The 272,983-nt window shown below is 29.1% G+C and overlaps 3 protein-coding genes and 2 long non-coding RNA genes across 10 annotated transcripts; 3 read left to right on the top strand and 2 right to left on the bottom strand.

Annotated features, from left to right (window-relative positions):
• The first annotated feature begins 12,959 nt into the window (after positions 1 to 12,959).
• Positions 12,960 to 19,445, top strand: LOC147816121 (uncharacterized). The gene is made up of 3 exons (XR_015431053.1): positions 12,960 to 13,068; positions 17,431 to 17,486; positions 19,369 to 19,445. It is a non-coding gene; the product is annotated as an uncharacterized LOC147816121 (long non-coding RNA).
• A 9,178-nt stretch (positions 19,446 to 28,623) lies between these two features.
• Positions 28,624 to 40,590, top strand: LOC147816120 (uncharacterized). Its single transcript, XR_015431043.1, has 3 exons — positions 28,624 to 28,698; positions 36,618 to 36,677; positions 40,534 to 40,590. It is a non-coding gene; the product is annotated as an uncharacterized LOC147816120 (long non-coding RNA).
• A 21,018-nt stretch (positions 40,591 to 61,608) lies between these two features.
• Positions 61,609 to 110,908, bottom strand: LOC147816119 (uncharacterized). Of its 5 annotated transcripts, XM_087158221.1 has the most exons (16): positions 110,248 to 110,908; positions 102,310 to 102,426; positions 100,763 to 100,918; positions 93,328 to 93,464; positions 92,170 to 92,357; positions 89,039 to 89,132; positions 80,388 to 80,413; positions 79,082 to 79,124; positions 77,900 to 77,938; positions 75,903 to 76,028; positions 69,777 to 69,889; positions 68,903 to 69,032; positions 68,671 to 68,769; positions 67,661 to 67,819; positions 66,128 to 66,283; positions 61,609 to 63,328 (listed from the first exon to the last, which is right to left on the bottom strand). In XM_087158221.1, exons 5-11 carry the CDS (start codon positions 92,232 to 92,234, stop codon positions 69,845 to 69,847), a joined length of 438 nt encoding a protein of 145 aa, XP_087014347.1. In that variant the 5' UTR covers positions 92,235 to 92,357; positions 93,328 to 93,464; positions 100,763 to 100,918; positions 102,310 to 102,426; positions 110,248 to 110,908; the 3' UTR covers positions 61,609 to 63,328; positions 66,128 to 66,283; positions 67,661 to 67,819; positions 68,671 to 68,769; positions 68,903 to 69,032; positions 69,777 to 69,844. The 5 variants fall into 5 exon arrangements, with proteins under 5 accessions (XP_087014347.1, XP_087014345.1, XP_087014346.1 ...); XM_087158219.1 differs by having other exon boundaries at positions 68,671 to 69,032; XM_087158220.1 differs by lacking the exon at positions 68,903 to 69,032.
• Positions 110,909 to 153,658: 42,750 nt separating this feature from the next.
• LOC107457233 (maestro heat-like repeat-containing protein family member 1) lies at positions 153,659 to 231,454 on the bottom strand. The gene is made up of 37 exons (XM_087156712.1): positions 231,198 to 231,454; positions 230,514 to 230,575; positions 228,104 to 228,249; positions 226,197 to 226,328; positions 223,499 to 223,661; positions 219,563 to 219,661; positions 218,047 to 218,198; positions 216,818 to 216,958; positions 214,577 to 214,669; positions 213,318 to 213,396; positions 210,583 to 210,696; positions 210,428 to 210,498; positions 207,617 to 207,739; positions 204,804 to 204,908; positions 202,171 to 202,315; positions 196,898 to 197,080; positions 195,366 to 195,526; positions 192,483 to 192,602; positions 189,366 to 189,482; positions 189,126 to 189,278; positions 188,612 to 188,814; positions 186,745 to 186,979; positions 184,016 to 184,120; positions 182,191 to 182,326; positions 180,938 to 181,050; positions 179,928 to 180,080; positions 177,163 to 177,317; positions 172,405 to 172,507; positions 169,609 to 169,799; positions 167,765 to 167,902; positions 167,291 to 167,552; positions 166,040 to 166,228; positions 163,024 to 163,179; positions 159,533 to 159,667; positions 158,418 to 158,520; positions 156,031 to 156,096; positions 153,659 to 154,040 (listed from the first exon to the last, which is right to left on the bottom strand). Exons 2-37 carry the CDS (start codon positions 230,572 to 230,574, stop codon positions 153,958 to 153,960), a joined length of 4,884 nt encoding a protein of 1,627 aa, XP_087012838.1. The 5' UTR covers position 230,575; positions 231,198 to 231,454; the 3' UTR covers positions 153,659 to 153,957.
• Positions 231,455 to 231,657: 203 nt separating this feature from the next.
• On the top strand, positions 231,658 to 262,133 carry hd (humpty dumpty). Of its 2 annotated transcripts, none has more exons than XM_016053001.5 (12): positions 231,658 to 231,917; positions 236,468 to 236,648; positions 242,263 to 242,356; positions 243,865 to 243,969; positions 244,762 to 244,938; positions 250,332 to 250,456; positions 250,543 to 250,593; positions 251,444 to 251,622; positions 252,901 to 253,024; positions 255,801 to 255,911; positions 257,404 to 257,596; positions 261,752 to 262,133. In XM_016053001.5, exons 1-12 carry the CDS (start codon positions 231,896 to 231,898, stop codon positions 262,076 to 262,078), a joined length of 1,689 nt encoding a protein of 562 aa, XP_015908487.3. In that variant the 5' UTR covers positions 231,658 to 231,895; the 3' UTR covers positions 262,079 to 262,133. The 2 variants fall into 2 exon arrangements, with proteins under 2 accessions (XP_015908487.3, XP_087014344.1); XM_087158218.1 differs by having other exon boundaries at positions 231,674 to 231,917; positions 243,865 to 243,976; positions 244,769 to 244,938.
• The last annotated feature ends 10,850 nt before the right edge of the window (positions 262,134 to 272,983 follow it).

Raw genomic sequence — 272,983 nt, 5'->3', positions numbered from 1 at the left:
ATATCTGCCAAACCCCACTTTCAAAAATTCTGAAGATGCTTAATGAAATTGCAGAATAAACTACACACTGCAGTAATTAAGAATCAAAAAATAATTCAAGACCAACATTACTTCACAACATAATTATTTTACTTTAAAACAAAACACAATATAAAAATAAACTTCATTTATTCTAAAGTCAATATATTCTTACCGTCATTGTTTAAGATTACCATATCGATAATCTTTTGGTAAAATGCAAGTTAAAAACGCATATTTGCTTTTAAATAAAATAAGTTTTATTCTTTAATATAAAAGGAAACAGCTGTACTATGTGCTTTTATTTTATTATTATTTTAAATGATAACATTTTCCGAGACTTTACCACCATTTCATGCAGTTTTATTCCATCAATGCAAGTTATTGCTTAGAGTTATTGTTACAAGTATTACGATTACCGTTACAAGTATTACTATTATCGTTACAAGTATGTGTTGTAGCTATTGTTACAAGTATTGTTAATTCAATTTATTGTTATATTTCCGAGCGTTAATCTAAGGCAGTGTTTCCCAAAGAGTGGTACGCAGATACCTCCTAGATGGGAAGAAAGCCGAAGGACGCAAAACGATGACTCATACAGTTAGGCCCAGATTCGCTGATCACTTCTGACGATGACGGGTTTTTTTTTCTTCCGTTTCTCGACACTTTTTCGTTACTCTTCTACTAATTTTTACTTGCTACAAATTATTATATATTTTCTTTTTGTCTAGATTAAATGTTCTTAAATTGTGCAAAAATGCTTAATTTATTTGTTTTCAGAAATGATTAACAATAAAAATAAAGCAACTCTAACAAAAATAACTGATGTGTGAATGAAAAAAATATATTTTTAAGCATTAAATACCAGTTTTATTTTATAAATTGGAAAATTTTATCTAGCTTTTTGTTTTAAAATGTATGGATTAAAAACAAAGAAATATATTTTTCAAGGGATTTTGTACATTTATTATTATTATAGTTTTGACATAAAACTAAGAAGGGATCTAATTTTTATAATACGATACTTAAATTTTTAGTAGATGATTATTTCGGATTTTAATGATTATGTTTTGCATGTTATTAGAACTAGAAATTGTATCTAAACAATGACATAAAATGAGCTTAGGAAAATTTAGAAAATCAAATGCAGTCTTCAAACAAGGTTTAGATAGAAAAAAAAAACATATCAAAAGCATGATTATAATTTGTATTTTTTTCCAGTGGAAGTGTGATTGTTAGAAGTGATAAATTAAAATAAAGTAAGCAACCTTAGATAACAAATATTTTATTAAGTAGCAAATTCAAAAATCATAAATAAAAATGTAAACACAAATTTTACTGAAATATGTTAAACTTTGAGTAACATTTAAAAAAAGTATAATTTTTACCCATCACACTGATAAATTAAAATAAAGTAAGCAACCTTTGACAAATATTTTATTAAGTAGCAAATTCAAAAAATGATTAATAAAATGTAAACACAAATTTTACTGAAATATGTTAAACTTTGAGTAACATTTAAAAAAGTATAATTTTTACCCATCACAACCTTAGATAACAAATATTTTATTAAGTAGCAAATTCAAAAAATGATAAATAAAATGTAAACACAAATTTTACTGAAATATGTTAAACTTTGAGTAACATTTAAAAAAGTATAATTTTTACCCATCACAACCTTACATAACAAATATTTTATTAAGTAGCAAATTCAAAAAATGATAAATAAAATGTAAACACAAATTTTACTGAAATATGTTAAACTTTGAGTAACATTTAAAAAAGAATAATTTTTACCCATCACAACCTTACATAACAAATATTTTATTAAGTAGCAAATTCAAAAAATGATAAATAAAATGTAAACACAAATTTTACTGAAATATGTTAAACTTTGAGTAACATTTAAAAAAGTATAATTTTTACCTATCAACTTAGATTTTTAGTGGATTTCATAAGTGTTTTTAATTTTCTTTCTTTAGCTTTTGAATGGGAGGCATAACAAATGCTATCATTTTTCAATTTACAATAGTTATTTAATAAGATGTTTACAAATTTCTTTACAATACAATGAATGACAACATCTGAAGAATGTTCATTATCACAATAATCAAAATTTAAGTGTTTCTCTTCATCATTCAATACAGCTTTGATTATGTTTAAAGAAATAATTCTCTGATTATGAACTTTTAAAAAATTTTCTTCAAATTCAGTTAATAGTTTTGAAATAATTACATAAGAGTACAAACCAATAGTTATAACTTCCTCCACAGGGTACTTTAGTCCACCACGATCTTGATGGTGAATCAAAATGTTATTTTCATGATAAAGAATTTCTTCATCTCTTGTTAATAATAACTTACAAAAAGGGCAATTTTTAAGGAATTTTAATGTTGAATGAACGGCATAACCAGCAAGGTAAACAATAACAGGCATAATTCTATTAGATTGTTGCAAATCCTCTTCTGTTACATTTATTTCAAATTTGTTATTGCATAGTAAATTACTGTTAAGAAATTTAGATTCGTTCTCAATATTGTTTAAATCTATTTTAACATAGCCAAAAACATTTGATTTTAAAATCAATGGCAAAGTAGATTGAAGCCTCAGCTTCATTTCTGATTCATATAATTGAGTTATTGATATATCATACTGGCCGCCAGCTAATTGTCTATATTTACCGAATCTTGCTTCTAAACTATCAGTTTGAAATTTACCTGCCAGTATAACTTTTAAACCTAACTCTTCAGTGCAATAGCGACAAATTTTTTGTATGCCTTGTGTTGTTAAAGATAGAGCTAAGTGAGTTTCTGAGGTTAATCTACCAGTATCAGAAATAGCTTTGCCCCATAATGATAACCATTCAAGAAATGCGCTTAAATATCTAAAAGAAAAATCGTTTAATCTCAAGGGCTTTTGATATTCATTCCTTTTATGAAATCCTTTAGTTACTGTTCTAACATTCATAATATCCCACCAATTTACAAAAATTTCTATATATTCTGCTGTTGATATTAGATCTAAAATATTACATTTTTCCTTAAGTGAATTTATAGCTCCTATTAACTGTCTATTGAATATATTTAAAGCAAGTTTTACGTTTTGTCTTTCAATGTTAGAAGGAAAAAGAGATTTTGTAATCAATGTGGGTGCATACTTAACCAAATTAGACCTTTCAAATTCGTGTAACTTACGTAAAGCTTGAAATGAAGCAGTTTTTAATGGTACATTTTTTACATTATCATTAGTGTCAATATCATTAGTAACATTTACCTGAAATTCTGGATAAAACATACAAGAATTATAATTTTTTTGATTTAGCCAATTGTTCCTAACACACTTAATTATATGAACACTATCAATAATAAAAAATAATTTTCTACTGCTATCAAATGGGTGTGGATATTCAACCTGAACTTTAGGAGGTGTTGAAAATTTGGACATTGCCTTGCGGTTTATAGAATTATTGTCACTTATGACACAAAATGTATGAAAACCTATAGTTTCAAGACCAATTAATGTCTTTTTAATAAACTCATAGAGTGCATCAGCATTCACGGTTTTTACTGGCATTATTGCTACAACATCTTTGAAACTTGATTCCACACTCTGCACCATATAAACATAGGCAGAGTTAGCAGCCTCAATAGAATTATATGATGCTCCTAATATATCGCCACCCTTAAAGTCAAGAAAAGGTTTTAAATGGACTTCATCTATCATAACAGTAACGGTTTTATCTGCATCAGTTAAATAATCAAATTTCTGTTTAATGTAAGATAAGAAGTTTTCCTCAGTGGATTCATTTTTAGGACTAATATCATATGACATAATCAATTTTTTTATAGTTGGATGATGCGGTAGAATAACATAACCACTGCTTCTCAAAAAATTATATGCATGAGGAGATATAGATAAAAACAATGAAGAAAAAATGAGAAAGTCTGTAGAGTATCGGTTTTGATTTTTTTGAGTAAAAAGTAAAGATAGCTGCTCTTTTAGAAAGTTAATACCTAATTTTTGATTATCTGAGCTTAAGTTTTCTAATTCTGTAAGTTGGACAGTTATAGAGTTAATAAGATTTGGAATATTATCAAACTTTAGATCATTAGACTTATTTAAATAACATAAAACATTTGAAATTTGCTGAACATTACTGATGATTAGAGGAAATGTTAAATCATGAAGTTTCTTAATCTTTACATTATCAATAAAAACACTTAAAGATAGATTTTGATCAACTATTACAGTAATATATGTGGGAACCTGATCAACAAATTTGATTTTCACAAAAGAAAAACTATTTTCAATACTTACCGGTTTAAAAACACCATTTAAATTCACTAAACTAGATTTTTCTATCAGTTCAATTAGAGTATCTACTTTAAATTTTACATTATGCTGTTCATAAAGTTCTAAACTTTCAGCAAGGACGCTTTCCAACTGGCACATTTCTATTCTTTTTCTCTTTGTCTCTGGCTCTTCTCGAATTGGCTCATTTTTGGTCATATATTCTGGACATCCAGAAAATATAGATGGAATAGCCTCCTTTGTTAACCTTGGTTGTTCATAGGGCACAACTGTTTTCTTTCCAGTTTTTTCACAAACGAATTCCATAACTTTCCTAATGTCATTTTCCTTGAAATGCATCTCACATACCTATAACAAAATGAATACATTATTTATATGTGCATTTAAAATAAATATTATATACTATATTCATGCATGAAAAATTAATAGATTTTTGTAGAAAAATTAAGAGATTTAAATTTCAAAATCAAATATAAAAAAAATTTTGCTTTAAGCAGTTACATTATATTACGGTCAAACAAAAATGTTTTAAAGTTTGAGCAAAAATTTAATAAAATACTAAAATTATTAATATTTTTATAAAATAAAACTCTATAAAAATAACTATATATATATATAAAAATAACTATATATATATATAAAAATAGCTATATAGTTATTTTGTCATTATACACAAAATTTATTACAATAGTTTCGATATGATTGATAAGAACAACTTAATTATTACGATTAATTTATCCACAATTTAAAATAATTTACTCTAAGTAAAAATATAATAAAGAATCATAATTACATTTTTAAAAATAAAAACAAATATTACTCACTTTAGAATTCTTTGTAACTTCAAAATCTCTTGGTATGGCGGCAAGCCATTTCTTACGTAATTCTTCATCTTTGGGAAATCCGAAAACAGATACTTTTGTACCATCAACTTTGTAATTTCCTCTACAGTTTGGTACACAACATTTAAATACCATTATTCATAACACTAAGAATTAAATTAATGCTGAAATTTATAACATTTGTAGAATAAATATAAAATTTACGAAGAACGTTTACATCATAACACAGACGGTTGTTTACAAATTCTAATCAAAAATATTCGCCAATTGGCTGAATGCGTACACAGGTTACAATACTTCAGAATATCGCCAATGGCTCGTTTGATCAGATTCGGATTTTTTCGAAACAATAGCTACCCTGATTGGTTTTCCTCTGGACCTAACTCTACTACGTCATCATCGCCTATAGTAACCCGTTGTGGGGCTTGATTCCTCTAGGAGGTATTGGGTACGCGTACCCCCAGGGGTATGGGAGCAGATTAGCAGGGGTACGCGTTCTTATGCGAAATATCTTGCAACAAACGAAAATTTCAAAAAATTTTATTTAAAAACAAAGCTAGCCATGAAAATTTACGATTACGTATTTTCTATTGGATATTTTTTGCAGAGTTAACTGTTAATAATTAGTGGTGTCAACAGCCAGTTGTGATTTTTACTCTTTGTGCGATTTTTCATAGTAAAAAATTCATTCATTTTTTTATTAGGGGTACTCAGCGTTACGAAAAATTTAGGAAGGGTACACAAAAGTCATAAGTTTGGGAAACACTGATCTAAGGAATCTTTCAAGGTTTTCTGAAAGATTTCATAAAATGATCAGCAACAGTGATTATTGTGTAAATCACACACAAAGTAGGGACGAATCACGCAAGTATGTGCCTTTCTTCATACTTCTACACAACAACCAATAAGAGGACTTTAAGCTACAAGAGATTTAAACTACACAGTTGTTTTGTTTTCTGTCAGGATCGAACTTGCATCCCCCAATGCAGTGTCCTGAAGTACATCTCAAAATTAGATTATTCCTTTCTGGTAGATTTGCTTGCGAAACCAGCAGACGAAGCTAAAATTATAAGAGAAAAAAAATAAAACACTAAATTGAAAACACATACATTTAAAACACTAAATTTAAAAAATATTAAGCATTGAATATTTATTTAAAACTTTGATTATTTGTTTTGAAAATATCTTTAAGAAATTGTGATATTCTTTATAATAAAATTCAATGGATAGATATTCCTATCAATACCTGTGCCAAAAAATCTCAGTATCACCCCACAAGAGTTGGAAAAAGTAACAGAGGGAAAGTGATTAGCTGAAAAATTTGTATTTATAACCACTCTCAATTAAATATTTCATTCATTCTCTTTTTAAAATATATATATATATATATATATATATATATATATATATATATATATATATATATATATATATATATATATATATATATATATATATATATATATATATATATATATATATATAGTACAAAACCCCTTTTATAATACTAAGCCCTTTTTATTGGAAATTAAGTTCTTTTTATTAAGTCCTTCTTATTTGCTGCAAATACGCGCCAGTTTTGTTTTGTAGTAGGATTGCACTTACAGTTTTTATCAGATTTCCATTTGCAGTATCCAGCATCTCAAAATTAAACTATTTCTTTCTGGTGGATCAGCTTGTAAAGCTGCAATTGTGTGATAAAAAAAAGTAAAACTTTACATCGAAAACACTAAATTTAAAAATATTAAGCATTGAATATTTATTAAAACTTTGATTATTTATCTTGAAAATATCAAGAAATTGTATCCTTTGTAATAAAATTCAATGAGTAGATATCCCTATGCCAAAAAAATAGGTATTTAGCTAAAAGAGTATAAATTTATAACCACTCAAGTAAAAATTTTATTTTTTCTCTTTTTAAAAAATATATAGTACAAAATCCTTAAGCTCTTTTTATTTGAAATGAACATTCGAGCATATACTGATACAAGAATATCTCAAATTCAACACTTTAAAAAAAAAATTTTTAAAGATAAAACACCATGACGCTTAGCTATCAAAATATTTCTATGCATTGCGTAAGCTCATAGAGGCAATAGGAAATGTTCGCACTTTTTTTTTCAAACTTCCTGAATAAAATTTTTAACTCTTTTTTAGCACTGTTTTCATTCAACGAAAACACACTTTGATTAGACCCTATTGTTGTTTATATTTTAATAAGTTGCTGTCATTTAAAAATTAATAGCAGTAATAATGTATCACAAACACGCAAATCAGTCTGTATTCAAGAAAGGAAAATAAAGATCTTTATCTCATTGTTTTACAAAATTTTAAACAATAAGTTTTAATAAAGTAACAATATTGTCCGTCTTATGAATAAAATTTCAAGCATTATAAAATGTAATGGTTTTAACTTCAAAAAAAATCGATTAGTTAATAATTATTTTATCATGCCAAACTTGTTTATAGAAAATTATTTTTCATCTTTATCATTGTTCCAAAGAAATTTTATCAAATACGAATAACTAAGTAAACGAGCATATTCTGAATTAATTACTTGTTTATAGTTAGACAATGCGTTTTAACAGAAAATTCAACTTAGTACGCAAAAACTACTCATTGTCAATAAGGAACACAATATTAATATTTATTAAATATTAAATACATGATCATTAAATTAATTCTTAAATGTTATGATTAAGCAGTCAAGATTATTAAGTACCCTGAATGTTTCTACAACATCATCCTCTCTAACACATCATGATTTGAAGTGTTTTATATTACTTTTCCAGCTGATTTTCAACTAAGAAAAACCACTACATATGATACTACTTTAATTTTTTATGAAACTATCATTAAAATTTAAAAAGTTTACTAAATTATCAATGCCTTTGAAAACAAGTGATTCATACTAGCTGTCGACCACGAATAATATGGAATAATATTTTCTTGGTCAAAAATAACCAAGAACTTGTTGTTCCCAAACCTTTTTTTTGGTATGTTGGAGGACAAACTTTTTCTGGGCTAGCAATTTTCTACGAAGAACTAACGTTTTATGATAAAATTCAAACTTGTTTATACTTAACTAAGGCTTAGGCCATATTTTTCGATAAATGAATTTGCTTAAAAATTTTTTTGATTCGGTCTACGATTTCCTTTTATGGGTTAATGTATAAAAGCGAAGGTCAAACTTGCAGTTTCTAGGTCATAAACTAACTAAAACTTGATTCAGCATGACTTTTTGGAGGGTGGACTCCAAAAAAATTCTCGATTTCGGAGTTCCTATTTGGAATAAAAACGAATTTTTCTAAATCAAAAGTATGCTAAAAATTTATTTGGCATAACTCTTCTTTGATGGGTGTTCTAATGGGTGAAATTTTTGATTCAGCTACTGATTTCATATAATGGCTTAAAAATCGACAATTTTGAACATAAAATTTTGATAGGCTAGCATAGTACTAACGTTTTTGTGCAATGCTTGAACCTTTAAAGAAATATCAAACTTGAGGCTTTCAGATCATAAATTAGCTTTATTGTTGAATTATATAATTTGTAAACTGTTTTAGACTTAACTTCTTTTGGTGTTTAACTAATGAAAATGCTTACTGGACTAACGTTTGGTAGAATAATTTAAATCTGTGCTTTCTTGCTCGAAACTTAGCACCCAGGTTCTTTACAACACAATAGCACAATATGCTCTTAAAAAAGAAAAGAAAAAATGTGATTTTAAAAAATTTCAGACTAACAATTTTCTACTATGGGATACGTGTGTAAAAAGAATTCAATGGATTCTTAGGTCAAACGGTGTTTAAAACTTGATTTAGTTTCAATTTTGTTTAGTTTGATAGGTTAATATTATTTATTAGCACTAACGTGTGCTGAGAAATTTATTAAGCATACTAGCGTTTGAATTCAAATTTCAAACTCTCTAACTTATAAGTTAGATCTGACTTTTTTTGGTGGGTAGGCTAACAGAAATATATCTTAAGGCTAACTATCGAAGAGATAAATTTTAATGCTTCTTATTATGCCATAAATTAACTGAAACTTATTTTTCTTAGTGAACTAATTTTGGTAATCGGAAACATGGAAGTGTAAGTGCTTCATATAATTCGTATATTCCTTCCTAACTTATAAATGATACTTACAGTCATTGCGTAAATTAACAGTGATTCTTTCTATTTAAATGTCTCTTTAGAGACGTTGATAATTTTGTTTGGAATCTTATTTTTTATTTGCATTTTACAGGACGGGTTGCGCTGGTTTTCGTGAACATTCATGGCATTGACTTCACCTATATTTTGTGATACGCCACTAGTTCTGGTAAGAATTTTATTATGCTTTAGCAATTGTAATGATTTTCAAATATACAGAGCAATTCAAAATAAATCTAGCGTTTACAAAAGACTATAACTATTTAATGAAAAAGAATTTATAAACTTTACTCAGAATGTAGAAGGAACTTCAAAAATTTGTATACACGAGTCACAGATTCTCTGTGCGACTTACACGAACAACATATAGGTTGTAATCCATTTCAAGCCCTAAAGCATTTAGGCAGTTGCCGATGAAAGCACATTACAAATGAGTTTTTTTAGTGCTTCAATTGTTTTGGACATAAGAAGCACATGCACCCTGTTTATCACATAACCTCATTGGTAGAAATAGCGGGTTGTAAAGTGCGGAGATCTTGGTGGCCTTAACTCTTTTGTATTGGATAGAGAATTAATGCAATTTTTGTTCATTTACAAGTGCTTTTCTAAAACAATTTAACGTTTGTAAGCAAATTTCAAATTTGTCGTTTTCAACTCGCCCAACGGAAATTTAGTATGAACTCCGAGAGTTTGAAACACAAGGAAACATTCAGACGTCTATAACTGTTCAATTGCCGTGGCTAAAACAAATGTTTAAGAAAAGATAAAAAGTACTTTCCACTATGAATTTTATCGAACAACGTGGAATTACGATTTTTACAGAGCACTCTCATTAGGAAGAAACATTACATTCTCTGGGCCAAAAGTAAATTTAATTAAAATTGTTTTGCAAGTTACTCATATTTGGTTGCTTTTCCAACAATTTTATTTGCTTTTGGGCTATATCTATTTTACACCTGTTGTTTGTGGGGAAAAGTTTGCTAAAACTTGTTTTAGCCATGACTTTAATGGATTAGTGGTCTAAATTAAATTTCTTTGCCGATGATGACTTTCGGAGACAAAAAGGAAAATTTAGGTTTGATAAAAGTTAGTTTTGGCCTTTTCTTTTATTTGATGAAGGTAGAGCCGAAATTGTTTGTTGGGCTAACAAATTTCCACACTGGACTAACGTTTGGAAGTGAAATTCAAATTTGTAATTAGGTTAGAATATCGTTCAAATGCTTTAACTGTTAGGGTAACAAAAGATTATTCCTCTAACATGGGGCTAACATTTTCTTACAATAAATTAACGTTTGAAGGCAAATATAAAACTTGTGTTTTCTCGAGCATTAAGGAAAATTTTTTTTGAGCTAATGATTCATTAGACTAAGTTAATGCTTAGTGGAAAAATTAAAGCTTTTCATTTCTAGGTAAAAGTAAGCCAATTCAAGATTTGGATGCAACCTTTTTTTTTCAGTTGGAGTGCTAACAATGATTTTTCTTGGATTAACGTATAATTACAATGACCTAACTTTTGAAAAGTTCAAATTTGCAATTTTCAAGTCATAAATTAGCTGAAGCTTTTTTGACGGTAAAACTTTTTTTAGCGGTGTACAATCGAAAAAAAATTGATATTGTCATTGTAACGACGTGATTTCGAGCTTACGATTCCAAAATTTGTGGGCTGATCTTTTGGAGGAAAAATTTTAGCGTCATGGTTAAAAAAGGCAGAAATTCTACAAAATGAACTTCAGCCTTGCAGAGTTTAATCACGTTTGAAATTGATCTAAAGTATTTTAGTGTTGAAAGGAGGCGGTATACAGATATGAATTGTTAAAACTACGGAATTTAGGTCTTCAATTGGCTCTACCTTGCAATCAATCAAAGATTTAAAGGATTTTTTTTATCTCTGATTTTTTTTTAAATTTTTTAACTTCCGACACTTTAGTTTTCCGGTTGCTGTGCCACTGCTTAAAACTAATGCTGAACCTGACTCTACGAAGAGTGTTTCTATAAATTCAATTTATATTAATAACTAAATTTCAGAATTTAAAACAAAAATGTATGGGATAAATTTGTGAAAAAATTTAATTCACACTTGGTTAACAAGCTAATGTTTATTTTAGTTTCCAAATAAACATCTGAGATAGATTTAACACTAATTTATTATGTAGTCTCAAGTCATGTAAGTTTCATGTTTGCGGTTATCTTATAACTTAGTTGTCTCAGGTCATTGTACTCTGAAGTATGAAAACTTCAGGCTGTGGTAGTCTCGGGTTGGTCTCAGGCTGTGTTCGAAAGTCGAATCAGTATGTGTTAGTCTCAAGTTACGGTTGTTTCAGGTCGTCTGAAACTCAAGTCATGAAAGTTTCAAGTGATGGTAGTCTCAATGCGTAGTACTCTTAAAGAGTGGAAGTCTTTAGTTTTGTTACTCTCACTACGTGTCTGATCGCATATTGAGATAGTCTCAACTCGATGTACAGTTTTGATCAAATATATCTTATGGTCAATGTGCTTTTAGTAAGTCAAGTCACCATTTTCGAAGGCTTGTTGTATGGACACCAGCGAATTTTAAAACAGTAAAAAAAAGTTTTAGTATTTTTTTAGTTGTAATAAATTTCTTCTTATTCTTTTTTTGTATATTGCTCAGCTAATCAATAGAAAAACGTATTTCCCTAAAAAGCATGTTTGTCGTAATTTTATCAGTAACTTGGAAATGTATCGTAATAGCGACTTTCTTGTTACATGCCGTACTTGTTTTATCGAACTTTTCCTGTACTTAACACTTTATTTACCAAATTATCAAAAAATTATGAGAAGTGTGGAAAAAAAATTTCCCTTTAAATATAGCCTATTTTACACGTTAACAAATGTTCTTTTTTAAAAATTAAATGTTATTTTCTAATTTTCCTAACATTTTTAATATGGATTTGATACCACGTAATAGAATTTTAATTAAGTCGAACATTTAATACTTTGTTTTATAACTATTGCAGTTGAAAATCTAAATGAATCGAAGAAAATATGAAGGACTTACTTGTAAAATTGATCGAGATAGAAAGCTGAGAGCTGAGGAATGAAATTCAGGAAACATAAAATGGTGTCCTAGAACGAATTATCTACATCTAAGTGGCTACATTAGTGATGTTCACCTTTAAATAATCGTGTGTTGTTCACTTACTTACTTAAATTCTTATCCTCTACGTGCCTTTGGGCACTTAAGGCCTCTAGCATATCCCTCCAACGCCTCCTGTCTCTAGCAATAGATCTTGCTTCCTCCCAGCTAGATATTCTACATTCTTTTAATTCGTCCAAAAACATGAGCTGGATGGTAAGTCTTCCTCTTGTTCTTTTACCATCAGGGGCCCATGTAAGCGCAACTGATGTAATTTTTTCTTTGGGCATTCTAAGGATATGTTGTTCACTAGTAATCATAAATGAAAAGTCGTATTACAGAGACAGACAAGTTCCAATGGGATATTTTGCTCCGTTTTTTTAATGATTTATGGAAATAGTAGTAGTTGAACGAGAAGCCTTTATGTCCCATTGGCACATAAAGGCTTATACAGTGTCAAACATTTATAAATATTATTTTTTAAATTATTTAATATGATATGATGATAACTTCATTCAAATATTATTACTTTTTTTCAGTTTTACTGATCAGATTCTTGTCCTTATGATGAGGAAGATTTAGGCATGATAGTCTTTGTGATGAGGATGGCTTATCATTGGTAGATATTTTGCGATGCACCATAGTTCAGGTAATAATGTGATTCGCTAATTATTTTCAGACATATTGGGTGGTTCGGGTTATAAACAATGCTAACGTATGACATTGTAATAGCCCACGGCAGGGAAGATTCATACTTTGAAGTTTCTGAGTCATAAATTGTAATTTGTGTCAAAAGTTAAGTAAAACTAGTTTTGGTGGCATTTTGACACGTTTGCTAACGAAAATAAATTGTGGGTCTCGCGATTTCTTACGATGAACTATCGCTTGAAGGCGAAATTCAAACCTCTTAATCGTAAGAAAACTAAAAATTGCTTTCTCTGCAACTTTTTTTGATGGTTTAGAGGGGTGAGGTGAACCGGCTCGAATCCCAGCAATGGCTGGTTGATACGAATTCCGCATCCGGCTTTGCTCCGACAACAGTGCTGAAGTAAAATATCCTCAGTGGTAGACGGATTATGGGTTAGAGTCCCCTTGCCGTCAGATTAACCGTGGAGGTTTTCCTGTTCATGTAACGGTAATGCAGGTTTATTCAACCATAAAGTCCTCCACGAATGCAAATTTCTTCCAATACTCAATCCTGGAGTTCCCTTGTTTTCTGGATTGAGTTCAAAATTACAAGGCTACGAAGCTGAACATTAATAGCCATAAACCCGAAAAGTGGGTCGGCTGTTCAACGACTCTTATAACATATAAAACAAAATAAATATAAAATCTCCTTTTTGATGATAAAATAGCATATACTTGGGTTAACAATTTCCTACAAAAGGCAAACGTTCGGTCGTAAAATTCAAACTTGTTGCTGACATGAGATATAACATGAAATAATCACATGAGATATGTGCAGAGATAAAAGTGTAACGTTTTGGTAGAAGAAAACATCAATTTTATATTGTTTTACACAATGTTTAACTATTTATTTATTTTTACTTACAATTTGTTCTGCAGAAGTCTTAAGAGTCCACGTTGAGAACCTAATTGCTAAAGATTGGTGGCAAGGTTCAAACTTTTTCCTACTTCATCAAGTAGTTTTTTTTTGGGGGGGGAGGCTATATCTTTTTCTGTGGCTTGCCGTACGAAACTTTTGGACGAATTCTTTGCTATAATAAGCTAACATTTCGTAGTAGGGTAAACTAACCAGTGAAGGAACACTTAAGTTTCGCTTGCCTTTTAAAGAATCATATTAATTTCAAAATTCGTAATTTTAGTTAAATGACAGTGTCAACATATTTGTTACTAATTGCAAATTATGTAAAAAAATTGTAGAGAATTTACATAATATTGTTTTAAAGTTTTGGAGGTTCAAATAACAAGTAGTAAGGAGAACAAGTGAAGGAACAGCTCTTACCAGTGAATGAACACCCAGTAAAGGAATACTTAATTTTGGTTATTTTTAATGCTCTTTATGAATTTATAAGTCATACAAATATTTAAAAACAAGCCTATTCTTGAAATTATAACATATAAATACTTGTAAAATGTTAACTTTTTTTTCTAATCATGAATTGAAAATTAAAGTGTCAATATATTAACACATTACTGTTCATTCACTGGGAAATCTATGCCCAGTAAAGGAACATGCCTGTTCCCTCACTGGTTAGAAATTGTTTTTCGTATTTTTAACATACTTTTGATGCGGAACATCACTAAAGGTACAAGAAAATTAAAGTTTATCTTTTATTTTCATTAACTTAGAAAAAAAACAGTAAAGGAACAATTGTTCTTTCACTGGTTTTTCATCGCTTGGTGATCCAGTGAATAAACACCCCCTCATCTCAGCACTTTATTATGCTATGATGCTTTTAAAAAAATAAAACGTAACTTCAATAGCTGTATTTTGAATTCTCTTTTTCACAGTGAGAGAAATAAAACTATTACATGCAATTAATTCCACTTCAAACATATAAATACAAACAATCACCTTATAATTTTTTCAAAGAAACAAGGTGTTGCAGAGATAATAACAAATTCAAAAATTTTTCCAGAGAAGTCTATTTGACCAGGTAATCCAAAACATTGCTAGATGACTTCCTATTGTTTGGAAGTAAGCTATTGTTACCAATCTATCTAAAGAAAAACTTTCAAATTCTTATTTTTAATCAATATATATCAAATGCTCCTTCACTGGTTGGTTTACCCTAAAATTCAAAATTGGAGATTCGATGACAAAATTTAACCAAAAGTAATCTTTGGCTTTAACTTTATGCATTTTTGGCTGAGCGAAATAGGACGAAATTAGTAATACTTTGTTACCAGCTAGAGCATTTGTTAAGGGGCCACTTTTTTTCAAAAATTGAGAAATTGAAACAAGTAAAATAGTTATTCATATTATTTATGTAAAAAAATTCTCGAAATATCATATACACTACGCAACTCAGTACTAAAATGCAGAAAAATGTTTCTGTACTTTTTCAGTAATGTAAATTTTAAGTAGAGTATAAATAACGTTTTTATCTTATGATATTTAGGGTTTTACCTTTTAAACCAATAATGCTAGATGAAATTTGTGTTAGTTTAGAATTTCAAAATTTATTAGATATTAAGCAAAACTGATATTATTGGGGCTAATATAGCGAATTATTTTATGTAATTATTCTTAAATATTATCAACCATAACTTAAAAATTAAATTTAATGTGAAATTAACTTGATTTCAAAATGAATGTTTGATAATGAAATTCAGTTTCCCTAAAATACTGATCCATAGTTATATAAAGCTGTTCAGAGTTCAGTTATTCAAAAATAAAACTAATAAGTAGACTCCAAACTGACAGGAAATTTATAATAGATCATTGCAAATAAAACATATTAGAGAAAGAAAGATGATCAGATATCCATATTACAGTAAAAACTCCTGTTATAAGCTGTAATCTGCAAATTCCAGACATGCAAAAGGTTTCGAAAAATGTAAATCTCGTTTCTTTAACGTTACTCAATTTTCCGAAGAAATGCTGCATCTAACACAATTTACGCTTATAAAACGATCAAGATAGAAAAAAACTATAATAGTAGTCTTTAAATATTAAGTTAATTATACGAATTGAAATCATTAAATGCAGGGAAAAAAGTAGAATATACACATAATACCTTACAAAACTTTCATCTATATTTATTAAAAAATTTCGAGCAAATTATCAGCGTTTCATGTTAGCATACGTATGTACAGGAAAAAAAAGTTTATATATTTATAAGAAAAAAATGAAATGGCAAAATGAAAAAAAAAACTCAAAAAATAGAAAAAATATATATCAGAATCGTGACTTACAGCAAAATAATAAAGATAGGAAGGAATAAAACAAGTATGAAACAAATATAAAAACAGTTGCTAACAGTATTTCTGACAGTTATAAAAGAAGCAAACAGAAAAATAGATCGTTTTGAATTCAAAAGAAAATCTTGTTTCTCCATATTATCTGGGAAAAAGAGGCGATAAAAGAATAAATCATCGGAAATGCTCTTAAAAAATACCGCGTCGTAATAAAAACGTCTATGGAAACAAAAAATTTCAAATAAAGAATAACAGAAAAAAACAGTTCTAAAAATCTCGGTTTTTCATATTAGCACAATTTTTGTAAAAACTAACCATTAAAAAAATAAATTTCTGGTAGAAACAGTTAAAAAAATATCGGGCCCTTACATAAACAAAGGTAAAAAAAAATTATAGAAAAAGAAAAAATGGTAACAAATTGTTCTTAATTCTCAAAGCAAAGCTTTAAAACCTAATATATTTGTAGAAAGCAACGATAGAATAAGTCTATCAAAAAAAAACCTAAACAATGCGCCTGAATAAAATCGCCGTTGAAAACAATAATTTAGAATTTCATGCTTATAAGAAAAAAAATTTTAATTCTCAAAGGAACCATTATCACTGCAACTTTCTCTTTTTCGTATTGCATTTGGATAAGAGAAAACAAATAGTTTTATTCATTATTAAAATCTTATTTAGTAATCTTGTAACGTAAACGAATGAAGGAATGCGTGGGAGGCTGGCGTAGTCTGGTTGGCCCCTGTGCTACAGGTCGTGAGTTCCCTTTCACGCAGACCGAAGACTCCCCGTGTAGTAAATGGTGACTGGTGCACGTTAAATCTGTCGGAGCACAAAATCCTCCAAACTTCCAGAATAAACCATACTTTTGGGGGTACTGAATTGGAATAGATCGTTCTCTGGTGCAAGTCAAAATTATAATTTGTGGATGTATGAATGGGACCAATTTTTAAACAGACTGTGACGTGTGTGTGTCTGAAGTCGCACTCTTGGTCATAGATGGCGCCACTGAAAAACAAGAAACGCACTCTCTGCTTATTCATACATATTCATATGTGTCGTAAATTTATTATTATTTTAAAAGGCTTACATTTTATTCATATCTCTTGGATTACTTTGCGTTTTATAGGACTGGATGTTGTCTTCATGATGGAGAATAGTATTTTGTGATTCATCATAGCTCTGGTAAGAATTATACTCTAGTGCTTAAATAAATTTTTAGGCTGCTCAATTGTAACGAAAGCACCTAAAGTAGGAAAGACATTTGGGATTTGCTCACCTTTTCGGGCAAAGAGGGAGGAGGGTTATGAGCGATAACAAAAATTGAAATCATTTCAAGTTCAAATTTACTCATGTATCATAATTTACTTATGAGTATTTCAAGCGCATCTTGTATATAAATAACGTTTAAATTTGGTTTAAAGTTCCGACAAGTAAACCACCTGCCAGTTCCTACAGATTTCTAACTCAGTCCTTAATTATAAGCTTTGTTAACATGCGGCATTAAAATCCCATTATTTTTAGTTGGGATACTACAATGGACTTACGTTTAGAGGTCTAATTCCAATGTGTCGTTTCTAGGTCACAATTTAGCTAAAACATTTTAGTAGAAATATTTTGGTGGAAATATTAAAGGAACTTTTTCTCTTGTTACCTCTCATTTGATACCAACTGTATATATATATCCTACAACTTTTGAACCTTTATAGTTTCAAAGAGGAAAGTTACCTAAAACTTGTATTGCAAAGCTTTTTTCGTTTAGGACTACAAACGTTTTCCCAAAATGGGCAAAGTGTTTGGTCGTACTTGCAGTTTCGTACGCATTAATTTGTAGAGCCACGATAGCTCAGGAGACAGAGCGTTCACCTTCCAAGCGATGGCTGGTCGGAACGAATTCCGCATCCAGCTTGCACCGACCTCAGTGCTGGCAAAAAACAACCTTATTAGTAGACGGATCATGGGTTAGAGTCCCCTTGTCTTATGACTAACATTGCGAGGTTTTGTGGCTTTCATCTCGATGTAAAGAAAATATCGGTTAGATCCACCAAAAAGTCTTCCACGAAAGGCAAATTTCTCTCAATACTGGATCCGGGAGTTCCCTTGTCTTCTGGATTAAAAAAATTACAAGGTTTGAACATTTGTAGTCGTAAACCCCAAAAAATTGGGTCGGCTGTTCATCGACGGTGGTCATAAATATAAATATTAAGTCGTACATTTTGAGAAACTTGTACTGGCCATAACTTTTCCTGGCTAACGATACGTTTTGTTTAAGCAGCATATGCTCTAATAGTTTTGTGAAGTGAGCTTATGTTTTGAGAGACAAAATTTCTGTTTAGATTGAAAGTTTGCATAAACTTGTTTTTGCTATATTTTTTTCTAGGAGGGATAATGAGCATTTTTGTGGTGCCAACAGTTTTGTACAACTTTTGGCAAAATTTTACGATTTTTATGTTATAAATTAGCTAAAACTTGTTTTGGTCATACTTTTTTTTTATTGATGGGTGGGCGAACAAAACTTTTTGTTAGGATTTCCTACAATGTATGAATATTTGAAAGCAGTATTCCAAATTTCTAAGGCAAAAGATATCTTAAAGAAAAAGTCGCTTTTTTTTCTATAACCTAATTTTGGTAGATGGGATGATGAAACCTTTCGCTAAAATGACAATTTTGTTCAATGGGGTAACTTCTGGAAGTGAAACTTGCTGATTCAAGGTAAAAATAAAGGTAAACTTTGTTTTGATTGTTTTTGGATGATTCTTATAATTTGCTATAATGAGAAAACATTTGAGTGCGAAATTGAAGATTGAAGTTTCCAAATAATAAATTGCTTGAAAATGTTTTTTAGCCAAAACTAATTTTGTGGATATGTTATGATTATCTAATATGTTTCATAATATTTCATTGAATATCCTTCAAATTTTTTCTCTCCTATGTGATTTTCAGTATCATTCCGTTTTCGGTCTTTTGCTTTAATAGATTCAAATATTCACTTCACATTTTCTCTTTAATTTATTTTCACTTTTCCTGTAATCAGAAAAAACTAATTTGTTATATTTCAACTTTTAAGGATCCCACAGAGAAGTGAAAGCGTGCTGCCAGATTAAAACATTTCCTGACTCCTTTTCTTGAAGTAGAATACGAAGAAGCGTTGCTTTTAATAGATAAAAGAATGTAAGTAGAAAGTTCCATCCTTATTTTTCTTAACTGTTTTGTAAATTGTAATTTTTAAATTTTACACACCAGTCATACAACAGTCTTTTTTAATAACTTATTGGAGATTCTAACTGTATTCAGATCTCCAGAAAGATTACTAAACGCACTCCTTAAAAGCATCATGCGCAAATTATCCTCCACGCAAAAGGATTTTCAACCCCTCCATCTTCTTTTTAAAGAAGAAATTATTTTCAAAAATGATCGCAATCAGAATTTTTGAACTGCGTATAAATTATATTAGTAATTTTTACCATTTTAAATGAATAGCTTTGCCAGTAAAAAAGCTGATTTTCATATTTTTTTTCATTTTATTTATTCTAGTACATGCCAGCGAAAAATTTTAACTTATTACTTATTATTGAATCAAACAAGGTTGGTAGCTTATAACAAAATACAGAGATATAATTTTTATTTGCATATTTGCTGGTTAACTTCACTCTAAATTAAATTAAAATAGGTTCAATAAAATAAATTATTCCATAACCTCTCTATTAGTGTAAAAATGTGATATTTTTGCATATATAATTAAATGTCTTAGCGTTTCAGTGTCTTTTATAATAAAAATTTTAGGAGGCCTTGTAACTGTATAAATAAACAATAAAGTGAAATTAATTAACAGTCTCAGTATACAACAATTAAACAGGAAATATTATAAAAGCGTTGAAATCACGTAACACGAGGTATTTGACAAGCGTGTTGAATATCGCTTTTCTGTCCTCTGACAGAATTTCCGATTACAACAGAGACTGAATATGAACTTAAAAAACCTGAAATCTAAAAATAAATTGTTAAAAAAAATTATATGCTGGGTGCTTGTACTAACCACTTTTAGTATAGGGCCTTTTAGTAGCCTCGTCAAAAGTAAATTGGGAGATGCAAATTACTCTTAATTTGGAGATAATTTATTATTTAGAGAATAAAAAAATGCATCATCAAACTTCTTCTAATTTCTTAGAAAGACCGAAAAATAAAAACAGCAAAACCAGTTTGATTGTCTGATAAAATTTGGAAATGTTCACAAAACACAAGTTTAACTCCTCTCCATTCTCTGGCAATTAAGCAGGTTTAGATGCTTTTAACCTCGCTTTTCTTTTTCAAGTGATTCGCTGAACTAGGATAGCGTATTTTAGTTCTTTATTCACTAAAATATTTATTGGCGAGCACTAATTCGTAATTTTTCTTTTTACTTCAATGTTGACAAATATTTCAAAATGTATATTAAGAGTGGTAATTACAGAACACCTTTCAAAATTAATTAACAAACAATTACGCATACAGATTATTCAATAACGATTACCCTTTATATATTTTTTTCTATAATTCTTCTTAAAATTTAAACAAAATATTATATAACATTGACATAACTAATATTTCGGAGAAGAGAAAAAAAATCTATGAAAATTGAAAATGGTACTAACTGAAAAATCAAAACATGTTTGAATGCCGTAGGATATGTAGGAAAGAATGAGTATTTCGAATGTGATTTGGAAACTCCTCCTAGTTCAATCAGGTACTGGTTTTGATGTTATTAATCCCATGTTCCTTACTTTTAAATCGACAGTTTTTGATCGTATGTTTTCTTTCTTCCTAGCTTAAACAATTATGTGAGTCCACTAATATGCATACATATTTACTTCATTTTTAGCAAAAAATTTTTTAATCAATATTGAAGTTGGTGACTATGGAAAACTACTAACAAAATATTAATGTATATATATATATATATATATATATATATATATATATATATATATATATATATATATATATATATATATATATATATAATTATATATATATATATATATATATATATATATATATATATATATATATATATATATATATATATATATATATATATATATATATATATATATATATATATATATATATATATTAATGATCTACAAAAATACCTTAAAATTCTAAAAAAAGTGAAAATTTCCCTTATTTTATTATTTAAAAATTTCATTCCAATAACCTCAACTTAAAAATCTACAGATAACAGATTAATTTAGAACAACACAAAGAATATTTTGTTCTTCCTAGTAACAATCTACTTCCAACATAAAGTATAAAATTTGCTCATCACAATATTAGTTGAAAATAGGTGAATTTTTGCAGTAGCCTTTCATACGCTTGATGCAATAAATAAAATATAAAAATTTATGTCTTACGTTTTAACTAAAATTAAGAAATGTAATAAAGATTTAGAGCATTTGATTCGAGTAAAATTTTCAGCTTATTAACAAAAAACAATAGAATATTCATTTCGTTGTAACAAAAATAGAAAATTTGCAAAAAAATTCATTTAAAATTTAATAAAAAATATCTTATTTACTCTTAGATGGTTCACATATGATTATTTATGCATTAGGATAAATTTAGGATTATGATTAATTGTCGCTAGTATATGCATATCTTACTAATGAAGTCAATTCTTAACTCACATCTTTTTTATTCTTTAAAAATATTCAATATATCCTCCTGTATGGCTAAAAAATATTATTCAGAACGATATATATTGCATATTACACATCTAAAATATAAATAGTTTTTTTTTTAATTTTCATGGATTGAAATAATTAAATCATAATTTGATTTATATAAATTTCACTTAAATTATCTTCTCTTTTTCTGTAATAATTTAATAATAATGCTAACTTTCTCTGCTTTTTAGCGCTTTAACAATATTTTCTTTCATATAAAAAGTTTTTTTTTCTTCAAGTTGATTTATGTAAAAATAATTTTTTTTTTACATTTCATTCTTTGAAGAACCAACAGATACTATAGAGTTAGTACCACTAATGTTATTAAGAGAATTTTAATTTTAGGTTGAAACTAAATCCTATTATTGTATTTTAAAATTTGTATTTAAAAATGAGAATATTACTATATTTCACAAACAAAAATTTATATAAAAGTGTAGGCAAATATTGAATAGGTCAACCCCAATCTCTAATTAAGGAAACATTCCAATATTAACTACACTGGCGTATAGAAATAATAAATTTGAAGTAAATTTAGAAATGTAAAAATAATGATATGGAAATATTAACAAAAAATATACAGATCCAGATCGATATTCAAACATAATTTATTCATTTACAATCACTTTGATGTCTGTATACATAAACAAAATGTAATAATTTTTATGCAAAATCTTAAAATTTCAATATATTATATATTTAATACATATCACAGCATTCATTAAAAAATACAAGATATTCACTCAAAAATATAACAGATATTATGTTTTCGTTACTAAGAGAGTGCATTCATTTCAAACTTATTTTTAATTTACAGTAATTTAGAATAAAAATTATGATGGCATATTCCTCAATGTTTACAGTTTTGAAATTTGCAATCATCTAAAAATAATCTTCAGTATTTTAATAAGATATTAAATTTCTTAATATACTCTGCCTCATATGAATTAAAATTTACAATATAACTAAATTACTTTTCAACAAACGTAATTTACTGCTTCTTAAAAATATTAAAATTTTAATCAGTTTGGAAAAAAATTACTATCGTTTTTTTACAAATTAGGAAATGGTAGTGAGTATTTGAGAAAAAGCAATATTTTTATTACATGTTCATTATTATATATTCATCATTATAGATTTTTCTGGTGCTATTACTTTAACTTCATCGCATTTTTCAGTCGATTGTAAGAAACAAAACAGGATTTAAGGAGATTATACACAAATAAAATTTTGGAGCCTTTTCACAAAATTATAAATGTTTTTCCAAGCACAGGTTCCTCATTCTCAAAACTTGAAACTAAACATATTCCTTGCTTGTAAGCTGTTCTTGAAACTAGTACTTTTGATGTTTGAATAAACTGTTTATAACCTTCTAGAATTCTGGTAATTTCGGCAAAATAAAGTTTTATTATTAGGCTTTGCACTGGTTATAATATTTTGTCCTATAATAATATTTTGTCTTGCTCTTTCTTGATTAAAAGCATTGAAGTTGTTGGTGCCTTTGGGCTAATTGAAGAAGATTAAAAATAATGTAATTTATGCAGAATAAATATTTCAAATTTAATTAAGAAATAATACTTTAGCTGCTAAATTTCTATTGATATTTTTTCTGTCCTTTTTATGTTCAATAAATTTTACATCATTAATAATTTTCAATTTTTTAATTTTAAATGAATTCCAATTTTTTTAATGAATCAATTTAATATATCTTGACAATTTTATCAACTCTAGTCACCTTTCATTTTACTCCTGCCATTTATAATTTCAAAATTATTTTACATTATTCATATTCTGAAATTAAATAATTTAAACCACACTATATAATTAAAGTTAAATTATCATTTGAATTTAGAGGAAATTTTAACTTTAAATTTTTTCTTGAAATTCAAAAATAAAATTTTTTAATTTTTAAATTATAAATTTTTGTAATAATTGATACAATAAATAACATAATTTAAAAATATTCAAATTACTTACTTCAACAAGTCTTCCACTTTTTTTTTCGCTGAAATTGAATGAAGAAATACTTACGTAACTTTATTCTCTTAATGTCCGAAGTTTTACTAAACAAAACCCAAACTCAATGTAGAAGTTTTTCTGAGGAGTGAAATTAGGAAGGCACCTAATATTATGAAAATTGCCAGTAAATTTTTTAAATACAGAAATAACTTAGAGGTATTATGTACTGAACCAACAATCTTAACCAAACGAATTACATAATATTTTAATTTCAAAACCAAAAAAAAGTCAATATTATGTTTTATCGAAATTAAATTTGCTCAAACATATAATTTCATACGAGAATGAGACGAAAAAATAGATAATTTCTTACATCATCTCTTAAAAGTTGCCTTTAGTATGAATTATCAAAGTTTAACTACAATCAATAAATCTTTTAAGAATGTTTCTATAAAAAATAGATTTTCGTTTAAAACAATTCCATTGCCTGTATTTCCCTGATAGTAGATAATACATTATGAACATAAATAGGTTTAAGAAAAAGTAGGTGTAATATATAAATGTTTTAAACACAGCTTTTTATAAGAAGAAAATTTAAAAAATTAAGCCGAGACAGGATTCAAGTTTTTGATATTAATGAATTAGCCATAAAAAAGTGTATTATGCATTAAAAATTTTTTTCGAAAAGTATATACAGGACCTTAGAGATGGAAATTTAAACAAGATTCTTTGATACATTGATTTAAATTTTTTGTTTTTACACAAAAATGAAAATGTTCTTCAGCTAAATTTTAAATATTGCGCCAAAAAAATTTTTACTATTATCATTGTTTTACTATTTTATTTTTAACATGATAAAAATAATGTAGATTTTTATACTTCTTTTCTGAAACTTCAACTAAATAATTAAAAAATTCAAGTAATAAATACTATGATAATAATAAAATAAAATTGCTTTCGATATCTTAAAAATTTAAAAGTAACCAAATTGTAATTATACATCTGTTTTCATAATACCTAAGCATCACTATAAAAATTTTCAAACATTATAAGTTTTATTATAGAAAATTTCATATCTGCCAACCCCCATTTCTTAAAATTCTGAATATTTATAGCGAAGTTGCAGAATAAATTACACACTGCAGTACTTAAGAATCAAAAAAGAAAAAATCACGACAAATATAATTTCACAACATAATTATATTATTTTAAAACAATATAAAAATAAACTTCATGCGATTAAAAAGCAATATATTCTTACCGTCATTATTTAAAATTAACCTATCGATAATCTTTTGTAAAAATGAGAGTTAAAAACACATATTTGTTAGTAAATAAAATAATTTTTATTCTTTAATATAAATGCAACAGTTGTACTATGTGCTTTTATTTAATTATTATTTTAAATGATAAAATTTTCCGAGACTTTTCAGCCATTTCACGCAGTTTTATTCGTCAATGCAAGTTACTGTTTACTTGGAACTATATTTCCGAGCGATAAGTCAAGGAATCTTTTATGTGCATTTTTGAAAGATTTTATAAAATGATCATAAACCTCTACGCAACAACCAATAAGAGATTTACAGTGCACCTTGCTGCAAATACCCACCCGTTGTTTTGTTTTCTGTCAGGATCGAACTTTCGTCCCCCAGTTTTCTACCAGAATGTGATATTTTCCATTTGCAGTATCCAGCAGCATATTTCCAAATTGAATTATTCCTTTCTGTTCGATTAGCTTGTAAATCCATGTAAAATTAGAAGAAATAAAAAAAGTACAACTTTACATCGAAAACACTAAATTTGAAACTATTAAGCATTTAATATTTATTTAAAACTTCGATTATTTAATTTGAAAATGTCTTTAAGAAATTATAATATCCTTTATAATAAAATTCAATGGGTAGATATCTGCTCCGAAAAATCTCGCCATCAACACACAGGAATCGAAAAAAGCAACAAGAGGGAGGTAATTAGCTAAAAGAATTTAATTTATAACCCCTCTCAAGTAAAAATTTTATTCTTTCTCTTTTTAAAAAAAGAAAAAAAAATAGTACATAGTACATCCTTATGCTCTTTTTATTTGAAGTGAAGTTCGAGCATATACTGATACAAAAATATCAAATTCAACGCTTTTAAATATTTTAAACAAAAAGCAATATGGGGTTTGACTATCAAAATATTTTTGTACATCATTGAGCCAATAGGAAATGTTCACACTTTTTTTTCAAACTTACTGAATAAAAATTGTAACTCCTTTTCAGCACAGTTTTCATTCAATGTAAACAAACTTTGATTAGACCATATTGTTGCTTATTTTTTAATCATTTTCTATCATTTACAAATTAATATAAATAATGATGTATAAGAAACACGAAAATCAGTCTATATTCAAGAAATGAAAATAAAGATCTTTATCTCATTGTTTTACAAAATTTTAAACAGGAAATTTTAATAAAGTAACAATAAAGTTCATCTTATAAATAATTTCAAACATTCTAAAATCTAACGGTTTTAACTTAAAAGAAGCCGATTGATTAATAATTATTTTATCATGGCAAACTTGTTTACTGAAAACTATTGTTAATCTTTATCATTGTTGCAGATACATTTTATGAGATGCAAATAACCAAGTAAACGAGTCTATTCTGAACTAACTACAATACTAGCTAAATACGTTTTAACGGAAAAGTCAACTACTACGCCCAAACTACTCATTGTCAATAATGAACACAATCATAATATTTACTGACTTTATTAGATACATGATCATTAAATTAATTCTTAAATGTTTTGATTAAGCAGTCAAGATTATTAAGTACCCTGAATGTTTCTACAACATCATCCTCTCTAACACATCGTGATTTGAAGTGCATTATATTATTTTTCTAGCTGAATTTTAACTACAGAAAAACCACTACATACGTTACTACTTTAATATTTTATGTAACTATCATTGAAATTTAAAAAGTTTACTAAAAAATTACTAAATTACAAAAACTTTTGAAGTTTGAAGTTCTAGCTGTGGACCACGAATAATATGGCGATGTAATCAATCGTGAAGAAGTTACAACTCAACAGTTGAAAAAGTTTTTCCAGTTTTATATCGTTTGAGAACAAAATTTACTTCCACTAATATTATCTTGCGTTTTCTGGCATAAAATTGAATTAGCTTAAAATGACTTAAGTAATATTTAATTTATTGTTTTTTTTTCATTAAAAATTTTTTGTTTAATAGTAATATGGGATGCCCTTCCACAAAAAAGTGGTGCTGGACTAAAATTAATGAAAACGATAATATTAAAAGTTCGAATGTCAGATTGAACGCGTTTTCTAGCACCGCAGTATTATATTGCATTTTTCTAATGTTTGATAATATCCTTTTGCTACCTATGTATCGAAATTTAAATTTTCTAGTAGAAACGAAATTTAAATTTTCTTGGTCAAAAATAACCAAGAACTTGTTTTCCCAATCCTTTTTTTTTTTTGGTATGTCGGCGGACAAACTTTTTCTGGGCTAGCAATTTTCTACAATGAACTAACGTTTTATGATAAAATTCAAACTTGTTTGCACTTAATTAAGACTTAGGTCATATTTTTCGTTAAATGGATTTGCTAACAAAAATTTTTTGATTTGGCCTACAATTTCCTTTTATGTGTTAACATATAAAAGCGAAGGTCAAACTTGCAGTTTCTAGGTCATAACCTAACTAAATCTTGATTCGGTCATGACTTTTTTGGCGGGTGTGCTACCAAAAAGTTCTCTCGCTTTCTCACAATGCGCTCTTATTTGGAATAAAAATGAATTTTTCTAAATCAAAAGTAAGGCAAAAATTTAATTGACGTAAATCTTCCTTGATGGGTGATCTAAAAAATGTTCTTATTTGGATACTGATTTCATTTAATGGCCTAAAAATCGGTAATTTTGTACAAAAAACTTTGATGGGCTAACATAGTACTAACGTTTTTGTGTAATGCTTGAACTTTTTAAAGAAATATCAAACTTGTGGCCTTTAAATCATAACTTACCTTTTATTATGTAATTATATAATTCGTAAATTGTTTTAGCCTTAAATTCTTTTGGAGTTGTACCTTTTGGTTCGAAAATTTGGCACTCGGGCTCTTTACAACACAATACCACAATAGGCTCCTTAAGAAAAAAGGCGATTTTAAGAAAATTTCGGATGGACAATTTTCTACTATGAACCACTCGTGTTAAAAAAATTAATTCATTGGTTTCTAGGTCAAACGGTGTTTAAAACGTGATTTATCTCTAATTTTATTTCATTTGATGGTTCAACATTATTTATTAAGACTAACGTTTGTACTCAAAATTCTAGCTCTCTAACTCAAATGTTAGATTTGACCTTTTTTGGTGAGCGGTTAACAAAAAGATTTTTTTCAGGTTAAGAATTTCCTACTACGGGCTAACCTTCGAAGAGAAATTTTTATACTTCTTATTTTATGCCATAAATTAACTAACACGTATTTTTCTTAGAGAGCTAATTTTGGTTATCAGAGGTATGGAAGTGTATGTGCTTCACATAATCATATATTTTTTTCTAACGAATAAGTAATAATCATAAACTTTGTATAAATTAATACTAATTCTTTCTGTGTCTCTTTAGAGATGTTAATAATTCTTTCTTTGCATTTTACAGGACATGTTGTATTGGTCTTTGTGAAGAGGCATGGCATTGACTTCATCGATATTTTGTGATAAACCACTAGTTCTGGTAAGAATTTATTATATTTCAACAATTGTAGGGTTTTCAAATAATTCAAAATGAATATAGCGATTACAAACTGTAATTGTTTAATGAAAAAGAATTTATTCATAAAATTCACACAGAATGTAGAAGGAACTTCAATATTTCATAAACATGCGTCACACATTTTCTATGTGACTTCCCTTGGAACACACGGATAACATTTATGCGGTAGTCCATTTTGCGCCAAACATTCTGAAGCATCTGTGCAGTCACCGACGTAGGTACGACCAAGGGCGGCGCCAGTAGGGGGGAGGCAATTGCACCCCTGTCGGGCTTGGTCAGCCTCCCCCCCCGTCGGGAAAATTTTAAAGTCTTCTCGGGAAAATAGTCTGATTACACTTTTTCTAAATTAAGTCAAAAATTCATTTACAAATGCCTAATAAAAAATTTTGTAGTTGACTTTTTATTTATTCATTTTTAAGAATCATTAACAAAAATTAGAAAAATATATTGCAAATTCTATGTAATTGTAGTTTCACTGCACCATAACTTTTCCCATACATTGTTAAACTAGAGACCGGATGCGATTAGACATGTGTGAAATTGACGAATTGACTTATCTTTTAAACTGCTATTCTTTCTTCTGGAGAAAGGGGATAATCACACCTCTTTGCTAGGGAAATAACTGACAAAAGCCTGAGGAATAGATAGAAACGCAGGTCCTCGTTTTTAGGAATTCTTTTTTACGTAATGTTTTTATCAATGGTTTATGGAATCACGTAATTGCTTTTTGAAATTTTCAAGCAAAATGAAAATATAAGAATAAAATAAATTTTTTTAAATTTTTTCATCTTTTTTTTAATATTTTTAAATGAGGAGAATCATTTACTTATTCGGATTCAAGGTTTATATTTTAATCAACACAATAAATATGCAGTCGGAAAAAAAGAATAACAGTAACAAAATTTTTTTAATTTATTATTTTTTTATCATTTTCTTAGTATTGAAAAGATTGTTGATTGATTCAGAAAAACAATTAAACTGTTCGTATTCAATATCTTAAAATGTATATAAATCAACATAACAGATTCTCATAGACTTATTTTATGTACAGTGCATGAAATGGAAAAAGGGAACACCTTGATTACTTTTGATTGAATCATATTTTCACACACAAAGAGTCTATACCATATTTTAAGTGACGAAAATGAACAGAAAAGCGCATTCTGTTCTGGATAAACACACAAGTTTGTGTATAGTTTTAGGTTTTTAATTTTCAAAACGCGGAAACAGCCGCAATCTGGAAGATATGGTCTGAAGTTATGGCAAAGAGAGAGTTGGAAAGTTTGAGTCCTTTAATTTTAACTTCACTCTTCGATTACAGCCCTCGAGAACTTTTTGAGTGTATTGAAAAATGTTTGCATAAAATTACAGAAAACATTTTATACTCAAATTTTTAAGCAAAAATAATTTTTTTTAATTATTTGTTATTTTTTATTAGTTTATTAAATAATAGTAAAATATATTGAATTGTATGTTCGACATATTTTTACACTTTAATTCAATTTTAATTTCAAAATACAAACTTTCAGAACAATCGATCAATTAGTTTGAGTTGTCAAATTTTAAAAAAGTCAGTTTGGTTAAAATTTTATTTAACTCGAATTATTCAACCGATTTTATTCAAATTATGTATTTCACAATTTAAAATTTCCTGCCATAAAATTGTATAAAAATTTTTATATCTTGCTATTTTATCCGTCGTTGAACAACCGACCCGATTTTCGGGTTTACGACTACTAATGTTCAACTCCGTAGCCTTGTAATTTTGAACCAATCCAGAAGACAAGAAAACTCCTGGATAAGTACCCCCAGAGGTATTGATTTGTTATGGGAACATGGAGGACTTTGCGACTCGACAGATTTTACGTGCGTCAGTCGCCATTTACTACACGGGGATTTCAGAAATTGGGATTCAGAATTTTTCCAACGCATATTATAAATATAAAAAAATATTAAATAGCTTATAACTATTAAAAACTATATTTTTTGCATGGCATTACCTTTGGAAAAACAAATTTTTGCAATTGTATGAAAATTTTTTCGATTCAATCAAAAAGCAAAACGACGAGATTGAGATATTATCATTGAACTATTATTTCGAAGCTATTACTATTTACTGATATTAATATTGAAAGTGAATATCATTTCAGCTTATTTTCCTCTTACAATAATAATCCTTAAAATTATCAAAGCATATGTATATGGATAACTATCAGTTAAATTACCTTTCTATATGAAAAAGAAAAATTGTTTTGCTATTATCAGCAATATTGACATATACTTCAAATGAATGTACAGTGCGCAAAAAAATGAATGGATCCACCGGAATAAATTTTAATCTTAAGTTCGAATCTTCATGTTCTAGGACTCATTCTTAATGGTTCGAAAGGGTGACATCAAATATACTAATTAATTAGTCCAAACGATATTTTAAGTTAGGAAATTAGACATAAAAACGTTATCCGATTAAACATACCTATTTTCGACGGATTCCGATTTCTGACCCCCAAAATATAGTAGTTTAAATATAGTATAATATAGTACAAAATATAGTAGTTCAAAATATTGTTTTAATAGTTTTTTCATGAACGCGCTTGAAAGTTAGGACCCCTTAATGTTAACTTTAGTTCTTGCGTATTTCACTGTATCCCAAATTTTTTTAAAAGATAATTTCATGCAAAATGAAACTTTTAGTAAAAATTTATTAATACTTTATTTAAGGGAAGTCGAGAAACTTAAGAAATGTAAGGTGTGCAATTTTTTCATCATTTGCAATTTTCAATGTCATAATACAAAATTTAAGCAAAATCGGTCAAATAAGTCGTGAGAAATAAAAAAATAACTCTTATTTTTCGAAATTTGGTCCCCGAACTTCTTAATTTTTAGTATCCATTTTTTGTGACTTAAAATTCGTAACTATGAAAGCAAATTTAAATCGTAGAGGAAAGAAAGTTTCGCGTTGACATGTGGTAAACAATAATCAATTAACTGTGTGAAAGGTTATTCGTTACAGGCGTATGTCAATATGTAAAAAGTTTTGGCAAGGCGAAACAGAAATCTTGGTAGAAAGTGTGCTTTCAGATTTGCTGAGAAACGAAAACATAAGCAGACAAACAGCAGCCATGTGTGGCAATTTTTTTTAAAAATGAAAGTTAGTTAATAATCGTTTCTCGGACGCAAATTAAAAATTTGTAAATTGAAAAATAATTACAAATTTAAGCTATATTGTTTGAATCTTATATTTTAAGCCGATGAACTTACTCTTTTTTTCAAATGGAGAAATTAGCATTTTGCCGGACATAGATGTTCACTTTAAAAGCATCTTTGAACAGAAAAAGGAATCGCAAGGAAAAATTTTAAAAGTCTTTGTATTTATTTACAATACATATTAACATCGAGTCCCCTGATTAAAATAGCCTTTTTTTTGTTCGTAAAATTATACTATGTAACAATTTAAAAAAAATTCGAATTTTACAATTTTATGGGCATAACTATTTCGAACTTCGTTCAAAACGGGGCACGATATCATTAGATAGAATACGTGGATGCAAAAAAATGTACTTAAAACTTTATTTTGCAAAACATTTAAATGATTCAAAAGCCAATCGATGTATATAAAGTAACATTTTATATCAAAATGTTTTGTTAAATGTGCATGAAATTTCAAATTTTTATTAACGAATAATTTTTGCGTTATGAGAGTAAGAAGCGTAGAAATTTTTTGAAATAGCGGTTACTGCTACAACTATTTTTCTTCATTACAGAAGTAATTTTTACGCTTACAATGTAGGTTAAATTGCACCCTACAGTACAAAATATATCGATAACAGAAAAAAAAATATTTTCATTAAAAGGAATCTGCACATTATGGTATCAATATTAGTGATTTTAGATTCTTAGAAACACAATTGAAAAAAATGTACAGTATTGTGATAAAAAAATGTAAAGTATAAAATTCGTTTTAATTTAAATATTTTGAATTAATTTGTTTGAGCCCCCCTGTCGGATGAGACTTGACCCCTTGTCGGGCAGAGTCTGGCGCCATCCTTGAGAGCGACTATGAGTTCTTCAATTGTTTTGGGCATGTGACCCCGTCTTTCACATAGCCCTATATATCGAAATCGCAGAGTGTCAAGTCCGGATATATCGATGGCCAAGAGTAGAAAACATCGTTGGAGTCTCGACGGATCAAACAATTTCGAAGATGTTGATTTAGAAATGTGCTTTGTGAGGGTGTTCCATCTTGCAGCAAGATGTCATCCGTAGTATCTAGCTGTGGCATTAACCATACCTCAAGCATGTTAAGATAACGTTAACACTTAGACGAAAATAGGACCATACAATTTAAGTGATGAGATCACGCTGAAGATCTTAACTTTCGCTGAGTCGCGTTCGTGTTCAATTACAGTGGAAGGCTTCTCCGTACCCCATATTCGATTGTTAATCTTTTCACTTGTGTGGAAGGTTTCCTCATAGCTAAGAATGAGACATTGTTTCATTCCCCATGCTTTCCAGCATAAACGTAGCGTAATTCACACGTTTGCCATAGTCTTTCTGTTTCAATAGCTGCACAAGTTGAATTCTGTACGGTTTCATTTGCAGCCTCTGTCTGAGAACAACCCATACCGTTGTTTGTGGTATTTGTAACTCCTTACTGCTTTCGTACGTCGATTTTCGTGGTCTTCTTTCATACGTGCGGAGAATTCTTTCAACTTCTTCCGCTGAAACACGTGGCATTCCGCTACTTTTCCCTTTGTACAAACATCCTACGCCATCTGCGTTATGTTGTTCCTATTTGGAGGTTCTTGATTGTAACGCCGTCGAAATCTTCCCTGTACTGTGATAACAGAATGACAATTCAATTCTAACACACTGAATGTTTTCTACTCTAGATTGGTCGTTTTCACTAATAAACTCGAGTGCGCAGGATTCCACTTCACTGCGCCTTACGCAAAGAAATTTTTATGTTCCATCTACATTCTATGTTAATCTTAACGATAAATTATTTTTTTAATAAATAGTTATAGCTGTTTGTAATCGCTATAATTATTTTGAATTACCCAGTAAAACGAAAGCGTGTAAGGGATGAAAAGAAATGTTTGATTCATTTATCTTTTACTGATAAAGGGGGAAAATAATATGAATGAGAAGTGCACAAGTTTTTAAGACACAAAAATCTTTGTTTTCCGTTGGCGAATGATTTTCTATTATGAGCTAGTGTTTGAAAGCGGCATCAAATTTTGTGGATTTTAAGTCCGGAGTTAGCAAAAATCTTTTTTTGGAAATTTCTTATTTTTTGAAGGTTGCGTAATGATGAGTTACCGTTTGGAGGCAGTATTCAAACTTTCTAAAGCAAAAGTTATCCAAAACTCGTTTTGGCCAAAATCCATTCTTTAAATCTATATTTTAATCCATAATGGATTCGATTTATTACAATGAGCTAATTTTTAAAGTTATGATTCCTAAGTAATGCATTAGCTGAAATTTAGTTCCGCAATTTTTGGCCGACTAACAACAATTTTAGTTGGACTATCATATGATTTAAATGTTCGTCTGTGAGTTGTTATTGCGATGTAAAATTTTAATTTCCTATCGCAAAATTAAATAACTCTTTTTGTTTCCAATAATTTTTCTGGTGGATGGGGCTATCGAACATTTTTGTTAGCAATGTCTGTTGTTAGCATTTGTTCTACAAAGAGCTAATGCTTGGAAGTAAAATTCTAGTTCTTGTCTAGATAGTAAAATTCTTGGAAGTAGTTTCTCTGTCAAAGGTTAGCTAGAACTTGATCGGGCTATTGCTTAGCTATTGGACTATTACTTAGCTATCACTACATTTAGCTACAATTTTCAATATTTTTGAAACAAAAGATAGGTAACATTTGTTTTTAGCATTACTTTTTTGGAAGGTCTGAATAGCATTGATCAACAATTTTCCATAACTGTCTTGAGTTTGATGGTTAAATTAAAACTTTTTTGTCAAATATAAGTTAAAATATTTTTGGAGCTAAAGCTTGCTTCGACCGTTAATTTTGTTGGCGAGCTCGCTAACGAAAAGTTTTGTTGAGCTGGTGTAGTTTTGCTATTTTGTACAAAGAGCTTCAATTGGGGACGAAATTCAAATTGTCTTCGTCAAAAATAAACGAAAAAAAACGTTTTTTTTTTAAAGGTCAACTCACAAATTTTTTTGTTTGGCCGACGATACTTTACGTTCGGTTTACAATTCTAACTAGTGGTTACTTAGTCAAAAATTAGCTTGTTTTGGCCATATTTTTCATTAAGAGTAATTTTCAACCAAAGCTTTTAATTTAGCTAGCATATGCTGACAATTTTATTACAGTGGATTAACGTTTGAAGTTAAAATTAAAGCTTTTATGGCTACTAGATCATGAAGTTGTTGGGAGGATGATTTACTGTAATGATCTAAACTTTTGACTCCAATGTAACGAATTAGTTAAACCACACTACGGCCAATTTTTTGGTGCGTGGACAAAAAATTATTTTTGTTCAGCTGATGATTTTCTTTAACGGGTTAACGTTTGAAGTTGATAGTTCCTAAAGCCTTACGTAATTTTGTAATTTCTGGGTAAAAAAAAAAAAAATAAATAAAATTTTTATTTTGCCTGCATCTTTTTTTCTTTTCTTTTGTGAGTTAACAAAAATGTTGTTGAACTCACTTGACCTTATGACATTTTGTACAATGAACTATTGTTTGGTTTCAAAACTCTAATATGTGGCTACTAGTTAGCTAAAATCTGTTTTGACCAAACGAAAGTGCTTGAGGTCGGGATAGCCTGGTTGATAGAGCACTGGGTCCATGTCCAAGAGGTCGTGGATTCGATTCCAGCCGACCGAAGATTCTCCGTGTAGTAAATGGTGACTTGATGCACGTTAAATCTGTCGAGTCGAAAAATTCTTCATGTTCCCATAACAAATCAATGCCCCTGGGGGTACTGATCCAGGAGTTTCCTTGTCTTCTGGATTGGGAAAAAATTACAAGGCTACGGAAATGAGCATTAGTAGTCGTAAACACAAAATTGGATCAGCTGTTAAGCGACGGATATAAGAAAAATTTAATAAAAAAGAAAACGAAAATGCTTGTTTGGCTAGCGTTTTCTTTTAATGGGTTAGTTAACATTTATAGGCTAAATTGAAACTTGTATTTGCTAGTTCCTTATGTTGGTAGGTTGAACTTGCCAAAATGAGTTTGGTGGCAAAACTCTCGTTCAAAATTTAGCAAAAAGTTGTTTCGCAATAATTATATTTTTTGCCTAGCTGGCTAACTTTGATAGAAAGAAGTATAGGAAAGGGAAGTATGGGTCCATATAATCAAAGGGGCTCAGTATTTATGTTCTCTTTCAAGCTCAGGGAATAGAGCTTACACCTTCCAATGAGGTGAACCGGGTTCAAAGCGATGGCTAGTCTATACGAATTCCGCACGTGTCTCGCACCGACCACAGGGCTGACGTAAAATATCCTCAGTGGTAGACGGATCATGGGTTTAGTCCTTTTGCCATCAGGCTAATCGTGAGAAGTTTTCGTAGTTTTCCCCTCCATGTAACACAAATGCATGTTAATTCCATCAAAAAGCCTTCCACGAAAGCAAACATTTCTCCCAATATTTGATCTAGGAGTTCCCTTGTCTTCTGGATTGGGTTCAAAATTACAAAGCTACGGAGTTGAACATTAACGGTCGAAGCCCAAAAAATAGAGTCTGCTGTTCAACGACCGTTATAAATTAAATAAAATGAACAATACTCAAATGCATTATACACATAATACATTATGCACATATACATTAACAGTGTTGTAAATTTGGCAGTATTATTTTAATTGTTCCTTTTTAAATACTGATAACTTATTTCGTTGTTTGCCTTTTGCAGAACATGTCTTCACAAGAGAAAGATCTGTAGAAAAATATTTTCATTTGCATCATAGTTCTGGTAAGAATTTTTTAAATTCCTGCTTCAGAAATTTTCAGGATGCTCAAATATATTTTTTATAATCAAATGTATTAAATATATTTAAAATTTGTGGTTTGCTTATTTTTCTGACAATGAGGGAAGAAAGCTATAAGTAATGCTGACGCAGGACACTAAAATTTCCTCTATTTTTTCTTGGGTCACGAATTATTACAATACCTAACATTTGGACGTAGAATACTGACTTGTGTTTCCTAAGTAACAATTTGCATAAACTTTTTGAGTTAAATATTTTTTGTCTTAGGTGGAGAATTAATAGAAATTTTTGTTGAGTTACCAACTCTAAATATTTTCTAAAAACAATTTAACGTTTGTAGGCAAATTTTAAATTTGTAGCTTTCAGCACGTCCAAGAGAAATTTAGTATAAACTTCCGAGAGCTTGAGACACAAAGAAAAATTCGGAATAAGTCCTCGTCTATAACTATTCAAATGCCATGGCCAAAACAAATGTGTAAAATCTGAAGGATAAAAAGTACTTCAGTCTGTAAATTTTATCAAACCAACGTCGAATTACGATTTCTTATAGCATTATCATTAAGAAGAAACATTGCACTTTCTAAGCAAAAAGTTAACTAAAAAATGTTTGTTACTCAGTGTTAGTTGACTTGCCAAAAGATTTATTTACTTTCACGCTATATCTATTTTATTACCACGTTTATATAAACTTGCCTTCGTGTATGTCTGTCCGGGTGGAATTTTGTAATCGATTTTAAACTAACTTCCCGACTAGCTACAAACTTCAAATTTAGCACACAGTTCAGAATTGGATGACAATGCATGAAAATGAAGAGAAAAAAGACATGCAAAGTAAAATAAAATTAAAATTTAAAAAAAAAAATTCTTTTCGATATTGTCTTTTGTTGTCGATTCCATTATTTCAAATTATTACGTGTCAGGTGAAAAGATTTCTGTTGTCGGAGTATTTTTATTGACTGAAAAATCACGTGGTAGGATCCAGTTTTTCCTCATTCATTTCCAGATTGTTTTGGTTGTCATCAGCATAAAACTATTGAAAGTCGTAAAGGTATTGTTTTTCTATAAAGATTTTTGTATCCCTAATTTAAAATAAAAGTTCTATTACTTTAGTAGTGGCCTTGTAGTAGTCTTGACTACTCTTGACTAAGAAAAATAATCTAAATAAAAATATATATTTTTAAAAACCACGTTTTTTGTAGTGAAGAATAATAATTAAAAAATAATAATTTTTTAAAAATATAAAATAAAAATTAAAAATTAAAAAAATCATAGTTTAAAATAAAAAAATTCAAAATAAAAAAAATTCAAAATAAAAAAATTCAAAATAAAAAAATTCAAAATAAAAAGTAATATTTTTAAAAACCACGTTTTAGTAGTGGAGAATAATAATTAAGAAAAAAATTGAAAAACGAAAAACGTGGGGCGCATGAAATACATAACAGTACATATACACATACATATACACATTTTCTTACTCATACACATGCACAGACACATATATATCCCCATATATATGCATATACAAAAGCATATTCCACATTCAGATACAATTACAATTACTGATATACATACACATATTCTCAAGAGCACACATACACACACTAATATAACATTACTGTTATGTATTTCATGCGCCCCACGTTTTTCGTTTTTCAATTTTTTTCTTAATTATTATTCTCCACTACTAAAACGTGGTTTTTAAAAATATTACTTTTTATTTTGAATTTTTTTACATATGTGGTTTATACATGGAAAAGTTTACTAAAACTTTGGTTTGACCAAGGTTTGGCAAAAGTTAGTTTTGGCCGTTTCTTTTAATTGATGAAGATAAAGCCAAATTTGTTTGTTGGGCTAACAAATTCCTACACTGGACTAGCGCTTGGAAGTGAAATTAAAATTTGTAATTAGATCAGAAAATCGTGAAAACGTTTTAACGGTAAGGCTAACAAAAGTTTATTCTGCTAACATAGTGCTAACATTTTCTTACAATAAATTAACGTTTGAAGGTAAATATCAAACTTGTGTTTTCTCTAGCATAAACGAAGAAAACATTTGTTCTGGCTTTAACTTATTTTGTTATTTGGATTAACGAAAACTTTTGTTGATCTAATGATTCCTCAGGCTAAGTTAATGTTTAATGGAAAAATTTAAGCTTTTCATTTCTATGTCAAAAGTAAGCTAAGTACAACTTTTTTTTCAGTTGGACTACTAACGATGATTTTTCTTGGGCTAACGTATTATTACAATGACCTAACGCTTGAAAAAGCTCAAACTTGTCATTTTCAAGTCATAAATTAGCAGAAACTTCTTTGGTCGTAAAATTTTTTTACTGCTTAACTATCGAAAAAAAATTGCTACTGTCATCGTAACGACGTGATTTCTAGATTACGATTCCAAAATTAGTGGGCTATCGTTTGGAAGAAAAATTTAGCTTTTGTGGTTTAACAAGTTATGGTCCTTGTTCTGGATTTTTCACATCCTTCTTCCAAAAATAGCGAAATAGTATTGTCGGATACCAAGTGATGAAGGCGGAGCCAAGTGCCAACTCTTGGTAAACGAACTAATAATCATGATAAGCGGACAGTCCTATTACAGGGACAGACAAGTTCCAATGGAATATTTTGTTCCGTTTTAATGCTTTGTTGAAATAATATTAGTTGGGCGTAAAAGTCCCATCGGTACATAAAGGGTTATACAGAATCGAAAACTTATAAATATTATTTTGATGAGAAAAAATGAAGAAAAAATTATTCTTAATTCTTAAAGCGAAACTTAAAAGCCGAAAATTTTAGAAAAAAGCGACGATAGAAAAAGTCTAGAAAAAACCACCTAAAAAATGCGCCTGAATAAAATTGCCGTTGAAAACAATAATTTAGAATATAATTCTAATAAAAAAAAATTTTTTTTTAATTCTTAAAAGAAACCTTTAACACTGCAACTCTCAGTTTTTCGCATTGCTGCAAGTGGAGAAGATAAAAAAAAAAAAAAGTTTTATTCGCCATTAAAACCTTATTTAGAAATCTTGTAACGTCCACGAAAGAAAGAATACGTGGGTGGATGGAGTAGCCTGGTTGGTAGAAAGTTGGGCCCTTGTGCAAGTAGTCGTGAGTTCGATCCCCGCCGGCCAAAGACTCCTCGAGTAGTAAATGGTGACTGGTGCACGTTAAATCTGTCGGAGCACTGAACCATCCATGTTTCCATCACAAAATATACTTCTGGGAGAACTGAATTGGAATAGATCGTTCTCTGGTTCAGGTCAAAATTATGATCTGTGGATGTATGAGTGCAACCACCCTTTAAACGGGCTATGAGCTGTGTGTCTGAACTCGCAATCTTGGCCGTAAATGGCGCTACTGAAAAACAAGAAACGCACTTTCTGCTTTAAAATTCGCTTAGTTACACCCAGCAGGCTACTGGTATGTGCAAGTGACATTAGAAACAACAACAAAAAGAATGCGTGGAGTAAAAGTTTCGGTGAAAATAGCACCTTTCTTGCGTAATACAAAAAGTCGAAATTGCTGATTTTGAAGCACATGGCGCAATTTTGGCCGAAAAAAGTAGCGTCAGGTGGCTAATGGCAAGCATTCGCTTAATCGCCATTTTTTATATATCTAGTTTCCCTGTGGCCGGTGGCGACTGATAATTCATCCTTATATTGAGGGGCTAACTTTGGATGACAGAGGTATGGGAAAGAATCGGACTCATATAACAGTTTTGTAATAAAAATTTTCTTTGAACAATTAAGTAATAGTGACCACATTCATATGCGTCGTAAATTTATTATTCTTTTAAAAGGCTGATATCTTATTCATATCTTATTGATTACTTTGAATTTTATAGGACAGGATGTTGTCTTTATGATAGAGAATAGTATTTTGTGATTCATCATAGCTCTGGTAAGAATTAAACTCTAGTGCTTAAATAAATTTTCAGGCTGTTCAAATGTAACGAAAGCACCTCAAGTGGGAAAGACATTTGGGATTTGCTCACTTTTTCGGGCAAAGAGGAAGAAAGGTTATGAGCAATAACAAAAATTGAAATCATTTAAAGTTCAAATTTACTCATATGTCATAATTTACTTATGAGTATTTCAAACGCATCTTGTAAATAAATAATTCTAAAGAATTCTTAAGAATAAAAACAAAAGAATTATGATATTCGATAATATATTCAACTGACAATATTGAAAGAAAATTAAAAAAAACACGATTACACTCTTTAATAAAACGAAGTGCTAAATGATTTTAAAAAAAGAAGTCGCAATCGCAAACATCACTAATTTTTTTGAATAAACAAAGTTGATTGACTTATGTCCAAATCCAAAATGGGAAAAATAAGTTTTGTTATCATTTTATTTATGAAAATGAAAACAACTAAAGATTTATAAATTTAAAATCAGTAATAAAAACCCATTAAATTATTATTTTATCCAAAAAGTTTTTAATAAATTGAAATAAAGTAAGAAATGGCCTAACAAATTTAATTACTTTTTAATTTAATTCTTTATGGGCACCTTAAATTAGATTTCCGTTTGTAATAAATTCAATAATGTAAAATAATACTTACACATATAATATCAAAATTAATTTTCACATTTAAAAATAAAAAGGAAAGTTTTGTTTCAAAAAGAAATTACCTAATTAAGAAACACTTTTTTATATATTCTTTTCAATAATAGATCACAAAGTCAGTCCCACTGAAAATAATCTACAAGAAACGATATCAAGTCGCGACAAAGAAGAAAAAAAAACTAAGAGGTGCGGAAACGAACATGCGAGATCACGATATATGTTCTCAAAACTGATTCTGATTCTACCTCTCATCAATCAAGGCCGTTTCAATGTAACGATACGTACAGTCCGCAAAAAAAAAAGATATCACCCTGAATAACTTTCGTTCTAATCATCAGATTTTCACAAACTAAGTATCAATCTTAATGGTTTCTGGGGGTGACCTCAAATATGCTAATTAATTAGTGCTAACTATTAATTAAGTTACGAAATCAGACACAAAAACGTACTTTCTCTGAATAAACATATATTTTTTTTTACATATTTGGAATCTAGACACTTAAAGTAGGCAAAATTTAAAAAAAATTTGGTGGTAAATTGGGTAGCAATAAAGGTTTATATATTTGGCGATAGTCCAGAAAACCGCCAAAAAAAGTCGCCTGCGCAAATGAATATTTTAAGATAACCCATTGAGTAATTCAAAAGAGGAATGCTTAATTTTACTAGGTTGCTAAGCAACCAAAATCAGACCGTAAAAAAATTGAAATAAAGTTCTGCGATTGCTTTAAGAGGTTTTATTAATTATTAATAGAAAATATCTCGAAGTTTCTAGGCAATAGACAATTTTTAAGCTGATTTCTGTCCAAAAAGCAAAAAAAAAAAAAAAAATTTTTTTAATCCCCTTTGAAAAGAAAATTTGAATCGATTTATAAATTATTTATTACGTTCTGAGTTTTTAGTATTTAAACACATGAACTTTTCATCTGATAATATTTAGATTATGTTGTTTTTGCTATATTTATTCGAAGATTTTATACTAAAATAAAATTAACATAACTTATTATAGCTATATACAAAATTTTAGGTATTATCATTTTTGAAGGGAAAAAAAGTGCTTGAAAAATAAAATGTAGATTGTATAGTAATTCTAATGCACATTCACAGAGTTTTCTATAATTTACGATATTTCTTTTTTCTATAACTCAAGGAATTGCTGAATGTTTAGTGGCATTTTAAAAACATTGAAATATGTTATGTTTAAGAATAAGATATTGAAATAATATATTGCATATTGTATGATTAATTGTTTAAAGAATTACTTCATTCTGCTAGATATTTAGGTTACATGGTTTTCTTTGGATAAAGATGATTAGAAAATAGCATCCTCATGTTTCGATACATTCTGAAACTTACGTTCTCAAATTCACCATTAAGTATCGCACAGCATATTCTTCAATTACGATAAGCTACATTTACCACCAAATACTGCTCCTATGATTATTTTTGTTTCCCTTATGTATATCTGATACTCTCTTTCTAAACAGAGCTTGTAAGATGTTTAAGATACTGAAATAGGGGCACAAAAACTTAAAAGATAAAATATTTAATTTCATTAACTGAAAATATCTGGTCACAAAATTTTAAATTTTAAGTTAAATATAACTTTTACAATATTGATGCTCTTACGTTTTTAAAGACCACATGAATCCTGTTAAAATATTAAAATGCATATGTTTACTTTAACGAGTGTAAAATCCTTATCAAAATAATGATCAAGACTCAGCTGTAAAACAGTATAATTGACAATAAAAAGTCAACTGGCTTCAAAACATATGAAGAGGGTACTAAAAGTCGACAAGTTTCGAGCGTTCAAATATAATCGCCCATTCTCAAGACTTGTCAGGTTTGAATAACTTGTGACTTTCATTATTCTACGCTCAAAACATGTCTATTTTTACTATTATCTATTATTTTTTTAAATCAATGAAGTTTTTATATTTTCGATTCAGTTTCTTGGGATTATCCATTTAGTTACACAACATATTAAATTATTTCCCTCGATATTAAAATAAGTTTTACATAAGTTAGAGGCACAGGCTCTTAGATTGAAAAAATTAATAATTCACTGCTTTGTGAAAAAATCAATGCAGTACAATTTTTTTTTGCTGCGAACCTTAACATTTTAATTCAAGGACATAAAAAAATTCCGTTTACAATTGAAATTTCAAAGGTCGAATGTGAAAATGGAATGTCCCCTAGCACCAGGAATCGAAATTAAATAGTTACAAGGACAACTATTTAAAAACAAGTTAGCGTTCCTGTCCTACTCGAAGTTGTTTGAAAAGGTATTTTTTATATATCGATTTCAAAGTTTATTCTATATATATTTTAGGGTATACATTCAGAATATTTCGATCGAGTTTATTTTTACACCTTTATTTGCTTAAAATTATTAAATAATTTGCTTGAAATAAATTATTCAAGCTACATGATTTAATGCATTTATAGTATGACCTGGTAAACGGGGCTTCCATCGCATATCCTTATCCTTAATACCGTTATAATTGGAATACGCTTAGATAAATAATAAAAGTTAATTTTCAAGGAATAATATGTTTCGATCAAACAGATTTCCTTCTGGAAATAGCGAAATTATTGTGTAGATCCCTTGGAGCAATATAAGTCTTTAAAAAAAACTTGACTATAATTTTGAAAGGAACTTTACTTTAAAGAAAACCTAAATTAAAGTACTAAAAAAATTGATTAGTATATTAATGAGGAAATAATAAACTTAAAAGGGTAAAGAATAAGATTTTTAAAAATGTTAAACTTCTCAGTGCAATAGTTGGTAAAATAGTTCTGCGAAACACTTCCGGAAATTTATTTTAAGATTAAGACGATATAGGGTAAACCAACAAGTGAAGGAACACAGTCCAGTGAAGGAACATTTCATAGATATTTTTTAAAAATACGATTTTAATTGTTTTGATTTCGATTGATTGGTAACAGTAGCTTACTACCTAACAATAGGAAGTCATCTAACAATGCACTGAGTTACCTGGTCTTAGAGTCTTCTCTGGAAAAAGTTTTGAATTTGTTAGTATCTGTTCAACGCCTTGTTTCTTTGACAAATTAAAAGGTCAGGGTTTGTAGTTGTCCGTTTAAAGTACAATTAATTGCATATAATAATGTTTTTTTTTTCTCATTGTGAAAAAGAGAATTCAAAATATGGTTATTGAAGTTACGTTTTATTTATTTTAAGCATCATAACATAAGCAAGTACTGAGATTAGGGGGTGTTTATTAACTGGATTACCAAACGATGAAAAACCACTGAATAAACAAGTGTTCCTTAACTGGGATTTTTTCAAGTTAATGAAAATAAAAGAAAAATTTTAATTTTCTTGTACCTTTAGTCATATTATACATCAAAATTATGTTAAAAATACAAAAATCAACTTCTAACCAGTGAAGGAACAGACATGTTCCTTCACTGGGAATAGATTTCCCAGTGAATGAACAGTATGTGTGAAATATGATTTTTCATGGATAATAAGTAGCTTTGAGGTATAGAGGACATCCAAAATTCAGTTAAATGTTGTATGAATAGTTCCTATAACAATTTCATTTCATAATGCAAATTTAATTACTAAATTTATTTAAAGAATTATAATAATAATTTATTTATTATTTATCTTTATAAATGTAGTGATTAGTTATTACATCATACCTTAGACTCCTTAATAAACTATGTTTATTAACTAAATATAACAACTAAATATAATAATAAAAGCTTGAATGGAATCTTTGCTGGATTTTGTGCCAATAATTAGCTAAATTATTATCCTATTGCCGTCTTTAATGTCCTAACGGGAACTGGTAGGAAAAATCCATTTAAAGACAATTATCTAGGTGAAAAATGGGTGAAGTTTTTTTAAGGTGACATCCACCGATAACTCAGTGCAATGCGAAGATAATTTCAAAAGGCAAAACTTCCCTTAGAGAATAATATTCGAAATACTGGTTTTAAGAACTTTAGAAGAATCTTTAGGAGGGAAGTAGCCCTGGCACCCTTTTAGAAAGTGATTTCATTTACAATGCGAACGGAACAAGAGTTGAATACTGCCCTTAAACGGGAAAAATCTTTGGCCCAAAAAATTATAAGGGTTTATATTCTAAAGTACCTAGGAAAGAAAAAAGTACCTCCATTGGTAGTTTTTCCTTACTGAAGAATTCTTTGAGATATTACAGAATCAGTCAGTACTATATATTTCATTGGAAAAAGCGATTCATGAAATAAAAAGATGACCGTAGCAACATTTTACAAATATATTGCAGATGTTTCTACCCATGGCTAATTAAAAATGTTATCAAATTCCCTATTTTGCTTCTTCTGGATAGATATAAATCTCATATCAATTTGAAACTGAGCAAGTTTTGTTCATCAAAACAAATTTTCTGGTTTAGTACCTAATTCATGGAACTCTCCCATTAGATCTTGAAAACAAAAGAATTGTAAGACATATGCCGGGAAAATTTTACATCCATTTTTAAATAAGATTTTAAGGCATCAACTGATGAAGTTAAAGTGCTTTTATGAAATGCGATATTTTTCCATTCGATGTAGAAAACGCTTACTTTAACAAATGCATGTGAGACAGACACCAAGAGTTAATGAGCAAGACAGCTTATTAACAAAACACATGCTTCGAGAGTAGCGATGCTCTATTTCTTCAGAAGCTTGAGAAGGAAATCTCACAAGTTATGTTGCAAATTTTTAAAGGAACATTGACAGAAAAATTTAATCTCCCAAATATCCAATAGCCTGTGCTTTTCTCAATATTGAAGAATTTATTTCAAAAAGAAAATTTGGTTAATCAAATTTTGGCACTGAAGCTGATACAACTAGCACTGATAATGAAAGTATCTTGAAAACTGATTTTGAGATAAGTCCTCTTAAGGCATTGTTAGTTGCAAAAACAATTGGTTCCATAAGTAAATGGTAAGTACTGCTGAAGACCTACTAGATATAAGTCAATGAGAGATGGATTTTACTCAAACTTCGAAACTCCTTTTTCTAATTTATTATCCAGTGAGGAATTCTAGAAATGGTACTGGAAAAATCAAAAGAAATTTCGAAGATACATTTACATTGGCCAAAAATTTGGAAAAAAGAGGAAGGTTAAATCAAAAGAAAAAGAAATAAATTACTTTTTTGCATTAACTTCAGAGAAAGAACGAAAATTTAAAGAGATTGAAAGAGCTGGAAAAAAAAAGTTAAAGCAGAAAGTATGACGAAGAGAAGAAAAATACTTAAAAAGATTTTAAAAAAAGCTTAAAAAATATAGGGAAAAGAGTAAACAAAAAAGTGATCTAATTATAATAATAATAAAAACATCACCGGATTACACAATGATAAACGCTGATAATTTAGAACGGACTACTAAACTGTGAGAAAAAAAAATGAAAAACATTTTTTTAAATTATGTATTCAAACATATTTTACTTTCCATTCCATGCCTGAAAAAAGTAACATTTTCCACGTTAACTGTGGTTATATGTTGTAATTCCAAGAAAAATCTTGTTTTTAGGCATTTGTGTGGCCTATGGATTCCTAACGAGCATCAAACATTCTCAAAATTAAGTGTTCATTCACTGGAAAATTTAGTGTTTATTCACTGGTAAGAACTGTTCCTTCACTTGGTTATCTTACTACTTATTATTTAAGCCACCAAAAGCTTAAAACAATATTATGTAAGTAATCTAAATTTTTTTTTACATAATTTGTATTTAATAACAAATACGTCGACACTATCATTTAGCTAAAATTACAAATTTTGAGATTTTTATGATTTTTTTTTAATGGCAAGCTAAGCTTAAGTGTTCATTCACAGTTTACCCTATAAGATGTTGAGAAATTTGGGATGTTGTGAGAGATGCTTAAAAATGTTGACTACGCATTTTTATTGATATTTATAAAATATATATTCAAGAAATTGATAAATATTTTATTCCAAATTTATTCATACGTATGTATATTATTGCAATTGTATCAGTTATTGAGTAAAAAAAACTGAAAAATCAAAAGTAATCACATTAAAGAAGCACAATCTGTTGTATAATCATATTCTATCAGAAGCATGCTTTTATAAAACTCGACATTCGTTGAATAAAATGTTTTTCATTCAATAAAATGTTTTATTCAAATTTCTTTACTAAATTGCAAATCGACTTTTAGAAGACTAAAAAAGAAACATTGTATTTTATAGTTTAAAAAAAATAAAAAGATTAGCAAACGATTATTAGTGAAAAAAATATGAATGAAATTTTACTCGACGCCCGCGAAGTCAAGTTCTCGCAAGTTTATCACATTTTAATGTTAATCGCCCCATTTAATCATTTCCTTATTGTCGCCAAATTAATTTTTTTTAAATAATTAATTTTAATTTTTCTCAACTTCTAATAAATAAAAACAGTTGAAACTTTAGATTTTTCAATTGAAAAATATGTAGATTAATATGGTATAAAAAAATTCATACCTTATAATTCAAAATTTTTTCATTTTCAATTTAATTAAATAATAATTAATTATTATTAAAAAATTTTTTTTTCATGAAATTATCTTTGGGTAAGTGATTTTTATGACTGGGAGAAATTTTCTTTGAATTGCTTTATTAGTTTTAAAAATATGACTAAAAACGTAAAAAGTGAAATTAACATTAAGGGGTACGAACTTTGGATCGCTCTCCTGACCAAACTATGGGGACCATATTTCCCAGATTGCAGCTACCCCCTATATTTTGAAGGTTAAGAATCCAAATATACAAAAAAAAATTTGATGTTTATTCAGAGAAAGTACGTTTTTGTGTCTGATTTCGTAACTTAATTAATAGTTAGCACTAATTAATTAGCATATTTGAGGTCACCCCCAGGAACCATTAGACACTTAGTTTCTGAAAATCCGATCATTAGAACGAAAGTTATTCAGGGTGATATCTTTTTTTTTTTTTGCGGACTGTACATCGTCTTCCCCAGCGCGAGTTCCCTTGCGTGTCTTGTATCGCTATATCGTTCGTCTTCTTTACTCGACGGCTTAAATCAGATTTCTGATGCATCGCCTGGAACGAAATTCGCTGTATCGGCCTGCCGATACTGTCGTTAAATCGATATGTCGCGATATATCGATTTATAACCTAGTCCTAGTTAAGATACACGATAGATAATATAATTTCGACGATAGGATAAATTAGACGATATATTATATAAATATAGAATATTTATTATATCCGGTATTATACTAGTATATTATAATATTTAGACCAAATTATTAGACGCACTGTAGTGTTTTAATAATGACATGTTTTGCACGAGTGTAAAATACTTTTATATTTAAATATACAGGAGATTTTTTTTATATATTTCTTATTCGTATTTATTTTTAACTCATTGATACACTAACGTAAATAGGTACAAACTGCGAAAAAACAATAAATCTTTATAGTATATAATATACTGATAATTAAGATTTTCATAGAATCTTATAGTGAGTCCAATAATTTGTCCAGAGACTCTATTGTAAATAGGTAAAATAGTGTATTTTTTATTACAGGATCTTAGAAGAAATAGATCCGTAGAAGTGATTGTTAAAATCGATAAGTAGAAGAACTATTTGGAAGACTGCGATGCGTCAACGTATATCATTCTCGTCGTGATGAAGTAAACGTGGTTCTGCCGTAAAGTGCTCGACTTCGAGCGCAGGTCCCCTCTGCAAAGGATCAAAATTACGATAGTGTATGTCTTCGAATCATCCTCAGTGATGTTTGCCAGACAGTTGACGAAAGCCCATTGTGAAGCTCTTGTAAATATAGTAGCGACCTACCTCAAAGCCTATAATTAAAACAGGAAGATATGAGCGAAAATTCGAACAGTTGAAAGATTCTTGGACAAGACAAAAAATTTAGAAGATAAGTGAATTTCGAACCATGTTAAAATACATCCTACGAAATATAATTTTGGAGAAATTTTTTTTACAGTCTTAATACTGTGTATTTGTAATACGATAAAAAAAAATATGCTGTAACATGATTGAAAAGACTAGATTCAACGATAACCCTGATATATAGGCTAAACCTTGGTATTACTAATAATGTTGTAAAGTATACTTCATATAAGTGATTTTATATTTATATATGAAATACGAATAGGGCTAAGGCAGTGATGTAATTAAAAGATTATTTCGTGTGTGTGTCATTTTTACAACTTTTAACAAGAAAAGCTTTCTAACTGAGGAAAAAATAATTGGTGGGGACAGACATATTTGGATAAGTCAAATTTTAGTGTAAAATTTAATTTAAAAAAAAATTGGTAAAAAGGCCAGCTTTGGGGGGTTAAAATATCTTCTCTTAAAATAGAGGTGGCAGCTTAAGAGTCAGTCTTGTAGTGTTAGGAAACTAATAATGAGAGCTATGATTAAAATGAAAAAACTCTATGAAATAAAGTTCAAAGATAACTGTAGAAAACACAAGTAATCACTGACTGAATTTTCTTTCAGAAAATAAATGTAATATTTGCAATTAGAGAGGACAATTATAGGAGATAAGGGTTTCTCATAGGGTAATCAGGAGCTCTTTAGTCAGGTTATTTTCTGTTGAAAAGAAAAACAATTTTTTAGAGAAAAAAAATTAAGTAAATATGCAGCCCACGTCACCTTACCGAAGTGTAACTCAGGGTAACAGTCAAAGCAACCTAATCACCACCGTGTTACCAAAATAGACTAGGCTTAAGCAATTATCATATTATAGAAGCATCTAACATTTAAGTAACCCGCATTCGTAATTTTAAAGAAATAGGGGTTTCGATAATTGATCTAATATAATAAAATCCAATACCGAAAACAAAGCGTCAGAAAATAATGATTAGTGTTAGTACCAGGCAAATATATAAATAATAGGTTACAAGTATTTAACAAATGTGAGCAGGAATAACAGTGGAGGACAATACTGATCGGATACAACTCGGTTATACTAACTCACCGAACTATAACAGGTTATATATATAGAAAATAGGTACCGATAAGTCAGGGCTAAAGAGAATAGAAGGGCTAGTTCCCTCCGCTCTTAGAGTTGAAGCTACGATTTCCCTCCTCATGACGTCACTGTGTCCACAGATCTCGGAAGATCGCAAGCAAAAATATTATAACTTTGCATCTTTCTTTTTGTAAAAATAAGTTTACGTGATTAACATATTATTTCCGTTCGTAAACATAGTTCAAAGAAACTTTCCTGGCCATTGTATTAAAAAAATACCATTTTAAACGTATAAAAATACTTTACTAGTTGGCGAAAACGACACTATAAGTACCTTATTTTAAAAAGTTCAGTTTTAACTTTAATTAAGAAAAATGAAAGCATATATCGACACTTTTTTGTCTACATATTCTTTTATAACAATAAGTTGAGTTAAATATAGAATCCCTGATTTTAAAATATGCCATTAATAGCAATTTGTTCATACTTAATCATTAGGAAACATCAACCTTAAACGCTAATTACTGAAACAAAATAATAATTTAGGTTCATAATGACATTAAAAATTTTACAATTGTTTATAGATATTTAAGATGATATAATTTATAGATATTTAAGTTTAAGAGAATATAAATTTTAAAAAAATCATAAATATTTAGAATAACTACATTAAAAAATATGTTATGAAATTAGGAGAATTTCAACTATACACTATATATTTTATGTATACTATTTATTTACGATTTAATTTTCTTTGACTTTATCCATTTTTTAATTTTTTTTCACTTACCTTTCTTTTTGAAGTAACGAGGCGGTTTCTATTTAGGTAATGAATTTTTATAAGAGTACTTAACGATAGAAAAAACGTATTGCTGTTTTATATTAACTGTGTCATTTCGGAATCTTTTCTTTACATAGTTGATCATTTACTTTAAGGAACACGCGGAAAATTATATTTTTTCCTTTTGTTTTTCTATCAGAATCTTTGCAAGTTGCAATCGCGCAAACTGACATTTCGTTAATAGTTTTAAATTTTTGTAAATTCACTGCAAAAACTGAGAAAAGTCATTATTGAAAATAACAAATGTCTTAGAATAATGTCACAAAAAGAAATGCCCCAATATTAGTTAGAGATAGTAAGGCCAAACGCTCTGTTCTTGAAGTAAAAGTGCGAGCTTTGCGCCAAAGTGACGTCACTAGAGAGAATCGGAGGGTTGTCGCGGCAAGAGTTTCTTCAAAGTAGTGAACCAGCCCTTCTATTCCCTTTAGCCCTGTCGATACGTACGGTTAGTCAAAAGAGTTCTTGACAAATTATAGCAGGTTCAAGTATTGAATTAAAAATACTGACCAATTAAGTCAGTGAATCGAATGCAATATAATGGACCTTACCTAACGATAAAGAGTATGCATTTTAAGCTAAGTCTAGAGTGTTTCAATTCCCTATATGGAGATAGCGAGCTTCGATAAAGAGTTCAAACGATAATAGATTCATATAATAACTAGTGCAAACACCGTTTATGGGTTCGAGCTCGAATGAATAATGATAACGGGTTTGAGAACCGAATAAAATAGAGTACTGACACTATTTTAATCACAACCTCCTTTTGTCTGTCTATCACTTCATCAACCTTTTTTATCGGTGTTCGCTCCCAGTATGTCTCAGCTAACTTGATACATACCTATCGCCTTTTCGAACCGACTCCCGCTAGCATTTGAATTATAACGGGATAAAAAGATATTGGGTTTAAGTCATGATTAAACAAGATTCGTTTTGAAAATTGAGCGAAGTACAGCAGGTTGAATTACTGATAGACAGTAGTTTCGATTATTGATCAAAAGAGACAGCATTTGAAAAGTGATCAATTGATAGAAGATTAGAGTGCTGGAGTAATACTGTTAAAGGGTACGACTGATGAATTAGAGACTAGCTTTGATAACTAAACTAATTGCAGGTTCGAGTACGTATCAGAAGACTAATTTTTGAAAACAACAGTTAATAGCAGGTTCGAATACCGATAGAAATATAATGGGTTCGAGTATTGAACTAAAGTGACTGAAGAGAATTGTAAAACAATTTGTCATAATCAATCAAGGATACTTAAAATTGAGTAACTAAGGTGGAATTTTAAAAAAATCTAACATAACTTGAGGCAGAAGTTTCAAGCTCCTTAACTCGGACATTCAGTTGTCAATGCTCTAGAAACTATTAAGAATAAAAGAAGTTCGAGAAGGCAGCTTTGGCAATGACGTTTGGTTCAGAAAAAAAAGGATATTTTTTTAATCCCTTATTGAGCAAACGCAACTTACGATATGTATATAAACCGAAATACACCCACACATATATAGATAAAAGTAACTTTTTTTTTTAATGTATGACAAAAAAAAAGACATCCAACAGAAGAAAATTATTTTTCACCATCAAAATTGCATCTTTTACTAACATTCAATACATAATTATCCAAACTAAAACATCTTGATTCTATGATGTGTTCCGTAATCTATGTATTATTATAATTTTAGAATCATCTTTAAGAATTCAGTTTAAAAAAATATACAAATTAGAGATCACAAACACCGTTTAACAGCTGTCAAATACGATATGAAAATCTTAAGAATCACTATTGGGATTAAAAAAAAAAACTGTTTTTAAAGTTTAAATTCCGTTTAACGCTTGGTAAATCTAAATTTCGATTTTTTTAACCCCCTTATTGCTGTATCAATCGTGTGATAAAATTGCTGGCGATAATATTCCTCACACGATTTATATCCGTGTGAAGGAGCAGGTTCACTATATCTTTTAGGTGTTCCATTCAGTTCGTTTCGTTTAATTGCTGCAAAACATTCTTCAAAAACATTTTTGCACCAATCATATCTTCAATAGATTTACGTAAACCTGACAATGTGTTTTTATTTTTTACCTTGAAATGATTTGTTTGTGGTCTCTAGCATTTCGATTATTTCTTTTCCCGTGATCAGACTTAAATAGGTCGTCCCATTCTGGAAAGTGCTCAGTAAGTCACAATCGTAATTTGTCGATGTTAGCTCTTCTAAGGTTCTCAGCATTATATATGTCTTTACGGAACATCCTGTACAAAATTCTATGAAAAAATACTAGTAAGTGCGCATAAAATTACAAATCAATTGTAGTATTTCTAACGGAATAGAACATAAAGTATCGTCTGAGTAAAAACTTTCAAACTAGTGAAAACATTTAAGAAAATCGAAAAATACAATTTAAATCCCTTTTATTTAATTCTTAAAGAATATTATCAAGGCTGAACTTACTTTTTGACCAAATGATACTGTCGATCGTTGTTTACTAAACTTTTATAAATTTATAGCTCACTGACACCAAAATTTACTCTTCCTTGATAATAGCCTAGATCAGGGGTAGCCAAACTTTTTTGATCATCGACCCCTTTATAATTTTTCGAAATCTCCATCGAGCCCCATAAAAGTAATTTTCTGTTAATTAAAATAAAACTCCATTAGATACTATATTTGTATTATGATTTTAAGCATTTATAAAAGTAATAGTACATTGTGTAACAATAGTTTTATGAAAACTATATTAATGTTGAAATTTAAATACCTTAATATTTATTAAATAATAAGTAATTATAAATAAGTAGAAATAATGAGTAAAGTAACTTCAGATTTATTGCTTCTTAATCAATGAGATAGGTGTGCCTGGTGTTTTTTTGCAAGGTTTGCTATATTGGGTTCAAAATTGGTCAATTTTAATCGGAAATCCCCTCGAAACTCCACATTTAATTTATTTCTGTACTTAGTTAAGATTGAATTTACGTGACTGAAACCGGCTTCAACCATATAGGAACTTGGAAATGCTAGCATAAATGACTGACCTATTTCGTAAAGTTTTTAAGTTGCTATAGTTTTGTCGCTGGCTGTACTAATCCATATTATTAATGCTTACCTTCTTTTTTACATGTATTGATAATTAAAATTGATATCTAAACTAAACGAATGGTTTTATCAAAACAATAACTAATTAGCCAAAACTATAAGAGTTTTAATAATGACACTGCAACTATTCAACACTGTTCATAGTTTGCAATGATAGCTGAAACTGCGTATGATATTTGCGTTTGTAACATCAATGCTCGTCACACGTGACATTTGGACAAGCGCACATATGCATATGACTTATAAACCAGAAGTGCAGAGTTCGTACCACTGCGCCCTGGTACGTAAATACTTGTTTCACCCGAATAAATATACGTTTATTAAATTATGTTCTATAAAGAAACTGATATTAAGTCAATTATAAAAAAATTCACAAATTTTGCATACTCAATTAGGTATGTGTGATTTGCGTATTAAGAACTGTTTTTTCTTCGACCCCCAATCGACCCCTCCGATTCGGATAGACCCCCATTCGACCCCCTGGCTCAGATCGACCCCCGCTTTAGCTAAATAGACCCCTGGGGGTCCATATAGACCACTTTGGTGACCTCTGGCCTAGATATTAAATCAATCATTTGATTATTTTTTTCTAATTTTTTCTCTCTCTTTATTTTATGTTTCTTAGCAAACAAAACGAAAATAACAGCTAATCCTGTATATTTTTTTACAACTATTACTGAACAACCTGAAACCATTCATATCTCAATTTTTCACTTAACCGTTATTTATTTCTGTTCTAGTACTTAATATCTTTCTTTTTTAAAAAAATAATCTTTATTTAACTTTGGCCAGCATGACAATAGGTTAGGGTGGGGGAAGCAAACTCCAGCAGATTCAGCAATAGTACAAATTTAATTACACAAGTAGATGAAGTTTAATTAATTCCATTTGTCAAGACTTAAAGAATAAGATTTAGAGAAGCTGACAAAAAGAAGATAAATAAAAGTCCTGACATCATTATACCATATCATATAATTTCATTAAGATATACTTTTTTATTTTGACCAAAATTTTTTTTAAATTTTCAATGAAAAAGAAAATTTAATTGATGGAATTTATTAGTCCATTGATTTCTCTCAAGACTGATTTCACTCCCCAGGACTGTAGAGTACCACCCATGTATTATTTTGTCCCGCACTAGCTGCGGTAAGTGTGCGGGTGGGTGATCACTTGGATCAGCCTACCTAGGGACCGAGGGTGTGCGGTATTGATCCTCGTTAAACTGTTCTACCGTAAAATGATCGACTTCGCGCGCAGGTCGTCGGGCTACCGAAGCGGGGGTGCCATCCCCTCCGCAGAGGATCAAAATTGAGGCATGACTTCGGATCATCCTCAGGGATGTTTCCCAGACCGTCGCCAATAGCCCATTGTGCAGCTCTAGTGTGACGTAAATGAACTACGACAACCCATGTATAATTTTATTAAGAAATAACGCTACAAACAAGATTTGTAATCACGTAGTTTTCAAAAAAAAAAAAATTTATGCTCCAAATTAGTATTTTGGCCCGAGTAAAAACTTAAAAGGCCACAAGTAATATTTAGGCAACTAAGAAGATTGTAAAAACACTTCTATTTTCAAAGTTGCCATGCATTTTTACTACATATTTTTTTTTTCGAAGTTTTGGTGCTCTTTCTGAAAATTGCCAAAGGTAAAGAGGTTAACTGATCATGAAAAGAACAGATATAAGCTTTTTCTTCAATGAATATTCGTGGCGATGATAAAGATAGGAAGTTCAAAGACTCTATAGTCAGTAAGTTCTTAAAATTAAAAAGGTACAATAATGGTAAAAAACGATGTTGATGGAAGAAACTAGGTCCTCGTGTGATAAAAGACGAGATTACAATGGTATAAAACAGACACCTAACTTTGTCAAAAACTAGTTTTATCCATGAAAACTAGAATATTAGTAGTAATTCGGAAAAACGACTCTTACGCATGCTTCTCAATTCGTTATATGTTTTTTAATATTCACCTTCTCTTCATAACAAAAAGTAAAATAAGCATTGAAGTGCTCGGAAACATTTTAGCATATTGATGAAATATGGGTGAATATTTAAGTATCTTTTTCTCTTTTGAAAATAAAAATAATTAATAAATAAATAAAATAGGCAATTACCCATGTGACATTATTCAGCCAACTCTCTGAGCTAATACAGTCAAACCCCGCTATAGTAAACCTTCAAGGGACCGAAATTTCGGTTCACTATAACCGGGAGTTCACTATATCCGTTACGCAGGCAATTTCCCTAATGGTTCCCAAACTCCTCCCTTTTATTACATTATATTCATATAAATGACTGAAAAAAATTATGTAGTAGTAAATATTTTTTTATTTTTCGTCTTGCATACAAAAAAAAATTAGTAATCTTTAGCTGATGAGCAATCCTCAATATCAGATGGAAACACTTCCCGACTCTCAGATAATTTTTCCTGAATTTCTGTTATTCCGCTTTTTAAACATGTCTAACCTGCCATTCGAGCACATAAAAGTAGTTTCTATAGATGGTTTTAAAAATCGGTATATGTATTTATTTTGAAGTAGAAATTTCAAAATTATTACAAAGAAAATGGGGGGAAATCAGTCGAAGACAGAAAAAAGTTCATTATATCCAACTTCCTCACTTTTTTGGTTCACTATAACCACTAAAAATAACATTATACGTGTATAGCAAGGCACGGGCCGAGCATTTCGTTCACTATATCCGGGAGTTCACTGTAAGCCGTGTTCACTATAGCGGGGTTTGACTGTATATACGTAATGCGGTATGTGGTTTATGATACATGTGATCTGGACATATCTAGTTAGATACTTTTTGTTTAATTTCATTTGATAGGTAGTGTTAATTTTTAAGATAATTACAAACGAATGAAATGAGAATTTAATGGTAAAAGATCAAAACAAAGAGTAAAAAACAAGATGACCATTGCTCTATGGTAACTCTGGTGCAAAAAAAGGAAAGATCTCTGGGGTTGAGGAATCTGTGGTAACATACTACTGATGAGGTTAATATGACGAAATCGCAGAAACATTCCCTAAGAATCATAGATTATAGTTTGTCCATAAAATGCCGCCCGGCCTGTGTAGGACGCAGGGAACTGTCCTTGCATCAGAAAGGTTCTGGGTTCGAATCCCGGACAAGGCATGGATGTTCTTTCCTTCTCTGTACTATCTGTCCTCACTGTGGAAGCGATGTTGGCCCACCTAATATGGTGTCCCAGAAAGAGAGGCCAACAAAATCGTCCTGTATATGCCTGAATTGACGGATGTTAACAAAGGTGGGCATTGGAAGAAGAAAAAAAGTTTGTGTCTTTAAATTAATCCTATCCTACATTAATAAAATTCCGGTTTTTTTAATAAGGGAATTTTATTTTTAAGTAAATTGATGAAAATTTAAAGTTATCAAACGAAGGAATACAGATTTTTCCATCCCGTCTACCTGAAATATGCTATGTGCAGCTTTTTCCTTCCATTCAAAGCAAAATGTTCTCAAAAACACTTGTTATGCATTAGTCGAAATAATTAAATTTTTTGGCTGCATTATAGAAGTATTTTTCATTAATGAAGTTTATCATAGTAGTTAAACGAGTTATCTAATATCGAGCAATAATAATAATACAATTTGTTTCAAAATGCTTTTTTCAAATAGGCTTCCTAATATTTTTTTGAAGAAAATTGAAAAATAGAATTTTAGATTTAATTAAAAAAAAACATCGTTTATTGCAAATTCTTTAATAGTAAAATATTTTTTGATTTGTTTTATACATCAGGTAAGCTCAAGGAACAACATAAATGTCATTTTAGAGCAAGGTCCACATCTAAAACCATGTGTCATCTTTATCGTTACACTTTTGTAACACTTTTATATTTATGAGACTAAATATGATAAAATCAACGGTAATTGAAATAATAGCAAAAGTTATTATTATGAGAAAAAAAATTAATGGAGAAACTTGTCTGTGGTAAACTTTGAATATAATTAATTGGCAAGTCTGATGAATGGCAGCTATGCATTGTTATTATTTATTTTGCTTTCATTTTTTGATTGAATGATTATTTCTTCTTTTTTCCAATACATTTTTCATAAAATAGCATTAAATCTCTCATCAATTTTATTTTTTACCTTTCCAACCTTTCATTTCTTTGTATTCTATGTTTTATTACTATATAATATTAAAATACTGAAAATTTATTCTATGATTATAAATTGAATTGTTTCATAGAAACAGCTGAAACTGTAAAAATTGATAAGAATTAGGTAAGCCCACCCCCATTGTTTTGACTGCGAATGATAAATAAACACTTGAAGAAAAGGTGCAGAAAAAAGTAACTATATGAATTTAACAGTCTATTGAATTGACCTGTTGAACCACAATTAAAAGTAATTAAGTATTTATTCAAATGAAATTGTATCGATTTAAAAAAAATTATTAATACATAAGGATTAATTTAAACACTTCATAGTATTTAAGAAAATGATTACACTCTTACACCTCCACTACTCATTCTTTTAAAAAAGAAGAATAACACAGGGGACCAAATTTTTTGTTGCATTTATACGAGTGCTTGATCTTATTGAATTCGGATAAGGGAACTTCAAATTAGTAAAGTAGAACCCAAACTGGTATTTCCTATATAGCTTATTTATATTATTGCGATGTACAAGTTTAAAAAAGAACGAATAGAGGTTAATATATACAAGGCGCATCCAGAAAGTAAGTTTCCCTAATTTATAAAAAAACGAACTCGCACTTTCAGGAACATATTTATTGACAACAAGTACAAACAATGTTTCAGCTATTTTTCAACATAGCCACCACCAGAATCGAGACACATGTCGTATCGTGGAATCAACTTTTGTATCCCTCTGCCGCCTGTGAATGGAACCAACGTGTGACATACGTCTTCAGTTCTTCGTCATTGCCAAAATGCTCACCGGAAGACAAGAATTTCTTGAGGTGCAAGAAAACGTGAAAATCACTGGGAGCAATATCAGGGCTGTAGGGTGGATGAACAAACAACTCCTAGTCAAATTCCGTCAAAACAGCTGCTGTGCGTCATGGATGTGGACAAACATTGCATGGATGAGCGCAACACCTGCAGTAAACATTCCACGATTCTTGTTTTGAATGCCAAGTCACAATTTCCGCAGTAACGGTAGACGTCTGTCTTACGCTGGTTCCATTCACAAATGGCAGAGTTCTATGACAGAGGGATACAAAAGTTGATCCCACGATATGACAAGTGTCTCAATTCTGGTGGTGGCTATGTTGAAAAATAGCTTAAACATTGGTGTACTTGTTGCCAATAATGATTCTGAAAGCGCGAGTTCTTCTTTTTTATAAATTAGGGAAACTCACTTTCTGGACGCAACTCGTATACAGGGACAGCAGCCAAACTTTTCAGAAAATAGGTGGATTTTTTTAAAAAAAAAATAGGTGTTGAAAAACAAATAAAAAATTCACTTTAAAGTAACTTAAAACATTTTCATGGAAATTAATCTAAATCACAAAAAATATCTACTTCCCTACATAGGCCCAATATAAATTTTAAGAACACTAAAGGATTAAAAATTCTCTAAGTAAGACAGATATTTTACTTTCTACTCTTTTCATCGAGACTTTAGAATTATGATGCATTAGTAATATAATGTACAATTGTCTAACCCTGGACGGGAAGCTTCCTATTTCATGTTTGCCCCACCCAGCATGCAGGAAACCTGTTATAATTATTCCTTATGAAAATAATGTTTTTCAGGAATATAAAACTATCTTACGGATGGTAGTAAGCTTGATGGAAGAGTTGGTCTTGCTTTTGTAATTTATGAAAATGGAACAGAGAAGGTTACTGCCAAGCACCGACTACATAATGAATGTACTGTTTTCCATGCAGAACTTTTGTGTATAAACCTGGTTGTTAAGTGGATACAAAATTCTTTTAGTGAAAACCAAATTTTTAAATATCTCATTTGTACAGATTCTCTTTCTTCACTTTTTCTTTTGCGTGACACGACTTCTACTGAGAAGCTTGTGGTGGAAATTCACTCGATTTTGAAAACGTAACTATTCATTTTTCTTACGTTCGTGGTCATAGCGGTATTTTGGGCAATGAAAGAGCAGACCAATTGGCTAGGGAACCTACGTGTGGTGAAATAGACTTAAGGGTGTCTGTTCCAGCTTCTCACTGGAAGCGCATTGCTAGAGATAAAATCATCGCGGACTGGAATGCTGAATTTCTTGCTTCGCCTCGGTTGCTTTGGACGAAAAGGTTCTTTCCATCCATTTTTCACCGTTTGCAATGTAAATTCTTTGCAACTGATTTTAAATTGACCCAAATTTTAACAAACCATGGAAATTTTAAGAGATATTTACTTCGTTGGAATTTGTGCTTGCGGTGATGCTGAACATATTCTTCTTCATTGTAGTCTGTATGCGAGCGCCCAAATGAATTTAAAGACTGGTTTGAGACGTCTTTCTATTTGTTGGCCACCTGTCTTATCAGAACTGGTCAAAAGTATTGAAAGTCTTGCGGCCTTGCGGAATTTTGTTTTCAATGTAAATTTGTAAATTTTTCTTCTTTTTGTTTTCTACTTACAACTGTAAGCCTCATGCTATACTTTGTGGTGCATGAGGAGTTTTAAGTCGTTTAAATAAATATATATATATATTTACATAAAATTAAGCTAAGAAAATTTATCAAAAAATTGTTTTTTTAAAAATTTTGCATTTTATAAATAAAATATTCTTATATCATAAACCATTATATTATAAAATTTAAAAATACATTAATTTCGCATATAATTTTGTCTAAAAAAAATTATTTTGGCAAGGAAACCTTTCTTTATGCTGAAAAAAAAATTAGAATTTATTTAATGATCTATCATGGATCGCATTCTACAATTATTATATATCCTGAGGCAGAATTTTTCATGGGTTTCTGCAAGATACTTTTAACAATAGATACATATGTTAATATAAAAGCGTAAAAACAAACAATAAAAGCGTTATGCTTACAAAGAAAAAAAAATTAATTGGATAAAAAAGAAAAAGTAGGAAATAACAGGAAAAAAGGAAGGACGACGAAATAATAGGAAAAGTAAGAAAAACAGGAAGTCTGCAGTCGCTGTTTATGAATATATATATATATGAAAAAATCCAATTCAAATTGTAGCCTCAAAATGTGCAGTTAAATTAAAGTACTTTAAATTTTGTTGATATTTTTAACTTATTAAAACATTTTGCTCCTGAGAGACTGTTGATTGATACATTATTTATAACACTACTAAATATGTAAAAATAGAGGTTTAAAAATAGATCTTTAGAGGTTTTAAAAATAGAAAATGTTGTGCTTAAAAATGAAAATAAAATTATTTAGTTGATGGACAGAACTAGTATTTATATTTTGAAGAAATAATAAATTATAATAATTGTGGTCGGAATAATTTTTATACATATTTCATTTCATATATTTACCTTTTTATTATTTAAAAGAAAAGAAACAGACAAGATGAGATATTTCGATTTTCTTGTATCACATGGTCCATTTTGGAAACCATAAAAACTTTATATAAATTTACACAATGAAATAAAAAAGATAACACAAAATTATGAAATAACAAAGACAATTTCAGTATTAAAATGTTAAAAACTTAACACTTTTAATTCAGAAAAAAAAAATATTTGTTAAAAATACCAAATTATGAAAATGTTAATTAGCACAAAATAATTACTTTAAAAATTATTTATTATTTTGATAAAAACAGAATACATGAAATTACATAAAATATGCCTAAAACACTCATACAATAAAATAAATTTAACAAATTATCCCATTCTTAAAAAAAAGTAATATATGAGGTGAATATGGAAGATGTAGAGGGGGAGGGGACAATTCCTACATCAAAATGCATTATTATAAATTACACTTAATATTTTGGCTTTAACTTTTCTCTCTATGCCGCAAGTTTTTTTTAAAGCTAGGTATGATGGACATAGTCATCATCTTCCTTTTATGCTTTTCAGAGGATAAATTAATTTTTTATAATTATCAAATAAAAATTAATTGCGGTTTACAAAAAAATTAATTGGGTTTATATAAAAAGCTGAGGAAGATAAAGGAGGATTCCAAGAACAATATTACAATGGAAATAAAAAGAAGAATTACTCTAGCAAATATGTTTTAATGAAATTCAAAAATACATAATATTTGATGAAATTCATAGAAAAACGAAAGTTTTATTACATAAATCCCTTTTAAGATCAATTTTAACATATCAGGGTTCATACAGAGATCAGAAGAAGAAATCCAAGGAGTCAAAGGAATTTTAAGGACTTATCAAAAATTTAAAAACTTTGTGTAAAAGATAGTTTTTTTTAAAAAATTAAAAAGCAGTTATTATAAGGAACTTGCGAAAATGTATATTTTGAATTTAATTTCTATCCCTTTCGAAATAAATTTTGACTTTGTCAAAATAAATTAAGTTATCACTTTGACACGAAGATCATACCACAAAAAAAGTTTTCAATGCCAGACCAGTTGGCACACAAAAAAGAGGCAAGCGAAATTTGAAATGGATTGATGGCCTCGGAAAAATTTCTTGAGAAGACCAAGGCCCACCCTGGGCTGTTGAGCCATTGATGATGATGAAGGAGGATTCATTTAAAAAGTGGGGACATTTGAAGAACAGGAAAGGGTATTAGCAGAAATAAAAAAGTTCAGTGTAGAATATGAGGGAATAATAAAATCAGGTGAGAAGGTGTAGGTGAGATGTATCTGGAAGATGAGAAGAGAGTACATCCAAAGATATGTTATTATACATAACATTTAAAATTTCGGCTTTTATTTTCTCTCTATGCCTAAGTCTTTTGAGTATTAAAGACAGGCCTTTGTCTTCTTTTTTCGCTTTTAAGAGTTCTTATACCGCCCTTTCAAATGAGTCCATCTCCTGCTTACTTTTTCCCCCTCATTTCTGATGAGTCATCATTTCTTTCACCATTGGGAATGTTGGACATTGTTTCCGACTCTAAAACTGTTGTCATCAGAAGAAGCAGATCCCATAAGTTTTTTCTTTCTATGTCTGCCACCATGGATCTATGTCTGCCACAACGGAATGAATCTCTGTTTGGTCCCGAAGGAATTCCTTAAGCAATTCCACCTTTTCTGAATTTCTATACCTGTAAGAATTACGAAAAATATATTTGCAGTGCCAGCCAAATCTTTCAACAAAAATAAGCACCTTTTAAGTACTTTGTAAGCCCTATGTACATTAACTAAATACAAACTAATTTTCAAAGATTTTCCATGATCATGATAAAACAACTAGTTTCTGACAAAGAATTCTTTTCTAGATTATATTAGCTACCATAAAAAGATTTTTTAGTCCGATATCAGAGTGTGTAAAATGAAGCTTGAAACTGAAAATATCTAGCTGCACATGACAACGCAATAATCTCGCCGAATACAGCTCAGTAGTAGTGGACTCGCAAGTATTTCATCAAGAGTATGTATATTGATTCAGTGTTTTCATTACAGAAAAAAAGTGGGTGAGAATTTCTCACCCTTTCTCAAAAACTGGGTGAGATTTCAAAAAGTTAGGTGAGATTTCTAAAAATGAAAAAAAACACGAATAGACTTGGAAAAGAAATATTTCATTTTTAACATCTTCTAATTTTTAAAGCATTGAATATTTTTGCTGCATTATCAAATGGAAAATGTTCTATATCTACTTTTTCATCAGCTATTCTCATTAGGTTGCTCAAATGCTTATCAGTCAATCTATTAGAATATTTTGTCTTAATTCGGTTTTGGGTGCAACAGATGCTAAACTATTCGGAACCACTAAGAAAATTTGAAGCATTGTGCACACACTTTCCTATCCTCTTCACCTGCCAGCATAGGCTTTTCAATTATTTCTGTTATAAAATAGTGAAGTTATTTTCATGTTCATACTTCATGCTAGTATTTGATCCGTATCCGTTGAATATCCCTATTTGCTTCTTTAGACCGTTCCTACCGACATTTGTTTCATTTTGATTTGTCTGTTACGGACTGGAAAATGTTGCCTTAACAAGGTATTTGTCCATCTTACATTCAAGCACAAAAAATTTAAACGTAAGAAACCTTACCTACAGTTAACACGTGGTTGCAGAGAAATGTGTTCTGAAAGGGTTTCGGGGGGAGGGGGGCATTGTGTTCTGCTGTTCGCACTGGTTCTGAACAATACTGGTAAATAGGAAAGCTTGATAACAAGGACCGATGTTGAAAATAAGGAAAGATCAAGGAAGAAAAGTGAAACGGATTTCATTTAAAACAGCGGAAGACGAAATTTTTTGCAAAATTCGCGAGATTCGCTCATTTTGAAATTCATTAATAGAGTGCGACAACTTCTCGCGTTAATCATTTTTTAATGCGAGAAAAGAAAAAAACATGCGAGATTCTCGCGTTCTCGCGCTGTAGTGAAAACACTGATTGATTGGACGCTATGGACTGACAGTTGGCTGAAATGGATTGAGGTTGAATGAATTATAAAAACGTTGAATAATGTGAAAAATTGTATAATACAAAATTGTTTACATTATTTTTATATTGAAAGAAATTAATTGTACGTAGGCATCAATTACTTATACATACAACATTGAATATATCAATATCATGAAAATTCTTGCTAACAACAGGAGCTTCATTCAGTACCAGAATACAGAAAAAACTTGCCCTAATATTGACAAAACACATACATTTCAAAATTATGATAGCTATAAATCTGTTTGTAAAATTAATAATGTTATTTATGTGTTACGCTGTTGTTTTTGGAATGTGAGATAGATTGGACAAACTAGTAACTCCAGGGTATCTGCCACAGTTTAGATTTTCAAATCCATGACTAATTCCAAGAATTTTTCATGACTTAACAAAGTCACTATTTTCCCCCGACAAAAGCACAACAATAAATTTAAAAAAGCATTATAATAACATTAGTAATTGAAATCATAAATTTTAAATTTAAAAATCGGAGTAAAGAAAGAGTTGAAGCAATAAAATAGCAGAAAAAAATACAAAAGAAAATACTTTTTTTCTTTTTATCTCAAGAACTATATTCTAAAGACACTTTTCTTGTTCATCGGAAAGGAAAGAAACACTCCTGATTTTTCTGTTCTCATTTCGAAATTTAAAAAAATTCACCAATGACTGGCTTGCTTCAGCTAGATTTTTTAACTGATAAAATAAAAAAATTAAATAATAATAAATATTTTGAAATCACAGAAGTTTAAAAGATAATTCATTCCAGAAATTATGTTTTTTCCTTCTTTTTTTAAAAAAGCATCATAATTTTTAAAGAACATGATAAAAACATTTTATGTTTAAATATGACCGTGAGTGGGGATTTTGTTAGAAATTCAGATATTTAGAACACCATGAAATTGGGGGGATTCCATTTTAAAAATTAGATTTTTCGGCAACCTAAAATCATGACTTTCCATGATATTTTTTTTTAAAAAAAATAGTTAAAATCATGACAAATTTTGTTTAATACCGAAATTCATGATTCTCCATGACTTTCCAGGCGCACAGATACCCTGTAACTCTCTTAATCAATTAAAATTAATAAGCAACGTTCAGATATAAACTAAGGAAATTATCAATAACTTAAGAATTGAATCATATTAACGAATCATATATTTTTTTCCAGTTTCTCTACAGAATTACAGTATACTCGGATTTCCTAACAACAAAATTATATAACTAATAGAATAATTGTATATAATTAGAATAACTAATAATTTAAATCATGAACAATTACTTTACAGATGAGGAAGATTAATTAAATATTTTTAATAGTAAAATTCACAGAATATTAACTAATATGATGAAAACTAGTTTGTGCTGCAAAAAACAGATCTGATCGAATACACAAAGAGCAAATACAGAGGGTGTTAATTTTACAGTGAGAGAAATAAACAATAAAATATATTAACCTGTTAATAAAAGACACCAACATATCACATGCTATGAGTTTTAATCTTTGTTTCAAATGTTTGGCAAAAACTTCATCAGGCCAATGTAAGTCCCGGATGAAAGACTGTAATGCATCTAGTTTCCAAAAAAGATCTTCAGAAGTAATGCATCCATACCTACAAGACAAAGATGAAAATGCAATACCACAAATCAATGAAATAACTATTACTACAACACAACATTTGAATTTATTAATCAGGGGTATGTCTAGGTGTTTTTTAGAGGTATTTTGTGAAAATTCAGATTTAATTAGTGAAAAATTAAAAATTATAATAAAAAATCAACACAAAAATATGGTAAAGAAAGAAAATATTTTTAAAAATTGTCACTACAAATAAAAATCATTTCACTCAGAAATTTCTATATATTTTTCCACATATATTCAAAAATAATTTCACTATTGGAACATTTTGGGCTTAAAATTGCATCCAAATTTAAAAATCCATAAAAATCATTGTCCATAACTAAATTTAAACTTGAATTTAATAAAAACATGCATTTAACAATACTAGCACTAAAAGTTATTTTCATTATGAGAAAATATTTGACTAGGTCAAACAGAAAAAAGTTTCCCAGAGAAAAGATGTTTCATAAAAAATAAAGGTATGGTAGAATAAATTTACAATAGTGATTAAGGTTATGTTCGGATGTTTAGAATAATGTTTGAATTTCAACTTCCTGTACAGTTTATACAGGAAGAGCTTTGTTGTTTAATTTTAAAAAAAGCTCAGCAAAAAAAAAAAAAAAAGCTCGCTTTCATATGGCATAAGAGACTGGTTAGGCATACCACATTGTACTATCTGACCAAACACATGCTATCCTTTCATAAAAGACAGCTGAAAGAAAAGCCCTTCTTTTTCATAGATTGCAACGAGAACGGGGTTTGCATGAGAGCTTGCTTTTTTAAAAGTATTTTGTGAAGGTACTGCTAAAGCATACTAAATTCATTCAGGACAGACCCCTGATAAAAGAGATCAATTGCACACAACATTAACTTTCAGAATACATATGTAAGATTCAGGTTTCTTCCGTACAATGCTATTGCAGAAGATTTTAATTTGAGAAGAAAAAAAAAGAACAACCAATTTCAATACATTCTAGAAGTAAATGATTGATTTGTTTTGCCAAGCTGATATACATTGCTGAGTTTTGAGAAGTCACTCTCTCCAGACTAACATTATTTTCCTGAGTCCTCTTAAAAAAGAAGATTATCCCCACAAGAATTATAGCTGTGACAGAATTCAATGAACGGATACCAACAGAAGTAGTTGATTCATTGCTGTTTTGTGAAAAGCTGGGAGAGTTGTATTAAGATCACCATGCTATGGAGTGCTTATTATGAGAGCTGTATTAAGATCACGGTTGTGGTCGCTCCTGTATTGCCTTTAGCAGTCAATTGTATATGTTGTACATGATCGAGACTGAGCAGCAACAGTGCAAGGAGGTGGATCATATCGCAATCACAAATAGCAAGTCAACTATGCAATACAAACCATCCATTGAAGTAGGCGTGTTCAGATTGAAGCGGGAGTTACTGCCAAGATAGGCATGCTCTTATCAAAGTGGGACTTTCGGTCAAGGTAGGCACATTCACATCACGTCCGGGTCACCAATGTGGAGAATGAGTTGTTATTGACTATGTCAACCTTCATCTATGAAAAGGAATAGAATTGAGTTAACATGTCTCATATACTAGTGAGTTGGAATTGTTTATTTATAGTGGTAGATACACCACAGAGTCAAACAAAACATTTTTGTTTAATAGATTCATTATTAATGTCAGAAACACAATAAGAATTAGTTTTAAAAAATATATTATCTTAATGCTTTAAGAAATATAATTTGAATAAAAGAAAGTGCTGTTTAATAGAAAGTGGTATTATTATTAATTAGAATTATATTTATTAAAATTTGTTTAAAAAAATTATATAATTTTTTAAATTGAATTTATAATAGTTCTTTATTTTAATATTATGGGTGATATTCTAGCATTTTGTTGGGGAGAGCGCACAATTATTTCCTTCATATTTTGTAAATAATCATTACAATAAAAAAATTAAAAACCATGAAATCCGTAGTAGTAATTGCAAAAAAAAAAAAAAAAAAAAAAAAAAAGAAATTCAGCATTGAAATTACGCGAATTCTCCACAAATTTGTTTTTAGCTCCCGGATTAGGTTATCGTAATAAATATCATAAAAAAAGCAGTTTTTAAAAACAACAGAAAAGTCAATAGCGATAACTGTCAAAAATTCAGTAGAATTATTGCCTTGAAAAGTAAATACTCAACTGCATGATTCGAATTTTTTCCGTATCTTTTGAAATATATCGGGATATTCAAAAACCATGTGAAAATCAATAACTGCCGAAACATAACTTCGATTTACGATACGATCAGCATAAGTTGAGAGCATCAAAAAGTGATTATCTAAATGCATGAGTCAAACCATTACATGCAAATTTCAACACAAAAGTAAAGTAAAGAAGAAAACTAAATTTTTTTACTTTTCAAAAGAAAATTCTTTCTGGTAAAACAGTGGTGTCAACAATGTCGCTGCGATTCTGCCACTGGGTGTACAGTGAGTGGAAACCTTTCAAATTTAGCTAAAAAGATTACGCAAGAATAGAAACAAGTGGAGTATATGAGATAATATATTTCATGTAATTAAAAAATATTTAAATAATACATATTTTAATTATTTAAAATTCCCACTAAATTAGGTAGTAAAATAAATACCCCTTTAATTCCCATTGTTCTTTTTCGCAGCTTTTATGAAGAGCAATAGATGATTCCATTAGATCCAGATAACGGGCAACTTGGGGAGCAAATGTAAGTTCTTGATGGAATCTCCCTCCGCATAAGTTTTCTGAAGAAAAGCTGTGCTTAAGCGAAAAATGCACATAATATACTAATAAGCAAGATTAGGATGTTGGTGGGTGGGTGGATTATTCAAGCCATTTTTTAGATTTTGTTCATTTTATAATAATTTCTTTATGTATTGTAAATAATATTACCTTTAAGAACATTTTCATAGTAAGTTTTTTATTTGTGACTAGAGTAAATATTGCATTAAATCTTGCTATTATTTTAAATATTCTCCAATAACAAATTTTGATGTTGAACAGAGGCATTCTTTCAATTTTAAGAAAGTTAACTATTCAGGGTTGCCACTCAAATCTGGAGAAAAAGTTCCCTGTACATATTATACACAATATGTTAAGAAGAAACAACTATTACTGCACTCTTGTGTGAGCTATATTGGGCTAACTATATTTATTAGTTTCAATTGCTGAAAAAACAGCTGAACATACTTAAATAATGCTATAGTAAATGAAATAGTTTATTATAGCTGAAATATCATGGTTAAATATCCCATAGATTAGGCTTTGAGTGGTCACCATTTTTTAAAAGACAAAAGTAAAAACAAAATTCCCTGTATTTTCTCAGTTTGTAAAGAAAAAAAATCAAAATTCCCTGCATTTTCCCTGTTATTTTAGGTGATTTTTAAATTCCCTGTATTTTCCAGGTTTTCTCTGTTCTCCCTGAGGAGTGGCAACCCTGCTATTGAATTTTAACATATAAAAACATGGCTAAAAATATAATTCATTACCATCTTCACTGGAAAACAATCCAATGTATTTGGAGGCTGTTCAGCTAAAAGTGTGTCCATATCAACAGCTAACAACGACCAGAAGATATCCGAGTGTTCAACCATGCAAAAGCCTGTAAAATTTATTTAACATTTATTATCCTTTGTGATGCAAACAATTTTAATAGCTATCCTTATCATACCTAAAGAATATTTTGACCATTAAAAATTATACAGAAAAAAGTTATTTCACTAAATAACAAGATAAATCTAAAAATTTTGTGAACGGCATTTACGAATATTTCAAAAGTAACAAAAGTAAAAAATGCAATTCTATGCATACACATGAGATGGCTGATAGAAAGGAGAGTAAGAAGAAGTTTTGTTTGAGCAGTGAAACATATCTACTATTCTAAGTGTATGTCTAAGAAATGCATTACATGTAGACCTAGAATCCATATTCAATTGGTTTAACCTTTAAACATTTCAGAGAAGGAAAGGAAACCATACTGATGACAAGTCATATTAGGGGGGACCATAAAGAGATGTGACGATTCCAGGTATGTGACATGTGCTGTTGATCACTTATAAACATTGAAAGATTCTGGAATTAAGTAACAATAAGGAACAGTGGTAGTAGATCACTCACAGAGATTTCAGCAATTGAATAATACTTTCTCACTTTATCCCGCACTCATTGAAGACAAATAACATTTAATATAGAAAAGGTCCTTGAGGACTCCATGAAGACAAGTTACATCATCTCTAGATTTAATGTAAAAAAGTCTTTTGAGGACTCATTTAAGGACAGTAACACCAATTCATTGCAAAAAGAGCCTTCACTGTCTCAGTTTGTGCAAAGTGTTTCGTGACTAAGTGATTTTGTCTGCAGCATTATCACCAAACTTTTTAAATGCACTTTCTATTACTTTTATGTGTATTCATTGAGTCAATTTAATTAAAATTGAATCCCTAACATCGCATTAATAATTAAACTGATTCAAATTCTTATCAGAAACATTAAATAAAAGAGCAAAGCAAGTTCAAGCTTTTTATAAGGTTCCATAAGCGAAGTGCTGATTATATAGATGAATAAAGTTAATCAAATATAAAACTGTTATGCATTGCACAATTTAATTTTCAAACGCTACATTAATTGCCGAAAGTTGAATTTAATTTTTAGCAGTCACTAATTAACTGGTCACCAAATTGAATTGTGAAGGAAAAAGTATGGGCATGTTTTGTTTTCAGATAGTGAAAATGCTGCATTATAATCATTCTGCAATTTTTTTTCTGAATCTTTAAAATGTTTTCGATTATAAGATTTCAAGAGAAAAAATATCAATCTGTTATAGAAACAAATACTATTTATTGTGCTTCTGGTCAACTTCTTGATTGATAAAAAACTAAACGAAATAGAAACATTTTATACGACAAAAAGTCTGCAAACATGAAGAAAAAAAAATTCTAAAAGAATATTTTCTGAAAATTCTGAAATTTTCAGAAAAAAATTTCTGAAAATTCTACAACAGGCCAATAAGCTTTTTCAGCAAACATTCAATTTGTTTCACTTTTAAATGTACAGAACTTTTATTGACTCTATACTATTTGCAAAACTTTTCACCTTGACTTCTATTAACAATTTTCAAAGTGCATTGAGTGCACTAGTGGGTAAGATAAAATTTAAAGCAAGCAATTTTTAGCAATGTAGAAGCTGTTTTGGTACAAATAGTTTCAAAAACCGAACAAAAACATTCACACATTTTTTTTTCAAATCTGGTAGAAGACAGCTTAAACTAACTTAAGAGAGAATAAGTCCAGAAACATTTTCCATAATATTGAGAAAAAACATCTTCTAAGATACCAAATAAAAAAAACAGAAGTTTCATATTTTCTACAAAATTCAAAACTTTCTTGAAAAAGTAAAAAAAAGAAAAAAAAAATCTAATGTAGACAACTCTCTAAAATTATTATTATTCATACTGCTCTTTGAAGAATTAAGATTTGTAGAAGAAGAGAAAAACTTTAAAAATGAATTATAACCATAAATATTACCGAAGAAATATTAAAACCAGATTAAAAAAAACATTAATTTTTAAAAATGAGATATTTGTAATAAAAGATTACAAAAGAAAAAAAAAAAAACATCACTATAAACAATTCTTCAAAATGTAGCAAACAGTAAAACTATCAAAACAGTAAAACTTTATATACTATATTTAAACAAGAAAATAATATTTATAAAGGTTTATTCTTTATATTTAGAAATACTGAAAACTATTCCAAATGTACTTTTTTAAGTTCATAAGAAAAAATCAGTATTGCACAGATCTATTTCAGAAACTCTGCAGAATATTTTTTTAACTTTTTTGGAAAAAAATGTGACAGATATTAAAATTTAAGTAAACAAATCATGGTCATAAAACTGTCACCACTTTAAGAAAGCCAAATTGTTCAGTTGAATTGTTTATGAATTTGTTTAAATCTTTTTCAAAATTTCACAGATATTTCAGTTACTCTACATTAAGTTTATACAATAAAATAAATTTTAATATATGTCTTCATACAGATGCTAAAATGTTTCTAACGATGTAAAAAAAGTATAGAGTAAAACAGTGTGAGTGGAGAGAAAAGCATCACATATTTCAACAATGGTTCCCAACTTTTGCTCTGAAGTCTTATTAAAACATTCTTTTAAAAATTAAGAAAAATTTTTTATGGAATATTTTTCTCCACTGAAAATAGCTAAATTTAGTAATTACTAATGACAATAAGAAAACACTAGTAAAAGTGGTATAAAATTTTAAAATAGACCCTTTTTAAATTTGTTTTCTTAAGAACTATAGTAACTTTAAAATTGACCAACATAAAATTTATACAATAAATGTTATGTTACTTGTTTCAGGACAAAAAATGACAAAAATTTAAAATTTCGAAAAATTTTGTTTGCAATTAATACACTTAAAAGAATGGAAAAAACATGCACTCCTCAAATCAATTGAAAATATCAATATATATTTTTAGAATAAATAATAAATATAATAAATTAAAAATCATAATATTAAGTACAATAAATTAAAAAGTATAATAAATTACAGGTTTAATGATTTTTTTCTATACAAAAATTAGTCAAATAGTAGTAGTTGTTAATTAGTCAAATATCTTCGATTCTGTTCAAGGTTGGCAAGTTTCTGCCGAAGTGGTTAAAACCGGCATGGCAGAAACCCTTTTCTGCCACATTTGCGGTAGAAACTGGCAGAAATTCAGAAAATGACGTAAAAGTAAGTACTGAGATTGACATACAATGGATAATGCATAGAAAAAACAATTAAATGATAAACAAAGTACAATTTATTTTCAAAATTATCACCATTCAAAATCAAATATAACATTGTTCTCACTCTGCAGTAATCTGTAACAAAAGACAAGTTTTGATGCAGTTTCTAAACCTAAACAATTTCTCAATTTGCCTATGCACGAACGAGAAATTTGAGAAGATTCTCTCAAGTTCAGCAGAACTAGCAGGCATTGCCATCAAAGAACAAGCAAGATTTGTGAAACTTTCATCTATTGCATATTTTTTAAAACTGGACCACCATGTAGCAGCTGGGGTAGTTGTCGAAACTTGACAGGAAAAATAAGTTTCAGGAAATGGGTCCGATTTGTTTTATAAAAATATTTGATATACTGCACTCTTTATGAGTTACATTTTTCAGTTTACTTAAACAAAATGTCATTAAGCAATTACTAGAACTAATATAGACGTATTTTTAGTTTCTGCCAGTTTTTACCGGTTATAACCAGTTTCTCCCGGCAAAAAGCCAACCCTGATTCTGTTTGACGTTTTACCATCTTAGTAGTAATTTCATGATCCCAAAGCCAACAGAGCTTAGGGTCCTTATCATAAAAAAAAACTCAACTTTTCAAAATAAATGATATTCTGATGATATAAGGTGGCAGATGTATGGGAGATTTAAAATCGCAAAGCAATCCTGTTCAATACAATAATGCAAGGCCTCACACATTTTCAGCAATACGTACAAAATTATAGCAGCTTGGTTGGTAGGTAATGTCGCATCCTCCATATAGTCCTGATTTTGCACTATCATTTAATATTTATATCACTTATCATATCTTTATCACCATTTTTACAAACTTTTTAAAAATTTAGTAATACAAATTACCTTAAATCACATAAAATTTTGATAAAATTACCATTCTATTTAGTAATGACATTTCTAGTTTAAAAAAAAATAAAGTTTTGCTGATAAGGACCTGAAGTTATATGACCATGAAAAGATTAAATATAACAAGATGGTGAAAATCAAAAAGTATGAAAGGTTTTATTTTTTACATAGAAAGAGTTTATTTCACTCTAAAACACCGAAATTATTTTCCAGCCAACCCAATAGTAAAATAGTAGTTTTAAGGGGTTTCAAGAATTTTTGCTGAGTCTTTTTTTATTTTTTATAAATCTGGCCCGCTAGAATCCAGGTATTATAAAAGACGTTGGGCCATAATTTAAAAACTTTATATGTCATAAAATGTGCTTCATATAAGAAAATGATAAAAACCTGCTTCAAATCAATAAAAGGTCTATTAAAAATCTTATATCATTTTTTTAAACTCTAAAATAATTTTAATACATTAAGTACAGTCTTTATTTAACTTAATATTAAAAATTATAACTTCAGTTTAAATTAGTTTATGAGATGAGAAATTACAAAAATAATAGAATCTTCGTAAGAAAAGTTATATTAAAACCACAAAATTTAAGAACAATTTTTTAAAACTGCAACAATTTATTCAACTAATTTTATTATAATATTTCAACAAAATCCAGGCAATATGAAAAAAGTTTTTCAGATGTTTAGGATGTTTCACGTTTTAGGGGGTAACAAATGTGCTACTTGCCTCTTCTTTCTTTCCTTTAAGTGAAGTTTCTTTCATTGTATTTATACTTCTTATATTTTAAAGTAAAAAATTAATTTGACTAAAAATATTAATTTGATTATAAATTATACATTATAAATTTATTTGATTAAAATCAATTCGTTTTTCATGAAAAAACTAACAGGGGTAGCAGCAAAGTTTTTTAAAATTTTAGGGTAATTTTAGGAACTTTTTTCAAAAACTTTTAGGTAAATTTTAGGGGTAATATACAATTTTGCTAGGTTAAAAACAGATCACACGGTAGTTTATTACATAACAGAAGATTATTATAATTCATCCACACATATCATATATAATTGCAAGCCATAAAATAAAGCTCTGAAATTTATTAAGTCAAGAATGAAATCTCTAAAGTGTAAAAATGAAATTTCAACTTTACATATTACCTATCAGAAATTAAGTGCATAATTCAGGAACAGGCAAAAGTGAGAATAAATCAAGAGAAAAAATAAATTATCACCAACTTGGATTTTTATTTAATTTTTACCTTCTTAATCAAAACTTTATTATTACCCTTTATCTTACTTTATTAAGAAAAACTATTGTGTGATAATATTAGATTTCAAATCAGCAATTTATATTAGAAGTTAGAGAAAAACAAATTAATCATGATCATTTTTCTAACATATTCTTGATATGATTTGTGAGATTCTTTTACTGCCCTCAATAGTGTTGTGGTGATCTTCAACACTCCTCCATAATTTCAAATGGTATCTTTGTTTAGTCTAAGAGACATAATAGTATTCTCATGGTGACTCACATTAAGCATTGCTTTATTTATCGAAAAACCTCTCTCAGGATCAGAATTCCCATGTGACAAAATTAAAACAGTTTTAATTAATGTAGTTAAATTCTTATATTTTAGATTATTGCTTTTTTTTATTTATATTTAGCCTATAACTCTAATTTTTTAGGAACACCAACAAAATTTTATCAGATTTTTAGGAATTTCAGGGTTTGCACATAGTTTTAGGAATTTTAGGGGGAATGCGACCCCTGTGCTAGTCACAGTATTTATTTAGGTTTACATATACCATTTGGGGGTGCTCTTTGGGGCTGGTTAAAACAAATTTTTTATCTATAACATAATTATAAATCTGTATTTTATTAAAATTAACTATAAACATATTTTAACCTATTTTGTTCAAATTAGTTAAATATTTAAGGTTGAATAAGTAAACAAAGAATGAATACTTCAGAATCAGAATCTTCAATGGATTCCTCTTCCTCGTCTGAACTTCCAAGTTCATCTTCAAAATTTATCATCACCACATCAGTGGCCTCATCCAAAACTTCTTCATCTGGAGGATTGTGTTTTCCCTGTAATCAGAGTATTTATGAAAAATTACAAAATCAAATCCCAAGTTTGGAATGCTTTTAAATTGAAAAGATCTTGACTCTGTAAAATTAATATTCCATACACTATAAAAAATTTGCAGTGGGCCTATATTCAAGAAGTCGTGGGTTTAATCCCCGGCGGTGGAACTTCCCCGTGTACTAAATGGTAACTGATGCATGTTAAGTCAATTGAGTCATAAAGTCCTCCATGTACCCATAACAAATCACACCTGTGGGGGTAATAATCCAGGAGTTTCCTTGTCTTCCAGATTGGTTCAAAATTACATGGCCTATGAGTTGAACATTAGTAGTCGTAAACCCACAATTGGGTCGGCTGTTCAACGATGGTTATAATATTAAAAAAAAAAAATTAAAGTCGTCACTTTTTTAAGCGCTCAATTTTACGCTGATTTCATTGTAAATCTATATTGTTTCCCGATCGCTTCTTCAAACTGCTACGAATTTTCAAATGGTTTCAAAATATCCACGATATTACGATATACGATTTCCAATGTTGAGTAATCACTTTTTAACCCTATTTATGCATGCCAATTTTACCATGGGTATTTATAACTAGCAATTTCCATTTGGTTTTCAAATTCCTCGCTATTTTAAAATTCCCATATTATTTATCAACCATTTTTTTTGGTAGATTTTGTGATGCATTCCCTCGTAGTTTTAAAATTTTTTATTTGGAGATGTGAATTTTAAATCATGCATAATTACTTAATGACGCACTATATCAGTGCTACGTTCATCGCAAACGTAAGGGATTTTTCGTTTTAAGTATTACGATGCTTTTCCACGGAATTTTGATGATCTCGCTAGTTTAACTACGATGTTATTACAATACGCGAGTTTCTTATGATGCATTTAAATAATGACTTTATTTGTGCATATTTCAAAGTAAACTTAAAAGTTACTTTTCCATTGTTCTATTGTCAGTTAGTGCTACACATTAGTAACTGTTATTTAGAATCCTGATATTATAATATGACATTATTGCAATTTGAAAATTGTGGGGAAAAATCAAATTTTTAAACCAATTACTGTTTGTAATTTATTTTGATTTAAACTTTTGTAGCTTAGGTTTTTTTTCCTCTTTCGGAAGAAAACGAAAAAGCAAGTGCTTTTTATTTAAAATTTATAAGCCCCAAATAACTCAAAAATCATATATAAGGGCTTAAATATAATGCTATATAATTATCGAATCTTATTTTGTACTATATTGGTTACATTTTAATTTTTAGTTTTGTAAAATTTATAGGTTTGAAACGAATAAATTTTCGTTGCCCTTTTTGTACAAATAAGCCCTTAAAAACACCTCCTTCTTATTCATATTTCATTTTGAAAAATAATAATTCACTGTTTTAATCATAATCAAACACTAGTAAAATTATATTTGTTTATAGTAGGTTTAATACTAGGTAGGTTTTACTAATATTAGTTTTGTTAAAATTATTCTTAACTAGTTAAAATTTTTATAAGTATTATTTTCCGAGGGAATATTAATAAAGTGATTATTTCTTGCGTGATTATTTCTTACACAAATACCTTTTTTTTTAAAATCAAATGCACTATTAAATTTCATTTTCTTATAATTTTCAGCTTAAACTAAAGAAAAAAGATCTAAGTTATTCATCAATCAATAATTTGTCGTTTTAGTTATTTATTTATTATTTTTTCTTTTAAAAAATATGCCCAGACATTTTATTTTAGCATGCCTTTAACCATTTGTCGAAACTACTATTTTTTTCCTTCTTAGTTTCATTATGACACTCTTTAAAATATGCACATAAAATAGGGTAAATTAATTTAGTGAAATATTTATGGTCAAATGAATGATTTCTTACCAATCCATCATCTTCATTAATTTCAGAGGGTGGACTGTCCTGTAATAGGAGGAATTATTAAAAATTTCATGTATTCAATACTAAATTTAAATGATACTTTTAAATTAAGATTTCAATGGAGGTTTTTTAAACACCTCAAAGAAGTTGAGAATTGCCACCAAGATCATCCGAAGAAAAAAACGCAGAAATACTGAAATTATTTATTACAGTCAGTAGGGAGAGATTAAGCAATATCTAACGAGTTAATTTTTAACTATTAGTAAATGTTCCTTACTTATCTGATCGATCATGTATTTCTTAACATTTACAGCTAAATATTCCCAAACGGGGAGTTCTCCCTAATAGGTGGGCGAACTCTAAAGATAAGTTGACCACGTATTTTAAAAAAAGTGCTTATCATTGGGAAACCCCATTTTATTATAAGAGCACTCATACTACACAATTAAGGTAAAACATTTACAAAAATGACTCTTAAATTATTTCTAATAATAATTTTAATTTATGTTTTAGCCACTAAAAATTCCCATTCTTTTTATAGTTTTATTCTGGAGAGTATTATTGACTATGTCAATACTCATCATGCTTCAATTTAGAGCCGAGTTAACATGTATTATATGATAGCGAATTACTATTAAAGAATTGCACTGGTAGATATGCTACAATAGTACCCCACCAGAATTTTATCGGAGATATAATTCAATGAACCACTAGTTGATTCAGTGTCGTTCTCTCCATGAGGCCGGAAGAGCTAAATTCAATTTACCGGGATTTGGATCATCGTCGCGAGAGCTATATTAAGTTCACGATTGTCGGTCACTCCAGAGATGCTACTAGAAGTTGAATGTGACAAGCTTTAGTGGTGTGTGATTGAGAATTAGTAATAACATTTCAAGGAGGGCAATGTCACAAATAGCAAGTAAACTATTCACATGGGACTATCGATCCAATTAGTAGTGTACATATCAAGTAAGGAGTTACTCTTAAGGTAGTTTCGAATCACGCCACCAATGAGGGGAGAATAATATCGACAATGTCAACTTCATCTATGAAAAGATATATCAAGATGGAGTCGAGTTAACATGCATTATATACTAGTAAATTGGTATTGAATAATTGTAATAGTAGATATGCTACAAAATGTCCACTTTACATTAGGGCAACTAGTGCATTAAAGAAACTTACTTGTCTTACTGCTTCCAGCCTGATGATTATAGGCGATCTCCTCCTGTCACAAAGAAATTTTTTTGCTTAATTTGGAATTTGCAAATTAATACAATGATGCAGGAAATATGATACACTGTAAAAAACTGTTGTAATATCTCGCCGAATAAGATCTTTAAAAACCCAAAACAAATTATGTGAAGCAGCATTTTATTTCAGGTAAATATCAAATCAAGCATTCATATACAATTTAAAAGGTGTCATTTATGTCTAAACGCTTTAAATGGAATAAGCTGACATTAAACTCTTGCACTATTACACCATACGAGAATTATTTTCATTTCCGAAAACACCAATATTGGTCGTTAAAATATGTGTGTATGTATTTAGTTGTGTAATAAGGATAATAATATTTTGATTATTAAATATTTATGAACTTAATGATTTTATAATGCATAATTTCTATCTGTTTTTATTCTGTTAAGTATATTCTTTTAATACATATAATTCTTTCTAATATTGTCACCGATCTTCAATGCATGTTAGATTTACAAACTTATTTTATTTTCAGAATTAGTTTTGGCATGATTGTAAATTAATGATTCTCACTTTATATTTTATAGTAAAAATAACTTTACTGATTCTCATGTGTATCATAACTTACTGTTGGTGTTTTTAACTATATATAAATGTTTACACTTTTATACAATTTTGCAAACATCAACTTTATACCATTTTAATTCCAGCTTTCTGTATGTACTTATACTTTGTATTTAATTTTATTCATTCCTTTTATCTGATTCTATTCATCTACTTATAATATTTTATCTTTTATAATTTCAGGACAAGTGAAGCTTAGTATGCCTTTTGAACTGTTTTACGGTATTATTCGGCGCAGCATGTCCTTTTTTATAACCTGTGCCACTAAACCCTACATTCAATTCAATTTCTGCTACATAAAAAACAGTCTCTGAAGCTACTTAGCTCCAAATTGAGTAAAACAGATGTTTCACTATCCTTGGTTCAACTTTAATATAAAATAATCATCACCTTTTTTATGTATTGATACATTAAAGGTTTTTACTGTGTATGAATTAAAACAATAGATGTCAACATCAAAATCACTTAAAATGTGAACATAACTGAACATGGTCTGAATATTGAAAAATAAATAAAGGTCAGAATGTTGAATGGAGAAAAGTCACTAGTATCGTACAAATGTGATGGTTATTTTATCTAATTGCTTACGTTATAAAATATATAAATATTAATCTAACAAATTCCATTAAAAATAAACAAAACTAAAGAAAAGAACATTGATACTCACTCAACTGACTCTTCAATCTGATCATCCTGCAACGGAATGAACATTGATTAACGTATTGAAGCTTTTTTTTAGCAGTTATTTATTCATGCATTGGCTACTTTATACCAATGAATAAGTGTTATTTCAGAAACTGTGATAGTTATAGAATATTCTTTTTCTTTATAATATTTCTGTGTCTATATAATACAAAGAAAAACAATCATACGAATTACTTGAAATGGTATCATTCGTATTGATTATAAATTAAATTTTTACCGTTTTCTTGTAAAGTAATTTTTTAAATTTTGAATGCTTAATTTCAACCAGAATATACACTAGAGGGCTCCGCCCCATGCTCACCAACCCCTGATAATTGCTACGCAATTACATTTTTGTTTGCTTCGCGAACAAAATTAAAGTCGTTTTCCTGGAAATTAGCTGACAATTTTTATACACCAACATCACATAGAGAGAATATGATAGCATTATAAAATCTCAGAGGTGCTTATTATCAGCATTATAAACTTATATAAAGCGAAGAAGCAATATTATTTAACACATTACTATAGGGCATTAGCCGGAGACTAATCTCTGTATCCAAAGCACGCGTGTCAGAGCCTAACTCAAATCATTGATGATCTTATAGGATGTCGGAAGCTCCCGATATGGTGCTTCATCCCTCCCCCCCAGTAATTTAAATTTCAAACTGAAAAAATTAAAACCCTTAGAGGAGATATTAAGGTAGAGAGAGTCAGTCTATTGTTTGGGCTCGGAAAACTTGTTCAAAGATGGGGGTTACCTTTTTGGCGAAAAATTCATAGCTGGCGGTCGCATCGTACGGGAATATTTTAAAGAGTACCTAACGATTCCTCTCTCTTTTTTTAAATTTCATTTTGAATGCTTTCCCAATTTTATTCGTGATTGTAAGAAATAAGTTTTCTAATAAAAATACATTACAATATGTGCGCTACATTTAATTATTTGCTTTTAATTGCTCAATCATAAATAGCTAATAACATATTAGTTAAGCATGATTTTACCAAACAATAAAATAAAAATAATGATTTTTTTAATCGAAGATACATTTTAAAGTATGTAAAATATAAAGAAACAATTGCAAATGATTATATGTATTAATTATTTTTGTCAAAAGCTCATAAGAGATAAGAATCTTTGTCTATCAAATGAATCCGTAGTAAAATGGGTTAAGGCATAACACACTATTATTGGATGCTATGAATTCTTCTCTGTGAACATCTACTACCCATGCTTTTCGTTTTATCTCATCTTTAGGAATTCTACGTCAGTTAGCTATTAATACTAGGTGGTTTTAAAATTATTATTAGACAAATAAAATAATAAAGAAACATGCTGAAAAATACGTAAAATGTTTTTTTAAATTAAATTGAAGTTGAAACTATTAACTGAAATGATTTAAAAAATCTCATAATACACTACACATTTAGTATCTGATTTTTAAAATGCAGAATATGTGTGAATAAAAAATTAGCAATTTTATATTTGAGTTAAATAATTATGTAAATTGTTACCAAAAAACAAAGTAATTTAAGAAAATGTGTGTCTTCTATTAGTACAACGAAGAATTATTAATTCAGGTTCAGATCGATGGGAGCTTGTCCATGAAGTAAAGGCGGGCGATACGCAATGCTAACCACATTGTCATTATTATGAGTGTTGATCATTAAATTGTGCTAGCTTAACCTTCATGACTTTCAGGCACTCAACGGGCTATTGTGGGAATGCTTTGCTTTAAGAATTGTTAATACTTTACTTATCTTTTATTTTTTCTTAATTTTTATTATAAAAATATTAAGTTGAATTTTTAAAACACATTTCCCTAACATTTATACATACTTTACAATGAAAGTCTTTTATAATTAATTTTAATCGATGCATAATTTTTCTTTTTTAGATTACATATAATAATTAAAAAAATTTAACAGGACAACTGAAATGGCTTTATTAATATATATATATATATATATATATATATATATATATATATATATATATATATATATATATATATATATATATATATATATATACACTGGTATGCAATTCATCTTTTACATAACTTTTTTATGGTTTTAGTGTTATTCATAATTTTTCTGATAAAAACAAAATATTTTGTTTTATTTTTAAAATAAATATTAATATTTTTACATGCTGCTCAATTTGGAATTCTAGTTTGCCTGCCATGCGATAATAATATATTTCAACCAATGCATACAATTAAAATTTTAGAGAGTTAACATAACATAATAAAAGAATTTAAATTAAAATAACAAATTTTTGTTTTGTTATTTGTCACTTTAATTTATTTAAAAAAAGTATTACGAAACTCCATATAAGAACATACTATCTACCTGTCGTTTGAAATATTGATAGTTCTCGAATTAATTAACATTTTATATTAAAAAATTAATTAATGTTAAAAAAAAAAGAATTATTCACTTTTTATTTCTAGAAATCAAAATAAAATACATATAATAATAATAATAAATAGCTACTCGTTTGACAATCCCATAACAATTATTTAATAACAGGGCCTATTATTAATAATATAACCTATAATAACCTAGATAATATTTTCCTGAATAATAAATGTACAGTAATAAATATAAAACTTCCTACATAAATATGAATATCCAAACAATTTTTCCTATATAATAAAAAAAAGTGTTCTTCGACTAATAAATTTTATTTAAAAAGTAATTTTTAAAAAATAATTTTATTCTTGCCCCAAAAATTTATTTTTTACATGAAATTTACTTTCATATCTTTTTAAGTCTATACAACTAAAATATATAATTAAATTCGCTTGAAATTATTAAAAAAAAATTATTTTAACTCATCATTATAAGTTACAGAGCGAAAATAAAATGCGATTTGTTTGTAAACATTGGCGTGAAAAAAATGCGCCAAATCCGATGCGCATGCTTATCAAAAAAGGAGTAAAAATATCAGAATATTTATATCAATATGAAATTTAATTGTAATGAAAATGCCTATAAATGTCAACTACATTATAATCTATTAATTTAAATAAAAATATAAGAAAATAATAGCTATTTTGCTAGTTAAAAACCCATTAAATTCATTTCATAACCTGACTTGCTAACATAAAAATTGCAAATAAATGTTTATAAGTGAATATAAACGAATAAAAATCTTATTTGTGAAATGTAAAATGTCCTCCTTTAATGAATTTTTCGTCACACCCGTATCCACAGCAGTATACTACCATTTTTTTTAAAATTTTATAGTTCAAAACGCAGCTCCACCTCCATAGTAAACGACTGGGGAAAGGGTTTACCAGAGGAAAAGTCGTCCAGGAATCACGTGACGATGTTCGTTGCAACGAGGGATGGGGGACTGGTTCTCTCTACCTAAATTACTCCTCTAAGTTGAAACCTAATGAAAAAAGAACTTTAAAATATGGCAAACAAATTAAAACATGTAATATTAATAAGTTGATGCTGAGTAATATTTCAAAAGCAAATACCATTGCAAGTAATTTCCCAATTAACTTCAATACTGACAACTGACAAAATATTTTAGTGTCAATCAGACAAAAAGCAAATCTATATTATATAAAACGCTAATATGTATGTATCAATAAAACAGATGACATTTCTTTTCTCGCGTTGGCAACAGTTTTCATTTTTAATTGATAGGCTTCGGCGCGCAAGAGCACGTAGGGAGCATATCGTATGTCTAATCGGGTGAATTCTCACCGAATTGGCAAAGAAATTCTCACAAAATTATCTTCATCGAAGCAGATGCTTTACATCCGGCGTTCAGTACTATTTCATATTGTTTTACAACACATGGTTTTAGCCCTCTGGTGGGAAAGACTCTAAAACACAACTTACAAAAGTTACTTTTCTCAACAACTGAAATTTAGAATAGTGCGATTAAGAAAAATATGTGAACTGTTTGTAATTTCAAATTAATATTGAAATGCACAGGTTTAGAATTTCCTACAGATAAAGTTTTCGGAACTTCAGTGTTCAAAAAAGTATACAAAAGCTAGACGTTAAGAACGTATCCAATGCGCGAGCAAAGCGAGCATCGGATTACGAAGCAATCCGAAATGAACTGCGAAAGCAGCTCCGGGGGTTGGCGAGCGCCAGCGAGCAGGGGGCGAAGCCTCCTAGTTCTATACTAAAAACATATGTAACTGAAATTCAACAAATTAAATTAAGCAATTTTTTCTCATAGTGAATACTAATAAAAAAACAAATATGAAATAAAATAACTATGTTATCAATGATCAATAAACATTTTTGTCTGATATGTTACAAAAAATAAGGTGAAAACAATAAAATTAAAAATTATTTACAATAGATCTCTGAATATTCACAAAACCTAGCTATGTACATTTTTCATTAATTTTTCTTTTCACATCATTTCGCGTACCAATGATTTGCACTTTTATGCATTATTTAAGAAATATCTCAAACATATATGAACTGTTAATTAATATTTCCGGCTACACGATTTTTTGAAAGTAATCTAAAAATAAAACCACTGAACTTTTAAACGAAGAAATAGATCCTAGGTTCTCAAAATTCCTACTAGATTAACAACATGTGATTCATATATCTCTAATAAAAGCATTTTTTTTTAGTTCAACAAGTTCAGAATAAAATTCATTATCAATTTATTTTGTCACTACTGAAAAATGCTAATCTACAAAGTGTGTGTGGCCCTTAATGTTTCACTATAAAAAATTATTAGGTATAATCGAGCTAGTACACAAAACAAATGCTAAGTCAAATATTAGGACAAACTCACCATCATTGAAAACCTCTTAGAAAAAATTACAAAACCAGTGTATTATTAACACAGTAAGACAGATATTATATACACTGTATTCAAAAAAAGTCTTAAAGTTCAAAAACTTATAAGAAGAAAAAGTTTAATATTAATCAAACAATTATGGTTCTTTGAAAGATTTAAAACTTTTAAACTTCGCATTTTCAAGTATTCGACATTGGCTCTCTGTAGCACTATCTGTTGAAATAAATTTGAAACTAAAACTTGATGGAAAATTGTTTATCTTGTTACATGCTTTAACTGTAAGAATAATTTTTTTAATGTTAATCATTGTGAAAATGGTTAACCTATTTCAGGACATGCTCTGCATATACCACTAGCGATATTTTATTTTATATTTTGTATACTAGAAAAAGTATTACACCTGATTCCAATTGAAATGTAGTTAAATCTAACTGCCATTCTCAGGATGTGATTTTATAGGGGTTAGCAATTTAGAGCCATTTATGCCATTGTCATAAAATTTGTAGTGCTTTTAAAATATTTATGGTTATATAAAGAAGTGCTCTTAAGATGTGGGTGGATAATTTTTGTGATTATTCTGCAATAATGTTCAAGGGTAAAAACTCATTTCAACAATAATTTATACAGAGAAATGTTGTTAAAAATGCTACAGAAATTAGCATCTTCTAATGTAATCAGGTTTTTTTCTGTTCTTTGCTTTGTTTACAAGAGATTCTATACAGTAACTCTTTACAAAAGCAAGATTCTATCAAACATCTATGAGATTTATCCAAGATTTCTTTTTATTTCCCAATATATATATGGTGTAGACTATATCTTTGTCATAAAAATAAACTACTCATGAAGACAGAAATAAAATTTTAAGGGAAACAAATTAAGAAAATAAAAACTCAATGAATTGTTCTCCACAACAACACATACAGCAAGTATTTATAAAAATAGTTTTCTTAATAATGGAATTTTAAATCAGAAGATTTATATGTAGATACCCTGTATATTTGAACTTTGGCAACTTTGTATACAAAAGTGCAACTAGTCATTTTTAGGTAGCTGGAAAAAAAGGAAATTAATAAGTTGGGAACCATTGAAACTGGTTTCTAGCATTCTAGGGCTCAACCTTCATGGTTCAAGAAAGTGACCTCAAATATGCTAACTAATTAGTACAGACGATATTTTAAGTTATAAAATCAGACACAGAAATGTACTTTCTCTAAATAAACATACCTTTTCGATTTCTGATCCTTAAAATACAGGGGAAAGCTGCAATCTAGAAAACACGATCCCCATAGCTTGGTGAAGAAAGTGGTCCAAAATTTGGACCCCTTAATTCAAATGTTACTTTTTGTGTACTTCGTCTATCTTGAGAAATTCCAAAGCAAATTGAAAAAAACTTTGCACACAATTATACAATGTGTTTATCCAAATATAATTCCAAGCAAAAAATAACTTTTAATAAATATTTATAAAAATTTTCTTATTTTATTTAATATTAGTCGAAAAAATTTTGAATTGCAAGATATGCAATTTCTTACATCAACTTATAGAATGTAATTTTACATTACAAAATTTCAGCAAAATTGGTCAATAGTTCTTGAAAAACAGAATTTTAAACCTCTGGTTTTTTTTAAATTCAATTTCTCATGAAATATTCAACCAATTTTGATCAAATTTTGTAATTTACCATGTAAATTGTACAGTCTTTAAAATGATTCAAAATGATACAATTCAAGATTTTTTTAACCATTATTGAATGAAATAATAAATCTTTATTAAAAGTTATCTTTTGCATGGAATTATATTTGGATAAATGAATTTTATAATTGTATGCAAAAATGTTTCAATTAGCTTAAAAAGTTCGATATATAGCAAAATACGTAAAAAGTGAAATTGACACAGGGTTCAAACTTTAGACCACTTTTTGACCTAACTATTGTGACCATATTTCCCAGATTGTGGCTACCCCCTATGTTTAGGGGAGCCAGAAATCCGAATCAGTTAAACAAAAAAATATTTATTTATTAAGAGAAAGTACTTTTTTGTATATGATTTTGTAACTTCATATATTGTTTGCACTTATGAATTAGTATATTTGAGGTCACCTCCTCGAACCATTAAGAATGAGTCCCACAACATGAAAATCTGGTCATTAGATAAAAATTATTCAGGGTGGTCTGTTTTTTATTTTGCGCACTGTACATTTACTAGGATACTGAGCATGCCTACAAACATGTAAGATAGTCTTTAATTAATATTAAAAGCACAATACAACACAAAATGTTGTATCTCATACTACCAACGATTCAATTCTATGACTATGAGTAGAAATGAATTTGTATGAGCCATATTTCTCCCACTATAAAGGGAATAAAAGGTACAATTAAATTAAAAGTTAAAACTGTTTTACTGTGTTATTAAAGACTGTTTAATTAAAGAATTGAAAACAGAAAATTTAAAAGGTAGAAAACTAATGAATTTGTTAAAACATAAAAAATATTGATTTATTTAAACAGTTTAAGAAGTTAGAATTAAGAGGTAGTGAAACTAAAAACCAGGAAACAAAATATCATAAAAAGATAAATAAATAAACAAATAAAGGAATAATTGTACCTCTCCTTGATACATTTTAAAATATGCATATAGATTTACAGATTTAAGGCCAACTCATGAAAGATTAATATAAACTTTTTAAAAAATTTATTATTGAACAGTTAATTCCTAATTTTCCGTTAACTATAAAGGAGTAAATATTACAATTACGGTCACCTGAAAAGCAAGTCAATTAATAGTAGGAACGTGATTAAAGAAAACGCGCTTGATATTAGTAGTAGTAATATGAATATCAAATCATTGGCAAATTGAACTTATTAATCATTCATAATAAAAGAAGTTGTAAAATTCATACAAAATGTATGCACTAAAAAGAATAATAAAAGTAAAAAAATAACTTTTAATTATACACTGTATTACAAAATATATATAAACTAGATGCAATATTATTTACAAAAACCTGAAGTTTAATAAATTAAACTGAGTAACTTATTAAAAAAAAAGATTGTTAATAGCTGATTTATACATAAAAGTGATATATTTATCAAGAAAAACATCAATAAGATATGATAAATTAATATCAAAACATATAGAAGTACTGAATATTTATAAATTACTAATATATTAAAAACCCAAGTTGATATTTAAATTAAGATAAGCATTTACCCTGATAATTATAAAGACACAGAAATAGCTTTTTTTCATTAAGATTTATAAAAAAATTATTTTAAAAATTATAAATATTTCATTAAAATATGTCGTTTAGTATTAACAGTTTAGTAAAGTTACATAACCAAATTTTAAAAAAAAATACATAGTTAAAATATTTTGCTTCAACTGTGTTGTTAAAAATATTACAAAATATATATTGTATGCCCTGTTATAGTTTTGACACAAAAATGTTTATCATTTCAAAGTTATTCATAACTTAAACTTGAAAACATGGTACATGTATATTAAGCTTAATTTTTAAAAAAAAATATTTAACTGAAGAGAGAACAATTATGTCATTGTCCTAAGTTTAAAAAAAAATTATAACTTTCATATTTAAATGAGACCATAAATAATCCCCAAAATAAAGAATAACTGAATTAAATACACAATCGAAATAAAAAAAAACATCAAACAAGGAAATAATTAATTAAACTAAAATCCTTGAAGCTAACAATAAGTCAAATAATGTATTCTCATTCATAGTATAAAATGCATTAGAAATTCTACAAAACCTAAGAAGAAAAGGGAGAAAAATAAAAAGTTAATAAAATATACTTGCTATTTGGTATTATTTCACTAACCACAGCATAGTTCTCATTGTTCTGTTGAAAAAGATCGACACATAATTCAGCTAAATGTATCTCCAGTTTCTTTCCAGGTGACCCATCTCTGATTCTATGATATAATAATAAAATATGTTATTAAATACATTCATAACAATTATATAATGAAAAACTATAATTAATTTTTTCTTGTTAGAATAAGCTACTGGAATCATGCACACAAAAAAATTATAAAAAAAAAAGAACATTTAATTGACTGTAGAGTTTGCCAATAAGGGAACCTAAATTGGCTTTACAGTACCAAAGGTAAATGACATAACAAACTCAAAATAAGTGTTGATTCATTATTGTAAATGATGTCTGACAAAGAAGAAAAAAATTTAAGAGAACAAAGAAAAAAAAATTAATTTACTTGTAATCAAGAAATCTATGTTTATTTGAAGAAGTGAGAAAGAGAAAAAAGAAGTTAAAAAGCATATTATTTGCAAAATAACAAAATCTGTGATATTTAGTGAAAATATTGATGTCCTTGATTAATCACAAAAATATGTATAGAAAATATTTTCCTGATTGAATCAAAAAAGTGAACGACAAATTCGTGTTAATATTAGAACATTAATGTATAAATGTATATAGAAGTAGAAATTAAGAAGATATAGTCACTGGTCCAAAGGACCAATATCTAAAAGAACTGAAATAATCAATAAATAAGCGATCGAAGCACCCAGACTGCCTTGGCCAGTTTCTGAACTGGTCACCTAAAATGTCTAACATTCGAATGTGGCTCGAAAATTTACCAGACTTGTAAAAAATGCTGCATCCAACCAGCATCACTGAAACATATACTTGATTGTGTCGGACTGTCCAGAGCAGACTTAATTTCCGATCCCCTTCCTCTCATCGACTTTCTGGCTGCAAACTACTTTTTGGAGTTGACCTGACTAATGTCAGGTCTATGAGGATAAGCAACAACAACTGAAATAATACCATAACATCCCCTTAACATTGATTGCTAGTTTAAAAACACTGACTATTTATTTTATAATGGTCCAAGTCATATTTAAGTCACCACTCATTTTGAGACGAATATATATATACACACAAATTGAAACCTGTTAAAGAAGTTCCCTTTTAAAAAGCTTTAAATTACCATTTAGACCTCTATTTCTACAATACTAAATTAACACTTTTAAAATTTTTGTTTTTAACTGTTAAGAAGATTGTAAATTTTCTTTTCAAAGCATGGAAAATCAATCAAAGAAAAGAGACAAGTTTTTAGATATGAAATACAGCGTGGCAAAACTCTCTCGATACTGGGAAAAGAAGTTTTAGGTGGTCTTAAATGTGTGGTCACTTTTTTCATTGACTTTTACACTCAATTCAGAAAAACATGTGTTATGAAAAGTGTAGAGAGCCATCAGAATAGTTCATCAAGTAAGCGGGGGATGAAGAAATAAGTAGAAAGGAAATGTTACAGAAATTCTTAGTTTATTTGATGTCATAAAAGGTTTAGAAAGATACTAAAAACTTGGACAGTTTTCCACAATATATTACTTAGAAACAATAAATTCTACTTTGTTTCTTTTAGAAGAGACACTTAAATACATATTTCCTTCATGAATGTCTGTAATATGAACATTAAATTTTACTAACGCAATATGGGTAAGATATTATAACTTCTGTCTACTCAATTAAAAGCTGTTCCTTTACCATGAAAAACTCCTTTAACAGGTTTAACTTTTACAAATATATAAAGAGCAACTAACTGACTCATTTTAGCTGTAATGTTAAAAAAAATATTAGAACTGGAACTGCCTAAGAAAAAAATGTGTCAAACTATTATTAGAAAAAAATGCCTATGCACATTATATATTTTAAATGACAATTACATGCAGTTACATTAACACAACAGAAAAAGGAATATCAGGAAAAATGCAAATTTAAAGCTCAATTAGCATACTCTAAAGTTTGCCATGTTCTTTAGGAGGTTGTTGTTACTGCTGTTGTTTTGCAGCTTCAGTTCCTACCCAAAGTCAATTGCAGCACAAAGAGAAAAGGAATAAAAGAAAAGAATAAAGAAATAATTGCAGTAACACAAATTATAAAGAAGATATACATGTAGATCAGAAATGACTGAAGGGTAAAAATTTACAATCAGGACACACACAGTTTAATAATTAAGCAAGTTGTTTAAAGTAATAATTATCATTTAAAAGAAAGATAAAAAAAACACTATAATCTATATATATATATAAATGAATGTGTGTGTATGTCCTTTATAGACTCCTAAACCATCCGAGAGAAAGCGATGAAATTTGCCATACCGATATTTTGAAGCACAAGGAAGGTCACTGTCAACATTAGAACATTCTGCGACAAATCGTTCTTGCATGATGAGCGAAAAACAAAATAGAATTTTCTGATTGGTTAAGCCATTGTTTAAAATTTAACGATTCAATTTTCACATATTTTAAATATAACATCAGTGATAATTGCTAGCTTATAGCTCTGTTTGGTCATAAAATAGTTAATTACACTTATTTAAATATTTCATAATTTTATATTTGCTATGTCAGATGAATTCGAAGAACATTACGTGGTAGTATGCGTGGTTTACGTCATCAAATTTATATTTTGTCTGATGCTATGCGATTTTATTGTATTTATATTAATTCTTTTAAACGTGTTTCGAAAAAAATACTTATTTGAAATCAACAGTAAAGAAATAGAAAAAAAAAATTTATGTATTCAAAAGCGAAAATTAATGGGAAAGTGGTACTAATTCGTTTAGGGGAAACATAAAAATTTGACGCCAATGAGGCTAATATACGCCAATGATGTTTTAATTAATTAAGGTAATATATGTATATTGAAATAAAAGAAATAAGCTATGTACTAGAAAGAAAAAGAAATGGAGTAAAGGCATTTATTTTCTATAAGAACCATACGAAGTCATCTAACTATCATTTACGACAATGATGATTAATTAATGCTGGTAATATGTATTAATTGAAATAAAAAAAAAGTAACTTCTGTTCTAAAAAGCAAAAATAAAGAGAAAAGCACTTTTGGTAAACGTAAAAATCTGCATATTATTATTGACACTCATTTCAAGAAAATCATTTTCAAGAAAAGCATTTCTTACTGACCTATTTCCATGAACATGTGACATAGAAAAAGCAAAACCATAATGCATTAGAGTAGGGGGAATCATAATAGATTTTTCTGTTCAATCCAATAAGTCATGCAAGTAGCACAGATGACGATAACAGCTACGAACTCCATAACAAGCGCAATACTCATCAAGGCAAAAAATTTGTTCGGGACTGAACCAACACTGCAAACACATTTCAATATATAATTAGCAAGAAATATGACTTTTAACAAGCAAATAGAATTGTGAGAATTAAGACTCTTATTAAGACACTTTGCTTAAAGCTATTAAGAAATTGCTAAGTTAATTCATCTTGATAAAATGCATTTATATATTTTATCGCGATATCATCGGTAGAAGAATTTACATGGTTAATTTACAGCACTAATTTGTCTACGATCTCAACATAGTCAAAGATTATTATAAAAATTCAGCTTAATTAAAGAAGATACATGTAGCAAAATTAGCAAGTTCTAAAATGTTATGCCTCAAAACATTATGTTGTTTAAATTTAAGTTGAATTTTATACAATCATACTAAATAAAATGGAATAAATATCTAAACATTAAGCCTGTAATCTAGTGACAAAACTAAAATCTGCCTAAATTCAGTCTTTTAATTTTTATGTTTGTTTGCTTTTTTAAAAGAAAACTCAGATGAAAAACTATCTGCACATGCTGTAACAATCTGCTGTGCCTGCCTCCAAACTGGAAGTTTTCTGCTGATGGGGATATTATCATAAAAAACATGAATAATACTTTAGTTAGGCATATTTTATTGATTATTAGGATTCTGAAAATAGATTGCAACTTAAATGCAGCGTTAGGAGTTCTAACAGACATATATAATGGTACCCTATGAAGATTTTTTAAAAAATCCTATTCATGAATTTTTAAAAGGTTGCATCTCCATAGTCAATAAGATTTCTTGTGCTCATGTGATTTAAAAAAAATAAAGAAGGTTGAAATTAAATGCTTAGAAATTGTTTTTCATTGATTTCTACATTCTGCGATGAAGATTTCCAAGATTTTCTGAAATTAATGTTTGAAAACCCATCCTTGAATTACACCTCACAAATTAAAATATGCAAATACAAATTACTTAGCATGCAACTGAAGAGCAATAATGAAATACAAAAATTTGGCACACAAACCAAAGAGCAGTATAGGTCGTTTAGCCGATAATCAAGAGTCTTAGTCTGCAAGCTTCTGAACAGCTTATGATGGTCAAATTTACATGGATCTGCTGATATAAATTCATCTATGCCATGCTTCCTTGTACGATCAGCATCTAAATAAACACTGACTTATTAACAAAAAATTACAAAGGGAAATTATGAAAATACTAGTAACTAAAAGACTAGAAAAGTAATTAAATTAGGTGAAATTTCATTACATCTTTTCAATCTGCATAGCTATTAATCTGTCTATTAACCCTGTAATGGTCACACAATTTTGAAAAATAGAAAAAAAGTGCCTAGTTTTTTTATTCAAGAAAATTATATAAAACGAAGGTATGTACAATATGTATTCATTTTTAATTTATGAGTTAATCGCAAATCTAAATGTTTGATGTATGCTGATATCTAGTTTAAAATAAACTATATTGAAACACATTGCAAATAGTCTAGTGTTGCTGCCTGGAACATAGATAGAACATAAGAAGAATTTTGAAAAAGTGAAAAAAAGTGCCTAGTTTTTTTATTGAAAAAAATTATATAAAACGAAGGTATGTAAAATATGTATTCATTTTTAATTTATGGGTTAATCACAAATCTAAATGTTTGATGTATGCTGATATCTAGCTTAAAATAAACTATATTGAAACACATTGCAAATAGTCTAGTGTTGCTGTCTGGAACATAGAGAAATCAAACATGTTAATGAGCATAGGCAAGAGATTGCTTTAATCTTTATGGAACATTAATTTTGAACACTTATCACAATCAAATTTTAGAGGGCAAAATTTCAGCCCGTCTATTTTCATGGGAACGAGAAGAAATCAATTGTAAGTTTGGAAAATAAAAAAACTACTTGTTTCAGTTTACCAAGATCAGATGGATATGACTGGATAATATAAAGAGCTTTGACAAAAAGATAGAAATTAAGAGAGCAAAAAGATAGAAATTAAAGCCTTTTTACCTATAAATATTAAATAATAAGTGTCAATCTAAAACAAATTTTTTCATGCTTTGTATTTTATTTTATTTTTAAATACTGAAGGGGGCACTAGTTCTAAAAAGCAACAAAAAAAAGCAATACTTTTCAATGAAAAATAACACATATACTTAATAATACAATATAACTTGTAAATAATAATATTTTACTTCTTTTTGACCCAGTTAGACTCTTTTTTCCCCATTTTTGTAATTCCTAATAAAACAGTTTTGATTCAAAACAGCTGCTTTTTTTTATACTTAAGATAAAATTATCAAACCCAGGTTTTTTTTCTCTCTTTATTCTGTAATTCAATAAACAAATATTTAAGAAGTTTTTCAACCGTAGTTGAAGAAAACTGTATTACAGTAAAACCTCATTAAGTCCTCACTCTGCTTAAGTCGTCGTTTTCCTATGGTCCCGACTAAGCTTCATAGACAATAATGTAAAATAACCCTCTTTTACCTGTCATCAAATTTAATTCTACTCCGGATAACTCGTCACCCCAAAAAATGGCAAACCTATCTTTTTTTGCACTTTTGTATACCATTCTGTTATCTTATCAGACCCACCCCTTTCACTTTAAGTATCTCGGGGAATTTCTGACCACTAGGACTGTGCTATATATAGGGGAGAGGGGGGCACCTTTCAACAGTTTTTGCTTAAGAATTATTTTCGAAGTTTTATTGCTTTCAAAATCTAAGTTCTAATTTTTATTTACTAAATTGATATTTGAGGTAACCTCTCAATTTTTTCCAAAGGTCTAAACCAAAGATAAAATACCTAATTTTACATATTTAGTGAACCATTTATTTTGTTGAAATCTACCCCTCCTGGGGGGCAGTTTTCAACGGGTGGTGGGGCACATTTCAACAATTGAAGAGAACATAATAAGATCATGCATTTTGGAAAATTAACTTTATTCATAAAATAATAATAATGAATGAACATATTGGATTGATTTAGGTTTTTTCTACATTATTTTGTCTTTAATAAAATCAAAGTTTACGGAGAATGTCATGAAAAATACAGCTCGAGCTGGTACGCAGCTTAAACTTGGTTGAGGCAGTTTCATTTTAATGTCATTTCTTTCTATACTACTAATATCCTCTTTTTCTGAAAAATAAAGAATTGATTATCATGCTTCCTCGCTCTCCAGAAACTACCTGCCCCACCAGGCGAGCTCCTAGCTTGGCAGCAACATTTGGAGCTGGAACAACTGTTAAAACTCCAGTTTCATCCAAGTTATATTTTGATCCACTGTAAAATGACAAGAATTAAGAGCTCTCTCATAATTGTTGAAAAATTTCTGAACATTTTCTTTATTAAAAGCTATAGCTCTTGCAAAGCTGGTGTTTTCCAGTTTACTTAAAGTAAGCTGTGGGTGACGCTTCGTAAAACCTTTAACCTAGTCAAATCCAGACGTTTTATTTTTGTCCCAGCTACTTGGAATTTTGGAGTTCAAACACTTTGCGTTATCATAGGAAAGTTTTCTAACTTGTCTGTAAGTTAGACTATAATTGAGAATTGAACATGTAATTATGTATTCACAAAGCAGGGTTTTTTGCTGGACATCAAAAACTTGTTGGCTTAAGTATTTAGAACTGTAGCATTTTGTGTTATTTGTACATTGTTTGGTTTCACCAACCAAACAATTATTTGACTTTCTTTTTTTTAATTTATAAAATAAAGCTAAAAAGTCTATTCCAAATAAGTCTGCTGCTGCTCTTAAACATGCACCATTTCTGACAGCTTCCATTGCTTTTTCAATGTTTTCTTCACTAACTTCTGGCTTAGTGTGCTTTTTTTTTATATGTTCGCAACATTTTTATAAATTGTAAGAAGGTAAAATAACAGGATTGAGAATTTTAATGTTACACCGTAAACTTTTCAATTTTCTTAAAATTAAATTCTTTTTATTCTAAATTAAATTTTCGTGAATATTTTTATAAAATTTTAAAATAATTATTTTATTGACACTTTTAATGAATTCTTTGTAAATAAATTCGATTTTCAACAACATAGCAACAAACTGAATCTTGGTTTTAAGCTTTTAAAAAAATTTCATATAATTGAATTTTTTTTTACAAACATGCTTCCTTGAACACATTCACATGTTTTTCAAAAAATTTAGAATAATGCCTTGCAGAAAAAGTTAAGTATTTTAAATGTAACAACCGTAATTAATGGGCGTTTTGCAGACTAATGACTTCTGCAAGATTACTTAACAAAAAAGTAATAAGCCTGGGGCACCTTTCAACACTGTTGAAATGTGCCCCCTAAGCTCTGTTGAAATCTGCCCCTGGTACAGACATTTTGGTTAAAGTATTATCAACCACTTTAGAAAAAGTCTTTTTACTACTAAATAATACAGTTAGAAACTGAAATAAATAAACTAGCAGATGAATAAATATAACTTACCTTATTAAAAGATTACTAGTAGTTAAACAGTTTTAAAATCAAAACTGTCTTTTTACTTTTGGAATGTTAAAACATGTTCCACAGAGTAACACAACAGTCGTAAAAAGAAAGTGCTAAAAACTAAATGTCAACAGTTATGCATAGTTAAAGCTTATTGTCTGGCATATTGGCGAATCATTAAGCAATATAAGAAGGCAGAAATTCTAGTTGTTGAAAGGTGCCCCATGTTGAAATGTACCCCCCTCTCCCCTATATATATCGATTCAACGCCTATATCGGCAGGCAGATACATCGACTTTCCTTCCAGGCGATGCATCAGAAATCTGATTTAAGCCGTCGAGTAAAGAAGACGAACGATGTAACGATACAAGACACGCAAGGCCCTTCTCTTGCGTTCCGATGCCAATTCGAGCTGTGGAAGACCACGTTCATTTCGTTATGTTGAAATGGCCTTGATTGATGAGAGGTAGAATCAGAATCAGTTTTGAGAACATATATCGTGATCTCGCATGTTCGTTTTCGAGCCTCATCGGTTTTTTCCTTGTCACGACTTGATATCGTTTCTTGTAGATTATTTTCAGTGGGACTGACTTTGTGATCGCCGTCGTTACCTTGTTCTGAACGTAATCTATTTTTGAAAAGAATACATAAAGAAGTGTTTCTTAATTAATTAGATAAATTATTTTTTTTAAAACAAAACTTTTTTTATATTTTTATATGTGAAAATTAATTTTGATATTACATATTTCAGTAATTTGTTACATTATTGAATTTATTACAATCGGAAATCTAATTTAAGGTGCCCATAAAGAATTAAACTACAAAGTAATTAAATTGTTAGGCTATTTTTTACTTTATTTTAATTTATTAAAAACTTTTTGGATAAAACTTCTAATAATTTAATGGGTTTTTATTACTGATTTTAAATTGATAAATCTTTAGTTGTTTTTATAAATAAAATTATAACGAAAAATTATTTTTCCTCTTTTGGATCTGGACATAAGTCTATCAACTTTGTTTTATTGAAAAAAATGAGTAAAGTTTGCGACTTCTTTCTTTTTTTTAAAATCATTTAGCACTTTGTTTTATTAAAGAGTATAATCGTGTTTTTTAATTTTCTTTCAATATTGTCAGTTAAATATATTATCGAATATTATAATTCTTTTTTTTTTATTTTCAAGAAATGTAACCTTACATTGTTTTTTCGTGCAGAATTCGGTAATTATTCAATTTAACTTAATTATTTATGCGAAATAATAATGATAAAAAATAGGGTTGTTCTAAAAGAGTTTTTTTTAAATTTATTTAGCACTTGGTTTTAAGTCTGCAAATAATTTTTAACAAACTTATTTTTTAAATTTTCTTTCTTTATTGTTAGGTAAATATCATATTGATAAATTTCAATTTTATTTATTTTTTTTTAAGCTAAGAAATCTTTTGTTATTTGAGCAATCATTTTTAGAAAATATAACATTAATATCTTTCTTTAGCAAAACATATATATCTTCAAATTCATAAATTGATTGAAATCAATCTGAGTATGAAGTTTTGATAGAAATCCTACTTCTGTGCCTTACAAGTAAATGAAATTCAAAAATACTATATCGAGATACATCGCTATATCGCGATGCAAAACTGACGATGCATCAAGATATAAAATTTCTTATATCGCCCAATCCTACTGACCACCCACGAAGTTCGCTCTACAGCTTTTAGCATTCCTTTCCTTTTAGGGGATTTGGATTCTGGGAATTGTGCATGCCAATCATTCAAAATTCTCACTTCTTGCTCCGACTCAGTCGAGTGTAGACGTTTTTTTTAATTGTACGTAATTCAGTGGGACTTCATTTCATAGCGAGTAAGCCCTGCTATAAGGGCCATTTTTTTCCTAACAAAATCAAAGACAGAAATTGTCTTTCTTTTAAAACGATTTGTGGGGAAGCCGCAGCTGTTGGTGATGATATAGAAAATTGGAGGAATAGTGTTCTCAAAATTATGTGCCGTAATTTCAATTAGTTTCCGTAAGTTGGAGTTTTCATCTCAAATTTTTTTAATTGCTTCAGACACGCGGGATTTGCAGCCAATGCAGAATCCGAAGATATCTTCTGTAAAGAAGCCGACCCCGAGCCCTTAGAAAATTTGCTGCAAGTTGTTAATGAAAAAGGTTGCAGTGTCAACGACGTAAATGCATTCGTCGATATTGACAATGATATCGTTATTTGTTCACAAGCGACTGTAAAAGATTTAACTTCAGAATTTTTAGATGAAGAACAACACAGTTCCAGCGAGGATAGTGATGATGAGAATTCGAGTGGAATTCCGCCCAGCAAGACTGAAACATTAGAAGCCTTAGAGAAAGTTAGACAATATTTTACATCAATTGAAGGCACAACAGAGGAATAATTCAAGGCGCTGATGATATTGGAAAAGAAGGTTAATAGCAATCAACAATTCCTGCATCAATTCACTATCAGGGGTCTGTCTAGGTTTTTCTGAGAGGTACCTATTTTGTGAAAATTTAGACATAATTTGTGAAAGATTAAAAATTATATTAAAAAATCAACACAAAAATATGGATTTATCGTTTCTTAAGGGATACAAAAATAAAATTTTAAGAAAAAGTATTTTGTGAAACTACCGTTTTTCCTTTAATTGAATTTGTGAAACTACCGTTTTTCCTAAAGTTGAATTTGTGAAGGTACCGCTGAACGGTAGTAAATTCGGCCTGGACAGACCCCTGACTATGTTAAGCTATTTTAATGCTCAGAAATAAAAGAAAAAGTGGTAACTATACAAAAGTATTTGTATTCCTTTTCTACACATTTATTTACTTGTGTATTACATTCTAAAAATTTAATTTTTCTCAACAAATCCTACTGCAGTCCATTAAAAAACTTTAATGTTTTTTTCTTTTTTCAAAGAAATTTTTAGTTTCGCTTAAGTCGTCACTCCACTTAAGTCATCACTCTGCTTAAGTCGTTTAAAATGTTCGGTCCCTTGAGTGACGACTTAACGAGGTTTTACTGTATTTTGTATTAAAACTTGGTTAAAATCTATCTCATCAGTAGATACAAAAATTTAAAAACATTTTTGTGGGATGAGAACTATCTTAAAATAATAGGGAAGGACTTATGTCCAAAATATTAACTCTGCACATTAAAGGAGACAAAATATCCATTTTTTTTTAATGCCACGGGTTCGATCCCCGACGGTGACTGATACACATTAAATCTGTCGAGTCACAAAGTCTTCCATGTTCTCATAACAAACCATTCCTCTGAGGGTACTGATTTAGGAGCTTCCTTATCTTTCAGATTGGTTCAAAATTATAAGGCTATGGTGTTGAATATTAGTAGTCGAGAACCCAAAAATTTGGGTCGGCGGTTCAAAGACTGTTATATAAAAATGAAAACTTTATACCAATCTTATTAGTTTAAACCAAATTGAACAACACTAATACCAATTTTTTTAATCACAAAATAGGCAGATTTAATATCAAAAGTAAAAAATTCAATGTAGTTTATATATGGGACAATAGTTACAAATAAAATGCTTCTAAAAATAATTTTAAAAATACGGTCTGCTTATCCACGTCCCTGATGGCCCAAAACAATTTTGTTTTCTACTAGAGTTCATATTTGTTAAGCTACACTATGACCACCACAGCCACTGAGTGTGCAGTTCAGCACTGATTATTTATATAAAATTCTATATTCAAAATAGACCAGAATAAGAAAAATCCATCAAAAATTATGCTGAGTTTTAATCGCTAAAGTTTAAAAATCTTCCATTTGTTGAAGTGACTTATTAATTGTTTCTGATTAGTTGTTTAGTGTAATAATCATGTGATATGCTTTTTTTCCTTTCAGTTAAAGGTCTATCAAATTGGTTGTACAAATTATTTAGAATAATTTGTAAGATATAAAAGTTTCGTTATTGGAGTTTATGTATATAAATTAAATACAATCTAGAAAAGTAAGTAAATAAAGTAAAACATAGAAAATTTATTACCAAGCACTAGTTCAACATAATCTAAAGTATATCCATCCAGCTGCATCATTTCCGCAGCTTCCGACTTCTTTTCTCTGTAACTGCACATTGCAAAAGTATACTGTGGATAACTTGTACAGGGTGCATAGCCAAATCTTGCAACAACAAAAAAAGCACCTTTAAAAATATTAAAAATATTTTTAAGCACTATATACGTTAACAAAATGCAAAATAATTTTCAAAGACCAATAATTTTCATGATCATGATAAAATAGCTAGTTTTTGTCAAAGAACTCTTTTCTTAATTAGAAAAATGCAGCAGAGTTGCACATGAGAATGCAATAATTTCACCGAACCCAACTCACTATACGCACATGCGGACTCACAAGTATTTCATCAAACCTGTAAAATCATTAGAGATTTTATACACTATGGATCAATCATACGTTGAAATAGATTGGGATTGAATGAATTGTGAAAACACTGAATTGAACAATGTGAAAATCATGCTTTTGCATATTACGTGGTGAAAATAGACATGGTAAAAAAAAATCTCATTTTGGAAAAGGGAAAATTAAGCACTTTTTAAAAACACCCAATGAAAAAAGCACCTTTAAAGGGCTTTTAAAAAACGAAAATAAGCACCTTTTAAATATGCTATGCACCATGTTGTAATATTAAAGATAAGTTTAATAAATTGACAAAAGATTATAGCTAAACAAGATATATGGTCTAAATATTTTGCATGATATTTTTTTAGCAAACATCTATATTTCCATTGAATCGATACAGATGCTAATATAACATATAGACTGTAATATAACAGACAGCTTGCAGACAGCTGGTAGAGCTAAGTGGACAGCTTGTCAGAGAAAATGGACAGAAAGTCCACAAAGCCAAATATGCACCTTGATGGAAGCATTTCAAAACAGATGCACCCAAATCTAAGATTCGCAAATCTAAGTTTGCTGTACTACGACCTATGTACTGCTATTCACAAAAATGTGAATTTACTATTAAAATCACAGTTGTTTGCCTAATTACTACATAGAATTGTTAAATATAGCGACTTGTAACAATTTTTTTTGAAGTATTAGTTTTTTATATTTTAATGCGCTTCAATAATAGAATGTCTTTTATTTTCTTCAAATATATTACTAAGTTTATAGATAAGAAAAATTAGAATACTAATGTTTAAATAAATATTACTACATTTGCTGTTAACATATCCAAATACATGTGCGAACCCTTCGTTAGTCAACCTGCTGTGCAAGTGGCTCTTCACTCAAAAAGGTTGTGCACCCCTAGTTTACACAATTCAAGATACAAACAAAAAAAGATTTCCTCAATTTCAAACAATTTTCGCCCAAAAACTTGGATGAAATAAGAAGGCCTTAACCCCAAGGAATGGCACAACTATAGAAACAAACTGTACAAGTCTGGGTCTATATCTTCCTTCACACTGAATTTGTAACAAAAACGTTTTTTAAGATACATCAATACATAAACATTCAGAATGATATACATATCCAAACATATTCAGAGCTCAGCATTAAAATAAAACTTACACTTTCAGTCAAACTGCAGCCATTTTAGAGGAAGGAGCTTTTGTATAATGTGTGAATAAGTGGTTCACTCTCACTATGTAGAACCATTAACAGGAGGGTTTAAAGTACATTCTGCATCTGAAAAAAAGATTCAGCATCAATAAAATGAATGACAATCAAATTGATCACTGACCTAGGCTCAAACTTTAAAGGTTATCAGGAAAGAATTTGATAAGTAGAAATAAAAGGTTAGCAGAAAAATATTTGTTTGGACCCATTGTTTTTTATCTGGATAATTTCTTCAAAAATATTTTCTTAATTTACCATAACTAAAGCTATATTATGTTCATTAAATTGTCATTTTAAAGAAATTTTTAGTTTAAATATCTTCTTACCAGTAACTGCGTATATAAATACTACTTAAATGTTATGCGTGTATACCTCATGATTAAATGTAAAAGGCAACATTAAGCTTTGGTCCAAACAATAGTAAGCGCTGACAGAAGATCAAGAATTATTTTTATACTATTAAATGCAAAATTATGCTTAAGAGGACGTCATACCACATGGGAAACTTTTCGTTGCAAATTCTCTTTCACCTTAATAACTAATTTAAATTAAAGAAAAAATGAGTTCAGACAAACCAAGAGTAAGCCATAAAGTTTCAAATGCTGGTAATAAAGTATTAAACTTATCAAAATGAAAATAAATTATGAGAAGATAACTTCTGCTTATGCAACGGTTACTTCCAATAAATAGCTTGCATTTTGAAATTTACAAAAAAAATTTCAGCAATTTAAACGTGATAACTTTCTCTAGGTTTGTCTGAACTCAATGTTTCTACAGTTTAAATTAGTTATGGAGATGAAAGAGAACTTTCAATGAAAAGTTTCCTTAAGGGTATAGCATTATCTTAAGTCACCTTTCAAAACAAAATACAAATGCACTAAAAATTTTTATACCCAAAACAATAAGTGTAATGTTAGTGAAAATAGAAAATCTGGCAATCCATGCAAACTAAATTAATTTTTGAATTAAAATTTAAAATGTTTCAAACAAACGATGTGTAAATTTTTATTCATTAATGTATTGGTTGCAATTTAAGTTTTTAAAAACTTTTTACTTACTTCTATTTTATATTATTTCTCATAATATGCAGTGGTTAATCGTTGAAACAATTTTAAAAAAATTAGTGAGTTCAAAGAAATTTTTTTTTATTTATTATTTTTTTTAATGGCAGGCACTTGGAACTACAGTGCCCGCCGCTAATAAAATCACCGGATAATAAAATCAGCCGCTTTATAAAATCAAATCGGCAAGAACCGAATTGTTACAATTAATACATGCTAAAAACATCCTTTAATAAAATCAATGCCGCCGCTTTTTAAATTCTAAATTTTGACTACATAATAAATCAAAAGTGCAATATTTCAGCTTTTTTTTGTTCTTATTCATAAAATTTTATTTTTTCGAAGTTTAAAGATTTTTTTTAGAAGAAGCAACAGTTACTCACAAACCTGTGAAACAGGTGTGGTTAGCACTTTCCTGTGATGTACATAGTGTAAGAGTTAAGGAAAAATGTGGGTGATAAGCAGGGAATTCATAGAAATCAATTTATCAATGTCAATTTCTTGACTTGAATGAAGTTTGGAGAAACCTATCTCACTCAACAGGGGGTCGAATTCTTATCTTACTTTTTATTGAATGAACCATAGAAGGGAGAGAAGTTTCTTTTGAGTTCTATCTTAACAGAGAACATGAATAGATTTCCAAAAACTGTCTGTGCCCATGTTCCATTTTAAGTCGTTTGAGTAAATTATAGTTAGAGCACATATCATTTTTAAGTTCATTTGGTGCTAAATTTTATCAGCATGCCGAAAAGGAAGGATTTGAGTCTTAAAGATAAATTCGAAGTGTTGCAAAACTATGTTAAGTTTCCTAAATGTAGTCAACGTGAAGCTTCAATTAAATTAGATATTTCCCAAACTGCTCTTTTCAATATATTCTGAAACAAAGAATAAATATTTCCCAGGAAATAAAAAAGAATAGAAATCTGTCAAGAAAGCGTAAGGGTGAAGGAAAATCGGAGGAAATTGAAATGGCTCTGTTAGAATGGTTCAAAAATGCACGCGAACGAAGAATTCCAATTTCCCGTGGAATTTTATTTCACAAAGCACAGGACTTTGCTAACTCATTTGGTGATTCTGATTTTAAAGCTACAGATGGGTGGCTAACCCGATGGAAAGACCGCAACAACATTGTCTTTCGTAAATTGCATGGTGAAAAGCAAGATGCTGATTTTAGCTCTGCCGCCGATTGGGTAAAGGACGTGTGGCCAACACTCATCAAAGACTATAAACCAGAGCAAATTTTCAACACAGATGAAACAAGATTATTTTTCCGAGCACTTCCTGAACACACACTGCTGTTTAAAAATGAATTGACGGGTGAATGTAAAAAATTTAAGGAAAGACTAACTGTGCTGTTAACATAACAGGAACTGAGAAAAAAAAACTTTTAGTGATAGGAAAGAGTTTAAAACCTTGATGTTTTAAAGGAGTAAAACACCTGCCCACCAGTTATGCCAATAGCTATAACGCATGGATGACATCCAGCATCTTCACAAAATTTCTTTTTGAATGGGACAAGAAGCTGAAAAATGAAAAGGTCATCTCACTTTTATACAATTGTTCTGCGCACTCTGCTGATGAGGACTTGCGTTTGAAAAACATTAAATTAGTGTTTTTGCCACCCAACACTACAGCTGTTATTCAACACCTTGATTGGGGAATCATAAGATTATTCAAGTTTTATTACAGAAAAATGGTTGTTCAAAAAATCATTTGCGACATAAACTGTGACAGCTCTTCGGAACTCTTAACTGCAAACAAACTATCGAAATCCCTTACAATTTTGGAATCAATGCATTTGATTCGTAACTCATGGCACATTGTTTCAACCCAAAAAGTATCAAATTGCTTTAAAAAGTGTGGATTAAGCACTGGCGATGGAGCTGATAACTGTTTCAAAGAAATGCTCAGCAATGAAGAAAATGAAATGGACGAGAATTTTTCACGTTACGTAGCTATTGACGATAACCTGCAAACATCAGGAGAAAAATCTGATTCTGGAATTATTACAGACATCAAAAATTGCAAAGTTATTTCCAATCAAGAAATGGAGGAATCAGACTCAGAAGATGAAATAAATTCTTCAGTGCCATCTTCATTGGAAGACAGAAAAGCACTTAATGTATTGCGGCAAGCTTTAGAGCAAAGAGGAGGAAATATCGAAAACTATAAAAACTTCTATACAACTCTCAAATGTTGAAAAGTTAATTTTAAATACTGCAACTCAAGCAACCATTGAATAGTTTTTTGCAAAAATTTCGTAAATTTAATCTTATGTAGGATTTTACTTTATTAAAATAATTAAATTAAATAAAATAAAGCATTAATGTTGTCATTATTTCAGCTTTTAAAGTGTGTGCATTTAGAATATATCGTAAAAGTTATTATTTTTTTAAATGTTGAATCGCTTCTTAATACAATCAGCCGCTTAATAAAATCATATGAGCATAAAACGAAAGTGATTTTAATAAACGGCAGGCACTGTATTGTCCATTGGCCACAGAAAGTGCCAAAACTTCTAACTCTCTTTTCGCTACCCAGTAGGCACCTGTAGCGAAGCCACGGCGGTGGAGCAGCGTCGCCCACGTCGCACTACCACAACCCGTTTATAGGGCAGATCACATTCCCACACAAAGGAGAAGGACATAGATAGAGAGAAAAAAACAGTCATGCCTTGCCCAGGATTCGAACCTTGAACCTTTCTGATGCAAGGACGGTTCCCTGCCCCTACACAGGCCGGTCGGCTGAGTTCAAAGAAATTAATACCAATAATTTAGTTTTTACACTACAGCATTTTTTTATTACTTATACCAAATTCATGACTTAAAAATAAAAAAAAAGCTTGGTATTGCTTTAAAAACAATTATAGTATCAATGAAATTTTTTTTTAAAACAGATGAGACTAAAATTAATGCTAACGTACCATAAAACATTATAAAAAGTAAATAATAATTTACAGAAAGTAAAAATAATGAGATGCAATCATGATGATAATTATAAACGCAATCTTTTCCCTTGAATGAAAAAAAAATAGTTTTAAGAATACATTTTAAATTCGAATTTAATTTGAGTCTATTTTAATAATTCTTTAAAGAAAACACTATCATATAATCATTTGTTATTTCAGAAAAATAAAACCATGTGTGGACAGTGGTTTTATTTCTTACTCTGAATTATGCGTACATGTGTAGGCATTACAGGGGTCTGTCCAGACATTTTGTGAAAGGTCCTGTTTTTGTAAAATTGTGAAAAAACTACTCACAATTTGTGAATATAAAATAAGCATTAAGTCACATTCTCTCAATCAGGGTCCTGCTATTGCGAATTTGTGCAAAGAGGGTCCTGTTATTGCAAAAATCGCTAAAAATCTTTTCAAGAAGTTTCTAAATAGTAAATAGATACAAGATTCAGTTCAACGATTGCTGCAACTAAATCAGAGATGCAACATACGAATATTTGGCATTTAGCCTATACTGTTCAATTCAGAATATTCATATCGGATGAATAATGGAAACAAACTCACTCACACTTTTAATAATTTCAATTGGTATATTTTAAATAACGCAACTTAGTACCGTATCACTTTTAATGTGTTACGCATTAAGTAAATTTAAACAATTCATAAATTTATAATATTTTATTTAAAAAATTGCCAGAAATTAATTTTTATTTATATAATATTCTATTAATTAATTTTATGAATAAATATAAATTGATCAATTATTTATTTATAAAAAAAAATATGATTTAATATTAATAAGAATGCGCACACGATGTTTGTAAAAGTAGAAATATTTTCTTAGAATACCACATTTGGAATTTAAACTTAGGAAAACTTAGTTTGTCTCGAACCGTCTTTCACCTCCCCCAGGAAGAGTTTATTTGATTAACAAAACAATAATGAAAATAAACAAATTTGTGAGGGGTCCGATTAAAGATAAATTAGTTTGTGAAGGGTCGTTACGTAACCAAATTTCTTCTAAACAGACCCCTGCATTAACCTTGAACCAGTAGATGAATTTATGATTTTAAAGAGTGCAGAGTTCTTGGAATTTTGTCAGTTATTTTGATTGTCTATGTATCTGTGTCTTCCTTATTAAATGTGTTAGTGAACATCTGGTACTTGTTTTACTTATATGTGGACCTGCAATGAAAAAATCAGGTAGATATTTACTCATTAAGATAGATTTGGAGCTGGCCACATGCAGCAATTATTCTTTAAAGAAAACTCCCAATCATACAATCATTTGTTTTTTTCCAGAAAAATAATGCAGCAACTTTACTAGCTTCATTAGCATCATGAAGTAATAATTTGCAACAGCCAATCACATCTTCTAAATCAGCCAGAAATCCTTCATCTGAATTCTCCTCTCAAATACTAGTGATGTAACGAATAGTGATGTGGCCGAATATTCAGCCAAATTTTAGGCCGAATACCGAATATTCGGTGGCCAAATACTTACTTTTTAAAAATTTCTCTTTTGATTGTAATTTTGTAATTAAAGTAATTTTCAAATTTTAAATTAAAAATGAAATAAATATTAACAAAATTGCTTTTTTAATCTTTGAATATTTAAAAAAATTTTAACAACTTGATTTGTTTTTTGTAATAATTTAAATATCTTGATGCCAATAACAAGTCAATATGGCTTTTAGAAATCAAAATAATTAATAATAGCATATTTTAGTTATAGTTATGCTTGTTATTTATATGCTATTTTATTTAAAATAAGAATTCATTACTACTGTTAAATGTATTCTTAACTTTCTTTTTTGTCAGAAAAATTATTAAAACCCAGAAAATTAAGCTTGTTTCTCTAAGTATCAAGACATCCATTAAATGGATAATTAATGTTTTACATTTATAATAAATAATTATTTATTATAAATGTAAAACATTATATCTTCTATTGCATATTATTGATAAATAGATATTATTAAGGGAATCACAAATACATTTTAATATCCGATTCAGATAGTATTCACACTTCTATTTAACAAACTATATATATTTGTATTTAATGTAAAAGATTCCAAAGCTTGCTTAAATACATATGATGATAAATTTGCAACAAGAAAACGTTTTTATTTATGTAACATTATTAAATACACTTATGTATTATACAACTTAAATTGAGTAAATGTTAGATTTTCTAATAATTAATACAGTGAAATGTAACTCTGCAATATTCATGATTAAATATATTTAAAAGCACATTTAAAAAAATATCTTTCTTTATTATTATAAATTTATTCAGCCAAATATCTAATAATATTCATATTCAGCCGAATAACTTCAGTATTCGGCTAGGCCGAATATTCGGCAAAAGGGCCGAATATTCGTTACATCCCTATCAAATACTGCCTCAAAAACTATTCAAATAGCTACGAAGGTCTTGATACTAAAGAATAAAACTATAAATATCAATAATGGGCAGAAAAAGAGATTTAATTTTTTAATTCAGTAATACCCTTACAGTTTGTTTTTTAAAACTGATTGTTTAGGAATCAAGCGCTTTTTCAATAGCTGGAACACTCAAATAACATTTGGAAAATATGGTTAAGGTTAGAATTTAACAACCAGTTTTACCATAACATGATTAAAAGTAGGCTTTAAGTGGTAAAAAAAAAAAAACGAGAAAAATAATGAAAACCTCTGAAAAATTACATCCCTTAATCAGAGATGCCAACTGCTCCGGACACGCCAAAATAATTTTAAAAAAACGGTAAGTAACTACAAAGTAAATTTTGCAAATATTTGACTATTTTTGCTTGCTTTTTAAAAGGTATAGCATGACAGAAGTACTATAAAGTGGTGAATTATATAAGTCTACGAATTATTTAGAAATAGTGGTAGATAAAAATCTACTAAATTGAATTTATTAAACCAAGAACCACAATTGATAAAATACCACTTTAAAATATATATTTGCTGTCTGGAGCAAGTTGGCATCTCTGCTTAATTGATTTGCATGTTTACTACTTATAGTTGATAACAGAAAATAATATACATATTTTAAAGTTAATACTTGGCAGTAATGGATAATATATGATTTAAAAAGCAATTAAGGACTAAGGATATACTTAAACATGTTTATTAAAAATATTATTTTAAATGTTTATGCCTAAAATTATTATTCTCTTATTACGCTATTATAAACTCACTAAATAGTAAAAGCAGTTTTTTAATAATAACCAAGACTGCTATTTTTCTTGAATAGTACCTTATCCTGTAGCTTATTACAAAAAATTACTAATTACTGAATTTTTTTTGCTGTTGTTCCTACCTGAAAATAGCCAATTTGTAGGGAATAATCCATGCATTATATACAAGCAACTAATCATTCAATGCATGATTACAAAACTAATTGTTTCCAAAAGAAAAAGCGGGCAATTTTGACTTGAGAATCTGACTAGCACCAAACAGGCATCAACATAAAAATATCCTTAGGTAATTCTACACCAATATTTTGTCTTGAAAATAGATCCATCACAATATTTTTTTGTTTTAAAACCCAGTTTTCTTTTAAAATTTAATTTCAATACTTTGTGCACTTAATTTTAAAGCAAAGTTTAGTAAAAATCGATAATTTCATAAAATTTTTGACAGAATTCTCAAATGATATGAGTGTCATTCGACGTTTAAATATATCATTTACTATTAAAAAAAAAATAACAGCAAGGTTCGTTACAATTGATTCACATTTCTTCAACTTTAATATGAAATTAAATTAATAATATAACTTGATTTCACATTAAAGTCGAATGAATTAATAAAAATCACGCAGATACAATAATTAGAAGAAACATGAGAGAAACAGTTCCATACCCACATGCTGATTGCAGAATACATAAAAAATTTAACTCAACCTGCTCATCATCAGTTGCATCATTAAGAGTAGGAACACCCATTCTAATTCGGAATTATATTTATTTGGAAAGTCCTTATATGTCCTATATTTATTTCAGAAAGACTAAATAATAATTAGAATCTTGAATCAGAAAGAGATCAAATTTTTTGTTTTGCTAAGTTTCATGCTGCTGCATATATCTGTGCGATTTAAAACAAGCTTGAAACTTTCAACGCTTTGTAGAGACGTAGTAGCTATAGGGGGCGTAGGTTGGTAGGTACTTTATTTACATCGGATTAGATCTGCACGATGTGCTATTGGCAACTGTCTGTGAAACATCCATGAGGATGATACGAAGACATGCCCTCGCAATTTTAATCCTCTGCAGAGGGGATTGCTAACCTGCTTTCGTAGACAGACGACCTAAGCGCGAAGTCAAATACTTTACTGTGGAACAGTTTTGCGAGGACCGATACCGCTCACCTTCGGTCCCTACTCAAACTAATCAAAGTGGTGCCCATCCGCTAACTGACCCCAGCCAGTTTGACTTGACTTGTTGTTGTGTTGGTGGGTTGGTGGTTGCTCTGCGCGTGCAGCAGCTTGACTATCCAAATTCTTAAAATTCGGTTTTACATTTTAATATCTTGGTACCCGTCATCACACTGTGCTCCAGATTACGGACCTCCCCGTCGATGTAAGTGTTGCCACCCCGACGTTGCCAAGCCAAAGTGCCAATTCTCTACTGATGCAGGTCACGTACGCGCACAAGGTCTTCAGTATCACCTGGATGCCCCCCTACGGGGCGGGACAGGGTTAAGCTGCGCTTGACTTGTTGTTGTAGTTAATTTACGTCGCACAAAAGCTGCACAATGGGCTATTGGCGATGGTCTGGTTAACATCCCGGAGGATGATCCGAAGGCATGCCATCACAATTCTGATCCTCTGTGGAGGGGATAGCACCCCCGCTTCAGTAGCCCGACGAACTGCGCGAGGAGTCGAGCACTTTACGGTAGCACAGTTTAACGAAGACCAGTACCGCACACCCTCGGTCCCTACCCAGACTGATCCAAGTCGTCACCCACCCGCACACTGACCGTAGCCAGTGATGATTGACTTCGGTGATCTGCTGGGAACCGTGTCTTAACTATCAGTCCACTGCGGGACGCTTGATTTCTGTGTTCTATTGGGAACCGTGTCTTTACTATCAGTTTAATGCGGGACACAGGTGGCGTAGGGCAGAACTCTTTACCTATGGCAATAATTCGCCAATAGCGTATGGAGAGTCATACGGGAAGGAAATCCGTTGGTTTCTGTCTTAATTTTCAAAAAGATTAAAAACTTTGAAGTAAGGAAGCTATATGGAAAAAAAACTACATTGAACATAGTTCTAAAAGAAAGGGTCTTGGAAATTTGAAAAAATATTTTTGACAAAAAAATGCGAAAAATGTGGATAGTTGATCGTGTAAAGCTAAGCACAGATAGCGCTAGTGATTAAAATTCGTCGTAAGTATGCTGGGTTACTGATATCGATTGATTTTTACGCCTTAAATTTCAAGAAACGCACCATCCAATATTACATTATAAAGTGTTCTTTCAATTTAAATTTGAACGAAATAAGCAACAAATGAATTTGGAAAACTCTACTAGCAAGCTATGATACCATTGCGATATTAAAAATAACATTACAGTAATATTGTACACTTCTTTTTCTTTGTCTGTGTGACAGCCCCTTGCAGGCCTTGTCTGCCGCAACAGCTGACAAACGCCAGCGATGTCGTTGAGGATATAATATAATATAGCAAATAAAGGATAACATTCAAAACATGGCAAACCCTACCCTTTATTTATGTTGTGATATTATTGTTCTTAAATTTGCTTAAAGCTCACGACCTGTTAGAATTCATAAGTTGCAGAAAACTGTTATGAATGGTAAAATTATTAAGAGTACATTTAAACACAAATCACAACGATAAAACTTCTTAGAATATTAAGCTTGTTCACACATCATCTCGTAAGCAAAACATCTGAGGAGGAACGACTTATCGAAAATGATACTATGTCTACGACTATATCTACATAGCTTTAATTTGATAGTTCTTTTTCAATCGGACATATTTTTCATCCTTTTATTAAGAAAATTATTAAAAACAATAATGTGTTGAACACTACAAAAATAATATTTATAATAGACTGATTAAAAAATATGTCTAGCTCTGAGCCAAATTTATATCAATTCATTTGATTTGATTCAACTAAATTCATTTGATATCGTATTAAAGTAGTTAATTATTAATTTTCAGTTTAGATTTTAATTTCTGATAGATATTTTTATTGCTAACAATACATATTTTAATTCAGAATAGATTTTAATTATTTATACATTATATTTCAAATAATTATTTTATTTAATTTAAATTTAAATGTTTTAATTACATGATAAAGCATTTTTATAGCATTGATGAAAATACTTTTACTTGACAAAACAATTATACTACATAGTATTGTGGTATTGATTTAGAACACAAGAAAAGTTTATTTTTATTACTGCGATGGAAGAAAAAAATTAATTTTTTATTTTGTAAGTTCAGAGCTACCATTAATTCTTAGTGAAAACATTATATTAATAAAAGAATATAGTTTTAAAATCAATTTTATATTTTATAACCGTCGTTGAACAGCCGACCCAATTTTTTTGGGTTTACGATTACTAATGTTCAACTCCGTATCCTTGTGATTTTGAAATAATCCAGAGGACAAGGAAACTCCTGGATCAGTACACCCGGAGGAATTATTTGTTATATGAACACAGAAGACTTCGTGACCCAACAGATTTAACGTACATCAGTCACCATTTACTACAAGGGGAGTCAACGCCCAGCGGGTGTCAAGACTATGACCTGATGGACATGGATCCAGTGTCCTACCAACCAGGCTATCCCGGCCTATTTTATTTGTAAAATTTATTTCATTTATTTTAATAACCGTCATTGAACACCCGACCCAATTTTTGGATTTACGACTACTAATGTTCCACTCTGTAGCTTTTTAATTTTGAACCCAATATAGAAGACAAGGAAACTTCTGGATCAAGTATTGGGAGAAATTTTGCCTTCGTAGAGGACTTTTTGCTAGAACTAACCCGCATTTGCGTTACATGGAGAGGAAGACCACGAGAACCTCCCACCGTTAGCCAGACTGTAAGGGAACTCCAATCCATGATCTGTCTACCACTGAGGACATTTCACTTCAGCATTGTGGTCGGTGCAAGCCGGATGAGGAATTTGTATCGACCAGCCTTTGCGGAATCGAATCCCGGTTCAAATCATTGGAAGGCGAACAATCTATCTCCTGAGCCATCGCGGATCATGGATCAAGTATTGAAAGAAATTTGCCTTCCTGGAGGACTTCTTGATGAAACTAACCCGCATTTCCGTTGCATCCCATCAGCAAAAACATAGTTTGAAATGGCCGAGTATGAAAATTATAAATTAATATTAAAGGGAGTTACGGGGCGTTTCGAATGCGTAGCGTCGGAACCGAAATTTATCCGTTTAGCTATTATTCATTCTTTTCAAGAGAAAAATAGTTATTTTTTTATATAGAACACTTCATTTACTTGATTATTATATTATATTTTATTTTTTTAAATACTTTTTCAATATTTTAAAGTGAATTAACTGTTCTATATATAAAAAGAGTTATTTTTCTCGATTAGAGTTATTATTCAAACTCGGCCCGAAATTAAAGTCAAATGCACTGAACAATTGTACCCGAGGACTTTTTAATAGACGAAAATGGGTCAAAATAAGTTTTGTTGACTAACCGGGAAAAGGTTCTTTAAGCTAAATATTATCGGGGCTGGCATGTGAAACATGGCGCAGTTGGTAGCGCTCAGGGCAAGGTTGATATGTAGTCCCGGAGGCTCTGGGAACGAAACCCTGCGATGATCGACTTTCAAATTTTTTTAAATTATTTTTTTAATATATTTTTCTATATTTTAACGTAAAAAAAGTGTTCTGTGTATAAAAATAACTATTTTTTTTATAACGGCTAATAAACGGATAAATTTTGGATAATTTTTATTTATTTATTTATTTTATATGGCAGAGTAGCGCTCTGTGCAAGGCTGGTGAGCAGTCCCGCAGGTCATGGATTCGAAACCCTATGAGGATCAACTTTAAATTTTTTTTATATATTTTATATTATTTTTTTTAATATAATTTTCGATATTATAACGTGAATAAAGTGTTCTGTATATAAAAATAACTATATTTTTTTTAAGAAATAGCGAATAATAGCTAATAAACGGATAAATTTCGATAATTTTTACTTATTAATTTATTTTATTTTACATTATTTTTTTGACTTCTTTTTCATTATTTTTAAGTGAATAAAGTATTCAATGTATGAAAAGAATTTTTTTTCTTTGTTAAAGAGCGAATAATGGCTGAAAAAGGGACAAAAGTCGTATCTAGGAGCATGCACACATCACAGCCCGTAACTCCCTATAATATTAACCTATAAATTTCAAACTCGGCTAGAAATTAGAGTTTAATGTAACAAACAATTGTACAAAAGAAATTTTTTATATACTAATTAGTGGGCCCACAATGGGCCAAAATATATTTTGTTGACTTACCGGGAGTAGGTGTATTTAGCTAAATATTCGCTGGGCTGTCATGTGAAACGTGGCGCAGTTGGTAGCGCTGTGTGCAAGGCTAATATGCAGTGCCGGAGCTCATGGGTTCGAAACCCTGTGAGGATCAACTTTAAATTTTTTTTATATATTTTATATTATTTTTTTAAATATAATTTTCGATATTATAACGTAAATAAAGTGTCCTGTATATAAAAATAACTATATTTTTTTTAAGAAATAGCGAATAATAGCTAATAAACGGATAAATTTCGATAATTTTGACTTATTTATTTATTTTATTTTATATTATTATTTTGACTTCTTTTTCATTATTTTTAAGTGAATAAAGTATTCAATGTATGAAAAGAATTTTTTTTCTTTGTTAAAGAGCGAATAATGGCTGAAAAAGGGACAAAAGTCGTATCTAGGAGCATGCACACATCACAGCCCGTAGCTCCCTATAATATTAGCCTAAAAATTTCAAACTTCGCCAGAAATTAGAGTTTAATGTAACAAACAATTGTACGAAAGAAATTTTTTATATACTAATTAGTGGGCCCACAATGGACCAAAATATATTTTGTTGACTAAGCGGGAATAGGTGTATTTAGCTAAATATTCGCTGGGCTGCCGTGTGAAACGTGGCGCAGTTGGAAGCGCTGTGTGCATAGCTAATATGCAGTGCCGGAGCTCATGGGTTCGAAACCCTGTGAGGGTCAGCTTTAAATTTTTTTTATTTATTTTATGTTATTTTTTTAAATATAATTTTCGATTTTATAACGTAAATAAAGTGTTCTGTTTATAAAAATAACAATATTTTTTTTAAGAAATAGTGAATAATAGCTAATAAACGGATAAATTTCGATAATTTTTACTTATTTATTTATTTTATTTTATATTATTTTTTTGACTTCTTTTTCAACATTTTTAAGTGAATAAAGTATTCTATGTATGAAAAGAATTTTTTTCTTTGTTAAAGAGCGAATAATGGCTAAAAAAGGGACAAAAGTCGTATCTAGGAGCTTGCACACATCACAGCCCGTAACTCCCTATAATATTAACCTATAAATCTCAAACTCTGCCAGAAATTAGAGTTTAATGTAACAAATAATTGTACGAAAGAAATTTTTTATATACTAATTAGTGGGCCCACAATGGGCCAAAATATATTTTGTTGACTAAGCGGGAGTAGGTGTATTTAGCTAAATATTCGCTGGGCTGTCATGTGAAACGTGGCGCAGTTGGTAGCGCTGTGTGCAAGGCTAATATGCAGTGCCGGAGCTCATGGGTTTGAAACCCTGAGAGGATCAACTTTAAATTTTTTTTATATATTTTATATTATTTTTTTAAATATAATTTTCGATATTATAACGTAAATAAAGAGTCCTGTATATAAGAATAACTATATTTTTTTTAAGAAATAGCGAATAATAGCTAAATAACGGATAAATTTCGATAATTTTTACTTATTTATTTATTTTATTTTATATTATTTTTTTTTTACTTCTTTTTCATTATTTTTAAGTGAATAAAGTATTCAATGTATGAAAAGAATTTTTTTTCTTTGTTAAAGAGCGAATAATGGCTGAAAAAGGGACAAAAGTCGTATCTAGGAGCATGCACACATCACAGCCCGTAACTCCCTATAATATTAACCTATAAATTTCAAACTCGGCCAGAAATTAGAGTTTAATGTAACAAACAATTGTACGAAAGAAATTTTTTATATACTAATTAGTGGGCCCACAATGGGCCAAAATATATTTTGTTGACTAACCGGGAGTAGGTGTATTTAGCTAAATATTCGCTGGGCTGTCATGTGAAACGTGGCGCAGTTGGTAGCGCTGTGTGCAAGGCTAATATGCAGAGCCGGAGCTCATGGGTTCGAAACCCTGTAAGGATCAACTTTAAATTTTTTTTATATATTTTATATTATTTTTTTAAATATAATTTTCGATATTATAACGCAAATAGAGTGTCCTGTATATAAAAATAACTAATTTTTTTTTAAAGAAATAGCGAATAATAGCTAATAAACGGATAAATTTCGATAATTTTTACTTATTTATTTATATTATTTTAAATTATTTTTTTGACTTCTTTTTCAATATTTTTAAGTGAATAAAGTATTCTATGTATGAAAAGAATTTTTTTCTTTGTTAAAGAGCGAATAATGGCTAAAAAAGGGACAAAAGTCGTATCTAGGAGCTTGCACACATCACAGCCCGTAACTCCCTATAATATTAACCTATAAATTTCAAACTCTGCCAGAAATTAGAGTTTAATGTAACAAACAATTGTAGGAAAGACATTTTTTATATACTAATTATTGGGCCCACAATGGGCCAAAATATATTTTGTTGACTAACCGGGAGTAGGTCTATTTAGCTAAATATTCGCTGGGCTGCCATGTGAAACGTGGAACAGTTGGTAGCGCTGTGTGCAAGGCTAATAAGCAGTCCCGGAGCTCATGGGTTCGAAACCCTGTGAGGATCAACTTTAAATTTTTTTTATATATTTTATATTACTTTTTTAAATATAATTTTCGATATTATAACGTAAATAGAGTGTCCTGTATATAAAAATAACTTTTTTTTTTTAAGAAATAGCGAATAATAGCTAATCAACGGATAAATTTCGATAATTTTTACTTATTTATTTATTTTATTTTATATTATTTTTATGACTTCTTTTTCAATATTTTTAAGTGAATAAAGTATTCTATGTATGAAAAGAATTTTTTTCTTTGTTAAAGAGCGAATAATGGCTAAAAAAGGGACAAAAGTCGTATCTAGGAGCATGCACACATCACAGCCCGTAGCTCCCTATAATATTAGCCTAAAAATTTCAAACTCTGCCAGAAATTAGAGTCTAATGTAACAAACAATTGTACGAAAGAAATTTTTTATATACTAATTAGTGGGCCCACAATGGACCAAAATATATTTTGTTGACTAAGCGGGAGTAGGTGTATTTAGCTAAATATTCGCTGGGCTGCCATGTGAAACGTGGCGCAGTTGGAAGCGCTGTTTGCATAGCTAATATGCAGTGCCGGAGCTCATGGGTTCGAAACCCTGTGAGGGTCAACTTTAAATTTTTTTTATTTATTTTATAATATTTTTTTAAATATAATTTTCGATTTTATAACGTAAATAAAGTGTTCTGTTTATAAAAATAACAATATTTTTTTTAAGAAATAGTGAATAATAGCTAATAAACGGATAAATTTCGATAATTTTTACTTATTTATTTATTTTATTTTATATTATTTTTTTGACTTCTCTCTCAACATTTTTAAGTGAATAAAGTATTCTATGTATGAAAAGAATTTTTTTCTTTGTTAAAGAGCGAATAATGGCTAAAAAAGGGACAAAAGTCGTATCTAGGAGCATGCACACATCACAGCCCGTAACTCCCTATAATATTAACCTATAAATTTCAAACTCGGCCAGAAATTAGAGTTTAATGTAACAAACAATTGAACGAAAGAAATTTTTTATATACTAATTAGTGGGCCCACAATGGGCCAAAATATATTTTGTTGACAAACCGGGAGTAGGTGTATTTAGCTAAATATTCGCTGGGCTGTCATGTGAAACGTGGCGCAGTTGGTAGCGCTGTGTACAAGGCTAATATGCAGTGCCGGAGCTCATGGGTTCGAAACCCTGTGAGGACAAACTTCAAATTTTTTTTATTTATTTTATATTATTTTTTTAAATATAATTTTCAATATTATAACGTAAATAAAGTGTTCTGTATATAAAAATAACTATATTTTTTTTAAGAAATAGCGAATAATAGCTAATAAACGGATAAATTTCGATAATTTTTACTTATTTATTTATTTTATTATATATTATTGTTTTGACTTCTTTTTCATTATTTTTAAGTGAATAAAGTATTCAATGTATGAAAAGAATTTTTTTTCTTTGTTAAAGAGCGAATAATGGCTGAAAAAGGGACAAAAGTCGTATCTAGGAGCGTGCACACATCACAGCCCGTAACTCCCTATAATATTAACCTATAAATTTCAAACTCGGCCAGAAATTAGAGTTTAATGTAACAAACAATTGTACGAAAGAAATTTTTTATATACTAATTAGTGGGCCCACAATGGGCCAAAATATATTTCGTCCACTAACCGGGAGTAGGTGCATTTAGCTAAATATTCGCTGGGCTGTCATGTGAAACGTGGCGCAGTTAGTAGCGCTGTGTGCAAGGCTAATAAGCAGTGCCGGAGCTCATGGATTCGAAACCCTATGAGGGTCAGCTTTAAATTTTTTTTATATATTTTATATTATTTCTTTTAATATAATTTTCGATATTATAACGTGAATAAAGTGTTCTGTATATAAAAATAACTATATTTTTTTTAAGAAATAGCGAATAATAGCTAATAAACGGATAAATTTCGATAATTTTTACTTATTTATTTATATTATTTTAAATTATTTTTTTGACTTCTTTTTCAATATTTTTAAGTGAATAAAGTATTCTATGTATGAAAAGAATTTTTTTCTTTGTTAAAGAGCGAATAATGGCTAAAAAAGGGACAAAAGTCGTATCTAGGAGCATGCACACATCACAGCCCGTAGCTCCCTATAATAATAGCCTAAAAATTTCAAACTTCGCCAGAAATTAGAGTTTAATGTAACAAACAGTTGTACGAAAGAAATTTTTTATATACTAATTAGTGGGCCCACAATGGACCAAAATATATTTTGTTGACTAAGCGGGAGTAGGTGTATTTAGTTAAATATTCGCTGGGCTGCCATGTGAAACGTGGCGCAGTTGGTAGCGCTGTGTGCAAGGCTAATATGCAGAGCCGGAGCTCATGGGTTCGAAACCCTGTAAGGATCAACTTTAAATTTTTTTTATATATTTTATATTATTTTTTTAAATATAATTTTCGATATTATAACGCAAATAGAGTGTCCTGTATATAAAAATAACTAATTTTTTTTTAAAGAAATAGCGAATAATAGCTAATAAACGGATAAATTTCGATAATTTTTACTTATTTATTTATATTATTTTAAATTATTTTTTTGACTTCTTTTTCAATATTTTTAAGTGAATAAAGTATTCTATGTATGAAAAGAATTTTTTTCTTTGTTAAAGAGCGAATAATGGCTAAAAAAGGGACAAAAGTCGTATCTAGGAGCTTGCACACATCACAGCCCGTAACTCCCTATAATATTAACCTATAAATTTCAAACTCTGCCAGAAATTAGAGTTTAATGTAACAAACAATTGTACGAAAGAAATTTTTTATATACTAATTAGTGGGAACACAATGGGCTAAAATATATTTTGTTGACTAACCGGGAGTAGGTGTATTTAGCTAAATATTCGCTGGGCTGTCATGTGAAACGTGGCGCAGTTGGTAGCGCTGTGTGCAAGGCTAATATGCAGTGCCGGAGCTCATGGGTTCGAAACCCTGTGAGGATCAACTTTAAATTTTTTTTATATATTTTATATTATTTTTTTAAATATAATTTTCGATATTATAACGTAAATAGAGTGTCCTGTATATAAAAATAACTTTTTTTTTTTAAGAAATAGCGAATAATAGCTAATAAACGGATAAATTTCGATAATTTTTACTTATTTATTTATTTTATTTTATATTATTTTTATGACTTCTTTTTCAATATTTTTAAGTGAATAAAGTATTCTATGTATGAAAAGAATTTTTTTCTTTGTTAAAGAGCGAATAATGGCTAAAAAAGGGACAAAAGTCGTATCTAGGAGCATGCACACATCACAGCCCGTAGCTCCCTATAATATTAGCCTAAAAATTTCAAACTCTGCCAGAAATTAGAGTCTAATGTAACAAACAATTGTACGAAAGAAATTTTTTATATACTAATTAGTGGGCCCACAATGGACCAAAATATATTTTGTTGACTAAGCGGGAGTAGGTGTATTTAGCTAAATATTCGGTGGGCTGCCATGTGAAACGTGGCGCAGTTGGAAGCGCTGTTTGCATAGCTAATATGCAGTGCCGGAGCTCATGGGTTCGAAACCCTGTGAGGGTCAACTTTAAATTTTTTTTATTTATTTTATAATATTTTTTTAAATATAATTTTCGATTTTATAACGTAAATAAAGTGTTCTGTTTATAAAAATAACAATATTTTTTTTAAGAAATAGTGAATAATAGCTAATAAACGGATAAATTTCGATAATTTTTACTTATTTATTTATTTTATTTTATATTATTTTTTTGACTTCTCTCTCAACATTTTTAAGTGAATAAAGTATTCTATGTATGAAAAGAATTTTTTTCTTTGTTAAAGAGCGAATAATGGCTAAAAAAGGGACAAAAGTCGTATCTAGGAGCTTGCACACATCACAGCCCGTAACTCCCTATAATATTAACCTATAAATTTCAAACTCTGCCAGAAATTAGAGTTTAATGTAACAAACAACTGTACGAAACAAATTTTTTATATACTAATTAGTGGGCCCACAATGGCCCAAAATATATTTTGTTGACTAACCGGGAGTAGGTGTATTTAGCTAAATATTCACTGGGCTGTCATGTGAAACGTGGCGCAGTTGGTAGCGCTGTGTGCAAGGCTAATATGCAGTGCCGGAGCTCATGGGTTCGAAAACCTGTGAGGATCAACTTTAAATTTTTTTTATTTATTTTATATTATTTTTTTAAATATAATTTTCGATATTATAACGTAAATAAAGTGTTCTGTATATAAAAATAACTATATTTTTTTAAGAAATAGCGAATAATAGCTAATAAACGGATAAATTTCGATAATTTTTACTTATTTATTTATTTTATATTATTTTTTTGACTTCTTTTTCAATATTTTTAAGTGAATAAAGTATTCTACGTATGAAAAGAATTTTTTTTTTCTTTGTTAAAAAGCGAATAATGGCAGAAAAAGGGACAAAAGTCGTATCTAGGAGCATGCACACATCACAGCCCGTAACTCCCTATAATATTAACCTATAAATTTCAAACTCGGCCAGAAATTAGAGTTTAATGTAACAAACAATTGTGCGAAAGAAATTTTTTATATACTAATTAGTGGGCCCTCAATGGGCCAAAATATATTTCGTTGACTAACCGGGAGAAGGTGTATTTAGCTAAATATTCGCTGGACTGTCATGTGAAACGTGGCGCAGTTGGTAGCGCTGTGTGCAAGGCTAATATGCAGTGCCGGAGCTCATGGGTTCGAAACCCTGTGAGGATCAACTTTAAATTTTTTTTATATATTTTATATTATTTTTTTAAATATAATTTTCGATATTATAACGTAAATAGAGTGTCCTGTATATAAAAATAACTTTTTTTTTTTAAGAAATAGCGAATAATAGCTAATAAACGGATAAATTTCGATAATTTTTACTTATTTATTTATTTTATTTTATATTATTTTTATGACTTCTTTTTCAATATTTTTAAGTGAATAAAGTATTCTATGTATGAAAAGAATTTTTTTCTTTGTTAAAGAGCGAATAATGGCTAAAAAAGGGACAAAAGTCGTATCTAGGAGCATGCACACATCACAGCCCGTAGCTCCCTATAATATTAGCCTAAAAATTTCAAACTCTGCCAGAAATTAGAGTCTAATGTAACAAACAATTGTACGAAAGAAATTTTTTATATACTAATTAGTGGGCCCACAATGGACCAAAATATATTTTGTTGACTAAGCGGGAGTAGGTGTATTTAGCTAAATATTCGGTGGGCTGCCATGTGAAACGTGGCGCAGTTGGAAGCGCTGTTTGCATAGCTAATATGCAGTGCCGGAGCTCATGGGTTCGAAACCCTGTGAGGGTCAACTTTAAATTTTTTTTATTTATTTTATAATATTTTTTTAAATATAATTTTCGATTTTATAACGTAAATAAAGTGTTCTGTTTATAAAAATAACAATATTTTTTTTAAGAAATAGTGAATAATAGCTAATAAACGGATAAATTTCGATAATTTTTACTTATTTATTTATTTTATTTTATATTATTTTTTTGACTTCTCTCTCAACATTTTTAAGTGAATAAAGTATTCTATGTATGAAAAGAATTTTTTTCTTTGTTAAAGAGCGAATAATGGCTAAAAAAGGGACAAAAGTCGTATCTAGGAGCTTGCACACATCACAGCCCGTAACTCCCTATAATATTAACCTATAAATTTCAAACTCTGCCAGAAATTAGAGTTTAATGTAACAAACAACTGTACGAAACAAATTTTTTATATACTAATTAGTGGGCCCACAATGGCCCAAAATATATTTTGTTGACTAACCGGGAGTAGGTGTATTTAGCTAAATATTCACTGGGCTGTCATGTGAAACGTGGCGCAGTTGGTAGCGCTGTGTGCAAGGCTAATATGCAGTGCCGGAGCTCATGGGTTCGAAAACCTGTGAGGATCAACTTTAAATTTTTTTTATTTATTTTATATTATTTTTTTAAATATAATTTTCGATATTATAACGTAAATAAAGTGTTCTGTATATAAAAATAACTATATTTTTTTAAGAAATAGCGAATAATAGCTAATAAACGGATAAATTTCGATAATTTTTACTTATTTATTTATTTTATATTATTTTTTTGACTTCTTTTTCAATATTTTTAAGTGAATAAAGTATTCTACGTATGAAAAGAATTTTTTTTTTCTTTGTTAAAAAGCGAATAATGGCAGAAAAAGGGACAAAAGTCGTATCTAGGAGCATGCACACATCACAGCCCGTAACTCCCTATAATATTAACCTATAAATTTCAAACTCGGCCAGAAATTAGAGTTTAATGTAACAAACAATTGTGCGAAAGAAATTTTTTATATACTAATTAGTGGGCCCTCAATGGGCCAAAATATATTTCGTTGACTAACCGGGAGAAGGTGTATTTAGCTAAATATTCGCTGGACTGTCATGTGAAACGTGGCGCAGTTGGTAGCGCTGTGTGCAAGGCTAATATGCAGTGCCGGAGCTCATGGGTTCGAAAACCTGTGAGGATCAACTTTAAATTTTTTTTATTTATTTTATATTATTTTTTTAAATATAATTTTCGATATTATAACGTAAATAAAGTGTTCTGTATATAAAAATAACTATATTTTTTTAAGAAATAGCGAATAATAGCTAATAAACGGATAAATTTCGATAATTTTTACTTATTTATTTATTTTATATTATTTTTTTGACTTCTTTTTCAATATTTTTAAGTGAATAAAGTATTCTACGTATGAAAAGAATTTTTTTTTTCTTTGTTAAAAAGCGAATAATGGCAGAAAAAGGGACAAAAGTCGTATCTAGGAGCATGCACACATCACAGCCCGTAACTCCCTATAATATTAACCTATAAATTTCAAACTCGGCCAGAAATTAGAGTTTAATGTAACAAACAATTGTGCGAAAGAAATTTTTTATATACTAATTAGTGGGCCCTCAATGGGCCAAAATATATTTCGTTGACTAACCGGGAGTAGGTGTATTTAGCTAAATATTCGCTGGGCTGTCATGTGAAACGTGGCGCAGTTGGTAGCGCTGTGTGCAAGGCTAATATGCAGTGCCGGAGCTCATGGGTTCGAAACCCTGTGAGGACAAACTTCAAATTTTTTTAATTTATTTTATATTATTTTTTTAAATATAATTTTCAATATTATAAGGTAAATAAAGTGTTCTGTATATAAAAATAACTATATTTTTTTTAAGAAATAGCGAATAAGAGCTAATAAACGGATACATTTCGATAATTTTTACTTATTTATTTATTTTATTTTATAATACTTTTTTGACTTCTTTTTCATTATTTTTAAGAGAATAAAGTATTCAATGCATGAAAAGAATTTTTTTTCTTTGTTAAAGAGCGAATAATGGCTGAAAAAGGGACAAAAGTCGTATCTAGGAGCATGCACACATCACAGCCCGTAACTCCCTATAATATTAACCTATAAATTTCAAACTCGGCCAGAAATTAGAGTTTAATGTAACAAACAATTGAACGAAAGAAATTTTTTATATACTAATTAGTGGGCCCACAATGGGCCAAAATATATTTTGTTGACAAACCGGGAGTAGGTGTATTTAGCTAAATATTCGCTGGGCTGTCATGTGAAACGTGGCGCAGTTGGTAGCGCTGTGTACAAGGCTAATATGCAGTGCCGGAGCTCATGGGTTCGAAACCCTGTGAGGACAAACTTCAAATTTTTTTTATTTATTTTATATTATTTTTTTAAATATAATTTTCAATATTATAACGTAAATAAAGTGTTCTGTATATAAAAATAACTATATTTTTTTTAAGAAATAGCGAATAATAGCTAATAAACGGATAAATTTCGATAATTTTTACTTATTTATTTATTTTTTTATATATTATTGTTTTGACTTCTTTTTCATTATTTTTAAGTGAATAAAGTATTCAATGTATGAAAAGAATTTTTTTTCTTTGTTAAAGAGCGAATAATGGCTGAAAAAGGGACAAAAGTCGTATCTAGGAGCGTGCACACATCACAGCCCGTAACTCCCTATAATATTAACCTATAAATTTCAAACTCGGCCAGAAATTAGAGTTTAATGTAACAAACAATTGTACGAAAGAAATTTTTTATATACTAATTAGTGGGCCCACAATGGGCCAAAATATATTTCGTCCACTAACCGGGAGTAGGTGCATTTAGCTAAATATTCGCTGGGCTGTCATGTGAAACGTGGCGCAGTTAGTAGCGCTGTGTGCAAGGCTAATAAGCAGTGCCGGAGCTCATGGATTCGAAACCCTATGAGGATCAGCTTTAAATTTTTTTTATATATTTTATATTATTTCTTTTAATATAATTTTCAATATTATAAGGTAAATAAAGTGTTCTGTATATAAAAATAACTATATTTTTTTTAAGAAATAGCGAATAAGAGCTAATAAACGGATAAATTTCGATAATTTTTACTTATTTATTTATTTTATTTTATAATACTTTTTTGACTTCTTTTTCATTATTTTTAAGAGAATAAAGTATTCAATGCATGAAAAGAATTTTTTTTCTTTGTTAAAGAGCGAATAATGGCTGAAAAAGGGACAAAAGTCGTATCTAGGAGCATGCACACATCACAGCCCGTAACTCCCTATAATATTAACCTATAAATTTCAAACTCGGCCAGAAATTAGAGTTTAATGTAACAAACAATTGAAGGAAAGAAATTTTTTATATACTAATTAGTGGGCCCACAATGGACCAAAATATATTTTGTTGACTAAGCGGGAGTAGGTGTATTTAGCTAAATATTCGCTGGGCTGCCATGTGAAACGTGGCGCAGTTGGAAGCGCTGTGTGCATAGCTAATATGCTGTGCCGGAGCTCATGGGTTCGAAACCCTGTGAGGGTCAGCTATAAATTTTTTTTATTTATTTTATATTATTTTTTTAAATATAATTTTCGATTTTATAACGTAAATAAAGTGTTCTGTTTATAAAAATAACAATATTTTTTTTAAGAAATAGTGAATAATAGCTAATAAACGGATAAATTTCGATAATTTTTACTTATTTATTTATTTTATTTTATATTATTTTTTTGATTTCTTTTTCAACATTTTTAAGTGAATAAAGTATTCTATGTATGAAAAGAATTTTTTTTCTTTGTTAAAGAGCGAATAATGGCTAAAAAAGGGACAAAAGTCGTATCTAGGAGCTTGCACACATCACAGCCCGTAACTCCCTATAATATTAACCTATAAATTTCAAACTCTGCCAGAAATTAGAGTTTAATGTAACAAATAATTGTACGAAAGAAATTTTTTATATACTAATTAGTGGGCCCACAATGGGCCAAAATATATTTTGTTGACTAAGCGGGAGTAGGTGTAATTAGCTAAATATTCGCTGGGCTGTCATGTGAAACGTGGCGCAGTTGGTAGCGCTGTGTGCAAGGCTAATATGCAGTGCCGGAGCTCATGGGTTTGAAACCCTGAGAGGATCAACTTTAAATTTTTTTTATATATTTTATATTATTTTTTTAAATATAATTTTCGATATTATAACGTAAATAAAGAGTCCTGTATATAAGAATAACTATATTTTTTTTAAGAAATAAGCGAATAATAGCTAAATAACGGATAAATTTCGATAATTTTTACTTATTTATTTATTTTATTTTATATTATTTTTTTTAACTTCTTTTTCATTATTTTTAAGTGAATAAAGTATTCAATGTATGAAAAGAATTTTTTTTCTTTGTTAAAGAGCGAATAATGGCAGAAAAAGGGACAAAAGTCGTATCTAGGAGCATGCACACATCACTGCTAGTAACTCCCTATAATATTAACCTATAAATTTCAAACTCGGCCAGAAATTAGAGTTTAATGTAACAAACAATTGTACGAAAGAAATTTTTTATATACTAATTAGTGGGCCCACAATGGGCCAAAATATATTTTGTTGACTAAGCGGGAAGAGGTGTATTTAGCTAAATATTCGCTGGGCTGTCATGTGAAACGTGGCGCAGTTGGAAACGCTGTGTGCATAGCTAATATGCAGTGCCGGAGCTCATGGGTTCGAAACCCTGTTAGGGTCAACTTTATTTTTTTTATTTATTTTATATTATTTATTTAAATATAATTTTCGATTTTATAACGTAAATAAAGTGTTCTGTATATAAAAATAGCAATATTTTTTTTAAGAAGTAGCGAATAATAGCTAATAAACGGATAAATTTCGATAATTTTTACTTATTTATTTATTTTATTTCATATTATTTTTTTGACTTCTTTTTCAATATTTTTAAGTGAATAAAGTATTCTATGTATGAAAAGAATTTTTTTTCTTTGTTAAGGAGCGAATAATGGCTGAAAAAGGGACAAAAGTCGTATCTAGGAGCATGCACACATCACTGCCCGTAACTCCCTATAATATTAACCTATAAATTTCAAACTCGGCCAGAAATTAGAGTTTAATGTAACAAACAATTGTACGAAAGAAATTTTTTATATACTAATTAGTGGGCCCACAATGGGCCAAAATATATTTTGTTGACTAACCGGGAGTAGGTCTATTCAGCTAAATATTCGCTGGGCTGTCATGCGAAACGTGGAACAGTTGGTAGCGCTGTGTGCAAGGCTAATAAGCAGTCCCGGAGCTCATGGGTTCGAAACCCTGTGAGGATCAACTTTAAATTTTTTTTATATATTTTATATTATTTTTTTAAATATAATTTTCGATATTATAACGTAAATAGAGTGTCCTGTATATAAAAATAACTATTTTTTTTTTAAGAAATAGCGAATAATAGCTAATAAACGGATAAATTTCGATAATTTTTACTTATTTATTTATTTTATTTTATATTATTTTTATGACTTCTTTTTCAATATTTTTAAGTGAATAAAGTATTCTATGTATGAAAAGAATTTTTTTCTTTGTTAAAGAGCGAATAATGGCTAAAAAAGGGACAAAAGTCGTATCTAGGAGCATGCACACATCACAGCCCGTAACTCCCTATAATATTAACCTATAAATTTCAAACTCTGCCAGAAATTAGAGTTTAATGTAACAAACAATTGTACGAAAGAAATTTTTTATATACTAATTAGTGGGCCCACAATGGGCCAAAATATATTTTGTTGACTTACCGGGAGTAGGTGTATTTAGCTAAATATTCGCTGGGCTGTCATGTGAAACGTGGCGCAGTTGGTAGCGCTGTGTGCAAGGCTAATATGCAGTGCCGGAGCTCATGGGTTCGAAACCCTGTGAGGGTCAACTTGAAATTTTTTTTATTTATTTTATATTATTTTTTTAAATATAATTTTCGATTTTATAACGTAAATAAAGTGTTCTGTTTATAAAAATAACAATATTTTTTTTAAGAAATAGTGAATAATAGCTAATAAACGGATAAATTTCGATAATTTTTACTTATTTATTTATTTTATTTTATATTATTTTTTTGACTTCTTTTTCAACATTTTTAAGTGAATAAAGTATTCTATGTATGAAAAGAATTTTTTTCTTTGTTAAAGAGCGAATAATGGCTAAAAAAGGGACAAAAGTCGTATCTAGGAGCTTGCACACATCACAGCCCGTAACTCCCTATAATATTAACCTATAAATTTAAAACTCTGCCAGAAATTAGAGTTTAATGTAACAAACAACTGTACGAAAGAAATTTTTTATATACTAATTAGTGGGCCCACAATGGCCCAAAATATATTTTGTTGACTAACCGGGAGTAGGTGTATTTAGCTAAATATTCGCTGGGCTGTCATGTGAAACGTGGCGCAGTTGGTAGCGCTGTGTGCAAGGCTAATATGCAGTGCCGGAGCTCATGGGTTCGAAAACCTGTGAGGATCAACTTTAAATTTTTTTTATTTATTTTATATTATTTTTTTAAATATAATTTTCGATATTATAACGTAAATAAAGTGTTCTGTATATAAAAATAACTATATTTTTTTAAGAAATAGCGAATAATAGCTAATAAACGGATAAATTTCGATAATTTTTACTTATTTATTTATTTTATATTATTTTTTTGACTTCTTTTTCAATATTTTTAAGTGAATAAAGTATTCTACGTATGAAAAGAATTTTTTTTTTCTTTGTTAAAAAGCGAATAATGGCAGAAAAGGGGACAAAAGTCGTATCTAGGAGCATGCACACATCACAGCCCGTAACTCCCTATAATATTAACCTATAAATTTCAAACTCGGCCAGAAATTAGAGTTTAATGTAACAAACAATTGTGCGAAAGAAATTTTTTATATACTAATTAGTGGGCCCACAATGGGCCAAAATATATTTTGTTGACAAACCAGGAGTAGGTGTATTTAGCTAAATATTCGCTGGGCTGTCATGTGAAATGTGGCGCAGTTGGTAGGGCTGTGTGCAAGGCTAATATGCAGTGCCGGAGCTCATGGGTTCGAAACCCTGTGAGGATCAACTTTAAATTTTTTTTATTTATTTTATATTATTTTTTTAAATATAATTTTCGATATTATAACGTAAATAAAGTGTCCTGTATATAAATATAACTATATTTTTTTTTAAGAAATAGCGAATAATAGCTAATAAACGGATAAATTTCGATAATTTTTACTTATTTATTTATTTTATTTTATATTATTGTTTTGACTTCTTTTTCATTATTTTTAAGTGAATAAAGTATTCAATGTATGAAAAGAATTTTTTTTCTTTGTTAAAGAGCGAATAATGGCTGAAAAAGGGACAAAAGTCGTATCTAGGAGCATGCACACATCACAGCCCGTAACTCCCTATAATATTAACCTATAAATTTCAAACTCGGCCAGAAATTAGAGTTTAATGTAACAAACAATTGAACGAAAGAAATTTTTTATATACTAATTAGTGGGCCCACAATGGGCCAAAATATATTTTGTTGACAAACCGGGAGTAGGTGTATTTAGCTAAATATTCGCTGGGCTGTCATGTGAAACGTGGCGCAGTTGGTAGCGCTGTGTGCAAGGCTAATATGCAGTGCCGGAGCTCATGGGTTCGAAACCCTGTGAGGATCAACTTTAAATTTTTTTTATATATTTTATATTATTTTTTTAAATATAACTTTCGATATTATAACGTAAATAAAGTGTCCTGTATATAAATATAACTATATTTTTTTTTAAGAAATAGCGAATAATAGCTAATAAACGGATAAATTTCGATAATTTTTACTTATTTATTTATTTTATTTTATATTATTGTTTTGACTTCTTTTTCATTATTTTTAAGTGAATAAAGTATTCAATGTATGAAAAGAATTTTTTTTCTTTGTTAAAGAGCGAATAATGGCTGAAAAAGGGACAAAAGTCGTATCTAGGAGCATGCACACATCACAGCCCGTAACTCCCTATAATATTAACCTATAAATTTCAAACTCGGCCAGAAATTAGAGTTTAATGTAACAAACAATTGTACGAAAGAAATTTTTTATATACTAATTAGTGGGCCCACAATGGGCCAAAATATATTTCGTCCACTAACCGGGAGTAGGTGTATTTAGCTAAATATTCGCTGGGCTGTCATGTGAAACGTGGCGCAGTTAGTAGCGCTGTGTGCAAGGCTAATAAGCAGTGCCGGAGCTCATGGGTTCGAAACCCTGTGAGGATCAACTTTAAATTTTTTTTATATATTTTATATTACTTTTTTTAATATAATTTTCGATATTATAACGTGAATAAAGTGTTCTGTATATAAAAATAACTATATTTTTTTTAAGAAATAGCGAATAATAGCTAATAAACGGATAAATTTCGATAATTTTTACTTATTTATTTATTTTATTTCATATTATTTTTTTGACTTCTTTTTCATTATTTTTAAGTGAATAAAGTATTCAATGTATGAAAAGAATTTTTTTCTTTGTTAAAGAGCGAATAATGGCTAAAAAAGGGACAAAAGTCGTATCTAGGAGCTTGCACACATCACAGCCCGTAACTCCCTATAATATTAACCTATAAATTTCAAACTCTGCCAGAAATTAGAGCTTAATGTAACAAACAATTGTAGGAAAGACATTTTTTATATACTAATTATTGGGCCCTCAATGGGCCAAAATATATTTTGTTGACTAACCGGGAGTAGGTCTATTTAGCTAAATATTCGCTGGGCTGTCATGTGAAACGTGGAACAGTTGGTAGCGCTGTGTGCAAGGCTAATAAGCAGTCCCGGAGCTCATGGGTTCGAAACCCTGTGAGGATCAACTTTAAATTTTTTTTATGTATTTTATATTATTTTTTTAAATATAATTTTCGATATTATAACGTAAATAGAGTGTCCTGTATATAAAAATAACTTTTTTTTTTTAAGAAATAGCGAATAATAGCTAATAAACGGATAAATTTCGATAATTTTTACTTATTTATTTATTTTATTTTATATTATTTTTATGACTTCTTTTTCAATATTTTTAAGTGAATAAAGTATTCTATGTATGAAAAGAATTTTTTTCTTTGTTAAAGAGCGAATAATGGCTAAAAAAGGGAAAAAAGTCGTATCTAGGAGCATGCACACATCACAGCCCGTAGCTCCCTATAATATTAGCCTAAAAATTTCAAACTCTGCCAGAAATTAGAGTCTAATGTAACAAACAATTGTACGAAAGAAATTTTTTATATACTAATTAGTGGGCCCACAATGGACCAAAATATATTTTGTTGACTAAGCGGGAGTAGGTGTATTTAGCTAAATATTCGCTGGGCTGCCATGTGAAACGTGGCGCAGTTGGAAGCGCTGTTTGCATAGCTAATATGCAGTGCCGGAGCTCATGGGTTCGAAACCCTGTGAGGGTCAACTTTAAATTTTTTTTATTTATTTTATAATATTTTTTTAAATATAATTTTCGATTTTATAACGTAAATAAAGTGTTCTGTTTATAAAAATAACAATATTTTTTTTAAGAAATAGTGAATAATAGCTAATAAACGGATAAATTTCGATAATTTTTACTTATTTATTTATTTTATTTTATATTATTTTTTTGACTTCTCTCTCAACATTTTTAAGTGAATAAAGTATTCTATGTATGAAAAGAATTTTTTTCTTTGTTAAAGAGCGAATAATGGCTAAAAAAGGGACAAAAGTCGTATCTAGGAGCTTGCACACATCACAGCCCGTAACTCCCTATAATATTAACCTATAAATTTCAAACTCTGCCAGAAATTAGAGTTTAATGTAACAAACAACTGTACGAAACAAATTTTTTATATACTAATTAGTGGGCCCACAATGGCCCAAAATATATTTTGTTGACTAACCGGGAGTAGGTGTATTTAGCTAAATATTCGCTGGGCTGTCATGTGAAACGTGGCGCAGTTGGTAGCGCTGTGTGCAAGGCTAATATGCAGTGCCGGAGCTCATGGGTTCGAAAACCTGTGAGGATCAACTTTAAATTTTTTTTATTTATTTTATATTATTTTTTTAAATATAATTTTCGATATTATAACGTAAATAAAGTGTTCTGTATATAAAAATAACTATATTTTTTTAAGAAATAGCGAATAATAGCTAATAAACGGATAAATTTCGATAATTTTTACTTATTTATTTATTTTATATTATTTTTTTGACTTCTTTTTCAATATTTTTAAGTGAATAAAGTATTCTACGTATGAAAAGAATTTTTTTTTTCTTTGTTAAAAAGCGAATAATGGCAGAAAAAGGGACAAAAGTCGTATCTAGGAGCATGCACACATCACAGCCCGTAACTCCCTATAATATTAACCTATAAATTTCAAACTCGGCCAGAAATTAGAGTTTAATGTAGCAAACAATTGTGCGAAAGAAATTTTTTATATACTAATTAGTGGGCCCTCAATGGGCCAAAATATATTTCGTTGACTAACCGGGAGTAGGTGTATTTAGCTAAATATTCGCTGGGCTGTCATGTGAAACGTGGCGCAGTTGGTAGCGCTGTGTGCAAGGCTAATACGCAGTGCCGGAGCTCATGGGTTCGAAACCCTGTGAGGACAAACTTCAAATTTTTTTAATTTATTTTATATTATTTTTTTAAATATAATTTTCAATATTATAAGGTAAATAAAGTGTTCTGTATATAAAAATAACTATATTTTTTTTAAGAAATAGCGAATAAGAGCTAATAAACGGATAAATTTCGATAATTTTTACTTATTTATTTATTTTATTTTATAATACTTTTTTGACTTCTTTTTCATTATTTTTAAGAGAATAAAGTATTCAATGCATGAAAAGAATTTTTTTTCTTTGTTAAAGAGCGAATAATGGCTGAAAAAGGGACAAAAGTCGTATCTAGGAGCATGCACACATCACAGCCCGTAACTCCCTATAATATTAACCTATAAATTTCAAACTCGGCCAGAAATTAGAGTTTAATGTAACAAACAATTGAACGAAAGAAATTTTTTATATACTAATTAGTGGGCCCACAATGGGCCAAAATATATTTTGTTGACAAACCGGGAGTAGGTGTATTTAGCTAAATATTCGCTGGGCTGTCATGTGAAACGTGGCGCAGTTGGTAGCGCTGTGTACAAGGCTAATATGCAGTGCCGGAGCTCATGGGTTCGAAACCCTGTGAGGACAAACTTCAAATTTTTTTTATTTATTTTATATTATTTTTTTAAATATAATTTTCAATATTATAACGTAAATAAAGTGTTCTGTATATAAAAATAACTATATTTTTTTTAAGAAATAGCGAATAATAGCTAATAAACGGATAAATTTCGATAATTTTTACTTATTTATTTATTTTATTATATATTATTGTTTTGACTTCTTTTTCATTATTTTTAAGTGAATAAAGTATTCAATGTATGAAAAGAATTTTTTTTCTTTGTTAAAGAGCGAATAATGGCTGAAAAAGGGACAAAAGTCGTATCTAGGAGCGTGCACACATCACAGCCCGTAACTCCCTATAATATTAACCTATAAATTTCAAACTCGGCCAGAAATTAGAGTTTAATGTAACAAACAATTATACGAAAGAAATTTTTTATATACTAATTAGTGGGCCCACAATGGGCCAAAATATATTTCGTCCACTAACCGGGAGTAGGTGCATTTAGCTAAATATTCGCTGGGCTGTCATGTGAAACGTGGCGCAGTTAGTAGCGCTGTGTGCAAGGCTAATAAGCAGTGCCGGAGCTCATGGATTCGAAACCCTATGAGGATCAGCTTTAAATTTTTTTTATATATTTTATATTATTTCTTTTAATATAATTTTCGATATTATAACGTGAATAAAGTGTTCTGTATATAAAAATAACTATATTTTTTTTAAGAAATAGCGAATAATAGCTAATAAACGGATAAATTTCGATAATTTTTACTTATTTATTTATATTATTTTAAATTATTTTTTTGACTTCTTTTTCAATATTTTTAAGTGAATAAAGTATTCTATGTATGAAAAGAATTTTTTTCTTTGTTAAAGAGCGAATAATGGCTAAAAAAGGGACAAAAGTCGTATCTAGGAGCATGCACACATCACAGCCCGTAGCTCCCTATAATATTAGCCTAAAAATTTCAAACTTCGCCAGAAATTAGAGTTTAATGTAACAAACAATTGTACGAAAGAAATTTTTTATATACTAATTAGTGGGCCCACAATGGACCAAAATATATTTTGTTGACTAAGCGGGAGTAGGTGTATTTAGCTAAATATTCGCTGGGCTGCCATGTGAAACGTGGCGCAGTTGGTAGCGCTGTGTGCAAGGCTAATATGCAGAGCCGGAGCTCATGGGTTCGAAACCCTGTAAGGATCAACTTTAAATTTTTTTTATATATTTTATATTATTTTTTTAAATATAATTTTCGATATTATAACGCAAATAGAGTGTCCTGTATATAAAAATAACTAATTTTTTTTTAAAGAAATAGCGAATAATAGCTAATAAACGGATAAATTTCGATAATTTTTACTTATTTATTTATATTATTTTAAATTATTTTTTTGACTTCTTTTTCAATATTTTTAAGTGAATAAAGTATTCTATGTATGAAAAGAATTTTTTTCTTTGTTAAAGAGCGAATAATGGCTAAAAAAGGGACAAAAGTCGTATCTAGGAGCTTGCACACATCACAGCCCGTAACTCCCTATAATATTAACCTATAAATTTCAAACTCTGCCAGAAATTAGAGTTTAATGTAACAAACAATTGTACGAAAGAAATTTTTTATATACTAATTAGTGGGAACACAATGGGCTAAAATATATTTTGTTGACTAACCGGGAGTAGGTGTATTTAGCTAAATATTCGCTGGGCTGTCATGTGAAACGTGGCGCAGTTGGTAGCGCTGTGTGCAAGGCTAATATGCAGTGCCGGAGCTCATGGGTTCGAAACCCTGTGAGGATCAACTTTAAATTTTTTTTATATATTTTATATTATTTTTTTAAATATAATTTTCGATATTATAACGTAAATAGAGTGTCCTGTATATAAAAATAACTTTTTTTTTTTAAGAAATAGCGAATAATAGCTAATAAACGGATAAATTTCGATAATTTTTACTTATTTATTTATTTTATTTTATATTATTTTAATGACTTCTTTTTCAATATTTTTAAGTGAATAAAGTATTCTATGTATGAAAAGAATTTTTTTCTTTGTTAAAGAGCGAATAATGGCTAAAAAAGGGACAAAAGTCGTATCTAGGAGCATGCACACATCACAGCCCGTAGCTCCCTATAATATTAGCCTAAAAATTTCAAACTCTGCCAGAAATTAGAGTCTAATGTAACAAACAATTGTACGAAAGAAATTTTTTATATACCAATTAGTGGGCCCACAATGGACCAAAATATATTTTGTTGACTAAGCGGGAGTAGGTGTATTTAGCTAAATATTCGGTGGGCTGCCATGTGAAACGTGGCGCAGTTGGAAGCGCTGTTTGCATAGCTAATATGCAGTGCCGGAGCTCATGGGTTCGAAACCCTGTGAGGGTCAACTTTAAATTTTTTTTATTTATTTTATAATATTTTTTTAAATATAATTTTCGATTTTATAACGTAAATAAAGTGTTCTGTTTATAAAAATAACAATATTTTTTTTAAGAAATAGTGAATAATAGCTAATAAACGGATAAATTTCGATAATTTTTACTTATTTATTTATTTTATTTTATATTATTTTTTTGACTTCTCTCTCAACATTTTTAAGTGAATAAAGTATTCTATGTATGAAAAGAATTTTTTTCTTTGTTAAAGAGCGAATAATGGCTAAAAAAGGGACAAAAGTCGTATCTAGGAGCTTGCACACATCACAGCCCGTAACTCCCTATAATATTAACCTATAAATTTCAAACTCTGCCAGAAATTAGAGTTTAATGTAACAAACAACTGTACGAAACAAATTTTTTATATACTAATTAGTGGGCCCACAATGGCCCAAAATATATTTTGTTGACTAACCGGGAGTAGGTGTATTTAGCTAAATATTCGCTGGGCTGTCATGTGAAACGTGGCGCAGTTGGTAGCGCTGTGTGCAAGGCTAATATGCAGTGCCGGAGCTCATGGGTTCGAAAACCTGTGAGGATCAACTTTAAATTTTTTTTATTTATTTTATATTATTTTTTTAAATATAATTTTCGATATTATAACGTAAATAAAGTGTTCTGTATATAAAAATAACTATATTTTTTTAAGAAATAGCGAATAATAGCTAATAAACGGATAAATTTCGATAATTTTTACTTATTTATTTATTTTATATTATTTTTTTGACTTCTTTTTCAATATTTTTAAGTGAATAAAGTATTCTACGTATGAAAAGAATTTTTTTTTCTTTGTTAAAAAGCGAATAATGGCAGAAAAAGGGACAAAAGTCGTATCTAGGAGCATGCACACATCACAGCCCGTAACTCCCTATAATATTAACCTATAAATTTCAAACTCGGCCAGAAATTAGAGTTTAATGTAACAAACAATTGTGCGAAAGAAATTTTTTATATACTAATTAGTGGGCCCTCAATGGGCCAAAATATATTTCGTTGACTAACCGGGAGAAGGTGTATTTAGCTAAATATTCGCTGGGCTGTCATGTGAAACGTGGCGCAGTTGGTAGCGCTGTGTGCAAGGCTAATATGCAGTGCCGGAGCTCATGGGTTCGAAAACCTGTGAGGATCAACTTTAAATTTTTTTTATTTATTTTATATTATTTTTTTAAATATAATTTTCGATATTATAACGTAAATAAAGTGTTCTGTATATAAAAATAACTATATTTTTTTAAGAAATAGCGAATAATAGCTAATAAACGGATAAATTTCGATAATTTTTACTTATTTATTTATTTTATATTATTTTTTTGACTTCTTTTTCAATATTTTTAAGTGAATAAAGTATTCTACGTATGAAAAGAATTTTTTTTTTCTTTGTTAAAAAGCGAATAATGGCAGAAAAAGGGACAAAAGTCGTATCTAGGAGCATGCACACATCACAGCCCGTAACTCCCTATAATATTAACCTATAAATTTCAAACTCGGCCAGAAATTAGAGTTTAATGTAACAAACAATTGTGCGAAAGAAATTTTTTATATACTAATTAGTGGGCCCTCAATGGGCCAAAATATATTTCGTCCACTAACCGGGAGTAGGTGTATTTAGCTAAATATTCGCTGGGCTGTCATGTGAAACGTGGCGCAGTTGGTAGCGCTGTGTGCAAGGCTAATATGCAGTGCCGGAGCTCATGGGTTCGAAACCCTGTGAGGACAAACTTCAAATTTTTTTAATTTATTTTATATTATTTTTTTAAATATAATTTTCAATATTATAAGGTAAATAAAGTGTTCTGTATATAAAAATAACTATATTTTTTTTAAGAAATAGCGAATAATAGCTAATAAACGGATAAATTTCGATAATTTTTACTTATTTATTTATTTTATTTTATATTATTGTTTTGACTTCTTTTTCATTATTTTTAAGTGAATAAAGTATTCAATGTATGAAAAGAATTTTTTTTCTTTGTTAAAGAGCGAATAATGGCTGAAAAAGGGACAAAAGTCGTATCTAGGAGCATGCACACATCACAGCCCGTAACTCCCTATAATATTAACCTATAAATTTCAAACTCGGCCAGAAATTAGAGTTTAATGTAACAAACAATTGAACGAAAGAAATTTTTTATATACTAATTAGTGGGCCCACAATGGGCCAAAATATATTTTGTTGACAAACCGGGAGTAGGTGTATTTAGCTAAATATTCGCTGGGCTGTCATGTGAAACGTGGCGCAGTTGGTAGCGCTGTGTGCAAGGCTAATATGCAGTGCCGGAGCTCATGGGTTCGAAACCCTGTGAGGATCAACTTTAAATTTTTTTTATATATTTTATATTATTTTTTTAAATATAACTTTCGATATTATAACGTAAATAAAGTGTCCTGTATATAAATATAACTATATTTTTTTTTAAGAAATAGCGAATAATAGCTAATAAACGGATAAATTTCGATAATTTTTACTTATTTATTTATTTTATTTTATATTATTGTTTTGACTTCTTTTTCATTATTTTTAAGTGAATAAAGTATTCAATGTATGAAAAGAATTTTTTTTCTTTGTTAAAGAGCGAATAATGGCTGAAAAAGGGACAAAAGTCGTATCTAGGAGCATGCACACATCACAGCCCGTAACTCCCTATAATATTAACCTATAAATTTCAAACTCGGCCAGAAATTAGAGTTTAATGTAACAAACAATTGTACGAAAGAAATTTTTTATATACTAATTAGTGGGCCCACAATGGGCCAAAATATATTTCGTCCACTAACCGGGAGTAGGTGTATTTAGCTAAATATTCGCTGGGCTGTCATGTGAAACGTGGCGCAGTTAGTAGCGCTGTGTGCAAGGCTAATAAGCAGTGCCGGAGCTCATGGGTTCGAAACCCTGTGAGGATCAACTTTAAATTTTTTTTATATATTTTATATTACTTTTTTTAATATAATTTTCGATATTATAACGTGAATAAAGTGTTCTGTATATAAAAATAACTATATTTTTTTTAAGAAATAGCGAATAATAGCTAATAAACGGATAAATTTCGATAATTTTTACTTATTTATTTATTTTATTTCATATTATTTTTTTGACTTCTTTTTCATTATTTTTAAGTGAATAAAGTATTCAATGTATGAAAAGAGTTTTTTTTCTTTGTTAAAGAGCGAATAATGGCTGAAAAAGGGACAAAAGTCGTATCTAGGAGCATGCACACATCACAGCCCGTAACTCCCTATAATATTAACCTATAAATTTCAAACTCGGCCAGAAATTAGAGTTTAATGTAACAAACAATTGAACGAAAGAAATTTTTTATATACTAATTAGTGGGCCCACAATGGGCCAAAATATATTTTGTTGACAAACCGGGAGTAGGTGTATTTAGCTAAATATTCGCTGGGCTGTCATGTGAAACGTGGCGCAGTTGGTAGCGCTGTGTGCAAGGCTAATATGCAGTGCCGGAGCTCATGGGTTCGAAACCCTGTGAGGATCAACTTTAAATTTTTTTTATATATTTTATATTATTTTTTTAAATATAACTTTCGATATTATAACGTAAATAAAGTGTCCTGTATATAAATATAACTATATTTTTTTTTAAGAAATAGCGAATAATAGCTAATAAACGGATAAATTTCGATAATTTTTACTTATTTATTTATTTTATTTTATATTATTGTTTTGACTTCTTTTTCATTATTTTTAAGTGAATAAAGTATTCAATGTATGAAAAGAATTTTTTTTCTTTGTTAAAGAGCGAATAATGGCTGAAAAAGGGACAAAAGTCGTATCTAGGAGCATGCACACATCACAGCCCGTAACTCCCTATAATATTAACCTATAAATTTCAAACTCGGCCAGAAATTAGAGTTTAATGTAACAAACAATTGTACGAAAGAAATTTTTTATATACTAATTAGTGGGCCCACAATGGGCCAAAATATATTTCGTCCACTAACCGGGAGTAGGTGTATTTAGCTAAATATTCGCTGGGCTGTCATGTGAAACGTGGCGCAGTTGGTAGCGCTGTGTGCAAGGCTAATATGCAGTGCCGGAGCTCATGGGTTCGAAAACCTGTGAGGATCAACTTTAAATTTTTTTTATTTATTTTATATTATTTTTTTAAATATAATTTTCGATATAATAACGTAAATAAAGTGTTCTGTATATAAAAATAACTATATTTTTTTAAGAAATAGCGAATAATAGCTAATAAACGGATAAATTTCGATAATTTTTACTTATTTATTTATTTTATATTATTTTTTTGACTTCTTTTTCAATATTTTTAAGTGAATAAAGTATTCTACGTATGAAAAGAATTTTTTTTTTCTTTGTTAAAAAGCGAATAATGGCAGAAAAGGGGACAAAAGTCGTATCTAGGAGCATGCACACATCACAGCCCGTAACTCCCTATAATATTAACCTATAAATTTCAAACTCGGCCAGAAATTAGAGTTTAATGTAACAAACAATTGTGCGAAAGAAATTTTTTATATACTAATTAGTGGGCCCACAATGGGCCAAAATATATTTTGTTGACAAACCGGGAGTAGGTGTATTTAGCTAAATATTCGCTGGGCTGTCATGTGAAATGTGGCGCAGTTGGTAGGGCTGTGTGCAAGGCTAATATGCAGTGCCGGAGCTCATGGGTTCGAAACCCTGTGAGGATCAACTTTAAATTTTTTTTATTTATTTTATATTATTTTTTTAAATATAATTTTCGATATTATAACGTAAATAAAGTGTCCTGTATATAAATATAACTATATTTTTTTTTAAGAAATAGCGAATAATAGCTAATAAACGGATAAATTTCGATAATTTTTACTTATTTATTTATTTTATTTTATATTATTGTTTTGACTTCTTTTTCATTATTTTTAAGTGAATAAAGTATTCAATGTATGAAAAGAATTTTTTTTCTTTGTTAAAGAGCGAATAATGGCTGAAAAAGGGACAAAAGTCGTATCTAGGAGCATGCACACATCACAGCCCGTAACTCCCTATAATATTAACCTATAAATTTCAAACTCGGCCAGAAATTAGAGTTTAATGTAACAAACAATTGAACGAAAGAAATTTTTTATATACTAATTAGTGGGCCCACAATGGGCCAAAATATATTTTGTTGACAAACCGGGAGTAGGTGTATTTAGCTAAATATTCGCTGGGCTGTCATGTGAAACGTGGCGCAGTTGGTAGCGCTGTGTGCAAGGCTAATATGCAGTGCCGGAGCTCATGGGTTCGAAACCCTGTGAGGATCAACTTTAAATTTTTTTTATATATTTTATATTATTTTTTTAAATATAACTTTCGATATTATAACGTAAATAAAGTGTCCTGTATATAAATATAACTATATTTTTTTTTAAGAAATAGCGAATAATAGCTAATAAACGGATAAATTTCGATAATTTTTACTTATTTATTTATTTTATTTTATATTATTGTTTTGACTTCTTTTTCATTATTTTTAAGTGAATAAAGTATTCAATGTATGAAAAGAATTTTTTTTCTTTGTTAAAGAGCGAATAATGGCTGAAAAAGGGACAAAAGTCGTATCTAGGAGCATGCACACATCACAGCCCGTAACTCCCTATAATATTAACCTATAAATTTCAAACTCGGCCAGAAATTAGAGTTTAATGTAACAAACAATTGTACGAAAGAAATTTTTTATATACTAATTAGTGGGCCCACAATGGGCCAAAATATATTTCGTCCACTAACCGGGAGTAGGTGTATTTAGCTAAATATTCGCTGGGCTGTCATGTGAAACGTGGCGCAGTTAGTAGCGCTGTGTGCAAGGCTAATAAGCAGTGCCGGAGCTCATGGGTTCGAAACCCTGTGAGGATCAACTTTAAATTTTTTTTATATATTTTATATTACTTTTTTTAATATAATTTTCGATATTATAACGTGAATAAAGTGTTCTGTATATAAAAATAACTATATTTTTTTTAAGAAATAGCGAATAATAGCTAATAAACGGATAAATTTCGATAATTTTTACTTATTTATTTATTTTATTTCATATTATTTTTTTGACTTCTTTTTCATTATTTTTAAGTGAATAAAGTATTCAATGTATGAAAAGAGTTTTTTTTCTTTGTTAAAGAGCGAATAATGGCTGAAAAAGGGACAAAAGTCGTATCTAGGAGCATGCACACATCACAGCCCGTAACTCCCTATAATATTAACCTATAAATTTCAAACTCGGCCAGAAATTAGAGTTTAATGTAACAAACAATTAAACGAAAGAAATTTTTTATATACTAATTAGTGGGCCCACAATGGGCCAAAATATATTTTGTTGACAAACCGGGAGTAGGTGTATTTAGCTAAATATTCGCTGGGCTGTCATGTGAAACGTGGCGCAGTTGGTAGCGCTGTGTGCAAGGCTAATATGCAGTGCCGGAGCTCATGGGTTCGAAACCCTGTGAGGATCAACTTTAAATTTTTTTTATATATTTTATATTATTTTTTTAAATATAACTTTCGATATTATAACGTAAATAAAGTGTCCTGTATATAAATATAACTATATTTTTTTTTAAGAAATAGCGAATAATAGCTAATAAACGGATAAATTTCGATAATTTTTACTTATTTATTTATTTTATTTTATATTATTGTTTTGACTTCTTTTTCATTATTTTTAAGTGAATAAAGTATTCTACGTATGAAAAGAATTTTTTTTTTCTTTGTTAAAAAGCGAATAATGGCAGAAAAGGGGACAAAAGTCGTATCTAGGAGCATGCACACATCACAGCCCGTAACTCCCTATAATATTAACCTATAAATTTCAAACTCGGCCAGAAATTAGAGTTTAATGTAACAAACAATTGTGCGAAAGAAATTTTTTATATACTAATTAGTGGGCCCACAATGGGCCAAAATATATTTTGTTGACAAACCGGGAGTAGGTGTATTTAGCTAAATATTCGCTGGGCTGTCATGTGAAATGTGGCGCAGTTGGTAGGGCTGTGTGCAAGGCTAATATGCAGTGCCGGAGCTCATGGGTTCGAAACCCTGTGAGGATCAACTTTAAATTTTTTTTATTTATTTTATATTATTTTTTTAAATATAATTTTCGATATTATAACGTAAATAAAGTGTCCTGTATATAAATATAACTATATTTTTTTTTAAGAAATAGCGAATAATAGCTAATAAACGGATAAATTTCGATAATTTTTACTTATTTATTTATTTTATTTTATATTATTGTTTTGACTTCTTTTTCATTATTTTTAAGTGAATAAAGTATTCAATGTATGAAAAGAATTTTTTTTCTTTGTTAAAGAGCGAATAATGGCTGAAAAAGGGACAAAAGTCGTATCTAGGAGCATGCACACATCACAGCCCGTAACTCCCTATAATATTAACCTATAAATTTCAAACTCGGCCAGAAATTAGAGTTTAATGTAACAAACAATTGAACGAAAGAAATTTTTTATATACTAATTAGTGGGCCCACAATGGGCCAAAATATATTTTGTTGACAAACCGGGAGTAGGTGTATTTAGCTAAATATTCGCTGGGCTGTCATGTGAAACGTGGCGCAGTTGGTAGCGCTGTGTGCAAGGCTAATATGCAGTGCCGGAGCTCATGGGTTCGAAACCCTGTGAGGATCAACTTTAAATTTTTTTTATATATTTTATATTATTTTTTTAAATATAACTTTCGATATTATAACGTAAATAAAGTGTCCTGTATATAAATATAACTATATTTTTTTTTAAGAAATAGCGAATAATAGCTAATAAACGGATAAATTTCGATAATTTTTACTTATTTATTTATTTTATTTTATATTATTGTTTTGACTTCTTTTTCATTATTTTTAAGTGAATAAAGTATTCAATGTATGAAAAGAATTTTTTTTCTTTGTTAAAGAGCGAATAATGGCTGAAAAAGGGACAAAAGTCGTATCTAGGAGCATGCACACATCACAGCCCGTAACTCCCTATAATATTAACCTATAAATTTCAAACTCGGCCAGAAATTAGAGTTTAATGTAACAAACAATTGTACGAAAGAAATTTTTTATATACTAATTAGTGGGCCCACAATGGGCCAAAATATATTTCGTCCACTAACCGGGAGTAGGTGTATTTAGCTAAATATTCGCTGGGCTGTCATGTGAAACGTGGCGCAGTTAGTAGCGCTGTGTGCAAGGCTAATAAGCAGTGCCGGAGCTCATGGGTTCGAAACCCTGTGAGGATCAACTTTAAATTTTTTTTATATATTTTATATTACTTTTTTTAATATAATTTTCGATATTATAACGTGAATAAAGTGTTCTGTATATAAAAATAACTATATTTTTTTTAAGAAATAGCGAATAATAGCTAATAAACGGATAAATTTCGATAATTTTTACTTATTTATTTATTTTATTTCATATTATTTTTTTGACTTCTTTTTCATTATTTTTAAGTGAATAAAGTATTCAATGTATGAAAAGAGTTTTTTTTCTTTGTTAAAGAGCGAATAATGGCTGAAAAAGGGACAAAAGTCGTATCTAGGAGCATGCACACATCACAGCCCGTAACTCCCTATAATATTAACCTATAAATTTCAAACTCGGCCAGAAATTAGAGTTTAATGTAACAAACAATTAAACGAAAGAAATTTTTTATATACTAATTAGTGGGCCCACAATGGGCCAAAATATATTTTGTTGACAAACCGGGAGTAGGTGTATTTAGCTAAATATTCGCTGGGCTGTCATGTGAAACGTGGCGCAGTTGGTAGCGCTGTGTGCAAGGCTAATATGCAGTGCCGGAGCTCATGGGTTCGAAACCCTGTGAGGATCAACTTTAAATTTTTTTTATATATTTTATATTATTTTTTTAAATATAACTTTCGATATTATAACGTAAATAAAGTGTCCTGTATATAAATATAACTATATTTTTTTTAAGAAATAGCGAATAATAGCTAATAAACGGATAAATTTCGATAATTTTTACTTATTTATTTATTTTATTTTATATTATTGTTTTGACTTCTTTTTCATTATTTTTAAGTGAATAAAGTATTCAATGTATGAAAAGAATTTTTTTTCTTTGTTAAAGAGCGAATAATGGCTGAAAAAGGGACAAAAGTCGTATCTAGGAGCATGCACACATCACAGCCCGTAACTCCCTATAATATTAACCTATAAATTTCAAACTCGGCCAGAAATTAGAGTTTAATGTAACAAACAATTGTACGAAAGAAATTTTTTATATACTAATTAGTGGGCCCACAATGGGCCAAAATATATTTCGTCCACTAACCGGGAGTAGGTGTATTTAGCTAAATATTCACTGGGCTGTCATGTGAAACGTGGCGCAGTTAGTAGCGCTGTGTGCAAGGCTAATAAGCAGTGCCGGAGCTCATGGATTCGAAACCCTATGAGGATCAACTTTAAATTTTTTTTATATATTTTATATTACTTTTTTTAATATAATTTTCGATATTATAACGTGAATAAAGTGTTCTGTATATAAAAATAACTATATTTTTTTTAAGAAATAGCGAATAATAGCTAATAAACGGATAAATTTCGATAATTTTTACTTATTTATTTATTTTATTTCATATTATTTTTTTGACTTCTTTTTCATTATTTTTAAGTGAATAAAGTATTCAATGTATGAAAAGAGTTTTTTTTCTTTGTTAAAGAGCGAATAATGGCTGAAAAAGGGACAAAAGTCGTATCTAGGAGCATGCACACATCACAGCCCGTAACTCCGTATAATATTAACCTGTAAATTTCAAACTCGGCCAGAAATTAGAGTCTAATGTAACAAACAATTGTACGAAAGAAATTTTTTATATACTAATTAGTGGGCCCACAATGGACCAAAATATATTTTGTTGACTAAGCGGGAGTAGGTGTATTTAGCTAAATATTCGCTGGGCTGCCATGTGAAACGTGGCGCAGTTGGAAGCGCTGTTTGCATAGCTAATATGCAGTGCCGGAGCTCATGGGTTCGAAACCCTGTGAGGGTCAACTTTAAATTTTTTTTTATTTATTTTATATTGTTTTTTTAAATATAATTTTCGATTTTATAACGTAAATAAAGTGTTCTGTTTATAAAAATAACAATATTTTTTTTAAGAAATAGTGAATAATAGCTAATAAACGGATAAATTTCGATAATTTTTACTTATTTATTTATTTTATTTTATATTATTTTTTTGACTTCTTTTTCAACATTTTTAAGTGAATAAAGTATTCTATGTATGAAAAGAATTTTTTTCTTTGTTAAAGAGCGAATAATGGCTAAAAAAGGGACAAAAGTCGTATCTAGGAGCTTGCACACATCACAGCCCGTAACTCCCTATAATATTAACCTATAAATTTCAAACTCTGCCAGAAATTAGAGTTTAATGTAACAAATAATTGTACGAAAGAAATTTTTTATATACTAATTAGTGGGCCCACAATGGGCCAAAATATATTTTGTTGACTAAGTGGGAGTAGGTGTATTTAGCTAAATATTCGCTGGGCTGTCATGTGAAACGTGGCGCAGTTGGAAGCGCTGTGTGCAAGGCTAATATGCAGTGCCGGAGCTCATGGGTTCGAAACCCTGTGAGGATCAACTTTAAATTTTTTTTATATATTTTATATTATTTTTTTAAATATAATTTTCGATATTATAACGTAAATAGAGTGTCCTGTATATAAAAATAACTTTTTTTTTTTAAGAAATAGCGAATAATAGCTAATAAACGGATAAATTTCGATAATTTTTACTTATTTATTTATTTTATTTTATATTATTTTTATGACTTCTTTTTCAATATTTTTAAGTGAATAAAGTATTCTATGTATGAAAAGAATTTTTTTCTTTGTCAAAGAGCGAATAATGGCTGAAAAAGGGACAAAAGTCGTATCTAGGAGCATGCACACATCACAGCCCGTAACTCCCTATAATATTAACCTATAACTTTCAAACTCGGCCAGAAATTAGAGTTTAATGTAACAAACAACTGTACGAAAGGAATTTTTTATATACTAATTAGTGGGCCCACAATGGGCCAAAATATATTTTGTTGACTATCCTGGAGTAGGTGTATTTAGCTAAATATTCGCTGGGCTGTCATGTGAAACGAGGCGCAGTTGGTAGCGCTGTGTGCAAGGCTAATAAGAGGTGCCGGAGCTCATGGGTTCGAAACCCTGTGAGGGTCGACTTTAAATTTTCTTTATTTATTTTATATTATTTTTTTAAATATAATTTTCGATATTATAACGTAAATAAAGTGTTCTGTATATAAAAAGAACTATATTTTTTTTAAGAAATAGCGAATAATAGCTAATAAACGGATAAATTTCGATAATTTTTGCTTATTTATTTATTTTATATTATTTTTTTGACTTCTTTTTCAATATTTTTAAGTGAATAAAGTATTCTATGTATGAAAAGAATTTTTTTCTTTGTCAAAGAGCGAATAATGGCTGAAAAAGGGACAAAAGTCGTATCTAGGAGTATGCACACATCACAGCCCGTAACTCCCTATAATATTAACCTATAACTTTCAAACTCGGCCCGAAATTAGAGTTTAATGTAACAAACAACTGTACGAAAGGAATTTTTTATATACTAATTAGTGGGCCCACAATGGGCCAAAATATATTTTGTTGACTAACCGGGAGTAAGTGTATTTAGCTAAATATTCGCTGGGCTGTCATGTGAAACGTGGCGCAGTTGGTAGCGCTGTGTGCAAGGCTAATATGCAGTGCCGGAGCTCATGGGTTCGAAACCCTGTGAGGGACAAGTTTAGAATTTTTTTTTTACTTTATATTATTTTTTTTAATATAATTTTCGATATTATAACGTAAATAAAGTGTTCTGTATATAAAAATAACTATATTTTTTTTAAGAAATAGCGAAAAATAGCTAATAAACGGATAAATTTCGGATAATTTTTACTTATTTATTTATTCCATTTTATCTTATTTTTTTGACTTCTTTTTCAATATTTTTAAGTGAATAAAGTGTTCTATGTATGAAAAGAATTTTTTTTCCTTGTTAAAGAGCGAATAATGGCTGCAAAACGGACAAAAATCGTATCAGGAGGCACGCACACGTCACACCCCGTTACTCCCAATATTAAGCTATAAATTTCAAATTCGGTCTGAAATTAGAGTTTAATGTAACGAACAATTGTACCAAAGGAATTTTTATTGAACAATTAGTGGGCCCACAATAGGCCAAAATAAATTTTGTTTCTGACCGGGAGGTGTTTTAAGCTAAATATTCGCGGAGTTGGTAGTGTTGTGGGCAAGGTTGATATGTTGTCTTGGAGGTCCGGGGTTCGAAACCCTGCTAGGGTCGACTTTAAATTGTTTTTATTTATTTTATATAAATTTTTTTAATATACTTTTCGACAATTTAACGTGAATAAAGTGTTCTATTTACGAAAATAACTTTTTTTCTTTAGGAAATAGCGAATAGAAGCTAATAAACGGATATATTTCGGATAATTTTTATTTACTTATTTATTTTAATTTATATTATTTTTTAAAATTCTTTTTCAATAATTTAAAGTGAATAAAGTTAGCTAATAAATAGCTATATTTACTACGTTTTAATTTATGACATAAAGATAGTATTTATTTACTTTATGGTGGACAGTGATGGACCTAGAGATCTTTGAATGGACTTGTACTGCACGATAACCGCCAGAACAAGAACTACGCATACGAGGCTATGGAGGAGCAGAAGCGAAATGCCCAGATGAGCAGCCTCGATGAGTTCTGGAAAATGCACAAAAAATCCTTGGAAGATCCGGATGCCTTCTGGAGCGAGGCCTCGGAATCTTTATATTGGAAAATTCCGGTTCCGAACCAAAATGTCTGCAGGTCCAATTTCGATGACAATAAGGGAAGGATTTTTATCGAATGGATGAAGGGAGCGATGACCAATATCTGCTACAATGCACTGCACAGTGGACCAGCACCCAAGGTTTCGTGGCCAAAATCAGTATTTCGAAAAAATTTGGGGGTTCTTATGTGCAGGTAAATTGAATTAATAGTTGAAATTTCGAAATACACTAAAAATACCCAGAAAAAAAAATGGCGGGTGAAATATGGCGAGCAAAAATAAAAGAAATAATATAGTACGTTTAAATAATTAAATATAGCGATGAAAATATAATAATTTTCGTAATTTTATATTAAAAATGAAAAGCAAATTATATTTCCGAAGTAATATTACAAAATAACGCGAAAATATGAAAGAAAAACATAATATTTGTTTTTTGGTATATTTAGTCCACCTTTACAATACGGGCATAATGGTGTAGGTTTTTTCGAAAAAAGAAACATTAGAGAAGTCAACAACAAAAAGTTTAGCTAATTACCTCGTGGAACTTTTTGGAACTAAGTATCGAAAGTCATTCAAATATTGTAAAATGTCAAATGATAAGATATAAACTATAAGTTTGTCAAGAGTATTAACTAATCCAACAAATTGTACTATAATTTCAGACTAATTACTCGGATAAAAATGCAACTGTAAGGTGAAATTTCTATATATATTTTTGAAATAAAAATGTAAAAGTTACATTTAAAAAAAATTTTTTTTAAACATATTTTTCATTACACTATACTCTTGTTGGTCCAAAAAGTAAATTATAATGTTTGGAATGATTATGAATACTTAATTTGGGCTATATTAAAACTGCCTACACATATTTTAAATGAAAATTTAATTTTTGGCCAAAGATCATGGTCTTCTGGCCCACTGGACAGAAATGTTGAGAATGGACACGGGGAACAAATTGCCTATTTTTGATATTGTAAAATTTTTTTTATCGTACTACTGATTTTTATTATTCTTTTACTGTCGCAACGATCGGAAGAAAGAAAATTTCATTCTGTTTTGGCGATTTGGAAAGACAAGGGATTGTTTAAGTTTCCACTGATTACTTTCATCCTAGGGATTTTTTTTATTTTATTTTCTTACTGCTGCTAACATTATTAAGGCAGTTTTATCTTTCCTATATTACTATAACAAAGGAAATTTTATTCTCTTATCACTACTACTGTAGTAATAGAAATTTTATCTTCTTACCCCTACTACTGTAATAAAGGTATTTTATTCTCTTACCCTTATCTAAGATAAAAGCAATTTTATCTTTCAAATAGTACTATAACAAAAGAAAATATATCCTTTTAGTGATAATACTGCAATAAAGGAAATTTATTTTCTTACCACTACTACTGTAATAAGAGAAATTTGTTCTCTTTAAGGTTAGAGGAAATTGTATTCCCTTATCAGTGATTACTTAATTTTCACTCTCTTTCTACTCTGATAAGAAATTTTATTCCAAAATTGCAAATTATAAAAAACTCAGAAAGAATAAAAGATTATGAAGTGAAATTTAGAATCATTAATATTGGTTAACAACAACACAGTATTTATATTATTCATATTGAGGTCGGATTCCTTTATCTCTCTCAATTTTTAGATGTTATCACAAAAATTTTTTTTTTAAATATTTAAAAATAATAAAATATTTTAAAAATAGTCTTTAATAGACTACAACGTTCACTATTATCTTTATTAACTTTAATTATAAAGTTGGGGGTTCTGCTGAAAGAAGGTTAATTATTTAGGGTTCTGTAGTCGAAAAATATTGGGAACCGCTGATCTAAAGCAAACAAAGATTTACTACAACTTATAAGTTTGCTTAGCGCGCTTGAAGAGAATAGTCTACAATTAATTAAAGCCTTGTCTTTCATGTTTACCAGACGAACAATGTGGATTAACACCTCAAAAATAACATTCGCAGAAGCTTACACTTAAAATAGACTTCAGCTATGTTAATGCTTGACATCAGTAATGCGTGCCATAGAGTTTGGCGCAATGGAATAATTTACAAACTGATGGAGTTGAAATTCCTACCAGGAATAACTAAGTTTATATATTTATTAAATTTTTAAAAAAGAAACAAAAAGTTTCATTTCTGCTATAGATTTTATTGGTATAGACTAAAAGTTAAAAGTTTTGTATCTGTAACAGAAATTGAAAGTTTTTTTAAAAATAAATTTGCAAAACTTCTATTAAAAAAGTGAGATAAAGAAGCGAGCATCAAGATAAAACGATTGGTAATTTATGGAATATATTAACACTTTGAATTCAGTCATTGAATATGAAGCAAAAAAAAAAATGTTTTTTTTTTCAGTAGATGATTCATAAAGAAAAACATTAGTAGTAAAATTACAGAAAAAAAAATTCGATTAACATCTCGTCATGTTTGTACACAAAGAAAATAAATGCCTTATACTGTAAGATAAATAATATGTTTTTATTGAAATTCTTCAAAAATTATATTAAAAGAAAATTAGACAAAATGAAGCAAACTAATAAAACACAACTGGTTATTCACAAGAAAAGCAAACATTAGCATTGAAGTACTGATTGGCACTATTTTTTAAACATAACAACAGAAATTTAAAGAACATTTAATGGAATGATTTTTTCTTTGAAGAAAATTTGTTTTGTGATAGCGAGAAACAAAGATGACCCCCCCCCCCCAAAAAAAAAAAAAAATCAAGAGGGTTAGTTAGTTAGTAGGCAAAGGAAAGGAATTACATCTAAAAGAGAGTCTAAGGAAATATTTCTTTATACAGAAAATCTCTAACACTGCCATTGAAAAGCGAGACTTAGCATCATTCCACATATTTTTAAATCTACCAATTAGACATGCCAATATTTGTTTAGAGCAAAATAATCTTAGAACGTCTTAAAATAATTTTTAGTAGCAAGCACTTAAAATCCCAAAAATATGTAGCATTTATTATTTGTAGTAAATAAAAAGAAATTTTATAGAGCATTAGAACTAATAATAAATTTATATTTAATCAATTTTGGTTTGCTTAGCTTTTGACATTGCAACCTCTCAGAAAAAAAAAGAAATTATATAAAAAGTTAATAGTTCTTGCTTTCTCAAAAATTTCTTAGCTGCAGTTTTCATTGTTTACACTCGCAAGCTTAATAAATACCCCTCTGGTATTTTGTTGCTCTGTTATTTAAAAAGTAACTTATTAAAAAGGTGGAGTACTTCTGACTTTTTATAATTTGATCCAATTTAAGAGCTCATTTAATCATTCATGAGTTAGCTTAATAGAAATGTATGTATACATAAAACTTTATACCTAGAATGACAGGAGGGGTCACAATGGTCCCTTTAGGTATTTTGGTAGCCACCCCATTATCTCAGGAAAGCTTGGGTATAAGGTACTCTATGGTAAGCATAAAGCACCCCAGTTTCATGAAGAAAAAAAATCAAAAGTATTTCAATATATGTATAATTATTATTCATAGAGAAAAGGAAACACAGTTGTCTAATAAACTAATATATATGTATAATTGAAATATCAGTGTTCCATTTAATCAACCAAATTGAATGAAATACCATAGAAACTTGATGATTAAACTTATGCTTGCTGTTCTATTGATTGTAACATGATTCTTACCTAACAATGATTTTGATTTTCTTAGTTGCTTTGGCAAAATATTAAAGTTTTGAAGGCATTTTGTACCTGTAAAATATTTCTTCTGTATTTTTATCTAATTATATTTACAACCTATAACCTTTTAAAGCTATATTTATTTATTATACTTTATATCTCTTCTCTGCTATTATTACGTAGATTTTGATTATTATGCAAAATTAGATGTGTAAAACATTTAAAAATAAACATATTTAAAACGTTATGTAACTACGTTTACATTTATAAAGTAACAAATAAGTTACATTAACCTTCATAATATGTTTTACATTAAACCATACCAGTCAAAAAATGCAATGAAAATAATTAATACAAAATTGTAAAACATTAAAAATTAACTTTTCACTTAGTGGTTAAATATTTTGGGTAATACACTGATCATAAAAATTTAAAAAGTTTTTATAATAACTAATCATGAAACAGGAATTTTTTTTAAAAAAAAGGTTGTCGATGAAGTTTCAACAGTGACCAAAGAAAATTATCAGATTTCAATTTCATCCCAACTGTATTAGGAATTATAAAAACAAAGTTGTAAATGAAGTTCCAATGATAACCAGACAAAATGATCAGGTTTCAATTTTGTCCCAACAGAATAGGCAACGAAATCTGTGTCAAATATAATATATTCATATCTTTCAGGATAGTTTTTAATTTGTGATGTAGCAATCTGTTTATCTTTTGGAAGGAAAAAAAATGATCGCATAGCAATCACAGGGAAGTGCAGAGAGCCCATAGTGGAAACATAAAACTTGTAACGGAATAATAAAATCAACAATAATAAACTTAACATTTAATAATGGCAATTAAATTAAAAAATCACACAATAAAAATTCTGTAATTTAAATTTTTTACAAGAGTCAAAAAATTGGAATTTGTGATCATTGTGGAAAATCCAATATCTATTGGCATTCCATGTTCTAACAATAATCTCACAACACATTGAAAACTGTACATAAATATGTATATATATATATATGTGTGTGTTGTTGTGTTTTCTTTTTTAAAAAAAAAGGTTGCAAGCACATTTTTTCTTCAGTTCTTGTAGGCAGAACAAACAAAGGAAGTCGTCTAAACTCAATAATGGTGTAATAAGCTCAATGCTTCAGCCACTCTGATTCTCACATCTGGGGATTGATCTTTCAACAGTACTAGAAGAGCTGAAAATAAACAAAATGTAAATTTAAGGTGGTTGAATCAACACAGAGACATCAAAAAATGGTTACACTTTCAAGTAATTAAGCAGTTTTGAGTTTTTTATAGCAGTTGTGGGGATATATTTATCGATAATGTAAACCTTCATCTATCAAAAATGAGCCCCAACAAAGAATCGAGTGTTATATACTAGTGAATTGGAATTGTGTTTTTGTAGTGGTAGATACACTACAGTACTCCCCCACCAGAATTATATCTGTGATAGAATTTGATGAACGGATACCCCTAGTTGATTCATCGCTATTTTGTGAGAAGCCGGGAGAGCTGTATTAAGATCATCCTACTTTTTGAGTGCTGATCGTGAGAGCTGTATTAAGTTCACGGTCGTGGTCCCTTCTGTGTTGCCATTAGCAGTCAGGCCAAAGACGTGTATGATCGAGACTAAGTAGCAACAGCGTGAGGAGGTAGAGAATGTCACAGTCACAAGTAGCAAGTCAACTGTTCAATGTGAATCATCCATCGAAGTAGGCATGTTTGTATCGAAGTGGTAGTTTCTCTCAAGGTAGGCTGGTTCACATCACGTCCGGGTCACAAACATGGGAATAGTAGTTATGGACAATGCAAACCTTCATCTATGCAAAGGTATCCCAACATAGAATCTAGTTAACATGTTTTAGTAACATGTTAACATAGAATCTAGTTAACATATCAGTGAATTGGAATTGTATTTTTGTAGTGGCAGACACACTACAGCAGTGGTTAAACTGTTCACCATAGCATCCTGCATACCCTCCAACTTATGAAGATTTTGAAAATAATTCTTTCTAGTGGTAGCGAACCAAAGTAGAAATTTTTAAAGCAAATGGATCTCTCATAAAACTTTTATCAGAACTTAAGAATCTAGCCATATGGCCTACACTTTTATAAGTAATAGTGGACAAGTTACGCTAAATTTAAATTTTTTTAAATATTAAGACATTAATTTTGCTACCGTCTGAAAAGAAGATTTCTGAAACTACGGAAATTCCATAGCAGTTGGAGGGTATGCATCCTGTGAGTGTGGCATCCACCATTTCAAGTCTAAAATTAATTCTTAACATAACATGCCATTCGCAAGAAACTTTATTTCTGTTCTAACACAAATTGGTTAGTAACATAAAGTGTTTGAATCAACACAGAGACATCACAAAATGATTACACTTTTAAGTAATTAAGTAGTTTTAAGTAACTTTTTTAAATTTTTCATAGCAGTGGTCATCAAACTGTTTGCCATGATATCCTGTGAAAGTGGTGTGGCACACTATATGGTATCAAGTCTAAAATTAATTCTTAACAGAACATGCCATTCGCATAAAACTTTATTTGTGCTCTAACACAAACTGGTGAGTTACTTATAGGCAATCGGAGATGTACTCTTTTTCTTAGAAGACTTTACATTCAATTCAAACGCTCTCACATACACTGGTTAATTAATTAAATGCAATCTGAGGCTCACATCTTGTAATCTTTTTATTAATAATCTTGAATGTTGGCACTGACTATTTCATTCAAACTTATTCTTTAATAAGGATTTGTACCAAAATTGAAGAGAAAAAAAATATCTATAATATACCTTGTGTAAATTACAAAACATAATCATTGATGCCGACTGCTCCACTTTTTGCAAATAAGGCACAAAGGGATTAAAAATAAAAACCAACACTTAAAGGAATAGAATTAATATTGTTCATCATTAAAAGGTTCATCACAATATAACTTGAAGTGCTTTTCTACTTTGATTTATTATTTAAAATGCTACTTACTCATTTTGTCTTTTTCTGAATTTGTAAATTAGTTTCATTCTTTGATTAGATCTTTAAATAGCTTTTAAGAAATTTAGATAAATCGATAATTAGAACTAAAAACATTGGCAGTTAGCTTCTTCGCAATCATTCCGCGAAGTACAAACTAAATTTCAAATAAACATCAATCAATAATGATAGTAAGAATGCATACCAGAACAGACCCTTTCTTTTGGAATCAAGTTATGCTTTTCAGGCGGAAGGTTCCCGAGAATATAACCTAAATATTAGAAAAGAAAAAAATTATTATAATTAATAGAAGAGAACTATGGTTCGATAATTATTTTTTTGTGTCAAAACTTTTCAAAAATAGCTAAAGAGGAGTGGGGTCAGAAAAGAAACCTAAACCAGGTTTATTTTGTAAATAAACAATCAATTTATGGCAAATTTTTTAAAATATATATTTAAGTGAGAATAAAATTGAATCAACTATTTGAATTGATTGTGAGGAAATCAATTATTTACTACTTTAAAAATATTAAGCTATCATCTCGAGCAGTTGCATAGCTAGAGAGGCATCTGTCCCTGCGTGCAAGAGAGTCATATTTGTGATTATTAAAATTCATTACAAATGAATTCCAGAATAAAATTAACTTTGATATTTTCCATCTCATACATAAGACTATTCCAAAGGTCTCTTTTTTGCAAGCATAAGCTTATAATTTAATATTTTTATTTAATTAGTAACACATGAAAATTCTATTCTAACTTTTCAATGGCAATTGTTTTGAATTTACAAAGTTAAATTTTGCTTTCCTTTGGATAACTATTTAAAAAATTCCACAATTTTATTGAAAAAATAAATTTGCAAGGAAATTATTCTTATAAATTTCCTTACAAATGATTTATATATGAAAAATGAACAGTTTTTGTATCATTTTTCATGCATAAATCAGGCATAATTTACACAATGAATTGTAATAGTTTGAAGAAAATTCTCATAAATTGGACCACTGGTTTGTTAGATATCATAAAACATTTTATAAAACTGTTTAAAATAAATAAAAGTATTCTGAAACAGAGATTTAATTCCACATGAGTTTCATTTTATTTGATGAGTGATGTTTGTGGGAAAAGAATTTCTTGTTGTGAACTATTTTCATAGTTCAGTTTAAAACTATAAACTTCAGTTCATATAACAAATAATTCATATTTCAGTTTCATACAACAAAAATAATTTTTCTGTATGTTTTTATAAACATTCTAATATTTTCTGACTTTGATGTTTAATTTAATCTGCTTGTTTTATCGTTAATGTTTTATTCAAAATCATACTCTACAATTCAGTTTTTATAAAACCCTAATCCTAACTCTGTAAACCCATGGCAGTGGCATCTCTTAATTTGAATAATATTTTTCTCAAAGGTGTTCAGTTTAATGGAAACCAATAAAGTTGGAGTATTATATATCTTAGATTATAATAATACTTTCAATTTAATAAATATTGTTTGTTTTATTTTTGTTTTTCCTTTTTGATAAAAATAACCACCAGTCACCACAAGATTTATAAAAAATTCTAATAATATTTTTGTCCATTCCTCACAAACAAAAATAAGGCGGTATAGGACAAGAGAAGTAATCAAGTTTATTCTGTAGTTAACCATTAAATTAAAAGAATGTGGAATATCTGGCTGGGAGGAAGCAAGATCTATTGCTAAAGACAGGGGGCGTTGGAGGGATATGCTGGAGGCCTTAAGTGCCCAAGGCACATAGAGGATAAGTGTAAAAACCATTAAATTTAGAAAAAAAATTGAAAAAGGCATATTTTTTTAACATTTCATCCATTTATTTCCAAGTAAAGTATCATAGCTTAAGGGGAACACTCTTAGTTTCATATTAAAGTAAAGGAATTAAATGGTCATAATCTTGGAAAACGCAAGTGTTCAGGTAACATTTTAAATTTTTAATGCTGGAAGGATTGGAAGTCTATCCCAAGAATACATAATTAAGGACTAATGCTTAATCCTAGATGTAATTTTAATTAGAAAAATAAAATAAAATTAGAAGGTATAAATAATTAATCATTGAGAGTCGCCGTGCCTCAGCGGATAGAGCCTTTGCCTCCCAATGAAGTGACCCAAATCCGAATCCCATCGATGCTGGTTGCTACCAATTCTGCATTGACCACAGTACTTATACTCAGTGGTAGATAGAGTGTGGGTTAAAATCCCCTTGATAGAACCGAGATAGGTTTTCGTACTTATTCTCTTCATGTAGTGCTAATTCAGGTTAATTTTACTGCAAAGTCGTCTGTGTAAACAAATTTGATACAATGCTTGATCTAGGAGTTACATTGGCTTCTGGGTTGGGTTAAAAAATTACAAAGCTACAGAGTTGAAATATTGAAAGTTGTAAACTCCAAATTGTGTCGGCTGTTGTAAAAGAAAAAATCTAAAATATAAACTATGAAAATAAAGTGAAACTTGTCAGTGGCAGTAAAAGATTACAACAGGGAGCCTTGAATAATGAAAGAAAGATTAGTAAATGCTCCGAAGGTTTACTATATTTGCAATAATTAGATGATTATTACAACACACTTACCTAAAAACGTTGCTGCGTTACACTGGATGAGTGGGAATTGACTTTTTAAGTACGACATACAAGTTGTAGTATAAAATCCTATTTTGTCAGGAAATCTAGCTATCTATAAAATTAATAACATGTATCATGAAAGTTCATACATTAAAACTTTTACAACAGTTATAAAAACAAAATCTAGATTTTTTTTATTTTCATTCCTTTTGTAACTTTGTTTACAATTACAAAATGAAATTAATAAAAAAAAGGAAATTTCCTAAGAAGAAATTAATTTTTTTGCAACATGCATTTGCAAAACGTTAAAAAATTTAATTATGAATATTTCACGATAGCAACACTATTTACTACAGCAATATTGAAATAAAAATAATTTGTCTGTAATATTTGAATTTCAAGGTCAAATGTACAATTATATTGATAGAGTGATGATTCAAAAACAATATATTTTCTTTTCTAAAGAAGTTGAATTGAGTTCATAATGGCTTAAATATAATTCAGAATTCAAATATTAAAGCAAAAAAAAAAAAAAAAAAATTCATGTAGCAACCATGTTTATTTAAGGAATAGGTGAAATGCAAACACATAGATTTCTAGTGGCAATCATATTTAATTGGTTTCCAAATATCATTTTAAATATTAGTCATAAATTTGTTTGAATTAAAATATACTTTTAGAAAAAGTGTACAGCTGCTATTAAATAACATTTTATCGATTTGTGTTTTTTATTTAAATAACCAAGACTATAACATTAGAATAGTAATCTATTGATAAATTACCAATTGCAAATTAGAGCACATAATTTACATATAGTAAAGTCATGCGACATTCCTACATTTACTTTCATATAAAAAGTTCCCCTTATAAAATAGCATCACAAAATTAAATGATAAATAAATAAATAAATGCCTGAAGAAATATTTAAAAAAAAAAAAAAGAATTTTGCAAAAAAGAAAATCAAATTAGCTTTTCAATCATGACAAAATAATTATCATTTCAGTTTATATCATGGTACAAAGAAAGTTTGGTTGTTTTGTTGCTTCACTATTGCAAAAGCAACGGTGGAGTTATACACATTTTTTTAAAAATAAATGACAATGCTTAAGACATAGAGACATTACCACTGTTTTTGTAACTCCATTAACAAATTCTCCATAATTCAGGTGAGAATCTTCAAGTAAATACTTTTGGAACATAGAATTCAATTCTTCACATTCTAAAATAGGTCCCATCAACCTCAAACCATACTTGCAAGACTGCAAAAATAAAGCCCTGTGATTAATATGTAAGTGAACAACTTTTAAGAGTTTGCCTCAAAAATGATGTGAGAATGCTTACACACAATTATAGCACTCATTTACCCAAACATAATTTCAATCAGAAAATAATTTGTAAAAATTATTAACTATTTAATTTAATCTGCTAAATTTTAGATTTTCAAATCCACGACTTTTTATGACTTTCCATGACTAATTCCAAGAATTTTCATGACTTACCAAAGTTACTATTTCTTCCGGAAAAAAAAACACAACAACAAATTTAATAATTCTCCTTCATCTGCTCAAGAATGCAGCATCAGCCTTTCACCACTGTTCAGCATTGCTAATCACTCTAAAAGCCCCCTGACTAAATCACGGGCAAAATGGCGACATTGTCGCAGAGCACTATTGAATTCTTGCAGAAAAGAAAAAGGATTTTTCTTTTGGGAAGCTAAAATTTTTTTTTCCTCTTTTGCAGAATTTTTAAGACGTTTATTTCCCCTGCAGAATTATAGTCTAAAGATACTTTTTTTGTTCATCGGTAAAGAAAGAAATTCTCCTGATTTTTCTGTTCTCATTTGGGAATGAAAAAAAATCGCCAATGACTGGCTTGCTTCAGCTAGAATTTTAAATTGATAAAATAAAAATAAATAATAACAAAAATTCTGAAATCACAGAAGTTTAAAATATAATTAGCTCTATAAATGATGTTCTTTCGCTCATTTTTGGAAAGAACAATATAATTTTTAAAAAGCCCCATAAGAACATTTTATATTTTAATAAAATGCGACTGTGAGTGGGAATTTTGTAACAAATTCAGATATTTGAAAAATTGTGAAATTGGGAAGAAAAATTCCATTTTAAAAATGAGACTTTTCTGCGACCTAAATCCATGACTTTCCATGATGTTTTTCAAAAAAATAGTTAAAATCATGGCATTTCATGACAAATTTTTTCAATACAAAATTTTGTCCATAACTTTCCATGATTTTTTAGATGTGCAGATACTATGTATTTAGTCTTAATAATAGAGCCTGAATGATAATTTACTATTAGCATTAGAGCTGCACAATGTGCTATTGGAAATGAAATATCCCTGAGGATGCATATATGCTATCACAATACTGATCGTGTGCAAAGAACATGACTTCTTCTCTTTGATAACCAGATGTCCTGTGCCTGAAGTCGAGCACTTTAAAATAGAATAATTTAATGAGGGCCGATACTGCACACCCTCAGTCATTTTCGCAGGTTAATCTCAGAGGTCACCCAACGTAGCGAGTGATGCTTGACTTCGGTGATCTGCTGGGAACTTTGAATTAAAGATCAGTCCATTGTGGATCTTATTCTATTTAGTAATGGTAATTTATAAATTTTTAAAATTATTTTGTTTTTATTACAGGTCAAAACATGCAAGCTCAATAGACTATATGCTAGAGAAACTAGCTAAATATTTCTAAAGTGACGCAAAAATTTTAAAACTAATTTTTTTACAACGTGTTGCTAAAATATAGTTACCTTTTCATACCATGGAAACATATAAATTTTCTTTAAATATTAACTTTAAATTAGTACTTTTAATCATTAATTAAAATTAACTACTAATCGAGTTGATCAGTTTTTAAAAAAAACTTAAACCAACCCAAAGATAAAAAAAATATACCCTGAGTAACCTCCAAATTAATAATCTTCTATGTACATAGTTGGAATTTCCAGGGTTTAAGGGATTACAGTACACAAAGAATTTCCAAAATATCGATATTTTTTTATTGCTTATAATAAAACTTCAAACTATTTCAAATGAACTAAAAAAAACCCTCTCTCTATCTACATTTTCTAAAAATTTATGAAGGATTTTAGATTGCCCTAAAACAGAAACTTGTTCAGAAGACAGACTTTAAAGTGCCTTTTCTCATAGATGATAATTATATGTTTTAATCTTAATTAAATCCTTAAGGATTTTTTTTTATTTTAGATAAAGCTCTGAAGTAAACTTTTTATCTTAAGTATAATACATATATTCAAACTGTGCATGAAATAAGCATTTTATGAGGTATTATAATTTTTACTGCATGTTATATATACCTAACAGGAATTTTTAACCTTTTTTTTTTACGTTTTTACAAAATAATCTATAAAAATTGTTTTAACTGATATATCAACAAATGAATGCATACAATCGTTAAGATGAATATTGTAAGCACTAAGTAGAATTTTTTTTTTGAAAATATGTTAAAATAAAAAAACCTTATGGGTTTAAAAATAATGAGTTTTTTCTATTTTTTTTTTAAATTTTAGAAAAATTAAACAGTTTAACAATTTTTTTGAAGATAAATGATTGATTATAAGTTAAATGAGCATGTAAAGCATCCCCAAAATGAATGATTATACCTTTATTTTAAAAAAATGTTGCAAGGGTACTGTGACTGCCAGACCACGCTTAAAAAACAAGCTAGTAAAACATTAAGTTATAGAATATAAAGACAATAAAAATATTTTGTTGATTAAAAACACAGATACTGTTTTTCAAAGCATTCAGAATGTACAGATGTTTTTTAAAAAACAGTTATAAAACTCATTAACCCCTTAACTGCCGCGGGCGTATATATACGTCTCAGCCAGACGATGCGTTAACTGCCGCAGGCGTATATATACGCTTTCCCGAAGTACGATGCTTTGCATTGCGCTGCAATAAATAGAACTACACCCCCTACTTCAGAATGCAGTAAAATGGCCTTGAAAGTGTTTGCTTTGCGAATGTATTACTAATTTCGGAGGAGGGGGAATGGGAAAAGGATGTTATGGAAAAGTGATATCGTATTATTTGAGTAAGAGTGTATTTATTTGAGTAAGGTCGGGTTTATTTTTTTTTCGCTTTTGTTTTCCGTATGTATTTGGTGCTTTTTGTTCTTTCCATCAATGTCTTCAAAGAAAAATGCATCGCGAAAATGTGCTGTTTGTTCAAGAAAAAAAATTCGGCGTGATTCCCGCTATCAGTGCGATGAATTAGATGTTGGTTTATGTGTCCAACCATGTTTCAGAATTTATCATACAACATCTTTTATATTGTATTTTATTATTTAATTTAAATTTTGTATTTTCTTTCTTTCCTTTTTCTTGTCTTGTAAAATTAAACTGTTTTTAAATTGCAAAGAGTGCATCATTTTCCCCCACCAGTGCACTTGAGCTGTGCTAAGAAAGTGCACTTGAGCGAAAAACGGTGGCACTGGGGAGTGAATCACGTTAATTTTACTCGGCAGTTAAGGGGTTAACCCACTGATAACATCGAGTGAATAAAACAAATAATGTTGATCAATTATTTATGTATATTAAAGGAGGGAGTATATATTTACCTTAATAACATTTTTATCTTCGTCATTTAAGTGAAGCATGAAAATGACAAAATTTCCCTGTACCTGCTCCACAAACTGTTCCTTTGAAGGACCATTCGCAAATTTGGACAAATTACCAAAAAGGGTAAACGCTGCAGCTCTGACTAAAGGTTTTTCCTGTAATGCATTTTAATATATTAATAACAGCACACAAAAGCATTTGAAGGTAACGGAATAAATAAAAAGAATAAACAGAAATGTCTGGATATGAAAAGTCTTGCATAGTGACACATAAAATATAGTTTGTCTACGGTAAGAACTCCTCCCACCACAAAGTTTGAGGCTATGGAAACTAGAATAACACATTTCATTCCTTCTCTTCACTCTCAATAGACCGAAGAAAAAGATTCCTTTTCTCCTGCCAATCTGTGCCAAAACCTGCTCTAAACAGTGACCCCACACCCCTACTTGAAATAGTTATATCTCATAACCATAGCCACAGCCAGGGAGGTCCAGACGAATGGCTAGGGGAGTTCTTACTTCAGACAAACTATACGTACAAACCATATGTTCCATGTTATATATATTTTCTCATGAATTCATTGAATCAAAGTAAATTTAATTCTTTTATTTTTGAACGTTTTATAATTTTGTAGAGGATGGGTGTTGGAGTGAAGTGATTTAAGGCATGATGAATAAATATAATCTAATTAAATAACATTCATTGAAACATACGGAATAATATACAGTGAACTTTCGCTACTACGATATCCGATACAAGAATAATTTCCTTTATTGCGATTATGCTTCGTAGTCCCGACGAACTTGTATATGAATTAATGACATGCTCCTCTCAATATTACGATATTCTCCGAAGCAATAAACCTCTGTAAAACGATTTTTTTCTCCATTTATTATTGGATTTCAAATAATGTAAAAAATCTTATTTTATCATCTTTTCTGACAAGAGAAGACTCACTGCTGACCACCCCAAGAGCTTCCATTCATAGAATGTAACATTACTATCTGATTTCATTTCTTTCATGTTAAAAGCTGATCATGAGTCACAAATGACCACAAGCATCACATTCAGACCTGAAAGAGAATTTTTTCTGCAGAGGGTGGGTGGAGTACCATTCACAAATGAAAATCATTTTTCTCCTTTGGTTTCAATGCATACTTTGTTGGTTTAACTTGACAGTAAAAAAAATAGTTTTCAGGTATATTTACAATCTTATTTTCTGAATTTATTTGAATTGTTTTTAATATTTAACCATAATTAACACTCTGAAAATGGTTATATATTATGCAATTTTTTGCATAATATATAAATACACATTTATAGTTAATACATATATAACATTAAAATTTAAAAAAATTTTACTCCGATTGTGTACTTTTGAAGAATGAAAAAGTGTTTTGATCAGAGGAAAAAATGAGAATCGTTGCTTATCTTCACCTTCATTAAATCGGATTACCAATTCGGTAATATCGGTATTTTTTATTCATTGTTTCTACGGAGATTCATTTGGGGATTCAGAAAATATTCGTTACATTGAAATTTACACTATATCGGATTTCACTAAATCAGGATTTGAGTGTATTAACGCTACATTTGCATTGAAGATCACCTTTCACTACAAGTTTATTTTCTTAGCAATAATACAATCAACTTCATAACTATTTTAAACATAAATTTGCTTCAATAGTGTTAAGGTTGGTAATATGTGTAGAATCTGATAAATTATAAGCCACTACTAGATGGCATATAATAAAATGCTATTCAGAGCCACTAGATGGTATTCTTATAATGTTAACAGAACATAGAATCCAAAGAAGGCAGATGTATGCCTAATGTGTAATGTAAAGAAATAAAATTTTTGTTATTGTTTTGAAATAAAAGCTCATCTTTGAATTTTAGAATATGTGCACCAGCCTGAAAAATTGATGGTTCAACTTTTCTTTATAGTATAGTTTAAGTTATAGTAAGTTAATTATTGTTAACTTTCGTTAAATTTTCAATAGCATAGCCTCACTGTCATTTAAAAACATAATTTTCCTTTCAAAAACTGTGTAATATAAAAGCATATAAGAGTAGTTTATGGGTTACAAATTAGTTTACAGCAGAACTTTCGATTTTATTTTATCAACTGTGATGAACAACTGATCCATATCTGATTTGTGACAACATAAACGTTCAACTTCAGAGCCATGCAAATTTGAATGAGACTTAGAAGATAAAGGAACTCCTCATTCAAGCATTGGCATATGAACTCGAAACTTTTTGAGAGTTAAACTTTTAGTTTCACTTTAAAAGTGAAACTTTTTGCATTTGCATTACCTGGAGAAAGAAACATTCCATCGAATTGGCAGCTGAAAGTAATATAAGAACTGATCAGTCATTACTATAGGATTTGAATCTGTTGGTAATTTGTGGACAACAAGTGCTTTATTCCTAAAGCTATCTTGGCTCATAGCAATAACTTTTATTTTATATTATAACATTCGTTGAACAACTAACCTGATTTTTTGGGTTTACGACTACTAATGTCCAACTCCGTGGTCTTGTAATTTTGAACCCGATCAAGAAGACAAGGAAACTGCTGGATCAAGTATTGGGAGAAATTTGCCTTCCAGGAGGACTTTTTTGATGGAACGAATCCAAATTTGCGTTAAATAGAGAGGAACCTCCCACGATTAGCCTGATGGCAAGGGGACTCTAACCCATGATGCATCTACCATTGAGGATATTCCAAGTCAGCACTGTGATCGGTGCGAGCCGGATGCGGAATTCGTATCGACCAGCCATCCCTGAGATTCGAACCTGGTTTACTTCATTGGAATGCAAACACTCTGTCCCCTGAGCCAACGCTGCTTTATAGCAATAACTTGTAAATTGCACTAATTTTAAGTATTCATTTTAATGTAATTCTTATCAAAATTATTGATGTAAACCTTTAACAATAGCTTTGTGAGTTATAGTTAAGTAGAAAAATGTCGATGCACAAATTTAGATTTTAGAGTATTAGAGTCAAACCTTGTCGAACATAGGTTTAATCCTTAGTGCGATATTGATGAGTATGTTTCTGACATCTTCCTCTGCCACTTGTGCCAGGATGGCTGACAGGCCACTCATTGCCTCGAGTGTGATGCGACATCCTGGATCCTCCCTTTCATCCATTCCTGTCATCATGGCTGACAAGATGGTGGTCGAGTATCTCTCTATCTACAAATACAGTAATGTGATCATGTATTGAGACCATGTTAATAATGAACTGAGAGCAAAATAAAAATAAATAGAATTTTCGTCCTAATGATTCAATTTGTGGGAATTAAGATATAATCTTAATGCTAACCTAATGATAATCTAAACAAAACATATACTTTTTTTGAGTAAATAGAATTTTTTAGGAACTTGTTTTAATTCTTTAAGTTCACAGAATGAGAAAATAGCTGCAATTAGGAAAATGTGGTCACAATAAGTTAGTCAAAAAACTGGTTAAAAGTATACCTGGATATTAATTACACTGTTTACCTATTATACCATATCTTTGTAAATTATTCAATTTAAGCAAATCAAAATATTTTGAACACTATTATAAAACTCAAAAATTCCAAAGCTTTAAAGAAGTGATAAGATTCCAAAGATCTTAAAGAGTTTTAACTTATTATAAATATAGATACTTTCTTAATAAACAATTTATCAATGGTAGAAAAATAACTGTATTGTTACGTAGAAATTTTTTTAAATCATTTTATACTATATCTTGTTAAATAACAAATCTAAATGTGTCCAAATTTTTTCCAAAATTAAAATTTAAATATTGTACATTTTGTTATTTTAACACTCAGAAACAAGTCTACTCATATAAACATATTTGTCGTTGAAAATGATATAGTTTAAAAAGTGATAATAAAAAATTTTGAAATCAGGATTTGTCTGAAAATTTTTTTTTAACAGCTGTTTTTATTTATAAGCATTTATTTCAGTTTTTTAAATTATTAAAATTGTTTGTAAACATGAAAATTCAATCATGAGATCAACAGTTAATTATTTTATTACACTCTACACTTTTCTACTTAATAACAATGATAAGGCTTGTACAGCAGCTTGTTGTTATAATGCACATGTTGTTCTCTTTTTTGTCTCTTTATTGATTATAATATAAAATAACTATGCCATATGGTAGAGCATGGCATAGAAAGTATTTGAAACCGACATAACAATTTATAATTACTGAAAATACAATAATTTATATCATATTTTTTTTTAAACGGAAGAACTTACCTGTTCCTTATCAAGCATTGAAATATTTCCAAGACCAGAGATGCACAGCCGGCGTACGACGGAAGAGGAATCCACCAGCCTTCCTAGGAGGCTGTTCATGAGGGGTTCAGTTAAGTTCTTGCATCCCTTGTAACACTGGGACAAGAATTCCACAAAGAAAGCAACAGCAACTATGCGGTGTATGTCGACTGAGCTGTTCAGCAGGGGGTTCAAGAAAGTTACGAGTTTCGGAACTTGCTCAGGAAGATTAAGGCAAATGGATCTGTTTAAAAACACAATGAAAAATCATGTAATTTTACTTATAAATATTGTCAAGAAGGACATGAGCTTAAAAGAGTAACATAATTTCAGTTACTTAAATAAGACACATAATAGAGATCTTATAATGACATATAATGAGACATATAATATATATATAATAGAGACATAATAATAGAGACATATATAATAGAGACATATAATGAGAGATCTCACCTGCCGAGTGCAGCAACAGCTTCAGGAAATTTGTCTTCTTCTTCCATCATTCCCCAATAACCACCATCTGTGAGGGAAGCCACAATCATCTCCTGCTTCACACACAACAGGAAGAATTTCAACGTCTCAATGGCGATTCTGAAAACACATATAATACTTTATCTAACATGTTTCTAAAACATGTTTTTTTGGAAATAAAATCTTTATATATACATTACCCTAGAATACAAATTACCCAATAATAACAACAATTAAATTATTATAATTTATTTTTAATATTTCAATTATACTAACATTTAAACAAGGGATGGGCAAACTTTTTTGGTCAAGGCCAAAAATGAGGAAGAAGAAAAGGTTTGGTAGGCCAAATACAAACTTCTAAAATAAAAAAACTAGATTCAAGTTTTAATTTAAATATTTAGAGAGATGAATGAAAATGCGATTTCATTTTTAAAGTTCCTGATATTGAGGTTCGAAGTGAGATGTGCTTATTTTAAGGAACGAGGCTAAACGCTTGCCTGTTAGTCTACTTCTAAAATGATTTTTTCTAAGGTTCAGAGTTGAAAACATTTTTTCACATATATAAGATTAGGCAAATATAGTACGGATTTTCTGGGCATGAGATATTCAATTTGGGAAGCTAGATTTTGGTAATGATTTGAAAAACTCAAACTTTAGAATATTTAGAAACAACTTCTTCAGATGATTGTCAGATTGGAACTCAATTATATTCAAGCTGCAAATCCGACCTCACTATTTCACAATTTACGTTGAAAGGCATGGTAAAAATATATAATTCCGTTTGAATGGCACTGAAATCTTGAATTCTACATTCAAACTCAAAATGGAGTTTTTTAAAGCTATCTTAATAATTCTGCCTCTGCCAGGTAGCTATTTAAATAAATTTATGCTTTATAGAACAAAAATAAATAAAAAGGTCACCAGTACTTTGTTAAAAAAAGAAAGACAAAAATAGCTTTAAACAAAGAAGACAAGAGAATGGATGTATAATGTATATAGTTTATTTTCGCCACAGTTCTGTAAATTAAAATTCTATCCGCTGGTCGAATGGCCTGAGGCGTCGTAGTTTGCCCATCCCTGATTTAAACAATTCAACTAATTATAAGCATACATTTTAAAAGTATCGTTAAAAATACAAAATAATAACAAATAAAGTAATAGCTGTTCACTATACCCTAGAAGAAAAAATATATAAATGCTTTTTTGGAAAAAAATATATATGTTAAAAGATTTTTTAAAAAAATTACAGAAGTTGTTAACAGCAGAAAATATTATTCTAGGATGTAACAATTTTCTAAGCAGGAGCACTTTTAATATCACAGGGGTGATTGTGAGCCCAACTCAAAAATCCTGAAAATTTCCTGAGTAAAATCATTAACGACGCATTTCAAAAAATTTATGTATTTATAAACTTAAATCATTGATATTTTCACAACGTGAAATTTTAAATAAATTTATATGCAGCATAATTTAAATTAATAATTAAGTATTTAGTTTACTTTTATCTCTAATCACATTTACTATTCTACCAGAAAAAATGTTTACAAAATTGAAAGAGATGCCAATTATAAATTCTAGATCTAATATTTTTAAATAAAATATACAATAATTTTTATCTATAATTGTGATCGAGGATTTCTGTAAACTTCTGGACTGGACTTCTGGATTTCCAGAAATTTCCGGATTGCAGTTAGTGAAAAATCTGGAAATCCGGATTTTTCCAGAGCACAATCTTCTTTGCTATCATTATAATAAGAAAATGTAATCATCATTGATTTAAAAAAAAAAAAAGGATTTGTTGGGGAAATAGAATATAATCTTACCTGATTGGAGAAGAGGAAGAAGACATTTTTGTGTCATTCTTTTTCTGTTTCTCAACTGTGTAGGTGGGGAAGACTGCTCCTAAATAAGCTCCAGCAACAAGAACAAGAGAAGCAAATATTTTATCAAAATGTTCTTTGCCACAATTCTCCATTTCAGGTACTTTAAAGATCTCACGGAAGGCACAGACGGCCTAAGACACAAGAATCACAAATCAGCAATTGTGCAACAACAAACATACATATGATAGTTCATATGAACAATTATGCAATGAGACAAAAGATTGAATTTAGAATTTTATGAATAGAAATCTTTTATTATTATTATTTAAGCATAGTTACTGTAATGTTAAAATTACAGTCAAATCACAATTCATCGTTCCCATAACTTTTGTTTTCCTGTATGTATCGTCTTGTTTCAATGGTCCCAGCAGAAACGCTCTTGTTATTATATTAATATATCTTTTCAGATTGTTTGTGAAGCCAGCAGATTCTTGTGCCTATCATCTGGAAATTCTACGGACATTTAAAAAAAATATTGAAGTTATTTTGTTTTGCAATTAAAAACTGTATCTCCTGGATGATAGTGATGAAGAAGAGAATGAGGATTTATTATAGTTTAGAAAAAAGTTTGATGTTTAAGCATCATTTGGTGAAAATGTTGAAGCTTGTGGTTTTGTCGTTTAAAGAAGAACCGAGGTAAAAAAGCTAAAGAAGTGCAAAGTGATGAATGTGGCAAAACGCAATGCTAAGATTTGCAGTAGGCCTTGAAGCCTTTAAAAGAATGAGAGACTTCTTGTATTCCTTCAAACTTGTAAAAAAGAAACATCAATCTATTACAAATGTTGAAAATTAATAGTTTGCGCTTAGAAGGAGTGTTCAAACCAAAATTTCCAAACATTTTAAATAACTGAACGTGTTTATTTATGTTTCTTTTACATTAAAAAAATAATATTTTATATCCATTGTCAGTTTACTAATTTTCAAACCAATTACTTGTTCATCATTTTTCTTACACTTAAGTCATTTTTTGATATTTTATAGTCATTTGCATACGTCGTTTTTCCGTATATATTGTTTGCAGCAATGAATGATACCCTCAGGGCCCGACTTAGCCTAATTGGGACCCGGGGCAAAAACTTCTTTGGGGAGCCCCTCTCTGCTTCATTACTTCAGTAACAGAGAATAGAACTTAATGGAAATATTTTAATTTTTTACCTCATTATACATACATAATGAAGAAATTGACTAGAACCTAAAATAGCTATAAAATCCCCCTCCCCTCTCCAAAAGTCAGAAGAAATATCGTTCTTTCTATTTTAATGATTTTCTAACAATTCTATGTCCATCAGGCCGAATGCAGTTTTCTGATTGATAACTTAGTCATCTAGCTGTGAATAATTCATATCCTTGCTGACATTTGAGCAGAATTCAGCCAAAATTTCGCAGTTATGATGGCTCACTGAAACCAATCTGAAGCCTGTACTTTTGTAAACACATCGCATTGCGATATGTAAAAATACAGGCTTTTGATTGGCCAAATTTGTCCACCGTAATAACGAAAATTTAGCTGAATTCCTCACCAGAAAGCCATGGATTTACGAAATATAGATTTTTTCGTGTTTATACGAAGATCATTAAATCAAAATTTATCCAGTGAGGTCCGCTTTTTATTTTCCCCACGGTAGATTAATACAGTAGAGAACCAATTATCCGGGATGCTCGGGTCCATCGCTATCCCGGAAGTCTGAATTTCCCGGTTTTCGGGATCGACCAAAAAGTGTCGTTAATCGATGTTTTATCGAACCCGAATTACAAGGAAAGAGTGTCATTCATAAAATAAGAGAAAAAAGAAAGGTAATCCTAACTTTAAAAAGAAAAACAAATGGTAGAAAAATAACATTTAAAAGAATAAAAAAATTTGCAAGTTTAGACAAGAAAAACAAATTTAAAAAATACAAAATTCTCGTATTTATTTTTCAAAAATAATTACAATTCCTAAATTAACTAATATAAACAAAACCAATGGTTAAATAACCTAATGATAAAATTTATGAATAAAAATGATTAATTTATTGAGTGTGAAATTTATCTTGAAAAGAAAAAAAAATCAAACGTAGTGGAATCAGAAAAACAAAACTGCAATCTGCTTCATAAAATAATCCTATGTTTAAAATGATAAACAATTCTCCTTTTAATTTTTATTTTTTTTTGTTGATAAAAACTCGATATTTGATTACAGCAGATGTGATTCCACATCAATAAAAACCTGCAAATGATACCGCACTTCCAAAGAACGAGAATTTATTCAGAAGAAAAAGATTTTATTTTTATTAATTGATGTCAAATAGATAAATATATTTTTCTCTTTCATCTTCTGTTCACTGATATGCATGCAATGCATTTTCCCCAACCTCCTCGTAAATCAAACAGAAAACAAAATCAACATGCCACAAACTTGAGCTTGATTGACTGACTAAAGGAGAAAATAAAACATTCCTCCCTTCCCTGCCTTCAAGGTCGCGGAGGAAATGACGTTTCTCTGGGCAAATGGGGAAAAAAATTCTCCCCTTCCTTACATTTTCCTCTACTCAACTTCAAGGATGAGTTCAATATCCGCTTTTTTTCATAATCGTTCCAGTTTAAAATGGTGGGAAAACCGATCAAAAATTTTCCCGGTTTTCTGGTTTCCCGCTTATCTGGATACCGGATAAATGGTTTTCTACTGTATATTAATCAATAGATATATTACAAACAAATCATAATCAATTAATTAAACAAGTGATGATAGTGACTTACAGATAATGGTTTGTGGTTTGCTACGTTAGCAATACTTCTGCCATGTGGATCTGGCGGGGACGACACAACATTATCCGAAAATATATCCAAAAAAATATTCAATTACATGATTAGAGATAATTTTTTCTGCACAAAGAGTCTGCCAAATATCTACAGTATTTCTAAAAGAAAATTGCAATGTGATAAGTTATAAATATAAAAATAAATCTTAAAAATTATCAAAATCATGATAAAAACTGAACTTAAATAAAATAACATTCGTTCATTTTCTGAAAAACAAAACTATTGGGTTCCAGAATTGAACCAATAACTTCGAAAAATAATACGCAAAACACAGACACATTTAAGATGTTTTCAAGTTAACTCCATCTGTTGTAAAGAACTTCTGTGCTCAACTGTAACAACCTGTAAAACAACATTTAAAGTTGTGAAATTGAGTCACTCACTATTTTTAAATCTAAAACTTATATAGTCCCTTGAATTAATTTGGTATTTTTTACACTTTCCCTTATGGAGGTGGACTGGAATGTTACTCCCCTCAAATTGGTAGAATGGCAGCTGCATCGCCTTTCTTTTTTATCTATCCACATGAAACTTTTCACTTCTACATTTTTTGTTGATTCTTAGCCTTAACCATCTTAAATATTTAAATACTTTTATTTTACCTTTTTGCTGCTTTTTTAACCGTACCTTCTAATTTTTTCTAACCGTAATTTGTTTACAGCATTTTTCTACTAAAGGGGCTGACGGCGTTTGGCGCAGCGCATTCGATTTTTGTATTTTATTTTTGTCGTTTCTCTACGTTAAACGGAACCTTTTCCTTTCTCCACCTTCCCCCCTAAGGCGACCAGGAAGGCTGGTTTAATTACAGCTTATCTTTTTTTTCATCAAATATTTATAATGGTACTGTACATCTTTTTTTTTAAATCTGCAGTCTACAAAATGGCCTGTTTTTTGTGTGTTGATGATACGGAATCTTCCACCTACTAGTTGATTGATTGAGCAAGGTGTCAAGAATGGTGTCTGATGAGATCCCTAAGAGTGTGTCCTGAAATTCTCATATCCAGATCACTACCTTCATCCATGAGATTGCTGTTGTGCCTAGACATACTTCACCAGAGTGCTTTTTCTGTCTTTTTGTATCTAACTGATGCCCACAAGGACTAAATAAAGATTTGTTGCTATTCTTTTCCAACGACTCGTGGTTAGTGATGCATGCATCTGACTCTTTCTTTTCAACAAAGGACGATTTAGAACCTGGGATATTGTGGAACAACACTTGCAGGTATTCCAATTATGCGTTCATTGCCTAAGTTTACCTTTTAATTAATTCAGCACTATGTGGCAAAAGTTCTTTTGGAAAACTCTTCAATTCACATGTTTTTAAAACCTTGTTCCTTTTGCAAATTTTTCAATTTTGATAGAAGTCTGCAATTTGTAAAAATATGGTGAATTATCAAATTTCATATCTTCAGAAAAAGAAGGGGAAAAAATGATAAAAGAACAAGGTTCAAATATGTCGAAGTCGTTAAGGAAGGTTCAAGGTCAGAATGAAAGATCAATACTGTAAATATTAATTCTGAAATTTTTATATTAAACTACAGAAGCACACTATGCCGAATAAAATAGTGAACACCCAAAATAACTTTTGATCCAATGATCAGATTTTTATGTACTAAGATTCAATCTTAAAGATTTAAAGGCCAAATCTTAAATATACCAATAAATTAGTGCAGACGGTATTTTAAGTTAAAAAATCAGACACAGCATACTTTCTGTGAATAAAGATGGTTTTTTTTTTGATAGATTTAGATTCTTAATTTTCAAAATAGCTTCGATTTCAGAAATACGATCCCAAATAGTTTGACCGGGAGAGAGGTTCAAGGTTTGAACCTCTTAATGTTAATTTTTCGCAAACGACTTTATCTCTCATACATCTTGACTTTATCTCCCATACATCTTTGGCGAATCAAAAAATATTTACACACACAATTATAAAATTAATTTATCTAAAGATAATTCCACATTAAAAGTAAATTTTATCCATCATTTATTAGTTTTATTGATTATTTGTTGTTCAAACATTTTTTAATTATATGCAAGTTTTTACATCTTCTTAAAATAGGTAATTTTAAGCAACAAAATATAAAGTTTGAACAAACTAGGTTAAATAGTAACTGATTCGTCTAAATTTTAAAAGATGTGTACATAAAAATTTGAACTCTCACAAACTATTAACCAATTTCATTTAAAGTTTTGCACACCTTGCAAGTAAATAATTTTTGACTAAAATGATAAAAATAATAATTAAAAATGTTTTTTTTACATGGAAAGTATCTTTGGATACATGAATTTTTCGACTGGTTCACTTAAATAGTTTTAATAGTTAGGGCTATAAAGAATTACACAAAAAGGGAAATTAATATTAAGAGGTTCAAATTTTTATGCTCTTCTAGATAAACTATTAGGACTATATTTTCCAGATTAGGAATATATTAGATTGGAGCTACCCCTATGTTCTGAGGGTCAAAAATCTAATTTGTCAAAAGAGGTATGTTAGGTCAAGGAAAGAGGGTTTTAGTGTCTGAATTCAAGGTCGGGCCTTTAAGCCAGTAAAATTGAGTTGTAGTACATAAAAATCTGATCATTAGATCAAAAGTTATTCAGGGTGGTCACTTTTTTATTTTACCTATGGTACATTATGGCAGGTGGAGGTAAATTTGAAACATATCAAATGGGTTTGCAACTCATAGAATATTTAAAGGATTTATGAGATAAGTTCTGGAAATAAATGAAACAGAATGTAGCATACACTTAATAATAAATTTCTCATTAAAAAAATTCTAGAACATCGATCTATCATTTCCACTCTGATGCATCTATTGACCTTACAATTTTTCCAAATTGCTATCATTCCTTACAATCTGAAGATTCTATTTAGGTGGGGAATTCAATGAGCGGTCACAAAAATTCAAGTGGAATCCCTTGCAGCTCCTTTGAAATACAAATAATTTAAAAATATATTTTGCTTTTAAATATTAATAGTTTTTATTTTAATTTAAACAATCACAAATGATACTTTCTACGTATCACATTCAATCCCTTCTAGCTCATAAAATAAGTACCAATAATTGTATTTTAAAATTTAATGCTATAAGTGGCCAATTAGAAGATTAATAAATGTCAAAGTGAGACAATGTATTTTTTTTTTAGATTGAATTGAATGAAATCAATTACAAGATGATCAGTCTTATAGTTTTGAAGTTATATGCGTTTTATAAACAAAAAGTACAAATATGCATTTGTATCTATTTATGCATCTGATTTTGCTATCTAAAAAGAGACCCTTGTAATTCCAATTATTTAAAAATATATTTTGCTTTTAAATAATAATAATATATATATTTTATTTTAAGTAATCACAAATGATGCTTGTTACACATCACATTGAATCCCATCTAATTTATAAATTTAGTGTAAAAGTTACATTTTCAATTCAATGCTATAATTATCTAATATTTTTTCGTTAGTTAGAAGGTATACAAAAGACAAAAACAATTGAAAATTAAAAAATAATTAGATACTAGAGCTATTTTTTTTGGTGCTTTATGCATTATTTAAAAAAATAAAGATGATTTTCATTAATTTTTTTATTCATGTATTAAAATTTAAATGTTGTTAAAAATAAATTTTTTTTTGTCAATTATTGCTGGTTAAGTAATTTATTAATTGAATGTAATTTGTATAAATACTTTGATAGACATTCCGAAAAATATTTCAACAGAAATACTAAAAGACCAATTACTTGTACCCTATTTTCAAGCTATTTTAATGAATATTTGCCCTCGTTGCACCCCCTGATAAAATTTTTGTAGATGTCCTTTTCAGAGGGACAAATTTGCAAAGATTATTTTTCTATATAAATGGTTCATCCATACAATAGGAAATGCTGCTAAAAGTTTTCTAAATGATTAAACTTGAATACTTATTTAAAAATTCTTTTGAGTTAAAACAAATTTTGCAGAATAAGATATCTTGGATGGTTTCATACTGAATGCATAGCTGCTAACATGAGTAGGAAAAAAATCCAGTAGATTTTATGAAATAATATAAATTTCAAGATAATTGTTGCATGATGTACGAAATATTTTACGCATAGGGAATTTTATAGTCATCAAAATAGAAAAACTTCAATATTTTACAGTTTTGATTGACATTAAACATATTCGAAATGTTATGTATTATGTTTACTAATAATTTCAAATATTAATAAGCATTTAATTCATCAAAGATAGTTAGAAATTTTTTTAAATTAATTTAAAAGAGAATTCTGAATAATAATAAAAACATTTTAGAACAAAAAAGTTTGGAACTGATTTCTACAAATGAGGTTCGCTTCATTATGCATTATTTAAATATTCAAGCAAGCAATAATCTGTACAAAAACTCTATTTAAGTAGGGATTTTTTTAGGAAACTTACTCAATTTTAGAGAATTTTCTAAAATGTACAAAAACCAGGAGAATTTTAATTAAAGCAGTAGACCAGGAGAAACTAGCAAAATGCAGTAGTCTACAGGAAATTCCAATAGAGTTGGCAGCTATGTGTATGGCTATTTCAAGTTGTTATGCCTTTCCTGTATACTGTTTAGCCGGAAATTAGTAGTATATTTTTGACATGGATTTACTTATAATTACGTCACTGTTTTTCATAACAATAAAAAAAAAATCTGTTGACAAATGTTTTGTTTAATGCTTACACATCTAAGGGAACAGGTGAATTGAGTAGAGATACAAGAATTGCGGGCAAGTGATGAGTAGCTAAATTCTGGAAGATTCTCAGAGCCCCTTTTCTAGTGTGAGGACAATGGATATAGCATAATTTGTTTCTGACAGCATCAATGAAATTTGGCACCTGAAACAAAAATAAAATAGAACATAAATTTTGAAAATTTTACTTATTTTGCTTCGTTAACCCACTATGAATTGAACTTATTTTAAGAAGGTGCTATTTGAGATTGAAGGCAGACATTATTTTCAATGCATTTGCACAATTCCATTAATACAGACAAAGCATTTACAGACTTTAAATGCACATAAAATCAGATTAAAAAAAAGTTTGGCTGTTTTAATATTTAATCTTGGTATCACTCACACATACTTCAATTTTTAATAAATTTCTTTAGTTTGAAAATTAAAAACTAGAAGTTTTAGATGCAATACAATACACCCGTATCACTCCAGTTTTATTTTTATTTTCAAAACATAATGAAAATTGCAGTAAGTGTGAATAACTCCAAGAATTATTTTATGAAAAATATTTCAACAGTTTAATTAATTTTAAAACTGAATTTTACGTCCTAAATCTAAAAATTCATTATCGTGAAATTGCTCATTAATAGTATTTTGTTTCATAACCCTAGTTGAACAGCCAACCCAATTTTGGGTTTACGACAACTAATGTTCAACTCTGTAGCCTTGTAATTTTGAACCCAATCCAGAAAACAACTCCTGGATCAAGTATTGGGAGAAATTTGAATTCGTGGAAGACTTTTTGATGGAAGTAACCCTCTTTTGCATTTCATGGAGAGGAAGTCCACAAGAACCTCCCAAGGTTAGCCTGACAGGGGACTCTAACCCATGATCCGTTTACCACTGAGGATATTTTACGTCAGCACTGTGGTCGGTGCGAGCCGGGTGAGGAATTCGTGTCGACCAGACATTGCTGGGATTTGAACCCGGGTTAACCACATTGGAAGGCAAACGTTCTATCCCCTGAGCCACTACCACTCTCATTAATAGTATTTAAATTTTTTTGGTTACTACATCATAGAGTCTTGAGAGAAAGGTGTTGAGAACTATTTTTGGAGGAATTCAAAAAAAAAAAAAAAAAATGGTGAGTGGCTTAGAAGATCAAATCTAGAGCTCTCATATAATGAACCTGACATTATTAACTTTATTAAACGGCAAAGAATAAAATGGACAGGCCACGTTATCAGAATGGACGGAGCTCTTCCACAAAAAGAGCTTTCAATGCCAGACCAGTTGGCACATAAAAAAGAGGCAGGCCAAATTTGAGATGGATAGATGGCCTAGAGAAAGATCTTTTGGTCTTAAAAACAGAAAATTGGAGAACACTAGCAAAAAAAAGGTTAGCCTGGAAAAAACTTCTTGAGAAGGCTAAGGCCCATCCTGAGCTGTCAAGCTATTGATGATAATGATGACATCATAGAGTCAAACATTTTTCTTAGATAAGTAGGGAAAATATTAACTTATACATTTAAATAATAACTAATTCTATAGCTTTTATGGCACACTGGTAAAGTCACTAAATTATCATTGGGAAGTACTGTAGTTTCATTCCCAGAGGCAACGAGAAGCCTACCAAGCTTCAGATCAATTGGTCAAGGGCTTGCAACAGAAGTAAAGGGTCATAAAGGGCTCAAGCATCAAAGGCTTGTAACAGAAGTAAAGGGTTATAAATGGCTCATGCATCAAAGGCTTGCAACAGAAGTTAGTGAGTTAAGAATATAGTTTAATACATTATTAATGTACAAAACTGCATTCTACGAATGTTAATTCAGTACTGCAGAATTAAAGATATTAGCTTCATTACTAATTCACTAAAATGAAATGAATTTGTTCGCAAAATATATTTGCCATTAAATCTATTTTATTTAAAGATTTTATGGCACGCAAAACTTAAGAAATAGTAAAATGTTTTTTAAATTGTAATTTCGTCATTTTCAGAAAGCCAATTGGAATGTTTTCATAACAAACGCTTCATTTATAATAAACTGCAAATTGCATAATAAAAAATTTACTTCAAATAGATACTTCTTTGGACAGGTCACAATTTTGGAATCTTAAATCATATTGTCGATTTCAAAACTTTCGAACAAAATGTTAAAGACAACAGCTCTTTTTAATTAAACATGAATTGTTAACTGTTTCCCTTACCAATTTTTTTGAAGAAAAAAAAAAGAAAAAAATCAACATATTTTTTTATTTCATTAATAAATACAAGGAACTAAAACAAACACAAGTTCTAAGTTGAAATTCTAATTTTTTTTTACGCGTGAAAAATATTTAATTTACTGTCAGTTTACCATCCCAAATTATTTTGAGCAAATGAAAAAAGTTAAATATTAGTCTTTGCATATGTTTACATTTTCATCATCTGCATTACTTTTACTTCCGCTCCCGAACGCCATTTTGTAACTTTTTTTCTATGTAAATTCATCAACCATCGTATATATACAATTGTACAAAACACGTCTGCAGTCCCACAAACAACAAACCTTCCAAACAATGATTGGCAAACTTCCAATCACAGCAGATTATTATTACTTTTTGTTTTGCTTGGGGCCGAATAAAAACGAGATAAAACAAAACGTATTGACGAATTCTGCTATGCCTGAGTTAACTCTGGATAATAAATATGTGCAATATATACATACCCGATTAACTCGGGAATAATTAGGGAAGCGGTTAAGGAGAAATACGTGCAAGAAGAAAGTTTTACCTCTATTTTGATTTCCCTGCTCTTGCTCTTTATGACAGTGTTGAGAACAACGGAAGCGCCGGATGAACTCTGTGAATGGGGATCGCAAAGGCCATCCACAAGAGATCTTAAGAATGGATAGAGCTGGTCCAGTGGAAGTTTCTCAGCAACAAACTGAAATATAAAATTGAGATCAATAAATTAAATACTTTTTCTAAACAATGAGGTACTCATACATAAAAAAAGGTCATAAGATACATACTATCACAGAACTTATATTAGTATAATAGGTACCTATTACAACAGCACCTATAACCATAATTAGGTAATCATAGCATCAGTAATAGTGAGGTAATTTTTATGGCTTCTTATAAAAGATAAATACTAGAAATGATATTCTATTTTGATAACAAATTTAGTATAAACAAAGTTTTTTTTTTAAAAAAAAAGAGCATAACTACCAGAAAGGTTGTCATTATATTTTATCTTGTTTTATAACTGTCGTTGAACAGCCAAACCAATTTTTGGGTATACGACTACTAATGCGTAGCCTTGTAATTTTGAACCCAATCCAGAAGAAGGGGAACTCCTGGATCAAGTATTGGGAGAAATTTACCTTTGTAGAGGACATTTTGATGGAACTAACCCACATTTACATTATATGGAGAGGAAAAAAATTTTGAATATGAATATGGATAAAATAATTCTTTTTCTTCATATTATTATTATAATTTATATTTTGAATTTCAGTACAAATATAATTACAATAATCGAATATATTTTTTAATAACTATTTGATTGTTTTTAATAATTAAAAAAACCAAAATATATTTTTACTTGTAATTGCAGCATTAGAAAATATATACTGAAGAAACACTGGTACCAGTCTGCATCAAAGGGATAATGAACCCTTTGCACAAATTTACTTAGTTTTCCAAATTTTTTAACTATGTAAGAAATATGAGAAAGCATTTTAATAATACACAGAGCATTTTATTTAAATGGGTTATAAGAAAATGACTCATTCTTACCTTTCCTAAACTTTTAGTTACGATAAACATCGACGATGGATCATCACTTATTATTTGAGATTTTAAAAAATTTAATGTAGTTTCTGGTGACTCATTGAACGAAACTGTTGATACTGAAAAAATAAATGTAATGAATTCCCTGTATCAAATATTAAAACTCATTACAGAATAAGGCTTTACTCTTAAACATACACAAGGGTGAATTTGTTTATGATATATAAAAAGTTTTAACTAACTTTTAAAAACATTTTTATGTTATAGTTACATAGAAAAAAGTCAGAGTAATAACTAAACATTGAAATTTGATGACTTTAGAACTTCATTCATGAATTAAAAATAGTAAAAAATGGACTTCGAATTGAAAAAAATAACCTATTATTTAAACTCTATTATAAACAAAACAATATTATCAGATAGAGTTCCGACTAAAGAGCTATAATTCATTAAGAACTGTTTATTTTTGTCTTCATGCAAAATAAATCAGTAGTCATTTTGAAGAAAACAACTAATATAAAAAACTAGCTTTTGATTATGTAGTTCACTGTGATGTAAAATTCAATCAGGGTGGCCACAAACACTAAAAAAATTAATTAACTATAATAATTACATGATTTTTTTTGGATTTTAATTAGGATTTTCCTGATTTTTGTAACTGCTGGCATAAATTTAATTATTAAGTGTTTAGTCATGCTCAGAATCATAGCTAGGTCTTACAAAGCCTAAAAACATACTCAGTTTTTGTGCCCCTTTGCATTATTGTGCAAGCCCTAAAGAAGCCTTTTCTGACCACTTTAAAATGATTATGTAAATACCGACAAACTTGGCATTAGAATGTTAAACTTAGCATGGAATAAGATTTTTAACCTTAAATAAAAAAGTTTTTAAAACAATGTTCACTCAATAACTTAATTATCGATTTAATTTAAAATTTAATGCTGTAAGTTACTAATATTGTTCCTATTCCATTTCAATGATTTTATCGCACTTATGTGTTTTATTAAATAAAAGGCATTTATTCTAAGGGTATTTTTAATTCCAAATTCAATATATTGCCAATTTGTTATTAATCATTTTTTGTAACCCATTCACGGTTCAGCACATAAAAACTCATATTTTAAACTGCAATCTTCCACGCATTGCAAAACCGTTTTTCTTATGTTATTAGATATGGAAATAGTGCATTAGGGAAAAACATTCTCACAATTTTTTCCAAATGCAAAACCACCAGAGAAATGAGTTAAAGTTATAGTTACTAGAAAGTTTCATGGCCAAAGCAACTGCAACATCAATCGAGTCGAACGCTAAATGTCGAACAGTGATTTGTGGGTCTGTACACCTTGGCACCAACATTCCGAGAATATTTCCAAGGGTATTGAATGGGGTGTAAGCCTACAAAGAATAATAGAAATGTTTTAGCTAAACCTGAACTTGATCATTACAATATGTAAAACTTATAAAACTGCATACATCACTAAATAATTTTTTTTGATTGAGTTCTATATTTTTACAGAGATAGAAATTTTTTTTAAAAAAAATTGTCGCTTGTCTAAAGGTCCAGTAACTAAGAAATAATACTTTACGCTCATTTTCACTGGCCCACTTATATGTTTTAATTAGATTTTATTTATTTTTTTAAAGTGCCGAAATGTTACGAAAATTACATAATGTTACAAATTACAAACTTGAATGACAAATTACAAAAAAAAATGTTTAGTGTTCACATTCATGAAGAAATATACAGTGTGAGGCAAAAAAACAAAACGAAAAATCAAAACTGCCGATCAACATTTCACATCGATTGCTGGTCCAAGGTATAATTTGTGGGGATAGTATTTATCAACTGTGTCAACCTTCATATTAAGTTAACATGTCTTATATACTAGTGAATTGGAATTACATTTTTGTAGTGGTAGATATACTACATTCTAGTAGTGGTAGATACACACTACAGTACTTCCCCACCAAAATTATATCTATGATGCAATCCGATGAACGTATACCCCTAGTCGATCCATGGACGTTTTGTGAGAAGACGGGAGAGCTGTATTAAGGTCACCGTACTTTATTTAGTGCTGATTGTGAGAGCTGTATTAAGTTCACAGTCGTAGTCTCCCCTATGTTGCCATTAGTAGTCAAGTGAATCTGTTGTGTGTGATCGAAACTGGGTAGCAACAGGAGCAGGTGTGGATAATGTCACAGTCACAAGTAGCAAGTTGAATGTGGACCAACTGTTGAATGTGGACCATCTATAACAGCAGACTTGTTCAAATCATAGTGGACGTTTCTGCTAAGGTAGGTGTGTTCACATTACATTCGGGTCACCAATGTGGGGATGGTAGATATCAACAATGTCAACCTTCATCTATGAAAAGGTACCCCCTCATAGGGGGGTCGAGTTAACATATCCTGTATACTAGGGAATTGAAATTACATTTTTGTAGTGGTAGATATACTACAATAATTAAATTAATACTATATTTATATATATATATATATATATATATATATATATATATATATATATATATATATATATACATATATATATATATATATATATATATATATATATATATATATATATATATATACATATATATATATATATATATATATATATATATATATATATATATATTAAATTTATATAATATATACATTAAATTTATATAATATATACATTAAATTTATACAATATATATTGCATTAATTAATAAAATTAAATTCAGAACTAATTTAATATTGAAAGAAAAGTTTGCCATTCATGTGTTTAAATTCAAATGTTTAGAAAAATGAATTTCAATTTGGGTACTTTAAGTTCCTTACAATTGTGTGTTAAAAGTAACAGTGAAAATCAACTTTAAGTGTGAAACAATGAAAATAACTTAAAAATAACAAATATATTTGCTCTAAACTAATTAATGTTCTTATTCAATGCTCACTAAAAGGCCTGAGAAAAGCATTTCAAGCCTTAATTGTAATTCATAGGCATATTTCATTTGTACTTTAAACTAATTTGACTTTCTCTGTTTCGATCTATAAATTGTTCTTATTCAATAATATTTAAACGGAAATTACGTCGCCACTGCTTGCTTCTGCATAACATCTGAGAAGGTGCAAAGTTGAGTGCAGGCAGCGTTCTCTTTCCACAGCATTTTTTGACATCATCCAAGGGTGAAGATTCTATGGGGGGAAAATATAGTTATTGCAAAATGTAAAAATATATACTTTACAAGTTTAGAGGTAAAGTAATTTTTTAAAGTGTGCCCTTCAGTAAATGGATTAGTTATTAACAGATCTATTATATTTGTTATATTTAAACCGTTCAGATAAAAAACCTAATTCTAGGTATTTATTAGTTATAGGGACCATGAAGCCAAATTCTACAACACATAGGAACAATCTCAATATCTGGTTTGTACAAGTGTATCAAATATAACAATGCCATCATTAATGATAAGAACACGCAATCAATATTATAATACCATGATCATTATTAGTAGCTATAACTATGGAATACGACGACATTATGGTTATTATTGATAACATAATCAAAAATATAACGTTGTGAATATTACATACATCAATAATTATTAAATTATTGTGAGAGCAAATAAATTTTATTTGGATAACAAACATAATGACCAATGAAAAAAATAATACAAACTAGTTCAAGTTGAAAAAATATTACTGTAAACCGGGGCGAGTCTACCCATTTTTTCAGTTTGTCAACTTTCAAGTGGTCAAACTTTTGTAAATATTAAAGAAAAAAGGCTTTTAATAGGTGCTTCGGAATCGCTATTTATCCCTCTTTAAAGCTGTGAAATCGATTTTAGAAAATATTAACAGTTACGCTGTTACTGTATATTTTTATAGAACTGCTGACAAATCTCTCGTATGGGGCGAGTCTACCTATTCTACTAAAATGAATGTTAACATTGTAAATAATAAAATTTTACTATTAAATTGTTATTTTAGTTACTATATAGGATATTTATGAAGTAAAATTCATAACTTTATTATATATTCCATTTTTTTTATTCATAAAATAACACAAATTGAGTATTTGATCGATTATCACATTTTGATCACAGTTTTGTTTTTATAATCATTAACATTATAAAATAACATTTTTTTCTGATTATTGTTGATAAAAATAAATTAAAATTAATACAAATTTACAATTAAATAATTAAGAAATAATAATAATTAAAGATTATTAACAAAATCATGGCATTTTTTTGTAACATTTAAATCCATTTGTTTTGCGAATATAATTTTGAACCATCTGTAATAATAAATAATAATTTATTTAACTTTCATTAAATAAAAAAAGTTAATTTTGTAATATAAAAATTGAAAAAATAGGTAAAATAAACATATTTTATATTTACATTCATATTTAATCTATAAATTTTCTTATTAATGATAAATTTATCAATGCAGAATTAAAATAATATACTCTATATTTAAAATGACTTAATTTTAATATAAACAAAGTTCTAAATTATATTATTATGCTTTATTAAAACTAAATACGAATGGGTAGACTCGCCCCGCGAATTCTGGCTTTTTGTTTACAACAGCAAAACTTACATTCTTTTTGGTTTTTTTCATATAAAATTAATGTAATCTTAGTCTTAGATAAGTTTATCACTTAACCAAAGTGAAAATAGTAATAATAATAATATACTTACGGAGCACCAACTAAAAGTTTGCTGATTTTCAATACAAATCTCTCAAAAGACGTTTGAACAGGTCGGTTAAAAAGACACCAAATAAATAAAAACGGATCAAACTACTACAGTGCCATCTTCTGTAGAGTCTAAACTAAGTCCTCCGTCGGTAAAATTTCTTTTATTTGCAATTCAAAATAGTGAAAATTAAATAAAACTAAAATGGGTAGATTTGCCCCTGGATGGGTAGACTCGCCCCGGTTTATGGTATGTCAATATATTATAATTATATATATTACGTCAATATATTGGAATATTAAAAAATACACTTATTCGTTTCAGAGACCAATATTTGTGGCAGTGACAGCTTGGAAAAGCAGTACTTGAAAAATATCACGCTATTCTATCAAAATATCATACTAAACTTAAATATCAATACATTTTTGTGAATACATTGCGATATTAAAATTCATATTTTTCAGTTTTTTAATATTCGTGTCGACGAGAACTGGGAAAATGAGTCACCAACATATTGTCACTATAACCTAGGGGTGCACAACCTTTAAAAATGAAGGGCCACTTGCACAGCAGTGGGTAGATTAACGAAGGGCCACACTAGTCATGTTAGAAGCAAATATGATAATTTAAATTTTAGTGTTCTAAACACTAAGTTTCTTTATCAGTAAACCTAATAACAAATTAGCAGAAAATTAAGTATTTTTAATTGTTTGAATTTATTTAAAAATAAAAAAATATATATAATTAATGTAATAAATAATATAATAGTATAATAATAAATTATATCTCTCCCTCTTTATATATATATATATATATAACTTTAGAACTAACTGAGTGAAAGTGCAAAAGAAAATATACATGTTTTCTAGAGTAATATAAATTTAAATTGAATATTTTTATTGAAAGAAATTTATAATGTTTAAACAATAACTAAAAATTGAAAAAAATATTAAAAAATGAAATGCAATATTTTTTTAAAAACAATTTATTGCGTTTAAAAGCTCCCTCGGGCCGCAAGTCAACAGTTGACGGGCCGCATGAGGCCTGTGGTCCGCAGGTTGAGCACCCCTACTATAACCAATAAATACCTTATTCTGAAATAATAATCTTTACTTGTATGATAGAAACTAAGTTTGTGTAGCTCCTTTCTTTTAGTAACAGTTTTTGAAGAAAAAAGTTGAGTGCATCCACAGTGGATATGAGCAGCAGATCAAAATCTAGAGTGGGGTCAAGTCCTTCTTCTTTCGGTTTCTCAAGAAGATAATCTCGGGGCAGGGAATAAACGGTGGTCACCGCCACTTGAATGATACTACGCTTCTCTTCTTCACTCAGAGTCGGATCTAAAGCACTACAGATGACCATCAAGGATTTAACAACAAGAGAAATAAGTGTCATATTTTTGTTACAAGGTATCTGCCAAATTTTAGATTTTCAAATCCATGGCTTTTCATGACTAATTCCAAGAATTTTTCATGACTTACCGAAGTTACTATTTTCTCCGACAGAAACACAGCAATAAATTTAAAAAAGCATTATAATAACATTCATTGAAATGATAGGTATAACCAAAACAGTTACACTCTGCATCTTGATATTTATAGATTTTAAATTTCAAAAACAGAGTAAAGAAAGAGTTGAAGCAATAAAATAGCTGAAAGAAATACAAAAGCAAATAATTTTTTGTCTTTTCTTCTGCAGAATTGTATTCTAAAGATACTTTTCTTGTTCATCGGAAAGGAAAGAAATACTCCTGATTTTTCTGTTCTCATTTTAGAATGAAAAAATAAATAATAATAAAAATTCTGAAATCACAGAAATTTAAAAGATAAATCACTCTAGAAATGATGTTTTTTCTTCAATTTTTTTAAACAACACCATCATTTTAACATGATAATAACATTTTATATTTTAATAAATTATGACTATGAGTGGGAATTTTGTTACAAATCCAAATATTCAAAACACCATGAAATTGGGGAGCGGCTAAATTCCATATAATAAATTTGATTATTCGGCGACCTAAATCCACGACTTTCCATGATTTTTTTTTTTTAAATATTTAAAATCGCGACATTTCATGAAAAATTTTGTTCAATAACTAAATTCATGACTTTCCAGTTGCACAGACACACTGTAGTTATCAAGACACAAAATTAAAATATCACAACACTTTTTGACATTTCTTTTATATAGCTGCCAGAATAAAAAGGAAATAATCTGTAACAAATTTTTTATAAATTTTATGCTAACTACTAAACAACACTGTAATTATCTTTTTTTCCCCCACTCACATTAGGGTCTCTCGAGCACTAAAATTACAATTAAGGATTTAACAGGATTAATCATAATCAATCAGTTCAATTGTTTAGAAATAGAAATAAAATGTTTTTTTTTAATATAATTTTTGAGTTCCAACTTTAGTTCAGTCCATTCTACTTTAGACTTACTTCTAGCTTCAAGGTGGAGGAAAAATTTTTTATGTAATTTGTTAACTATAAAGATACTTGTAACAATATCTAAATACTAAGTTCAGAATAATGAATTAAGAAAGAGATTTTTATGAAAAAATAACTAAAAATACAATGATATTTGTTAACTATAATGTTACTTGTAACAATAACACTGTTCTAACTTCAGAATAATGAATTAAGAAAGAGATTTTCACATAGAAATAACAAAAAAATGTAAAGTTATTTGTTAATTAAAATGGTACTTGTAACAATGACTAAACACTAAGTTCAGAATAATGAATTAAGATAGCAATAACTAAATATTAAGTATGTCAGAACACAAACGTCTTTATTACTGACGATAGATGAACTTCAATTTACTAACTGGGAGTTTGCTTACAAGGTATTCTCTAAAAACAATAAGAAATAATGATGTTCCGGATGTCACACGACACTTGTCAAGGGTTTCATACGCATATAAGGACACACATTATATTTTAAATTATAAAATGGAACCATGGAAAGGATACACAAGACTGGCAGATGCTTTCAAAGCTAAGGAACGAATATTACTAGTCAGAGAGAGAGTAGCTTCCGACTTAAGTATTGCCTTTACAAGATTCAGAAGTTCAGATCTTGATCGAAATTCAAAAGATTCTTGAAGATGATCGGGATGAATTGCATCAGCAATCAACTTGATTGTTTCTAACATGCTTTGCTTCACCAAATGATCCTGAAAATAAATGTAATTTATTAATAAAAGTACAAATTATTGAAATTGAGCAACCCATAATAGACTCCCATAATTGAGTTTTCTGTAATTGAGAATCCCGTAATGACTTTCCAGGTGTGCAGATATCATGAATGTACTAATATTTATATGAGTTTGAACAAAAAGTTTTCAGAAAAGTTGAAAGAAAAAGTATTTTCTTAAAACAGTAACAACATATTTAAAAAATGCAACATTTTTCAAATCTTTTAAAAAGTATACAAGAATTTATGAAAAAGGTAATAAAAAAAAAACATATGACTAAGTTAAATTACTTTGGAGGATTGGTAGAAACTAGCCACACTTCTTAGAATCGGTGTTTCTATTCTGGTAAGCAGTATTGGAATGGGACCATTTGTAGTTACATAACCGTAGCAAAGTATAATAGTTGCCTTTAGCTTATCATGATCTGTATCACCGGTAAATTCCTAAAACAATAAAAAAGGTACTTTAGCAGAGAATGAAAAATATAAATTTTAAAATTATGAAAATATTTAAAAATAAACATATTTTACCTTGATAAAACCTAAAAATCCAGCATTTTTCTTGTCATCTTTAGCGACTTTTTCAAGTTTAACAAGAACAGCATCCAAATGTGTGGATCCGCAATAGCCGACACACATAGCACAACCCTAAGTAAAAGTTTCATTGATTTAAGTTACATTAATGTGAATAAAGAAACTCAATATCTATAACAGGAAAAACAAACTTGTTAAGTGAATACTAAGTTTCATGAGTTGTAAACATTGTGTTGGATCATAAACACTTTCGTCATAGATAGTAAGAAATTAACTCAGAACATGTAAATTGTGTTGAATTAAAAACATAATTTATATCTTAAAATGTGAAGAAGAAAGTTTTATGAATCTACCTAAATAAATAAAGTGAGTGCAAAAATATTAGTTTGTACGTCAAAGTGTAGAAATCAGATGTTGAATTAATAACATAATTCAGAGGTGATTCTGAGCCCAACTCAAAAAATTTCTTGAGTAAAATCATTAATGACGCATTTCAAAAAATTAATGTCTATATAAATTTAAATCATTGATATTTTCAAAACATGAAATTCTAAATAAATTATATGCAGCATAATTTAAATGAATAATTATGTATAAGTTTGATTTTATCTCAAATTACATTTATTATTCTATCAGAAAAAATATTTACAAATGAAAGAGATGCCAAGTATAAATTCTAGTTCTAATAATTTTAAATAAAATATACAAGAATTTTTATTTATAAATGTGATCGATGATTCCTTGTAACATCTGGACCATGGATTTCTAGAAACTTCCGGATCAAGGCGAGCGAAAAATACGGAAGTCAGGATTTTTCCGGAGCACAATAATCTCTGCATAATTTATGTCTTAAAATGTGAAGAGGAAAGTTTTATAAGTTCCAAATAATTGTTGGCAAATTTCTGTGTTGAAAGCATGCTAATAGAAATTCATTCAGAACATGTTAAATAATTAACATAATTTTTGTCCTAATGCAAAAAGAATCTTTATCTCTCAGAAGCACGTTTCATTTCATTTAAATGTTAAGAGGTGAATTATATAGGATAAAAGAAAAATCTTCCCCTAATAAATTAAGTGTGAGCAAAAATATTAGTTTGTAAGTCAAAGTGCAGAAATCACACTGCGTAAGGATAGAAATCAGATTAAGAAGGGTGATCCAAAAGAATGGCTAAAAATGGTTTAACTGGTTACCATTTATAGTTACCTTAAATTACCTAGGTAATTTGTACAGGATAGCCTGATTGGTAGGACACTAGACTGACGTTTGTGAGAACGAGAGTTCGAATCCAGCCAGTCAAAGTCCTTGTGTAGTAAATGGTGACAGGTGCAAGTTAAATCTGTTGGGTCACCAAGTCCACTATGTTCCCCTAACAAATTATAACTCTGGAGGTACTGAATTGGAGATTGATCTTTCTCTGGTTCAGGTCAAAATTCCAATTTGTGGATGAATGAAAGATTGTGTGAATGGGTCCTCCTTATAAACGGATGTGGCAGAAGTCGAAATCTTGGCCACAGATAGCCTCCCCCCCCCCCAATGCATTAATGGCCGACAACGACAACAACAATCTTCAAACTACTTAGGTAATCTTGTTTTTATCTGCTAAGCACTTGTTAAAGTGAAAATAAGATCCATGTAGGAATAACAGCAATGTTTCTGCATGCTTAAACTAACATTATTTATTTATTTTTCACTATCCAAAGCTTACAATCAAATAATCTACACATTGGTTTAAAGAATTAATCATCAATAATTTTTAAAACTGTAATATAAAGAATCAAACAGATTAAAATATTAGCATAATGTTAATTATTTTTTTTTCAATATCTAAAGAATCAAGAAAATAAATACAATCAACAAATTTATTTTTAGATTGAGAAGAACTAACTTTTGAATTTTAACGATGGAAAACCGTTAATATGCACATTACCCTGGTCAATTGCAAAAAATTCTTGATTCTGCATTTTAATGAATTATTTACAGATTAGCTAGAGAATGTATGCAGTAATAGCTTTCTAGCTTTAGCCTAATATAAATATATATACAGTGGAAACTGTTTAAAAAGTTTTCGTGCCTAAGAAGTAATTTAAAAAAAAAAAAAAAAAATACCATAATGTTAAATTTACCTTTATAATAATAAGTTTTTTTCCCGTTTAAGAAGTTTCCAAACCCTTCCAGTTTCGATTTTTTTTAAAACTTTATATTTGAAATGTCTTATCAAGTTTTAACTTTCTGTCACAAAAACTGGTACTTGAAGGATGCAAAATTAACAAAGACCACTGACCTCCCTCCCTCATCCATTACAAAAAAAACAAATTATAGGGAACAGGTGTGAGCAAAAAAATTTGACCCTTATAGATGAACAATGAAACTGATGTAAAGAATGTAAGGAATAGCTTGGACATTGTGTTCACCTTAAATGAAAATCAAGAAGCCTGGTGACTCATGCACTACTCTATTCTCCCCCCCACCCACCCATTCAATGACTGAAGCAAAAGACATTTAACAGCATTTCTTTGGAAATTTTCTTAGTGTGGTGGTTAATTTTGATTTTCATCTTAAATATTGTAGGAAAAAAATTGATTTTTGATGAAAATGTCCTGTAAAGAAAGTTTGATGAAATGTACTGTCCTGTAAATGTAAAGCACTATATATTGAGGATAAAGGAAGAATTTTAAAAGCTGTTGACAGCCATTCGCAATTCAGAAGGGTTCAAATAACATTTTATAAAATAAAAAATAAGGTAGGTAACTTTGTTTTTATTTACTAGCAATTCGTTTCTAAATGAATAGTAAAATTTAATAATTATTCCATTACGCAAATTCTGAAATATAAGTTATACAGTTTCAAAATTTTTTAGTTCTTACTGTGTGCGTTTTTAAACTTCACTCTTTAAGAAGTTTTCCCGTTTAATAAGTCATTTCTTTCCACTCTCTTGAAAAAACTTTTAAGCGGGTTCCACTGTATATATATATATATATATATATATATATATATATATATATATATATATATATATATATATAAAACAATTATTATATATATATATATATATATATATATATATAAAACAATTATTTTTAGTATTAAGGAATATTGATGCTGTTGAAACATACTTTCTGTTCTATGGGAATGGAGTGATTTATATTCTGAAAAATGATGTCCAGGGAATCATTTATAAAGTTCTTGCTGCTCACTTTTTTCAAAACTAATCCAAGAATTTTCAACAGCATGTACTAAAAATGCAGAAAAAGGCATTACTGATAGTAACACAAGAAAGACACAACACAAAATATATATTTATATAAAATTAATATGAAATCAAATTGACATTAAAACTAAAATCAGAGAACATTATTTTTATAATAAGTGTTTGCTACTTAGTGCTACCAGTTTGGTCATCCTCACAAGATCTGCAGCAAGGAACTCATTGCATTGGAAACTCATTGTTTTGCCATGTAAAGAATCCCATTGCTATGTAAAGAATTTAGGTCATATGAAATTTCATTGATTTAAAATAGTTTTGTTACTTTAAATCTTTAGTTAAATTTAATTAAGTTAAATTCATGGTCATTTACAGTTTTGAAATTTAATAAATTGCATTACTATAACAATGAAATTTAAAATAATGTATAATAATTGCGATTATTTGCTTGATTTTAGAATTACACTGCAATGATTTTTTAAAATGAAGTTACTCAGGAAAGCTCTAGTATTTATTTACAATCCTTAAAACTTAGAAAATGTTCTACAAAGCATTAACAAAACTTCTAAAAACTTTGATAAAAAAAAAAAATAAAAAAAAACAGTGTACTACAACCTAGAATTTACTGAATAGTAGCATTTGTCGAATTCCTCTCTTTTTAGTAACATATCTATCAAAAATTAAAATAAATAAATATATAAAGATTAAACTAATAAAAAGAGAAAAGCAAAATTGCATTACAAGAATGACTTGTGATCACTGTTTTATAAATAATAATAAAAAAGTAACAAATGATGTTTTTACAAAAATGTTAGGGATAATATAAGTTTTTTTCAAATCATTCACCAACTAGCACCTGATACACCTACAATAGTTTCAATTAGCATATCAGAACAGTTTAAAAAACATATCTTAATTTATATTTATTAACAGATTAGTTAAATGGATTAGAGTTTTATTGTTTAAAATTATCCTAATGTAAGTTGTAACAAAAGCCTCATTTTATTCCCAGGCAAAACAATGAAACTGTTTATGGATTAACCGTTTAACTGGATCAGAAAACCAATCTCCCTTAAGTTATTCTACATGAAAAAAGTGCATAGCAGGGTTTCTCATGATAAAATAAAAGATATTAATAAGTTTGAAGTTCGCGATAAATGGATGATATCATGACTATTACAACAATTGGATGACGTTTTTATTTCTAGAACAAAATAAAAGTTCTTCAGTTATGCTGCAACAATAAAAGAATGCAGCTCTTGTTTACTACAAATCTATCACACACTTTCATTTTCCTTCATGACAACTTATTATAAAATCAACATTTCCTGGTAACAATGATATCAAAAAGTATTGCACTTGATTTTATTTTAATTTAGCTAAACCTTGTTAAGGTTGGAAATTTGTAGTTCAAACATTCCAGTTGTGGTTATTTCAGCCTTTCAAAAAGTACAGAGCTACAGTCAACAACCTGTGAGTAATAGTGGCCAATTCTGGATACACAATTTAAATCAAAATAGTTGTCTATTTATTAAATAATAAAAGAAAACAGGGTATATATGACTATTTCATACATAGAGTTTTATTATTTGAATATTAAATGTGAGAATTTGCTCATAGCAAGCTCGCTATACTGACAATTTCATCTCCTATTAACAACTGTCCAGGGTTGTGGTTTTGGATGTCCTAAACTGGTTTTGGACAGGACACCTGGGTTTTACTGTCTTAAACTGACTAAAAGTGTCGTAAAGTGTTAAAAACCTTGAACCTTGGGTAAAATGGCGAAAGGTAAAAATCCTATATGTGTAACCATTGTACGCATAAATAATTGCATAGAGTAATAAATATTTGATGCTTTGATACAATTTGCTTTAACTTAATAAAAGGAAAATAATATGATAAAATGGGAAAAGATTTTTAACTTTTGAAGCTCCACATTTCATTGAACAACAAAAGTGAATACCTAATCCTTTAACAGGGTTGCCACTCAAATATAGAAAAAAAATTCCCTGTGTTTTCCCTGTACATATTATACACAATATATTAAGGGGAAAAAGCAATTACTGTGCTCTTGTGTGAGCTATATTGGGCTAACTATATTTATTAGTTATAATGGCTGAGTAAACAGCTGAGCATACCTAAATAATGTTATAGCATATGAAATAGTTTAGTAAAACTGAAATATTATGGTTAAATATCCCATAAATTAGATTATGCTAGATTACGCTTTGAGTGGTCACCATTTTTTAAAAGACCGAAACAAGAAACAAAATTCCCTGCATTTTCCCTGTTATTTTATGTGATTTTTAAATTCCCTGTATTTTCCAGGTTTACCCTGTTCTCCCTGTGGAGTGGCAACCCTGTTTAAATATGAATAAATATACTTTTAATACAGATAAATTATGTTTTTGCGAGAGTAATGCTATATTGCGAGAGTAATGCATTATTAAACTGTTTTAATAAAAGAATAACTTGTCTTCAATTTGTTTCTTGTTCAAAAATTAAGCTTTTATTTTTCCCAATATTTCTAAAAAACAGTGACATAATTTGAATAAAATGGTTTTGTACAAAGAGGTTTTGGACAGGATGATTTAAACTGTGGATTAATCCATTTTATCCTAAAACTAGCCAACTCTGCAACTGTCACTATAATAGACTTTTACAGTACTCAAGATTTTGAAACTAGCTGAATTTAACAAGTTCAGGAGCTGATATGTGTGTCTAGACTATATATGTTGAATTGGAGTGGCTTTTACCATATTTTTGTATAACAATGCATTTTTTCTCCTCATACCTTATCATCAGAATTGCCTTCATATAGATGAAACTGAGATAAGAGTGCCTTTCCAAATGTTAATATCCATTCTTCCTTACCCACTTCATCAAGAGTTTGAATGGCAAAATCTATAACTTGATCTTCCCACACTTTCTGATCCCACTCAAGAGCATCAGATGCTAATTGAAAAAAAAGATCATGAAGTTTAAGGTGTACTCGATTATAGACTTTGAATGGTACAAGAATTTAAAATGACTATATAACACCAAATACCTGTAATACCCTCGTGGCAGAATCACAGCGACACGGCGACTTTGTCGCAGAACGGTACAGAGTTTTTGCAGAAGGATTTTTCTTTTGAAAAGTAAAAGTGATTCTTTTGAAAGTGATTGGGCTGAATAGTCGTATTCCAATAATTCAACCAAAAATCGGGAAATGTTGAATATTCCGCGATGGAATACCAAAATTTTTTTAAATATAAAAACCCATTAATAAATATTCTTTTTGATACATACATAAGTTTAATCGTTATTGAAATACAATCAAAACTAAGTTATATTATTGGTACGGAGCAAAGGGGAGGAAACTATAGTAGTTATCCACGAGAAACATAATATGAGATATATAAATAAAAAACAGACTAACAACTGTAAAAATGAAGTCTCAATTTAACTTTTTCACGTGGCTGTTTTTGTTAGAAAAAATTACGTTTAAAGATCGACGTTTATTAGAAACCCTTAAAAAATGCTGCATCATAATAAAACGTTGATAAAAAGAAAATTTAATAAAAAAGCAAAAGAGAAACAAAACAAAAAAATTTTCTAATTTCTTGAAAAAAAATTTTAATGTTGAAAATCACAGTTTTCTGTTACTGGTTAATTGAACAGTAAAAAATATAAAATCTATCAGAAACACTATTAAAATGCTGTCTTAATATAAAAATAAAAACACAGCAAAAATGAAATAAAAAAACCTTTTTTTAATTGTTAAAATAAAAAGTGTAGGAAAAAATGACAAAATTGGTTTTCTTAAATGTAATTTAAAAAATCAGCACTATGAAACTTGTGGTTTAGTATAAAGTAATCTAGTTTCAAATCTAGAAATTTCGCTCCTCCATTTATCTCTTAGAACATAACTTTGAAATTCATGTGTAAGTTTTAGAACTTAACAAATATGTGTAAAAACTATTTGTAATAATGTATAGTAAAAAATATGATTTTAGAATATTCTTTATTAAATCTATTCAAATTTAATGAAAAAATTCTCGAAGAATTCTTTTCCAAAAAATACATTGTCGAATAATTGGTCAAACATTTGCCCAACGGAATGTTCGTCAAAAGGGCTAAATATTGAATAGTTAATGATCATTACATCCCTATATTCAAGGTCACAAAACCAAATGATACTCAAACTCAACCTAAAGTATAAATAAGAAAAAGATGAAACAAACAACAAATACATTTATAGTTGGGGACATGCATTAAATAGAACAAAAAATTTCTAAAATTTTGTTCTAGAAATAATGTGTCATAAAAAGGGATAATTTTTACCTTCTAATAACTGAATCAGAAGAGGAATTTTTGAGTCCCACAAAGGCATTAATTTTTTATTAATTGCAGGAACTACTACTTTCATGAACTTGAGTATCTGCATTCCTCTTTCTCGATCTTCAGATGGGTATCCAATCAAAACAAGAAGTCTAGCCAGAAGAATCTGAGAAGATGTTATACCACCTAAAATGACACATTGACTATTTCTTATCTTAAAGGCAATACAACAAAAAATTTACTATTCAAATGTAAATTATACTATTTTATACTATTAAATGCTATATATATATATATATATATACACACAGTGAACTCTCACTACTACGATATCCAATACAAATATAACTCCCTTCATTACGATAATATTTTGTGGTCCCGATGAACTTGTATATAAATTAATGTCATGCTCCTCGCAATATTACGATATTCTAGGAAGCAATAAACCTCTGCAAAACGATTTTTTTTCCAAATTTCAACCTTATTTTCTTCATTTATCATTGGTTTTCAATTATCGTAAAAAAATCTTATTTTATCATCTTTTGCTGTTTTTTTCCATCTTTTCTGACAAGAGAAGATTCATTGCTGACCACCCCAAAAAATTCCATTCTTAGAATCGCCTCCCTTATCTTCTAAGAAGTCACAGATGGAACATTCCTCTCTGATGTCATTTCCATCATGTTAAAAGCTGATCATGAGTCATAAATGACCCCAAGCATCTCATTAACTCCTGAAAGAGAATTTTTTTTTCTGTAGAAGGTGGGTGGAGCCCCATTCGCAAACGAAAATCATTTTTGTGCTTTGAACTAAATGTATACTTTGTTGGTTGACTTAACAAGCAGAACAAAAATATCGGATTATTTTCAATAAAAACAGTTTTCAACTATGTTTCCGATCTTATTTTATCTAAATTCTTTTCAATATTTAACCATAATTAACCTATCTGCAAATTAATATATTAATTTGCAATTAATACACATATATAACATTAAAATTTTTAAAAAATCTTATTGCGTCCCCAAAGTATGTAGACCCTCGATATAATAATATATCCCTCTACATCACTATATTTATTGGGTCTCCAAAATATTGTTGTTGCAGGGTTTTACTGAGTATATATATATATATATATATATATATATATATATATATATATATATATATATATATATATATATATATATAGCATAAAAAATAATACAAAAAAAAAAGAAAAACACCAAGAAAATTAAGAAAAATAATAAGTTTTATTTACTGCGCATAAGCTGCAAGTAAATAGAACTCATAAGATAAGTTCAAAATGTAGAGAAAACAGAAAAATGAAAAAAGGGGGGAAAGAAAAATAATAATATAAAAGTAAAAAGGTTTGTTTTTTATTTTTATTGTTATTTTTCTTTCCTCCCCTTTTTTCATTTTTCTGTAATTTTTTCCACGTTTTCTCTAGATTTTGAACTTACATATACATCTATATAAAAGTTTCGAGATAATGAGTTTTCGAGATAGCAAGTTCAGAACTAAATATGTTGTAAAAAGTAGAAAAATCTATTCTAAAATATTACTCTAAAAAGTAGAGTGATGAAACAAAAGAATAACTACTAATAATTGTGTATGTAACGATAGCTGACTATAAATCTAAATACAATAATTATAATTTTATTTTTAAAAGTAAGACAAAAATATTTATGCATTAAATAGAAAAGAATTGGTTTAAAACAAACTTACATCGCAATATTTCTGAAAAAATTCATTTTCTCTTTTGAGAGAAACTCGACATAACAAGATTTTTGAGACATCAAGAGTATACTGCATATACTATTCAATGTAAGCAATTAGCAATCATTTTATTGTTGAAATGACTGATATACAAGAAACAACTTTAATTTTTGTTTAAGATAAATATGGAGGATTAGACCAAAAAGGGTAAATAATAGACACAGAAGGAATGTAGCAAAGAATTAATAAATTAATAAAAACCATTGAAAGAATGGACTTTAAAATTTTCATAAACAATGTGTACTACTTTTGTAATAGTATATTTAATTACTCAAAATAAAGCAAGCAAGCATTAATATTTCATTTTTTATTAACTTTCTATAATTTCTATGATGAGGTTATATTGCAGCACTTACCCCCAAAATTTCTTAACCAATGAAAAATTAGAACAAATTATTAGCAGGGTGGCCACTCAAAACAGATTTCAAATTTCCCTGATTTTTCCAGGTTTTCCAGGTAAAAATCTTAAAATTTCCAGGTTTGTGCTTTTTTCCTTTTTTCTTATAAAGTGTAGGATGTGTACAAGAAAAGTGTCTGTATTATAAAATATCTTATTCAAAATGTCATTTTTTTAAACATATCTTGAAAAAACAATTTTTTTTAACAAGATATTTTTTTATTATTTTTCAATGTTCTGGTACAACATTAATTTTTAAAAAATTAAGACGTGGAGAAAATAATATGTTTAGCTTGCAGAATATATTGTTTTTATTGAATAATTTTAATTGTTTTTATTGAATTTAATGTGTTACTTTAAGTAGTATTTGCTCAAAGTGTACCTACAAAATGACAAAATCAGAATAACCAATAAAACCTTGGAGAAGTATTGTTGAATATATTTTCATTAAGGAAAAGAAAACCGTTTCAGGTGATTATATATCAATAATTTTTAATAATTACAGTGTCTCCCAAAAGTGCACACTCACTTATAACTTATATTGAAATAGGAAATAAAAATTCAATAATTAAAATGAATATTTCACAATGAGTATTTGATAATAAGATGTATAATCTATTCTTAGCAAAACTGCACGGAATATTTTAAAAACAAAACAAAAGTTAATTTTTTTATCAAATAGTAACAAAAATGTTACCCCACGAAAGTCATTGTACATTTAAATGTTTTGGATCTCAGAATTAAAATTATTGTCAATTGCTTTTTTTGTTTAATTATTTTTCATTTAATTTTTTATTTCTTTATTAGCAATTTAGTATCAAACCTATAATAGCAAAATTATATTTTAATTTTTGCTTGCTAACTCCGTAATATTTTATTTTATCATTTAAAAATAACTTGTGGTCGTAATAGAATAGACCAAATTTGATTATTTGTCTTCATAAGAGGTAAATCAGTAATGAATATGTTAAATTAGTTTACTGCATTCAATTGAACTGTGCAATATGTGATAAAATGCTTAAAAGAAGGACTTCATATCAGAGATTAAAATTATAAATTTTGTGGAAAAATTCATAAATTTGCAATTGAGTGTTGTAAAAGTTTCTGTAAAAATTTTAAAAAAATACTCTGCACAAATTTCACCTGACAAAAAAAAAAAAAAAAAAGAAAGAAAAAAAAATTAGTTACACGTATTTTCAACTTTTAAAAGCTATTTTTTCTTATTTGAAATCAAAACATTTAAAGAATTCCAATCTAAACACACAGTTTTTTAGTTTAGCATAGTTAATTGTTTTTGTTTGAACAACTGGAATCTTGTACAGTGCAGAATTAAAACACTAAGTTTCGTTTTCCTTCTCCTGACTAAACACATATGAATAAAAAAAAATTATATTTTATGTATATACATCATTTAATATATTTCCTAGATATTCATTCGTCATTGTCAGCGTTTTTAGGTAAAAAGATGAATAGTTTTGAAATATCATCTCTGGAATGCAAGCAACATTTACAAACTTTCGATATTGTGATAACTATACAATTCAAATTTTGAATCAAAAAACTAATATTTACCAACAAAACCGTAAAATTTGATATTAATATATAGTTAGTTCTAAAAAAACTTTTTTCAAAATAAAAATATACTATAAAAGGTTAAAATGAAATGAGTGATTGGTTGGTTTGCTGAGAAAAAATAATTTACAGATTTCTTTGAATGGGAGTTCAAAAGCTTTTAGAAAAAGAGTGCAATATAAAATCCATTATTATTAAATTATAACCAACTAATTTTTAGACAATTTAATAAAGTTAAAAATACAAAAACATTTTGTCAAAATAGAAAAAAATTACCACTCTCAATTGCGAACAAACTTGAATCATTGTGTGAACACGGACAGAATTTAAAAACCGAATCCTAACCCCGTCTTCCACATCCACCATAATCTTTGCCTTTCCTAAATTGCACAGTCCCATAGTCTGCATAGAGATCAAAGACATTTGCTTAGCAACCATGGGAGAATTTTATGTTGTATTCTAGTTTAACAGGGTTATAATGGAGCAAATTTTGATGTAAGCAAAGTAAGTTGATGATATTTTAACTGCTTGGAGATACATTTCCGTCTAAAAAATGTGGGTATAATGGATGAAACAATTTAAATTAAGAAAATAAGCAAATAATTTAAATTAGTGAAATTTAAAAAAATATATAAGAAAAAATTTCCAGCTTTTCTTTAAAATTTCCAGGTTTTTATCCATATTTCCCTGATTTTTCCAGGTTTTTTTCCAGTATAAAAAAAATTCCCTGATAATTCCAGGTTTTCAAGGTTTTCCAGGTGGGTGGCCACCCTGATTAGAGTTACAAGAACAATATTTGAACAAATTACATGCATATACCATATTCATCCTTTGATTCATTTGTTTTTCAAATGATTTTTTTATGTACATAGCAGTTTGGATGATGAAAAATATAAAATCATAAACTAAAAAATTAAATAAAAATAAAACAATGCAAATATGATGATTTTTTAACAACATTCTTACCACAATGTTTTTGGAAAGTAGAAAATTTAAAAATAATGTATAGCTACTAGTAAAACTGTATAAGATAATGACAATCTCTAACAATCAGAATAAATTATAACCCATAAAATATAAAAGGTATTTCTTTTTTTTCTTTTTTTAAATTTTCTTTTTTATGTTTGTTGTTGAACAGCTGACCCAATTTAGTGTTTACGACTACCAATGTTCAATTCTGTAGCCTTGTAATTTTGAACCCAACTGATAGGTTCATAACTATTGATAGAAAAAGAAATTAGACTTAATCATTGATAGGATAAATCACTATTTTCCTAAACGAATTCCTTACAAAATTAATAAACCTGATTTCCATTTCCTTTAAATCACAATTTTCTTTCATAATTGAAAGAAAAACAAAAAAGCAAATTATCATTACTACATAATTTTATTTTATTTGCAGAAAACATATATAACTTTATATAAGACTCACAAGGAATGGATTCAGGACTTGAAAAATAAAATTTACAGAATATTATTATTTGTTTTTAGGCAGAAATTTTTTTAACTAAATAGCAAAAAAATATATATATACTCAGAGTGTTAAAGTTTATAGTGAAATCAGTTCCCAATTCTTCTCTTTTCTTTGAAGCTAAAGCAGTAAGACTTTTACAAATTGGACTCACGGCAGATGTCAGATTTTCTTGTATTAAACAATCCAATATTGTGGGCCAGAGAATCTAAAAGAAGAAAAAAAAAATTGTTTTCATCTAATGCTGTAATAATGTTATATGTTTGTATGTATTCCAAATAATGTTATATGTTTTTATATGTATATTTTAAGTTTGGTTGGAATTTTATCTATATAAACCTTCTGGGGCCAATTTTTTCCATGCTGGAGTGTGTGTCCTGAGGAATGTGTCCTACAGGAGTTATTATGTGTCCCACAGGATGCAGCTTAATTTATTTGTCTCATCAGTTTTGTAATTTTCAGCATAATTGATCTGTTATAGTGCACGAGCAGAACCCCTCCATTCGTAATAATAAAAAACACAGTGTTTATGTAAAAAATAAAGTTTGTGTGACAAAAAGTAAAGTCCATGTGTCATATCCCCAGAAGAACTTGTACTAGGATTCCTAAATTAAAACAGTAGGTGCAAGGAAAGATTTTCGCATCTAATCTGAAAAATCGTTCCAAAATTTAATTTGCTGATTTGGAATAGGCATGTAAAAAATAAATTTTTTTCATAGGAGTATTAGGCATTGTTGCAAACTAAATTGCAGGGAATTCTTTTTTTTCCCCAAATTATTTAATGATCATTGTAGCTTACAGAACTGCTTATTCAATGATGAGTTTCACTTGAAGTTTATTACACATCCCTTAATAAGTATTTATGTTTGATTTTTTATGTCCAGTAAGCACAAGAAAAATAAATGTAATTAACATATTGGGGAGAAAGTTTCTAAATTATTATTTTTAAAGCTTTTTGAAACCACGCATTTATTATTTTCATAGTTATGCTTTTGACACGGGTTTCTATGAAATAAATAATTAAAAATAAATGGTAGTTAAAATAAAAAATTAAGTTACATATTTATTGAATTGGGGGATTGCTTGATTGTAGTAAGTGTTGAGTAACATGTGTAGTTAAAGATCAATAGCATCACATTTGGAGTTGAATAATACTGAGTTACTTTTATTTTGTTTTAATGAGTTGCACTTCTGAAAATATAATTCACTTAATCTAATAATGTAAAGTTATCAGAAAGAGCAACAAATAATAATAAACATTTAACTTTTTTTAAATGTGTGGATATATGCCATTCAGTTTTTTTAATGCTTGTCTCGTGTTGATTAGTACCTATTTATTAATTATTGACTCTATTTTTACCCTAGGTGTTCAGCTAGTTCTAAATAAAGTATATAATGCAGCTATTAAACATGCAAGTCATTATAAACTAGCAGAAATTCCCATTCTCTGTATGGGGGGGAAAAAAGAAAATAATCAATAAATCAGTACTAAATAACACCTAAATCATGTAAAAAACTAAATGACACATACCAACACAATAAACAAAGCTAAAATAATTTCAATATTTATTTATTATTATTTGTTGCCCTTCCTATGGCTTTATACTATTAGATTCAGCATAACTCATTTTTTTGTAGTTCATCTTATCAAAATAAGGATTAACTGTATTCAGCATCATTTGGCACGATGCAGTTGCTTGATGCCAACTCGTGAGTCTAAATTGACCACAACCAAATATATTTTTTTAGAACTTAGCACTTTCGAAGGAAAGTAAAAAAATCTTTCCATGGTATCCATTAAAAAACTGCACAGTATTGATGCAGTTTTAATAGGTAAAAAATATATTGATATAATGCATTGTACCTATATTAGTATATTTTCTACCTATTTAAACTACACCAAGAACCATAATACAAATAGTGCCTTTTATCAAATTTAATTAAGTATAATTGACATCAAATATAATATGGTAATTTTTTATGCTTCTCCTAAACAAATTACGACAATTTCTCCATTAATTTTGCTTTCTAGTAGATAGCTTTATGGGGATATATTTACTGATAATGTCAACCTTCATCTATGAAAGGGTACCCCAACATAAAATCGAGTTAACATGTCTTATATACAAGCTTATTTTTTTAAAATTATTTTAGAATCAAAACTAATTAAGCATAATTGGCTTGACATCAATCACAGTATGACAATTTTTTCACTTTTCTTAAACAAATCAGTACAATTCCCCCATTAATTTTTTCCCCTTTCAGTACATAAGTTATTCTTTTATTTCAATTACTATAAATTTTTAATTATATAGGCTTGAGGGTTAAAAAAGACCCTTGCAGTTGCTGTCTAAATTTCAAATGGTAGATTCAGATAAGAGACATTCACACAGAAAAACTGCTCATTTAATTATTACAAATTAAATGCATTTCTAATTAAATTAAATGTATATAAAATTTAAATATTTAAACTATAAAGAAAATACAGTTCCTTTGATTACTTTTATAACACAACAACCCATTGTGGGCCTTAGCTTGCTGAATTACGTTGTTCCAAACAAAGCGTTTCTTTTTTATTAAAATGAAAAAGTGTGCAATTTCAGAAACAATCTTATTCTTATATTAAACATGTGGCATAAACTTTTCATTGATTTAAATATTAAATTCTAATAATACAAAATATTAGAATGACTCACATTTTCCATATTCTCTACTGTTGTAGTCAACAAATGCATGACGTTTTCACACATTCCCCTCAGAGCTTCATTACTCACATAACTAGGATCACCAGGCCTTCTACCCTACAGAAATAAACACACAAGAAATTTAGAATAAACTAGATGGGCAAATAGGGTGTTGTCTAAGTTAACAAGGGTAAGAGAACTCCTATAAGAGAAAAATTTAATTTTCACACTGAAATAATTTTAAATTCTACATTAATTGCATGAGACTGTTGCAGGCCTCGTAGCTGATTCTTTCAACAAAAAATAAGCACCTTTAAAGTACTTTTTAAGCAGTCAAAAAGTATTTTTAAACACCATATACATTAACAAAATGCAAAATAATTTTCAAAGATGATCATGATAAAATAACAAGTTTCTGACAAAAAAAACCCTTTTCTAGATTATATTAATCACCATAAAGAGATCGAGAGATTTTTCGATTTAATTTCAGAGGGTGGCAAATTAAAGCTGAAATTGAGAATATATCTTGCAAAATACAGCAGAGTAGCATATGAGAGTGTAAAAATCTCATCGCACCCAGCTCAGTAGACATACATGCGGACTCGCAAGTATTTCATCAAATATGTAACACAATTGGTGCTATCATACCTTACAGAACGACGTTACGCCGAAACAGATTGTGGTTTAATTAAATGTCAAAACGTTGAATAGAACAATGAGAAAAACACAGTCTTGCATAATATGGGGTGAAAATCGACATGGTAAAGAAAAAAAATCATTTTTGAAATGGGAAAATTAAGCACTTTTTAAAAATACCCAATGAAAAAATCACCTTTAAGGGTTTATAAAAAGCGAAAATAAAAAATAAGCACCTTTAATCACTTTTTAAAAATACTACACACCATGTACATGGGAAAATAGGGTGTTGTCCTAATGCTAACAAGGGCAGGAGAACTCCTAAGAGAAAAACTTAATTTTCATACTGAAATAATTTTAAATTTTACTTTCATTATATGAGATTGTTATAAGACAATTAATTATTTAACAATCTAACAAATCGATAATAGTGATTTATTTCATGGTAACTGAGCTGGCAAAAGCATTTGGTAAAAAGTACAGAGCCCACTGCATATTAAAATAACGTCTATACTGAAAATAATTGACTTTAAAAGCCTGCTGCTTTTATAAACCGGAATGTTTACACTTAAAAAATAAATTTCAAAGTTAAATTTAACAAATACAGTAAAAACTCAATTGATTAGTACACTTGTAATTCATTTTTACTGAATCTACACTTGACATTTTAATTAAACATGAACTACAATTTTTTATAACTTACAAAAGGATTTTAAAATGTTGATAATATATTTAATTTTAAAATATTTAATTTTGAGATTTAATATCAAAAAATCAATAAAGTTGAAAAGTTCATAAAAGTTTTTAAAACTTTCAATATTTTCTTTTTCTATTTCAGTTCAATCTACATTTAGTTTTTTTGTTTGTTGGTGGCAGGATGGACTTGTTTATTTATATGAACATAACATAAAATTGAAGCATATGCAACATAAAATTGAAGAGATTTTAATTATTTTAAGTGTATACCCAACAACAATTTGACTTTTAAAAATTTGATAAGAGGATGCTTTTAGCATGTTTTTATATTGTTATGTATCCGTTCTTACATACATGATTTCAAAAAGAAGATAAATATATAATTCATTGAATTTATTAGTGACTGTCACTGTACTGCAATGCTTAGATAAACTTAAAAAATATTTTTAGACATTGTAAATTAATCTGAGTTTAACACTTTTTATTCATTTTTATGTGGATACTGGAAATGATTTTCAAATGAGTACATAATGAGCCCCATAAATTTTCGTTCCCAGAGCCCTAGATAAAAAATAGCATGCATTGATTCCAGGTACCAAAAAAATTTGGTACTGGTATCAATGCCTGCAAGTGTTTGTGTTGTTCATAGTCATAGTTTTAACAAAAAAATATAGATGAAAATAAAGGAATCATTAAGATTATATATATGTATGGCCTATCATAAAATCAAAAATTATTCAGGCATTCTCTTTTTTGTTTTACACACTGTATTTTATATCAAATTTTTATACATATTGAAAGACAAAGCAAAATATCTTGCCTCAATAAACTCAGGTAACAGTGAGTTTAAACAAAATATTTGAAATATATGAAGTATAAAATTAATTTGATGAATCATTAATTGCGAAAAATAATGAAAAATAACGCAATCAGAGATGGAAAAAATTTAAAAAATATGTTTAAAAATTTTAATATTATTGTGAATAAATTTCAATAGCAGTTAATTGAAGTTAAATGGTAATTCACAAGAGATTTTTTTAAATAACTGATATTTTCTTAGTAATAATTTTTTTTCCAACTAATTTTTCATACCAGTACAATTAAAGGAAAAGCAAATTTAGTTATTAGGGAATTAGACAAAGTTTCTAAAACCAATGTGGGAAAAAACACAAACGAAATTGTTAAAATGGCACTTTCAGTGTCAGCAAAAACTTACCATAAATTTTTACAAATTTTGTACAAAACTGCAGATAAAGATTATAAAAGTTGCTTTCTTGAGCAACTTTTCATTCACCAAATAACCATCTCAATTGTACAAAAGAGATAAAAAATCAAGCTTTCTTTGTTCATATGCAACTTATAAATTATTAAGTTAAGCTTTCTGTGCTTAAATGTTCAGTTAACAAAAGTTTATAAGTTTTTTTAAATAACATCATCAATACTCAAATGTGTAAATGGTATAAGAAAGAAAATTATAAATGAAATTAACTTACAGGTGGATCGTCTGGGAGGGCACACTGATGAATAATAAACCAAACCATATCAATACCACCTTCTTTCTTTAAATGATCATGATGAGCTAAAGTCACTATAACCTGAGCAATCATTTTCTTCACCTAAATGGTAAAGTAAATTTCACAATATTAATAATAAATTCATAACAAAAATCATTATAATAACAATAATTCATAATAATAACAATCAATAATAAGAGTAGCAATTAATAGCTCCATAATTTGAGACTTATAGATAAATTTATTAAGTTAAATTTATCAGATAAATTTATTAATTGCAGGTAATTCTGAGCAGGAGCATTACATATAGGCATTCATTAAGAAATACGAAACAACACAACTAACGGTTCATTTTCAGAGAAGTTATAATCAGAGTATGAAAAAGTGGCATCTAAACTAGTTTATTAACAATTTCTTAAAAGAGGAAAAAATAATTCTTTGCTTTATTTTGTTTACCACTGGACTAAATTAAAATAAAAATCATGCAAGCATACTAAAAACTATTGTGGATTGGTTACATTTAGATTAAAATGCAAGCACAATTCTGTTAGATTAAACATACCCATATTGATGCAATCACTTTATGTTATATTCTCTGATTCATCAATTCACCTAAAAATGGCACTTACCTGGTTCTTTTACGAAGCTTTTCAATTGTGTAGGTATATGTCTTTTAGTTCAGAGCACTATTTCGGAGTGTTGTTCAGTGCTGATTTTTTTATTTATTTGCTCCTTGCAAAGAATGGGTATTCAGCTAGTTCATACATTAAATAATTTAAATATTTGCATGAGTATCTTTTTCATGAAGGGCATTCTGAATAATCCTCTTTAAAATACAAGATTATAACCATTCATTTCTTTGAATGTGTATGAAATTTTGCCCATAAGTCCACAAATCAAAAACAAAAGAAAACTTAACTTTTCATGTTTTATAATTCAAATTTTCAACTATCACATAAACAAATAAAAAAAATAGCATACAAAACACAGTTGGAGAAAAGCTTCTTCATACAAATGATTTTTAAAGATTAGTAAAAGCGCTATTGTGTTGTAACCTCAAATGCAATAAAGATTCGAATAAATTTTTTTTTTTTAAATATTTTTTGACGATTAAATGACACCTTCTAAATAGAAGCTATTTTTATTTTGGTAGCATAAATAGTTTAACATTTGCAACTAAAGTTATTTTCTTGATTATGAAAAAAAGTTAAAATTGATTTTGTATGAAATATTGGAATGAATAGTTGATTTAAAATAACATCGCATTTATGAAACAGAAAATGAGACTTTAGACATTAGTTTTCAAAAATGAATTGCATTAAGAGTTTTTATAAGAAGCATAAATTTCATAAAAATACATAAAATAATAATACAAAAAGGTACATGCATTACACAAAATTTGTATATTATGGGGTAATTAGAATCAAAATCCTTTTTTTAAATTTATTTAATTCCTTTTTTTAAAAATCATACTAGTTAATACTTAAACAAGATAAAAAAATAATGAACAACTGTGCAACAATAGATTTATAACAAAAAATTTATATTTATAAATGTATATTCATTAAACAAATGAGTCCTTTACCTATAATTAAAATATTATCAAAAGAAAGAAGAATACGATTAAACAAAGCATAGAAAAATAAATAAATAAACTACGTAATAAGCACAAATGAAAAGATTTGTAAACTAGTTAGTTAAATTTTTTGTTAAAATTTATTTCCGTTCAAAATTAATTTCCCACCTACTTGAGAACGGTTGTCTTTTTTTGATAGGCAAATTTCTGCATTTCTCAATTTTACTATAAGGATTTCATATAAGTCCATTATATCATTAATTCTGTATTTTTAACTTTTGTAATTAATGTGAATACTTGTATATTCCAATAGTTTATAATTTTTCTCAGCTATAGAGCACTAAATGATCAATCTTTGCTTGATGGTGCCTCAACTAAAGAAATAAAGTTCATTAGCAGTTGTAAACAAACAAAAAAAAAAAAAAACTAAAGAAAGATTACTAGTTTAATTATTTTGAAAGTATTTAATGCGAAGAATTACATTATTTGTCTTATCATTGTTCAAATCTTAAAATCAGGTTTTATATCAGACAGTTTAATTCACAGGTCTAAACTGGCATTTAGTCTAATTCTTGATTTGTTTTTGATGAATGTATCAGCTAAAAATGAATAAAATAAGGTAAATTAAGATTTTCAGGTTTTATGTTAGACAGTTTAATTTAGAGATCTAAAATGGCATCTAGTCTAGTTCTCGATTTGTTTTTGATGAATGCATCAGTTAAAAGTGAATAAAAAAAGCTGAATAAAGATTTTCATTGAAACGAAAAGAAAAGAAAATTATTGATATAAAGGTTGAGAATGGTTATCTCTTATCAATAAAACAAATTTCATCCAATGTTGAGTTAATTTTTATTTTGAATTGAAGAGTTTGATGGAAGCACAAAAAAGCAAATTTTTATAAATACATCTTTTACATTCTTTATCAATATATATTTCTTTTTATTTCTTTCCCCAACATTTTACTTAAATAATTTAATGAAAATAACAAAAAATTATATATTCCATAAACTATATTATTCATGATCAAAAATCATAGTTGGTAAAATAAAAATTTATTGCCCATAGCTCCTATGACCCTTTTATGGAAACATAGGGATACATAGAACAATTTTTGGGAGCCGTTGGTCTGTACTATAGTACCAAACAATGGAGTATGCCTTCAACTTTTTTCATTTATGCCTATTATGTTGTTTTCTCTTTAATTTATGACATACCTTATTTGAAGAATCTAACACTGGCTTGATGCCTGATATAATAAATGGAATCTTTCCAGAGATATGAGTTTCTAAAATACATCAAATTTTTAACTAAAAATGAAATAAACATTAAAATTAATTAAGATGATCTACTATCAATTAGCAAGAATTACCCGATGAGTTGATCAAATGCTTGAAAACTGTAAGGGCTCCAATTTTATAAGCTTCGTTTCCACTTTCCAACCTTTGAAGCAAGAACGCAACCAGACGATTGGAATATAAAGATGCTGAAAAAAATAGTGAGCAATTTAAATATAAAATTATCAAAAAATTACATTTGATAAAAGTGGAGGCTTTTGACAAAAAAGAAAACAATTGCTGAGGATCTTTCCATGCATTGAATATGAAAAGAAAACAAATATTACCCCGTTTAGCTTTCTTCCCCATTGAATAGATGTTTATGAACTAAAAACTGATCTTAATAGTTTAAAAGGATGACCTTAATTATGTAATAATAATTAAATTATAATATTTATTATTAATAATTATGATCTTAATTATTTCTAAGAAACTGAAGAAAGATACACTGGTATATAGGATTAAAGGTTCGTTTAAATTTTTTTTAAAGATATTTAAAAATTTATGTTTACAATTAGTTAAATTTTATAAATGTAATTATAATTGAATTACTGTTTAAAATGAATCATAACAATACATTTCAAATTACATTACTGCTTTAAAAGTTGTTTTATAATACGTAATGTATAATACATGCAAATGCTTGATTCAAATTAATTGAAAATGGAGTAAAAATGTCTCATAACTTTACTAAAAAATAGGTAAAGAAACAAAAACCAAATAATTTTCCATTTCTATCTTGAATTAAAAAAAATTTTATACCTTATTTTTTTGTAGATTGACAAATATTTCTATACAGAAAAACTTAATTAACCCGTTTATTAAGTAAATCACACTTAAAGAAAAAGGTAATTTTTTAAAATTTTAAAGCTACAAGAATCATAAAAAAATTTTAATCTCATACTACAATGCTTTGTAAATTTATATATCAGTGATTACATTTTAAAAAAACTATTTGATTTAAATAATGATTTTTTTCTTTTTTAAAAATGTAAATTTAAATCATGATTTGAATTGTAATTTAAATTTAATTCAACGTACTCTTCTTGTAAATGGAAAAATTTCATCCGCTTCAAAGGTGCATATTTTTGAGTTTCTAAGTATTTGTATCTAATTTATCTTCCATAATTTTTAAATAAATCTGTTACAGACATACACAGGCATGTTTTGTAAGTAAGCGTAGTAACATGTAAAATGATTTAAGTAACACAAAATTCTAAACAATGCATGATGCAAAGCCTCTCATTTTAAAATCTGTGCTATAAAGATCTACTATAATAATATTTAAGAATTATGAAGAAATTGGTAATATTTTCCCCCTAAATGAAAATCATTGAAATCGCTGGATAGTTTTCAATTTTATCACATTTTTATAAACCCAAACAATACAGCAATAAAATAACTTAACCACTTCCTTTATTAATTATTTTGAAAAAATACAAAAAATCAACAAGATTTTTTTTTATTTTATTAATAAATACAAGGAACTAAAACAAAACATACTGGACAAGTTTGAATTTTTTTTTAACGAGTAAGAAACATTTAACTTAAAATTAGTTTACTGTACCGAGTCATCTTGGGCAAATGAAAAAAAAGTTAAATATTAGTCTTTTGTGGTATTGCTTTTATGATGTTTTGTTACTTTTATCTTTGCAGCACTGCTCTGCTATAATTACTTTAAAGTTTTAGTTTCTCTTTCATAAGTTTTCACCTGCCCTTTTCTGCTCTTAAATAACTTAGCCAAAAATAAAAATAAAAAAGAAATAGCAAGTATAGCCCTACTTATTTTGTGATGGTGGTAACAGCCAATAAGAGTTGAGTATGCTTTGGGGGCTTGGTTAGAGGAGGTGAGAAAAAAGGCAAGGACACACATGGATTTTGGAGAGCTGAGGTTAAGATACAAAAATATGAGGATCCTCAACAGCTAAGTTATATTATAAAATTTTCTATCACCCCCATAATTATTTTTTATTTATTTATTAATTAGCAGTGCAGCTTCATAATGTATAATTTCATGCTAAATTTTTTATGTACCTATTATTAATTGGAGTGAATGCCTTCCTGGAACAAAATTTGTAACTCTAAATATCTTAAATGATCTGTATTAAATAAATAGTTTTAACACCTTGCAATTAGTGATCATTCTAATGATCTTGTTTTCTTACTTAAGAGTATATTATTTTTAATTGTTATTCCTTTTTATTCTTATCTTAATGTGTGTGGTGATGAACTGAACATCACCACACTTTGTATGATAGTTCTTAAAACAAGAGACAACACAAATGAAGGAATACGCCATTTTTCCCACTCTTATTGCTATGTAAATTCATCAACCGTCGTATAGACAATCACACAAAACATGTGTGCAGTCCCACAGTCCAAAGGCAAAACTCCCAAATAAAACTTGGCAAACTACCAATCACGGCAGATTATATTTTTTGCTACCAACCGAGAAAAAACGTGATAAAAAAAATGTACTGATAAATTCCGCTAAGCCCGAGTTTTCTCAAGGTGATAAATATTTGCAATATATACATACCCAAGTTAATTTGGGATAATCAGGAAAGCGGTTAAACTTTAAAAAAACGGAAAAAACAACAACATGGAAAAAAGATTTATATTGAAATATTGAGAGATGGTTAAAGTTTAACAAATAATAACAGTTATTAATTACAACAGTTGAGAATTCTGTACAGCTTGCTTAAATGCATTATTTCATATAAAGAAAATAAAACTAAAATAATATAATGGCATTAATATTGTACTTTACCTAAAACTGCAAAGCATCGTAAAACTTCATTGTGGTTTCTTACTCCAGATGGTTGGGAATAATCAGGTAAAGAACATATCTACAAAATAACACAGATTTTGATTCAAGCAAATATTTAATCTTGAATAATTTACAGATGTTTCATAAAAAGTTCACTCATTTACTCAGAAATTTTAAACCTTAATCCTAACTTTAAGGGACATGGTACGTAAAAATATAACATAATTTCTTTCTTCTTTTTTAAAAATTCAGTTATGATCATGAATTATATCATATTCAGTTATTATGTTGACCAATTTAAGACAATAAAAGTCATAATAATTCCATAGATACCTTTACAACAGAGAATATATATATATATGTGTGTGTGTGTGTGATTTATAACGCAGCTTACCATTCTCATAAAAGACATTAATGTATGTGACCTAGCATAAATACTATATGGGTTCAGCTTGTCTGAGAAGTAGAGATGACTGGTGTGCAATGATGACCACATAGTCATGACCAAACTGAAATTACTTGGACTTCCCTTAACCTGCACAATTTTTTGGTTTACAAAAAGGTATTTTATAATCGTCATTGAACAGTCTACCCAATTTCGGGTTTACGATTACCAATGTTCAACTCTGTAGCCTTGTAGTTTTGAACCCAATTCAGAAAACAAGGGAGCTCCTGGATCAAGTAGTGGGCCTTCATGGAGCACTTATTCATTGAGCTAACTCGCATTTGCGTTACATAGAGAGAGAAAACCACGAAAACCTCCAACGGCAAAATAACTCTAACCCATGATCCGTCTACCACTGAAGACATTTTACGTCAGCACAGTGGTCGGTGCAAGCTGGATGCGGAATTTGAATCGACCAGACATTGCTGGGATTAGAACCCAGTTCACCTCATTGGAAGGTACTTTATTATATCTTTACTTTATTTGTCACAGAACAGCCAACTCAATTTTGGGTTTATGACTACCAATGTTCAACTCTGCCGCCTTTTAATTTTGAACAAATCCAGAAGACAAGGAAACTCCTGGATCAGTAACCCCAGAGGAATTTATTTGTTATGGGAGCATGGAGGACTTTGCGACTGAACAGATTTAACGTGCATCAGTCACCCTTTACTACACGAGGAGTCCTCCGGCGGGGATTTTAATACTGAAACCAGCTCTTAAGGTGTAGCATTTTGAACACATGTATAATATTGTACTGATATTGTTTAAAGATTCAGAAATAAGAAAGGAAAACATTATAGAGGGTACATACTTGGGGGAAAAGAGCATTGAGAATGCTATCAAGCTGTGACTCCAAAATTAAACTATGATTTGCAACTGAAGCTTCTAAAATCATACATAATCCCTGTAATATAAAAATAAAACATTTATATAAATTTGAGACTCTGTTTATCAGCACTCTCATTAAAAGTCATACTTATTTAAAGGACAAAATTTTGCAGTCCTGCACTATTTTCCTGGTTCTTTTGCTAAACTATTTGATTTTTGAAGGATGGCAATGCTTCTGGTAGGTAATGATATTTTTTTAATTTATTTATGTTTTTATTCACTTTCTATCCTAACTAAACTATTACAAAGCTCATTTTCAAGTATATAAAAGCTGGGGCTGTTTAAATATTATGTAATGCTTTGGCATTATTAACTTTATTAAACAACAAAGAATAAAATGGGCAGGCCACATCTTCAGAATGGATGAAGACCATTCCAGAAAAAGAGTTTTCAATGCCAGACCAGTTGGCACACAAAAAAAAAGGCAGGCCGAATTTGAGATGAATAGATGGCCCACAAAAAGACCTTTTGGTCTTAAAAAATAAAAACTGGAAAGCGCTAGCTGGAAAAAGGTTGGTCTGTAAAAAAAACTTTTTGTGAAGGCCAAGGCCCACCCTGGGCTGTCGATGATGATGCTTTTAGCAATTTTGCAGTCTCCTTTCGCTCTTGTCAGAAAAAATAAGCATAATACAAACACTCCTCCAAAAGAAACAACACTCTTACAAAAGAAAGGCAATATTCCCTGCTTGTTTTTTGCTTCAACTTTTTTATTATAGTAATATAATTTTAGGATCAAATTCAAAACTAAATTTATGTTTTCATGCTTTTATAAAATTTTGAGAAGAATATATATATTTTTTAATTACATCCTTCAGTTGCTTTTTCGAGCATGAATAGAAGTCTTGCAGTTCACTATAAATAAGCAGTATATCCGAGAGTGGAGAGCGTTTTGAAAAAGGAACTACGAGCATCTCTGAGGGAGGAACAGTTACATAAATGGTCGCCATTCATGCCTACATGTTTCTTGCACAAAATGCAGTCAGGAGAATCAGCAAGTTTAACATGGTGCAAGTGTGTCTGAAGATAGTCATGTCCAGTGCGCAATCGAAAGTACAAGAAGAATATTCTTTGGGAATATTTTGTGCCTTTCTTCTGAGGTCAAAACTCTTGAACTCCAAAACTCTTTTAAGAAATTTTTCACAACAATTCTTTCTATTTCTGAGAACTAATTTCAAATGTAAAAATTTTTGCATTTGGAATTTTTCTTGCATTTAAAATTTTTTTTTTTTTTTTTTTGAACATAAGGGGATTTTAATGTCTTATGTAAATATTGCTTATACTCCTCCTCCTTTGTAAGCAAATTAAATATCCCCTCCTCCTTTTACAGTGCTTATGTAATACTTAAATGCAAAAAGTGATAACTGACTTTTTGTGGTTGGAAATAGATTTTTCTTATAAAAGTACTCTATATTTAAACTCTATAGACAGTGTAAAAAAGGTTCTGAAAAAACGTATATATTTTTTCATGAACATATTTCGTTAAAAAAAAAATTTTTATTCATCATATTTAATATATGAAATCAAAAAGATGAGAAAGCAAACATTTTACTGATATGTTAACAAAAAATATTTCTAAAAAGTACATTAGTAAATAAGTAGTGCAACACGCAAAGTAACTATTTAAAATCATATATCTAGATCTAAAAATCTTATTATTATATGTTTAGCTTGTAACTAATTTTAGAATTGTTGCACAGTGACAACCAATTACAAATCAATATGATCCAGCAACAAATAACTAAATTTTTTTCATACACATGCAAAAAAAAACTGTTCTCAGATGGTAACTGTTTTGTGTAAAAAAGGATCGCTAAAATGCAAACCTTCCTTAATGAAAAAAATATAGCAATTAAAAGATAAATTATAGACCAACAAACTAGGAATTAATAAAGATTAAATATCGAAAGCTAATTACAAGTTAGTATGAACAAGCAACAAATAATTAATCTTTATTCATTCCTTTGAAAATATTTTATTTTGTTCCTTGATGCTCGTTTTGTATAAAGTGTGATTGCTAAAGTGTAAAACTTTCTGATGTAAAAATAATTATTTTATAACAGTTACATTTGAAATTGAGGACCAACAACAGAAGAATTTATATTAGAAAGTATTTCCATGCAAACAAGCAGTAGTTGTGAAATCAAAAATTAATAATAATTTATACCTGAGTTGTATGCTGATATTCCTGATGGCGTTTGTAAATTGCCAAAATTGCAGGTATTAATTTTGGAAGCTGTTCTTCAAGCTTTTCAGATGGAAGCAAATGGCTCATCTGACCAAGAGCAACTACAACTTCAGAACGCACCTGCAAAAGAAAACATTTTTTAAAAAAAAGAAAAATTATTAAGAGGAAAAAAGCACATGTTAGGCAATGTATCAAGTATAAGAAGAGTACATACTAATATCTGGTTTTCAATACTGTTGTAAGTTATGGAAGTTCCATTTTATAATAATTCTTTCAAAACTTATTTAAATCAAAAGAAACCGGGAAATAAACAAAAGTAAATAATTCTGTAAATAAAACTGCTTTCAAAAATTTTTTTTATTTATATCTTTTAATAAGTCAAAGAAATAATTAATAAGAAATAATAATTGTTGTAATTCATTCATGTTGCATTAGAGCTGCACAATTGGCTATTGACGAAGGACTGTGAAACATCCCTGAGGATGATCCAAAGACCTGCCATCACAACTTTGATCCTCTGCTGAGGAGATTGCACCCCCAATTCAGCAGTTCGACGACCTGTGTGTAAAGTTGAGCACTTTACAATAGAACAGTTTAATACGGACCAATACGGCACATCCTCGGACAACCATTCGTAGGTTGATCAAAATGGCCACCCACCCACACACTGAAAGCAGCCAGTGACACTTGACTTCGGTTATTTGCTGGAAACCGTGTCTTAATGATCAATCCACTGTGGGACCAATTAATAAGAAGATAATATTATTTTATATTATAATTATTACAACAGCCGTTGCACAGCCGACCCAATTTTGGGGTTTACGACTACAAATGTTCAACGCCATAGCCTTGTCATTTTGAACCCAATTCAGAAGACAAGTGAACTCCTGGATCAAGTATTGAGAGAAACTTGCCTTCGTGGAGGACTTTATTTGATGGAACTAACCGGCATTTGCGTTACATAGAGATGAAGACCATGAGAACGGGTTAGCCTGATGGCAAAAGGACTCTAATCCATTATCCATCTGACACTGAGGATATTTCACGCTAGCACTGCGGTCGGTGCAAGGCGGGTGCAGATTCGTATCGACCAGTCATCGGTGGATTCAAACCCGGTTCACTTCATTGGAAGGCGAAAGCTCTATCCCCTGAGAAATCGCGACTCAAGAAAATAATATAAGATTCTTAAAATAATTGAAAATGCATACTTTAGCTTCTCTTGATGGGAGCCAATTGTTGAAAAGGACATCATAGGCACTGTTTATTTCATTGGTGAAAGCGTCCCTTGTGACTGTAGGGTCAGGAGATTTCTCAGCATTTGTAATGTATTCCAGAATTGCTTCACAAAATCTGGACAAAGCTAAGTTTTGAATGGTAAAATAAAATTGATCATTAGTTCTGTGAAAACAAAGAAGGTTATACTATGTACAGTAAATCAAAACAGCATGAATAAAGCACTTTTGTATTTTTATTTGTGCTTTACTCACATTGTTTTGCTTTATTAAGGTTAGTATTTTGTGGGTTTCATTAACATATTGCAATTTAAAATCTGAAAATTAGATTTTGTGTAGTGACCCCATTTGCATATTAGAAACTGAAATGAAACAAATGTAATTTTAAAATGTGACTACTTTGAATAGTGACAAACTTGAATGAAAAATCAATTTTAAGTGCAAGAAATTTTGATGATTATCTCTTTGTGGGTGGCGTGAAAATTGTCATATTATTATTGATGCCGGTGATGCTTCATTAATTGTAGTAATTGATACTACTGGTAAAGAGGTAGTTGGTAATAGGTAACAAATATACTAATATAATATGGTTATAGATTTTTTACTGTTTTCTGAAATGGATAAGTAGCAAAATTTGAGAAATGACAGAGCTTATTAAATGAATTTATTAATTAGAAAAAAACATGAAATTGTATTATTACAACCTACTAATAACAAAAAGTAATTACTCTCTTTTATTATTATTTTTTTTTATTTTATTTTTTTTTTTTTTTTTGTGGTTCTGGAGCACCAATGAATAGAAAGCACCTCCATTGCTGTACGAGGCTCCACGGACTTGACTCGGAGACCGCAAGACATTAGCGTGCGAGAGAGCTTTTGGGAATATGCCTTCGGTCCTTTGTTATTTTCTATTTTTATTGTTCCTCTGTGTTATTGTTTGTATTCCCTGTCATTGGAAATAAAATAAAAAAATTAAGTTTTTTTCCATCACTTTGCACAAGTCTGGCATCAAAAAAGTCATCTCTAGCAGGTGTGATGTTGGTATGTTCGCTGATGATATTGCTCTCAGGTGCTCAGTTTCAGATGTGACAAGCTCGGAATCAGCTTTAAATTTAACTTTAATTGATGTATGGAAATTAGCGAGTGACCACTGATCTTCAATATCTCTCAATCAAACGTAAGTTTTTTTCACCACCAAGAAGCATATGTACCTTTATCATCCCCAGGTCAACTTTAAGCCTCTTTCATATGTTAAGCATTCCTTTCTATCAAACTCTTCAAATTCCTAAAATTATCTCCATATTTTATTTTCCTTATTTTCTCACAGTTATTAGGATACTTAGTAATTCAGAAAATTGGAAGTCTAAATGACTGGACAGTTGAAACTTTTTTTCATTAGAAAAAGTATGATAAAAAATATATATAATTGATTGCAGATATAAAGATATAATTGATTGTAAACCAGAAAAATACTATAAGCTAAAACAATTACCAAATGCGAATATCCACTTTATATTTTCTTGCTTTACCATTCCAAGTAAAGGTAACATTGTCCCAAGAACAGATTTCAGAAAAGGAACCATTCCAAAAACTAAAATCATACATAAAACATAATTAAACAAAAATGGAGGAAAATAGTTAAGCCACATATTTCGAAATATAAGCATAGTGGAAAGTTAATATTAACAATTTTTATAATTATAAAAAACTGGAAAGCTAATGATGACATTTAGGTGGAAAAAAGATACAATAAAGTAAAATTATTGAAGAATCAAGGAATGTGCACTGCAGAAAACAAATATTCAACTCAAATATAGTTAATGTATCGAATTAAATCAATTTCTTAATTTTTAAAATTCTCAATTTGCTAAATTCTTAAAGCAAAACTTATTATTTTGAAAACAAAAAATTTAAATTATTATGCCAATTTTTGTATCACAGAAAAATAAGGTCATATATCTCAATACACCTCATACCATAATATATATTATGCCCTTCAATACAATATCTCATAATATAATAATTAGAATATGATAGAATTAAAGTAATAATTGTAGAATTTAGACTTAGAGATTGAACAGCACCAAAGAGCAGTGCACATTGACCGGAGGTCAATTGTACCCGAACCCTGAATCATGATTAGCGAAAAAGCTTTATAGCTGAAACAAAGTTCAGCAAACGCCTGACAAGAATATTTTGTAATTCCCAGGCCTTAATGCAATGTTGTCCTAAATGCTCAAATCTTTGAGCAGAATTGACCTCACAATCGCAAAGTATATGTTGTGAAGTCTCCTCCTCAAGATGACAACCTTGAGAAAGAAAATCAGATTCAAAATTGTAGAATTCAATAGAAGAAGTATCTAAGAAACATCTTTGAAAGAATTGAAACTTTTTGCTGAAAAATCTTGTTTTAGCCTTATTTAGTTAGACAACATTGTCAATAATGATACCTTTAGGTGTAAGTGATAGATTTTTCCAAGACTTTAAATTTTGAAGAGGTAATGTTACTAAATGACAGTCTTTGCCACATAGTACATTCATTTACTGATATTTAATGCATACATTAAATCAGAGAAGAAACCTAAGACATTTGGTAACAAGCAGTCAAAAAGTTACCAATCCTTTGGCAACAAATTTAAAAATCATTAGTATGAATATTATGAGATGAATAGTAGTAGGGGTTACATAAGTGATAGGGATTTATAGATTTTGCCAGGTAGAATGATTGAAGATAGAAAATAAGTTTAAAAAATTATTTCCAACTGTAAATATATAAAGTTTTAACCTAAAATAAAATTGGAAGAAATAAAGTGTCAACTTAGAACCTACAATTACTGAATTTTTCACTTACACAAGAATTTTTTAAATTTCAAATAATAAATATTCTGATTTTTTTTATTTTTTTATGAATACAATGTTACAACAGTTCTGGAATTTTTAAAACAATTTATATGAAAGAAATATTGTAGTTATAGCGTGATTTTCCGAAGTTCCCAGCAAATAACTCACTTTTTAACATAAAGGTTTACTTTTATCAAAAATTTCTAAAAAGGGTTCAAATATAAAAACATTCATTACAAATTTTTAATAAATTAATGATATTAATAAAAGTGTACCGTATCAAAAACAAAGAATTTTTTAATTCCTTAATAAATTTTATTAAAGTTTTTTAAAGTAGATTTAAATTTTTGTCTTGCAAAGTGGATAGTGAATAAAAAAGGGTTGGGATCCTATGATCTAAAGGGAGTGGAAAACTAAAGCTGGAACTTCACTAAATCGAAAAGGGAATTATAGGGGAATTTTTTTTTCGATTTAAAGAGGATAACACAAAGAAGTATCTTTTAGGGAAGGTAACTATAAACATGTTTGTTACAGTTATGAATTTAATTACTGAAGAAAAGTTTTCCAGGATATTGGTATCTTACAAGTCAATAAAATTAAAAATAATAAATAAACTTTTTAAACAAGGACCTGAAAAAATTTTATATTTTGAAGCTAAACTTTTCTAAAGCGATGTCAATGAATCAGAGAGCCATATTAAAATATCCTCACTGTCTCTCAAAAAAGTACGGAATTTATTGGTTTTCCGAAAAGTAATAAAAGCAAAAATAAAGCATTCCTGAAATAACCTAATGTGGGCCTGAGGGCAAGAGAGATTAAGACTCCACAATTTCGCGACTAAGGGCATGATAATAGCAATGTAGTCAGCCCTGCGATCAGAATGGGGAATGTAGTCAGCCCTGTAGCCAGATCTGATCTGGGTGGGCTTTAAGCTGCCATTGTGAACTGAGCCTCAGTTCTACACATTGACAGTTCAGTGCCTTAACCACTGAACCATTGCAGCTCACTGAAAAATAATTTCACTTCAATATATGGATAAAATGGTTTTCTTCACAAATAATACAAAATTCTTTCAAAAATTAAAATCCAACATGCATTTTTTTTCAATGAGAAAGTGGAAATTGATCCTTATAATGCAGTCAAACCCCGCTATAGTGAACACGGTTTAGTGAGCTCCGGGATATAGTGAACGAAATGTTCGGTCCCCTGCCTTGCTATACACGTATAATGTTATTTTTTGTGGATATAGTGAACCAAAAAAGGGAGGAAGTTGGATATAATGAACTTCTTTCTGTCTTCAACTGATTTTTTTCTTCAATTTTCCTGTAATAATTTTGAAATTTCTCCTTCAAAATAAATACATAAACCGATTTTTAAAACCATCTATAGAGGGGAATGTAGCTATAAGCATTTTTTCCTGTTTACTTCTTTTATCTCACTTTCCCATCCCTAAACAAACCAAGCAGATGTTTCCAACCCAGGCAGATGATGCCCCTGTAAGGTGTCAGTGGGATCAATATGCATTTTCTGTCAGAGGGAATGAGTAATTATTCATTATTGGTCAAAGGGTTGGACATTAATATGCAATGATAAGGCCCTCATTTCAACTCTTTTTTGCTCTCAGTTTAGTTAAAAAAAAGCCTGCAAGCAAGTGTCGCAAATTTAACTATGGCGAGCAGTAAACGTTTTGATAAAATGGCATAGTGAGAAAAATTGAAAATGGATGCAATCCAGCTGATATTTGCAGGAAATAAAAACTATTCAAATCTACAGTTAGTAACATATGGAAAAATAGACAATTAATAATTTCTGCTCATGAAAAAAATTTAGATGGCAGAAAAAAGTTGAGAAAAGCAGATCACAAGAATGTTGGAGAAGCATTACTAAAGTGGTTAGCATTCGAAGAAACCGCAATCTTCCAGTATCTAAACAAATGTCGATTTGCTAAGCGATTTTACGAGACTACTTTTATGAGCTCAAATAGCAGGTAAGACAGGTTTAAAAAGCGGAATAACAGAAATTCAGGACAAATTATCTGAGAGTTGGGAAGTGTTTCCATATCTGATGTTGAGGATTGCTCATCAGCTAAAGATTACTATTTTCTTTTTTTGTATAAAAAATCACGCATTTTTGCTACTACATGATATTTTTCAGTCATTTATTTGAATAATGTGTAATAAAAGGGAGGAGTTAACCACACAAATGTTGTTAAGAACAGGAGAATATCGCCATTAATATAAGAATATATTATTGGCTTTTATATTTAGATTTTTAAAAAATATTACATTTATAATTAAAAATATATATATGCTGCTCTGTTCTATACATGAAAGCCTTTTTTTTTTGTAAATAGAAAGCGCTTCTGTTACTTTAAATTAGTAACATATATATTTGATACTATTAAAAATGTCTCCCAGAGTGGTATTAGTACTAGAGAGAATTGTAGCAGAAAGCCTGAAAAAATTCTGCTTGCAGGGAAATTTTACTATGTTTTCAATGACAACGAAAATCAGCAATAGAATATAATTACTTAGTGTAAAACATGATAAAAATTAAGAACACGAAGTACTACAAAAGATGCACTGACCATTGGCAGAGGCAAGATTGGCCATAGTTTGAAGTACAAAAAAGTGAGGCAAGACACCAGGTGTGAATTTCATAAGCAGCTGCTCCATCACTTCATTCATAAAATTTCTCCCCAAAGAAACAAGGATTCCACTGGAACAATTCTGCCACTCGGGTACGATTTCCTGAAAAATAAATGGCATAGTTAATCTGTTACACTCAAATTTCTTTTTAAAATACAATTTTTTTTACATAAAAATTACTTCATTTTTTTAAAATTTATGTTGCAGGGCAAATGAAGGTCAAGAAAAGTTTTTAAATAACCAGAGCCTGACTAAAGCAGGGGCATACGGGGCAGTTAAGCAAGTATGAAGTTTAATTCTGAAAATTTTTCAACCTTTAATTAATGTTATTACTAAGCAATTAATAAATACCCACCTCTCTTCCACAAACATGATAAAAAAGAATAACAGAAGATTTTGAATATGCTTTACTTTACACGTCAACTTAATATGCAAATGAAATTGTAATACTAAAATATTACATAAATTATGTGTGAAAGAATGAGTTCTCCATTTTTTCTTATCAGAATGCATGAAAAATGTCATACTATAGCATTATTTAATATCATTAATTAACAGCATTTAATTTGCTGTAGCAACTTATTTAATAAAATTATCGCGTTTTTTTTCTCTTTTTAATTGAATGAATGTATATAGTTTAGATTTTAGTTTAAAAGAGCATGAAATAGTTAAGGTATATTTTCTTAATTACAAAATTCTTGAAAATGAACAGGTCTAAAAATAAAATGGGCTGGGTACACATGGAATAGTTAAGTTGAGGTATGTGTTAGTACTAATGATTTAATAATGAATAAAAAATAAGCTACTTTTTTAAGATTTATTTCAATTTTCAACACAATGAAGCTTTTAGCATAACTAGTCTAAAACCTAAATGCTTAGCATAACTAGTCTAAAACCTAAATGCATTTCAATAATATTTTAAAATGCATTTTCAATGTTTTTCAATATTTTTGAATTATACTCATTTTTATAAAACATAATAATCGTTAATAAAAACATAGAATATAAATTTGTCAACGCAGACAACAGAATAAAATTTCAAAAATGATTTGAAAAATAAAATATAAAATTAAAACAAGCACTCCATTCCCTTTTATGCTTTTGATTGTAGTAGACATAATTTATTTTTTAACAAGATTAAAAATCATAAAAGTTTCTGATCATTACTTGTTCTAGAATTACATTTTTTAAATAATTTAAAAACTTTTCAGAACATGGACCTGGATATTCTACATATTTTTTTTGCCTACAGATACACATACACGGACCTACATATTTTTTTGCAAAAGAGCAATAATAGGTAAACATTAAAAATTATGCACCACATATATTTATTTAAGTAACACAGAGAACGTAAGAGCATTAGCAATTAAATTCAAAATTATTAAAATTTTAATAGAAAAATTTACTATTTTTTTTTTTTACATTTGGTTACATTTAAACTAAAAGAACCATAAGAAACAATAGAAATTAAGTCATTTCAAGGATTTTTCTTTAAAAAAAAACAAACAAAAAAAACATTTGATTTAAACTAGCCAAAACCCGGTGCAAACAGATAAATTTTTCACATTTGATACAGAAGATTGCTTTTCATTATCTGTATATTAACTTATGAATACTGAAAGTATACCTCATTGTTTTGACTTTAAATGTAAGTTTCAAAATTTTAATCATCTGATTCATAAACATCAAAATTGATGTTGAGGCACTTTTCTCAAACTTTAACGAATTCGCATTTGAAAAAATAGTAAATAACTATTTATATAAATAGTAATATACTATTATAGTACTTCCTCATAAACCGGGCGTAGAAGAATTTGTCAGTACGCTTTGTTTTATAACGTTTTTACTCGTCCAGAAGCAAATAGTAATAATGATCTGATGTGATTGGAAGTTTGCCAAATTTTGTTTTATGCGATTGTATATACCAGAGTTGCTGAATTTGCATAGAAAAAAGAGCAAACAAAAATGCCATATCATTTCACCGGCGTTTGAAAAGTATCACTTTGTGTTGTCTCTTTTAAAAACTATCCTACAAAGACTTATAATTAACTTTTTTCTTCTGCCCGAGACAACTCGGGATAGTAAACTGATGGTAAATTAAATGTTTTCACACATAAAAAAAATTTAAATTTCGACCTAAAACTTGTGTATTATATTTTGTTTTAGTTCCTAGCATTTATTAATAAAATAAAAAAAATTTTTGATTCTTTGCATTTTTTTCCAAACAAATTGGTAAGGGAAGCGATTAAAGATTTTTTTTAATAAAAAATTATTCTTACTAAAATAATTTTTTTAAAGGTATTTTTACTATGTTTGCGATAGTTCAAAAAATTGTTAAACTTCAGATATACATCATAATAAGAGATTAAAAGTGAAACAGCAAAATATAGGAGCATTAAGGAAAAATAGATATTCAACAACACATTTTTTTTTTATGATTTTCTCACTAAAAAATTTGATTGTAATTTTTCATATTTGTACACAAATATTTAAAAAAAAAAAATTTAAATTTTACTGAATCTCCTACCTGAAATGAAATAAGCATATTATAAAAACATATTGAATAAACAAATAAGTATGAAGTTGGTAAAACTTTTAACAGAAAAAAATATATAACAACCACAAATAATATACCTTGGTACTTGTCATCTCCTCAACAGCCAACTTAATGAGATTAACGGCTACATTAGTTTTCACAGAATTCAAAGCTTCACTACATATTTTTTCTATCACACCTAAAATTAAGATTTTGTGCACTAGTGCAAGCTGTGAAAGAAAAAAAAATATTACAAAATTGCATATAAAGATTAAGTTACAATATTCTTTGTCAGCATTTATAATTCTAACAGAAATATTTTTTTCGCATATTTCAAATAATAATTTAAATTATTTTAAACTATAAAATTTTTAGTATTTATATATTAACTAGAATATTTTTTAATATGTTTCAAACTATAACATGAACTATTTCAAACTATAACTCTATTTTCAAATTATAATATTTTTGGTGATATTTGAAACAATAAATTTTTTTAAATATATTTCAATCTATAACTCAACCTGTTTCAAACTACAGTGGAACTCCAGTTTTATGTTGTCCATTTTTCAAGTTAACTCTCTTCCTATGCAATTTTCTTCTGGCCAGTGAAAATTGCCTGTACCAATAATGTTAAATTATTCCAGATTTTACGATACCTTTTAAAGAAAATCCCGCTTCATACGTTTTTCTAACAGATCAAAATAATTATTTCTCTACAAAGCTGGAAGTGTTGAAGTGTTTTTTTTTTCTTCCTTTTTTGTCTTTTTGAGATTTGTCTATAATTTGTTTGTAGCTTTTCTGACATTCTTTCTATTCCATGTTACTGCCCTTTTACGAGGATATTTTCCCTCGAGTCAAAATCAGAAGGGACATGGGATGTGCAAAGTACAGGAAACAAGGTTAAAGGTAGTATGGAAGCTTAAATTGTAGAAATTTTTCCAGCAAACTTCAACTTCATCTTTGAATTATTCAATGATTTAAGAAACATTACACTAATAAACAGGTTAGGTAATCATTTCTTTTTTTATTTTAGTGACCAGCAAGATGTTTCTAAAGAATAATAAATATCTCTGAATTTTATTTCTATAGCGTTGGATGCATTGCATTACAAATAGGTTTGCTACTCGAGGTTAATTGCTTCCCGGTATCCCCAGGGAACATTGGCAGTTTGGAATAAAATTAAATGTCTAAAGGTATTCCGAAGTCGACAACAATCTTTCAATTCCTTCAATACCTAATTTAATGCCAGCTTTAAATGATAATGACGAAGATGGTGAAAAAATATCTGAGGATATACCCACAATCGATCCAAAGTTAGAAATTATAAGAACTCTTAAACATTTGTGAATGTAAACAATAAAGCAAATTCTCAAATACATATCAAGTATTGAGAGGGATATAATTATAATTGTATCTAAAAACATGTAAAGATTCCACATTTTTTATAATAGCTCATCTCGTAATTGCAGATTTTTAATAAATATACTAGAAATTTTTTACCCGATTTTACATCATCTCGCTTTGTGTGTTTTTTAATGCCAATTGGACTGAAAATATAAAATCAGCATTCGACCGTATAATGTATTTAAAGGCATAATGATTTATCATTCTTATATTATATTTATATTTCAACATATTGAGAGGCATAATTTTTATATGATATTGATATTTTTATTTCATAGCTAAAGGATATTTTGAAAATAAACATCCTGCAGCAAATGCCCCGCCACAGGAGGTAGAACCCTATCAGAACTGGCCACTTTTACTTGGGTGAATGATCTGAAAATGGGTTAACTTCAAGCTGACACTTTGACATAAAACCGTAACTTACAAAATGACAGTTTATTGTCGTAGTAGCTGTGTGTTCTTTTTATCACCAAATCTATAAATTTTTGCTTGTTTCAAATTTATAGCAGATTCAAAAATTATTTGTTTCAGGGACGGCTGAAATTCTCTGGAAAAAAAAGAGAGAGAGATAATGAGGAAAAACTTTGAAACAGACCTTAGGATGACGGCCAAGGTAGGAATGGCAACTAGTGAGAACTAAGTTAGGTTGATGTTTTCCAATGCTACACAAGGAAGTTTGAATAGCTTGGGTCACATTGTCATTACGATCAAGAGCTGCATCAATCAAAGCAAACACAATATCTGAAAAATAAAAAAAATTTCTAGCCACAGTAATAAAAGCACTAGGTCACTTCCTTTAAAAATTAACAAATATAAGATACAGTAAAAAGAAATAATAAATAAAGTAACTAACAGATACAATAATATACTTTTCTAAACAAACTATTCCCTCATATGCAACAACTAATATCTCATGTTTGAAAACTTAAAATATCATTAAAGCAATCGGCACTAAAAAAAAAAAAAACATTTAAAGTTTATGTCATGTCAAATTTAGAAAACTTATTTGAAATTTAAAAAAGAGAAAATCATGCAGCAAAATGTGTAAGTTTACAAAAATGATAAACTTAAGGTTCAATTTCCGAAAATTATTCATAATCAATAATTTGAGACTATTATTTTTTCAATAAAGACAGCTGTCATTATTTAAAAGATAGAACTGATTTTGCTGATTATAGTCTTTAAAATAAGAAAACTTTAATTAACACAATAATTAAATAAATAATTTTAACGTGCCTCTTTTCAAGTTTCTGATATTAAAAATAAACTGTAACTATATGTATTAAAATCATATATCTCTACCAGGATGAATAGCCAAATCTTTCAATAAAAAAGCACCTTAAAAGTACTTTTTAAGCACTCCAAAAATATTTTTAAGCACTATATACATTGATAAAATGCAAAAAAAATTACAAAGACTTCACATGATCATAATAAAATAACCAGTTTTCTGACAAAGAACTATTTTCTTGATTATATTAACTATTATGAAAAGATCAAGAAGTTTCTCGGTTCGGTATCAGAGGGTGGAAACGAAGCATGAAATTGAGAATATCTTGCAAAATGCAGCAGAGATGCACATGAGATTGCAATTACCTCATAGAACAGAGCTCAGTATATGCACATACGGACTAGTAAGTATTTCATCGAACCTGTAAAATCATTGGCTCTTTCATACACTATGGACCGGCAGGATGCCGAAATAGATCGTGGTGGATAAATATTGTGAAAACGTTGAATAAAACAATGTGAAAAATACATTTTTGCATAAAATGTGGTGAAAATCGACATGGTAAAGAAAAAATTCTCATTTTCAAAAAAGGAAAATTAAGCACTTCTTAAAAACACCCAATGAAAAAAGCACCTTTAAGGGCTTTTAAAAAACTAAAATAAGCACCTTTAAGCACTTTTTAAAAACGCTATGCACCATGTCAATTACACACAATGTTAAACAAAAATGATAAGTCAAACTGTTAAAATAAGAAGCAATGAAATTTTTATCAGCTGTGAACTTTGTTGAGTATAGCAAGGAGCTGTGGTGCAATCAGACCTTCTTTGATCACCAGAAATATGAAACTGGTAAGAAAAGAAGTGGTATTGAAAGAATTTAATCTTAGACTATGTCAACCTTCATCTATCAAAATTTACCTCAGGATGGAATCAAGTTAACGTGTCTTACATACTGGTGATTTGGTATTTAATATTTTTAGTGGAAGTTACGCTATATTATTCCCCTTCCAGAATTTTATCTGTGATAGAATTCGATGAACAGATACCACTAGTTAAATCATGCTGTTTATTTATTTATATTAATTTTGCTCATTAAATTTTTTCTTCATTTATTGTTTACAGCATTTCTCTCATTATAATTTTTTTTCCTCAATTTTTTTTCTTTAGAGCATTTCGCTCATTTTTTTTTCTCTTCATTTTTGTTCATTGACAGGGAGACTTTAATTACTTCACTGTGTTTTATTTCTTCTTCTTTCTTTGAGCAGAACATTTTTTAAGAAAATCAACTGCTTAATGTGGATCATCCATCAATATTGGAAAGTTCTTATGACGTCCGGAGGTCACCGATGAGGGGATTTAATCTTAGACTATGTCAACCTTCATTTATCAAAAGGTACCTCTCGAGTGATTCAAGTTAACATGTCTTATATACTAGTGAATTGGTATTCAATATTTATAGAGGTAGTTATGCCACAGTATAAACAAAATGTCTATTAAGATTAAAAATGTTTGAAATTCTATGATATAATATGGCTTGGGTATGAAATTTATTCAAGTTGAATCTACAGACCTTTTTTCTTTTTAATACGAACAATAAATTTTCAAACACACACTTTTCCATGAAAAAGTAACATTTTTATGACTGCTTTGTTCATAAAATGTATGAGGAAAAAGAAGCATAGCTGCAGATGTGTAAGACTTATGTTCATATGCTTATAATTTAATGATTTCAACAAAAAATTTTCCTTTTTAAATCGAATAAGTGAATAACTTACTATCAACTTGGCCACCCGTCGTAGTGAGAGTATCTTCTCCTGTACCCCCTGGCATCATCATTCTGTAAATAAATAAAAATTAGTTTTATATATATACCTGATAAATACAAGTTTCTTATAATTTTGAAGAAAAAAAACGAAAGGAAGAAGAAGTAACAGATACAGTAGTTTTGGGAATGATTTCTTAGTTGCCTAATACACCGCTGAAAACACCTAATTAAAGGTTAGATAGTATTCAATCATAAAAATTTAATCTTATAATTATGCATGTTTCTATAAAAATAGATTTATGAATATACAACATTGCGTTTACATTCATTATTGCGGAATAGTGCATATGTCGGCTATGTACAGCTTACTAATTTTCTAACCATTTCTCTCATCGTTTGTTTGTTGTGCATCGTTGTACAACTAGCGTACTCAGTAATTTTACATTTAAAGCAGTAAAAACTCTTCATCATACATCAAGTTAAACAAGTTTTAATTAAATCATATTTTTCCTTTAGCAAATTCGTTCAGTTTTGGAAGAAAATGCTCTCCTCTCTTAACTACATAACAATGTTAATTTTCATAGCATAGATAACTAAACACAAGAGAATGCTAAGATGGCTTAAAACTGTTTTAACCAGACTATTAAAAACTGATTAATTAAGATAAATCACAATGAAAGTGAAACAATCTTACTTTTGAGGTTAATTTAGAGATCTGATGATAACACAGGTGATCTGATGATAATATTATTACCGTATGAAGCTTCTATACATTTTATTTATGGCTTTTATTTAAAACTCCTAATTTTATCAAACACACCTTCTATAGTTGATCAGAAAACGTGAAAATGATTCATTTATTTGTTGACATCATGTGATTAGCAGGAACAGAATGGAGTTAAAATAGAAGAAATTCTTTACTTAGATTGGTACCTGTGAAGCCAATCACATTAAAGATCTCTTGTTTGGGTTATAGCGAATGTTTGAATGATTATTTTAAGTGCTTATTTGAGCATTAAGCTTAAATAGAACTTTATCTCGCATGTACGTCTCAGCACATAAGTCGAAATAAATGCAACCAATGAAAAATCGTTTGACTCGCAATAGCCACTCATGTTCATTTCTACAAAAAGAAAAATAAACCATTAACCGTAGCTGATGTGCAAGCTTGTTTTGTTTGGAACCGAAATTTAAAATTCGTTGCCTTTGTTCAATTAAAAGTCCTATTAACCTAAAAATTATGTAAATGTTTACATCTTTTCTATTAAACTTTAATTAATTTCTTCTAGAAGCGCGTCCATTTTAGCGTCATTGTCATAAGTTTCGTTAATTGTTTAAATATTTGATCAGTTGTATTTGTAAAGATAAAATGTACATTTCGTAGTAATCAACATGATAGCTTCAAAAACAATTGGTATGTTTTTATTATTTTTACTTTTGATTGTTTATTTTTGTGTAAAGCTATAGATGGTCTGTTTTAAAGACTTCATAATTGAATTGAAATTCTCCTTATTTTATTATCATCATTATTTCACGTAGATCAATTTTTATTTTTCAAATGAAAGCTCTTGTATTCCAATCGACTCTGTTGAAAATTTAAGATAAAAACTTATTTGTTTCTATTGTTCTTAACCTAACAAACTATGTATGTTAGTCCTATTTCTTCATGCCTTCTTCCCTTTTATCTTTCTCAAACACGTAATTCAAAGTTTCCTATTTTTTGCCCCATTTCTAGCTGCTTCAAACTCTTGAACTTTATTGTAGATTTCTACTCAAGCATTAGCAATTTGCTTTTTTCTTCCACAACCAGTCATTTTACTGGGGGAACAATTTATTGTTTTATAAGGTAATCGGATCAGAAATTACGAGGTAAACTGTTGGTTTATACCCAGAAAAATGCCAAAACAATCAAGACAGCACAATTTCTTAGAAGAAATAATATTGATTATAAGAATTATAATTCCTATAAGAATAATTAGAAGAAATATGTTTGCGGAAAATGTACAATGGAAACACACTGTATATGTAAAAAATGCATTGAGCAATGATTTAAAAATTCTTATTCTTTGTCTTTGAAACTGGCATAAAAATTGGCAATATGCAATTTTGTTTAATTATAATAAAGTTCTTTTTAGTTTATTTCCTTCCTAACATCCATATTTCATGCATTCAATCAAGAAACATAAAGACCGGACATGGTAGAAATAGGTATATATTAAGTGTTGGTATGTTTAGTGTTAAAATTCTAAATAGTAGAAATTAAGTTTCTTTAGCTACATTGTATCTAGCATCAAATCGTGCTCAAAGCAGGCAACATATTTCCTCCAAGGTTTCTTGATTTGCATTTTGTTAAAATCATGACTTAAATCAACTGTAAGTGTGATTTTTTTTTCTCCATTAAATAAGTTAGTTGAATGTTTTATAGGGAAATGGTCAACATACAATTAAAGTAAGGTTTAAAGAAATACTATTTATTTTCTCAATTCAAATGTTAAAAGTATTAATGTGAGTTTTTTTATTTGTTTGCTGGCCTGTTTTCAGTTGTTAATTGCTTTTACAATAGTTAAAGATACATTTTTATTCTATTTTGATTTAATTTGAATCAGGAATTTACAATTACATGTATTACGCATTGTTATTGAATAACTTTATAAGCTATTTTTTTATACTTTTTGTTATGAGTTATTTTTGATAATATTTTGATTATAATTACTTACTAATAAACTTAAGATTTTAAGTGTAATAAATTGGTTTTTTATAAAATAAAATCATGAACTCTGGTTTTATTTTGATATAAAGAAGTTATCTAATTTACTAGTAGCCGCTTACCTGTATTAGAATTCTCTTTTTTTTTTTTTTAATACCATTATTAAAATGCATGGAGTTACAGTACTATGATTTCATTTGTTAGCCAGGTAGCAGAATTTACTGATTGAATCTGTAACATTATCACGTGTAGAATTTATATGCAATTTCAACACAGGTAGGTAGAAATTGTTATTGTGAAAATTTAGCTTTATCTGTCCTATATTTTTCAAAATTTACAAGTAAAAGGTCCTTATTGTACAGTGCAAAAAAAGTAAACGGAGTACCCTGAATAACTTTTGATCTGATGATCGAATCTTTACGTTCTAGAACTGGATCTTAATGGTTTGAGAGGATGACTTTAAATATGCTAATTAATTAGTGCAGGCAATATTTTAAGTTACAAAATCGAGCACAAAAACATATTTACTCTGAATAAATTTAAAAAAATTTGTCGGATTCCGATTTCCGACCCCCAAAATCTAAGAGGGACAGCAATCTGGGATCATTATTCTTATTCATACTTAGTAGCATTTTTCATAATTATGGTCCTCATAGTTTGGTTGGGTGACCTGTCCAAAGTTCAGACCCCTTAATGCTCGTTTTGCTGTTTGAAAAACCGTATGTTTATTAAAGAAATCACATTTTTGTGCCTAATTTCTTAACTTAAAATATCGTCTGCACTAATTAATTCGCATATTTCAAGTCACCCCTTCAAACCAACAAGATTAAGTCCTAGTACATAAGTTAATTCAAAACATTTCTTCAAAAGTTATTCACAATAGTCCATTTATATACATTTTTTTTTTTTTTTTTTTTTTTTGCACTGTGCATAAAAATTTAATGCTGTTTAAGTTTATGAATAAATCCCTGTACAGTTAATTGTGTAAACAAGTAGCATAAGAAAATATTTATCTTTTATTATTTGCAGTGTTCCCTTAGTTCAGATTCTTTATTTTTATTCTGAACAAGTTTAAAACTATTTTAACTGTCTCAAATTTTTTTGTTCCATTTATTTGTTTGATTTTCAAATATAAAAAAAAACTTAGATAAAAAATAACCTGCAGACTTATAAATTTATGAAATCAAACAAATTTTATAAACTCAGCAATTAAATTTTTGTAATCTGAGTAAAAAGTTTAAATTAAACTTTATCAAGTGCTACATGATTATTGGATACTGAACAAATTTAACGTATTAAGTATTGGCAAGTTTGTATTGAAATTTTTTCTATTAATAAAATTTTGTTTTTATTTATTTATTAACCTATTTATTTATTATTATTATCATACTATATGTCATAGTACTATATAGTATTTACTAATTTCATAGACTAATGTTAAAGTTTAATTGCAATTTATATTACTTTAGAATACAATAAATACAAATTATTAATTGTATTTCAAATTGATATTTGTGATATATTTTTTAACACCAACATTCTAGTGAGCTCAGATTTGTAGTCATTAGAATGTGTGTATTCTGTACTTAATAATCTGTAAGAATTTTTTGTAATACAATGTTGATTACGTTACTTGTGGATTAATTTTAAATCATTCAAAATTTTGTTTTTATAAAGGGTTTTGATTGCTATTTAGAAACTTATATTGAAAAATCAACACAAAAATATGATAAAGTAAAGAAAATATTTTCAAAAATTGTCACTTCAAATAAAAATCATTTATGACTGGTAAATTTCTGTATATTTTTCTCCTTATAAAATAGATAATTTTGCCATTTTAAAATTGTGGCTTAAAATTGCATCCAAATTTAAAATTCCACAAAAATTATTGTCCATAGTTAAATTTTGCCTTGAATTTAATAAAAACACTCATTAAACACTACTAGCACTGAAAGTTATTTTCATTATTAGAACATTTTCGACTAGGTCATACAGAAAAAAGTTTCACAGCGAAAAAAATGTTTCTTAAAAAATAAAGGTCTGTTAGAATAAATTTACAATAGTGTTTAAGATAATGTTCGAATGTTTAAGATAATGTTCGATTGTTTAAAATAATGTACGAATGTTTAAAACAGTGTTTTCACTACAGCGCGAGAACGCGAGAATCTCGCGTATTTTTTTCTTTTCTCGCATTAAAAAATGATTACCGCGAGAAATTCGCGCATTCTATAAAATTTCAAAATTCGCGAATTTCTCGCATTTTGGAAAAAGCTTCGAATTACGCCAATTAGAATAAAATCCATTTCACTTTTCTTCCTGGATCTTTCATTATTTTCTACATTTGCCCCGTTATCTAGATTCCCTATTTACCAATATTGTTCAGAACTTTTTCGAACAACAGAACGCAACCCCTCCGAACCTAGGAACCCCTTTCAGAACACATTTTTCTGCAACCACGTGTTTACTGCAGGTAAGGTTTTTTCATGTAAGACGTTCAAATTTTTTATGCACTAATGTAAGATGGACAAATACCTAGTAAAGGCAAAATCTTCTATAATGAAGTAGCAAGAATATTCAATGCTTTAAAAAATAGAAGACGTTAAAAAGAAATCTCACTTAACTTTCTGAAATCTCACCCTGTTTTTGAGAAAGGGTGAGAAATTCTCACCCATTTTTTTCTATGATGAAAACACTGTTAAAATAATGTTCGAATGTTTAGAATAATGTTCGAATTTTGTAAAGTTAACAAAGGAAGACCCTTGTTGTTTCATCATAAAGTCAGCTAAAAAAATCTGGCTTTGATATGGTTTGAGTGACCGGTTAGATTTACCACATTGCACTATCTGACCAAACTTGTGCTACATTTTCGTACAGGACATCTGGGGAAAAAAGCTCCTCTTTTCTCTAGATTGCAATGAGAATGGTGTTTGCGTGAGAGCTTGCTTTATTAAAAGTATTTGTCATACTACCGTTTTTCCTAAAGTTGAATTTTTGAAGGTACCACTAAACGATGGTAAATATACCCAGGACAGAACCCTGCAATGTAATTTAGTTATTGATACATATTTTTAGATTGTCCCTTTTGGTTGCAATAAAATTTAATAATTTTTATTTTCAAACTTGTTTTTAAAAGTATGTAACAGAAAGTAAATAGTGTTTACAAGAAAATTGTGTTAGTTATTGCTAGATCTTCATATTGCTTTTGTCTAATTTTTTCACTTTGTTAAAATGAGTTAATCTTGTGATTTTTATTTCAGAAAAAGAGAACATGAACATTATGCAAGTTCCAACTTCACCTAGCTTTTTAAAGCCTAAACCTATAAAACTAAAAAAGAAAGCTCTGAAACCTACTGCATTACCCCTGGATGAAGTTGATACCAATAAGAAAAATGTTGGCTACTTGACAAAGTCTCCAAAACTAGCTCACAATCCATTTCGGTATGTCAATTATATAAATATCTCTTCGTATTGTAATTGACTGTTCAGTGATTTAAGATCTAAATACTTTTGAAATTATTTCTCTAGTTTCTGTGAGATAATTCTCTGAATATAGTCCAGGGGTCTGTCTAGGTTTTTATGAGAGGTACCTATTTTGTGAAAATTAGAAACTAAATTAAAAAATCAACACAAGAATATGGTAAAGTAAGAAGATATTTTCAAAAATTGTCACTAAAAATTAAAATCATTTATTAAGGGTAAATTTTTATGTATTTTCCCCTTTATATTCAAAAATAATTTTGCTATTGTAAAATTTTGGGCTTAAAATTGTATCCAAATTTAAAAATCTATAAAAATCATTGTCCAATGTTAAATTTCAACTTGAATTTAAAAAAAAAAAAAAAAATACATGCATTTCGCGGTACAGTAAAACTTGTGTAAGTTGACCACTTGTGGTGCTTTGTTTTAGTGGTCAACTTATAGAGGGGGTGGGTGATTGTTTACTTTTTCGTTTCCTATATCATGTTGCTATATATTTAAATTTTTTTTTTTTTTTTTTTACTTGACTTAAAAATTTTATTCAGAAAATATGCAAATGAAAAACTTAAGAAATGTGTTTAAACCTGAATGAACTTCAATTTGATACATATAATTCTAATATTTAACTAATTTGGATCGAAGCATATTGCAGAGCATTCACTTATTCAAATGCTCACTATTGCAACTGGAAGAGCAACTTTTCAACTAACACACGTGTTTTCAATGAACGGATGAAAGAAATGGTGAAAAGCGGACCCCTTACAGTTTCCCCTGAGGGTCGACTCAAAAAAGGGTTTAGATTAGCTTTTTACTCTATTTCACTGAACAAGTGAAATTTTAACATACATTGTAGAATGACAGAAAATTTTCTGAATTTTTTTTCTGGTCAACTTATGAGGGTTTTAGAATAGAATTTCATTAATACTCCTAGACAAAATTGACTTATTTCAGTGGTCAACATACAAGATAGACAGGTGATCAAGCTACAAAGGTTTTGCTTCTTTATATTATATAGGAAAAATTCCGTTCTTGATAATTGAGGTCAACTTATGCAGATGCCCAACTTACAAGGGTGGTCAACCAACACCTCCTAGAAGTAAAAAGGCCTCAGCACGGATCTATTTAGTAGTCCGATGTGACGAAGTTAACTGCGCAGTAGACGAAAAATATGAAAGATATCATTACGTTAGGGGTGCTAAGCTGCGCAGTGGTTGAAAATACAAAATATGTCATTACGTTTGGACTACTAAGGGATACTTATGCAGTGTTTTCATCTCAGAAAAAAAATGGGTGAGAATTTCTCACCCTTTCTCAAAAACAGGGTGAGATTTCAAAAATTAAAAAAAAAAAAAAAAAACACACACAAAGAGACTTGAAAAAAAAATCATTTCTTTAATTATAGTGCATTTTTAACATCTTCTAATTTTTAAAGCATTGAATATTTTTGCTGCATCATCATATGGAAAATGTTCTACATCTACTTTTTCATCAGCTATTCTCATTAGGTTGCTCAAATGCGTATTTGTTTCGTTTTGATCGTTTCTACCCACATTTGTTTCATTTTCATTTGTCTGTTTCGGAGTAGAAGATATTGGCCTTACAAGGTATTTGTCCATCTTACATTAACGAGCAAAAAATTTGAACGTCTTACATGAAGAAACCTTACCTACGGTAAACATGTGGTTGCAGAGAAATGCGTTCTGAAAGAGGTTCCGTGGTTCGGAAGAATGGTGTTCTGTTGTTCTTAAAGGTTCTGAACAATACTGGTAAATAGGGAAGCTAGATAATGGGGCAGATGTTGAAAATAATAAAAGATCCAGGAAGAAAAGTGAAACGGATTTTATTCTAAATGGCGCAAATGAGAAATTTTTTTCAAAATGCGAGAAATTCGCGAATTTTGATTTATAGAATGCGCGAATTTCTCGCGGTAATCATTTTTTAATGCGAGAATATAAAAAAATATGCGAGATTCTCGCGTTCTCGCGCTGTAGTGAAAACACTGCTTATGGTAACCCGTGCTAAGGCCTGTTCTTTCTAGGAGGTGTTGGTTCAACTTGGCAGGTTTCACTGTACTTGCACATTTCCCATAGGGTCATATAGAAACAAGTTTCACAGAGAAAAAAATTTTCGTAAAGAAAAAGGTCTGTTAGAATAAGTTTAGAACTTCCTGTAAAGTTTACAGAGAGAGCGCCTCGTTGTTTAATTTAAACATATAAAGAAATTTTTTTTAAAAACTATACCAAAATAGCCTGCCTTTTCTTACGGGGATACAAAAACAAAATTTTAATAGTCGAGGAGGAGAATCATAGAACTTGCTTTTTTAAAAGTATTTTGTGAAAGTACCATTTTTCCTAAAGTTGAGTTTGAGAATGCACCACTAAATGGTAGTAAATTTGCCCTGATCAGACCCCTGTAGTCATAACTTATTATTTTGAATTTATGAAAAACCAATTAAATATCCTTTTCTATATTTTAGTAACATTATCATCAAAAATATGTTTCTCAATATTGCTATTCAAAACATCTTATAGTGTTTGAAATATTTGCTCTAGTTTTTGTCTTATATCTTTCAATATATTGTCGTCTATTACTGGTTCATGAAAAACTATTTATTAACCTCTTTTCTTTCTTGGTAATGTTAACATAAACATTTTTATTATTGCTGTTATAGTCATTCATGAGATTCTTCCTACTTTTATCGGAGTTTCCTACTTAAAAGAATAAAATCAGTTTTATCACAATAATTTGGTCTAATTCTTAGAGAAGATACTGCATCCCTGCATAGTCTAATAAAATGCAAGTAAATAAATAAAGTTAGCCCGTTGCCAGTGTCACCCGAATCCAGTTCTGGCAACTACTATGCACAGTATTTGTGAATCGCGAGCTGAGTTCGTTTCTACTTTAGGATAATTAATTCACTATTTTCCTTATAGGTGGCATTAGTGGTCCTAGTTTTTCACTGATTAAGACTTTGGTCGAGGGAGAGATAAGATATGCAAAATTTATGTATTCAGGGATGAGATTTTTCCTCTATTTAGCGGATTTCCGCTTTTTTCACTTTCATCTCTTGAATTTCAGCTTTTTTTTAATCAAAACTTCAGATTTTTCTAAAAATTTCACTTTTTTTAAAAAATTTTCCGCTTTTTCAGAAAATTCACCGATTTTCAAAGAGAAACAGAAAATTCAAACTACATAGCTACCATTTCTCATTTTTACTTATTTTAACTATTTTCTCCCCTTTTACTCGCAGCAGATAAGATTTTCCGAATTTTTTACCCGCCCCCTAGATAGATCCGATTTTTGTAGTTCAAACGACGCTGCTTCCGACAAGCCTTTTACAGGTCCCAAGCCTGTAAAAGGCTTGGGACCTGTAAAAGGCTTGTCGGAATCTCTCGATTCTGTCGGAATCTCTCGATAAGATCTGCTAATATCTTGATTCTTATTCACACGATTTTAATATCTAACATAGCTTTTCATATTTGCATGTCGCGATTCTTCTTATTCACGCGATTTGAATATTGTACCTTGCGATTCTTATTTACGAGATTTAAAAATCCGATATTGTGATTCGTATTTACTCCTTTTTAAAAACCTATGTAGCGATTCGTATTCACGCAAGTTTAAAATTCAATGTCTTGATTTGCTCATGCGGTTTATAATATCAAACATCGATTTTCGTATTTATACGTGATTTTAAAATAAGGCATTGGGATTCGCATTCACGCATTCTAAAAATTATGCATCATAATTCTTATTTATGCAATCTAAAAATTACGCATCATGATTCGTATTTACGCGATTTAAAAATTATGAATCGTGATTTGTATTTACGCGTTTTAAAAATTCTATATCCCAGTTTGTATTTTCTCATTTTCAAAATTGTATATCTAGTTTCATATTCATGTGATTTCAAAATCCATAATTGTTATTCATATTCACGCAATTTTAAAATCAACTATCGTGCTTCTTGTAAGAAGTAAATTTTTTTTAATTAGTTACTATAAAGGTGACTGTTTTTCTAACGACGATTATTAGTAGTATATGTAAGAGTTACAACATCAGAGAAGCTGGAAGGGAATATATTCAAAACTTACATTCTGTGCTTGCAAAGAAGAAAAAATAGGATTTGTCACAAGATGTTTGAAGAGGGACTAACGACTAAATATAGCAAACATAAAAGATATAGCAAACAAAAGCAATCACTTACAAAGGGATTTAATTTAATTTTTTTTTTGTTTTTTTGGAAAAGAGTTAATTAACTCATCATCAAAATTTTATTTATAATTGCTGTTATTTATGCTATAAAATGCGAAATTCTTATCAAATAAAATACAATTATCTAAACACTTGCTGATTGTCATGTAATTTTTCAAACTAAAATAGCAATTTTTGTATGTTAAGGAGTTACTATATATTTCTATTTCACTGTTATTGATATGTTTCAAAGGGCTCTAGTTAGATTAGACTATAATATGAACATAATGATTCGGTCTATTGTTAAAGTTTTTTTTTCTAATATAATTTAAAAAGTAATATTACTGATATATTTGCTATAAATCACATAACAGTATTTATTAAAAGAAATGAAATATTAATGTATATTCTCAGTAGTTTTAATTTGCTAAACCAGGTAGTTTTTCAAGTAATAATTGTCTCTTATGTGAACTGAGGAAAAATATAATTTCCAACTTTATTTTTTCAATTGGTAATTTCTATTTTCACTAAATGTTAAGTATCAATGTAATCATTTATATAATAATAGATTAGTACACAATTGTATGTCAACACATTATTTATTACCTTAAACTGTCTGGAATTTATTATTAAAGGGTTGCGCTTGCGTAAAATTTGCTATTGTGGAAATTCAGCTTTTTTGCCTTTCGGCTAATCTCATCCCTGTGTATTGAAAATAATATTGTTGTGTTTTTATATTATATTTTACTAGTAATATTTATTTAGCTTTGAAATTTTGTTTATTTGCTCTAATTGAATAAGATGTGTGTGTAATCCATTACTTTTTTATGTGTATGTAAAAATTATAAATACAGTAGTTATTGCATTTAAAATTTTATTTTTGTCCTAAAAAACCATTTTCTAATTTTTATAATAATATAAAAAACGATATTAAACAACAACAAAAAATTTCCACTCTTGGTCTGTTTTTCTGAAATGAATGTCACTGTTAAGTGGTTAATCAATGTTTTTTTTTTTTTTAAGTGAAAAAATTTTCTCCAAATTAATAATTTGTAAATTGTTGTTTAGAGTATTTATATAGAAATGTTAAAAAAATGCAATGAAATTTTTCAGAGAGAATATAATGAAAAGAAATGCTATGTTAAAAGTTGATTTTCTTAATGTTTCGCATTATAATGTTCTTTTTAATCGTGATGTAAAGCTTGACAGTTTGACTGTTAATGTAAACATATAGTTAAAAAAACTTCAAAGAATTTAAATGTTTCCTTTTTATGCATTCTTTTTTATTTATTTTTTCGTGATTTGAGTCGATAGATATTTTCTGACTTTTTGTTCTTTTTCCTGTATCATGCTTGCATAAAAATGAACATCTTACTTGTAGGCAAAATACGAATAAGCGTAAGAAAGAAGAATGTTTCGATGATGAATCCGATTCTTTGTTATGGAAGAGAGTCAACAAAGACCAAGTGCAGAAAGTAAATTTTCTTTCATTTTATGTAACTCCATCTAATATATCAGTTCAGCAAATAAAACATTTTCACAACTACTTTTCTATAACAATTTTCATAATTTAGTTTTGTACAGAATTTTAAAAGTTGTATACCATATTATTTAGGAATCAGTTTAAGTATTCATAGTTATCCGCATTTTATCATAAAAAATAAAATATTATTTGTAATTGTAAACTTAATATTTGTAATAGTGTATGTGCTTAGTACTTGGTATATTAATTTAGTAGAATTAATAAAATTTGATTATGATGTGCTAACAGTTGTCGTGCGATTAAAATTATTTTTTAACATTTTATATAATAAAGAAACTGTTACATAAAATATCAGAGTACTGCAATCTTTCTAATTTAATAAAAAATTCATTATTTTTTATTCTTCCATTGTTACTTTTCTGTTTTCGTTTGTTTTAATTGATTTATTAAATTGCTTGGAAACTAGAGTGCGGCTCCCCATGGTAAAATTATAGCTACACGGCGACATTGTCGCAGAACGTTACAGAGTTCTTACAGAAATATTTTTATTTTCCTTAGTGAAAAAAAAAAATATTTCTTTTCTTCAAAAATTTACACCTAATATTTGAATCATGCACTTTTTGAGGCGCTCAATTTACGCCTATAGTAATGTTTCTATTGTATTTTCGGCAGTTATTGATATTGATTTTCATGTGCTTTTTAAGTATCCCGATTATTTCTAACAATATGGAAAATTCGACCTGTGCATTTCGGTATTTATTTTTTAAGGCAACAATTCTGTTCACTTTTTGGCAGTTATTGCTAATGATTTCTCCATAGTTTTTAAATCCGATATTTTTTATACTATATTGTTTATTACACCAACTAATCTCGAAACGAAACAAGCATTTGAGGAGTCTGATTTGCATGATTTCGTCATCGATCTTTTTTTCTACAATTACTACTTCAGATTTCATGCTTTTTAATTATTTTTTTATTGTGATGATTACTTGCAAAACGCAAAGAATGAAGTAATTTGTGCTTTTCTTACTATGCTAGAATATCACTCATAATACAAGAATAAAAAATTATTACGCGTTTGAGTTATAAACAAAATATATAGTTTTTTTTTTATAAACTCAGTACATTTGTTATTTTAAATTCGTAACATATATGTTCGTAATTATTAAAAGTATTTTGCAGAAATATATTAGTGCTAGAGAGTTTTGTCGCAGATAGCTCGAAAAAATTCTGCCACAGGGGTGTGGCTTATGATTGAGACTTATTTAAACTAGATCATGATTATGAATTGTTTAAAAATTGCATTAATATTTGATATTTCTTTTTTGACTGATACTTTCTTCCTCTTAGGCTGGAAGAAACCTCTTTCTTTCATGAGTGTGTTTTACTAATTGGAAAAAACTTGCTATCTGTGATTTCAGTATTAATTTATGTGTAATAGTATGTGTATTAAGGAATAAAAATATGTTAATTTTATACTTTATTAAAATTTCTTTGCAGAGTAAAGTTCTTTCGAGTCCAGTTGTGCCTTCTATGCTTGATGAATCTGCCCTGTCACCTTTCTCGGAGAATATAGCATCTACTTTCCAATTATTGAGCGAAGAGGTAAAATGTGTAACAAACAGTTTTTGTTAACATAAAAGTACATATTTAAAATGAAATAATAATTTTGATCTTGTAATTTTTTATGGATATTTCTTTTCTTTTTTCTCTCTCTTACCAAACAGAATATTAATACTTAATATATTGTATGTTGCAATTGTTTTTTGAAATTCAAAATGTAATACAGTCTATGCTTGTTTATAACTTCTCATTATAAGTCTCGTTGGCTGTTCCATAGACACTATGAAATTTTAATACCCGGTAGAGCAACGAACGGTTTATTCGAATATAGTGATCGAAATTTGTTTTTTGATTTAGAAAAAGTCCCAAAAACTTATTTAAGCTATTATTCCAATTTTCATCATTAGTTACTAAATTCTTATTAAAGTAAGGTATAGTTTTCTTAAAACTTCAGAATTATTAATTTTTTTTTAGTTTAAATTGACGCTGTTTGAATATGAAACATAGATTTCCACATTTATCCCATTGAAGAGTTGCGCGTTGCGATTTGTATTCACGCGGATTAAAAATCCAACATCGTGATTCTTGTAAGAACTAAGATTTTTCTTAGAATAGTTACTTTAAAGGTGTGGTATTCATGATTGGTAGGTAATTATAAATCTTATTTTTTAAAAAAATGTCTAATACGAAACATGTATGGTATATAAATCTTTATCTATTTTTTGCACCCAAAAATTTAAGGGTTTTTCACTTAGTGTCACTATTACCCCTTGATCTAATATTGCTCCATGTTTGTATTTGCTTTCCGTATAACCTTTGAACTCTATTGTGCAGGTAAAAGTTCCACAGAAGAAGAAAATATTGTCAGTTGACTGGAGCTTGAAAACTAAAATAAGATTCACCTCTCCCCATTCATTTCCCAGTCGTGGCTGTTTCCGTACCTTTGAGGAAGTCAATGGAACCATTGGCTTTGTCAGATGTTTGCATTCGGGAGACGACACGGACAATAAGGTACTATCTGTTTTAATTTAAACTTAAATTATCATTTGTACAGGTTCTTCAAATCGGTTCAATTCTAGTTATGCCCTAAAGTGAGCATTTTCTAGTATATTTGATTAAATATGCTTTGCACATGGTGCATAGAGTTTTTAAAAAGTGCTTATTTTTGATTTTCTTTTTTAAAAAGCCCTTGTGGTGCTTTTTTCATTTTGTGTTTTTAAAAAGTGCTTGATTTACCTTTTATGAAAATGAATTTTTTTTTCTTTACCTTGTTGATTTTCACCATGTACTATGCAAAAGCGTGCTTTCACATTGTTCAATTCAATATTTTCTCAATTCATTCAACCACAATCCATTTTGGCGTACCGTCATTCCATAGCGTATGAAAGCGCCAATCATTTTACATGTTTGATGAAGTACCGTATATTCCGCCGTATAACGCGCACTTTTAATACAAAAAGTAACATTGGAATTTTCGGGTGCGCGGTATACGCCGAATATAAAAAAATTATAGATTAAAAAAATTTAAATATAGAAAAATACTTTTATTTTAAGGAAATGACATACCTTTACCAATATACTTTATTAATTTCTATACCTATACACAATCGGTTTCGTCTTCATCATCTGTGTTACCCTCATCCATAAATAAACAGTCATCTTCTGATCCGTCCAGATTATTTGAAATGTTGCATTTTTTGAATGATTTTCTAACCATCTCAGGCTTAATTTCATCCCATACTTTTAATATCCACTGTTTCCAGACTTGCATGACGCATATGTCCTCCTTTCGTAAAGGTTTTCTCGCCCTCCAACATCCAAGTGTTCCACTGTTTTTTTAAATTGGCTTTAAATGGTTTGTTTAAGCAGACGTCCAATGGCTGAACTAATGGTGTCAATCCGCCCGGAATAACTGCCATATCAGTGTTACATACTTTCAAAATTTTTTTTGTATTATCTGTAAGGTGGGACCAAAACATGTCCCACACTAAAAGGCTTTCTGGTTTTCTATAGATACTAGACGAGATATTGCACATGTAAAATCCAAATTTTCGTGCGCGTTATACGAGGAGTATATCTTAAAATTTAAAAAAAAGTTATTGGAAATTACGGGTGCGCGTTATACGCCGGGGTGCGTTATGCGCCGGAATATACGGTACTTGTGAGTCCGCCTGTGCATCTGCTGAGCTGGGTTCATTGAGACTATTGCTATCTGCATTTTGCAAAATATTCTCAATTTCAGGCTTTATTTTCCACCCTCTGATATCAAACCGAAAAATCTCTTGATCATTTTATAATATCTAATATAATCAAGAAAAGAGTTCTTTGTTAGAAACTAGTTATTATATCATGTAAAGTCTTGGGAAATTATTTTACAATTTGTTAATGTATAGAGTGCTTAAAAATATTTTGAGTGCTTAAAAAGTATGTAAAAGGTGCTTATTTTTTGTTGAAAGATTTGGCTACCCACCCTGTCTGCAGGATTCTATAAATCTTTAAAAAGTTCTTAATTCTTGAAACCATTCTTTCTGCCCTTAAAAATAGTGTTTTTTTTTTTCTTCACATTTTTTGGTTCTAAACTTTCTCTTGTAGGCTCTTAAAATGTTCTTACTTTAAGACACCTGAAATAATTATAATTTGTAGTAAAAATGTCAATAACATTCAAGTCGAAAATATTTTATTATTATTTTTATTTATTTGTTTGGTTTTTTATTATTTATTTTTTGAGTGTTTATTAACTTCAACCTGCCACAAAATAATAATTTTTGTTGCAAAACAGGAAAAATGATAGTTTTCTCATTGCAGTCTTGATTTCTATAGGTACAGTTAGTTCTGCAAATAGCACTTACAAAATTATTTGTTGCTACAGAATGCTTCAAGAATTGTTGTGAGCGCACTAAATGACAATGTAATAAATGTTTGATTCTCTGCTTTAAAAATTAATACTTTCTATCCATGTTTTGTTGGTCTTGCAGCAAAGTGTAGGGTTAATAATCAAAAATGTTTAAGATTAATTGCCATTCTTAGTTTGAAGTTTGCCATCATTTTAAACTTTATGGAGTTTAATGTTTTCCTCATAAAATAATAAATTAATTAAATTGTTTTCAATAATTTTATTATTTTTTCTTCAAAGAGAATTCATAGTTATCTGTATAAACTATTATTAAAGTTTGAAAAAGTCATGATAAGAAAAAACTCAATTATTTTTTATGTAAATCAGATTTATTTAATTTTCTTTAGACATTTATCATCCTAATCATCTAATAAAATTTATTAATAATGCGTAATATTTAATTAACCCCTTAATGATCAGTTAATTTTCAAGAAAACGGTTATAAAAGTGTCTATTTTTTTTATCCCTGAAAATTATATGAAACTATATCTATGAACAATATATATATACAGTGGAGCATCGTTTATACGACGATCACTTATACGACGTTTACATTTATACGACGTTTTAGTGTGGTCCCAAATCGTTCCTATTCATTTTAATGTAAAAATATATCGTTTATACGACGCACAGAATCGGTTATACGTCGGTTTTTAGATTTTGTTCGCGTTTATTTAATTTTTTATTTTTTCTTGTGTATTTTAAAAAAAGGCGGCATTTGCCAACATGAATGATACAGAAAAGGGTGCCAACAAGAATGCTTGGATGACGACCGTAATTTTTACTAGATGACTGAAAAAACTAGACAATATTATGAAGAAGCAAAAACGAAAAACTTTGTTATTCATCGACCAATGTCCAGCGTACCCATCGATACTAATTATTTTGGAAAATGTAAAAGCTCTATTTTTTCCTGCAAATTGCACAAGTGCGCTTCAGTCATTAGATTTAGCCGTGATTAGAAATCTAAAATTGCATCATAGAAAGCAGTAAGTTCAACTCGCTATTCAAAGCATTGTAGAGACTAATAGCAGGAAAATATAATTAAAGGTAACATACATTCAAACTGCTCACTGCAATTTTTCTTCTTTGGTTATTTGTTTGTTTTGCTTTGTCTAATTTAGAAATTTATGTAAATCAACACGTTAAACATTAAAATTAACTGAAAACAGAGTTAGTTTCAGTTTTAGAAGTAAAAAACGATTATACGACGTTATCGTTTATACGACGTTTTTCGGTGGTCCCTTCGGCGTCGTATAAACGATGCTCCACTGTATATATATATATATATATATATATATATATATATATATATATATATTCATTTTTAGTTTTTGATTTGATTTTAGCTTGAAAATTTAAAAAATTTAATTTTTAGGAAAAGCCAACATTCAGTGTTTAATGTTGGTTTTCCAGCAAGCAAGGAAAATTTTAAAAATATGTGTTTTAAAAATATCCTGGTGCTGCTATCTGGTGTGTAAAATGAGAAATAAAATTTTTCCAGGCAAAAAAAAAAAAATTTAATTGGTTTCCAGCCCGTCAATATCACGGGAGCGAGAAAGAAGCGGTTAAAAAATAAATTTTATCTTGAGCTCAAACCAGGTGTATTCACAGAGAGCCTAACTAGGTAACTTTGCTAAGATTACAAATAACATATCATAAATACACGTATTTGATTAGTGCTGATTAGCTAACTTTAGTGCTGACATCTGGTATAAAATAAACTAACTATCTATAATTACCTTAAAAATATCCTGGTACCTCTATCTAGTGTGTAAAATGAGAAATAAAAAATTTTCCGCGCAAGAAAAATGAATTAGTTTCCAGCCCGTCAATATCACGGAAGCGAGAAATAACAAACGAAATCTCAACCCGTCATTTTCACGGGAGCGAGAAGGAAGGGGTTAAAATATTATGCCAAAACTTTCTCATTAACACATTTTAGGCCAAGCATATAAATTTTATAAAATGTGGTATTGAAATATACTTACATTATATTAATTAAGACACAAAAAGTTTCCTGTATACATTTTTTTATTTTATTTAAGAAATAAAGTGAGGCATATAGGCACCATTTAGTTGAATGCTTGTTTTTTTTCATGAAATTTGTTTTATTTACTGACTTTCAACTTTAATCCATCATAAAAACATAATGATAAATCTCAAAAGGAATAATTATACATTTTTCAAAAAATTTTATTTCTCAATAACTGTTTTAAGTTTTAATAAAAACTTTAGTTTAAAAATTTCTAGACAGTGTTTACTCTGATTGAATTACTATTAGTTTTTGGGTGCCTTAAGAACCCTTGACAGCAGCTGGAAAATATGCGTCACAGTGTTAATAAAAAAATATTTATTGAAATGGTGCATTTGTACACCTTTGGTCGAAATGGGGTTAAAATGATTAAAATTCTTATTTTATTATTACAAGCCAATTACTGAATAAATAAAATTAATTTTGTTCAAATTCAAGATTCTAATGAGTTTTAAAGGCAGAAAATCAATTTGCCTCTTTGATATCCAATAAAGAGCTAATTTACTTAGATCAGTCAACATAATTGGGAAAGTTTCTTTTAATAAAACAAGTTTTTCTTGATAATTGATCTAAACCAACTAAGCATTTACTATGTTTTTAAAGCACTCGTATGTTAATAAACATAAAAATAAATGGATATAATTGAAATATGTTTATTCCCAGCAAATTATTTTGCAACAATTATAATTTAAAAGTTTCATGCCACTCTCATCCACTTTTAATCTTTTTATTTATTTTTGGTCTATTTTGATTAAAAATAATTAACATGCATTCCCTTTTCATTATTTCTTTGTAAAAAAGACGTTCATTCTCAATAAAATTGAACATTATTGTAAAAGAAATTGCATCTTAAAGAATGTATTTATTTTTATTTTTCATATTGCGTGTAAATATATTTACAGGGTGCGTAGCATTTTTAAAAAGTTCTTAAAGGTGCATATTTTTGATTTACGTTTCTTAAAGGTGGTTTTTTTATTCGGGGTTTGTGAAAAGAGCTTAGTTTTCTATCTTTTAAAAACTAAATTTTTTCTTTCCCGTATCGATTGTCGTTCTACATATTAAAAAAATATACGATTTTCACAATTTTCTCTGCAATATTTATCTGAAACTAGTTATTTTAGCATGATTATGTAAAGCCTTTAAAAATGTTTTAGAATTTTATTGATTTTATGTTTGTAAATGATGAACTTTAAATGATGGAAAAAAATAATTTTCATTACTGCTCAGTTACTACCTGATTGTGATGCTTTTTTTTTTTTTTTTTTTTCTTGGAGAGTGTTTAAAAATATTTTGAGTGCTGAAAAATGCTTATTTTTTGTTTAAAAAAATCAGTTGATTTTTTTTAATTAATTGATTTAAATCATGCCAACCCTGAGTATGCTCAAAATAATTTTTTTTTTTCAATTTGCTTTTGATATGAATTTTGTATAATTTTTGATGAGTGAGCGCTTGATTCTATTCCACTCTCCATTTCAGTCTTCAGGTTTACACAGCAGCCATGGGGCAAAGTTCTTCCAGCAGTGCCTTGTGTGGATGCATCCAAACATTCCTTGGCTAAATCTTTATCCCAGGAGTGCCAATTCTTTCACCAAAAGTAAAAGGTAAGTTAAGAAATCTTATTTAATGATCAAAACTTTCCTCCATGTGGTAATACGAGTTTATTGATGAAAACCTCTGCCCTTTTCAGTTCCAGCATCATCTTAGATTCCTCTGCTGAAGAAAAGCTTCATTCTAGTTGGTAAGATTTTTTAAAGATATTGAATACTGATTGAGTGTGTATTTAAAATAATCTTCTTGAACAATCAAAAGTTTTGGATTTTTTTAATAATGATAATACATGGTGCTTTGCTTTTTTAAAAAAAGTGCTTAAGGGTGCTTATTTTTAATTTTAGTTTTTTAAAATCCCTTAAAGGTGCTTCTTTCATTGGGTGTTAAGTGCTTAATTTTTAAAATGCTTTTTCGAAAAGGGAATGCTGATTTTTGCCTTGTATTATGTAGAAATGTGCTTCTCTCGTTATTCTATTCAACGTTTTCACAATTCATTTCGGAGTACTGTCGCTTTCATATGTCGTTAGCATATGAAAGCGCCAATTACTTTACATGTTTGATGAAATACTTGCGAGTCTGCATGTGCGTCTACTGAGCTGGGTTCGGTGACATTCTAGCACTCTCATGGGGAACTCTGCTGCAATTTTCAAGATATTCTCCATTTCAGGCTTCATTTTCCACCTTCTGTAATTGAACCAAAAAATCTTTCGATTTCTTTATTTTGACTTGCATAATCAAGAAAAGAGATCTTTGCCAGAAACTAGTTATTTTATCATGTACAATTTTTGAAAATTATTTTGCATTTTGTTATTGTATATAGTGCTTAAAAATAGTGCTTAAGAAATAAAAATGCTTTAAAAGTACTTAAAAGGTGCTTATTTTTTGTTGAAAGATTTAGCTCCTCCCCTGGGTCATGTGACAAAATCAATGTATTGGTAAACTGTATGCAATCTAAACTATTTTTTTTATTTTCTTGCTATCTGCTTGTATCAAGGTTCTTTCTCTATAAGTAATAATAGCATGTATTTATCTTTTCTCAGGTGTGACAGTTTTCGTTCACTTTATCAACTTGTTAGATTGTACCAGTGTCCTTATTTTTATATGTGTGCCTCTAGCTTTACTGTCCTGTTCAGATGCGCAGGTGCAGGTTCCATCCCTGTCCTGCATGCTTTTATAACACCCACTTCAAAGGGTTTCAGGAAAGCTCTTTCTGAGGATGGTGAGATTTTTTTTTTTTTTTTTCCTTTTTAAAAAAATAAGTTTAGCTTGTAGAAATGTCTTTATAAAAATAGAGGATGTCCCAAAAAGAAGTGAACAGTTAAATATATGTAAAGGGACACAGTTGCACAAAAACAATTCTGCAGTTAGTCTGGCAGCTAGTGGATTCGTCTACCGCTGAGAATATTTTACAACAGTTGTCGAGATGGATTCAGAATTACTATGTAGACCAGATATTGCTGGAATTCAAACTCCAGTCACCTCGTTGGAAGGCAAACCCTCTATCCCTCTGATGCGTACATGAAACTGTCCATAAAATATGAATTGTTTTGAAAACTCTTCTGATAAACCATTCTAATTTTTATGTGTATTAGTAAAAATTTTAATTTCAATTGTTTCATAAATTTTAAAGCAATTCTTTAAAAACCAGGAAGTGAAATGTCAATAGATCAGTGAAAATGGACTAATGGAAAATGGACTAATGAAATCTTTTTGTTACTGGTCTTGTAGAATGTGAAATAAATCAGAGAAAAAATATTTAAAAAGGATGGCCTGTTTAAAAAATGGTAAATAATGAGTAATTTATATTGGAAAAATATTCATTCAATTGTTATTTAATTTCAATTGTTTCATAAATTTTAAAGCAATTCTTTAAAAATCAGGAAATGTCAATAGATCAGTGAAAATGGGTATGGACTGATGAAATCTTTTTGTTAATGGTCTTGTGAAATGTGAAATAAATAAGAGAAAAAATAATTTTTAAAAAGGATGGCCTGTTTAAAAAATGATAAATAATGAGTAATTTATATTGGAAAAATATTCATTCAATTGTTATTTAATTTCAATTGTTTCATAAATTTTAAAGCAATTCTTTAAAAATCAGGAAATGTCAATAGATCTGTGAAAATGGGTATGGACTAATGAAATCTTTTTGTTAATGATCTTGTGAAATGTGAAATATATAAGAGAAAAAATAATTTTTAAAAAGGATGGCCTGTTTAAAAAATGGTAAATAATGAGTAATTTATATTGGAAAAATATTCATTCAATTGTTATTTAATTTCAATTGTTTCATAAATTTTAAAGCAATTCTTTAAAAATCAGGAAATGTCAATAGATCAGTGAAAATGGGTATGGACTGATGAAATCTTTTTGTTAATGGTCTTGTGAAATAAATAAGAGAAAAAATAATTTTTAAAAAGGATGGCCTGTTTAAAAAATGATAAATAATGAGTAATTTATATTGGAAAAATATTCATTCAATTGTTCGTATTCTTAGGAATTACATTTTCAATGCCTTTCTGTCCCAATAAGGAATGCTCTAAGGATTCAGAATCTGGTTTTGAGGAACTTAATAGTGACAGCATGACAACTTCTAACTTTCTAGACGTAAAAGGAGAAGGGTATGATTGCATTTTACTTAAAAATTTGAATGTTTGTGCTTTTTTTTTTTTTTAAATGCCTGGGAGTTGAATTTGTTCCTTAATAGGTCATTGTACTGACACTCTGCGTAATTGGAAAACCCCTCTTCTAGCTTGAAAAATTTTTTATAACTGTTTTTAAAACTAATTTCCATAAATTTTTAAAAACATTGTAATTCCAAAATGTATAAATATTAGTTCAAATTGTCAAAAGATTTAATTTTTTTTAATTATTTATTTAACCAAAGCATGTTTAAATGTGTACTCAAATGTTTATTTTAAATATTATAAAACTAAGTAATCAAACTAATTTCCATAAATTTTGAAAAACATTGAAATTCCAAAATGTCTAGATATTAGTTCAAGTTGTCAAAAGTTTTAAGTTTTTTAATTATTTATTTAACTAAAGCATGTTTAAAATAAATGTGTTCTCAAAGGTACATTTTAAAAAGTAAGTAATCTATATTTTGTAAAAGAAAATGAAATTAATTTTTCCTCAGAGAAAGGTTACAATTAAATTTTTTTAATGAAGACAAAGTGTACAAAACACGGAATTGGTATTATTTTATAGGTTATGTACATTTCATTATTATTTTATGTAATTTACTGTACTTTGCTTTATTAAATTGAAGAAAGTTTTACATTCTTATAACTCTAAGGAATAAAGAAGCTTTTATAGTGAAAGATCTGTTTGACACAGTTCTTTAAACTGCAATTGTCCATAAATCACAATAACTGCGGGTGTAAATGATGGAAATTATACTTAAGAAACTTTTTGTAACTAAGCAAGAACTATCAGTATTTGATGTTATTTGTTTAATTATATACTAAGAGGTTACAATTTCAAATTCTAAGAAAATTAAAACTGGTAGATTTCTTTGCCATTAGTTGTAATGCTCTAGATTTTTTTTTCTGTACATAATAAATACCTAAGCGCATATTTTTGCAAAGTAATTTTATAAAAATATATTTGGAAAAATTTTAAGATAGATCTATTCCAGACTAATATTGTCATGTTTAGAAGATAAGCATATACCGTGAACTCTCGCTTTTGCAACATCCGATACAACAATAACGCCCTCTATTACAATAATGCATCGTTGTCTCGACGAATTTGCATGTGTACAGGGTATCCGCGCACCTGGAAAGTCATGGAAAGAAATTAATTTCGGTATTGAACAAAATTTGTCATGAAATGTCATGAGTTTAACTATTTTTTTAAGAAAATCATGAAAAGTCATGGATTAATGTCGCCGAAAAATATAATTTTCAAAATGGAATTTACCTCTCTCCCCCCAATTTCATAGAGTTCCGAATATCTGAATAAGTAACAAAATCCCCACTCTCAGTCATATTTGATTAAAATATAAAATGTTTTTTATCGTGTTCTTTAAAAATTACTGTATTCTTTCAAAAAATGAAAGAAAAAACATCATTTCTAGAGCGAATTATCTTTTAAACTTCTGTGATTTCAGAATTTTTGTTCTTATTTATTTATTTTTATTTTATCAATTTAAAATTTGCATTGGCGAATTTTTTTATTCCTAAATGAGAACAGAAAAATCAGGAGTATTTCTTTCCTTTCCGATGAACAAGAAAAGTATCTTTAGGATATAATTCTGCAGAAGAAAAATATTTGCTTTTGTTTGTTTTTTTCAGCTATTTTATTGCTTCAACTCTTTCTTTACTCTGTTTTTAAAATCTATAAATCTGAAATGCAGAGTATAACAGTTTTGGCTATACCTATCATTTCAGCGAATGCTATTATAATGCTTTCTTAAATTTATTGTTGTGTTTTTGTCGGAGAAAATAGGAACTTCGTTAAGTCATGAAAAATTATTGGAAATAATCATGAAAGGTCATGAATTTGAAAATCTGAAATGTACCAGATACCCTGTATGTATTAATGTCAAGTTCCTCTCAATATTGCGATGTTCTCTGACGTAATAAACCCCTGTAAAACGATTTTTTTTTCAACTTTCATCCTTATTTTTCCCATTTATTATTGGTTTTCAAATAATGTAAAAAATTTTATTTTATCATATTTTGCCTTTTTTTCTGGTCTTTTTTGACAAGAGAAAAAATGTACTGATTATGTACAAATCTCTTTTTTTTTCTTTCTTTTTTTTTTTTTAAATACACTACAGTGAATGGTTTTTGTATTCAGATTTCAATGCCCCATCCTTGACATACCTAGACCATCCCTAGACCTTCTATTAGAATTGCCTCCCTTATCTCTAAAGAGGTTACTGATTTTATATTTACCTATCTGATTTCATATTTAACCATAATTAATACTCTGCAAATTAAAGTTTTATATAATATATAAATAGATTTATATTTAATTCTTATAGAACATTAAAATTTTAAAAAAAAATCTTATTGTGTCCCCAAAATGTGTAAGCCCTCGTTATAACAATCTATTTATTTTGTCTAAAAATATTGTAGCGAGATTTTACTGTATATGTCTCAAATGATCTTATTACACAAAATTCTGTAGAACAAAAGGCCTTGCATTTCAAAATTTAGTTTTTAAAAATTTTTCTGCTATATTTATTGATGTAAAAATTAAATTTATTGTGGGCTTTCTTTTCTGGGACTTTTCTTCTTAAAAAGATTCTGCACCCCCTATTCTGTAATATTTTTGTTTTATTTTGAATTTTTTAGTTATAGTAATGCTGAAGCCCAAAGCTTATATGTTTGCGATCATGATAATTTTTCTCTCAAACTCAGTTTTATGGTCTTATATTCTTTCTAGGTCAGATAATGAAGATGATATTGATCCCATTGAAGATGATGAAACTGATACATGGCTAGAAAGTTTGGGGTTGAGTCAAGAAAACTTTCCTTCTTTTAATAAAAGCAAAAGGTGCTTTTCTTTTTTTAATTATCTAAATTTGAGTTAATTTTTATGTCATTTATAATAGCTGCTTCTGAGTACCCTAGCATGCATTTATTAAGCAAAACAATGTAAATAAAGGCACATAAATTTAAATTGTTTTGCTTTATCTTCATTTGAATTTAATGTATTTTTTAAAACATAATCATTAAATTTTAGATTTACATTACAGAGCTTTCTTTCAATTTTTTAATCAGTTGACAAAAATCTAAATATTCTACACTTTCTTCATCTTAATTTTTTTATACATTTTTAAGTATTTTACTTTATAGAAAAAAAATCTAATTATAAATTACACTTGTGCCTCTTTAGGGACTTGTGAATGAACTATTAAGATTTATTAGTCATTGATATTTTAGACCAGTGGTTGAATCTTCTTCAACTTCTACTGCTGTAAAGCACTGAAATATTTATAGAATAATTTTATTTTATAACCGGCATTGAATGGCCTATCCATTTTTTGAGTTTATGGCAGGGTGGGGGTTCTGGACTTCTTGAACTTGTTTTGGATAGGACACGTGGGTTTTACTTTTTTAAACTGTTTGAATGTGTCCAAAACCTTGAACGTTGGTGAAAGATAAAAATTCTATATGCGTAATCATTGTACACATAATAAATACATTTATTAATAAATATTGGATACTTTTTATACAATTTGCTTTAACTTATTAAATGAAAATAATATAATGTAATAGGAAAAGATTTATAACTTTTGAAGCTCCACAATTCAATGAGCAACTAAAGTCAATACATTATCCTTTATATACCAATAAATAATGCTTTAATACTGATAAATTATGTTTTTACATAAGGATGAATAAAGCGATATTTAAAATAATAATGAACGTTTTTCATAAAGCAAAAACCTTTCTTCATTTCTCTTGTTCAAAAATTAACATTTTATTTTTCACAGTATTTTTGTTTTAAATTGTGACATAATTTAAATAAAAGGGTTTTAGACAGGATGGTTCAAACCGTGGGTTCTGCCCTAAACCTTGCCGACTCTAATTTATGGCTATTAATGTTCAACTCTGTAGTCTTATAATTTTGAACACAACCCAGAAGACAAGGATATTGGGATAAACAACAATTCTGAGAAATTTTTCATAGAAAAACTATGAAACCAATAGCAAGGGGATTCTAATTAATCATTGAGGTTTAACTTCAGGACTGTTTTCGCAGGGGTCTGTCTTGGGCAAATTAATTACCATTTAGCCGTACCTTCACAAATTCAACTTTAAGAAAAACGGTAGCTTCATGAAATACTTTTTCTTAAAATTTTATATTTGTATCCCGTAAGAAACGATAAATCCATATTTTTGCGTTGATTTTTTAATATCTTTTTTAATTTTCACAAAATAAGTACCTCTCAGAAAAACCTAGACAGACCCCTGGGTTGTTCAATCCAGGAGCTTTTACAGCGTAATTTGAAATTTAATTTTATTCATGTAATTTTTTTCAGGCGTGATGAAAGGGATAAACTGGATCACAAGCCTGAATCTTTAGTGTATGTGGAAGACTCTGAAACGCAAGCTCTTGTAAATTTCTTATTGAATTCTGGGCTGTGCATTTCTAAGATTGGACCAATGGCCGGTATTCCTCCTACTTTATTGGCACCTACAGCATTTCTTGGTGGGACTTTGCAGTCTTTGAAGGTAGTTTTTACCCATTCCTTAGTCATTTCTTTTTTTTTTTGGTGGCATATTATTATATTGTTACACAATAAAGTTGAATCTCCTACCAGTGCTGCAAACTTCGAAACCCTTTCAAACTTTATTCATTTAAAAGCAGTGTTCGCCAAGTGGGCCCACTTTTAAAAAACCTGCCCTGGTATTATTGGGTAGGTTTTTTTTAAAAAATTGTTTTTATTAAAACTTATTGATGCACACTTAATTTTTATATAATTTATTGTACTGCATAAATTTGTCAAATAGAGTTGCAGGCTTTACACGATAAAGTTTTTAATATTTGTAAAGTAAAAGAAACTCGAATTTATGATTTTATATTACTAATTTAAAACTTTAACCGAGTTTTTTCAAAAAGTAATATTTTAATAAAATTAAATCAAATCGAAATTTTAATAATATAGTCTGAATGATAAATTTTTCAGATGTAGTTGTATGATTTATATATTACTAAACAGATTATTATTATTAATTTATATGTTTAGAGAAATTGAAAAGAAACAAAAAAAATTTGAAAAGAAACAAAATAAAAATATGGAAGACCATTAAGTATTTATTTCAGTTTTTTATTAAAGTTAAACGTCAGATGAAATTTTATTTTTTTACTGATAAATTTGTAATAGGTAATATATATATATATATATATATATATATATATATATATATATATATATATATATATATATATATATATATATATATATATATGTTTTATAAATATAGTAAATAACTGTGTGTGAAAAAAAAAAGATAATTAAACTTTTTTTTCACTGTTGTTGCATTCATATTTTATAATGCTTGAGTTAAAAATTGTAAAATGTTATGTATTTAACAATAAAGAAGATTCAAATATGTATTTTATATGAACTTTTTGGATTTATTTCTATTTTTAAGCTTATACAACTCTATTTAATAAATAAAAATATTTACACAGTAAAGCTTTAATGTTAATGAGCACTAAATGAAAAAACCCAATTTCCCCCGTCTTTTTACAAAAAATCCAAGTGGGTTTGAGTTTCTCCGAAAGAACCCAGGTTTAAAAATGACTTATGAAATCCACTTTGTATAATCTCAGAACAAATGGCTCGAAAGGGGAAAAAATCTTATATAATTTTTGTTTCTTTTTTAAAAAAAAACTTAATTATTGTGATGTATTTGTGTAATAAATTTTTGTGGTCTATGATAAATTTTTATAAATAATTCAAAAGAATAACATCTTAATAAAATATAGAAACGTATTTTACGTTAAATTATTTTTATAATATTTTTTATTTTCTGTTTCTGAAATTGCATCTGAAAATAGTAATTGATATTAGAATTTCAATTTACTTTACTGATAAAAAAAATGATATCAAGTGTAAAATGATATGTCCATACAAAAAAAATTTCATATAGATTTGGAACATTTCATTATAATTTAACTATAGTATTTATTTTGAGACCACTTAAATGACTAAGTTACATGTGAAATTTGGACCCGTATGTTTTATTCTTGTCAAAACTTGAAAAATGCATACAACCATCCAGTAAAAAAGAAACTATGGTAGCAGGGTTAATGATTTTTCTTTACAAATATCAGTCAAAATTCTGATAAACTGAATTAATAATGTTAAATACTATTAAAAAAGGATATTATAATTAAGTTCTTAATTATTCTAACTAAAATGGTTTAAAATAATTATTATGCACTAATCACTAGAGAAATGAAATCTTTTTTTTTTTTTTTTCAATTCAAGTTTAATACTTTCATGAATTTCTAAATACCCAATTTCAAAATCCCAATTGTCAGTTAGATATCAAATGAAAAATAAATTATTTCATATTAGAAAATATTGAATTGCTCTTGACTTGGCGTAAGTCTTTCTTCGATATTTATCTACACAAACTACTTGTATAATGAATTTTAAAAGTGTTTGTCTTTAAGTAAATGTAAAGTTAAATTGGTATTATTGTAATATGTTTATTAATTAGCTAATTATTCTGCACATATCTAACCGAAAGTTATAATTTTGCCTTTTTAAAGTTGTGCCTCACCCACATATTCATATATTACCCTGTATATTCTGAGTAAAAGCTTCAATATCATAATCAGACTTTTAAAAAAAATTCTTAAGAATACATTTATAAGTTATGTGAAATAAAAAATATTAGTTGAAATTTAAATTAATGATTATTATTGTGATGCCACAATTGGCATTATATATTTCCTAGCTCTTAAAATATCTTTATAACTTACTTAACTTACTTTTTTTCAACCATTATTAATCAAATTATATTTAAATTAAATCATTGAGTTAATCTTTATAAAAGCGAACATAAAATATTTTATTCTTTTCTTATCACTCATTGTAACGGCTAACTTTTTATTTCAATACTAATGTAGACTCATTAATTCACTGCCACGCCTAATCGAGAAAAAAATCTATTTATATCTCTTAATTATTAATTTCTTATCGCAAATATGTATATTTTCAAACCTAATATGTATTATGGGGGGTTGACTTTATTTTGGCTATGTTATATTTTGATAATTTGCCAATTTTGGATCTCTTCTCCATGCTGCTGTGTCCGTTAGGAACAAATCCATTCACTTTCAATTTCGCATTTGTGGCAGCTGGGGGTGCCCTTTCGAGCACCACTATAATATATATATATATATATGAAAGGGTAGCAGTCATGGTGAGTGATGTTAGGCCACGCAGATAGCAGTTGGAAGGCAAAAAATATTTTATTAACTTCACATAGTATATTTAAGACATTTTCTAGCAAAGGCGGAGCTCCAAATCGCACTCAAAAACTGTGTGCTTAAGTTTTTATCTTAGGGAAAGTAGCAAAGGAATTTCCCTCTATTTTGTTATATTTGAGGGGAAAAGGGAAGTGATAAGGATTACTATTGGTTTATGAAAGAAATCGCGCGTTCCCACACAAAGCAAGGGAAATATGTCCTGCTCTTAATTAAATGCATAGTTGAGCCAAAAATAGATTTAAGAACAGGATGTGGCTTTTAAAAGTGTGAGAAAGTATTTCAAATAGAATAATTAATTAGGAATAAAGCTTATAACGTCGTTGCCGAGTGGAAGGATTAAAACAGGTCATAGGTCGGGAAGGAGGGTACAAAATTTATTTATTAATTATTAGATAAGAGCAGTCATGAGAATGAGTGAAAGTGCACATGAAAAGTTGCGCTCCTTGGTTATATGTTAGGGAAAATCTTGCAAAGTAAAATCCGTAATATGTCTTAATTTAGGGAAAGAGGGAAATCTTAGTAGTTGCTATTGGTTTATGAAATAGATCGAATGGAAAAAAAAAATGCTTTTTTCAAATAAGTAAAAAATATATAAATATAAAAGGAAAGAAAATAATCGAATGAAGTTTTAGGAGATGCCGGCGTTGCTCGTGAAACAGATATCCTGCCGACTTGAAAGGGTAGCAGTCATGGTGAGTGATGTTAGGCCACGCAGATAGCAGTTGGAAGGCAAAAAATATTTTATTAACTTCACATAGTATATTTAAGACATTTTCTAGCAAAGGCGGAGCTCCAAATCGCACTCAAAAACTGTGTGCTTAAGTTTTTATCTTAGGGAAAGTAGCAAAGGAATTTCCCTCTATTTTGTTATATTTGAGGGGAAAAGGGAAGTGATAAGGATTACTATTGGTTTATGAAAGAAATCGCGCGTTCCCACACAAAGCAAGGGAAATATGTCCTGCTCTTAATTAAATGCATAGTTGAGCCAAAAATAGATTTAAGAACAGGATGTGGCTTTTAAAAGTGTGAGAAAGTATTTCAAATAGAATAATTAATTAGGAATAAAGTAGGAGTTGTTTTATAGCAAAGAAACTAACATAAAAAGATTAATAGAAGCTTTTTATGTTACATATATATATATATATATATATATATATATATATATATATATATATATATATATATATATATATATATATATATATAATAGCAATCACTGCCTCTACAATTATTTTTAAAAAATCTGGTTATTTAAATCGAGATTTGAAATAATTGATAAATTGTATGGTAGGATTAATGTGACTTAAAATAAAAAGAGAGGACTGCAATTTATGCATATACATACATTTATTTAACTCGTGTAAAATTTTCATTTGCAGATCCGTCATGGCAAAGTGAAAAGTGGGTCGAAAGAGATGGAGTCGGTGGAAGTGACAGGTCCCATCCTACCGAACACCCTTCATTCTCTGTGTTCCCTCTTCAGCGGAACTCAAGAAGAGTTTTCTGCCGTCGTGTCCTCGGACACCCACACCACCGCCTTCTCCAAGGTCAATCCCCACTCCCCCATCCTCCCCTGTATATTTGCAAAGAACAATCTGACCGACTGTGGCCTGCCGGAGACCTTCCTCAACCAAATGTGTGCCAAGACTGAAGTGGCTGCAATCACTTCTGTTACATGGAAAGATGGACTATTCTCATGGAATTGAAAACTTTGTTTTATACATTTACGGAAATAATATATTATTTATTAGATTGCTACAATGGTTTTTATTATTCGTATTTTATTCTGTTTTGAAATTAAAATGTATTTAAACACTTTATAAAGACCTGGGAAGTATGCTTTCCAAGAACTTCATAAATTTTTTTTTAATGTGGATGGTAAGAAAGGTTTATGTCTTGTTCTTTATAGCGGGTGACTTTTGAAAATCCCACCCACCTTCATACACACACAAAAATGGTCTTAAAACAGGGTGCGTAGCATTTTTAAAAAGTGCTTAAAGGTACTTATTTTTGATTTACGTTTTTTAAAAGCCCTTAAAGGTGCTTTTTTTATTCAGGGTTTGTAATAAGTGCTTAATTTTCCATTTTTTAAAAAGATATTTTTTCCTTTGACAAATTGTCTTTATAATTTACAAAAAAATGATTTTCCTAATTTTCTCTTCAGAGCTGAGATAGTTCAGGGGATAGAAGGTTAGCCTTCCAATGAGGTGAGCCGGGTTCCAATCCCTACTGTTCGATGACTGGTCGATTCGAATCAGCAGCAGACCGCAGTGTTGACGTAAAATATCATCAGTGGTAGACGGATTATGGATTGGAGTCCCTTTGCCGTCAGGCTAACCTAGGGCAATTCTCATAGTCTTTTACATGTAACCCAAATGCAGGTTAGTTCCATCAAAAAGTCCTCCACGAAGGCCAGTTTCTCACAATACTTGATCCAGCAGTTTTCCTTGTCTTCTGGATTAGGCTAAAAATTACAAGGCTGCGGAGTTGAACATTAGCAGTTGTAAACCCAAAAATTGGGTCTACTGTTCAACGACGGTTATAAAATAATATAAAATTTTCTCTGCACTATTTATCATTTGTTTTCGAAACAATTTTGAATTTTATTGATTTTATGCTTTAAAAGAACTTAAAACGATAGAATTTTTTTTTTTTTTTTAATTACCGCACAAATCCTAGTTATTTCTTTTAAAGTGATTGCAAATATTTTTTGAGTGCTTGAAAAGTACTTAAAAGGTGCTTATTTTTGTTGAAAGATTTGAATATGCACCCTGTAATAAGCTAAATGAATTACTTTTTATAAATCAACCTCAATCCCAAAAATATTTCAATGTCACATTATTATGAAAAAAATGACCCTAAAAAGAGTTAAGGTGGGATGGCAAGTTTCTTCCACATCAGAAGATACTGCCCCGGAAGAAATAGGTTTCTACGAACCCAAGTGAAGGAAACACTTCTTTCAACAAAAAAAAAGTTTCTTCCACTATTAAAACAATTTATAAACAGTTTAATGGTTCATAGGGATGACCTCAAATATTGAAATAATTAGTGCAGATCATATTGTAAGTTTCAAAATTAGATACAAAAACTTTTCTAATTAAAATTTAACTTTTTTTTGTTGACGAATTTGTATTCCTTAACCTCAAAATTAGATAGATAGCTGCAATCTGGGAAAAATGGCCCAAATAGTTTGGTCAAAAGAGCTATCCAAAGTTTGAAAACCCTTTTTGCTAATTTTTCCTTTGACATATTGCGCTATATCGCAAGAACTTTTTAAGTGAATCTAAACTTCTTTGCATGCGAACATAAAATTGATAAAATCTAAAAATTTTTATTGGTAAATACCATTAACAAACTATTTATCTATGAATTGTTTTGAGTACTGATACGTAACAGCATTTGATTATGGAAATTATTATGCCATTTCCAATTGTGAGAGCTATGTGTAATTTAAAAGCAATACAATAAAATTTTACTATGCTCTTTAATGTAAAACATGGGAGAAAAAAAAACCATATTTGATTAAATTTCTAAAAGTATTGATTTAGTTTTAACTAATTTAAAAATGATTTTTAAATAACTTGAAAATTATCACTATCATTTAAACTGAGTTAACATTTTGTTGAATGTTTCTTTTTTAAAAGAGAATTTCTTGCATTGGGTTCTAAGGCATTTTTTTCATGATTTTTTCCACATTAAAAGAAATGTACCATCTCTATTACTAAGAATGTAATTTTATATGGCAGTATCAAAATTTGATAGAAAACGGTCGAATAGTTTCCGAGAAATAAATTTTTTAAACTTGTATAGCTAAAATTCCATTTTTTAGAAACTATTCATGTTGGGGCCGGGATAGCCTGGTCGGTAGGGCGCTGGGCCCATATCCAAGAGGTCGTGGGTTCGATCCTCGCCGGCCGAAGACTCCCCGTGTAGTAAATGGTGACTGATGCACGTTAAATCTGTCGAGTCTCAAAGTCCTCCATGTTCCCACAACAAATCAACACCTCTGGGGGTACTGATCCAGGAGTTTCCTTGTCTCCTGGATTGGCTCAAAATTACAAAGCTACGGAGTTGAACGTAAGTAGTCGTAAACCCATGAAATTGGGTCGGTTATAAAATAAAATAAAAAACTATTCATGTTGGGCCAGTTCCGCAGTGGACTGATCGTTAAGACACGGTTTCCAGCAGATCACTGAAGTCAAGCCTCACAGGCTGCGGTGAGTGGCCACTTGGATCAGTCTGCATAGGGACTCGGGGTATAAAGTATTGGTCCTCCTTAAACTGTTCTACCGTTAAGTGCTGGACTTCTCATGCAGGTTGTCAGGCTACCAAGGTGACGGTGCCATCCCCTCTGCAGAGGATCAAAATTGTGATGGCTTGTCATCGGATCATTCTCATGGATGTTTCCCAGACCGTCGCCAATAGACCATTGTGCAGCTCTAGTGCGACGTCAAATGAACTACAACTGCATTCATGTCGGACTGGAATAGCCTGGTTGGTAGGGCGCTGGGTTCAGATTAAAAAAGGCAGGGATGCTACGCCTGCGCCATTTGCGACAAACTGAGACAAAACGGCATAACTGCGCCATTTTGCGACATTCAGCTTAGTTTCTGCCAAAGCTGCGCCATTCTGAGACAAAACGTCCAAAATTTGGCAAACCTGAATTCAGTTTCAAATATTAATCCGCATTGCCGTGAGTCATTGGAGATCATTTTGCCGTTCACGTCTCCACGGGATGAAAGACTTCCACGAAAAAGCGGAAATCCGCTTTTCTCTCCCAATTTTTAAAATTTTCGGCCATGTTCCAAAAACTAAAATTTTTAGGGAGTCCAATTAGAGAAACCCAAGCCGCCGGAACGATAGTCGGATTCCCGCGACTTCCGCTATAGAGTGGAAAGGAGTCTAAGCGTTTCGTTTCGACCACCGATATTTGATTTTTTTTTTCGTTTGGCTGATTTTCGGAATTTTAAATATAAGGAACTGCGCTGGAATATGCTAAAAGCACGATTTTTAATCAGACGATTTTAATATCAATCATCGATTTTCGTATTTAACTGATTTAAAACTTATGTGTTGCGATTTTTTTTACGCTGTTTAAAAATCGTACTAGCAATTCCTATTCACTCAATTTAAAAATTCAATATCGCGATCTGTATTCTCGTGAGTTTAAAATCCAACGTCGCGATTCGTATTCACGCATTTTTAAATCCAATATTGCGATTCGTTATCACGCAGTTGTAATATCAGATCTCGTTTTTCGTATTTGTACGCTATTTAAAAATTACTCATTGCTATTCGTATTCACGTGATCTAAAAATTATTCATCGTGATTCTTATTTACGCGATTTAAAAATTCAATATCGCTATTTGTATTTTCGCGTTTTTGTAATCCAACAGCGCTATTCTTATTCACGCGATTTTAAAATCCAACCGCACGATTCATATTCACGCGATTTTAAAATCCAACCGCACGATTCATATTCACGCGATTTTAAAATCCAATATCGTGATTTGTGTTTTTTAAATCCAGCTGCGCGATTCATATTCACGTGATTTTATAATCCAAAATCGTGATTCATATTCACGCGATTTTGAAATCCAATATCGTGATTTGTATTTTCGTGTTTTTAAAATCCAACAGCGTGATTCATATTCACATGATTTTATAATCCAAAATCGCGATTCATATTCATGCGATTTTAAAATCCAACCGCACGATTCATGTTCACTCGATTTTAAAATCCAATATCGTGATTCATATTCACGCGATTTTGAAATCCAATATCGCGATTCATATTCACGCGATTTTAAAATCCAAAATCGCGATTCATATTCACGCTATTTTAAAATCCAATATCGTGATTCATATTCACACGATTTTGTAATCCAATATCGTGATTCATATTCACGCGATTTTAAAACCCAAAAACGCAATTCATATTCACACAATTTTAAAATCCAGTATCACGATTCTAGAAAGAAGTAGAATTAAGTTTTTTCTTGAATTAGTTACTGTAAAGATGTGATATATTTTTCTACAGTTGTTGCATTTAAACAATTACTAAGTGCATTCATAATCACATTTTATGATTGTATATTTAGCTTTATAAATTAAAAGAACATAGTCAACTAACTGATCTTGTGAATGCAAGAAGGTACAATCTACTAGTCAATTCCAATTAACTAAAAAGTTTACTTTTATACTTAATAAAGGATGCAAGTCATTTTAGAAAGAAAATTATATTTATATGTGTCTTTTTAAATTGTTTATAATAGTTTTTATATATTTCTGTTTTGATATAAAAATGTATATATGCTAATTTTTGGCTATTAAAGTGCTCCCTAAAATTTTCTTGAAAAATTCCTACCTAAAATATTTCAAAATTTCACTGCACCTCCTGAATTCTATCAAAGAGTGTTTTTTTTTGTGTTATTTGCATTTTCTTAAACTCTCATTATTTAATTACTGAATTTCTCTTTTAATTATTGAAATCTGTAGACCTTCCATTGTAACTGAATAGTTATATATTTTGAAATGAAATTTGAGCTCAAAATAAAATGGGTATTTTCCCTTTTGAATTACTGAAACTAAATAGATATTTCTTTTTAGAAAGTTAACACCATTATATTTTAAAAAATAAGAAAGTTAAAATTTACTTTGTAAAATTCTGGAACAGATACTATCCATTGGCATAAATGATAAATGCAATATATATGAAAACAACAGAGTCCATAAAACAATTTTGTGGACTCTTATAATCAATCATATGCAGGTTTTTTAAAATCCTAGCAATAGTGAATGTATGTATAATTGTAGTACTCCTAGTATGCTATTAATGGTTTTATGGATCCTGAAAATTATCTTTATATTGTTATCAAACTGATTAATAATCATTTTTGCTGAGATAAACTGAGTGAAAAAAATAATTTTAGCTGAGACAAACTGAGCCAAAAAGAGATTTTAACTGAGACGAAATGCAATTTCTGGTGAGACAATTTGATATTTTGCGAGTAGCATCCCTGAAAAGGTCGTAGGTTCGATCTCCTCCGGCCTGAGACTCCCTGTGTTGTAAATAATGACTGATGCATGTTAAATCTGTTGAGTCACAAAGTCCTCCATGTTCCCATAACAAATCATACCTCTGGGGGTATTGGTCAAGGAATTTACTTGTCTTCTGGATTGGTTCAAAATTACAAGGCTACGGAGTCGAACATTAGTAGTCGTAAACCCAAAATTGGGTCGAATTCCATCGAAAAAAGGTAAGCTTTTTCAACGGAAAAACATTTTTGAATCTGATTTTGTAATTGTCTGCACTAATTGATTAGCATATATGAGGTTACATCCGTGAGTCCTATTACGCAAAAATCCAATCGTTAATCGAGAAAGTGCTTTGAACCAAATAGAGTCGGTTCGGAATTTGATCAAATAATAGTGAGTTTGAATGCTGATATAAAGATAATTAGAACGAGTAATTATTACATCATAGTTGATTCAAAAAAATGTCTCGAATGATAGCGGCTGCGAGTAGTGGACTGATCATAAGGACGCGGTTCCCAGTAGAACTCCGAAGTCAAGCATTACTGGTTGCGGTCAGTAAGCAGGTGGGAGGCCACTTTGGTCAGCCAGCGTAGGGAGTGAGGGTGCAGGGTATCGGTCGCCGTTAAATTGTTCTACCGTTAAGTACTCGACTTCGCTCGCAAGTTGCCGGGCTACCAAAGCAGAGGAGCCATCCCCCCTGCAGAAAGGATCAAAATTACAATGGCATGTCTTCGGATCATCTTCAGGGTTGTTTCCCTTATCCTCGCCAATAGCCCATTGTACAGCTCTAGTGCGACGTAAATGAAGTACCTGAACATCGATACAAAGGCAATTTGTTCGAGTACTGATGAGGACAATGGGTTAGAGTATTGAATAAAATAGATTGCGGGCTCGAAAAATGATCAAATGAGAGAGAATATGAGTACCGATAATAAAAATGAGAGTCGGTTCAAGAACCAATAGAAATAGATGGTGAGTTTGAGTACTATTAAAAGACAGAGTGGGATCGAGAACAAACTATTATTAAATAGTGAGTTTCGAGTACTGATGAAAGGATCTTGGGTTCAACTACAAGATTGTGCATTACCAATAAAGAGGGTTCGATCGAATACCAATAAAAAGATAGTGGGTTCTAGAGATGAGCGAAAGGTATTGGGATCGAAAATTAATCAAATGACAATGGATTCGAGTATTGATCAAAATATATTTTGATATATTAGTATTAATCAACAATTTTTTTTACTTCAATCATGTTTTAAATAATGATAATTATCATCTCTTACTATTAATAGTAAACATTTCTTTATCTTGATATTTAAAATATAGCTGAAGAACATTTACACTATTGTAAAAGCAAAAAATTTAAATCAATGTGAAGAAGAATTTTGTTTCATTTTTCATTGGTAAAATCCTGTATTTTCTTTACAAAAACAAGTTTTTTTAAAGGCATAATATAGTTTTTTTTTGTGGCTAATTCATCATTGCCAGAAACTTGACCCTAGCCTTTGTTCAACTTTTTGTATTTTCTTTTTTTAAAAATCTGTTTAAAAAGTTTTCATATTTTTTGGGGGGAGCGGGCATTGCAGCTTGCATTCGACATCGTCATACTTGCCATACAGTTATTGCTACATTTTCACATAGTTTCTGAAATTGCGATTTTTGAAAGTTATGAAACGCTTTATTTGTGCTAATTTCATGGAAAATATAAATGACTTTTGATCCTTTTCTTTTTTGCCGTTATTGCTATGCATTTCCGCGTGGTTTTTAAAATTTCGTTATTTTAGCATATTATAATGAATCGCTCATTTAGATAACCATTTTTTGACGTGGCTTATTTGTACCAATTTGATCGCAAATCAAACTATTTTCCAATCGCTATTTTGGCAAACTACACATTTCTACAAGGTTTTGAAAGTCCCGTTATTTTATATACGCTATTTTGACACTTTAATTTCAAATCTCGCATTTAAATACATAATTTTTTGACTCGCTTTAGTTATGCTAATTTCATCGTAAATATAAAGGGATTGTGATAATTTTTTTGGTAGTTATTACTACGCTTTTCCCCCTGATTAATTCGCTCGCAGGTCGTCGGGCTACCGAAGCGGGGGTGCCATCCCTTCCGCAGAGGATCAAAATTGTGATGGCATGTCTTCGGATCATCCTCCGGGATGTATCCCAGACCGTCGCCAATAGCCCATTGTGCAGCTCTAGTGCGACGTAAAGTAACAACAACAACAATCCCCCTGATTAAATAAAAAAAAAATCTGATATTTTTAATACTATCATTTGCAGGGACCGATCAAGACAAATTCAGGGCCAAGGCCCACAAAATTTTCCGGGCCCCTAACAAAATATTTTGAAACTAAATTTCTGAAGAGTAGTCTTAACAATAAAAAGAATCTATTGAACTGCATGATTCAAGAGAAACATTCTAAAAAATTTTGAAAGAAGATAAATAAAGATTATTTTTCTAATATAAAGTTTAAACATCTAAATATTAAAGCAAAATATAAAATGTTGTGTGAAAATAAAAATAGTTTGGTAACCACAAACAAGTGAAATCAAGAATTTTTGCTAAAAGTCACTGATTAGCTGAATTATTTTAAAGATTGCAGCCTTCCATCTATACAGCTTAAGAATAAGCTTTTAGTTCTTGTTGGCGCTAATCATTTATAAGAGACTTTGCTAATATGCATTCTCGTTGCAGTTGCTTAAGCCGTTGGAGTAAAAACTGCAGCAATTAAAATTCAGCTGCCCTTTCAAAATTGATTAGGGCAATGTTTACACGAGTTTGTTTTATCACAATAAAGAAAAGTTGAAATAAAAATGCTTTTTTTGAGATACACTGTTTCTTTCAGTATTTTTTTTTAATGTAAGATTGTGAACGTTTTACTAATTTTTGAGGCCCCCAGAAAGAAAGTAATCAGGCCCTGACAGCACGCAAGTTTCGAATCACGCATTAAAATAATTACTTTTTACGTGCCCTTTTAGTGCTGATTTCAACATAAATATAAGATGTTTTTCGAACGTGTATTCATTTTTATTTCTGGGCCCTTTTTGCGAAAAAGAATTATAATTCAAAACACGTGCATATTTTAGTCCCATGAACACACACCCAACCTATTCTATTTGTTGTCTCGATTTAAAAATCACACATTGTAATTCCTATTTACGCTATCTTAAAATTGCACATCGCATTTCGTCTTAACATAAACGAGATTAGAAAATCATCCATCGACATTCATTTGCACGAGATTTGAAATCACATAGCTTCGTGTTCTGGCTTATAAAATATCATACGTTGTTACTCTTCTCGCAATTCAAAAATCATACACCTCGATTCATATTCAAGCGATTTAAAAACAACATGCATATCGCGATTCATATATCATATATAGCATTTTAAAAATCATATGTTGTGAGTCGTCCTTTCGCAATTTAAAATCACTCATCTCGATTCGTATTCACGTGATTTGAAAACGACGCATCACGTTTTTGATTTACGCAATTTTAGAATCACACATAGCGATTCGTATTCAAGCAATTTAAAAATAACACATCGCTATTTGCATTCACGCGTTTTAAAAATCAGGAAAGGAAGAATACCATCTATGACAGTAGGGCTGGGCAGTGGCGTATCTAGGGTATGGCACCCATGGCAAGTGCCACGGGGCGCATTATTTGAAAAAGGCGCAAAATCAGTCAACACCAACGTTGCTTTCACCCCCCCTTTTTTTCCCAAATTATTTTGATTTTTTATTTTATTTTATAAACAGAATTTAAATAAGTAAATAAAACATTGAAAAGAATCATTTAGAAAACTCTCCAGAATGAAGAATAAAAACTTCAAATGATCCTGTCAAATGATGAGTTAAAAGACGAAACCTTGCAGAATTTAAGATAATTCTGGTAAAAAAAATCATACAATAAACATAAATTTTGCCCTCAATAGAAAATATTTTTCTACACGCAGAGAAAATTTGATTCTCTGTATATGTAGATTGAGAGGGCGTTTACCTTCCTCCTCATGAGGTAATAAATTTAAATTTATAATATTTTGTTTTTGTATATAACTACTTTTATATAAAAAAAATAACATTTAATCTGCACAATGATATTTTGGGGACAAAAAGTGAACTTGGTGTAATTAAATGCTCGTTATTGTATTATTATTATTAAGAAAAATGTCTTAATGAAAAAAAAAAACGAATGCTAAAATTTGAAATGTTGGGAACATAATTTTTTGTTTCCTGAAAAATTATTGCAATAAGTAAATATTTTTGTGTAAATTACGTAGCATAGGCTCAGTTAAGAGTGCCAACTACCGAGAAATAAATTTCTTTTCATTCATTAAAAGTTAGATTTTAGGTTTAACCACTCAAAAGTTCAATTTATTTATTTTTAATTAATTTATTTATTTTTTCATGTATTTATTTATTGAATGAACAGATTAAGGAACGTATGGTTAATTGCTCAAACTGATTTTTCTTGTTTCAGATATGTTATTCACACGCAACTTTTATTTTAAATTAATAACTTAAGCTCAAGTTTAAATAATTCTTCTGTTTACAAATTGAGAAAAAAAAAAGAGTTGTGTAATTTATCAAGACCTTACTTCGTATATTTTTAATTTCAAAGCATCTCGGACAAAAAATTTTTTAATCTTTTTTACTGCTATAGACATATTTTGGTAGTTATAAATTATACTTATAAAAACGGATTTTAAAAGGGTTCATGTAAAGTGTCCTTTATTTATATATTTGTGTATTGTAAATAAAGTAAAATGGAAACAAAATATTGAGGCTATAATGTATATTTTATAACTATCTATTAAAGCAGCACAATAATAACAATATTTTTTTTAATTAAACAATACCCTTTTCATTAAATAATAAGTAAAAAATAATAATAAACATCTTATAGAAAAATTAGAGCTTGTTTATTTATGAAGCATTTGCATTTTTACAATGTATTATCATAAAAATTCAAAAAGCCCTCTCTGCTCAAAATATGTAAAAAGATTTATATTTCTCCTTTTTTAAAAAAAGAACATTTTAAAACTAATTAAATGTAAATTTTGGAAAGTTAACTTTATTAAATACATTTTTTCTTTGCTATACTGACCTGTGGACCAAATTAAAACAAGCTAATTAGTTCAAACACGTAGGAAACTACTTAATTTAGTTTCGCGAAATTTGCATTTATTTATTACTATTAACCGAATTTGTTTATAATTTATTTTAAGATTTGTACTTATAACTATAAAGAAAATGATAAACTCTTTAAACAAGTTCAAATTAGTGGAGATTTATTCGGATCACGGTTTTTTTTAAAAAATACTGATGTTTAAATCCTTTATTTTATATATTAGTTACTTGTTGCCTGCAAGCTGAAGTTGCATTTTAATGGAAAGGTTCTCGATTGGGTTAATTTTGAACCGCTAAAAATTTTCAAATTACTTATCACCCCAGACAATATTTAAATTTAAAAAAAAAATGTGTGTGCGCCATTGAATAACCGCTGAGGCAAAAATTTACTTAATTAATAATTATGTATTAGTCAATCTATG

The sequence above is a fragment of the Parasteatoda tepidariorum genome, chromosome 2 (assembly GCF_982258835.1).
Source record: "Parasteatoda tepidariorum strain Cologne lab strain chromosome 2, Ptep-v5.0, whole genome shotgun sequence".
NCBI classification, from domain to species: Eukaryota; Metazoa; Arthropoda; class Arachnida; order Araneae; family Theridiidae; genus Parasteatoda; species Parasteatoda tepidariorum.
This window is presented reverse-complemented; position numbering and strand designations above follow the sequence as displayed.

Coding starts and splice junctions, on each gene's coding strand:
- LOC147816119 (XM_087158219.1), bottom strand. CDS start 92,234: ATGATTCCCCCTACTCTAATGCATTATGGTTTTGCTTTTTCTATGTCA. Junction 89,133..92,169: donor TCACATGTTCATGGAAATAG/GTCAGTAAGAAA, acceptor ATTATATCATAG/AATCAGAGATGGGTCACCTG. Junction 79,125..80,387: donor CAGATTGAAGAGTCAGTTGA/GTGAGTATCAAT, acceptor TCTTTGTGACAG/GAGGAGATCGCCTATAATCA.
- LOC107457233 (XM_087156712.1), bottom strand. CDS start 230,574: ATGATGATGCCAGGGGGTACAGGAGAAGATACTCTCACTACGACGGGT. Junction 189,483..192,482: donor CCATTCCCATAGAACAGAAA/GTATGTTTCAAC, acceptor ACTTTTACTTAG/GGTTGTGCTATGTGTGTCGG. Junction 166,229..167,290: donor CAATGCTTGATAAGGAACAG/GTAAGTTCTTCC, acceptor CTGTATTTGTAG/ATAGAGAGATACTCGACCAC.
- hd (XM_016053001.5), top strand. CDS start 231,896: ATGATAGCTTCAAAAACAATTG. Junction 231,918..236,467: donor GATAGCTTCAAAAACAATTG/GTATGTTTTTAT, acceptor TTTTTATTTCAG/AAAAAGAGAACATGAACATT. Junction 257,597..261,751: donor GGACTTTGCAGTCTTTGAAG/GTAGTTTTTACC, acceptor TTTCATTTGCAG/ATCCGTCATGGCAAAGTGAA.